General features: G+C 44.3%; 5 protein-coding genes and 4 long non-coding RNA genes across 21 annotated transcripts; 7 read left to right on the forward strand and 2 right to left on the reverse strand.

The window, feature by feature from the left end:
• The first annotated feature begins 873 nt into the window (after nt 1-873).
• FAM237A (family with sequence similarity 237 member A) lies at nt 874-7,326 on the forward strand. Its single transcript, XM_008516907.2, has 3 exons — nt 874-1,250; nt 2,917-3,338; nt 7,065-7,326. Exons 2-3 carry the CDS (start codon nt 2,927-2,929, stop codon nt 7,202-7,204), a joined length of 552 nt encoding a protein of 183 aa, XP_008515129.1. The 5' UTR covers nt 874-1,250; nt 2,917-2,926; the 3' UTR covers nt 7,205-7,326.
• A 434-nt stretch (nt 7,327-7,760) lies between these two features.
• On the reverse strand, nt 7,761-64,703 carry DYTN (dystrotelin). Its single transcript, XM_070579469.1, has 13 exons — nt 64,643-64,703; nt 62,217-62,264; nt 62,000-62,074; nt 58,892-59,093; nt 57,074-57,159; nt 56,480-56,580; nt 52,402-52,473; nt 51,979-52,142; nt 48,713-48,812; nt 46,951-47,081; nt 26,260-26,419; nt 17,682-18,180; nt 7,761-11,018 (listed from the first exon to the last, which is right to left on the reverse strand). Exons 1-13 carry the CDS (start codon nt 64,701-64,703, stop codon nt 10,915-10,917), a joined length of 1,803 nt encoding a protein of 600 aa, XP_070435570.1. The 3' UTR covers nt 7,761-10,914.
• LOC139076856 (uncharacterized) lies at nt 30,155-45,602 on the forward strand. The gene is made up of 3 exons (XR_011528873.1): nt 30,155-30,289; nt 39,416-39,617; nt 43,917-45,602. It is a non-coding gene; the product is annotated as an uncharacterized lncRNA (long non-coding RNA).
• LOC139076857 (uncharacterized) lies at nt 60,174-60,632 on the forward strand. The gene is made up of 2 exons (XR_011528874.1): nt 60,174-60,343; nt 60,425-60,632. It is a non-coding gene; the product is annotated as an uncharacterized lncRNA (long non-coding RNA).
• Nucleotides 64,704-67,390: 2,687 nt separating the features above from the next.
• LOC139076858 (uncharacterized) lies at nt 67,391-71,374 on the forward strand. Its single transcript, XR_011528875.1, has 3 exons — nt 67,391-69,125; nt 69,737-70,156; nt 70,939-71,374. It is a non-coding gene; the product is annotated as an uncharacterized lncRNA (long non-coding RNA).
• A 12,509-nt stretch (nt 71,375-83,883) lies between these two features.
• On the reverse strand, nt 83,884-114,914 carry MDH1B (malate dehydrogenase 1B). 10 transcript variants are annotated; one of them, XR_011528878.1, is made up of 14 exons: nt 114,646-114,787; nt 110,663-110,775; nt 106,972-107,106; nt 106,630-106,772; nt 103,931-104,427; nt 100,193-100,334; nt 98,543-98,706; nt 97,430-97,819; nt 96,406-96,545; nt 96,050-96,101; nt 90,433-90,513; nt 86,443-86,511; nt 85,410-85,475; nt 84,541-84,624 (listed from the first exon to the last, which is right to left on the reverse strand). XR_011528878.1 is itself a non-coding variant. In XM_070581783.1 (13 exons), exons 1-13 carry the CDS (start codon nt 114,785-114,787, stop codon nt 84,572-84,574), a joined length of 1,797 nt encoding a protein of 598 aa, XP_070437884.1. In that variant the 5' UTR covers nt 114,788-114,914; the 3' UTR covers nt 83,884-84,571. The 10 variants fall into 10 exon arrangements, 6 of the variants coding, with proteins under 6 accessions (XP_070437884.1, XP_070437889.1, XP_070437885.1 ...); XR_011528880.1 differs by lacking the exon at nt 97,430-97,819 and having other exon boundaries at nt 83,884-84,624; nt 96,339-96,545; XM_070581783.1 differs by lacking the exon at nt 97,430-97,819 and having other exon boundaries at nt 83,884-84,624; nt 114,646-114,914.
• On the forward strand, nt 114,694-130,530 carry FASTKD2 (FAST kinase domains 2). 4 transcript variants are annotated; one of them, XM_008516904.2, is made up of 12 exons: nt 114,694-115,015; nt 115,645-116,465; nt 119,459-119,562; nt 120,246-120,354; nt 120,643-120,766; nt 121,030-121,169; nt 122,309-122,481; nt 125,504-125,667; nt 126,620-126,832; nt 127,223-127,310; nt 128,947-129,061; nt 130,258-130,530. In XM_008516904.2, exons 2-12 carry the CDS (start codon nt 115,743-115,745, stop codon nt 130,375-130,377), a joined length of 2,073 nt encoding a protein of 690 aa, XP_008515126.1. In that variant the 5' UTR covers nt 114,694-115,015; nt 115,645-115,742; the 3' UTR covers nt 130,378-130,530. The 4 variants fall into 4 exon arrangements, 2 of the variants coding, with proteins under 2 accessions (XP_008515126.1, XP_008515127.1); XR_011528876.1 differs by having other exon boundaries at nt 114,882-115,015; nt 127,223-127,462; XM_008516905.2 differs by having other exon boundaries at nt 114,953-115,509.
• Nucleotides 130,531-253,584: 123,054 nt separating this feature from the next.
• On the forward strand, nt 253,585-266,188 carry CPO (carboxypeptidase O). Its single transcript, XM_070579470.1, is given in 9 exon segments — nt 253,585-253,598; nt 254,696-254,795; nt 256,824-256,923; nt 257,434-257,602; nt 257,858-257,943; nt 259,074-259,276; nt 264,889-264,973; nt 265,787-265,972; nt 265,975-266,188. Coding segments are annotated over 9 exon segments (1,017 nt in total). The 3' UTR covers nt 266,049-266,188.
• Nucleotides 266,189-267,292: 1,104 nt separating this feature from the next.
• On the forward strand, nt 267,293-279,664 carry LOC139076859 (uncharacterized). Its single transcript, XR_011528882.1, has 3 exons — nt 267,293-268,240; nt 275,902-276,112; nt 276,325-279,664. It is a non-coding gene; the product is annotated as an uncharacterized lncRNA (long non-coding RNA).
• Nucleotides 279,665-288,358: the final 8,694 nt, after the last annotated feature.

Consider the following 288,358-nt stretch of genomic DNA (forward strand, 5'->3'; position numbering starts at 1 on the left):
GAGTTCACAGATTGAGAAACGAGTTCACTCCATCCAGTTTCAGAGCAGGAGAGAGAGCCCAGAACCCCTCAGGAGTCCTCTCCAGAGCTCTTTCTTCCTATTACTTGGGTAGGGGGTGCATTCTTAAGTCTTGGGTAAACCTTGCTCTATGCCTGGTTTCTCCCTGTGCCCCCTGGAAGGTAACCGTGGATACTATTGAGCCGGCACAAAAGCCTTCAGTTAATGGAGACTATGCATGGTTTTCAGGATGCTTAGAGGGTTTTGAGGCGAGGGGCAAAACCTGCAAACACTTGCAAAGGTAAGTGTTTTGCTTCAGGCCCCTGGGCTGGGTGTGTTTTCAGGTAGGGTGGATGCTAATGGTCAGCATAATCCCGTAGGGTGACAAGGCTCCTGCTCTGACAAGGATATTAACTAGCTGTGAGTCGAGAATCAAAGGGAATCCCAGGCATTTCCTCTGGGAAAGCAGGGACTCTGCTGTGAAATCTCGAGCAATGGGCTGACGCGAGTGATGCCAGCAACATCCAGGGCTCCCGAGGTGACACAGGTCACAGAATCTGGAGATAAGAGGTCTCCTTTCCCCAGGAGAGCTTCCAGCAGAGCCGTGTCCCTAGCCACATCCTTGCCCCAGGGGTGTTTTCTCCTCCCGGCCCAGGACCCCGGGCTGGCAGGAGAAATGCCCCCAGGATGTCTCGGGGAGGTGCCTCACTTCCTTGGAGACTTTACTGACCGCTGGGAGGACACCCAGGTGCCTTCTCCGACCCTAAGAGTCTTGGGTCTTCCCTCACATCTCTTTATTCTCAAACAAGGCGCGCTGGAGAGGGCGGATCTGGGGAGCCCCACTCGCTCTTAGACCGGCGTGGGGCTGGTCCCAACTTTCCAGAGCGCGCCCGCAGCGTCACGCCTCCGGAGCTAGGACCGGGGAGACAAGTCGCACCGGGCACAGTTCCGCTGGGTGGAGGGTGGGCGTGGGTCAGGGTCAACGAGGGTGCGGATGGCCAAGCCTGCTTGTTTCCTGAAGGGAAATCTTCAGGGCAGCGTGGGAGGAGGAGGGTGCGAGAGACGGGCTTGGGGGCGAGGGGTGGCGGCAGTTTCCCGGCTCATTGACGTAGACGTGAAGAGGCGCGAGCGCTCCCACTGCTTAAGAAGAGGCACGGAGCCCTCGGGACGCTGAAGCTGGGGACCGTCGCCCGCTCGGGGAGCAGCCCGGGCATTGCTTCTCCGCGCGCTCGAGGGAGCCCAGAGGCTGGCGGGTAAGAGCGAGGGGCGCCTTCCGTGACCGGGGAGGACAGCCGCGGGGAAGGGGGCTGGCGGGGCGCAAAGGACTGAGCGGGGCGAGGCCGCGAGCCAGGTGCAGGTCGGGGCGCGCCGGGCACAGCGCGGGGCTCCGGCGGGGCTCCCGGCGCACGCGGGGCGGAGGAACCTGCCGGCGCGGGGAAGACCCTCCTCCGAGCGGGGGGCCTCCGGGGCCGCTCCCGGCGCTGCGGGGCGAGCGGAGGAGTCCCGACGGCGCCGCTTCAGCACCCTGGACAGCGCCCGCCCTCTGTCTTCTGTAGGCTCAGCCCTGGCAGCCCGGACTTGGCCCCCAAGGGAAAAAACCTCGGGGGCCCCTCGACTTGGATATTTTAGTTCAGAAGAGGATGTATTGAATATAATTTCGTTCGGGTAGAGATTCTGTGCAAATGATCTGAACTGTAGAGAAAACATTTTTGAATAACCTTGAATCTCAGTATGCCTCTTCAAGATAGGAACGTGCCTTGTTCAAAGACGGTTTCTGAAATATCGATCTAAGGGTGCCTCAGTACCTTCCGCTGCTGTGCAGAAGAGAGATTCCATCTTATGGTGCCATCATGAGATAACACCAACATCTTACAGTGTTACCATGAGATGTTTCAGTACAGAGTGAATATGCCCATGAGCTGTGCCTTGCCTGCCTTCATGATACTAACATCTAAGAGGTTTGGAAATCTAAGAGAAGACTGAAAGTGAGGTGTATATACTGCCATGTATTTTCTTTATGTTAGAGTTGCTTAAGTGTTATATACATTTCGTATAGTCTTTGAACAGTCAGATAAGGTTTTCTTCTTGGAAAAAGGAGAACATAGGTTATTATTAATTTAAGGACATTATTTCTCATTGCACTTGTCTGAAGTGTAACCTAATAACTTCAAAGTGGTAAATGGATGCCTTGATTTATTGCAACAGGCTTCCAGGGCCAGAAAAGTTGAATGAGGAAAAAAATTTTCATTAAAATCTTGAGAATTATAGCAAGAAGAGAGAAATGAGAAAACATCATCTTTATGAAAGTTCTACCAGAATTGCAGAACATTTTAGGTGTTTGTAAAATGTCTCTTAGTTCTGCTTTAATGGGGTGAATATATGTCCCTTGGTTCCCATACTTTTAGCGTGATATCTTGTGTTTATTTGTATTTATAACATTTTGCTATTCTTATGCCTTTTGTTAAAATTAAAAGTCACCCTGAATAGAAAAGCATCCGAGGGTAAAACATATTCAAATTCTTAATTACATGGGAGTCTTGGATTAGGAGAGCTAGGCTAAATTATAATATTATAGAATAATTGAAGGCAGGCAGCAAGATTTTAACGTTTCACTTAATACTCCTTTAAACTATATTTCTCTGTACAAGGGAAAAACAAGTCACTTACTCATCTTACAAAGGGATATATCTTAGGAATAAATATTTCTTAATCTAAATATCTTGATTTTACACTACCTGTCTTGACAATGAGTCATTTTAGATAAAATGGGGCTTGTGATACGGGAAGCAGGATAAGACTTTTCCTAGAGACAATGGTGTATTTCCTTTGCTGGCACCAAGGTTCTTAAAGGCATAAGTACTTTCTTTACTGAGTGGAGCACAAGCAGGGACTCATATGAGATCTTTCCATCCTGTGCAGTTTCAGGGCCATGGCCAACCCTGGGAACAGAGGAGGGATCTACCGACCCTTGAGCCTCACCTGCTCCCTGCTCATTGTGGGAATATGCTGTGTGTCTCCTTTCTTCTGTCATAGCCAGACAGACCTGCTGGCTCTTAACCAAGCTGATCCTCAGTGCTGGGAATCTTCTTCAGTGCACCTCCTGGAAATGCAGAAGCCTCGAATTTCCAACACTGTTTCAGGTTTCTGGGATTTTATGATCTACCTGAAGTCATCTGAGAACTTGAAGCACGGGGCACTGTTCTGGGATCTGGCCCAACTCTTCTTGGACATCTATGTGGACTGTGTCCTCTCCAGGAACCATGGCTTAGGAAGGAGGCAACTGGCTGGAGAGGAAGAGAAGATCTCAGCAGTGCATCCACAGCACACAAGGAGAAAACAAGGTGGTCAAACCCAGGTCCCAGGTCTTTGAAAGGGTCAATCAAGTGTGAATGTGCTGAATTTTGAAGAAGAGGGGAATGGCTTTAGGGGAATCCATTGCCCCATATATTCCTCTCAGGAGCACACAAGTGATAGAAAGATAGATAGCACTTCCTTTTGCATTTCACGGTAGCTGTTCATATCAGCATATTGTCCTCATCCTCACACTTCATGTGAACAGCAGCAAGGAAGAGTCAGAAAGACAAGTAAGGAAAAGTTTGATTCTCAAAATACAACATACAGGCATAAAGTGATGCCCCCCAATTAACACAATTTTTTGCCATTAGCTTGAACATTAGCAGTCATAACCTGTGTTTATTTGCTACAGAATGGGGAAGACTTTAACATAAGCATTCACAACACACAAGCTCTTGACCCTTTTAAATTGAAAGAAAAAAACCATTGCTGTCATGTAAATGGAGGGACTCCTGGAGATGTACTTAGCTGATGAAACAAAGGGTAGAAAAATCGGCTGGCTTGCAAATTCACTCCTTGCTGCTTTTGAACAAATCTCAAATAAGTAATTAACTTCCAGCAAGCTGAGTAATTAATTTTTAGTAATTTGGAACTTCCTACAGATTTAGAGATTTTCAATGAAGGAAGTATTATATTCAAATACAGCCTTCTCTGGGGGCACGAGAAGAAATATCATTTCTAGAATTAGAATGAGGACGAATGAGCTACTGTGAGTGAGCTGAAAGGCAGCTTTGCTTTGTTCCTGTTTTTGCTCCTTTCTTGGTGTTGTTTTAATCGACGACCTTCCAAGGCTTGCAGCAAGGGCTGTTTGGGTGGTAGGGACTCTTAGAATTATTTATGCTCCAGAGAAAACTGAGGCATAACTAATTTTTGTAGTTTTACATTTTATTGTGGGTATTGTTATATATTTCTGTAATCTTTCTATTAAAATAGCTATTAACAATAATAGCCCTAGATCAACCTTTCCCAAGATATTGTAAAGCGTTCGTATATCTAGTTTGTTTTAACCTCAGTAACTAAAAATCCTCATGATTCGCTCATCCATAAAACTAGATAATCCACTGTGATTATTTATAGATAAATTTATTATTTTGGCAAATATTGTAACTTAAACCAATTTCCTTTTTTTAGAGGGAATATTCTTTCAGCAGCTTAGCTACTAAAGTAGAAACACAAAATGAATGCTCTTAAATGTTGGTTATCAATATTTTAAAAATCTTTTGAACAGAGGCTGCCCAGACATCAGCATCAGTAAGGACTGTATATTTTCTTCATCTGTACTGTAGGGCCTTTTCTTCCGTTTTTATTATATTTAGTTGCCACCCTCAAATCACTACCAATATTTCCTGTTTTTTTATATTTTTCACTCACTTTGAATTACTCAAGTATCTACAGAATAAATGAAAATAATAATATTTGTTTTGAACTGAATATAAAAATAATTAAGTAGTCTTTCTCTAAAGCAGCTTTCGGATTAGTTGCTTGCAACAAGCCTATCAGAATAGTCTGAGACTATGTGCAGTTTTTTGATCTACGTCAACAAGGCATTTTTATCTTCTTAAAAAAAAAGAAGTAGATTTATCTTCAACTTTGGAAGCGACTTCCTTCCTCTTGCTGTAGAGTTGCTGTTGACCCAGCTGGTCTGCGCACTTTAGCTGTTGTGGCTCTGCAAGTAGGAGGAGGCAACATTTCACTTCATTGAAGTTTTTTTAATGTTTGACATAAACAATTGTTTGCAGATCAGGAGACAAGACTTTCCATGTGGGTTGCATAATCATAATCAGAGAAAGTCCTGGGTCAGGAAGACACTATGTCTAAAAGTTAGATAGTTGCGGGAACATCAAGATTTCATCTCAAGAGGCTCGAATAAATGTCTAGTGGCTCAACTGGGCTCTAGATGTACCCGAATGGATTCTCTACTAATCTTTTCTTTTGTCCCTCGGGGATTAACATGCTACAAGGCTGGGATGGGAGTGGAGGTGAAGAGGTGTCTGTCTCTATAGTTCTCAGGGAAATCACATCATTAGAGCAAAAGGGAAGAGCTAAAATAAGTGTCTACATAATATGCAAAAAGGTTCTTGTTATTTGGATGTCCTCAAATTAAATAGTTTAAATACACTTGAGAAATGTTGCTTTGAAACATGGTTTGTTATAACATAAAACTCCTATATAATTTTGTATGTTAATATGTCATATTTGTTAATATTGAGTCAACGAATATGAAAACAAGAGATATCAAATAGCTGTGTAACCTTGGGAAAGTTAATTAATTTATTTAGCCCTCAGATACTTTACCAGAAAAAGAAGGGCATGGAAAGAATTAGATGACCCATAAAGTCTCTTCAGGTTCTCCACTCCAATGTTCTGTGATTCTATAAAACAGAAATGTATGAAAGGCATGTATTTAACCATGGAAAGGATCTGGAAAGCTTTATCCCGAGATGGCTTACTGAGCCGGACGATGCCCTGAGCACTGGCTGTTTATAACAACGATCAGCAGAAACAGAGGAGGTCCAGAAATGAGAATTCCAAAAAATCTGAGGACTAGAGATATTATCATTTGAGAAGAGACTCAAAAGATCATTGTTATTTAGTCTAGAAAGATACGAGCTAATAGCCGAATGCTGAAATATCTGGGAGGTGTGACAACGCTGTACCCAGGCTTAACTCCTTAATTATGATGGATTATGTGAAGGGAGAGAGAGAGAGAGTAACTGATTTAGGAAAAGAGTAGGCTGATGGAAACCCCCAAATAGAAAATAACAGAGTTGAGGTTAGCTCACAGGTAACATAAAGGCTTAAATGCAAATGAAGGGATGTTGAAGTATATCATTGTTTGTGTCAAAATTGATGGCCTGTTCCTTGAACAAATCTTGCTCTGCCACTGAGAGGAACAGAAAAACCTGCCTGCCTGAGCCTGGCAGTTTATATGTTCTAGAAAAATTGTAAGTCTTTGCTTTCCTCCATGACAAGAAAATTAAAATTTAGACTGATAATTTGATGATGTTTGCTGTCGGAGTCTAACTAGCTGGCAAATGTTCAGAGAGCTTATTTTTTTAAACACTAAGCAGAAGAGAAAACAATGCTTCAGAAATATAAACAATTAGATTCACAAATGCTTGATTTTCTGCTTTACTCACTCCAAGAAATTTCCTAAGCAACATATTTGGAAATTACCCATCTAGAAATCTATTCTAAGGAAACATTCAGAGGGTCAGACATGTAGCCAATGATGCAGCATGGGGCTCTTTATGCAAGATTGTTTATAGTAACAGAAAATTCGGAAAAAATCTAGTGCCCCTAATAGGATGATGGAAAACTGAATGATGACATGAACTGTGTGTGCGTTAAGCTGTGGTTATCTCTGGAAGATTATATTATGCATGGCTTAAAGTTTTTTCTTTATACTTTTATATTAAAAATTATATAATGACCATTTTTAACTTTTTAATCATAAAAGTATATCTTAATACATCTCAATTAAGGAAATATATTTATTATAATTTACTGAATTTTTATAACTAAACTGCATAGGACACAAAATTTTGCATAAACACAAATTTATATATATATCTCTGCAATAAATTTATACAGACTTTTGATAGTAGAGTAGCAAAAACAGCAAACTTACTTTAGAAAATCAATTTATTAATATTTAATCAACATGAAATTAATTTGGTGGCCTAATGATTGTTCCTTTTCTCTACTTTCAGGGACATATTCTCAGCAACTAAGAGCCCCTGCCCTAAAGAAGAAACAGCTGGTTGAAGAGTTGATAAACACGCACGTGCGCAGGAGTGGGTCCAAGTTCCTTGGAAAAGTGACCAGTGGCCTGGAAATAAAGAGAAAATAAATCTAACCTCAGGGCTAACTCATATATTGGAATTCAAAAAAATATATATTTTCTTGACTATTGATCATTTGTTTACCTGAAATGGTGGGAATGTCCAGAGATAAATATTCAGCCACATTCTCTCAGAGCTCTTGCTTTCACTCTTTTAGGCTGCCAGCATGTTCCTTCAAATGGTGACATTACTGCCAGACCATCCCACTGTCTGAAAGAGTCAGAATGGCTTCCAAGGATGAGAAGGGGAGTGGGGCTGCTCATTTTGATCATTTGTTTTGGAATGCTTGACATTTTTAATGAACTAGAATGCCGTACATTTAACATGAATGTGTTGCATGACCTCCAAGACACTAACCCCTGGATCGCTTATGCACAGGCATAGAAGGCACTAGATTTATTAATGACCCAGTACTAATGGTCTGTGATACTGGAATCTTGTTTGAAAGAATATTTTTGAATACTTTGAACTGAATAAAGCAAAAAACAAAACAAAACAAAAAACTGGCAAATAAAGCATTCTTCTAATGGAAACAAATTAATAAAAGCTCTGGACCCCAAGGAATGTTATTGGAGTCTCTTTATTTCAATATTTAATGTTAACATTAACAATAATCCAAACTCTAATAAAATAGCAGTAAGTATAAATTATTTCCCAATTAGCATATTTTCTATTTGACTAAATATTAAAATTCTATGATTGGTTACACTTTGCATTGAAAAGCAAACCAAAAATAAAATGAACACCATTAAAAGAAAAGAACCCAAAAGCATTCTTTCCCTCAAAAGGACCAGGCCTGAATGATTAGCAAATTTATTTGAGTTCCAGACACAATGCTATTTTTAACTCTAATTATTCTCATCTCTCCAATCATTCTATAAGTGATAATTGACAACCAGTTTGAATTTCAGATATGTTAGCAATTGACTTGATTTTTCCCCAGGTCCAAAAGAAGCCTCAGTAAATGCTTTCACTGAAGGTTTAGGGTCCTCCTTCAGCTAGAAATCTTATCTACAGGGTTCTCAGAAGACACAGCTGCATCTGAGGATTAGCCAAGTTCTGACAATAGGAGAAGCAAGTCTGGGAAGGAACTGGGGAGGGGTCCAGCCTCAGCTTTTGCTTGGTTAGGAGAATGAGCACATTAAAAGCGACCACTCTTTCCAACAGGTGCATGAAAAGATGTTCAAATCACTAATGATTAGGGAAATGCAAACCAAACCAAAATGAGGTATCACCTTACACCTGTTAGAATGGCTATAATCACCAAGACAAAAAATAACAAATGTTGGAGAGGATGTGGAGAAAAGGGAACCCTCACACACTGCTGGTGGGAGTGCAAACTGGTGCAGCCACTACGGAAAACAATATGGAGATTTCTCAAAAAATTAAAAATAGAAATACCATACAATCCAGCTATCCCACTACTGGGTATTTATCTAAAGAACTTCAAATCAACAATACAAAGAGACTCATGCACCCCTATGCTCACTGCAGCATTATTCACAATAGCCAAGACGTGGAAGCAAGCCATGTGCCCATCACTGATGAATGGAAAAAGAAGATGTGGTATATATAACAATGGAATACTACTCAGCCATAAAAAAAGACAAAATCGTCCTGTTTGCAACAACATGGATGGACCTGGAGGGTACGATGTTAAGTAAAGTAAGCCCGACAGAGAAGGACAAACACCAGATGATTTCACTCATATGCAGAAGATAAATTAACCCACGGACAAAGAGAATAGATTAGTGGTTACCAGAGGGGAAGGGGGCTGGGGGTGGGCATAAGGGGTACAGGGGTACATATATATGGTGACTGACAGATAATAATGTACATCTGAAATTTCACAATGTTATAAAGTATTATGGCCTCAATAAAATAATTTAAAAAATCATACAGGAAATGAGAAAAAAAGAAAGCTTCCGCTGACTGCCATTCCACACAGGCTCATGGTTTTGCTTTCATGCTACTTTCTCTAATGTCTTTCACCATATTCTTAAAAACCGCCACATAAACTCATTACCTCTTACAAAATGTTGAAAAGATGCCACTCTCTCAATGCTTACAGAACAGTCCGCCCCTGCTCCGTCCTCACCTTGGTGCTACACAGCAGGGGTGGCCGATTTTTTCTGCAAAGGGTCAGATAGTAAATATGATACGGGCCATCTGGTCTCTGTCGCCACGGATCCATTCTGCCTTTGTAGAATGAAAGCGGCCACAGACAATGTGTAAATAAATGAGCATGGCTTCGTCCCAATAAAACTTTGTTTATGGACACTGAAATGTGAATCTATACCATTTTCAAGTGTCAAAAAATATTATTCTTCATTTGATCTTTTCAATTATTTAACAAAACGTAATAACCACTCTTAGCCCACAGCCCGTACAAGAGAGGCAGGGGGCAGGACTTGGCCGTGGGCTGTTGCTGGCTGACATGCTTCTCTAGGGCATGCTTGTCAAACTTGTAAGGAACAAGCTGGGATAAAGTAAGGAGGAGAGTGAAAATGTCAAACAACAAAACCAGAGTCAAAAATTTGTGATAGGCTGAAAAGCAAATTCAAAAATATCAGGGAGAGACTGAACAGGGATAAGCCAATCCTAATCATACAAGACTGGACGTCATTTCACTCTGGAAACAGTACCAGAAATTATAGATCACACAAACAAAATTCCACAGCCTCTCTAAGTGTAGCATGGACTGCACCTCAAGCTAACAGGTAAAACAATGGAATCGTAACAAGATTTACTGAGAGCAGTGGTTAGAGCACAGGCTCAGGAGCTGGGTTCAAATCTCAGCGTCATCAGGTACTGAGCACATGACTTTGGACAAGTTCCTGACCCTCTTTGTGCCTCAGTTTCTCAGGAAGGGTTTGTTGGGAGGATTAAATGAATTAGTACATAAGAGGTGCTTAGAAACTAAGTGCTCTAACAGCCAAAAAGTATTAGCCACACTGTGGACATTATTAAATTAAGCATCTATATCCTAATCATACATACGGAGAAAGGAGGCATATGGGTACTGTGGCCACACTCATTGGATGCAGAGTTTTAGTGAGAAACGTTCATGTTTTAAAATTTAATAAATTTATTTTGAGATAATTGTTGATTCATATACAGTTGTAAGAAATAATATAGAGACATCCTGTATATCCTTCACCTAATTTCCCTTAATGGTAACACCTTGCATAAGTAGAGCACAATAACACAGCCCGGAAATGGACACTGGTGCAACCAGTTTATTCAGATTCAGCTGTGCATGCACTCAATTTGTGTGTGTGTGTGTGTGTGTATGTATGTATGTATGTATTTAGTTCTTTGCCGAAGCTTAGTCTCCAAGAGGAGCATCTAGATAGAAAATCAGGTCATCGGTTCAGTACTTTAAATGATAGTGAAGAAAACAGTTGCATGAATTCATGTAGATCTCACAATTGAACATTACTACCAAGGTATTCGAAGTAAGAACGGCCTTCTGCTGGGAGCTCAGCACATCCCATCTGACTGGCCTCTTCTTTTCATTTCCCTCCACCACCCCTCACTCTCGAGGCTTTACTCTGAAGAACCAAGACACGTGAATAGGGAGATTAGAAAATAAAACTTCTCTTCATGCTTCACACCGGACTATCGAGAGAGAGGCAGAAGGCTTAATTCTTTTAACACAGATTTTGAACGTACATTCCATCATTCTCCCAAGGGGCTTTTGAGCCTGGACTCCTCTTCACTTCAAGTTGGGCAGGGTGACGTGGTCCAGAAGGGCAGAGAAGGCCCCTCGCACTCGCTCAGCTCCGCGATACAGCTCCGTGTGTCCTGAAGACTGCGGCTCTGAAATCAGCAGAAGGAGGGTCCTTCAGAGAAGGCAGCTGACGGCGCTCAAACTGAGCTGGATAAAGCTCTGGCACAGAGAAGAAACCGAACCCATACTCCTCCGTTCCTGAGGACAAGGCCCTTTCTCTAAGCTGCCTAGCAAATGGGATGGCCATTATTAACCACGATGCGTTACTAATGTAACCAGGGTGTGGGGTCTCAAAGGGCATCTTCCCATGACACCTGAATAGCCAGAAAGCGGCAGGGAGCAGTGGTCTTCAAGCTCTGGTGTATATCAGAATCACTTGGAGAGTTTTAAAACAGATTGCTAGGTCCCACCCTCAGAGTTCTGGTTCAGTATATATGATGGTTAATTTTATGTGCCGACTTGACTGGGCTACAGTGCCCAGATATTATTCTGAAAAACACCAATAAACATTACTCTGGGTGTGTCTGTGAGAATGTTTCTGGAGGGGAGGTTAATATTTGAATAAGTAGACAGAGTAAAGCAGACTGCCCTCCCTAAAATGGACGGACCTCATCCAATCGATCGAAGGCCTGAACAGAACACAAAGGCTGAGTAAGAGAATTCCTTCTGCCTGCCTGCCTTCCAGCTGGGACATCAGTTTGCTTCCGCCTTTGGACTCAGAATGGAACGTCAGTCTCGAGCCTGCCAGCTTTCCACACTGGAACCACACATCAGCTCTCCTGGGTCTGTGGCTTGCTGACTGCACATCTTGGGACCTGTCAGCCTCCAAGATCACGGGAGCCAATTCCTTATGAGAAATCTCTTTCTATATCTCTATATACATCCTATCGGCAGGGTTTCTCTGGAGAACCCTGACTACATAGTCTGTTGGGGATGGGGCCCAAGAATCTGCATTTCTAACAAGTTCTCAGCTGATAATGATGCTGCTGTGTAGGAACCACGCTTTGAGAAGTTCTGCTCGATAGCTGCTGATGGATGGTTTGAGCAGTCCACTATGATCTGCCATAGCAGGGCTTGTGCTGTAGAAAGATCTAGGGTTGGGCAGCTGGCAAACAAAAGTTTGATACACACAGTTTTTAACCTGAGTTCTATTTCTAGGAATTGACCCTACAAACATTCACATGAGTACAAAAAAATATGTTAAAAGGATACTCAATAAAGCATTTTTATGAGAATAAAAAGTTGGAAGTAACTTGATTTTACACCAATAAATAAATTATGGTACATTTATATCCTGGGATACTATGCAGCATTTAGGAAATGACATGCTCAATGTCTAAGATCCATTAAGTGAAGGAAGCAAAAGTATCTGCTGATCAGCGAGCGGCCTGCTGACAGCCCTCCGCCGGACCAAGCTTCAGGCAGGAGCATCTGGAAGCTAAAATGACCCAACATAAGCTTCACACGTCATAAGAAATAGGAAAGACAGTCAGCCCTGCAAGGAAGATTCTTAGAACTCCAGCCCCAAGGCCGCAAGCTCCCGTCCCCATCTTATTCTCACGATGTGCTTTAGAAAAACGCTTGGAACTGCATGTTGACAAGCTGATCTGTAACCAGCAGAAAGAATAACCTGATAGCAGAAAATTTATGTCCTCTGCCCAAACTGTCCCGTCTGTTCCAGATAAGAGGTAACTGAGGTTTTCTTAGATTCCTCAGGAACACTGCCTTCAGCAGATCCGCTATGGAGAAGGGCCCAACGTTCTGCGGTCATCCATCACCTGACACCTGAGGCCCCTCCCCAACCCTGTTTCCCTCATATAAGTCATTTCCAAACCAGTTCCCTTTAAGATGGGTTTTTTTAGGACTAAGTCCACCATCTTCCGATCTGCTAGCTTATGGCTTATTAAAGTTCCTTCTCTACCACGGCCTCCTTGGCCTTCATATCTTGTGGCCAGCCGATCTAGCCCTTGCTCTGTATCAGAAAGTGTGAAGGAAAATTCACCAATCTGCTAACAGTGGTCACCCCTGAGAAACGGTGGCAAGCGGTGGAGGACTCGATGAGGAATGCATTTAGAAAAAAATCTGTGCACTCAAGAATTTTAATTTTACACTGAACATGTAGTATAACATTCTTTATGCAATGAATAAAAATAAGATCACAGGAAATGGAAACATGGAGGGGCTCATTTTGTTAGTTACATGATTTATATTGTGGCTCCATCTGTGCTGTTTTCTGTTGAGCATACAAGAGGGTTCCTGCCCCTTTACTCCACCCATCCTCTAAGACAGCTCCACAGCCACAAGGATGTTGAATAAGCAACATTTTACTCCCTGAATAAAAAGCTGTGTCCAGAGGCGAACTTATTTTAGTATATTCTTTTTCTCAGCCCACAGTGATAAAAACTTAAAATACCGCAAAAAAGATCTAGGGGAGCAAAACATTTTATGCATGGGAGATTTCCTGTTGTTTGGATGGTTTCTTTTTAAGCCCCAGTCCCTTGAAATGGTAAAAACAGCCAAATATATGCACCTAGCACCTAGCATGCTGCTGGGCGTACAGCTGGAATTCAATACATCCAGGGACTGAATGAATATAGTGCATCGGTGGAGGCCCACTGAGACGTTAACTGGAAATACCTGTGCGGTCAACAGTCCAGAGGAAATCACAATGGGAAAACATTCACTTGAATGTAATTAAAAATCTGTCTGGTCCCTGAATGAACCAGGGATGTGAGAGAAGCCCATCAGAAAGACGGACACAGTGGTTTGAAAGTATTAGGTTATCTCATCTATGATTGCTCCTCTGGGCAACTGACACACTGAGCCCACGTCTTCCTTACAATGATAAGTAATGAAGCAAACCAGTATGTACTGAATATCGACTCTGTACTAAGATCTCTCCTGTAAGCTCCAGGTTGTCCATGGTGACTGACACTCTGGTATCTCCACTGCGACATCTCTCAGGTGACACACACTTAAATTGTTCAACACAGAACTCTTGATTTGCTGACATCCGGCTCAGCTGTCCTCATCGCAGTACGTGTGTCACCATCCACCAGGACAAGCCGCCAGCACTTCTTGCCTAGACTATGGCAGGCTATTACCCCATCTCTGCTCACCCCCTTGCCCTTCTCCAGCCACTTTCCGCACAACGTAAATCTACCCCTTTCAAAATGAATGCCCAGCATCCAGCACGTGCTTGGCACATAGTAATGCTTGATGACTGCTTGTTGAATGAATGAGTGAGTGAATGAATGATGAACCAACTAGACTTTTTTCCTACCTTCATGGACCTTAATGCTGAAAGTCTGTGTATCTTTTCCCACCAAGAAAAATTACTTTTACCTGTATGTGGGAAAGAGCCAAAGAGAGATTTGTTAAGATTTCAGTACAGAACCCTAGGATTCCCAGGCAACATTTGAGAAGATGACCATCTAAACAATTGAGATAAAGACACAATATTGAACTTCTCTTTCCTGAGGTTGCTAAAGCACTCCTCTTTATTTTCCTACAATTTGGTAAAATTCAAGCTTCATTTTCTGATTATTTAAAATAACAGTTTAGGTGATGGTTCCAGGTGGGGATAAAGGAACAGCAACAATCGTCCCACATCCCCACCCCAACCACGCCCTCCTAACCCCACCATTTCACCCCCTGCCTTCCCTTCTCATCCCTGAAAACTGCAGGGCAAAGAGCTGGCAAAGAGGATGAGTGAAGCTGGGAAAAGAATTTCAGAGAGATACACAGGAAAAGCCACTCACAAATGGAAAGAAAATAATCCAATGAGAAAGGAGGACTAGACTATTATGTCCTTTTTTTGACCTCACAGCAGCAAGTAGTGCTAGACACTCTTTCAAATCGAATTCCTTCACTGCAAGTTTGAACAAATTGTTTGCTAGTGATTTTCAACCCAACATTTGGAATTTAAAGAGGTTTGGGGAACCCCTTCTACATACTTTCTCTTTTCCAATAACCTCTTGTAGCCTCTTGAAATCCTATTATCCTAGATCCTGAGACTGAATTACTCTATTCAGTAATGTCAACACCTGCCCCCGAGCTGACCATCGGGCTGGCTGTTTTAGTCTTATTAAGCCTTAAGTCCTATAAAGTTCATCTTAATTTCCATAATGTGCTGACTCCTTAGCAAAGCTGCATTCCAAAGGGTATCAGCTACTAGGACACTCGCAACACTGGGTGAACATGCTGACACTCTGTCTTGGGAAATCTCAGCACGTTACAAACAGTAGATCTTTCTAATTTTCCTAACAATTCTCAAATTAAAAAAAAACAACTGGGACATCAAACTGATTAGAAACTTCCTGCTGTTATCTGATGCATCCAAGACAGAGACAGAAATAAAACAAGGTAATCAGTACCTGAATTCAGTTTGTCTGCCTTTCCACATCCACATCAGTGTGGTGACCACACTTTGTCACTGACGGAGTTTGGTGTAATTTTGGTAAGCATGCATAGATTGTGCATAAGGTATGGAGTGTATTCTTATAATCCATATTGCCAATGGCTAAGGAGACTTTACAAACAGGATCATATTGAATGCCAGGTTGAATAAGGATAGAAACAATAAGGAACATGTGGATGAGGAGTGATGGTGTTTAATAAATGCAAACAATAGCCCTGAGGATTAAGATAGATCCTATGCTTAAAAGTCTCAAAGAAATAAGACTGATATAAAACAGATAAGACTATAAATCTAAATCTTATCATTAGTATTTGCTGAATCATCACAAAATATACAATACTATAATAACAAAAAGGGAAAATGTGCACCCTCCCGCTAATATCATAAGCTCTTTCGCATAATAATGCAATACTTCCTGCAGAAGCATCTCAATGGTTCGACTTAAATTGCAAATGGAAGCAGAGGTAAATCTTTTGAGACGTATATTTTTTATATGTTCTACAAGATTGGATAATGCTAATTGCATCTTCATACATTATTGCATCATCTGAATTTAGAAATAAACTTTACCTTTTCATGATTTTCCTTTTAATGATATAATGATGTGTGCATATATAGATATAGGCATATATTTACTTAGACCTTGATAAAGTCACTTAAAACATGCAAGGGTCTTTTAGCTTTAGGTACCAAACTGCACAGTGTTGGTATATTGTCTTCCAAATATGTGTGGGGTCACTAGTCCATTAGAATCTGAAGTGCAATATAGCCTGCTACACTTGTGAGGGCTGACCCAACACAACACTTTAGAAATCAGCAACTTTCATAAACTCAATTAGAGAAACAAAAACAAAACATAAAAACAAGATGAAGACATCAAATACCAAAAGAATTTCTAGAATAAAAGCCAAATTTTTATGTGAAATTTTCCTAAAAAGGTCAAGTGGATACTGACTTTGCCTTGAATACTCATCATGACTCCAGTGATGTTTCAATGGAAACACAGTGGGTGGAGTCTTGTGTGAGCCTGGGAATCAGGCACAAGGAGCCCCATCCTGCCTTTGTTTCAGGCAGTCTGAGCGTGCTGCCAGCATCTTTGCGACTGTGTTTTCTCTGATACAAGGATTGTAACTCCAACTCCCTTCACAGTACAGACTTTTAGAATCACCAAATAACTACTTCACTGACTTGGCTTTACCAAGTTCAATATACAACTGACATTACACACCCGTTTATCCGCTCACCAACCACTGTGGACTGAATTGTGTCTCTCTCCCCAAATTCATATACTGAAATCCTAAGCCCCAGCACTTCAGATTGTGACTATATTTGGGGACAGAGTCTTTAAAGAGTTAATTAAATAAAAATGAAGTTATATGGACAGATGTGTCCTAATCTGATCTGAGCAGGACTTCGTAAGAGGAAATGTGGGGAGGGACATGCGCAGAGGCAACAGGGTGCGAAAACACAAGGAGAAGATAGCCGTCTACAAGCCAAGGAAAGAGGCCTCAGAAGACACCATGCTGCTGACACCTTGATCTCAGACTTCTAGCCTCCAGGACTGTGAGAAAATAAATTTGTATTGTTTAAGCGACTCCATCTGTGATACTTTGTTATGGCAGCCCTAGTGAACTAAGACTGACTCAGAAATATTCGGAGAAGGCTCCTCTGCTGCAGAAACACACGAGAATGTTATCTTTTGCTTCACGTCTCCAGATGACCACTCCAACATAAAAGGTCTTAGGTTTTTCAAAAAAGAAATGGACACAGATATAGACATATTAAGATAACAAAACACTCTATAAATAAGATGCCACTCCAAAACAGAAGAAATAACTATAGTAAAGAATGATTTTTAAAAAAGAGCATTGAGAATTTAGCCATGAGTCATACCTCACGCAGAAGAAGATGATAATGATGGTACTCCTTAAAAGACAGAAGCCTTCATCAATTATCCTCTAGAAAGACAGCATCATTCTACTCCCATTTTTAAACAGTGGCATCAGGCTGCCCAGTTATATATGTTTTAGTACCATTGATAATAACAATTTCAATAAGAAAATAATAAGCATTTATTGAATTCTTGGTATGTGCCAGGTGCTACACTACAATCACCTATGGTTTGTCACCTTTGACACTCATAATAACCCTATGAATTAGGCAATAGGAGAAATCAAGTTCAACGATGCTACTGATGTCCAAAAGATTCACAGCTCTGACTGCTACTCGCTAATGAACTGTAGCTGTTGGGCCAACGTCATAAAATCAAGTGCTTCCAAAGGCAGCCTGAATCCCTGGCCATCACTATCTCCATTGATTGTGAAAATCTTACCCGACGGCGTGTCTAGAGTGAAGGCATCTGTGAGTTTTGACAACAATTCCTGCAGTTTGTCCTCCTCCAGCTCATCCTTTCCCTCCTGGGTGTTAGCTGTCTCTTTTCTTTCCACAGGTGCCAGAGCAGGACGGTTCATTTCAGTAGGAGCAATCTGGGGGGCATCCCACAAAAGTCCTTTCTGGGAACCGGGTAGGGAGCTGAAGATTCCCTTCGAGGTCTTTTGTGCTTGGCTTTGTGCCCTGGTGCTTCGCATTGACCTGGGCTGCAAAACGGCCTCTGGTGATCCTGCGTGTGGTAGAGCACGCTGTGTGTGTGCTTGACTTCTGTCAGTCACGATGGGGGCGGGAAGAGGCTCCTGTTCAGAAGCATCCTCAGCGGCATTCTTGATCTGGGAAGAATCTCCTTCCTTCCAAAACCTTTCACCGTTTCCATGGTCACCCTTGGAAACCATATTTTGACTGGAAGATGGCGAAGGATGTAGCGGCTGCAACACTGCCTGAGCAAACAAAAGTTTATTTTTGAAGAAATTAACATTTATCTTAACTTTTTCATAAATGCATTGAATTTCAATATTCCATAGTAAATTTTAGCGCAAAATTTTTCTTTCTCCTCTCTAAATACAATACTATTAATTTTATTTCATGCTGTTAATTCAATGTCGATCGAAAACTGTCTACAAAAGTTGGAACAGCTCAGATTCTAAAATATCATAGGAAATAAAGATTGCAGGGAAATTCTAGGTTCTAAACGCTCAAGTTCTAAAAATATCCTAAGAAATTTCTGAAAACATGAGCGTACTGAGTTTATAGATAAAAAGAATTACAATAAAATAGGTTTGTAATGATCTTTCTTGGCAGGCATGCCGAGAGGGGTTTCATGATAAGCCATGGGCATAAAATCTAGGGGGTGTGCTCCCTACCAAGCACTGACTCCTGGAAGTCCTGAGACCCTCTCTAGAGGTCCATGAGGTCAAAAGTATTTTCACGATGATACATAGATGCTCTTTGCCTGTTCATTGTGTTGACATTTGCACTGTTGGTGCAAAATCAAGAGTAAGTGAACTAAAGCTGCCGGTGCCTTAGCACAAATCAAGGCAGCACAGCCAGTCAGCGCTGATAGTCACGGCGCTCTTCAGCACTCGCAGTTAAAAAAAAAAAAGCCACATCAACTTCAGAATATCCTTGATGGTGTAGCAAAAATTCTTAATTTTCTTAATAACACACCTTTTAAATTTGTATGTGATGAAATGGAAAGTATGCATGAAATACTTCTGACATTTACTGAACTACAAAAGTTGCCTTTTGTGCTAAAGAATGACTTACATGTCATGTCATTCAGACGGGTATTTGGCAAACATTTTCTCAAAAATGAATGAAGTGAGACTGTCACAGTGAGGAAAACAACTCTGCATGTTGCCAATTTTAACAGTTGAGATTTAAGCAAAAATCAAAATTTTGGAAAACTTGTATCCATCACCATGAGCTCACTAGCTTCCCAATTCTTAGACTTTTCTCATGAGATTAGCAGTGATATTAATGAATGTGTTTTCTTTTTTAACCTCGTACAATGAAATGGGTGAGCAGGAGGTTCAGCATAGCTCATGAACTTCCAAATGACCAACGCGTGATGCTAGAAACTCACACGTGGGCAGAAAATCCACACAAAGAGCACAACAGAGGGTGAGACACACCAGGTTTCAGATTTGATATCGCAGCCATCCTTTAAGAAACTATTGTTTACCATGTTTTGGTGTAGTATCAAAAGAAAGATCTCCAATTATCTGAAAAGGCTATTAAAATATTCCTCTTTTTCAATTGCAAATCTGTGTGAGGCCAGATCTCTTCATCTACTTCAACCAAAACATCTTGCAATGGATTGAATGCTGAGGCAGTTACAAAAACCCAGCTGTCTTATATTAAGCCAGACATTAAAGAGATTTGTAAAAAATGTAAAACAATGCCACCCTTCTAAGTTTAAAAAACAAGATGGAGGGAGGCAGGACCAAGATGGCGGAGTGAGTAGTCTTCTTTGTCTCTCCCCCTTTGAATCTACAACTAATTGGGCATTCATTGGTTAACAAAGGATATCCATATAGCATCTCAGGATGTCTGAGAGACCCATGCTGCTATACATCGGAAGGTGGACGGACTTCCCCCTGGGAGGAGGTGGAGATAGATGAAAACTCTCCAACCCCTGACCCCTGGACAGCCTAGTACCTGCAAGAGGCTCTCTTCCAGCAGACCCCCCCATAGCATCGCCATGCACCAAGGGCGGGAGTGTGCACTCACCAGCAGAGCGACGGTGGAAACAGGTGACTACAGCCCTACCTAAGCCCCCCACCCGATTACACCTAAGCCCAGGGGGAAACTCCAGGGTCCCGCACCCGCCAGCAGGCAAAGCCTCTGGTCACCATTAGCAGGGAGGCCCTGCCCAGCATTCAGAACACCAGGAAGCTCCCAAAGAGCAGAATCCCCAGCAGGGCAGCAGCCCGTCAGCTCATGGACTCCAGCTGTGCACGGGATGGTGCAAGAGGCACCCAGAGTTCCCGTGGATGGGCTTGGGGTCTGGGTGGATCTCTAGAGCCCGGCTCCACGGCCCAGGGGGAAACTCCAGGGTCCTGCACCCACGGGCAGGGAAAGCCTCTGCTCGCCATTATCAGAGAGGCCCCGCCCAGCATTCAGAATGCCAGGAAGCTCCCAAAGAGCAGAATTCCCTGCAAGGCAGCAGCCCGCCAGCCGCCACCAGGCCCACGGACTCTGGCCGTGTCCCAGACAGGGCAAGGGGTTCCCAGAGATTCCATGGAAGTACTTTGGGGCTAGGTGGAGCTCCAGTGGAATGGCTACGTGGCCCGGGGGGAACTTCAGGTTCCCACAGCAGCCTCAACGAAAGCCTCTGCACAGCACTAGAGGAGAGGTCCCAACCAGCAATCACAAGGCTGCAAAGCCCTGGGGTAAAAGTAGCACAGCTAGGTGAGCTAACCACAGAGCTACCCATAGCTCTGCTGGGACCTATAGTGGACAAGTGTGATCTTGTGGGCTCTGACAGTGATAGGGCTGTGATTATAGGTGATCCTGCTCCTGGCTGCTGTAAAAGCCCATAACACTGCTGCAGACCCCAAGGAGGGAGTGCATCTAGGTGGTCTGCAATAGTCGGCACCAGCAGCCTGAGGCCCCCTTGCGATTGCCCCCACAACTGACAAGGGACCCCACAGGACCACTGTGACTACGAGGAGGGGCCCAGGTCCAGTCAGTAACAGCTGACAGGTTCCTAGTCGGTGCAGTCTAAACAGCTGCTCCCCCCCAACACCAGTTGCAACAAGTAGAAGAAGTAACTAAACTCTATCTCTATGAGGAGGAACAAATCCACACCATCAAGCAGTATGAAAAAAATATTAAATCTCCAGAACAGAAGGAAAATGATAAGTACCCAGAAAACAATCCCAAAGACAATGAAATCTATAACCTAAATGACGATGATTTCAAAACAGCCATTATTGAAAAACTCAACGAGTTAAAAGAGAATTCAGATAGACAACTCAATGAGTTCAGGAGCTATGTCACAAAAGAGCTTGATACTATAAAGAAGAACCAATCAGAAATACTGGAGATGAAGAACACAATGGAGGAGATTAAGAAAAATCTGGACTCTCTGAACAGTAGGGTCGATAATATGGAGGACAGAATTAGCAATTTGGAGGATAGGAATATAGAAATGCTGCAGACAGAGGAGGAGAGAGAACTAAGACTAAAAAGAAATGAAGAAACTCTCTGAGAACTATCCGAATCAATTAGGAGATGCAACATAAGGATTATAGGTATATCAGAGGGAGAAGAGAAGGAGAAGGGGGCAGAAGACCTGTTCAAACAAATAATGGCTGAGAACTTTCCAAACTTGGGGAGAGAGATGGAACTTCATGTGACAGAAGCCAATAGATCTCCAAACTTTATCAGTGTAAGAAGACCAACCCCAAGGCATATAGTAGTGAAGCTAGCAAAAATCAATGACAAAGAGAAAATAAATATAACCTAGTCATTTTAACCACAAACTCACAACACGAAAAGGAAGAGGAAATAAAAATCTGACAATAAGAACCTAGAAAGGGAAGAGAAAAGGGATGGAACTTTTTAATTTAAGGAAATAAGAGGCTATCAGAAAAAGGACTATCTAATCTACGAGATGTGTTATACAAACCACCTGGTAACCACTAAACAAATAACAAGAATAAAGACACAAATTGCAAATAAGAAGAAAGCCAATACAGAAATTTACCTACTTGAATTAGGAATCCAAAAATCATGGGACGAGAAACAAAGGAAATGCAAAAGAACCGGAAAACAAGTGATAAAATGGCAGCCGTAGGCCCCCACGTTTCAATAATCACTCTAAATGTAAATGGATTGAACTCTCCAATCAAAAGACACAGAGCGGCAGGATGGCTCAAAGAACAAGATCCAACAATATGCTGCCTCCAGGAACACACCTCAGCCCCAAAGACAAACACAGACTCAGAGTGAAGGGATGGAAGACAATACTCCAAGCTAATAATGAACAAAAGAAAGCAGGTGTTGCCATACTTATATCAGACAAAGTAAACTTCAAAGCAAAACAGATAAAGAAAGACAAAGAGGGGCAGTATATAATGATAAAAGGGACACTCAACCAAGATGACATAACACTTATAAATATATACGCACCCAACACAGGAGCACCAAAATTTGTAAAGAAACTATTAACAAAACTAAAAGGAGACATCAACAACAATACAATAATAGTAGGGGACCTCAACACCCCATTAACACCAATGGATAGATCATCCAGACAGAAAATCAACAAGGAAATTATAGAATTAAATGAAAAATTAGACCAGATGGACTTAATAGATATATATAGAACACTCATCCAAAAACAGCAGGTTACATATTCTTCTCAAGCTCACATGGAACATTCTCAAGGATAGACCATATCTTGGGAAACAAAGCAAGCATCAATAAATTCAAGAGGGTTGAAATAATATTGAGCATCTCTTCGGATCATAATGCTACGAAACTAGAAATCAACTACAAGAATAAAGCTGGGAAAGGGGCAAAAATGTGAAAACTAAACAACACGCTACTGAACAAACAATGGATTACTGAAGAAATTAAAGAAGGAATCAAATATTATCTGGAGACAAATGAAAATGAAAACATGCCATACCAACTCATTTGGGACGCAGCAAAGGCAGTCCTAAGAGGGAAATTCATTGCAATACAGGCTCACCTCAACAAGCAAGAAAAATCTTACATAAACAACGTCAAACGACACCTAATAGAGTTAGAAAAAGAAGAACAAATAAAGCCCAAAGTGAGTAGAAGGAGGGAAATAATAAACATTAGAGAAGAAATAAACGATATTGAAACAAAAAAGACAGTAGAAAGGATCAATGAAACGAAGAGATGATTCTTCGAAAAAATTAACAAAATCAATAAACCCTTAGCCAGACTCACTAAGAAAAAAAGAGAGAAGTCTCAAATAAATAAAATTAGAAATGAGAGAGGAGAAATCACAACAGATACCGAAGAAATACAAAGGATCATAAGAAAATACTATGAAAAACTATGTGCCAACAAATTGAACAACCTAGAAGAAATGGATAAATTCCTAGACTCATACAACCTCCCCAAACTGAATCAGGAAGAAATAGAGAATCTGAATAGACCAATCACAAGTAAAGAAATAGAAACAGTAATCAAAAACCTCCCCAAAAATAAGAGTCCAGGACCAGATGGCTTCCCTGGAGAATTCTACCAAACATTCAAAGAAGATTTAATACCTATCCTTCTCAAACTATTCCAGAAAATTGAGGAAGATGGAGCACTCCCTAACACATTCTATGAAGCCAACATCACCCTGATCCCCAAACCTGACAAGGACAACACAAAGAAGGAGAACTACACGCCGATATCACTGATGAACATAGATGCAAAAATCCTCAACAAAATTTTGGCAAACCGATTACAGCAATACATCAAAAAGATTATACACCATGATCAAGTGGGATTTATACCAGGGACACAGGGATGGTTCAACATCTGCAAGTCAATCAACGTGATTCACTACATTAACAAAATGAGGAACAAAAACCACATGATCATCTCAATAGATGCAGAGAAAGCATTTGACAAGATCCAACATCCATTTATAATAAAAACTCTCAATAAAATAGGTATAGAAGGAAAGTACCTCAACATAACAAAGGCTATATATGACAAACACACAGCCAACATCATACTCAACAGACAAAAACTGAAACCCATCCCTCTCAGAACAGGAACAAGATAAGGGTGACCACTTTCACCACTCTTATTCAGCATAGTACTGGAGGTGTTGGCCAGAGCAATTCGGCAGGAAAAAGAAATAAAAGGAATCCAAATAGGCAATGAAGAAGTAAAACTCTTGCTGTTTGCAGACGACATGATCTTATATATAGAAAACCCCAAAGAATCCATAGGAAAACTATTAGAAACAATCAACAGCTACAGCAAAGTTGCAGGGTATAAAATCAACATACATAAATCAGTAGCATTTCTATACACTAACAATGAACTAACAGAAAAAGATCTCAAGAACTCAATCCCATTCACAATCACAACAAAAAGAATAAAATACCTTGGGATAAATTTAACCAAGGAAGTGAAAGATCTATACAACGAAAACTACAAGACTTTCTTGAAAGAAATTGATGACGACATAAAGAGATGGAAAGACATTCCATGCACATGGATTGGAAGAATAAACATAGTTAAAATGTCCATACTACCTAAAGCAATCTACAGATTCAACGCTATCCCAATCAGAATCCCAATGACATTCTTTACAGAAATTGAACAAAGAATCCTAAAATTCATATGGGGCAACAAAAGACCGCAAATTGCTAAAGCAATCCTGAGAAAAAAGAACAAAGCTGGAGGCATCACAATCCCTGACTTCAAAGCATACTACAAAGCTACAGTAATCAAAACAGCATGGTACTGGTATAAAAACAGGTGCACAGATCAATGGAACAGAATCGAAAGCCCAGAAATAAAACCACACATCTATGGACAGCTAACCTTCGACAAATGAGCTGAGGGCCTATAATGGAGAAAAGAAAGTCTCTTCAACAAATGGTGCTGGGAAAACTGGACAGCCACATGTGAAAGAATGAAAATTGACCATTCTTTTTCACCATTCACTAAAATAAACTCAAAATGGATCAAAGACCTAAAGATTAGGCCTGAAACAATAAGTCTTCTAGAAGAGATATCGGCAGTACACTCTTGGATATCAGCTTCAAAAGAATGTTTTTGGACACCATAACCCCTCAGACGAGGGAAACAATAGAAAGAATAAACAAATGGGACTTCATCAGACTAAAGAGCTTCTTCAAGGAAAGGGAAAACAGGATTGAAACAAAAAAACAGCCAAATAATTGGGAAACAATATTTACAAGTTATATATCCAACAAAGGGTTAATCTCCATAATATATAAAGAACTCACACAGCTCAACCACAAAAAGGAACCCTCATACACTGTTGATGGGAATGCAAACTGGTGCAGCCACCATGGAAAACAGCATGGAGATTCCTCAAAATGTTAAAAACAGAAATACCTTATGACCCAGCCATCCCACTACTGGGTGTCTATCCTAAGAACCTGAAATCAGCAATTCCAAAAGTCCCATGCACCCCTATGTTCATTGCAGCATTATTCACAATAGCCAAGTCATGGAACCAACCTAAGTGCCCAGCAACTGATGATTGGATAAAGAAGATATGGTATATATATACAATGGAATACTACTCAGCCATAAAAAAGGACAAAGTCGTCCCATTCACAACAACATGGATAGACCTTGAGGGTATTATGTTGAGTGAAATAAGCCAGACAGAGAAAGACGAACTCTGTATGACTCTACTCATAGCTGGCAGTTAACATATAGACAAAGAGAACTGATCGGTGGTTACCAGGGGAAAGGGGGGTGGGGGAGGGCACTAGGGGTGAAGTGGTGTACCTACAACATGACTAATAATGATGTACAACTGTAATTTCACAAGGTTGTTAACTATTATAATCTTAATTTTAAAAAAACAAGATGGAGTTACTGTTTAAAGACGTTACATATATAATGTGTTTATTATTTTCATTTTTAAATTAGTTAAGCTTATTTTTAAACTACTTCTTAGTTTTAATTTTGACTATGGTAAATAGAGATATATATAACCCACAAAAGCTCCTTGGAATCTGCAAAAATTTTTAACAAAGGGATGCTCAGACCAAAAGATTCAAGAATCAGTGCTGTAAAGAACCACTCTGGCCAGGCGTGCTGTTTCTGAATGGTACCCACACTGTTCTCTCCCAGGGCACTGCCTTCGCGAAGGGGGAAGCTATAGTCTGGAGGATGAAGGTGGAGATGGTCAGGGCATGAAGAGAAGAGAAAGGGAAGAGGCTGAACAAGGTGAGGTGCGAAGCTGCCAGCCGCAGCCCTCCCTCGACTGGAGAATTCCAGGCAGACTTCCAGGTGGTCCAGAGCCCAGCGTCTGCCACTTCTTATACCTGTAGATCCTGTCCCATCTGCTGTAGCTTGGCCCAGAGACTATGCTGGATGGTTGTGAGCTCACGAATCTTTGTTTCAAATCTGCAACCTTTTTCTTCCTGGGAGGCACAGATGGCTTGCAACTTGTCTTTGCATCGGTTCAACCGTTTGTTAAGGAGCCTGGAAAGAGGACAGGTCTGAGTGGTGGAAAGGACAAGAGGCCAGCACACCAGCTAGAACCCCAGCGGGAGGCACTTCAGGTCCTCTCCGTGGGGGGAGATGCTGGAGAAGCCTGACACTGACCAAGCCTGTTTCAAACTGTTCCACTGCTCACCACGCCCAGCTGCCCTTTGTGTCTATTATACACCATTCCACCAAGAATTTTCTTGGCTTTAGAGGTGTTTTAGAAAACTCATCATGTATGTTGTGGATTACTTTTGACAGCATACTTTACCAGCTATGTAAATTTGAATACTGACTTTATTCATTATCCTTTTATCTAGAAACACTCTATTTAGAAGGACGGTATACAAGTCACGCTAAACACCTAACAGCTGCCCAAGACCACAAGGAAGGGCCAGTGATGCAGTTCATGGATGCGGCCTGTTTAGCTTCTCTTCCTAAGTCTAGTTGTTCTTTGGCTTAAGAATGAACACAGTAGTCAGGGTAATTCTTTTAAAACACAGGGCAGACGCTGTCACTCCTCTGCTCAAAACCCTCCATGGTTCCCCTCTTATTTGGATTAAGCCGAAGTCCTTACAGAGGTGGACGAGGCCTGACAAGATGGCCAAGGCCCCTTTCCCTCTTTACCTCCCCTCTGCTGTCTCCTGCCCTCCGGCCACACAGAGGTCCTGGTGGCTCTCTGCACACAGTAGGCGCCTTCTCCCCCAAGTCTGCTCTTTTGGTCCCTCTGCCTGGAACCCTCCTTCCCCGGGCTCTCGCTCGGCTCCCTCATCTGCCCTACTTAAAATCGCAAACCAGAACCCCAGCCTCAACACCAGCACCTCCTGTCTCCTCCCCGACTTTGTCACTGCGGCTTTGTCACATGGAATTACTGCAGAGCCTGAAGAGATCTCAGGTTTTGACTTAGTCTCCAGTCTTCAAACCTCTGGGCAGTCACGTCACAATGACAGACTACATGTCTCATTATTGTCCTTACTCTATTACTTAATCATTGCATATTGTCTCTTGAATCTGGCAACTTTTTTTTTTCTATTTTGCTTGTTGCCATATCCCCAGGCCTAAAATAGTCCCTGTTATAGGGTATGTATACAATTAAAGTTGGCGGACTGAAGTAGAATCTTATTCTTTAATCAGTGCTGTTGGCACATTTGTGGAGTTTGTAGAAATCGGCTCTCTGGTGGAAACACAACAACATTTCTCAGGGCTGGAGCCTTCGAAATCCCTAATTGCTGTAGATTTTGGCGAGGACTTGGAGTTTCGTTTGGGCCGCCTTCCAAAGCGGGCGCCTCTAAAGGAGAGCCTGCAAGCTTCCGGACAGTCACACTCAGGAGAACAGGAGTCTGACTCTAAAAGCCTTGATGCTAATTGGGGCTTCAAGTACACCTTTATGACACGTTTTTCAGGAAGGAGTCGGCCCAGAGATTTTAGATAGCAGACAACAAAGAAACCCTCTCAGACGGCCTCTCCAGACAGCGCTCTCTGTCCTTGGAGTCTGGCCACAGTGCTGTCAGTTTCTCTTTCTCCCATGCATCCACCATGCCCACCCCTTCCTCCTCTCTGGCCCATCCTCCTCACCTGACAGCAGAAGGCATATATCCCACCTTCCACAATCCAGGGGAAGGTAGGCAAAGCCCTAAAATAGTGCAGTTCTGTTCTTATCTGTTTTTTTTTTCCCAAGAAGAAATTCTCATGGAGACTTTCTGCTGAACCTAATTTACCCAGTGCCAACATTTCTAGCAACTGGGAGCCCAATACTTTCCAGGCAAAGGTCCACAGTTAACAAACCGTTCAGATTATGTGAGAAATTACTCCTTTCAAACGATCTGAAATCTGCCTTTCTAAACTTGTACATCCTTATACATAGTTCTGATTTCTAGAGTTAAGGAGCTTGAATCTCCCATGGAGAAGGCCTTCAAAACTAGAGCGAAAATATTCCCAAGGCAAGTCAATCCTGCACAAAGCAGTGAATACCACGTTCCTGGGTCAGCACCTAGCAGAGTATAGAGCAAAAACAGAAAACTAACGACTGAACAACACTCTTTCTTTTTTTTTCTATGAGGAAGATTAGCTCTGAGCTAATATCTGCCGCAAATCCTCCTCTTTTTGCTGATGAAGATTGGCCCTGAGCTAATGTTTGTGTCCATCTTCCTCTACTATATGTGGGACGCCTGCCACAGCACGGCTTGACAAGCGGTGCATAGGTCTGCGCCCAGGATCCGAACCTGCGAGCCCCAGGCCACAGAAGCGGAACGTGCGAACTTAACTGCTGTGCCACCAGGCCGTCCTCCAATACTCGTTCTTTTAATGTAGTCTGCGAATGAGCTGCTTTTCAAACAATCAGTGACACAACGCTGGCTGCTGCTGAACTTACAGTTAACTATATCTTCCAGGTCTGTTCCACACTATTTGTTGTGAACCTGGGCCCATAAGTGTAGGACTTGCATTTAATCCCTTAAAATTTGGTCCTTATTCATTGCCCCTTTATTAATTGTTCCAGACTATCACACCTGAGTGACTCAAGGCTGTCATTCCACTCATCACCTATGCCTCTGGCATCACGTCACACATCTGACAAGCACGTCCTCTACTATGTTATCAAAATCCGTGATGAAGATGGTGGTGCAGACGAGAGCAAGGGTAAAGCCTTCACGTGGATTTCTGGCATTGATCAGCCTCACCTTTTGTGCATGCTGTGCTGATAAATGCCTTACTACGAGACCAGCAACGTATGCAGTGGGTATGAATTATATAAAAGGGAATAGCTTGGTTTAAAAAAAATCAGTTTGAGATAATTATTTTAAGAATTATGCTTTAAAGAACTAGATCTCGAAATTGCCTCTTATTGCCATACTACATTTCTTTCTTTTTGTTCTTTTAAAGCTTCAGTGCGTGGTTGTGTGCCCTAGTTGTTAGTTTTAGTTCTCATGTGAGACACCGCCGCCACAGTGGGACAACTGACAGCTGAGTATTGTGGGTTCCCGGGCCATGGTGGTGAGAACGCCAAATCCTAACCACTAGACCCCCAGGGCTGGCTCTGCCCTACATCTCTTAATTTCACTTCCAATTTCTTTTTCTTATACCATGGAAAGAATTAAAATTGCTTTTAACATTTCAATTATTAAACTACTTGAAAAGTGTTACTAGGCTCCTTTTCATGAGTTATCACAGAACTTAAAAAATGTCCCTCATCTTTCATACACTTATATTATGAAGCACATCGCATCATATACACATATATGAGGTATATATCTAGTAGATGCTCAATAAATTAACGATTTCATGCATAATTAATGTATATACACAAAATTGATAATAAAATAAAATAATAAAAGAACGACAACAGGAGACAGGAACTCAAGGAACGATTAGTCCCTTGAGAAACAAGAAGATGGTGACCAGTTTCCGACCAACCTAATCAGCCTGGCAGAAAGTTAGACGCTGTCGGAGAAAGGGTGCTGATTTCTTTAGAAGTAAGTAAAACACACACAAGAATCAAAACTTCACTGAAAATGCCTAGCCAGCTTTCGAGAAACAAAATCATGCCATCACAACTCAAAACGTAATATAATTATCCAGATGATTTTTGCTGTGCTTAACTACTCAAATAGAGTCAAAATCCCATTTTCCCTACTACTGGGCATAGATTTCTCTGTTTAAGGAATGTCTTCCAAATTAAAAAAAAAAAAAAAAAAGAGCGTGGCAGGCTCTTTGCAGACTTTCGCATAGCACCGGAGGACAGGCTGCTGTGGGCATGCGCGGACCCTCACGCCCCACCTCCTCTCCCTGTGCAGAGCCGCCAGGGATCCGCGAGCCCTCCAGAGCTCGTTCCTAACGCTGACCACGGTCTGGAGAAGCAAGAGAGAGAAAGTAAGTCTTTGGTTTGAATTTAACCCATATTCCTAAGAATTCATCATGAGAACATGACAATGATATATATTTTAAATACAGTTTATTTCAAAAAGTGTCCGGCGTTCGGGTTTATGTCCAAATACAGTGAGGCAGATGTGCTTATGCTGAAAGTACAGTCGCATCATCTAATTTTCACACAACAGCTTTTTTTGAAAGAGATTTAAACATAAAAAAGAGTTTTAGGCTTAAAAATAAGTGACATAGTCTTTTGCCCGAGTCAGGCTGCTGCCCAGGCTTCTGCTTCCCAGAGGCGTCTACACAGCAGTCATGTCTCCTTTCTCTTGGCCCAGGCGCTCCTCGCTTCTACCCTTCACCTTCTGCTCAACTCTCCTGCCTTCCCACTGCTTCCTGCTTGGGCGTGTACTGAGTCATCACTTCTCTTTGAATTCACCAAGTCTCTCTGAGTTAATAACGGTCAGTTCAGTTCTCATTGACGGTTTTCCCACCAAACTTTGTCTCTCACGTCGCACTGACCCGCCCCAGCCCGGCCCAGGTCCTGGGGCGCCGTGTCCCAACCCTCGGCTGCCACACATCTGCATGGGAGATTGGATTTCATTACTCTGCGGTTACAAGCAGCTGCGCTATAGCCCGCGGCCTTCTCTCCTCCCTGCCAATGATCTGAGGAGGGGCTGGGCACCTCCTTCCACAGGAATGGCCTGAAAGAGGAAGGGGGAAGGGCAGGAGAAGACACTGGGCTACAGACTTGAGGCCACAGTCTCCAGTTAGTGTGCCCTCTTTGTAGCCCCTGAGTGGCCTGTCTGTGCCTGTGCAAATATTCAGACAGCCTCCGCATGCCTAGCACAGCCTTTCAATCAGTGAACTTTACAGTATTAACATCGGTGTTATCAAGTGGTACGTACTGTTCTGCAGTTGAGGAGCATTTCACGTTGGCACCTAGGCACCCACCGTGGTAAATCCATAGAACAGACGCCATGCTCTAGTCATTCCCAACGGAAGGATGCTACGCTATTTCCAGTTGTTCAGAATCACCAGCAGGGCTGCAGCGGACAAAGTTGTACGGGGCCCTCGTGCACGTACGTGCAAGGTTCTCAGGATTTAAGTTTAACGGACACCAGCTGTTTGCCCTCTTTGGGCACACACGTGCACACACATACACATACTTGAAAATGCACAGAATAAGGTCTGTAAAGATATTCCCCAAAGAGTTTACCTCCAGGGAACTAGGGACTGGACCTGGGCTGGGAATTATGGTGAAAAAGACTTTACCTTCATCTGTAATAGTTTAATTTTTGATATAAGGCAAAGAGATTCAGGTCTTATTTGCATAATTAAAAACGTTTTCCTAAAAAAAATCAAAGAAAGAAACGTACTACGTACATAAGACAGGCTGTAGCAACTTTAAAAACGAAAACGAGGTGAGAGGGAGGAAAAGGCGAGGAAACCAAAGCAGGAAAACCTCAGCACAGACAGACGCGGAAGCGGAAACGGCCTGCGTCGTGGCCACGGCTTTTCTTCCTCTTTCATCTGCAGCATCTTTCATCTTACGGACCCGGCACCGGCAGCGCGCAGGCGCACGGCGGCCTGGGCGGTCCACGGCCCACGCTCCGCTCACGCTTCCTAGAGCTGTGCTGTGTGGGGACGATAACTCCTCTCTGATGACTGAAAAGCGGCACGGATGACCCTATTTGAAGACCTTCCTTAGGATCAGACTGTCCTGATTGCAGTGATTGAGGCGAAGCCTACAAGTGGAGTCACACGTGGGAGGCGACTGAGCGACTGATTGGAAACCTGACGACAGATTTGCAGAATGTGCACTTAAAAAAAAATTCCTAATCCTTACGATGAGAAAATTTTATTGAGGTTTTTTTTAAGATTCCTCCCTCATCGTATTTTTCTTTCACCTCCCTCTCCCATCTCTTCCCTTCTAAAATGCCTGAACATTTTCCTTAGATATGAACTAATTTTCCCTACTTTTTAATAACTTCAGCTCTCATGATGCTGAGTTGCCAGGTTAAGGCCTTGTGGGCAGAAGAAAGATTTGTCTGTAAGTAAGTTATATTCAGAAGTTTGGGGCAGAGACTTCAGATCTAGGGACGCTGGAGTGATTTAAAGATATCAAAGGTGAACGCAGCTTGCCTTTAGGATGTAGACTTAGGCACAGGCCCCTCAAAGCTAAACCGCCCACAAAGGCAGTGAACGACGCGGTTCGTTGGGCGCACAGCAGAGGGGCTGTGTGACGTGGCTTAGAATGGCCCACTCTGTGGAGAGGCAGGTCAGAGAAAATCCAAGTTGCTCAGCACCTTGGGAATGAGGATAGGTCTGCGTCTGGTCAAGGATGTCCCTATGCAGTCCTCTAAAACACGCCACAGAGAACAATACAAATGACACCATGATTACTCCCACGTGCCACTGTGGCCGTTAATTCATAGTTCTTAGCTGGATAGAAAACTTACAACGAATGGTGTGCTAGCGAACATCTTTTTAACCTGACACCCTCTGCTCTTCAGGAAGAATGATACAATTGATGGTATTAAATAGGTCAAAGGCTGGCCAGTTGTTATGTATTTTGAGGATATTATGGGTTTTCCTAACAGATATTGATTTGATCCTTCTGATACAAATTTGATTTTATTCTTTTGGGGTAAAAGTTGGGAGCATATTTGAGTTGAATTAAAGTAGAAATTTTAAGATCTGAAAAATGAATATAATGATATGCTTAAAATACTTTTCATAACTAATTTGAAAATCTTGATGAAGTAGATAATTTTCTCAAGAAAATTAAATGATCAGGGGCCGGCCCCGTGGCCGAGTGGTTAAGTTCTCGAGCTCCCCTGCGGCAGCCCAGGGTTTCGTGGGTTCAGATCCTGGGCACTGACATGGCACCGACTGTCAGGCCACGTTGAGGCGGCATCCCACATGCCACAACTAGAAGGACCCACAGCTAAGATATACAACTATGTACAGGGGAAATTTGGGCAGATAAAGCAGAAAAACAAAAAGAAGATTGGCAACAGTTGTTAGCTCACGTGCCAATCTTTAAAAAAAAAAAAGAAAATTAAATGATCAAAGTTAACTGAAGAAAGCATGAATAGACTTTTAAGCTTGAAGAGATAGAAAAATTTATCTAAATATTATAAAGGCTCCAGTGTCCTAGGGTTTTATTATCTTTTTTAAAAATTTTATTTTTCCTTTTTCTCCCCAAATCCCCCCGGTACATAGTTGTATATTTTTAGTTGTGGGTTCTTCTAGTTGTGTTATGTGGGACGCTGCCTCAGTGAGGCCTGATGAGGGGTGCCATGTCCGCGCCCAGGATCCGAACCGGCGAAACCCTGGGCCACCACAGTGGAGTACTCGAACTTAACCACTCGGCCAAGGGGCCGGCTCTGGGTTTTATTCTTAAATTGCAATGGCAGTTGTTAAAAAAAGAAATATATATTATGTTAGATGAATTGTTTCAAATACAAGAAAAGATGAAAAATGACTAGTTGCTTAATATAACCATTAAAACTCAAATGCTCAAAACTGACAAAGATAGTGTTAAGAGAGAGAGGCTATTCTGACTCATAAATGTTGAAATTCTAAATACAAAGATGACCACATCAAATTTAAGGTGGATTTAAAGAATAATCCACTACAAAGATGTATAGCTTCTGGTTCCAGCAGCAGTTCCAATAGAACCAGGGGCTCTATTAGTGCGATTCTTCCAATTAGGAAGACTTGATCATTTCAGTTGATGCTGAAAAGGGATTTAAAATAAATAAATTCAAAACCATTTCTGATTTCATATCTCAAAAAACTTTTAAAACATAAGAAAAGAAAATGACTTTCTCCACATTAAAAAGAATCTCAAACCAACAACTAACACCATAATATTTAATGGAAAAACACTGGATAAATGCCCCATTAAATCTAATTCCATTTAAAATAAAATAAAAATAAATTTTATCTACAAAATAAATAAGATAAAATACATGCCCCATTTCTCTTGCCTTATTCAATATTGTTCTGAAAGATCTGGACTCTCTCAGGAATGAAGACATGAAACAGAAATAAGAGGTTTAAAAATTGAAAAGAAACCAGAATGCCTTTTTTCCCCCAGACTGCTTGATTGTCTACCTAGGAGCAAGAGATTCAAACTAAACCAATATTTGAAATTATTAAGAGAGTTAAGAAAGGTTCCTCTTTACAAGATGATTATTCAAAAATCCATAACTTTCCCATATACCATCATCAATAATTAAGAAAAAGATATAATGGGAAAGGCCTTTATTCATAATAGCAACAACTAACATAGGATACCCAGGGTGCCCTCAGTGAGAAACATACAGAATGAGAAGAAGTAAGTTACAGGTGCCAGCCCCGTGGCCGAGTGGGTAAGTTCGCCTGCTCTGCTTCGGTGGCCCAGGGTTTTGCCGGTTCAGATCCTGGGCATGGACCTAGCACCGCTCGTCAGGCCACGTTGGGCAGTGGACCACATAGCAGAGCCAGAAGGACCTACAACTAGAATATGCAACTGTGTACTGGGGGGCTATGGGGAGAAGAAAGGAAAAAAAAGAAGATTGTCAATGGATGTTAGCTCAGGTGCTAACCTTTAAAAAAAAAAAAAAAGAAGTAAGCTATATACAACCTTTTACTGAGAGAGAGAAAAAGACTCAAAAAAAGTAGAGTCCTAAAGATCACAAAGACAGCAGGTATTCCCACATCACCATATAGGTGTAATGCAAAACAAACCAAAATGCTAATAGGTTTAATTTGGTGCCTTACAAATGATTTTAAAGTTCTTCTAGAAAAATAACTATTTAATAATAACTAACACTTAAAAAAATAAAAATGAGTGACGTCAGCAAGACAGTGGAAGAGGAAGCTATGGCCTCTCCCGCCCTGAGACACATTGATGAAGCAGCAATTCAAGAGCAGTTCAGCTTCTGCCTGAGAGGGAAGGAGAGGTCTGGACCATATGTCCAGTGTTCTGAATTTTCTGGGGGCTGCCTGAGGTACTGGCTTCTGTCTTACTTGTCTTGGAACATAGATGGGACCCAGCATACTCTAGATGCCTGGGTGCCACTGAGAACAAAGAAGGACAGCAGTTTGCGCTAGCACAAAGGTTTGACAGGTCATTGAGGGAAAAAAAAAATATATATATATATATATATATATATATGTATGTGTCTCTATATATGTATCTATATATAAAATCCTACAGCCCAATGGCAAAAAAACCCAAATAACCTGATTAGAAAATGAGCAGAGGGAGCTGGCCTGGTGGCTCAGTGGTTAAGGTTGCACGCTCTGCTTTGGCAGCCTGGGGTTCCCAGGTTCGGATCCCGGGCACAGACCTAGCACCAATCGTCAAGCCACACTGTGGCAGCATACCACATAAAATAGAATAAGATTGGCACAGATGTTAGCTCAGGGCCAATCTTCCTCACACACACACACACACACACAAAATGAACAGAAGATCTGAATAGACATTTTTCCACAGAAGACATATAAATGGCCAACAGTTACATGAAAAGATGCTCAACATCGCTAATCATAACGGAAATGTGAGTCAAAACCACAATGAGATATCACCTCACACATGTTAGAATGGCTATTATCTAAAAGACAAGAGATAGCAAGTGTTGGTGAGGATGTGGAGAAAAGGGAACACTTGTGCATTGTTGGTAGGGATGCAAATTGGTGCAGCTGCTATGAAAAAGAGTATGGAGAGTCCTCAAAAAGCTAAAAATAGAACTACCATATGATCCAGCCATCCTACCTCTGGGTATTTTTCTGAAGGAAATGAAGACACTAACTTGATTAGCCATGTGCACCCCCACATTCACATCTGCATTATTTACAGTAGCTGAGACATGGAAGCAACCTCAGCATCCATCGATGGATTAGTGGATAGAGAAGATGTGGTACAAATATGTACGATGGAGTATTGTTCTGCCATAAAAAAGAACGAAGTCTTGCCATTTGAGACAACATGGGTGAAACTTGAGGGCATTATGCTAGGTGAAATAAGTCAGATGGAGAAAGAGAATATGATCTCACTTGTATGTAGAATCTAAAAAAACAAAAAAGTGAGCTCACAGATACAGAGAAGAGGTTAGTGGTTGCCAGAGGTGGGGGGTGGGGGGTGGGGGAAATGAGTGAAAGAGGTCAAAAGGTACAAACTTTCTGTTAAAAAATAAATAAGTCTTGGGGATGTAATGTGTAGCATGGTGACTATAGTTAGTAATACTGTATTGTGTATTTGAAAGTTGCTAAGAGAATAGATCTTCAAAGTTTTCATCACAAGAAAAAAATTTGTAACTATGGGCAGTGATGGATGTTAAATAGACTTACTATGTGATCATTTGGCAATATATACAAACATCGAGTCATTATACCCTACCCCTGAAACTAATATAATGTTATACGTCAACTGTACCTCAATAGAAAAAAACAAACAAAAAAGAAAACTATCCACTTTGAGTTACTTTGTGAATGACCCCATATAAGTTAAATTGATGGTATGAAAGATCATAAAGAAATTAAGTTCAAAGAGAAAACTTGTTCTATAATATGTTAATGGGTATCGTAAACCTAGAATAATTCAAACAATATTCTCATGTAAAAACAAAACTAAAAGCCATTGAGCTAAGACCCGACACCATGAAACTTCTGGAAGAAAACATAGGCAGTATGCTCTGTGACATTGGTCTGAGCAGCATATTTTCAAGTACCATGTCTGACCGGGCAAGGGAAACAAAAGAAAAAATGAACAAATGGGACTACATCAAACTAAAAAGCTTCTGCACTGCAAAGGAAACCATCAACAAAACAAAAAGACAACCTAACAATTGGGAGGAGATATTTGCAAACCATATATCAGATAAGGGGTTAATATCCAAAATATACAAAGAACTCATACATCTCAACAAAAAAACCAACAACCCAATTATAAAACGGGCAAAAGATCTGAACAGAGATTTCTCCAAAGAAGATATACGGATGGCCAACAGGCACATGAAAAGATGCTCAACATCATTAGCTATCATGGAAAAGCAAATCAAAACTACAATGAGGTATCACCTCACTCTGGTCAGAATGGCTATAATCAACAAGAAAGGAAACAACAAATGTTGGAGAGAGTGTAGAGAGAAGGGAACCCTCGTACACTGCTGGTGGGAGTGCAAACTGGTGCAGCCACTATGGAAAGCAGTATGGCGTTTCCTCAAAAAAATTAAGAATAGATCTACCATATGATCCAGCTATCCCACTGCTGGGTATTTATCCAAAGAACTTGAAAATGCAAAGGCATAAAGATACTTGCACCCCTATGTTCATTGCAGCATTACACACAATAGCCAAGACTTGGAAGCAATGTAGGTGCCCATCAAGGGACGAACGGATAAAGAAGATGTAGTATATATACACAATGGAATACTACTCAGCCATAAGAAATGATGAAATCCGGCCATTTGTGCCAACATGGATTGTCCTTGAGGGTACTATGCTGAGTGAAATAAGTCAGAGGGAGAAAGTCAAATATTGTATGATCTCACTCATAAGTAGAGGATAAAAACAACGACAAACACACATAAGGCAACAGAGATTGGATTGGTGGTTACCAAAGGGAAAGGGGGGGAGGGCAAAAGGGTGATTAGGCTCACAAGTGAGGTGATGGACTATAATTAGTTTTTGGGTGGGGAACATGATGTAATCTACACAGAATTCAAAATGTATTACGATGTACATCTGAAAGCTCTATAATGTTATAATCCAATGTTATTGCAATTAATAAAAAATAATAAATTAATTACTAGAATTTTGTAAAAAAGCCATTGACCTGAATAGATAGCAGTAAAACACTCTAAAGTGGTGAAAATTATAGCATATACTAAAGGAAACACTACACAGAAATAAGAAAGGAAAAGATTTATTTGAAGTAAAAAGTGGGAGAGGGGGAATACTGTCACGTTCTAAAGTGCATTGAAACAAAAGCCAGGAGATTTAAACGTTAAATGTCGAAAACAATCAAACCACATTAAAACAGAGAGAGCTCAAGAATCATTTGATTTCTTAATGGAGAAAATTTTCCAAGTGTAAAACTGTGTAAGAAGTCAGAAAGGAGAAGATTGATAGTGTTTTCTTAAGAATTGAAAACGTCTATACTATAGGTCATACTATAAATAAGACTAAAAGGAAATAACTATGAAGAAAGGTTTCCTGTAGTTAACATTAAAAGGTTCAAGTACGTTAACAAATCAAACTGATGCGTCAGTAAAAATGGACCAAGGGCGCTGACAGGAGAGAAAATACAACTGCCTTCTAAACTATGTGGGAAAGAAGTTTCATCTCATGCAATCAGGGAAATGAAAATTAAGGCAAATAAATATATTCTGCTCACAAAATTAATGAGATTTAAAATATGGTAATAGTCAACATTAGCAAGGATCAAGTGAGAGAGCTTCTGGAGTTCACTGGGAGGGTAATTTGGCAGATCCCTTCTAAACAGCAATTTTGCAATAAGTACAGAATCTTAATAATGTTTCCACTTCTCATTCTAGTGATTCCAGTCTAAGAAATATATCCTAATGAAATAATTGGGGAACCATGCACAATGAATAATGTACAAGGATTTCAATAGTAAAATTTTAAATTATAGCAAAAATTGGAAATAACCCAAACATCCAACAACAGACGAGGGGTTAAATAAATGTTACATTCATTTAAATAAAAATTGCATAACCATTAAGATAATTTTGAAGACTAATGGCAATGGAAGGTGCTCACAATATAACTTACATTGATATGGAGCAATTTAATCAATAAATTTTGTGGTATAATGTAAACTATATTAAAAATGTTCGCAGAGAAGGAAGTACACCAAAATATTAACAATGGTTATGTCATGGATTGGTTGTCATTTTAATTTTGTTCTTTGCTCCTTTCTGACTTTTCCAAATTTTCTATAATAAATATGTAGCACTTTATGATTGACGATAACAAGTTATTGTAAAAGATATGTTCCCAGATTTTTCCTTCTTCATATTAACGCCTTGAAAATATTCCCCAAACTAAGGAAGGTTCGAATCTCCCTGCACCACGACAGAGCAGTCTGAGTCAGTCGTGTCTCATCCACAGGTCCCTTCTGTTCCCAACACACCAGATGCTGTCCGCCATTTGCTGAGCCTCAGCTGCCCTTTGAGATACTGGTTTGGAGGCCCTGTGGCCGCTGTTCCCACTGGTTCTGCTGGACTTCTACACACTGGCACTTTGGAGCTCTTGTACTGAATGGAGAGCCTGGTATAAAGTAGACTTTTTAGTTACCAGGTATGCCACTGAGGTAAGTCTTTCTAGAAAATGTTCAATTAGATGTTAAATTTAATGTCCAAAAAAACAGCAATAAACTAGCCCAACTTTTTTCTCTGTAATCTTTTCCCACTACGGAGTTGATAGCCAATAACAGGAATGAAAATTCCACTTCCCCTCCATCTTGACAACCTAGAAATGAGAACGTACAGAAATTCAAGGATGACTGCAGAAAATCCCTGGGTCAGCTCGTCCAGGTCAGACACCAGGGGTTTTCTAAGCGCAGGTGTGTGCTTATGACGTCATATCCGAAAGAACATAGAATGGAGAAGACCAGTTTAAGGTCAGGCATATTCCATTTTATACAAATCCATTTAGTTTCATTCTTTTATTCAAAAACTATTTTAAAGCATCTTACTAAATTGAGTTATTGCAGATAAAAAGGTTCTTTTTTAGAAAAAGCAGAGAACTCCCTGCTCACAGAGCCTTCCCATCTGATGAATAGACAAATATACAATCCCTTTTGACATAATGTGATTATTTCTGCAGAATGCAAGGAGAGTACAGGGAAAGAAATGATTATTCTGTGACACACTTCAATTTTTTGTGTTCAATTTTGTGTTTAAGGGTGGGCATTCTGTGGTAGAAAAACAGGGTAACCCATAACTTCTTTGTCACACATCTTCTGAGTGACAACTCTATTCCTACCCCATCTGAGGTCATTTTAGTGGCTTGGGTTGTTTACACCATTTTTTGTACTCATAGAAATATTGAAAAACATCAAATACATATTGAATCTGTTTTTGAGGCAGAAATGGCATCCTCCCATACATATTATTGTGCCACTTGTCCTTTCCTCTTAATGTATGATGATGAACACCCTCTAGTGTAATAGCTGGGTGCTAAACTTTGCTCTGTGGTGGTCTCATTCTGTTCTGTCTGTATCATGTGCTCCACCCTTTTCTACCCGGGCGCCCTTCCTGCCTCTGGTTCACTGCCCCGCCAGCCAGGGCTTCGCTGTGCGTCCTCACTGACTCTGTAGAGGCTCGTTTGTTGCTATAGGACGGAGTTCCAAAAATAGATGAAGGGCCAAATCTTCCGCATATTTTTATGTTTAGTAGACTCCACTCTTCTACAGCCAATCCCCCCACGTGCACTAGATCCCATCGCCTCCTGGCTGCTGAATCGCATTGCTGCATCCGTTCTCCGTCTTGCACCAGATCATCAAGTTTTCTCTCTACAGGCTCATTCCCCTCAGAACACAAACATGCTGTCATAACAAAACATTCTCTTAACTTAGTCACTCCACCACCTACATTATCTCTTTGCTCCCTCTACAGTAAAAAATCCTACAAAGAATTTTTTTGCTTGGTATCTTCAGTTCCTCAGCTCTCATTCTCTCCTAAACTGCTTCCAGTCTGATTTTTTCTACTACTGCAGTCCTACGATGCTCTTTTTGAGGGCATCAATGGTTTCCTCATTGCTAAATCCTAAGGTCAATTCTTACTTGACCCAGCAGCAGCATTTGACGCAGCAGACCACGCCCTCCTCCTTGAAACACTTTCTCTACCGGTCTTCCAGGAGTTCTCATTTTCTTGGTTTTTCTCCCACCTCACTCCTTACTTTCTGTCTCCTTTTCTGGTTTTTCTTCTTCTACCCAACTTTGTAAAGTGGGTGTCCCAGGACGCAGGACTCCGTTCTTCACTCTTCTCTGTCTACCCTCTCTCTTTGGTGATCTCACTCATCTCAAGGCTTTGAAAGCCACATATGTCAACAATTCCCAAATTTGTATCTCCAGTAGACTTTCTCCTAAATTCCAGGCTCGAACAGTCAACTGACTACTCAACCTCTCCACGTGGATGTCTAAGAGATGTCTCGATCTCAGTGTGTCCCGGACCGAACTGCTGAGCTTCCCCCACAGCCCTGCTCCACCACAGCTCCCCCTGTTTCAGATGACAGCAACTTCATCCTTCTACTTACTGTTGCACCACCATGACCGTATATTTCCTATAGACACAAGAACCCCTAGATCTGAGGATGAGAACATCAATTCTGTTAGTTGATCCAAGTATATAAGGAAACCTAATATGTGAAAAGTTGATATTTTAATTAAGTGGAAAAAAGATGCATAATTGACTATCCATCTGAAAGAAGGCAAACCTAGACCCCCACTAAAATAAATTCCAAATGGATTGAAAATTTAAATTAAAAATTCAAAATAGAAACATTAGAAGACAATTTAGAAAAATATTTAACCTCGTTTCTACTCCTGTCCCTTTAGTCTATTCTCAGCATCTCCTCCTCCATTCCATTCAGCCACTCTGGCCCCCTTGCTCTTCTCTGGACCTGCCAGGCACGCTCTGCTTGAGCGGGCTGTCTCCTCAACCTGCCTTCGGCTTTTCTCACACACCCGTGTGACTCACACCCTCACCTCCTTCAAGGTTTTGTTCAAATACTGCCTCTCACTGAGACCCCCATGACGGCCCTATTTAAGTTTGCTACCAACGCTCCCTCCAGGTCTTGGTGTCTTTTTCTGTTCTCCTTTTTTTCTTTTACTCTAGAACTTACAACTTCTAATATACCATGTAATTCACTTGCATGCCTATTTCTCATAGTTTGGTCCCCCTCCTAGAATGAAAGCTCCGTGAGGGCAGAGATCTTGGTCTCTTTTGTTCACTGGTATGTCCCAAGTGCCTAGAACAGTGTTCACTAAATGTTTATTGAATAAATAAATGAACAAATATTTTTTGGTTATTTTCTGAAAAGTCTGTAGCTTTTTGCACTTCTGCCAGGTTTCGAGAGCTCCTGTTTTCTTCCATATTCACCAGCACTGGGTGTTGTTATTCACTGAATCCTTGCCATTCTGATAAATAAAAGGGTGATAGCTCATGTTCCTTTAATTTGCATTTTTCGTTTTTTTTTTTTAAAGACTGGCACTTGAGCTAACAACTGTTGCCAATCTTTTTTTTTCCCCCTTTTTCTCCCTGACTCCCCCCGGTACATACTTGTATATTTTAGTTGTGGGTCATTCCAGTTGTGGCATGTGGGACACCGCCTCACCATGGACTGATGAGCCGTGCCATGTCCGCGTCCAGAATCCAGACCAGTGAAACTGGGGGCCAACGAAGCGGAGCACATGAACTTAGCCACTCAGCCACCGTGCTGGCACCAAATTTGCATTTTTCTAATCACCAGTGAGGTGGAGCGTATTTTTGTGTGTTTAGCGGCTGTCTGGAATTCCTCTCCTGTGGCTGCCTGTTTGTATATTGGGATGTTTTCCTCCTTACCCTCTCCTCCTCCTCTTCCTCATTTTCCTCTTCCTCATCTCCTCCTCCTCCACCTTGTTCTTGTTCTTCTCTTTCTTCTGAGTTTTTCTTATCGACTTGCAGGAGTCCTTTGTACAGCACAGTTTGTGTTATTATGAAAATATTTTTCTAAGTCTAAGGCTTATCTTTTCATTTGGTGATGATGTCATTGACCATGGGAAGGCGTTAAACCTGCTCGTTGTAGCGAACATCTATGCATCTGTTGCTTCATGGTTCCTGATTTTCTGTCTTGTTAGGAAGGTCTCCTTAAACCCCAGGTGTCCTAAATTTTTATAATATTTTTGTTTTAATTTCTTTTAACATTTAAATTTCAATCAATTTGTAATTTATTATAGTATATGGGGTGAAATAAGGGCCAGTTTTGTTTTCTCTCAGATGGATAGCCAATTATGCATCCTTTTCCATTGAACTGAGATGCCACCTTTGTCTTATGTTAGGTTCCTGTTTATATTTGGATCAATAACTAAATTTTGAATTCTCGTCCCCAGACCTACATGTCCCTTCCTTTTTTATACTCAGTCATAGCAGCTATCCAGTAAGTCTTTTTTTTTTAGTTCCAGTAAGTTTGAATATCTGTTGAGGAACATCCCCTCTCACTCTTCTTTAATTTCATAACTTTAAACACTCTTGTACATTTATTCTTCCAACGTGTCTTCAAAATTATTTTATCCTGTTTAAAAAACATTGCGACTCTCTTTGGGAATGCATTGAATTTAAATACAGTCAATTCTCATTATTCGTGGTCCTTCTGCTCCATGCAGTCACCGTGGACACTGAATTCGTGAACCTGAACTAGTGCTCCCAGGGAAACACAGAGGTGGGTTCCTGCAGTCTCTGGTCACGTTTTCGCCAACTGATCAATACACAACCTTGTTTTACGTGTGTTTCTGTTTAAAGACATCTTATTTAATATCTATTGTTGATTCATTCCCCTTGAACTCATGTCCAACAGCACAGTAACTCATGCTTGAATGGAGCTTTCCCAACACATCGATTTTCTCTTTAAGGCCCATCACAGTCTTCTTGCAGTGAAGAACACAGACAGCTTTTCAGCACTGTGTTTGCAATAGTGAAATCATCAACAAAAAGCACAAAAATGTGGAAAACACGGCACAAAACAGGCTGTGAAAAGGACACGTGTTTACAGAATGAGCTGAAACAAGAAGGCAGAGCATCTCTCAGTTCGACCCCAGCTGTGCATCAAGCAACTCAAACTTTTTGCTGCCCTGTGCACGTCTGCAGATGACCAAGAAAGCACTGCAAGTAGGGATTTGGGGTTGCAAATAGGTTTTCATGGGTAGGTGAGTTCATAATTATGGAATCTGTGAATAATGAGGATCAACTGTGTTCATCTCTGGAGCATGTACATTCTTACGCTAGTGTCTTCTCTTTCAGGAATTTGGCAATATTTCTCTTTTGTTCAGGTCTTATTTTCTGTACTCAGTGAACTATTACCGTTTTTTTATATGGGTCTTGTATCTTTTTGGTTAAGCTATTTTTCCTAGTTTTTTAAAAAAAAATTTTTATGGGTATTGTGAACAAGATTTTTATAAAATTTCTAGCTGGTTTTTGCTATAGAGTAAAGAGCTATTAATTTGTGCATATGTATTTTATTTTCCACCATTTGAAGCCTATTAATTCTAGCAGTTTTTGATAGAGTAATTTGAACTTTCTTGGGGATTTGTGATCATATTAGCAGCAAATGGAGGTAATTCTATTCTTTTTTACTGTTTTAATTTTCTTTTTTATTATATTTGCAAGAACTTCCCAAAATATGTAATAACAGTGTTGACATTTGGCACCTAGCTTTCAATTACATTTTTGTAAATGAAAATGTCCTCAGTGTGAACTACCGTATGTAAAGTAAGTGACTCCACTTCAAAAGGGAGGAGGCTCATTACCAGGCAGAATGTTCGCTGCATCAAGGAATGAATTCCATATTTCTACTTGGCAATAGCCATTGATCTCTTAGAAGATGGTCAGTACTAATGTGCCAACTTAATACATATCAAGGATGCGTTTTTGCCTATTATCACATTGTAAAATAGGAATATTCCACATTCATTTCTCCTAGACCAGCCACTAGTCAGAACTTCTGAGCCCATCAATATCTAGGCTAAACTGAAAGTTATTACATAAGAATTTTATGTAACTCTGGGAACAACTCTATTGTACTCAGGTGGACAGACCATAACACACTGACGTTTGAAGAACGCTTAGCCTTGCGTAGCTCGTGCAATCGCCTTTCCTCATCTTATCTCCACAGACGCTACTCTGGGAGTAGGAAGCACAGGTTATCCCTGTCATCAGGTGAAGAAACTGAGTCACAAAAACATGAAGTGACTTCCCCAGAGCCACACACACAGTTGGCTGAGGACAAGGCTTCCATCTCTCTCTGTCCCAGGCTCAAACTTCACTACCTTCTTCCCACACTGGGTCATGACTCCCTGTGGTGCCCTTTCCTGCTCCATTCTAAAATAGCTCACAATCCACCTTGTCTATCCACCCAACAACCCCTCCATCATGCACCCACCCATCTTATTAGTCACTCAGTCAGTCAATCAGTGAACATTCACTGAGCATTTCTCATATTCAGACTTTGTTATAGATTCTGGAAATAGAACTGGAAACAATAAAATGTCCCTTCACCCATGGGGCTTACATTTTAGCCAAAAATAAATAAATAAATAAAAGCAAAATATATAGGATGTCAGAAGCAGATGAAAAGCTTTGAAGGAAAACAAAGCAAGGGAGGAGGATTGAGAGTGGGGTGGGGGACGGGGCTGACTGTCCCGTGGGTGGTCAGGAAAGGCCTCAGGGATGAGCTGACATCTGAGCAAAGACCTTTTGCGAGTCTTTAGGAGGCGGGGAGTCAAGCCATGCATAAACACCAAATTGTAAAGTGACAAAATGACCACAGAAATAGGGTCTGGCATGGAAATGGAAATATGCTGGTGGATATGTAAGAAAAGATTAGAGAACTACAAAAGAAATTAATAAATGAATACCAATCCAATTTAAACCAGTCTATTCTTATACTCCCAGTAGATAAAATGAGAGTGAACTAATAATTCTGGTTTTTTTCCTCCTAAAGGTTGGATGATCATAAGCCCAAGGAAACAGTATCTCTTTCCTTTACCTTCTGCAATTTTAAATTGTGGAGAAGTGGTTACTTCAAAAGCTAAGGTCATGAAGACTTTGTAACGTCCTCGTTAGGCTGTGGTCAGGGTGCGATGGGTGAGCTCATGGGCCAGGAGTGGGCTGTGTTTCGGGATAAGCCTCCGGAGCACAAATGGGCATTCTGAATTGTGAGGATTGACAAAATTCACAACTTTTGAGCCAATGACTTTACTTAAGTGAACTTATCTTAATAAAATGTTAAAAATATAGGAATATGCATGTATAGAGATGTTGACAACAGAATTTTCGGGGGCAAAATTTGAAAATAACCAAAATGTTCAACAATAAGGGATTGCTGTGAATTATGGCACTTCCTTATAAAGAAGAGAACGAGGCCATTAAAAATGATATTTTGGAAGCTAATGACTTGGGAAATGCTCTCCATTTAATGTAGATGAAAAGAAGAAGGAACAATTTTGTCCGTACTGTAATTCCAGTTTTGAGAATACTAAACCGTGAGCACACTCATCTGTGAGTGAGGGGACACTGAGTGTCTTTCTTTTCCTTTTTTTAAAATAAAGTATTACTTCTGAATTAGGCTTTCAAAAGCAAACCAACAAAAATGAAAGATGCAGAACAAAGTTATTGAAATAGTCTAATATTCAAAATCTTCTGTGTCTGTCTGATGCCTTTAGTTGGAATAGTTTTAATGACTGGATGGGGCATTTTTGCTTTTTATTCTACCTTAAAATTTGAGGTTGTTTCTAGAGGGAAAAGCATCTTAATCCCCCACACCCTCGCCTCCTGCCTTCTTTCGGAGCATCAGCACCATGGACGCTGCTGCGTATGCCTATGGGGGCCGCAGAGCCCAGTGCCCAGGCCCCGGCCACCCCTCTGCGGGACGGTCCCTCAGACGCTCACCTGGCCTGGGCCTGCTCAGCCACGTCCTTCGGGTTCACGCGGTCCAGCAGCCACGGCCTCCTCCAGCGCCCTGGGATCAGGTTGTGTCTCAGGGGCCTGAGCACCAGTTTTGTGCCCTCCTTTGCTGACACCTGCTGGAGTGGCCAACGTTAAAGGGTGACAGGTCAGTCTAAACAGAATCTTCTTTCCTTGCTTGGGCGGACTCGCCACCATGAAAGTTTCTGGAATTATTTCGCTGACTTTTATGTCCTCAGAAAAATCATCTCCCCTCCTTACTACCTGAATTGCTTCACATTCTCCCTCTATACACATACACAGCGTGTTTCCAAATTAAATGCCCCCCGACTTCCACAGTAACTCCTGCTCCTTGGAGCAACCCAATCTCGTGGAATCCAACAGCTAGAAGGGGCTGTGAAGGAGCACTGTGTCTGTGGCTGCTGACATTCAGGGCTGTGGACGCCTCTGAGAATCGATGCTCACTCGCAGATCTGTCTCCAGGACAATGCTCCTACGTTCACTTCTGTGTGAAATTTCAGTGGATTCACAGACCCCCTGAAGTGCAGCCAGCCACCCCACCTTAAGAACCTCTGCTGAAAGCAAACAGAGGAAGGAGGTGTTTTATGAAAGCATTTTCAGCCCTTGAAAGCTAAAGTGTAATAGCCAAGTGCCCACACGGTGTCAGTCTAACATCGATAAGCCCTGGTTCTCCGCAGGGTTTTAGAAACAGGAAGATCCCAGGCAGTGAACCCGAGGGTCTGGGCTAACAAAGTTTAGTACAGCAACGCCCACTGGAAATAATTTGGCAAGGTCCAGGCACTTGACTTTTGTGGGCCATTCATGAGGGAAAACTCGTTGTGAAGGCCGTTAGTCAGCATCCCTCACTATCATGGTGTTGGAGGGCGAATCACGGAGAAAGTGACCACAAGAACTTAGTCATGACAACAAAGTGTGCTTTCCGGGAAGATTTAAGTGCTCTTTGCTTAAAATTTTCCTACTATCCTGTTTCTCATACTTCTTAAAAAGAGCTGAATTCTCTTGCTAATTATTTATAATTTTCTTTAAAAAACATTTCAAAGGCGACTATGAAGTCTTAGCTTTATTCTCTATCAGTCAAAACTGAGATGGACGGGGCGGCCCCGTGGCCGAGTGGTTAAGTTCTCGCCCTCAACTTGGGTGGCCCAGGGTTTCACTGGTTTGGATCCTGGGCGCAGACATGGCACCGCTCATCAGGCCATGCTGAGCCGGCGTCCCACATGCCACAACCAGAAGGACCTGCAACTAGAATATACAACTATGTACTGGGGGGCTTTGGGGAGAAGAAGTGAAAAAAAAAAAGCTGAGATGGCGATCTTTCTTTTTAGGGCTCAGGAAAAGACATGTTAAAAAAAGACCCAAAAACTTCTCCAAAAATGTACCAGCAACTAGAAACCTTGTTCCATCATTTTTATGAAACCAGAGGCTTTTCTTTTTAATCTGTAGCCATTTCCAATGCCTCTTGCCTCCCTCCGTGTGGGGTTGATGGCTTCAGATTGGACTCATTTGGCCTTTTCTTGTCCTCAAAGGCTTTTATTAAAATCTATAAAGTAAAAAAAAAGCATATTTATATTGAGAAATGCTTATGGTTGAGTTTGCCACTTCCTTAGTCTTAAATATCGTAACATGTGAAAAGAGCAGAATCTGTGGATTTACTGGAGGGAAAGTTGCTTGACCGCAGTATCTTATGCTGATTCATGAATAGCTGGCATGTCGCTTCAGATGTTACCTGGACACGGGGCTCCGTCACAGGGTGGGCCTTTGTGTGAAGACCAGATAAGAAACACACCTGACAGATGTCGAAGTTGAGACACTTCAGACAGTGGTATCTGCCGATTGAAGCAGAGGTACAGCTTACATCACTACCAGTAGGCGAGCAAAGAACAACATTCAGGTGGTGAACGAGTGTCCCCAAAATCCAGGAGATGTCTCAGTATCAAGTGAGCATAAAGTTTCTCCCAGACTTTACAGGGATATTAAATGAATCTGATGTGTTCATTTAATCAAAGAGGCCTTCTGATTGCATCTTTAATAATATGGCATTATGTTAATATAGTTTAAACCAATAAACTATGGTATAGAAGTCTGAGTCATCCCCCAAAATACCAGATGCTTTCTATATGCAGGGTAACGTGGCCTACAACCCTTAGGACGGACCCTTCAGTCTGAAGCCACATCTTGTGTAGCCACACAATGCTATCAAATATTTTGAATTTAGTTCTCAACTTAAAAAAAAACTGGAAGATTTCAATAAAGTTTAAATTCTGGCTTCTCTTAAAAATTCGTGAGATATGATAATATTGGAGCTGCATTCCTCTGTGGTGTTGGGGAAAATAAAACCATAGGCAGAGAATCTAAAATAAACTTGTGTCACTTTCCAGAAATCTGTATGTAGGAACGAATAAAGTGGAAGAGGGGAGTTCCTCTCCAGCCAAAACTGAGTGACAGCCACACCAAGTTTCTTAATACATCGCCCTTGCAGACTAACAACCTGGAATCTCCTGTGGTTGGAGGAGAGCAGGGACTCGGGACCCTCTGGTAAGGAGGGGTGTTTCGTAACACTCAGGGAGAACACTGTGAGAACTCGTAGTCGTGAATTAGTAACTTTTCAAGGTGAGTGGGATCATATCATCTGAAAAGTATCAGGGACCCATACGTTTTTTCTGATATTTTAATTCTCTTCTCCAACTGCGCTGTAGGTAGCACAAAACTATGTCTTCCTCATGAGTGGGAGCAATTGGAGGGCAAAGTGGCAGCTCCTCCTTCTGGATGGGAGATACACTCCCCCATTTGCCACAGTTCCCCCTGGCCCCTCCCTCGTTTACACTGCTTGCCTTGCTCCTGTGACCATCTGAGTTCTCACCCTCCCTCTTAAAAGGTACAAAAAGGGAAATATGGCAAGATCTCTGTGCTCTTCAAATTTCTTATCTTGCTACAAAGAGATGATGTGGAAGCTTGAAGTGCTAACCAGCAAAGTTAGGTAAGATGTGATTAAGTGCCAAATGAGAGGCATGGAAAATAAGTGCCCTAGGAGAGAGGGAGGGAGACCCCTGTGGGCTGGCATGGTCTGAAAAGGTTTCGGGGTGAAGAGAGACTTACGCTAAGCCTAGAACGCTGGGCTGGAGGGGGAAGTGCAGGCAATCCAGGTAAAGAGGAGGAGAAGGTGAGGAGGCTGGAGTGAGGAAGGGTCAGAGCGTGGCAATGTGCCACACCTGCTGGCCACTCCAAAGAACAGAGGAAGAGAGCTTGGCGTGGCCCCGAAGCCAGATGGCAGAGGTCTTCTTACTGCAGTTGTCTGAAGCCAGAGCAGAACATCGGCTCTGTGAGACCAGCCTCCGGCTGCCCTTGTTCCTTGCTTTGCCCCCGACACCCAGTCCCGTGGCAGATACGAATAAATGCTGTTGAATGACTAATAGCGGCTGGCGTTTTTGAGCACTTACTGCGAGGTGGGCATTGTGCCCCTGTGACACAGTTAATCCTCACGGAAGTTCTTTAAGGGAAGGTATTCTATTATCCTCATTGTACAAATCAAGAAACTGAATCAGTTTAAGCAACTTGCACAAAGTTATACGACTACTTAGTAAGTGGTAGAAGTCGGCTTTGAGCCCAGGGACACTGAATGAATGGAGAGCTGGCTGTTTTAACCACTACGATTGACCCCCAGGCAGGAGGCTTGAGCCCCAATCCGCACTCCACCATTAGTAGTGACCGTGGGGTGGAAACGGAAGCTCCTTGTCCTGGAGGATTCCTGGTACGTGGTCGGTTTTCAATAAACATTAGTTGAATGAAATTAAATAATGACTTGGTTTCTTCACGAGGAAAGTGGGGCTGGTAAGCCCCGCCTTCTTGTTTTTACAGAGCTTTGAAAAATATTCAGCCTGCATAATTGGGAAGACGTTCACTTTTTACAAAGTATTTTTACAAGGATTATTTGATGAGCACCCCTTACCGACTGGTTGGTCCAGCCTTGCCGTGCGGGTGCCGCTGACTCCCTAGGACCACACGCAGACCCTGACCCTGCCTTAGCTCCTCCACGTGCTGAAACCACCCACGGGGGTATGAGAAAGGGTGTTGGTGGGTAATGAGCTCGGTCTGTTGTTGATGCGTTTACCAACAGAGAACCAAGTTTTCCCCAACCTCATCTCAACCTCACATGGCTATTCCAGGGCATAAATGCGACACATCCTGCTAAAATCAGACACTGGGCTTCGGAACAATCTGTGGCCTTTGTACCTTTTCTTACTCTAGAAGGTCAAGCCTTTGCCCTATTCCTGCCTAAGATGGCTTTTGACTGTCATCCTCAAAGCAGTGGAAAGATCTGAGTCTCCCACCTCCAAACCCAGCTTTCAGATCTGCCCTTTCCTCCACATGGAGAGCAGACTGGGCGTGAGCTGCTCCCGTGACACCTGATCTTCCCTTTGGGTCCAAGGAAGGTTCTCAGTCGTCTGCACAGGGAGGCAGCTGAGCATCATGGCCGTAGGCAGGGACGCTGAATTCAGACCCCAGCCTCCGCCACTTGCTGACCGTGTGAATTTAAGCAAGTTATTTAGCTTCTCTGCAAATTAGCGATACTTATACCATCTTTTATATAGGATTGTAACAAGTCATAAATGAAACGATCTGTCTGAACCACTCAGCCTAACACTTGTTTAACAGTTACTAAATGTAAGCTATTATTATTATTGTAATTCTTATAAATGGTTCCAAAATATTTAAAAGGATTTTTGTAACAAAAGAAAAGCTTTTTTCCTCTTAGAGGAATGAAAAATGTCTGCTGGTCAGACTGTGTCAATGGAAGAATTTAATATTGCATTAATTACAGAAGATAAAATATAATTTAGTATCGACCAGAATCCCTCATACAGAAAATTACTGACCCAAAAATATCAACTGAGCTCTGGATGTGTGAGAAGGATCCCAGATCTGGAGAGACACAGCTCCAGCTCGACCCATTTGGAGCGTGACTGCCTGAGTAATACTGAAGAGAGACCATACCTCAGCCCGGTGATCGGGAAGTCCCTGCAGATCCCACACCGAGCAGGGCGAGTGACCGTTTCAGTGGCTGACAGTCGGTGGCAGGTCGGCAGCCACTGGAGGATGGGAGGCTCAGCCTGTAACCAGGACAGGAATTTCTCCTCTTTGATTGCTGGGCTCAACACCTGGGAAACAGTGGCACCCTTAGATGTGTTTCTAAGCACGACCTTGGTTTCTAGTGTAGATGACAATGTACTTTCATCTTCCTTTCCGGCTCTGTTTGCATCAGCTCTACCAAAGAAGTTTATCACATGAAAAGCCAGAGGCCAATCCCCCTCCTAAATCAGGTTGTCTGGGATGCTGTGTGGAGTAAGGGGTCTGCAACTTAAATCAGTCAGCAAACGTGTCTGCCACCAACTCCAGGGACATCCCCATGACACTCACCCCTTGGAAACAGCTGCGTACAGCGCTTTCCACAGAGGACGGGACACGACTCTCCCCCACTACAGTTGGGATCTGCAGGAGGCAAGAAACCCCAGGTCAGCTGTTAGAAAATGCAGAAATACATGGCCATGGGAATCAGCATGCCCGAGTGGCGGTGCCTACAGCACGGAGTCACCAGTATTTGGTGTCTGAGGCTAGGTGAACTGTCTCAATCCAAGCTGACAAGATATCTGTGGGTTTTGTGCGATGCATGAACAGAGACAATGAACACACAAGTGGGGAGAAGAGGGGCGGGAGAGGGAAGTCTGGGAACAGGGTGGTACAGGGGTGCTTCCATTGTTTCTCTTCTCACGACCCCAGGCAAATTGTTTTAACCTTTCCTTTCCAAGGTGACCTCGGGATCACATGTGACGACGATACTGTATTCAAGGTCGGAGTAGTTTTAAGGAAAATCTTTTCAAACACTTTCACATCATCTCATTTTAACAAACGTCAATTTCTGAGCTAGGGCAGTAATCATTATTCTTGTTTAAAGCAAGTGGTGGTGAAATTTGATATTTTGCTCAAGGTGAAAAAAAAAGCGAATTAGCTGCAGCATTGAGATCTCTCTCCAGGACTCCTGACTCTGTTGGGGGGTTCTCACAAGGCTTTGCCACACCCAACCTCATGTGTGTCCCACTGGCTCCATCTACACTACCTCCATCAATGGTTTCCATTTTTCACCATAAGGACTAAGAACCCCTTGTGACTGTGCCAAGAGGGCCAGGGACTTGGCTCTGATTATCCATATGCACAGATACGTGTACCTGTCACCTCCATTTACGCCCATTTGCTTGCGGGTCCTAATTTCACGTCTGATGTCTTCACAGCACAGGCTGTCAGCCGGCATTGCCTGCAAGCTCAGAAGTAATTTCAAAGACGCCCCCTGCTGAGTCCATCAACTCGAATAAACATTCTTCTAATCAGGAAAGTGGCACTTAGAACCACTTTGCCGACAATTAGCCAGGCAGAAGTCAATAAACATTTGTGTAATAGCGACAAGATGGCTTGTGCTTTAAATTGATAATAACCCCGTCACCAGCTGAACATAAGTAACAACTCGTTCCATTATTTGGCTTTTGTCTGAAAAAATAACTCCTTCCCCGCACTCTGGCCTGTGACTGCCGATGGACCAGCTGGCCCACTTACCTGGGCGGGGTCCTTGAGCTCTGGGGAAGGAGTTTAACCTCTTTTGTAAAATAAGGGAGTAGGTCAGAGGAGATTGACTGGCCAGCTCTGTGATTTTGACACCAGTCAAAAGAAAATTCACTTGTAGTGGGTTTTAACCCACATTTTTGGCTTTAAGTGTGTGCACAACGATTTTGTGGATTAATCGCCCATTTAACTAATTTCTTTCAGGTGTTCCACGGAAGAATTAACTGTGGCTAGACAGCATGCTGGCAGGAGCAGAACGCCACTTGAAATGATAATTAGGATTCTTGAGTCGGGGGGGTGTGAATCACACCTGGGGCCTGGAATTTTCTGTGGGACTCCATCTCTGAGTTCTTATAAAAGTCAATGGGATGATAATTTGCTATGCAAATCTGTACCTTCCTGACGGCTTTTTCAGGAGCAGACTAATGCAGGCAGGAGACGGTGTGGGGAGCTGCCACTTCAGCAGCTCACCGACCTCAGCTGTGCCTGGAACGGGGGCAGATTTTTAAGGCCTGTTCATGGCTGCCGGCCTGGGGTCAGCTGTGGTGGTCAGGAAGCGAGCACAAGGACTCCCACAGAAGGAGAACGCCCCCAATACGAGTTCTTCCCTCACATCCTCCTAAACCCTCCAGTCTTACAACTCTGAGTGCATAGACGGGTGGAGAGAGTTTCCCACTCTCCTGGCTCCCCACCAGCTTGAGTCCTGGGATGCTGGAATTGCTGGGCTAGTGCCTCTGCTACGGTGGCTCCTTGAGACACGCCTGAGAGTCAGCAGAAAAATGGCAATGGGGTCCCTGGTCGCCGCCACCACCAGCACAGCTCTGAAACAACTACCCCAGATGTTTTAACCTTAAACATTGTAAAAAAAGAAAATCATTCTATTTAAGAAATATGAACATCTTAAATATTGTTTGGAATTTCCAGAATAAATTAGATAACTATTATGATCAATAAGAACATAAAGTATTAATATGAAGACCAAGTCAAAGCGAAGGTAATTTTGGATGAGGTTTTCCAAACCATGTTCCCTGTCCTAGAGTTTTGATGATCTTCCTCTTTACTCACCCCTTGCCCCATCATGACTATCCCCAGTTGGGGATCTTTGGTCCTGAACGGTGCCAGAATATGCCACCCCAAAATATGCCTTTTTGACATAGATTATTTTGAGCTAAAAGCCATTGAGAACCTGCAGATGCAGGAAAAGTTCTAAAAATAGGGCACAAATTTTCCTTTTGCAAAAGACATGTACATTTATAAAGAAAATTTCCATTTGCTGAAGACGTCTCCCTCTCCTTACCAGGAAGAGGAGGACTCTCAACAATTTTTATCAAATGGAGAAGGCATCAACTTAAATCTGTGTAACAAACCTTACTAAACAACCCTGTTTACCATACTTTTCCTGGTCACCTTCTTATTACTTGCCTCCCCCACCCAGAGGCCCAGGTCCCCTTTCCTTTGTTCAGCCTCAGATGGTATGTAAGCCTGAGTCCTAACCACCCCTTTGAGTTACTCATCACTGTGTGCTCCCATGTGTACACACCAGGCACACGTTAATAACCTTATTGGTCATAAGTAAATTTCATGACCAATTTTTTTGAAAATCAGTGGCCCGGCCCTTCTCCATAGTCTATCTGAGTCTGGAAGTTCTGCTGAAACCTGTCCACCATGGGTGACCCTGCTGCTTTCTGACATACCAGTTGCAGAGCTTTCAGCATCACAGCAACATGCAGCCATCACAGTATGACAGCCGACAGATGGTGGTGTGGTTCCCTGACTGGGACACAAACCCGGGCCATGGGGGTGAGAGCGCTGAATCTTACCCACTAGACCACCAGGGCTGGCAGGGGAAAGCATATATATAGGTAATAATTGCAACAAAATTTGACAAGTGCTATAAGAAAGTTATGCACAGGGAATAAGAACTTTTAGTGAGGAGGTGGCTAATATTTGAATCATCTTGACAGATGAACAGCATTTGTCAAGTGAAAGGATAGCAGGGGTGTTGCAGTAGATGGAGCTGTGTGAGTCAGACATGGAGAGCTTGGTGCGTGCCGGGTACAGCAAGGATTTTGATATTGAAGAATGAAAAGGATGAGGAGTGAAAGGAAAGATTGAACATGATGGAATAAGCAAAAGAAACCACTGGATAGCTTTTCAGTGGGGATTATCTGAACCTATAGAGATGTCATCGTTGTCTTTGACTAGGCTCTTTCACAACTCTGTAGAAATTAAAGTTAAGTTGTGAGTAACTGATCGAAATGCAAATAATCCTTATCTATAGACAAACAAATAAATTCTGTTCTAGTTGAGGAACAACCCTCCCCTTCCCCCAAAAGCCAGCCTTGCCTTCACCTGCAAATTCATTTTATTATGCCTAATCTATCCGTTTGTCTGTTCTTTGGATATTTCTTTCAACTAATGTTAACATCTTATTGGAGCCCTCTTTTAATTAATAAGTTAAATAAATTTTTGGACACACGTTCATGTTATATTTGTGGGACAATCATCATTTTATCTCTTTTTGAAAATAGAAAGATTGGGTCAAATCATGAAAGCTTTTCTTATGATGCTGAGTTTAAGCTTTATTCTGTAGACATGAATGTCCAATGAAGAATTTTAGGTGTGAGGGTGGCATTTGCATTTTGGAAAAGTCGCTGGCTTCCGTGTGGAGGTGGAGAGAGGAGAAGCTTGGGTTGGGGAACCTGGTTAGGCAGTGATCGCCCGGATCAGCCTATCCTCCGATGACAGCAGCAGCTGCAAGGGGGGGAGCTGCATAGAGAGCTGTGTTGAGGTAGAATTGACACCGTAAAAATCAGATTCTTTAATAACAACGTGGCTAATAAAACTGGGACAAATTTAGAATTCTTAAGTATTAGAGATTTACCTGCTGTAGGTCTACCAGTAGGTTTCTCAGAACCCTTCGAGTCATGCGTGCCCCAGAATCATTAGCTCCCCTGTAGCTTCCTGCATAGAGCTGAAAAAGAGCTGGACACACAAGGGGGAAAGAAATCTTTAAAATGAATACTTGCAATATAGCTTCAAAGAGTCCGCGCTTTGAATTCTAAACAGTTCATTTGCGAGTATGGAAGGGAAAGTTGTATTTCTTGATTATTCGCTTGCTATTTTGAAGGCTTCCCACACCAGATAGTTTGATAACTAATAAAAACCCATGCACATTTCAACCCCTTGATAGCACGTTGATGATGAAGACCATGACGGTGGTAAACGGCAATTTGAGGAGAGTCCCCATCTTTAAGGGAATAATACCTGCTTGTGTCTGAATAACCCCTCCACAAGTAAATATCAGGGATAACCAAATTACGAATAACTGAAAGCATAGACGACATCTTGAAAAATGCCAAGTCGTGCGGAGTACATGCCGGACAAGAGCTGCGTGGCGGCATGTGGGAGGAGTGAAGAGGATGCGTCAGAGACCTGCCCACAGCGCTGCAGACACTCCCACCCCCACGTCTGTTACCTCTGTATTTTGTAAGTGGGCTGTCCCCGGAGAGGGCGATCAGGGCCGCGGCTGCAGGGGTGAGCTTGACAAAGCTGGTTCTGGTGCTGCGTGGCAACAACAGAGACAAGAACGGGGAAAGCTCTTGGTGAAGAGCTTTCTAAAAACCGAAACTATTTATGGCGTTTCTGACATGGGGCTACAAGTTCAAGCTTTTCACGGTCTGTTTTCCTCTATCTGGAATTTACCAGGGCTAAGAATTGGATTAAAATATTTCATCATTCATTCATTCATGTGTTCAGCAAATATTTACTGGGTGCCTCCTGTGTGCTGAGCACTGAACCAGGCACCGGGGACACAGAGGCATACCCTGTCTTCAAGGAGGAGGAGCCTCACTCCCTCAGGACTCACGTGTCTGAGACCAAACAACAGAGACGAGGACTAGAAGGCAGACAAAAGGAGCACACATTTATGTGAAAAAATCCGCCAGTTCACGGGCCCTCACTGGGGCCTAATCATCCTTCAACCACTGGCTGTGCGTTCCCAAACCTACAGAGCAGCATATCAAGGGCAGGAGGATTGCTAGCGGCGGGCACTGATGTTAGAAACGACTCTCAAAAGCTTTATGCTGAAGGAGGCTGGAATTATGAAAAAACAACTTGAGAACATGTTTATATATTTTTTGTTCAATAAAAAAATAATAATAAACTAGAAAAGTAAATCCTGTAAGGAATTTGCCAGACAGTTAAACTGTGCTTGCCTCTGGAAGGCAGATTTTTGGGTGATGTTTCTTCTTCTTTACTCTTTTTCTGTGCTTTCTAAATGTTTTATGTTTACTATGACCTTTAAAAAGTCCATTCTAAAGGATGAGGCCTACTGGGTCAAGACCACATAAAGGAAACACAATGAAGTGGGACGGAAGAACGGTAAACCCCAGAGCCAGAGAAACACACACACAGACACACACACTCACTCACACCACTGATTCCTGGGCATGCATAACCAAGCCTTTGACAGGGTTTAAACTGGCTTGCAGCTGCAATGGACTAAATGTGTGTGTCCCCCTGGAAAGTCATATGTTGAAACCTAACCCCCAATCTGACGGGATTTGGAGGTGGGGCCTTTGGGAGGTGATTAGGTCCTAAGGATGGAGCGTCATGAATGGGATTAGCGCTCTCACAAAAGAGACCCTGGAGAGCTCCCTCAACCCTCCTGCCATGTGAGGACACAGGGAGAAGAGGCTCCTCTGTGAACCAGGAAGCTTGTCCCCACCAGACACCAAATCTGCCAGCGCCTTGACCTTAGACTTCCAGCCTCCAGAACTGTGAGAAATAAATGTGCGTTGTTTAATGCCCCAGTCCATGGTGTTTGTGTTGCAGCAGCCCAAACAGACTAAGACAACAGGTTAGCCAACCATGCACAGGTTATTCACCCTTACTCCACCTGAGAAACAAAACAAAGACTGATAATTGGTTACACAGAAATGAGCAAAGAAGGAAGTTTCCAGGGCCTCCGGAGAAAAGTGTCATTTTTCTTATGGACAGATCTACAATCGCCCCAGCGAAAGATGAGCACGCTGCTCTAGAGTGGAAGGCAGTTTCTGTGAGAGATAAGTAATGTGGATTTTTTCCCCCTTTTTGCTATCCACGGGTCATTTATATTAATGAAGCTCATAAACATGTACTTCTCCATTCCCCTCCCGAATGAGTAATACATTTGTGGAAAACAAGCCTTCTTACGTATCAAACCTTAAGCCACTATTAGACAATACACATGGTCAGGGACCAGAGGTGACTCAACACCGGCCTTGAGGTCACAGCGTGACCACCACACGCTCACCTGTCGTACAGGGCTGTGAGAAGGCTCAGGGTGAGCTCCGAAGCTCTGGGATGCACCTGGCCTGGGTTTTCCACACTGACTCTCCGAAACAGCTCCTGGAGGGTCTGAAGAAGCTGCTGCACAGAGAAGGGGCTCTCTCTTGCTTCCCAGAAGCATTGCCGTAGTAGGACATGCCGAATCAGAGAACTGTGAACCAAGTCCACTGCAGGAAGCAAACGCAGAACTGAGTCTTATTTTCTGATGGGAATAAAAGGCTTCGAACAAAGCTCATGTCACCTAGGGTTTAATGAAGACTGTTTTGTTATGGCAGCTATTTTCTCTAAAGGGCATTAGAGATGGCCACAACTTGGATACACATCTCTTGTGCACGGTTCAGGCGTTACTCTTGTGACAGTCTATTTGATTTTGGAAAAGTACATCTGTTAGTAAAGTGTGGTTATTACATTATTCCCAGCATAACCTTGAGGATGTGGCTCTACAGAATGAAGTTGAAAGGGAAGGAAGTGAGAAACTTGAAAAATAGCTTCCAAGAAAGTTAGGACACTGTGGTGAGGGGTCGGGAAAAGCATTTGTGTGCTCGTTATTAAGCGGATTGAGCAAACTTTCCTTTCATATTCAAACACCATCTTTTTTGTCAGCAGCTGAGCTTCAGAAGGAATATTGTGGGTTAAAATGCAGTTGCCTGACCTAAAAACCCAGTGATCTTTATAAGAGAGCTGCTGAATCAGCAGACCCGTTACGTCCCACCCTTGCCTCGGTAATATTTAATTTTCATCTTGGTTCCATCAGTATTGTTGTCTAGGCAAGGCACCTAATAAAACCAAAGTTGCTTACAAAAAATAATGGTTAATTTCTTATGTATTTTTTATCACCTTCTCCTAAAAATTTTACAAGGCAATGAACAGAAGAAGAATGAACTAGAACTAACCCTATGGTTTCTTGCAGACAGAGGATGACAGGCAAAATTAATAAACACCACTTGCACCATCCGAGAGAGGAGGATGTCAGCGGCACCAAGAGCTGCTGGCGTTTAAAATGCTTCAGTCCGTGAAATGATAAAACCCTGGCTTCTCTCTACTTCCTAAATCAACCTCACAGATAAGAAATCTAGCAAGTATAATAAAAATTTTTATTTGTTCTCCGGTACTGCTTTTAAGGGGAGAGTCTAAGGTTTTCAGGATGTGACTTTAATAAAAACCTGGCTGCAGGTGGCGGAGGGGGCAAACGTTTATCGTCACTCGATCGCAAACGCATCCCTCGGCCTGGCGTGCTGTGCGTGGACGTTCCTGTCTTCCGCCGAGAGCTCCGTGTTGCAGCAAAACAGATAACGGTGGTGTCCGTTAATCTCACCGCGGCGTTTGTGCGGCGACGCTCTCCAGACCCTGCGCCTGGAGCTTTATCTCAGCGTCTGGAGTTTTTGCTTTCAAATTCTTGTTTGGCTATCTTTGCTAGGTAGAACTTTTCAACTACTGATTTTGTGTATTCTTAATATTTCCCACGAGTGTTATTTACATGCACTGTTTCTGATGCCAGGGATAAGAAGAAGTTTGAAAACGTGCATCCTCAAATTACACTGTTTGAACGCACCCAGGCGCTAGTGATGGAAGGCGCCACCGACAGCGCCTGCCAGCCTCCTCTCAGGGAGACGTTCTCCAGAAAGATGGCATCAGTGCGGGAAAACTTTTAGTGAGCATATTCTGCCTTTGGTTGATCTCTGGAATAATAAATGGGCTAAAAGTGAGTTTATTCGTCTACATCAGTGATTTTTTTAAAAACTCTTTTTTTAAAGCCAAGAATCCCTTCTTCAAAGGACCCTTATGCAAAAATGCAGAGTGGGAAACAGGGAGGCGGAGTTGTCCTGGTTGAGGGGACCGTCTTTGGGGTTTTCTGGCTTGCTTTTACCTCTTCTTCCCAGCTTTTGATCCCTTTCCTGCCCCACTTCATACCGTGCACACTTTGTGAAGCACAGTTTGAAAGATACTAGTCTAGGGGCCAGCCCAGTGGCGCAGCGGTTAAGTGCGCACGTTCTGCTTCAGCGGCCCCGGTTCGCCGGTTTGGACCCCCGGTTTGGACATGGCACCACTTGGCAAGCCATGCTGTGATAGGCATCCCACATATAAAGTAGAGGAAGATGGGCACAGATGTTAGCTCAGGGCCAGTCTTCCTCAGCAAAAAGAGGGGGATTGGCAGCAGATGTTAGCTCAGGGCTAATCTTCCTCAAAAAATTAAATTAAATTAAAAAAATAAAATAATTTAAAAAAAGAAAGTTAGTGGTCTATATAACTTATTAGGCAGAAGGCAAAAATATTAAAAAAGTCAATCTTCAGGAGAAATGTCATCTATAACAGCTTCTTTTAGGTCTGGTACGATAAATGTCATAAATCATTTCACAAGAAGTGATTTTTTTTAATGCAGTATGGAAGTTAGACATCAATAACTTTAGATATGCTGAAGGCCTGTTGTTTTTCACAGCTAGGATCCAAGATATTTCATTTTGGAGAATTTTTACAGGATAAACATTTTTGCTGTATTTTACCTTATTTTGCCTACATAGGAAAAGAAAACTGTAGCAGTCAATCAGATATAAACAATGCAAAAGAGCAGATATCAGGGAATTCTTGAGATAGTTTTAAAATTTATGGCTCAAGGTTTATTCATCTGAACCTATTTTTGCATGTTCAAAAAGAGATAAGCGGTACAACTTCAAAATGCAAATCTTATGTAGTAGAAGGAATTTTAAATTTCATACTTGAGTCTACAAGCACAGATTCTATACTAACTTATTTTGTAATTTTATTTTGTGTCAATATTGGTATCCTGAAAAGGAAACCAAAAAAAATTTCCAGAAACCAAGTAAGAAAAACTTTTAAAAAATCAAAATCCTCATCCACAAGTCATTTTCTCTTGTCAGTTGGAGAAGCTACATGGGAGTTGAACACACATGGTGACCCTCCCACCCCATGCTCTCTGTTGAAATTGGAGTAAATGCCCAGATCCAGCCTTGTGGAGTCCGCTGTCACTCCCATGGGGAGTTCCTGCTTGCTTTGTGAATTTTACATCACACATCAGGATCAGATTATTTCAAGTGTTTCAGGAAGCTGTACTTACACTGGCAGAGAGTTTGCACCGATCGCAGTTTGAAGGCTGTTCTATAAATGGAATTCTCAGTCCTCTGAAGAGCATCTGGAAAGAAAACATGGGATATCGTGGATACAGGGCCATCTCCTTGGATACAGCCCACACCCTGGAAGGGAATCCTAGAGGCAGTGCACCCCCACCTTATTTTGCGGGTGAGGAAATCAAGGGGTAGAGCTCTCTCTCCTACCTGGGAACAAACGATCATGGGCCACAGCCTCCTGGGCTGCAGGTGACCCTGGAGAGCACCCTCTGAGGCCACCAAACTAAGGAGTAGTCCTTCACGAATCTGTCCACGTTTTATATAAGAAGGAAACGGCCTTATGAAACAGAATAGAAAACTACATGTGGAATGTAAACTCCATTTTGTTAATACATTCTAGGCACATGTGCACATATGCATTTGTGTGTATATGAAACGACTCAAAAGCTATCTATCCATTCATCTGTTTAGCAAATATTTATTGAGCTCTTACTAGATGGCCCTGGCACGTTGCCAGACCCTTGAAATGTAGCAGTTAACAAAACACAAAAGTCCCCACCTGTGCAGCTTAATTTCTGGCGGCATTCACCCAATTGTTAACAGTGGGTGTCTCTGAGCGCTTGAATTCTTAGTGTTTATAGTTATTTTTTTTCTACCTGTTGATATTACCTAAATTTTCAATAAAAAGCACGTGTTGTTTTTATAATCAGAAAAGAACGATTAAGACACCTTCTTCTGACGGCCGCCACCAGCGTCCCTGCAGCAGCGGCCGGCGTTTCCAAGCACCTGTGATCTGGAGTCACGCCTCGTTCTGTTCCGCCCTTCCTCCTTTGGAGAAATTAGTTTCCTTTTTGATCTTCAGTTTATTGATCAGATAAATAGGGACTATAACACATTCCTTGTAAGGTATTTGCATGATTTAAATAAGAAAATACAGGCAGTTATCTATCTTACTTCCACCGAAGATCTACAATTTAAACTTGTTCTATCGATCCTCCAAATTTGATTTTCATCTAGTTTAAAAGACGTGTAGCAATCTCACAGCAGAGCTTTTTGTTGCCTGACTGAAATGGTCAGTCCTCATGTCCAGAAAAAGTAAAACCTGAAAGAACGCCTTTGACCACTAAGCTTATAAGCTTTATCTTATCGAGACTTAAAATTCTCAAAATTACAAATTTAGGAAATATCTCTTGGGTTTCTACTATGTGCCAGGCCTTGCTTCTAGAGAAGTTATCATAAAATAGCTATTCCTATTTATTAATTTACTCATTAATTTGCCACACACACAAACACACGCCCACGACTGGAGTGCCCAGTAGATCGCAGGAACTGTGCTGGGGACTGAAGACATTGCAGTGAATCAGGAGTTCTCAATGTCAAGGAGGGGACGAGACCCATGTTCTGAATAGGGCTGCAGACGGAGGAAAGCAGGCAGACTTCTCAGGGGAGGGGCAGTGAGAGCTGTCTCCTGAGGGAGAATTACGGAGCTTGCAGGGGATTCAGTGGGATGAAGGGTTTGGGGGAATGACATGACAAGTCTAGGGGAGACTTCTGCATGTGCCGAGGCACCAGGGTATGAGGATGGAGGAGCTCCATGTGGCTGGAACGTGTGAGAGAGTCGGGCACAGAGGGTAGGCGAGGTGGGTGTGAGTTCACTAAGGAGCCTGTGTCCTCTCACTGGCCTCAGGGACTGCAGACACTTTACGGAACTCACCCCAGTGGTTGTAAAGAATGGATTATGGGCAAGACCAAAGCAAGAACTTATTTCAATGATTCAGGTCCAGAAGATAAGATTGATCGTGATTCATCCTCAAGGAAAATTTAATGAATTTCAAAAAAAGTAGGAAAATTACAGGCTGTGTTCTCTGACCCATAATGCAATAAAACTAGAAATAATGAATAAAAAGATAAAAGATATTTACCATTGTGAAAAATGTTTTAAATTTCTTCTAAATGGCATGTGGTCAAGGGAGAAATCAAAATAGAAATTAAACACTATTTAGGGGCTAAAAAATGAGGGAAGAATTATTGAACATCAATGCCAAACTTAATTAATTAGGCTGTAAAATGAGAATAGCAGTGAACTGGAAAATGGAAATAAGAACTGACTTTTTGGAAAGAAAAGCAAATGAAATAAACATCTGGCAAGCTTAAGGGAAGAAGAAAAACACAAAATATGAAACATTAGAAATGAGAAAGGATTTATATTTATAGATATAGAATTAATTTTAAAATAGAAAAAAAGCTATGTACAATTTCGTGCCAACAGATTTGGAAACAAAACAGAAAATAGAAATGATGAAAATATACTAAACAAGTATGAAAGACTAATCACTACATATTTTTTAAAAAGGAAAAACAGTCATCAAAGATAAACAGCCATAGGGAGAGAGAGTTTTGCAGGTGAATTCCTTTAAATTTTCAAGGATCAGGGGAATCCCTGTCACTCAACTCTTCTGAAAACTGGACAAACTCAGAGAAGTTCCAAATTCATTTTAGGAGGCAAGTAGAAGTGCAATACTAAAACCTGATAGTGTTTTATTGAAAGTATTATTGTTACTGAGAAAAAGCAGGTAAGTTCTGAGTGGAGAGCCAGCCCTGGTGGCCTAGTGGTTAAAGTGGCGCTCTCACACCTGAGCGGCCCGGGTTCGTTTCCTGGTTGCAGAACCACACTGCCCGTCTGTCAGTAGCCATACCGTGTCGGCAGCTCACATAGAAGAACTAGAAGGACTCACAACAAGGACATACAACCATGCACTGGGGCTTCGGGGAGGGAAACAGAAAATCCTGAGTTGAGACTCGGAAGAGGCTGGTATAATCGGCTAAGGAACATCCTTGAACACGGGCCTGTTCCAGCATCAACTCAAAAGTCTGAAGTCTCATCTAAATACCATCTAAGTCAGGTATACATTTTTAAAAGACGATCTCTTTCAGGATTAAAGCAAAGATACTACATAAAATATTAGCAAACATTTTCAAGAATATATTAAAGAGTAATATTTCATGATATAGGAAGATTTATTTCAGGAATTTAAAAATTGCTCAACAGTTAATTGATATATTAAAAAAGACATCCTTGTTAAAGTCAGGAAAAAAATCAAGAGCCCCCCCATTGTCCACTGTGATCCAACACCAGCCTGAAGCAGAGAAATAAAGCACAAGGCATAGAGGCCACAACTGTCCCCTGCGTTGTGGCAGACAAGGCAGGGTCTTCTTGACAGCCCTTGTCAAGACAGCTTCCTAGGAAGTCAGTGTCAGTCCATTGGAGCTGGCACACACTAATGGAATTGAAATTGCTGTTCCTATTTTGGAATTCTAATCTACAAAAATAAATAAAAATATGAGGACGTATTAGAAAGGAAGAGATTTACAGATGATCTGGGTGCCTATCCAGCTGGATAATTCAGGATAATCTGCAGGTTGGCTGGGGTTAGGATAACTGTTTGAGAATCAATAACTTCCCTCATGCCAGGGGTTTTCAAACTCTAGCTTGCAGCTGATTTCCCTCAGGGGCCATTAAAACACAGATAGCTGGGCCTCGCCCCATAGTCTGGAGGGTCCTCGGGACCTCTAACCCCAGGTCGGGCTGGTGCTTTTGGTCCAGGAACCCTACTGCTTCATACCAACAATAATCAGTTAGAATGGGTAATTTTTAAACATCTATAAAGTGCCTAAAGTAAATGAAACAATCAATGCACAAGACCTTATAAAACTTTACTGACAGACATTAAAGATAATGTGAATAAATGGAGAAATCTATTTCCTCCATTCCTGGATATTCCTGGATAGGAATGTTCAATATTGTAAAGATGTGAATTCTACTGCAAAGGAGTCTTCGTTTAAAGCAATTCTAATCAAAATTCCAACTGCTTTTCTTAAACCTGACAAACTGATAATAAAAGTAATCTGTGAAAATAAATGCAATGGGGGCTTATTTCAGGAATAAATAGAGAGTGGAACAGAACAAAGTCAGACACTGATGTATGTATATACAGAATTTTAGTGCATGACAAAGATGACATTTTAACTAAATGAGGAAATTACAGATTGTTAAATAAAATAGTGTCATGGCCACTGAATGAAGAACCATTTGGAAAATGTAACATAGGTACTCTAGTCCATATCATATACAAAAATGACATCAGATGTACTGGAGTTTAACATGAATTATTAATTATTAAGACAAGAATACTGAGAAAATATGGAAAAATTTTTGGCAATCTTGAGGTCGAAACGCATTTTAAAGCATGATTACAAAACCATGGCAATATGTCTACCATTTAGTATGATCCTATTTTTGTAAATAACAGTAATAATGAAAAACAATAGCAAAAAATAACACAATACACACAGTGAGGAAGGTTATATATCAAACTCCTAACGGTGCTTTTCTGGGGGCAGGGGCACACTATGGGAGGGATTTCAGAGTTCACCTCCTATAATGTGAGAAAGATAAGAATGGCAATGGGGACAGATATACGACATAACTTGCTGGGCAAAATTGGCAGGAATTGGTGGCTGGCTGAATGTGGGAGGGAGACCAAGGTGGTGAAAACAATGGGAAGAAGAAGTTGGGCATGAAGCTGGAATAGGAGCTGGTTTTTAACACAGCGAGCCTGCGGTTCCTGTAAGACTTCTGGGTGGAGGTGTCAAGCAGGCAGCTGGAACTTCCTCTCAGACCCTTGGGCAGCCAGGAGTCTGGCTCCCGGATTTGGCCTCAGACGCCTGCGCTTGGAAGAGACAGAGCTGGAGAGAAGGGTCCTTGGGGCGCAGATGCTGGAGCTGAGGTGACCTGAGAGTCTAGGCAGACGTATTGGTCAAGGGGTCCTTCTGACACCTGGATGACCAAGCACAATCCAGGCGAAAGGCATCAGGTCAGACATGGGAGTGCTGGACTCGAGCTAGAGGGTTGCCCATGGAGAAGAAAAGGAGAAGCTTAAAGAGGCTCCCCAGCTGAGGGGGAGTAGCCGCGGGGCTTTTTAGGGTATCACTGTCCAAAGAAGAACTGTGATGTGAAGAAAACATGTCTTCTTAGGTTTCTAGCAGCTACCTTTTGAAAAGTAAGAAGCTGATGAAATTAATTTTTAGAATGTATTTTATTTAATCCAATATATGAAACTATTGTTGTTTAACATGAAACCAATATAAAAATTATTAATGAGATCTTTTCTATTCTTATTAAGTCTTCGAAACTCCATGTCTTCTTAGCACAACTCAATTTGGACTAACTGTATTTCAAGAGCTGCCAAATGGACAGCTCAGGTTTAGAGAATGCTGAGGGGAGAGAAACCACATCCTAGTGACATTGTTGGGCCAGGGCTAGCTAGTCCTCCCTTGGGTAACTAATTATATGAGGTAATAAAGCCTCTTTGAGCTGAGGTAGACAGTGGATGGGGAAGGGTCACGGGTGAGAGGACCAGCTTTGGCAGCAGCCCGTCCCTTGTTCCCTGAGAGGAAGAATTAAAGAACGTGACAGTGGGAAGAGTGCGCGTCTGCAGGCTTCTGTTTTCCTTATAACGTTGGGGACAATTTCACCCCCTTAGAGTCCGGAGGAGGTGGTGGGGTAGGAAACTTGGGGAGTGGTGAAGATTTGGACTAGTTACAGCAGGGAGTGAAAGAGGAAACCAGACACAACTTTGGAAGGACCTGCCAAGCAACTGTGCAACTCCACTATATCCTGTGATAACCAATTTCAATCGCATAGCATTTACACCCGTCACACTCACTTGAAGGCAAAGTTCCACATGCGAGCAAGCTTCGAGCCCAGCACTGACTTGTATTTCTCATGCTGAAGGGAAGAAGCCTTGAGAGAAATATAACTATTTTCATATTTAATGTCAGCCGATTACCATAAAACTCAGGCAATTGGGAGTAAGCGGTTTGTGCTCAAGAGCGTTTGTGACCAGAAACACAGCCAGCCCTGCAGCCTTCCCCAGGCAGGCCCTAAGCAAACCAGACTGGGGACCGTTCTGTGGATCTTTCTGATTCACTCATATGTGGCAGGATAATTATCGTGGTAGTAATTTCTTTCTTGTTCTTGCAGCAGTGGGGGAATTTAAAGAAGGAAAAGGCAGTGTTTCCACGTCCATGCCTGTGTGCGTCCCCAGGTGTAAGCTCTTTTTACTCCTTCGGGAGATTTAACACTTCTTCGTGTTTAAGGGGCCACCCTGAAGTCAATGCCCCACAGGCCTTGGTGTGGAAGGACCGTCAGAGAACTAACGCCACCCTTCGAAATGGAAGACTGGGAATCAGCACTACTGGCATTTCCTGGACTAAAGGAGAAGGTGTTCTTCCAAAGCAGAACAGGTGCACTGGTCCCCCAGAGGCAAGGCGAATGGATGCTGGTGTCCCGAGGGACGGTTTCTCTCTGAAGGGTACTTGTTACGTCAGATCTACCTGGATCACCCCCAACCTCTTCTTCTCCACTGGCTCCTCCTCCCTGACCCCTACATACATGCTGGAATCCCCCTTACCTTTGGAATCAATCTTGACATCAATGTTCTGGCTATGGCTCCCTCTTTTTCCTGGATGAGGGGAGAGGCTGATGTCTCGATAGGAAGAGGGGAGGGGCCTGTCTGGGGCTGTTTCCAGTAACTGTCTTTACTAGCAGTTCCCTAGTGGAGGGAATGGCTACATGTGTCAGCCAGGGATACCAAACCCAAGATCTGGCAAGGATATCTGTGTCCAGTCTTGACATGGAGTCCCATGTCTTCAAGGGAATCCCAAAGGCAAAGGCAAAGAGCACAGCAAGTTGTGGCCACAGGGGTTCTTCAGGTCAGATATTCAGGATAAAGACCTCAGAGGCTTCTGTCTGCCTCTGAGGGATGGCTCCTTCCCAAACTTAACTCAGTCTACATTACCAGCCAAGCTACAATGGCTTGATTTTGGTTTGGAAGATGATGTTTGTTGCCCTCGAGTGTTGTGTGGGGTAAAGTCCTAGCTGCTACGCATGTGGACATCGAGTGCCAGGCACCGTGCTAAACCACCAGGGGGATGATGGTGCTGAACCAGGTTGGACGCATCATGGAGGAGTTGGAGCACACCACAGGCCTCTCCCTGAGCATCTGGTGGTTCAGTGGTCAAGATAGGGTCCTGAGTCAAAGACACTTACCTCAGGTGAGCTTGGGCTGTGCCTAAAAATGTAATCAAAACAAGCGATCTTGTTTAAGCACTCTCCACATCCTTTTTTCTCTTTTTTGAACAGGTGCAACCATATCAAAGAACCTATAATTTGCTCTAAATCTTTTGTTATTGAATATCTTCTTAGGTTTTAAACATGCTTAGTTTTCAGATGAGTCCAATGTTAGCGTATGGTAGTAGTCACACCTCTGCCTAAGTCTGGAGGAGGAAACAAAGTGGCCATAATAATGTGGAAATAATTCATGAAAATGTAGTGCCCAACATTTTTTTCCTCCTGGAAACTGGCCAGGTCTTGTGCCCTGCTTCCTCTCAGATGCACCAGATGAGCGGAGAGCATCGGCAAACCCTGGAGTCTGTGGCTCCCAGATGCTGCTCGGGGTGGGAGAGTGCCTCCGTAGCTGCTTGGCCATCTGGCCCACCACACTGCTGTCAAGTTGTGTTTTGCAGCGTCAACTGATGAAGCTGTGCAGCGCAACATGGCAGGCTGTGCTAGTGCCACGCGGAAAGTGAACGGGATCCCAGGTGATTCACCACCAGCCCTGCTTCCTCCAGGCTTCATTTTTTTTTTTTTTTTTTTTTGCTGGCAGGGGAATATTCAAGAAAGGAAGAAATTGCTGGATGTATCTGGCCCGAAGCTATGAACGAAGTAGTTTCAGATGCTTAAAGAAATAATACTACAAGCTACATGTGATCTCGTTCGTGGCAGCAATTTGACCGGGAAACGTGTTTTGCTTTAAATGATTCTTATTTTTGCTTAGCCAAATCAACGTTCTATAAGAACTGAGATGAATGTAATAATCTCTTTCAACTGCCCATCATCTAGTTTGATAATCCAGAACTAGGTATTTTAGGTCAGTGGTCCTCAAAGGGTGGTCCTGGGTGGGCAGCATCAGCTTCACCTGGGAACTTGCTATAAACGCATCATAGACCCCAGCCCAGACCCCAGCCCAGACCCTCTGAGTCACACACTCTGGAGCCGGAGCCCAGCAGTTCAACAAACCCTGCAGGTGATTCTGAGGCACACTGAATTTGAGAAACATTCTTTTAGGGAGAGAAAATTGGGCTTTGAGTGGATTATCTACTGCTTTGTGTTAAGCTTATTAATATAAGGGCCCAAATTTGGGAGACCCAAAGATAATTTGAATCATTAGTAATGTTGTTTAGGTAAATAACTTGAGATATTACAGAATTTTATACAAAACAAGTAAAGTTAATGTAGATTTTAACGAGGGGAGTAAGGCTGCAATGGACCCAGCAGTAAGTGTCACAAGCCAGTCTGGCCCCCACGGCACTCAGAGGCGCTGGAAGAAAGGGGGTTCGGTTTCCACACGCATTCATCAAATATTCATACAGTGACAGTTGTGAGAGCTTTCTCCCAACTTTGGGCCCACAGAGTCCTGCGAACTCACTCCTGACATTAAAATATCTACTGTGATGTCATTTTAATAGTAAAGGATGAAGCTATATGAAAATAAGATAGCCAGTTTTTGTGTTTGAATAGCAATTTAAAATGTAATTACATTGAGACCAAGTATTTTGTTATCTTATTTTTGGTGCTTTGAAGACAACAGACCACACACTCTTCAGTACATTATGAATTTCTGTTTAGAAGAGAGAGAGTCTTTTTAATCATTCAATAGTTTCTTCTTCCGCTAGAAATTTGCCAACTGTCTGCTCGTCTGCAACTCAGAAGTCTGAAAATGCAACATCTGTGCCTAATTTTTTGTTTACAAACTGTGCTCAGAACCTTGACAATATTACTCACCTTGTTTATCTGGGTCCATTTCAGGAATTTCTCGGAATGGCAGATAGCAAGAGGGTCCTCGTCGCTGGAAATGAACCAATCCCTTAAGCAGAAGGTTCTGTGGTGGATGAGCGGGGTGGGGCGCAAACGGGCCCTAAACAGCCATTTCACCTGTGGCTCAATGAGTCCCAGGTGATCGCAGAGACTGAAATCTCTTGGGAGAACAGAAATGAGGAACGTGGGAGCAGAGTTTCTGGGGACTTAGAACTCTGTCCCAGAAACTGACCCCAGCACCTGAAACTGACAGTGCAGACGCCCAGAACTTTTGAGGAATTATAATTTTAAGAATGGACTGGATTCTCCTTCAAGAAAATGTCAATTTACTTGAATGTTGAAGGACAAAATTTGAAACTCTCAATGCTTAAATTTGTAATATCATTATGCCAAATAATTCTACATATTAAATTTCTGACAAATGCTATCCATTTAAACACCTATCACATAAATATGTATGTACCTATCACACATATGTATACATGTATATATCATAAATATGTATACATATGTGTGTAAACATAGAATTCAGTTAATATTTTATTTTAAGAGAGTTGTCAATTAACTACCTGTTGTTTCATGTTGCAACTATTGTTCAAACTCTCTCTCTCTATTCATTGTCAACGAAAAGAATGGGTTATACTATAAGAAAATCATATAGAATTCTAAGAAAAAGATATTTCTTAACATGAACTGTTGAAAACTGTTTTAAAAAGTTACATGATAATTAAATGTAAATAGTACTTTTCCCCTTCTAATAAATGAATTAATTAAGGCACAAATTATTTGGGCAGATATTTTACAAAGAGAGAAACTAAAGCAAAACTTAAAAGTTCTTTAAAAATATGATATCAGTGGTGATAATCCCGGATTTGCCAAAACTAGGAAGGCTCCAAATATGTTCAGGTAAGACTTGTTTTGAAAAGTCGTAGCAAGGAAATGAGGTTAGAGTCCTTCTCAGTGTGGCAACTCCCTGAGCTCTTCCTGAAGTCCCCACCTAGGAGCGGAAGGTTCCAGCCCGGGTCCCGTCAACAGTACAGCTGGAGATGTGCTCTCTCTGCCTCCAAGCAGGTCCTTACCTGTCTTAGTTTCCTTGGAGAAGCATTTTAGTTAAAGATTCTGTATAAATTACTCAGCAGCTTTGGAAGAGGGAAAAGCTGAGTAATAACAGATTTCCAGATGTGGATTCCTATGGAGAGCTGAGGTCTTGTTCAGACTGCCGAGCAATTGCGTGCAAAACAGAGATGTTGAGATTGCACGGTTTTTAAGGGCTCACAGCAATGCATTCATTAGTAATAAAGATCTTGAATAATTTAGGGCCACTCTTACGTCTCTGTTTCAAGGAGCTATTTCCGTATTAATTTCGTGTGTAGGAGAGGCACGTAAAACATCTTCTGGGTGCTGTGGAGAGCGGGGGTTACTACAGAAACGAGGAAGCAGTAAGAAGAGATCCACAAGCCAGGTGACCACCACCTTACTAACCATCCCAGATGGCAGCGACCTAGGAATGGAATCTAATTCATTTCATTAATTCTTTTACAAATACAGAGCTACAGCTACACATTTTTAAAAGACACCAAATACAAGTCAAGTCTTCAAAAGGATAATAATAATTTATTACACATGCATACTTCCTCTTCAGTTTTAAGTGTGATCTGAAAGTGTCTTTATCTTTTAAGAAGTTTGGGTTAAAAATAAACCTGTTGTAATCCTAACAGAGTTTTATAAATAAACGATGTCACATGAATCAAATATATTAGAACTTTACCGCTAATGTCTTCAGGCTGCTAAGGAGGTAGGGAGCCGGTTTTCATGTGTCTTTCGATAGGGTTAGAAGTCAAAGCTCAGGCATGTTACCCCACGAGCAGTGCCTGGAGAGACAGCACGTCTGGGAGCCCATGGTCCCAATCAACACTCTTAAAACAGTTACTGTGCTAAGTGATTACTAATTCACTCCAGAATGTCCTATAATAAAGATCAGCTTTGAAAAGTATATCCAAGGATAGCCTTTCTTTTTGAAAAGTATTAGTATCTCACTGCTGGTTTCTTAAAAAGAAAAACTTGGGACATTTAAAAAAAATGGAAATTGAGGGGCTGGCCCTGTGGCAGAGTGGTTGGGTTCACACGCTCTGCTTCTGTGGTCCAGGGTTTTGCTGGTTCGGATCCTGGGTGTGGACATGGCACCGCTCGTCAGGCCATGCTGAGGCGGCGTCCCACATGCCACAACTACAGGGACCCACAACTAGAACATATAACTATTTACTGGGGGAGAAAGAAAAGAAAAAAAAAAGGAAACTGATGAGCCATGGGGCAAGAATTGGATCAAGTGGACGGGAAACAACTGTTACTTGCTTTTCTCCTTGAAATGATGCTGAGTTTTCAGGAACAGATAAAACTGTAGGAAGAGAGAAGTCTGTCTCACATGAAATCTATATCGGTTTGAGTGCTGTAGACAAAGTTGAAAGCATATTTAGAAGTTTTCTATTCCATTATATCTGCATCAAAACATATCATAGTATCTGAGGTCCTGGCAACAGAGGGAGGGTGGAATGTCCCCCTGAGGGCTGCCAGGTGGAGACTACAGTAGATCTCCGGCGTTGATTAACCATGTGGATCAAGAATTTTGGTAGCAAAAAAATAAGAAGTTGCCTGACGTTCCAGTCAAAATGATGTAATTGAATTGACAAATGTTCAAGTACATGAGGATGAATTAGGGTAAGCTGGAAGGTACTTTAAGCAAATGGGCAATTGATAGCCCTGAGCTCTCAGCCTGGTTGGTTTTGGGTGGGCTGAGATAAAAGATCCCAGGACTGTTCTGGTTTTGCCTACTTCTGTTGACTGGAAGTTTTTAGTTACCATTGCAACTCCTGGTTCAAGCTCAGATAAACTTGGTTATGTCAACACTTTTTCTTTTCTTTTTTTCATGGAATGCTTTGGGTTATAAATCAAAACCAGTTATTGCAATTTTACAGCATCATTGACAACTGAGAGGAGGGCATTTTTTGCTAGTATGGTAGTAGTTTCTGTAAATCATGACTTACAGTTGACAGTGTCTTTACCTTCTGAAACAGAGCAGCCCACCTTGAGGAAGCAGGTGGCAAGAGGGTTACATCTTCCTACACAATGATGACTTGCCCTGGTTTGGACATACAGGCCCCACACCAACCAGGAGCTGAGTGACTGTGCCTTCTTATGCTTGGGCACTGCTTTTTGAGGCAGCCAGTGTTCTGTTAACTCTCTATCTGATAGCTATGTACACATACGTGTGAAAACTCTTAACTCCCAAGAGAGAAAGAAGAGCCTTAACACATCACACTCTAAAATGTGTAGATAGTCTTTCATATAAATCACAGGATAATTTTATATACATGTTTACATACCTGATAAACAATTTCAGGGAAAATTAAGTTACAAAAATTGATTCAAGAAAAGGGAACCTTTGTACTCTGCTGGTGGGAATGTAAATATGTACTGCCATTATGGAAAACAATATGGAGATTCCTCAAAAGATTAAAAATACCGCTACCATGTGATCCAGGGAAGCCACTTTTGAATCCAAAGGAAATAAAATAAGTATCTCTGAGAGATATCTGCGATCCTATGTTCATTGCAGCATTATTCACTGTAGCCAAGATATGGAAACAACCTAAGTGTTCATCAGTGGAGGGATGGATAAAGAAAATGTGGTATATACAGACAAGGAAATATCATTCAGCCTTGAAAAAGAAGGAAATCATCTCATATGCTACAATGTGGATGAATCTGGAGGATATTATGCTAATTGAAATTGTTACTGAACCAAAGTGGGTTTTCTTCTTGGTGAGTTGAAATCAAAGCCTTCACCAGAAGTAGTTGTCACACAAAGTAAAATTTATTTGCAGCAAATAAAGGAGACCACAGGGAGTCACTTCCAAAGCTGTGGCTCCCCGAGCAAGGGAAACAGGTGCCTTTATTTCGGATAGGGAATGAATATTCAAAAGGGAAGTTTTGTCATCACATGGAGAGGTGGGTCTTCGCTTGTGCAGGTGCAGTTTGAAAACATGCTCTCACATACATTGCATGTTACCATAATAAGGTCTAAGGTCCTCCTAGGGCAGAGATCTCAGCATTAACATGAAGCAAAGGTAACTTTTGGACAAATCTCAGCCCGTCTGCACAGGTGTTGCTCTTGCGGTGGGGTTTGGGCTGGATCTGGGGCTCAGTGATTGCATCTCTTAACATAACTTTGAGAAACAGTTAAGTGCTTTTGAAATCTCCTTTGAGTTACTCAAGGCAGTTAGTCGGTGACAGAAGAAGCCAGACACAGAAAGACAAATATCACATCATCTCACTTACATGTGGAATTATATCAAAGGAAAAAGAAAAAAAAGTTGACTTCAAAGTAACAGAGCGTAGACAGGGTTTACCAGAGGCTGGGGTGGAGGAAAAGGGGAGATATTGACCAAAGGACACAAACGCCTCCTTCAGGCTTCACCGAAGTCTTCCATGACGACCCTCTCTGAAGGAGCTTCAGCACACCCCTCCATCTTATTCATCACTATCAGCACAGCCTGTGGTCATCTGGGCTCTTTCTATGTTTACTGGTTTATTATTTGTCTTCTCTCCTAGGATGCAAGCTCCTCAAAGGCAGGAACAAGAGCTCCGTGTGGCGGAAAACTTTTCCCTTCTTCCTGCCTAGATTCTCGGGCTGGCCTAATAACTAAATTGACATAAAACAGATTAACAGGAGAAAAGCAAATTTCGTACATAGGAGAACCCCAGAAGACATGAAACTCTCCGGCAGTCAGGCAATTGAGGCTGAGATGTCATCTGAACTGAGGACAAACGAGTGGGGTCTTGGGTCTCAAAGGGGAGGAAGATAGTTCGCAGGAAAACGAGAGGAGCACCCGTTTGGTGAACCGACGTTTGCCCCGCCGGCAGACTCCAGCAGATGAGTCTTTCGGATTTCAAGATATCAGTTGTTTTTGGTAATAGCTGTCTTCCTGGTTCAAATGCCCTATCATCTAAATTCTTTTAGGCAGTTAAGGAGAAGGCAGAAAGCTCTTCTTGAGTCTGCCAGACCCCGATTATCTTCAGCTCTAAATGATCCACGTGCCAAAGTGCTATGTTCTGGGGTGGGTGTTCTGCTCCCCTCAGCTCTTTCCTCTTGTCCCTGTGCCATATTGTGATTATAATAAGTATATATTTGGCCTTTGTCCCCCTTCAGGCACAAAGCTCTTAAAACTCTGGAAATTTCCTAAGTGATGAAGTGTCTTTTGTGGTGTTAATGAGGTGACTTTCGGAAGCACTTGAAGGATGGGAGCTGGTTGCCAGGGGAACCAACCCTGTGATTAGAGAGCTGGAGTCTCCGACCTCCAGGGAGGGGTGAGGGGCTGGAGGTTGAATCAATCACCAGTGGTCAGTGATTTAATCCGTCATTTCTATGCAATGAGGCCTCCTTGAAAACCCAAAAGGGTGGGGTTCAGAGAGCGTCTGGGTGGGTGAACTTCTGGAGATTTGGGGGGAGTGCAGTGTTGGAGAGGGCGTGAAGCTCTGCGCCCTTTCTCCATACCCTGCCCTATGCATCTCTTCCATCTGGCTCCTGAGTTATATGCTTTTATAATAAACTGGTAATCTAGTAAGTAAAATGTTCACCTGAGTTCCATGTGCCGCTGTAGCATGTTAACTGAACCCAAGGAGCGGGTTGTGGGAACCTCTGATCTATAGCCAGCCAGTCAGAAGCACAGGTGACAACCGGCCTTTGGATTGGTGTCTGAAGTGGAGGGCGGTCTTGTAAGACTGAGTCCTTAACCTGTGGGATCCGACCCTATTTCTAAGCAGATAGTGTCAGAATTGAGTTGAATTATAGGTGTGCGGGATCAGAATTGGCCACTCCAAAATGTGTCTCTTTGGCTTGATTACTTTTAAGAACAAAAGACTCTGAAAGAAACTCTGACCTCCCCCTCAACTGCCTGAAAGAATTTAAAATAGAAGGGCCTGTTCCAGGAAGGAGCTAATGCCATAAGGTAACTGTAATGTAGGGTCAAATGAGTCTCTCAGGTCACATTGTCTACAGTTGGTCCATTTGCATTTCCATCTCCATGTAAATTGCCTTCCTCCCCCTTGAAGTCTCAAACCACTACTCTCAACATCCTCCTTTGTCCTTTAGCTGAAAATGGTATTTAAGGTGGCGGCTTTGGCCATTCTGGTGAGTTACTCAGCTTTCCTGGGTTTCTCCCATGTATACATGTTATTAAACTTTGATTTTTCTCCTGTTACTCTGTTTCATGTCAATTTAATTCCCAGACCAGCCAGAAACACCTGGAGGGTAGAGTAATCATCTTCCTCCCCTACATAGGACACCCAGCTAGTGTCAGAGAATTGCTTGTTGGTGGGGGCGGGGGGACCCCCACTCATTGGGATTGGGAGCAGAGTTACATCCTGTATCTTCAGTGCTTGCTTCCCACACTGCGTGACCCATGATAAAGCACTCAAGAAATGTGTTGAATGAATGAATCTGAGAGAGAGTGCCCTGTCCATGATCTCAACCAGTCTGTGGTGTATATGGATTTATTGTGGAGACAAAACTTAATTAGAATTAGAGTCTGAGGTTGTCTGATTCCAAAATCATCTAAATACTTCTCCTTGCTCTGACTCCAGCCTTCTGATTATAACCTGTGTCTCCATGTAGCTCGCACAGGTGAATGCTCAGTTAGGGCTGTGGACATCTGGTCCTCTTGGTAGCTCTATTTTATATTTAAGATTTACAAATTGGCATTCTTGTTCTATCAGTAGTCGTGTTGGCTTTGTTGTGTGAGGATCGTTAGTGATGCCTGCAAACTCCACGTCTAACCTGCAGAGATGGAGCGCAGGCTTGGGTGGCGGGTTTTGTCAAGGTGCCATCACCCTAGGAGATAACCTTCTCACCTCCTTGGAGACTTGCTGGTTTTCCTTTTCTTTTATACTTCAAGAATTAGTAATGAGTATTATCAGAATTAGAAGAAAGGGGTCGAAAGCATGTATTGATTACAACCGTGTGTCAGACATTGTTCTAGGTGCTCAGAAAACATCAGAGACCAGATGGAGATCCCTGCCATTCTAGTGTGGGAGATGGGCAATATAATAAGCATATTATATGAACAAACAATAATAAGGTTAGACTTTTGTAAGAGCTATGGAATAAAACAAAAAGCAGAGCAAGACAAGGGGTTTGAGATTGCTGAGAGGGGCAGACTGCACTGTTAAATAGTGTCGGGGAAGGAAAATAATTTCCTGCTACCCTTCTAAGTTTCTTGGCTGTGACAAGAGATTGTCACATATTGAGGTATATGGAGTAACATTCGAGTTCAAAACTGATTAGGCTTGAACTAGAAAGCCTGACTTACGGCCCATCAAACATACATTGTACATCTGCTTATCCAGTAAAGTAAGGAATCTCTCTCGAGATAAAGAATGCTTCCTTCCCCTCTTACGCCCTATTGGTAACACCCTATTGGTAACGTCCTATTGGTAAGGCCCGGATTAGTCCCTTTCCTGGCATCATGGTCACATTCACCTGCTAACCTGCAACTGAATACCTCCCTGAAAATGTATCCTGGGTGTGTTTAATGTATCTTCTTTGTTCTAAAAAGATATAAGACTGTACCAAAACTCGGGCTTCTCTGGAACACCTTCTAAGGCCTTCCTGGGTTATAATCCTCACTTTGGTTCATAACAAACTCACCCCAATTTTGATTTATAGGTTGGTCATGGATTGTGTCGACAGCTGAGACCCCCTGTCAGAAAAAACAGGTTAACAGGAGAAAAACAAACAAGTCTAATAACATGTATACCTCCTGTATACACGGGAGAGACCCAGGAAAACTGAGTAACTCCCTGAAACAGCCTGGGCCACCACCTTAAATAACATCCCCAGCTAAAGACAAAAGATGTTAGGGGTGAGAGATAGGCCAGTTTATGGGAGGTGGCTAGGAAAAGCACAGTAAACAAGGGTAAGGTTGTTATGTAAATTTAAATCTTTGCTTTCTCTGTTGATAACAGTTTCTTGAGATTTAGAATCATCCTCTTCCTGGTACAGAATGGAGAACACCCTTACAAATGGAGATTTCCCTTATAAACGTAAATGTCTCCCACGGAAGGGTAACTTCTACTTAGCTTTCAGAGATTCACCTGTGTCTGCTGTTTCTTTAAAATAACCAGCTCAAAAAAATCAATATGCCAAAAAGGCATATTTTGGGATGGCCTATTTTGCTCCCCTTCAATAGCATGGTACGTGTAGGCTTCATTAAGAAAGTGAGACTTGAGCAAAGACTTGAAGAAACTGAAGGTGTTAGCCAAGTACCATTTAGAGAAAGTGTTCCAGGTAGAGACTCGGAGGTGGGAGAGTCCCTGGCAGATGTAAGATAAGCCAGGAGGTTAGTGTGGCCAGAGCAGATGGGATGAGCCTGGGGGAGAGTGCAGGAAAGGAGATCAGAGGGGTGCAAAGGCAGGGGTGAGAACAGACAACACAGGGCCTTTCAGGCCACTGTAAGGACCTTGGCTTCTACCCTGAAGTAAACTGAGAGCCTCTACAGGCTTTTGAAAATAGATGAGGTACAATCTGTCACATTTAAAGAAAGCATCACTTTGACTATAACCCTGAGAACAATCTGTAGGAGGTCAAGGACAGAAGAAGGGAGACCAGTTAGGAGGCTCTGCAATAATCCACAAGGCAGATGGTGGCGCTTGGCCCACAGTGGTGATGGTGGAGATTGGTTTCTGGCAAATCCATAAGAATATTTTAAAAGTAGAGCCAACAGGATTTCCTAAGAGATTAGGTGTTAATATTGGAGAAAGAGAAGTCAAGGATGACTCCAAGGGTTTTAGTTTGAGCAAATGGAAAGATGAAATTCTCCTTTATTGAGATTCTGTGGGAGGAGCAGATTTGGGGTGGGAGATGTTGGAATTAAAAGACAAATTTGAGACTTGTTAATTTATTTGCCTATTAGCCATTTAAGTGGAAATCTCAAGTAGGATAGAGGAGTGTGACGTTTGGAAGAGATGACCACCTAGAGATGTAAATTTGGGAGTTGCCTACATATAGATGGTGTGTAAAGCCATGGGACTGGATGGGATCATTAACATATGTGTAGATAGAGAAGATAACCAAGGACAGGTCCTTAGGGCACTCCAACATTAAGAGGAGACAAGAGGAGGAACCAGTGTGGGGGATCAGAATTTGCTACCCCAAAACGTGTCTCTTTGGCTTGATTACTTTTTAAGAATGAAAGTCTCAGGAAGAAACTTTGACTTTCCCCATAACTGCTTAAAATAATTTAAGATAGAAGGCTTGTCCCAGGAAGGAGCTATACTAAATCTATAGTAGAAGATAACTATAGTATAATATAAACTAGGTGTGAAAGACAGGGAGGAACCTAGCAAAGGCCATTTAACCAAGTCCTCTCCATCTCTCATTGTCTTCACAAGGCATGGTCAACATCTGTTTATCAAACAAACAGGAAAACCATGGGAGAGTTGTGCCCTGGTGTAAGACAAGTGAAGAAAGTGTATCAGAGAGAAGGAAATGATCAACCACGTCAAACTCATAGGTTAAGGCAGCACAAGGATTGAGAGCTCATCACGGGACTTTTCAATCCAGGTAACTTTTGGGGGCTGTGAATGTAAACTTGATTTGATGGCATTACTTGAGTGTGGCCACTGCGTTTTGGTTCTCGAGCAAGACCCACCTGGGTTTGTGGCTGCCTTCTCAGAGATGGGAAGCATAACTACAAAAAGGGAGGAGACTGTGTCCTCTGCAGGACCCCTGCTTACAGCCCCTTTGTATAGAAATCATGCTTCTCTGTACCAGTGAAGTGAGAAAGTTGTGACTAGATACCTCTGTGAGTCATAATTTCTGCCCAGAAGAAATTAACATGAGGGCAGAGCAGGGGCTTTCTCTTGGGAGGGTCACCAGATTTGCTTCCAGTGGCTTAGCTGTAAGCGTGGTGACCTTTCTGCATCCTCTGCAGAATGAGTAAGCATTCAGCCCCGGGACAGAACACTTCAGAGTTAAAGATGCTTACATTAAGGCTAGCAAAGGAGCAAATGAAGGTTATAGATGACATCATCTCCCACGCACACCTGGTAGGGGGTAGAGGGAGGAAAAACACTCTTTAAGCTACTTCTTCTATTGGAGTCCCATAATGTTCTTCTCTCTGAAATCAAAAGAAAGAAAGAATAATTTGGCCAGGGAGGGAAGGTGGCCACCCCACTGTGCCAGACCTAAAGAGGATTCAATGAGATAAAGTTCAAAGACACTCTAGGCAGGGCAAATGGTATGTGCAAAGGCAGGAGGCAGCAAACCCAAGGCTCACGGGATTGGGGTGGACCAGTTTGGATGGCATTAAGAAGTCCTAAAACAATTTACTGGTAAGTATGGAGAGGAATCTTGTGGTCAGAAAGTGAAATTCAGACTAAAGTATCTGGGGTATAGGCGTGGGCAAAGGGAGATGGCTGACTTAGGAGACGACTGCCCTCAGGCTAGGGCAGTGGGTGTCAAAGCATGGTCCCCAGACCAGCAGCCGTCAGTGTCACCTGAGGACTTGTTAAGAATGCAAATTCTCAGGCCCTGCCTACGACCCACCGAATCAGAAACTCTGGAGAGGGGGTCCAGAAATCTGTTTTAAGAGATGATCCTGATTCACGCTAATGTTGGAAACCACCAGCCTAGGACTGAACTAGGCTGATGGCATTCACTAATTGGAATTGGGGAGAATATTAAAAATATAGGTGTCAATACAGGTTTTTGAGCCTGGCTGAGTAGAAGTCAATTGTATACATTATCCAAATATATTTCTTATTCATCTGTCTAAAACAAATAACAATAAGAAACTGAGAGAGAGCACCGAAACCCAACCACTAGACTACCAGGGAACAATGAGAAATTGGAAGACAGTTCTCTGTCACGTTGTCCAGCTGCTGGCTGTCAGCATAAATTGTCGTATATAAAAGCATATATTCATGGGCTCTAACTAACAGAACCCACAACTCACAGGGGCTTAAATCATAAAGTTATTTATGATTTATTTGGCAGAAATTTTGAAGTTGGTCCAGAGTTGGTTCAGAGCCTCTTGGGATTCATCGAGGCCTCAGGCCCAGGTGCCTGGCTTTTTCTATCTTTCCACAAAGCCACCCCCCTGGTGGCACCCTGCTGGTGATGTCTCTCATCAGGGCCCCAGAATGGCTGCCCATGCTGCAAGCATTCCGTCCATCCAGGTAGGACAGCATTTTAGCAGGAAGGAGGTAGGTGGAACCTAAGTGCTTTCTCCTTGCACACGGTTCATTCAGTCTGTCTGTCTCCCTCCGCCCCTCCCCGGCACACCTTCAGAAGACTTCTCCTTATGCATCATTGTTCAACACTCGGTCACACGACTGCTCCTAGACCAATCAGTGGCACATAGGACTAGATTAAATCTACCAAGGGTTAGTGCTACCATGCCCTAGGCTTGGGCCCCTGGACCAGCCCAACAGATCAGAGGTCTGTTAATCACGTGAATGGGGACAAGGCTGTAGGGAGTCCTGGGCTAGCAGCGCCGGCTCCCGTTACAAGGATGGACACACTTAGCCTTACTTCCATGACCGAGAGAGTAACGACGATTCACAGAATGCCTTCCTCTGAGTAATTATTACATTTTCTCCTGAATATTCCTCCCTCAGCCTTTACCACGACAGTCCTAATAACACAGAGGAAGTATTTTTAATAACCTCACATTAAAATTACTTTAATGGGAAGCCCAGCCTGAGCTTTCCCAAGTTAGTCAATTATGTGCTTCAGGCTCCTGTGAGAGCTGTGCATTGTTGAAGACAAACAGAACAGAAGCCTCTCTGAGAGATCTTTCTGAAATGGCACCGTCATTATTTCTAAATAAATGGCGAACACTAACACCTTCCTCCTGGTGTAATTTCATACCTTATCATAACTGGGGACAAATGTGTGGTTGTGGGTGCAGTGATTAAGATCAGCTTGTCCTGTCCTCCTGTGAGGGCCGTCCTAGCATCCCAGTGCTCCTAGGGCGGTGCAAACCTATGATGGTTCATATTCATGCTGGAAAGGACAGCCTGCTGGGGTGGGCTGAATGTTCCCACAGCGTCCTTAAAGAGGAGAAACTGCCCCCTCCCTCTCTAGCCCTTTCCTGGACGCCCGCCCACTAGAGCTGCGGCTGATACCTGATCCGTCAGGACCCACAGCGCTGGGGGGACTATCGCTAAGGGGCGGGGCCGCGGCCTTGAAAGGCGGTGCATGTTCACGCGGTATTCTCTGTGCCACCTTTCCTCCCTGGTCCCTGCTGACGAGTGACTGGCACGCCTGATTCAGGGGACGGAACGGGAGGCCTTGCTTGGGCTTCTTGGTCTGAGTCACGTTTTCCGATCTAGCTCAGTGTTGCCATGAAGAGGCTCTGCAGGCTGAGGGCAGCCGCCGCGCCCAGCTCTGCACAGAGCACCAGGCCACGTCCCACCAGTGACGGTTCTTTGTGGTCACTCCTCCGGCTGAGGGCCCCACGAGGAGAGGCAGGGGAACGGTAGGTTTAGGGCACCAAACCTCACCCAAAGTCCTTCAGACAGACAGACATTAGGTTTTCGTCACCATATCAAGTGACGTGCTGAATTTGGAAACAAGCACAAGTTAGTCATGGTTTTGACTCACGATGGCATAGAAGCAATGAAGAAGCATCTGAAATTCCCTGGATTTTCAGAAAGTCATTTGTACTTTAGAGCTATTTAAAACTACAGAGAAAGCTATTTAAAACTACAGATATCAGCAGTTTTTAACAGGACTGCTGGGCTGTCAAAAGTTCCTAATTGGCATTTGTAGAGGGTCCTATTAGCTTGAAAACATGAGCGTATTGGTTTGACTACTACTGCTTTAATAAAAGACTGTAATTTTTACTTAAACAATCCAATTACATGGTAAAAATATGCTTTTCTTTCAAAATTCAGTTTATTCAGGCCACAGCTGGTGTCAAGACCTAGAACCTATTCACTCTAAGCTAAAGTGAAAGAGTGATTTATTGTAAAGATAGTTACACCAAGCAAACCCCAGGGAGAGCAGCAGCAGCCACGTCTCGCAAGGGCGGTGAGCCTGGACAGCCCTGCAGACCTCACAGGAGACCCGTGCCTTCGCCAGCTCACTGCCATCACCATCACTCCGACACCAACTTACTCACCCACTTTCTCAGTTCAGACGTTTTGGGAGAGCAAGAGAAAACCTGACTGGTTCTCCTTGAGTAAGGTGTGTCTACTCTGGCCCAATCAGTGGAGGCCAAGGAGGTCAGGCCACCTGGGCCCATGCCTCAGGTGTGCTGCAGGAGGAAGAGGCTCTCTCAGGAGGATGCATAGGCCAGGAGGCCATGACTGACAACTGCATTTTAATGTAGTTGGAAAAACAGCAACTGACATCAAACAATGTATGGTAAAATGCAGTCAAAGCAAACATATGAGTGGATCCAGGTAACAGGTGATTGCACGTTGACTTTCTGTGTGTGTTGTCACTGTTGTTTAATTGTGTAGCATAATCTGATCTAAGACTGAAGTAAATCTTTCAAATTGTTCTTCCTTAAGTACAGACACTCATGGGTCTTCCTGTATTTAATTACACTACCAAATAATTTTATAGTTGGTCTAGGGTGATCTGTTGCTGTTCCACACTTTTGCCTTCAGAATCTGTAAAAGGAAGAAAAGGAAAAAGATGTAACTATTTCAACAATGCACTAGGAACTTACATTTCTATTAGCTTTTCTTCTGCTCCCCTCTTCCTCTGTCTCCTGGGCTCCTGTGTGCACTCCAGTTCACAAGCGGGGGGTGCAGTGTGAGAGCGATTCTTGGAGGGAAGTGAAACCACAGACCATCAAGACATTTTCATAGAGCGAAGTTGCATGCGGGCCTCTTTCCTGACCTCAGTCTGGTTCTGTGTGCAGCCTCCCCTGGCGCCTGTGCTCCTCCTTCTGAATTCTGTCGGCCGCTATACTGTCAGCTCCCTTTCCTTCTGGTCCTGCTTCCACGCCACGCACAGAAGCTAACTCCCCTTGGTTAGCCCCACTCTCACGATGTCCATTTTCAGACTGTCCGTTTTCAGAATGGAAGGTGCAATGGATTTGTTCATTCTATTAAACATTTAAATGCATGTGTGCAGGCATGGGTTAGCATCTTGGTTAGCCAACCACAGAGAAATCTACATCAGCCTTGCTTTCATAAAATATCGTGACAACTCAGCTACATATTTGAAAATCTGGACTTCATTTCTTTACTTATTCTTAGGGAAGATTCGGTTGTCACTGTAATAGGCCTTGTTAGGAAAGCAGGAAGCTAGGTTCTCTGGAGGCACAGGGAGGTGTGGGAGGGGGGTGGGGGCGGTCTGCAGGGGCTGGATCCACGGGCACTGGACCCTCTTCTCCCCAGTTCCATCTACGGAATAAGAAAGACTAGTGACTGTTTTGTCTACCACCTACCATTTGTGGGTTCTTGACTGCGTGGCTTTTCAGAGATGGTTTGAGGAATCAGATCTGAAGAATCTACTGCAGTAAACAGAGAATTAAACAGCAGAGATTTTAGTATTTAAAGCACATCGATGTTCACAGTTATTCTCATTTTCTCCTCTCTTGTTCCTTCTACTCCAAGTTTCTCTGAATGCCTCACTCTTTTAGGAGTCGAAAGATGCTAGATCACTTTTATGTGGAGTCTCCACTCATGACAGTGGCTTGTCCATGGTCCCATGGGCAATATGAGCAAGCAGACATCCCGCCAAACAGCTCAGTGCAGCATCGTTCTACCAACCTCCCCATGAAGCCCTGGTGCCCACAGTGAAATCACTGGGGGACTTCTCAGCGCGTGCCAGCTCCCTCCCACACAGAGAGCTTCAGGAAAGAAGGGGTAAAAAGGGAAACAGATAGATGATGAGTATTTTTTGGATATATGATTTGTATAGGCAGATTTAGAAAATATATAAGTTTCTACATAAATATTTATAAACATTGTGTGTGTGTATGTGTGTGTATGTATATATATATATAGAGAGAGAGAGAGAGAGAGAGAGAGAGAGAGATCCCCAGATTTTCCCTGTTAAGGAGAACTCTGGCTTGGCCCTCTCAGTCCCTTCTTTCATGGAGGAGGACCGTGACTTGGACGTCAGCTCTTTGGGGCTTTGTGATGAAGAGCTGAGAAGCGAGGGAAAGGTAGAAGGATGGGACACAGGGGCTGGAGCTGAGGTAGAGCTGAGGTTCGGGTATTTGGGGAGGGTTCGAGGGGAGAGTCTCATGACATTATCATGACATGGAAGCAGTTTCAATATTTAAAATAAAATGCATGCTGCCATTTCTTACCCCTCCTTCAAAGTGTTTACGAAGAGTAAGAAAAGCAGCGGAGTTATTTCAAAGTTCCTTCCACTGCTGGACTGTGTCTGACGCAGCGTCCTTCTCTAAGACTGGACAGCACGAGCCACGACCATCAGAACCACAGAGACTGTTTCTAACCCGACTGACTTACCATCATTTGACATAACGACATCTTTTTCTTCATCTTGGATTAGATCAGAAGACACGCTATCTTGATGTTCTGAAACCAGAATTAGATAAAACATGTTGTGTTTAGAACACAACTAACAACCTGCGAGATGTTCTAAGTCTGTGTTTCAAACTGTTGACCACGACCCAGTGAGAATGCATCTTACACTGGTCCACGTGCACCTGTGCAGCTGATGGAACAAGGAGAAAGGAACGACACTGGCCCTTTCTTATCTTTTCTATTTACCTTTTTCTTTCTATTCTACTACTCTAGTTCATTGGAACAAATCTCTGGTCTCCTTACTTACTCTTTTATTATCAATTTTATTTTAGTTCAAGGAAAAATGCTAGTTATTAAATTGATTTCATGACCCACTAAATTTTTTTACAACTCACCTAACCCATAATATGGAAAGCACTGTAATATGCTATATTTGATTCTAACACTCATTCCACAAATAGCCCCCAAACAACCTGAAATCAACCCCGTTTTCTCCACTTTCTCGTCACTCAAGTTCTTTAGGTTGCAAAGGATGGTGACCTAGCAGACGGTCTGAGAGCCTAACATTTCAGTTAATGACTCAGATCGCTCTGACGCAAAGACAGGAATACAATTTGGTTCCCTGCCTCCGTCCGGGAAAGTGGCCAGTCCCCTCCCAGACAGGTCTCACAGTCGCCTCTCCGCTCTCACTGGGCCGCAGAGCCCATGGTCCCTGAGCACGGCCTGCGGCAGCGGGGCAGCCGGAAGGGCAGCGCTGTGCTCCCACCCAGAGATGCCACGGGTGCGCCGGCACTGCCACAGCTGCCCTGGCCGCGGCCCAGCTCAGCACGCTGCTCTGGACAGCGAGGGGCTGCTTGGTCCCCGTCCAGGGGCCAACGTTCGACCCGTGCAGTCCCAGCTTGGGCCCGCCAGCCGACACCACAGTGCTGAGCACTCAGGAGGCACTCAGCCCAACAGCAGCCCACCAGGACTCGGACAGTGACCTCACACCTTCGGGACTCTGCCCGAGCCCAGCACTCCACAGTCTTCTGAGTGTGAGTATATGTGGCCTCAGGTTCACACACCTGCTCACTCCCTCACCATGCTGCCTCAGGTTCACACGTTTGCTCAGGCCCTCACCCAGCTGCCTCAGGTTCACACGCCTGCTCACACCCTCACCATGGTGCCTCAGGTTCACACGCCTGCTCACACCCTCACCATGTGGCCTGAGGTTCACACACCTGCTCATGCCCTCACCATGCTGCCTCAGGTTCACACGTCTGCTCACACCCTCACCATGCTGCCTCAGGTTCACACGTTTGCTCAGGCCCTCACCATGGTGCCTCAGGTTCACACGCCTGCTCACACTCTCACCATGTGGCCTGAGGTTCACACACCTGCTCATGCCCTCACCCAGCTGCCTCAGGTTCACACGTCTGCTCACACCCTCACCATGCTGCCTCAGGTTCACACGCCTGCTCACACCCTCACCATGTGGCCTGAGGTTCACACACCTGCTCATGCCCTCACCATGCTGCCTCAGGTTCACACGTCTGCTCACACCCTCACCATGCTGCCTCAGGTTCACACGTTTGCTCAGGCCCTCACCATGGTGCCTCAGGTTCACACGCCTGCTCACACTCTCACCATGTGGCCTGAGGTTCACACACCTGCTCATGCCCTCACCCAGCTGCCTCAGGTTCACACGTCTGCTCACACCCTCACCATGCTGCCTCAGGTTCACACGCCTGCTCACACTCTCACCATGTGGCCTGAGGTTCACACACCTGCTCATGCCCTCACCCAGCTGCCTCAGGTTCACACGTCTGCTCACACCCTCACCATGCTGCCTCAGGTTCACATGTCTGCTCACACCCTCACCATGCTGCCTCAGGTTCACACACCTGCTCACACCCTCACCATGCTGCCTCAGGTTCACACACCTGCTCACGCCCTCACCATGCTGCCACAGGTTCACACGTTTGCTCAGGCCCTCACCATGGTGCCTCAGGTTCACACGCCTGCTCACACCCTCACCATGTGGCCTGAGGTTCACACACCTGCTCATGCCCTCACCATGCTGCCTCAGGTTCACATGTCTGCTCACACCCTCACCATGCTGCCTCAGGTTCACACACCTGCTCACACCCTCACCATGCTGCCACAGGTTCACACGTTTGCTCAGGCCCTCGCCATGCTGCCTCAGGTTCACACACCTGCTCACGCCCTCACCATGTGGCCTCAGGTTCACACACCTGCTCACACCCTCACCATGCTGCCTCAGGTTCACACGCCTGCTCACACCCTCACCATGCTGCCACAGGTTAACATGTCTGCTCACGCCCTCACCATGCTGCCTCAGGTTCACACACCTGCTCATGCCCTCACCATGCTGCCTCAGGTTCACACACCTGCTCATGCCCTCACCATGCTGCCTCAGGTTCACACACCTGCTCACGCCCTCACCATGCGGCCTGAGGTTCACACACCTGCTCACACCCTCACCATGCTGCCACAGGTTCACATGTCTGCTCACGCCCTCACCATGCTGCCTCAGGTTCACACACCTGCTCACACCCTCACCATGCGGCCTGAGGTTCACACACCTGCTCACGCCCTCACCATGCTGCCTCAGGTTCACATGTCTGCTCACGCCCTCACCATGCTGCCTCAGGTTCACATGTTTGCTCACGCCCTCACCATGCTGCCACAGGTTCACACGTTTGCTCAGGCCCTCACCATGCTGCCTCAGGTTCACACGTCTGCTCACGCCCTCACCATGTGGCCTCAGGTTCACATGCCTGCTCACACCCTCACCATGCTGCCTCAGGTTCACACACCTGCTCACGCCCTCACCATGCTGCCTCAGGTTCACACACCTGCTCACGCCCTCACCATGCTGCCACAGGTTCACACGTTTGCTCAGGCCCTCACCATGCTGCCTCAGGTTCACACGTCTGCTCACGCCCTCGCCATGCTGCCTCAGGTTCACACGTCTGCTCACGCCCTCGCCATGCTGCCTCAGGTTCACACACCTGCTCACGCCCTCACAGCTGATAGGCCTCCTTTCCGTCTGGCGGGAACCCCTTCCCCGTCTCTTTCCTGCCCGCCCCTGCATGCGCGCACCTCCTTTTGTCCTAATTGCAGCAGTGATTCCTTCTCATCCTTGTAGACTCAGCTCCCTCTCATCTCTTCCTGACACACTTCCCGTCTCGTCAGGAGACCCATACTGGTCCCAGGATGCCCTCAGTCTCTGTGGCATGACCTTTCCCTCTCAACAGGGTGGTTTCAACTTGCTCTGCTATTTTCCACGCCCGACGGTAAGCACTTTGAGCGCAAGAACAATGTTCGATTTGTTTCCACCCCCAGCACCTAGCACAGCTCCTTTTTTTATTGTGTAAAAACCTACAGCATGAACTCTGCCTTCTTAACAAATGCTCCAGTGCACAGCACAGTATTGTGAACTCTATGCACCTCGTTATGCAGCAGCTCTCGAGAATCTCTCCTCTCGCGTGACTGAACTGGCTGACTTTCGGAATGAACAAATGCCCATTTGGTTATCTTCTGCCATCTTCAGTCCCAACTAGTTTTCAAGATTGTATTAAATTTTCTCCATCGTCCCTTACCAAGATCTTTCCTTTTCTTGCGAGTTATTGCTTTCCTTCCTTCTTTCCTGTCTTGCCCTGTTTCACAGGGCTTTTGGGTTCATCGTGTGTCTTGGTGTTTATTTACCTGTATGTCCTCACGTCCCTCCCCTTACACGTGTGTGTGGCCCAGCATCTCTCACAGTGACCAGCAAGTGGAAGGAAAATCTAGTAATTTCCTCCAAAGATTTCAGTAGATTTTTAAATATAATCTTATTTTTGAGTCTAGGATGAGGGTGATGAAAGACTTAACTCCCATTTTATGCTAACAGGGGATCAGATTCCTTTCTTTGAAATTTAGTGTTAAGCCTTGGATAAAAAGGGCATTTTTTTCAATTGATATACCTACCATCTGACGTTCTTTGATTTTCCTGGTTGTCATCTGTGGTGGGTAAGGCGGTCTTTTGATTTTTTAATGCTACGTCAGCTTCTAAAAGTCAGGAAATTAAGTATTAAATTAATTGAGAAGATTAAACAAATGTCATGCATGAATGACCTCAGTTATATGTTAATAAGCGGAGATCTTCAAACTCTGTAAAGTTCTGATTATTTCCAATGCTCTGATCTTGGAATCTCTGGGACAGTGTTTTGGGCAAGGTCCAATGGTGACAGAGTCAAGATCAATCAAGCATATATATGCCTTGACCTTTGTTAACAGATGCACAGCATAAAATTGGGTCGTTTTCTTTCACAGAGCCTTCTATAATGCAAGTGTTAGGGGAAATGTAGGACTAACTACCAGTCAGTGGAGCCAAATTTAGAATGACTGCTTTATAGCCCATTATCTTGAGAGGAATTTGCAGCTCTAGTCTGCCAAATGATGGAAGCCACACACAGGGCCTCTAAATTCTCAATGGATAAAAAAGAGCTCAAGTTAAAACCAACTGCTCACTGGGCTCCCGCGCCCACACCCTCTGCCTCCGGCTGCCTCTGGGCTTTATTTGTTCAGCCCACTCCTGGTGACTTGACCACCAGCCAGAACTGGGGCTGAATTCCCCATCCCATCCTCTGCCCACAGCCTCCTTGGCGGTCTCTCTGCCCTTCCTCCCACTGCCGGCACCTTGACCTCAAGATACCCTCTCTGGTCTGGACCATGGCCTCTGTCCCCCGCCAGGTTCTTTTCACCAGTTACTCCATTCTGAGAGGCAGCAGCTGTTTTAATTGGTGGAATCTGCACCACACTGGTTGTTAGATATTTCAGTATCAGCCCTGCTTGCAGCTTTTTGTTTTCTGTTTACTTATTACTTTCCGTCTTCATCCAGTCCAGACCCCTGGAGTCCATCACTTCACTAACTTTCTTGCAATTATCCTCAACTTCTTTGTCTCACACCTCTTCCTCCCCAAATGCTATATAAAATAGTAAAACTGTACTCATTTTCCATTTCTGAATTCAATGCCAATGACTAAATCACTTAGCACCCATTTAAGGCGCCAGTAAAATAAGGACACAAAAAATATGAGAAAAATAAAACTTTTGGGAAATAATTTGATATTCCAAATAAAGTCATCGTGGAGATACCCAGAGTTCTGCCAGATACAGCATGCTGCTATTCTTACTCTAGTTGCAGGATGGCGGGACACTAATATTTCAGGGCTTCCTACAAATCACGCATGCAGGCGTCCACTGCTGCGTCCAGGCACAAGCACCTGTGCAGGGAATCACAGAACCGCACACTGGGGTCCCTACAAACTCATGGTCTCTAACTTCCACTGAGCCCTCAGCCCTGGAAAAACATTCTGTGCTTTTCCCGTGTCCTTCTTTCCTTTCATCTTAATGGTATTTCAAACCTTCCCCTTTTTCCTATCACCCCACCTTCCCCCCAGGCTTTGACGCTCGGGACCTGTTCTGCTGCCTATTTTGTTCTGCACCCGCATCGTGCACACTTCCCGCCCCCACCCCCTCCCTTCTCTGGGGCCTCAGCAGCACAGATGCTTCCTGTCTGAGGCTGATCCTGTGCTCTGGGGCTTGTATTCTGCGCTGTCTTGAGGATCTTTCTCCACACTCCCCTCCATCTTCACCCACTCGCTCTCCAATGTAGTTAAATGTTAACATCCATCCATCCATCCATCCATCCATCCAGATTTCTATCTGTCCACCTATTTGTATTTTTGGATGTGGGAAACATGCACATGGAACAAAATCAAAGGGCATGAGAGACTACGCAGTGAAGAAGTCTTCCTTCTCCAGCCACTCAGGTCCTTCCCTGAGAGTCACCGTGGGCATCGGCTTCTTCTAATAACGACCCGTTGCTGATGACTCCATACCCTCGTGTCCAGCCAGATCTCTCTCCTGGCCTCCAGAGACATGTGTCCATCGCCCACCAGACATTTTCCCTTTGATGCCTCTTGAAAATCTGCTCCTTCTCCTGGATTCTTTACCTTAACCACAGCTTCTCAAATTCATGATTTAGCATATCCAGAAAATGACAAGGACAATAGAGGCAACCAGCCTGGGAACTCCAGCTGCCCCAGACTCAGTTCCTGGGCCAAGGAGATCAATTGCTCCACATACCCAACCCATCTATGGCTGAGTGTTGGGAAGTTCTGTCTTAGGGACTGACACCACCCTATGTCCAGATGACAAAACTTCGGGCATTCTTACTCCCTTGAGCTCTCCCTCATCCTCTACTGCGGATTGGTCAAGTTCTGTCAATTTTATGTCTTTTACATCTAACCCCTTCTTGGCATCCTCATGGCCACTTCTTGGTTAAGACAAGGCCCTCACCATTTCTCCACCTGCAAGAGAACTGGTCTTACTGTTTCTGGCCTCTCTCTCCAGTCCATCCTTCCCATTAGAAGAGACTGAGCATTCTACAACTGGAATCTGCTCCTACCCCTCCCCTGCCTAACACCCTTCACTGGTTCCAACAATGCAAGAACCTCTGCCCTCTGACACTTCACCCTTGAACTTTACCTTCCAGATAAAATGAAGCGGCAGTTCTCAGAAAGTTCCTTCTTCCTTCTTTCCCTTTGTATATGTTGCTCCCTTGGAATTATCCCCACCTTCACCTTCTTTGCTCTCATGACTCAGTTTAGATGTTGCCTCCCGCAGAGAGCCCTTCCATCATGTAGCTATCCTGATGTAGCCCTTGCCATTGCTCCTGTGGCAGCCAGCACATTCCGCTGGCCCACAGCACTGAGCACCCCGGCTCTACAGCGAGACTGTGGCACCCGAGGCCGGGGTCTCCCCTCCCACTCTGGTCTCATTCCTGCCCTCCCAGTTCCACGAAATTACCCTCATCAAAGTCGTGACGGTCATACATCCTTTGGATACTTTTCAGGCCCCATTTTATTTGATCCCCGGCAGCATCTGAGAGTGTAGACTGGCCCTTGTTCCCAAACGCTTTCTGCCTCTAGGTCTTCCGTGACATCAAGTGTCAGGGGCTGGTCCTGGCTCTCTGACACCCCTTTCTCCCAGTCCTCTGTTGGCTGTTCCTGCTCTCCGTAACCATCAAAGGCTGAGTTCCTCCAGGCCTTCTCCTCTCACTCTCTCTAGATACTCTCCACCACGCTCATGGTTCATTTATGTTTATGAGGCAACAATTCCCAACTCGATGACTGCAGTGCAGAGCTTTCTGAGCTCCAGAGAGCATGCAGTTCTATATCCAATATTTCCACTGTAGATATCCCATAGGTATTTCAGAATCCAATGAAGGAAACTAAACTCATCCTTCCTCTACTCTGGCACGAAGACCTTCCTCCCTCTCCCACCCAACACACACACACACACACTCTCTCTCTTTCTCAAATAATGTTCTTTTACCATTTTTCCCCTGTCAATAAATCCACCTCATTGCTCAACCAGAAGAAGCCTGAGAACTCTGGAACTCCTCAGCATTGGTCCATCATCGAGTCTTGATTATCCTGTCTCCTAAATATCTCACAATTCCACCAGCTCCACCTTGGCTGTGATCGTCTCTTCCTTGGGGTACCGCACTGCCCTCCAATCAGTCTTTCTGCAGACAGCCTAGCCTTGTTCCAATCTGCTTTCCACACTAGTCACAAACCTGATCAGGTCCCTCTCCACCTGGAAGGAAGCCTTCGGAAGCTCTTGTATCTACTCATGGGTAGATATGGGTCTCTCAGCTTCATCTCTTTAGGCTTCGGCCACACAAGCTTTTTGGCAGGTTTTCAAACAAGCTTCTCTATGCCCTTCTGGCTCAGGTCCTTTACGTGCTCGAGCACGAGCTCCCACGGCACAACACCCTGTACTCTCACCGCTAAGATGCCCCACACATGCGGACATTTGTCTAGTTTATGATCCCTGATGGACCGCAGGTTCCAAAGGGGCAGGACAGGTCTATCCTATTCACCCCGTATTTCTAGCTCCCAGCACTGGCTTAGAGTTAGTACCCCTCGGACATTAGTGGAAGGAGGAATGTTGGGGGTCTCAAAAGGCACTTGATTAAAGCTCTTTGCATCAATGAATTTATTTATTTCTATGTTTCTATTTCCAAATGTAACACAAAAGAAAGCAAAAAACACGATAGCACTTCCTGTGAGTTTATGATTTAGAGAAAATTCCAATGAGAAAAATAAGCTTATTGAAATTTATTGTTTTTTTAAAAAGTTATCTAACAGTAAATAAGACAAAAAACAACAAGTGTTGGAGAGGATGTGGAGAGAAGGGAACACTCATACACTGCTGGTGGGAATGCAAACTGGTGCAGCCACTGTGGAAAACAGTATGGAGATTTCTCAAAAAATTAAAAATAGAAATACCATATGACCCAGCTATCCCATTACTGAGTATTTATCCAAACAACTTGAAATCAATAACACAAAGAGACTTATGCATCCCTATGTTCACTGCAGCATTATTCACTATAGCAAAGACATGGAAGCAACCCAAGTGCCCATCAACAGATGAATAAATAAAGAAGATGTGGTATATATATACAATGGAATACTACTCGGCCATAAAAAAAGACAAAAATCATCCCATTTGCAACAACATAGGTGGTCCTTGAGGGTATGATGTTAAGCACAATAAGCCAGACACAGAAAGACAAATACTGCATGATTTCACTCATACGTGGAAGATAAGCCAATACATGGATAAAGAGAACAGATTAGTGGCTCCTGGAGGGGAAGGAGGTGGGGTGAGGGTGAAAGGGGTAAAGGGACACATATGTACAGTGACGGACAAAAAGTAGACTACTAGTGGTGAGCACAATGAGGTCTATACAGAAACTGATAAATAATAATGTACAGCTGAAATTACACAATCTTATAAACCATTATGACCTCAATAAAATAGCTGAAAAAAAGTTATCTAACAGCAAATGTAGTGTTGTGAGTAGAACTGTGTTCCCAAAAAGATATGTTGAAGTCATAATCCGTGGTACCTGTGGCTGTGGCCTTATTTGGCACAGGGGTTTGGCAGATCTAATCAAATGAAGATGGGGTCATACTGGATTAAGGGTGACCCTAAATGCAGTGACTTGTGTCCTTATAAGGAGAGAGAGAGATGGAAACACAGAGACACACAGAGGGAAGACAGCGGCAGAGACTGGAGTGAAGCAGCCACCAGCCCAGAAAGCCAAGCTTTGCTGCCAGAAGCGGCAAGGAAGGAATCGTCCCTGAGCCTTCAGAGGGAGCACAGCCCTGCCGACACCTGGGCTTAGGTCTTCTCGGTTCCAGGAGCACGAGAGAATGAATTTCTGTTGTTTCAAGTCCTCTGGTTTGTGGTAATTTGTTATGGCAACCCTGCGAAACTAACGCACATGACACACACGAAATGCACAAGGTCACGGTGTTTTCGAGATGCGATTTCTTTAGCAGTCTTACAAGATGTTTTATCCCAAAGGACACACTAAACTTGGCAGTTTATTTTGTCAATAATTTAGTTTGAAAGTAAGAAAATAAGGATTATAGTTATCTATGTTAAACAGTGATTCACCTTTAACAAATTTGTTAATACTTTTTAATAGCAGCCCCCCCTAAAAATCACATATAAAAATTACCTGATTGGTACGGCTGAAAATTTATCAAATCTCCAAGTGCAACAAGTTTCTCCTGTTGAAAGATGTTATAATCAGAGAATTAAATGACCACAATTACCACCTTAATCATTCTTTTAATAGAAAAGCACTTTGATTCTTGATTTTTAAGAAACTAACAAATATTTGTAACATATCAGAAACTATATAACCAAATGACTAGCGTTCTTCTGCTGATTTCGTCAAACTTTTATTGCCTCCTTATTGTTTTTAGGAATAAGATACACATCGAACCCACAGAAAACCAGCGCACCTTGGCCTAGGGGATCAGTTCAAGGTCATCATCAAAGTCAGTCCCCGTGTGTCTGTCCTGACGTTACCTGGATCAGATCACTTGTCATTCTGGTCATTACTTTTTCACTTATTTCAACATCCTTGAGATCTGTAAGAACCTTCCAGGTTCCATTCTCAAATTTCACAGGCATAGAGAAGACGATTCCCTCAGGAACACCAAACTGGCCTGCGGGGAGCGAGCACAGAGGAGCAGAGCAGAGGCGTCAGAGGCGACCTCCCGACCTCCCGTGTGCGGCGCTGTTGAGGCACAGCGCGCCCGGGGCTTCCAGGGACAAGGGCGACTCTGGAGTTCCTCTGGGGGGTTAAGCATGTCCTCCAGGGCACTGGCTGGGCGCTTTCTCCCCGGGTGTTTCTCTCAGAAGGAAGAAAGAAACGCTCTGGTCCGCTGGCATCAGACCCCCACCCTGCCTCCTTCCCCCCCACCCCACCCACGAGCCCGAGGCGTTGTCCTGCCTGGCCTTTGCTCTCTCGCCTCCCCTGGGGCCCTCACCGAGCTGAGGGACGAGGACAAGGACTGGCGGGATGGGAGGGGGCAGGAGGGCCGGCAGTTTCCGCTCCCGGTCCGGTTTGGACGTGCTCCAAACAAGAAGGCTGACAAGACTCCTTACCAGCCGAGCAACAGTCAGGCACAAGTGCCCCCACCGTGTGCCTCAATCAAACAAGAGAACTCTTGTTGCTATTCTGTCATCAGAAACGTCCCCAGGGCAAACAACGAGGGGAGCCAAGCAGCCAGCATCCCGACACTCTCCTCAGAGAGCGCCCCAGGCCTGCTCTGCGCTCTGTGTCCTCTGTGAAGAGCCGGTCCCGGGGCGGGCGGACAACGTGTGAGGCTCTACTGCATGGTACTGGTACGGCGTCAGGGACACCACGATACCTGCTTCTCGCCCCCAAGACTGCACTGGTTATTGATGAATTTCCATAGAGATTAATTGAACTTTCGACAAATAAAGATAAGGTTTAAAATGCCTATTTAACTAAAAAGGTAACATACTGATTTGGATTCCTTAAGGAGACGTTTGTGCACCTTAACTTCAATTAAACAAGACTCACTGAGTGTCTGGCCATGAGGGAGCAGCAAGCAGACCCAGCCACGTCCTGGCCTCGGGCTACACACGCTAATGGGCAGACAATGCAACTAACGGCACCCCCGCCAGGCAGCCGTCCACGCTCCCTGAGGGAGGAGCAGATGCTGGTGAGCACACAGGAGGGACAGAAGACCGCTGACCCGGGGCTCGGGAGATGTCCTGGAGCTGCCCCCTGGCCACAGGGACAGTGGGAGGACAGCGGTTCCACCATGGCACGAGGATTGCAGGAGGCGGGTCGGACTGGGAGGAAGACAGCGAGCTCGGCTTCTGCATGCTGGCTTGAAGGGATGGCAAGACATCAGGGTGGCGATGTTCTGCACGCAGGCCCGGGCTGGCACAGACGCCCAGGCTGAGGCTGGGAGAGAAGGAGCTTGCACAGGGAGAAGGCAAAGCACGAGGGGCACTCTAGACAGAACCTACTGGGCACAGACTGGCACTGCCTCTCTCTCCTTGTTTTTCAAAAACAGCACCAGTCCTCTGAACACTTCTTAACAGATTAACACAGGAAGGCCCATGCAGTGTTCGTGCCTGGACAGCAGGCTGCCATGTTCCCGGTGTCGCCTGGCGCCCTGCCATCCAGGTCCTGACCTGCCCGTGTCTCTGCCTGTGGCTCCTGTGCCCAGATGTTCCTCCCACACACGTCTGCCAGGTAAACGCTACCCACACGTGAAGGCTTCCTGGAGTGCCACCTCCTCCATGAAGCCTGCCCTAGTTCTTCCTGCTGCCTGCCTAAAACTGACCTTGCTTTCCCTTCCTCAGCTGGGATCCAGTGACGAAACTTACGGAAACGCTTTTGTTTATGGACCGGCTCTCCTTCACTCTGCTGTAGGTTTCTTGAAGGCAGAGGCCTGTCTGATCCCTACGTGTGACCCCAGTGCATTCAAGCAAATACTGTTGACTTTCTGAACTGATGGCTGAGCGAATGCCTGAGTGAATAATGATTACAGAGCTGTGAAAATCCAGAAGACAACTCACCACCATGTTCAGAGGGAGCAGGTGGGGACACAGAAGCAGGAGCGCAGGGTGGACAGAAAAGGAGGCTTTTAAGTATCACGAGATAAGAGAAACCCAGACTGACCTTCACTCAGCACGCCCAGTGACACAATCTCGCCCGGCGGGGAGCCGTGGTACCAGTACTTCAGCGTGGTGGCGATGCTGTGTGCGGTTAACATGCCTCTAAGTTGCTGTCCCGTGGCCGTCAGCTTTCTCAGAGTTGTCACAAATTCTCCGTTCACCCACTCACTACGAGAGAGAAGGAGACAACATTACAAGGGAAGGAGGAATGGAGAAGAAAAAGGGGGGTCCCTGGGCCAAGGGGTCTAAGCACACAGAACCACCGCCCCAAGACAGAAGCGTGACTCCCTGAGCCCCTTCTACAAGTGTCTTTGATCCCATAAGAAGGCAAGTGAACAGTCACGAAATACAGCAGAAAGGGTCCCAAAGTCTCAAACTGAAAACACGACAATACAGACACGGAACACAGAAAAGCGGTCAAAGGCTGCAAGAAGGACGGTCGTTACGAAGAATTTACGTCGAGGCTGTCTTGGAACCAGGGGTATCCTTCATCTAAAACAAGAGTCTCATAAGATGTTGAGTGAGTCACACTGAGAACTGGGGAAATAACCATCAGAAGTTCAGACTCCCCAGGGTCCCGCTGGACGAGAACAGTGTTAAACGGCTGCCCCGCTGAGCCAGCGCCGTGGCTCCACGAGACCCGGCCCCACCAGGTGGGGACACAGAACAGCCGCACCCCACGAGGGTGGTTGGGGACACACACCATCGAGGCTGGATGAAGCTCCTGAGGTCCGAGGAAGTGCAGGAAAGAAGGGGCACGGGAAGATGCTACAACCAGGAAAGAGCCGCGGAGTCAGAAAGAAGCCTTAAAGGCTGCCCCCTCCTCCTCCCCGCCCGTCAGGTAGGGGCTGAGCGTTTGCTGTACGATCCATTTACTCATCCCAGTAAGGCCCACACTGCTACCACCTCCTCTTTTCAGATAACAAGCTGAGGCACAGAGAGGTTAAGGAACTTCTCTACAGTCACACAGCCAGTATGTGGCTCCAGGAGAACTCTGGCCTGGGTGGCTGGTGCCAGACACTGCTCCCCACGGCTGCTGCTACCCGTCCTGGGACAGGACACCCGGCACGGCCGGGCTGCTCACAATCACACCTCCTTCTTCTCAAAGATGTTTCCACTGATTTCAACTTGGAGACTCATCTCTGTCTTCGCAGTAAGATTCACCCTACATGTGCTTGTGTTAGAGATAGCTTTAACGGAACAGGGGAGCCACTTCAAGGAGGAGCTGAACATAAAGATTCGCAACTTCAAAATCAAATAAACTGGGGGTGGGGATTGGCTACCCGAAATTCTATGGAATTTTCTGTTTCTTCAATAAAGACATAGACAAAGATGAGTGTCAACAACGACAAGTTATTTTTTGTGTGTGTGTGAAGAAGATAGTTGCTGAGCTGACATCTGTGCCATCCTCGTCTATTTTATGCGGGACGCCACCACAGCGTGGCTTGATGAGCGGTGCTAGGTCTGTGCCCGGGATCTGAACCTGCAAACCCAGGCTGCTGAAGGGGAGCACGTCAACTTAACCACTGCGCCACCAGGCCGGCCCTGACAAGTATTTTTGCACAAAGATTTCTAAGATGACTTAAAAGACTATAGCAACTGTTACACATCTATTCAACATTGTTAGCATACTTCACTTAAAAATATACAGTACCTATCAAAAATCAAGCTCAAGATGGGGCGTGAGAAGTATGGAGGGCCCCAAATAGCACTCTCATATCTGTAAACCTTGGCTTTTCTCAGATCAACGTAGTTGTTTCCACTGATATTCCCCCAAATGATCACATCTTTGATGGCTGTGAAGAAAAGAAATAGAACGTCAGCACAATGAGAAACGCTAAGATAAAAGGCCGCTGCAGCCGGCTTCCTGCCTGTGCTTTAGGGCTAGCCCCGCTGCTGCAAAACAGACCTGAGTCTATGCCCTAAAAACCAGCGCACAATGGGATCGTCTCCCTCCTCCTCAGGGTCCGTGGGCCCCTGACGGCGCCCCGTGAGTATGGGCACACGACAGAATTCGAGGAATGCTGAAATGCCCCCGAAAGAAGCCACAGTGACGGTGACCCCGCTGTGCTGGTCCCAATGCCGCTGCTCTGCCCGCCACAGAGAAAGCATTTCATCTGCTCCCATTCTGACCAGGAGTCTTTCATTCTGGACTGGAACAGAAATTCGGGCAAATCGCTGAACTCCCCGGGGTCGGCCGTGTTTCCTGCAGAATGAGGAGTCTTAACAAGAGGACCTGAGGGACACCTTACTCGACAAACAGCTACCAAATCAGCTTCTGCACGGGGGCGCCCTCAGGGGCTGTGCTCAGGAGGACACGACCAGCCCGATCCCCTCCTCGAGACAGCCTGGGGACGGGGGAGAGCAGGAGGAAATCACCACTGTGCCAAGCGATGCTTGTCTCAGAGAAAAATAACGGGGGGCTGGGGGGCACGGAGAGAAAGAGGGATTGGTACTCAATAATTTTATAATTGTGGATTTTCTAGGAATATTAAATCCAAAGTGAAAATAAGTAATTTCATTGATATATTTATTAACTTATTTACTTGCTTAAAAATTTAATTCCCTTATAAGGCCACAGCACTTCCTACCATGAAGATTAAACTCTTTCCTGTTCTCCTGTATGAGGTAAGATGGCCGTTGGCTTCGAGTAACAGAGCATCCTGCTGACCTGGCTCAGGTAGAAGGCGTTTACTCTTCTCGGGTAACAGAGAGTCAAGCTGGGCAATGATACCAGTGCTTGTTCAGCAGCTCAAAGCTGTCAGTCTCCTTACTTTCCCCTCGTGGTCTTAAAATGGCTGCAACAGTGCCAAGTATCACGCTCTCACCGTTGTGTTCAAAGGCAGGCAGCAGGGAAAAGAATGGGACCGAGGTCTCCTCCCTTGCTTTTTCTCTTTTCAGAGAGTGGAATAACTTTCCAACCTGCTTCACGAAGCCTATGTCACTGGGGCACTCCCAGCTGCAAGAGGAGCTGAGAACACGAGTGTCTTTCTGAAGCTCTCCGGAGAGGCAGGCTGGGGAGAAGGTGGTGGGAAACGGGTCTTGGGTGGTCAGCTCCCAGCGTCCACCACCCTCCTGAGAGTCCGTCTCATAAAATGACTCACGAAGAAGGAGAGCCATGACGTGCACACGGGCCCTCTGTTGGCTGTGCGCTGTGGGAGGGAAGGGAAGGCGGTGGTCCAGTTTGGAGCTCTCGGGATCCCACAGGGGGAAAATACTCCTCTGTCCCCAAGTCAACATATGGCAGGCTTTTTCCTAAAGTCTAAGGAAGGTTTCAATCTCACTGGGTCTCATGTTTCTTTTCAGCTTTAAATGCCCTAAATTATGCTGGAGAAAATTATGGTGGATGTCTGCTGTCTTTTCCTTCTGGCGCCTCTTCCTATTTTTTTCTTTTAACAGCATCCTGGTTTTTCTTTAAATAACTACTGTTCCCCAATTTCAGTCCCTGTGGTTTGGGGGGGCTGTCCTCACCCCTCCAGTCCATCAATAGGCATGAGACCCACATTCCAGATTCCTGCCACAATGACTCATTTGGAGATCACGGGTTCAAGCCAGCCGAGGAGACTATCCTGCCACTTTTGTACAAAGAATGCAGAGAGAGCCCTCTTTCTACTAGGGTAGCGGAGCCACAAACGTGGGAGTCTGGGGGTGCCAGTGACCATCTTGCCTGCCCGATAATCTAACCACTGTTGAGGAAAGCAGAGCTGAGCGACAGGCCGAGAGCACAGCCAGGCCTGACGTCACTGGGCCCCAGCGCCCAGCTAGGCCTGAGACAAGGACTGCCTCCTGCACTCTCCAGTTACGTGACAGAAATCTCCGTCTGACTTTAATCACTTTGAGTGGACTTTCTGTCACTTGCAACAGCCAGAGTCCCAGCTAAGCCAACACACACGTTCTGAAAAAGAGGGTTATGTGTGCACCGAATGCAGGCGATATCCTGAAAAGGCCTGCTGCCCTCCTGGCATCTGGCATTCTCCCCGGCGATTCTCTTGATGGCTGTTCCATTCCTCGTCGTTTTCTCAGCCCTGTCTTTGCAGTTCCCGAGCTTCTCCCTGGGACCCCAGCGACAGTTCTACTTTGACTACTGTCCCTCCAATGTCTCCCTTTCCTTTTCCCGACTTTTCTGCATTTTTCTTTTTCCTGCTTCTCATGCTTATTGGCTTTGAGTCCAGCAGGGCCTAGAATTTAGGGCCCCATCAGACCCACAAGAGAGCAGCTGTCCGGTTGAAAGCCCTGCACCCACCTTGTTTTAAATTCTGTAACAGCCTCTTCTTGACACTTTCGTAAGCATATCCTAGATCTTTTGTGATAAATCAGTGTCGACGCATATACATATAAGGTTGATAACAGAGATAAAATGGTTAGAAGATGTTTTCCTTCCCTATCGACTAAGTTTAGTATCAATTTGGCTAAGGTATGACTGACCCTGGGGTCAGACACTAAAGATCTGTAGGCAAGACCACCAGAAGTTGGTTCCAGAGCTTCCCTGTGAAGAAATGGATACGACAGCTCTTGCTACATGGTGTTAGGGCTCACTGAAGTCCTTGACAGCCCCGATTCAGAGCATCCTAGGCTCACACTTCACTGTCCTCTCAACTCTTCTTGAGGTGGTGCCGTCCACATCCTCGCATTCTCAGTGGACGCTGCACCTGCTCCCTCCAGGGCACAAATAGCTAAACTTTGTCAGATGTGAGAAATATTTTTAGATACAACACTCCCTTTTTAGCTACAACAGTCCATTCTCTGATCCAGTCTCATCCTCAGGCGACTCTGACGTCTACCAGCTCCAAGATCAACAGGAGCAGAAACAGCTCTGACACCATAAGCCCACGTGCAAGCTCAACATCCTTGTGAATGTCCACACGTGCCAGGTGCTCTTCTAAGCACTTTAGAAATATTATCTCACGAATCTTCACATCAGTTCTAGGAGGCAGGTGCTATTAGCATCCTCATCTTACAGAGGAGGAAACTGAGGCACAGCAAGGGTAAGTGACTGCCCAAGGTCACACAGCTGCGACATGGGGTGGAGCCACTTTAACACAGTCCTGATTATCTTTTTAAAGATACTGATTACCTTAGTTGACTAGTATCATGAAAAAAGGGGAATATTAGGTTTCAAATTATTACTTGAAAAATATAAACCTTATTCCATTCAATATTTGTTTATTCATTTTTATAATGATGGATAAAGTCAGATAGTCATGAAAGCAAGTAGCAAAAAAACGTGTTTGCAGAGCAGTCAAATCACACAATGAGAAGTCCCTTGCACCTGCTTCATACTTTCTATTCCGCATCTCCGGAACAATCCTAGAGGGGACAGCGTTCTTCCTCGCTGCTTGGAAATCCCACTATTGAGAAAGAGAAGCGGAAACAGACACGGGGGCTCACTCACATGCAGGCGTGGTCCTCAGCTTCCTGGCCAGCGCAGCTCTGGCCTGGCCCTCCACCCCCAGCGCCACGGCGACAATGTTGTGTGCGATGCTTGGGGCGTATCTCATCAGCAACACCGTTTTAAGATTCACGAAGGTCTTTCCGCCCACGATAACTCGGACGGAGTCATGGGCGTTCTTCTCGATCAGGTACCCATAGAGCCGACAGAGTGGGACCCTGCTCCGGATGCACTCTTCCAGAGCGTACACCTCCTTGTCGGTGCTGTCGTCCAGGACGATGACCACGTGGGCCTGGCGGAAGGCCTCCTGCACTCTGGTGCAGACGGAGATGCTCCGGAGGAAGGGCGACACCAGGTCGTGAGTCTCCGACGCGAGGATGTGGAGCTTTTCTTCTGCATCTTTACTGTCAAATAGCACTATGCTAAGTTCCGTTTGTGTTCCAAACACTTCACCGCTGGTCAAGATGGGGATCAGGTTGTAGCAGGCAGGAGCAGATGCACTAATAAAAATGCAAAGCCAGAGGATGAACAGTTAAATCTTTTGCCCCTTTTAAGCCTTTAATCATTTTTTTAAAATTTTTAAATTAAAAAAATTTCTTTCTGTGTTTTCTCCCCAAATCCCTCAGTACATAGTTGTGCATTATAGTTGTGAGTCCTAGTTGTGGCATGTGGGACGCTGCCTCAGCATGGCTTAATGAGCAGTGCCATGTCGGCGCCCAGGATCCGAAGTGGTGAAACCCTGGGCCGCTGAAGCGGAGCACATGAACTTAACCACTCAGCCACGGGGCCGGCCCCTAAGCCTTTAATTAATGGATATTTCTGCATGTGCATTAATAGGGTGACTAACATCTTAGGCATACACAGCTGCTTAGACAGGCTAGAAATAAAAAATAGAACAAAAAAATTCTCACTAGTAACCCCTTGCTCTGGTCATCTGAAATCAATCCCCAAATAAGAACTGTACCTGTTTACAAGGCTTTTCACATAAAAAAGAACATGCAGAAAGCAAAATTTAAAAGAACTGTACCATATTACTCTAATTACATGTTTAGATTTCCTCCTCAAAAGATAAAGAAATGACAAATTTCATTTAATCATAGCTCTCTTCTATTTTATACCCTGATCTGTGAAGTCACGACAGTTTCTGGCAAGGACTGTCTTCCTCACAAAGCCGAGGATCAACACAGGCTGCTATCGGTATCGGGTGTCTGTGCCCACAACGCAGCCAGGAGCTGAGGACCCTAGAGCTGGGCCATCAACCAGGAGCTGTACTGACCCCTGAGGGCAGCTCCGAAATGCATCTGGGCGTTTTCCGTTTTCCCCATGGGTCTGGGGAGGCTCGCAATGGGGCCTTCAACAGAGTCTGTACCATTTTAATCCTTACAAAAATATCTAAAGCAGATGTAATGTTTATTAAATCTAGCTGGTGTTAGGTTCATATATGTTTATTACATCATTCTCAACTCCTTTCTGTGTTTGAAATATGCATTTATAACAAACAATTTTTCCAATAAGTGTCTATATTAGGTTATGTGCACGGGTAGTGAGAAGGGGAGGGGAGAGAGATGCAGGGGTGGGGAGAAGAAAGGGAGGGAGAGAGACAAGGAGAGGGATAGAGCGCAGAGACAGGGAGAGAGAGCAACCACAAACACGGCCAATGAGAAAGATGGAGAGCAACAAGGAGCAGGAGTGAGGGGAAGACGAGCAAGGAGGAGGAGTGAGGGGAGGAAGAGCGAGGAGGAGGAGTGAGGGGAGGAAGAGCGAGGAGGAGTGAGGGGAGGAAGAGCGAGGAGGAGGAGTGAGGGGAGGAAGAGCGAGGAGGAGGAGTGAGGGGAGAAAGAGCGAGGAGGAGGAGTGAGGGGAGAAAGAGCGAGGAGGAGGAGTGAGGGGAAGACGAGCAAGGAGGAGGAGTGAGGGGAGGAAGAGCGAGGAGCAGGAGTGAGGGGAGGAAGAGCGAGGAGGAGGAGGAGTGAGGGGAGGAAGAGCGAGGAGGAGGAGTAAGGGGAGGAAGAGCGAGGAGGAGGAGTGAGGGGAGAAAGAGCGAGGAGGAGGAGTGAGGGGAGAAAGAGCGAGGAGGAGGAGTGAGGGGAAGACGAGCAAGGAGGAGGAGTGAGGGGAGGAAGAGCGAGGAGGAGGAGTGAGGGGAGGAAGAGCAAGCAGGAGCAGGAGTGAGGGGAGGAAGAGCAAGCAGGAGCAGGAGTGAGGGGACAGGACCACAGAGAATGAGCATGGTAGGAAGAGCCGAGGACGAGAAAGAGGCAGAGGCTGGGAGAAGGCCTGCTCTGGAAGGCGAGGGAGGGAGAGGACAACAGTCAGTGACCTGAGTGGTGGGGAGGGGAAGTAAGCCAGTGGTGGGGAGGAGGAAAGCAGAGCAAGAGCAGGAAGTAGAGCAGCAGACAGCAAGAGAGACCCAGACGAGGGGCGCAGAGCTTGTCAGACTTGCCAAAGTAAGTATCTTTGCTGTAAAGGTGCTCATTTACACACATACATACTAAATCTACGTATGCTCTAAGTCTCATTCACGGGCTGCAGTGGGGGATATATGTGCATCTCTGCTTATCTCCATGTATCTATACATATACCTATACATACACATCTCGCCCTTGACTTTCAAATATTCTTCTATCATGGCACTAACCCCACATCGTTGTCCTTTCTCAATGAAAGAAGAAATTCTCACAGTTCTGGGGTGACTGTCCCACCTGGTGATCCAGACCTGCAAGGGGCTGAGGAGGCCTTTCAGGGACTCTCCCTCCAGCTCCTTCTCTACGTGTGTCTCCAGGTTCTCCTGGGCAATCATCTTCATCAGCTCGGTCGTCATGCTGGAGGTGACGCTGTAGTAAAGCTAAATGTTGGGGAAGAAAAAGTCAACTTGAGAGAACAGATGATTAGCTGACAACGGCTACAATGGAAAGTTCTTGTTTAAAGCCAGAATAGAAGGAAAAGAGAGCTGAGAACACTTTAGAAAGCAAGACATTTGAAAAAGAAAATAATGTGAGAGAATGACGATGCTCTGAGGAGGTAACTAAACTCAGTTCACATACCTGGGCGTGCTCCAGGAACTCGTTATAGCCCCCCAAAAGCATGCCCTTTCCTCCGCGGTCCAGCAGCTCTCTCCAGATGATGGGGGACGTTGTGTGACTCCACTTATTCTTTTCACACAAATGTTCCAGCCACTCCTATGGAACGATATTCCAAGAGAAGTCACACACTGAATCTGCCTCGAAATTCAATACTTTAGAATTCGAACACTAAGCAGCTTGTTTCTACCACCACCATGTATACCTAGTAAAATTTACATATCTTTAAGCCATAAAATGTAAATATAGAAAATGGCAACAAGTTAACTAAGAAACTCATCAAATAAGAAAGAAGATTCTCCAAATTCGTTGGCCAAACACAGGTATTGGAAGCTGCTCTCTTTGCTGAGGAGGCCTGGCACGTAAGTGGTTAGCTTAAAGAGAAGCCAGGTCTCCCAATTCAACCGACTCCAAAGCATTTCAGCTGATTTTCCCCTTGTTCTTCCCTAGGAGATCCTTCCAGCCACAGGGCTATACTGGCAACAGTTGTTAGCTCAGGCGCCAACCTTTAAAAAAAAAAAATTATCACCTGGTTTGTGCAGACCCAGCCCTCCAACGACAAGAGCCGAGTAGAGACAGAGAGCAACACTCTTAGGTCAAGTAGCTGACTGCACTCTTGTCTTTGGAGACACACAGAAGGGGCTACCTTACAAATAAACTCTCAGAGACAAACTCCCCTTGCTGATGTTGAAGGCTCCTTGCTTTTATCCCAACTTAAAGCAGACAGTGCTGCTGGGAGGGTCCCACCATTGTCCCTCTGGTCACAACACAGCCTGACCAGTGAAGTGCTGGAGGAAGATGCTCCACCCCAAAGGACCTACAGCCCCAGCAGGGTGTGCAGATGGCCTGGCAGGAGCTGGGGGAGGATGTAGAGGACCGGACGCGAGGGGGCTGAATCAAGAGTGGACATAAAGCTGGACAAAGGAGAAGTTATCAGTATGAATCACTCTTCTGCAATTCAAGAGTGATTACCCTGGCAAGGCCCTCAGAAGAGAGTGGTAACACCTGCTCAGATGGTTGTCCGGAGCTTGGAGAAAGTGACAGCTCACAGGAACTGAAACAGAAATGCCCGGACTGCCATGGAAGACAGTGCAGGAAGGGATCAAAAAGCTTAGAGAAACGGGCATGCTCCAGTGGACATGCTCCCACGGATGGCTGGAAACCTGCTGGTCACCTGTGTTCTCCAGAAGGGCTTGGAAGACAGTGCACTCACTCGAGGGATCAGGAACTCATGGGTGAGAAGCCTGGCATGGCTGCCCATTCTAGGCCAGAGCTGACGCAGAGCTGACGCCCTGGCAGCTGGGATGATAGAATCTTGAAATAGAGGCCGGGGGCAGTGGCCACCAGAGAACATCTACTGTGAAAGAAGCACTCAGCAACCCAGCAGTAAGAAAACTGAGACAGCTGGAGGCACAAGGGGGTCACCAAAGAGACAGGTTCTGCTCCTAAAGCAGGAGCGACCACTCACAAAGCTGATTTGGTCACTGCAGCCGCTAGGCCGACAATGTGCTGGCAACAGAGACCAATGCTGACCCCTGATAAGGGCAATATGCCTCTTGGTACAAGTTGATGACACTGGCCCCCTCCCCCTGGAAAGGGCAGTGATCATCCTGATCAAGTCAGCACAGATTCTGGTGAAGAACGGCCCCTCCCGTTTGTAGGGCTTTGGCCAACACCTTGTCCAGAGCTCATAAAAAGTCTAACTCACCAACAGGGGGTCCTGCATGTCATCACTTTGAACCAAGAGACCCCCTGTAGGGTAAAGGAGGCAAAGCACTGGGCATGTAACCATGGGATCCACCGGCCCAATCACATATGGCACCACCAGCAGCCTGGTAGAGGGATGGAACGACCCACTGAAGGTGAAGGTGCAGCCACGAGCTGGGAGACGGACACCTTGTGAGGATGGGGCACCACCTTTCAGGATGCAGTATACACCATAAGTGAACAGAGGGTTTTGCCCTTTATAGGTAGAATACGTGAATCCAGGAACTGAGGGTGGAATTAAGAGTGACCCTGCTTACCACCACTTGCAGTGAGCATGTGGGGAATTTGTGCTTCCAAAACCCCTTCACCCTAGACTCTGTGGGCTGGAGTTGCCAAATCCCAGGGTGGGGGTGCTTTTACTAGGAAGAGGCCCATTAAACTTTAAGCTATGGCTGTCACTTGACCACTGTGAGCTCCTGTGCCAGGAGACCAGCAGCAGGCCAGGAGTTAACATCTTGGAGGGGTCATTGGCCCAAGAGAGCAGCAGCATTGGGGCAGCTACTCCCCACTGAGGGCAGGAAGGAATGCTCGGCATCTAGGTGATGCACTGGGGCATCTTTGGTAGTGCTTTGCTCACTTTTGACAGTTAATGGACAAGTGCAGCAGTCACATCCTGAAAAGGGAGTAGCGACTGGGGCTCAAGACCCTGAAGGATACCGGCGTAGGTCACCACCAGCAGGGGGTGAGGGAATCCAAAATGGACAGCAGAGAGGTGAGGACTGTCACCAGTGGCCCTGAAACGATGGGCAGTGGAGATGATAGCTCATTGACCAAGCTTCCTCTTGCAAAGTTTCCCGAGGAAGAGATGCCACTCAGAATCCTGGAAGAGCTGCCCCAGGTGGTGTAGACTTAAGATAGGAGTGTGTGGATCTAAAAGGCACAGCTGTGGACTGTAGCAGGTCCTGGCATACTGTCCACATCCCCCTTCATGACCAAGGCACTGTTCCCTCCACCACCAGGGGAAGTGGCTGCTGCTGGCTCTGAGCCGAGTCTCCCTCCAGGACTGCCCTCAGCCACCGGAGGTTCCCTCACCCAAGGTTAAGGCGCTTCCCCGGGGCAGCCCGCACCTGATGACTGTGAGCTGTGGGAGGACAGGGCCAGCCCCCTTGCCTGCACTTGGGGCACCTCTGAAGGGCCATCCCAGCTTCAGAGCTCCCTGCAGGGCCCACTCGGCCCTCACTGCCCCTGTGAAGGCGGGGGCGGGGGGGGGGGGGGTTCAACTTCCCCCGCTGCCCGATCCTGCTGCCCTCGCCCTTCTCAGGACGATGCTCCCCAGCGCACTTCCCAGCGAAGGAAACTCCTTCCCCAAAGCTCCACCTCAGTCTGTTTCCGGGGAAACACACTCCCCAAGGAGGACCTTCCAAATAAACAGGTCCCTCACGTCACTAGAAGTCAATATGGGGGTGGATGAAGCTAGAGTGCAATCTAAGCTACCTGGATCTTGGGGAAAAACAGCCAAATTATTCTCTTGTTAGGGCCTCATTCGTTCTACTAGGTATCAGGAAAAAACAGATAAATGTTTTAAGACGGATAAGTAGGGATTTATTTTACTGGTATTAAAATGTCATTTGTAGGGGCTGGCCCAGTGGCATAGTGGTTAAGATCGCACGCTCTGCTTTGGTACCCTAGGGTTCGTGGGTTTGGATCCCGGCTGCAGATCTACGCACTGCTTATCAAGCTGTACCGTGGCAGGTCTCCCACATATAAAGCAGAGGAAGAGGGGCACAGATGTCAGCTCAGGGCCAGTCCTCCTCACACACACACACGAAAGTCACCTGTACATGAACATTCATTACTGGAAGCCTTCTGATAGAACAGCTAATATTTAATCAAATTAGAACACGTTTTTGTGCGCGTGTGAGTTTAATGAACTGTAAAGGCTCCTTACCTCCCAAACATGAGGATGCTGTGTAATTTTATGTATCCGAAAATCAGGAAGGTTCTTTTGTAAATAGTCTGCCAGAAGTTCTGCTTTAGCATAATATGGGCAATCTGCTCTACCTAAAAGAGTTCAAATTAACAATGATTTCTTTCATCACACAGAAATTATCATGGAGTTATAAGTATTTGCCATATAATTACAAAATTAATCACACAGTTGTATTTTATAACATACAGGTGTGGTATAAACTGCGACCACATAAACTTTTGATTTTTATTATATTGGTAAAAATAAAACAAATTTCACAGCAGGTCAGAATCTTAAGTAATAAAATGTGGAAAGAAAGACTATTGACTACTTACTCACCTCCAGCACTATGCTGGACCTCACCTCCTCTAGGGGGCTGCCACACTACTGAGGGAGCCTGAACCACGTCACCAGAAGCCACCCAAGGGCAGGTGGGACGTGAGCGGTGGTGGTAAAATCACGTGTGGATCTGACACGTGTGGATCTGACACGTGTGCAGGGAGTACGGGGGAAGGAGAAGTCGGGGGAGAGAGAGGAGTCCGGGATAACTTCTCTCCCCCGGCTTGGGTAGGTGATCCTGGCCCTACCAGGGAGAAACGGGGTGAGAAGTTTAATTGCAGGCAAGCACAGCCGGAGGTGTCTGCAGCACATCTCCATGGCTACGGCCAGCAGGCAGCCGCACCTGTAAGTGTGACGTGCAGGCCCCACGAAAGGGTGTCAGATGCAGACCGGGCAGCCACCTCCACCCGGGAGTCAGAGCCACCAGGTGGATGGGCCCGGGGTCCACCTGAGCAGGAGGGCGGGCCGAGTGTAGAGGCCTCCACAGCAGTCCTGCCAGTTACTCCGTCACCAGCTCTCCGACCTCAGCCCCCGTCCAGTGCAAATCCATGGGTCATGAATTCAGACCACTCTCTGGCTCACGTCTTAAATGATCTCGCCCCACTGTGCTTCTGGCAAACCAGCCTAAAAGCCTCTCACCCTGGGTGGACCCAATTACCTCCCTTTTCTGTGCCTGGGTTCCCTCTGCTGGGCACCCCTGGAGAAACACGGCAGAACCAAGCAGGGAGGCGACATCGTAAATTCGTGGTCACCAGCCACAAGCAGCCCTCAGCGCTGCCTGGAGACCCCTGCTCCCTCAGCAGCCCTCTCCTCTGCTCTCCACGTACACTGTTTCAAACTTCGTCCACTTCCTTCAAAACTCTTCCTTCTCTCCAATATTTTTCCCTACTATCAGAAGACAATAGACAACTTTGCTTCCTACTTTATAAAAACTAAACCAAATCACACAAAAAGGCATCAGTTGGGAAATCCGCCAACCTCCTGCCATCACACCTACAAGCCTGTCTGCATTGGGACTCATCTTTCCTCTTTCTCCTCTTCAGTGGAAGAGGGATCCCTGCTCCCATCCAGGCATAAGTTCACCACCTACACTCTGAATACCTTTGTCTTCAGCCTTCAGAACTGCCACCAACTCAGCTCAGTTGGTCATCCTCTCTTTCCAGCATCTTCTCTCTGTTTCTAATGGCCCTTTTCCATCATAGGGAAATATACTTGAGTTGCGTTTAAGTTTTTCCTGTTCTCCTGCCCCCCTCTAGCCATTGCCTCCCACCTGCCCTTTCTATTAGAGCTTGAAAGCATTCTTTGCATCTGCCATCCCCAGTTCATCGTCCCACTGCAATCTGGCTTTCCCTGCGATTCTCTAGGAGGTCAGCAAGGACCTCCATGTCACTAAATCCAACAGGCACTTTCTGACCCTTTTCTTGTCGACCCTGGCAGCATTTGTTTCCCTTCCTCCCTTTTGAAACACCCACTGTGGTGGGAGGATTCCTCGGCTTTTCCTCCTTCTCTGCCACTCCTCACTATACTCTACAGGTTCCTATTCCTTTATCAATCCATTAAAAAGTTAGCATTCTGCAAGGCATCTCATCTTTATACCCTACATATTCTTCCTGGCCAGTCCCCTCCACTCCCTTGATTTCCAGTAGCAATCTGTATCTGAGTTCAGACCTAACTCCTTATCTAGATGTCTACACCCTCCTGTAGTTTTTCATTTCCTTCTGAATCTCACAGGCACTCAGCACGTCTGTTGCCATCACTCCCCCACTAGATCCCCTCCTTCTCTTATGCTCTTTATGTCTATCTAGCCAGTTATCTAAGAGTGTTAACAGTATCCAGAGTACTAAGTCTACTCTTTTGCTTTTCTTTTGGTGAGGAAGATTGTTGCTGAGCTAACATCTGTGCCAATCTTCCTCTATTTTGTATGTGAGATGCTGCCACAGCCTGGCTTGGTGAGCAGTGTGTAGGTCCATGCATGGGAACTGAACCTGCGAACCCTGGGCCACCACAGTGAAGCGCGCGAACCTAATCACTATGCACCTGGGCTGGCCTCCTACTCTTCTGCTTTATTTCAGTGACTCCTCATCCACCCAGTTATCCAAATCATTGCTTGGGAATAATTTTAACTCTTTCTTCTCCCTTACTTGCATTCCTCTACTGAATTAGACATCTAATTCTACAGATTCTGTCTCCCTAATGTCTCTCTAGTCCACTCACTTCTTTCCCTTTTCATTGCCTACCATCCTAGGCCAGGCCACCATTCTCTCCTTCCTGGCCTATAGCACCTAACAAGGCTTGTGGCATCCAGTCTCTCTTCCCACAGTGCAGAGATAACACCCAGATAAAATGCAAATTTGACTATGTTCTCCCTTTCCAAATACCTGCCAGTACTTTGGATAAAGTTGAAAATGTGAACACGGCTCACCAGAATCTACATTATGTGACTCTGGCCTCAGCCTATGACACGCTCTCCCTTGGACTCTTTGCTCCAATCCTGCTAAATCTATTTCAGTTTTCTCCTTATTGTATACTCTCAATCACCACCAAACCAGCTCTCCTCATGGCACCCCCACTCCCACTACACATGCCTATGTTACTCTCCTGCTCCCCACCTCCTCTCCACTAGGTAACTCTTTCTCATCTTTCAGGTCTCTGCTTAAACCTCGCTCCCTCTGGGAAGCCCTAGCCTGACTAAATAAGGTTCCCTGCCACTGCTCCTCTGGAACACTGCCCCACCACTGCCACAAACGCAACATCCTGTTTAAGTTTGTTTACCACTGTCTTCTCAGCATACAGTCAGAGCTCAAAAATATCCTTCTGAACGAATAAAGAAGCAAAGGAAATAGACCTTCGGGCAGATGGGAGATGTCAATTGTGTTAATGCATCAGAGGTCAAAAAGACAACGACTGAACAGCTTCTGGAAGTCACTGATGACTTTGGTGAGGGCTGAAGCCAGACTGAGGGGAAGGAGGACCTGGAGACAGAAGAGCAGCCTAGTCTTTCAAGAAACTTGTTCAGAAGGGAAGGAGGTAGGCACAATACACAGCCTATTGCAGCAAAAGCCTCATCAGTGGTTTTCTGGATGCTGGTCGGCATTTCCAACCCTTCCACTCCATTGCCGACAGGGTGGGCTTCCTAAAAAGCAAAGTCATTAAGGATACTCTTCTGCTTAGAAATTGTCAACGACTCCTCATTGCTTTCAAGACACAGTTCAGCCCCTTTGCTTGGTGTCCTTGCGGGGCAAGGATCCGGCTCGGGCTCCCGGTCCAGGCCTAGGTCCAGTCACTTCCCCGCTGGGCCAGGAGACTTCCAGGCTCCGTGCCTTTAGCTGGAACGGCCTCCCTGTCCCAGACCTTCACAGATCGGCCCCTGAGCGCCTCCCGGAGGCCCGCGCACGCCTCCCTCACTGCACTGGCCACAGTGGAGCACAACTGCTTGTTTACGGGGTCCTGCCCCGCCGAGACCGGCGCCCCCGGAGGGCAGGGACGTCGCTCCCACCCGTGCCCCGTGTCCGCAGCCTCGCACGCGGTCACTGCCCAGCAGATATCTCGGCGAGCCCGGCGCGGCCTACGCAGGGCCCGGGGCCGCCAGGACAGGACCCGGCGGGCAGCCGGCGGCCACTCACCAGCGAGCACGAACTTGGCCATGAGGACGCCGCGCCCGGTTTCCAGGCAACGCGGCCGCCGAGGCCGCGCAGGCGCACTGAGGCTGAGCGGGGCCGACGCCCGGGAGCGGGGGGCGGGGGCGGGAGAGTAGGGGTCCACCATCAAACGTTGCCTTTAAAACCTCTCCGGTCTGCCCGGTTCCTAGCCCCGCGACAAAGACGACTAGTCGTCCTCTTAGGCGAGCTCTCTTGCCTCCGAGTGAACCGTTCTCCGCCCGCCGCGAACGTACACTTTTTGACCTAGGAAGGACCCGTACGATCTCGCGATGTGCGCAGCCGCGGGGGCGCTGTCATGGCGGCGCCTGCCCAGACGCGCGGGGCCCGAGCCGAGGTGAGTGGAGGGCGGGCGCGGGCAGTGCTGCCCCTTGGCCGTCCTTCCTTTGGGAGGACGGTCTCGGGAGTTGCCCGGCATTCGTTTAGGGCGGAGGCTCAGTCGCGGGAAGGACGGGCGCCTCGCTGGCCGGGCCCCGGGGCGCGGGCCGGCCGTGTGTCCCTCCCGGCGCGGCGCGGCTGGAGCCTGCCGCCTTCTCTCCGGAGCCGGGCTGCTGGCCCGGGCCCTGTTCCTCGTCGTCCGGGCTCGGCCGTGGCCGAATCCTCGTGTGAGAGTCTCCATCAACGCTAGACCCTTGTTTTTCCTTGACCGCGTCTCCGAGGCTGCGCTAAAGTCCCCTCTGCGGAGGAGGCGTTGAGGGGACACTTTTCAACCCCAAATACCCTTCATTTCTTTTCTTTAAGTTCATTTGTGCGACGACGGCTCCCGACGTAACCTGCCCGGTTAGGGCGGTGCGCGCGCTGGTCGAGGTGGGGGACGCCCGTGTTGGCACAGTAGGTTCACCTGTTTAATGTAAATCTTTAATGTGTCCTTAGGGTCCCGCTTTAGTCTCCATTAAATGCATTTCGTTTCTTTAAGTAACAGTTTTGCTTTAATTTTTATTCTTCTCGTGACCCCTTCTCCCGCAGGAAAAGGACGGCCTGTGCTCTCTTGCTCTAGTGGAGGCGACGTTTGTGTCACATTGACGACTTTAAAGCCACTTGACAGTGTTTCAGTGGATAGCAAAATGAGTAACAGAACAGGCCCTTTTTTATGGAACCTAAGACAATTCAGTACTTTAATCCCAACGAGCAGAACTGTGAGGCAATATCCTTTGGGACTTTGCAGACCACAAATGGCTTATTCTAACTGGAACCCAAGGAACCTTCTCTTAAATAACTTTGATAATAGACTGCAAGCACCTGTTAGATGTCTCTTTCAGAATGCCTTAGTTTTTAAATCAGGAGATGACTTTCAAACAAAGGGCACGAGCAGTGTGACAGTCCTTACACTTGACAGACTACTTTGTCCTAGGGGACTGTCCTTTGACTCAAAACACTCTCTCATCTCTGATAATGGATTGAAGAAGATAAGCTTTCATCAGGAGGCCTCCAGTGAAGATGTTCTCACCAAGGAAACAAAGCCAACCCCTGTCACCTCTAGAAAACTGTCTCAGGAGTGTAATTCCCTGAGTGATGTGTTGGACACGTTTTCACGAGCCCCTAAATTTCCTAGCAGTAACTATTTCTCAGCCATGTGGACAATTGCCAAAAGGATGTCCAATGAGCAGAGGCGCTTTGAAAAACAGCTGATGTTTAACCACCCTGCGTTTCACCAGCTGTGTGGACAAATGATGAGAGAGGCCAAGATCATGCGCTGTGACCACCTGCTGTTCGGTCTTCATGCTGTGGTGAAGCTTGGAATTCCTCAGAACACTCTGCTGGTGCAGACTTTGCTGAGGGTGGTCCAGGTAAAATCACAAGGAGGCCTAGCATCCTTTTACCTGGTTTGGCGTAGCGTGTTTTGAAAGAATGAGGTGAGAGAGAGATGTGGCCTCCTTGGAAGAGACTCTCAGTGGAATGGTGGTTCCTGTGTATTTGTTTCTGCATGTATACGATTTGGAGACCCTGAGTGAGCTAGGTCATTCCTTCCTTTTGCAGTGGAAATTTATGAAAGCTTGCCCCATTTTTCTTCTCCAGAGTTGAAAATAGTGAGTAATAAGCTAACATGAGAGACAAAATGTAGAAGGAAAGGTTCTGTAGTTGAAGGAAGGAGAGAAAGGAAGGGAAGGGAGCTAATATTTTTTGAGTACCTACACCTTTTACTTGTATAATCTTATTTAATCCTCTCAGCAGCCCTGCAGGCATGATGTTACCTCAGTTTTGCAGTCTTAGTGATTTTAAGTAACTTGGCTCAAGTCACAGAGCTAGTGGATTCATTTATTCGTGCAATAAACGTTTATTGGGTGTCAACTATGTATCAATTACTGCACTTGTCATTGGGGATATAAAGATGTAGATGATGTGATTCCTGCCCTTATAATCTAGAGGGCGAGGCAGATATTTTGTAGGCAATTAGGAATATAAGCACCTTTCCTTTAATGAGTTACACATTTTCTCTGTTGTAGGCACTGTGCTGAGCACAAGGGAATACAATTGTGACCAAAATAATGACCAGTAGAGCTTGCAGTGCAGTGAAAGAATGATATAGAGTCTTATGAGAGTGTGTAACGGCTTCCAGCCTGGTCAGGAGAAGACCTTTGTGATGGGAAGAGGAGACGGGGGGTAGGATGCAGGGTTAGCATTTGAGGCAGAGATGTACAGAGTTTGAAAACAGAATTGCCTCCTGTAGTCCTCAGTGTAGCCTTTTAAAATAGGTATTGTTATTCTCATCTTACTAATGATTGGGAAATTTAGGCTTAGAGAGGTTCATTAACTTGCCCAAGGTCACATAACTGTAATGTCACTCTTTGTAGGTACTTGATAAATATTTGCTGGGTGAATGAACCAGCGTCTAGTTTGTGGCAGATCTGGGGTTCAAGCCCAGTAGGAGATGGTGTCTAAGCTGAATCCAAGGAAGGACCAGCAGTTTGTGAGAGAATCAGTAGATGGGGGATGGTGTTTCACACAGAGAAGATTGCATGCACATCCCAGAGCAGAAGTTGGCAAGTTTGGGGAGCTGAAAGTAGTTCTTTGTGGCTAAAGCACAGAATGCTGGTTGTGAGTTTGAGGGAGTGGGGAGGAAGTCGCGATGGTGTAGGAGGAGGCCTTTAGGGATGTAGTGGTAAGACGTGGCTGGAAAAAAAGGGGCCCAATCAAAGAGCCTTTTATGCCTGGCGAAGGAGTTTGGATTTATTCTGTCTGCAATGGGAAGCCACTAAAGTATTTTAAGCAAAGGGTCGACATTCTCAAATTTGTGTTTTTAGATTACTGTATGAGTGGAAAATGGATTGGAAGAAGGATGAAATTATTTCAAACAAGAGAGTCAGTGTCCTGTTTGATGTCACTGAAATGACCACAGATGTGATAAGGAAAGTTTAGGTCATTAAAGTAATTATTTACCTTTCAAGAGTGGATACTTCAGACTTATAAACTCGATGATGTCATAATTAAATAATTTTTTAAAAGACAGGAATTTCCTGAGGATGACCTGACATATATGCTGTCCTACTATAGGATTCAAGAATTGAGTTCATAGGTATAAGAGATTATAGCTTTAACTTTTTACATGACTGTGATTTCCATAGGTCCTCAACCAAGAACTGATTTTTATTTTGTGTGTGTGTTTAAGCCACAGAATATCCTTGCTTATTTGGTAGACTGTTTTCCCTACACAATTATTGAAAAGTGAGAATAGTAAGTCACTTTTCCTGGTCAGTGATGCTCTTATAGCTCTTGGACAGGTGTGCACATCAGCACAGCTTCTGCATCGGTGAGGCGTGAGCAGTGGATGTTTGCAGTCAGAATGTCTGTATGTTTGATTGTGTCTCACTGACCTGTTGGAATGTTGTAAGGACACTTCAGCTAGAGAAGAAAGGACAGTGTGGCATCCGTGAATTTGCTGTCCAAACACGTAGCCAAATGGTCTTTCCTTTCACAGCCGATGTTGATGGAATCTTGTAAATTATCCTGCAAACCCTCCCATGGGAATGAGACTTTTTTTCTTCCAGCCTTGTCCATCTCTCATCATTATCTGGTTCTCACTTGAAACTTTGTACCTTGTTGGCCATGTAATTGTAGTAAAGGAACCTTCCTCTTCAGCCTGTTTCCTCAGCTGTGATCACAACTACTCTTGTGATGTGTATAGACTAGTTGTGATTCAATCTTAGAGCACTTGGTAGGCTGCCTAGTTACTATTCACTTTCCAAATTATGCCCACTGCCATTTCTGGAATCTAGGTTAGTACCCTAAGGCAAGGGACCTGGCAGAAGGATCTGGGGCCTGCGGCTCCCCTGGAGTCTCAGATAGTGGTAGTAGAATGTGACAGCACCTGTGGATCAGAAGATTCACAGCTGAAGTTACAGTTTGACCCAAGAAAGGACGCAGGGAAATTACAAGGGCCCAACTGTCCGGGGGTCGTCAGGGCAGGCTGCCCTGTGTGCCTCAGTAACTGTTATATTACTACACTTGTCTTCATGATGACCTTGAACCCTAAGAATAGGTGGATATTATGTTTGATAAAAGTTATCTCAGCAGAGGAGTATAATCAATATCAATGGATTTTCAGTGATAAGGGTGAATGTAAAAAGTGTTGATGCGTAAAAGTGTGCATTGGTTATTTGGAAAATTCACTACACAGGACATTTTGTTTCCCAAAGATGCTGTTTATTGTGGACTGACTGTATGAATTATTGGTTTGGTACTTAATCCTTTAATTGAAAGCCTCGGTTCAGTGGCTTTGCTTGGGTGAGACAGTCTGCTGCGGCTCACCGTCTCTAGTGTTTCTGTAATTATATTTCACTAGGAGCGAATCAATGAGTGTGATGAGAAATGTCTTTCAGTTTTGTCAACCGTTCTAGAGACCATGGAGCCTTGCAAGAACGTGGATGTGCTTCGAGCAGGACTGCGGTGAGAGCTCTCATGTTTGCTTCATTGGCATTCTCTGTCCTCTTACGTCTCAAATCAAAACCCAAGATGAAAGCTGAACTGTTTTTGGGTGGAGGAGACTTTGTTGTTGATTATAATCTTTAATACCTTATTAAACTTAAAATCCTGACTCTGGATTAGGTAAAGCTAGAAATAAGGCTGCTTTTAGGGTCCACTGTAGAAGGCTGTGGGTGATGCTGAAAGCTAAATTGATCTTAATTTCTGATGTGGGCTGGGAGACAACTGACACTGTTCAGTTCATAACCATTATTTGGGCGCTATGTGGAGGTTACATAACACTGGCCCAGCTCGAAAAGTTTTATAATTTATAATTGAGTTATAATTTATGAAACTGATACAACTGTTCTATTAGGTCAGTGAGAATAATCCTTAATTCCCTTTTTCATTGACTGTGCCTTGAGGTGTCTTACTATAACCTCCTGATAGGATTTCTTCATTCATAAAGATAGCAGAATAGTGTCAGAGGGAGGAGTGTTAGACTGGTCCTGGATCTTTCACTAACTATTTACACTCAGTTGGGCAGGTAGATCATTGCTGTGGCTTCATATTCCTTGCTTAGAAGTGGGAGCTGGACCTAATGACTTAAGATTTCTCTTCTGGTTTTAAGCTTTTAGGATTGTGGTATTTATTGTGTTTGATTATAGGATACTAGCTGACCAACAAGTGTGGAAAATAGAACGTGTCTTCACATTACAAGCCATGATGAAATGTATTGGAAAAGATGCACCAATGGCTCTTAAAAGGAAACTGGAGGTAAACACCTTCTGAATTTTCTCTAGTGGTGAGATTTGAGAAAAATATTCCTTGCTACTCGCTGTCACTTCCTGAAGGCCGTTTTTTAGGAGGACATTGTTGTACTTTTGGGTTTAACTTGGCTAAAGTGAGATAATAGCAGTAAATTTATATTTATCTGTCTGTATATATATATATTTAATCAGTATATCTGAGTCATTTTGTTCGAACTTCATCCTTTTTATTTAAAAATAGAAGTTTCATTTATTTTTCCACAAATGTTAAATTGAATTTGTTTGTTTTCTTCAGATGAAAGCCTTGAGGGAATTAGACAGATTCTCTCTCTTGAACAGCCAGCGCATGTTTGAGGTCCTGGCCGCCATGGGTCACTGCTCTGTTGTCCTTCTGGACGAATGCAGCAAGATGGTCGTCGGTGAGGGGAATTTTTCTTACGTGACTTTTAGCATCTGATCTCCTGTTCTGGACTGTATTTGTTTTGTTTGTTTTAAAAACTTTGCTGTTATATGAGAAGTATCTGATGATATGGTTAGCCCTAAATTTTATTTCACCTTTAGTTATTTTACAAAATACATTGCTGTTTTTCCCTAAAGAAACAAAAGTAATCAGTATAGAGTAGCTTGGCTCTTATATTCAAAACCACCTGGTAATTTTTGTTTATTTAACTCATTCTTAAAGGTAATATCCATGGGTGTCCTTTTAAAATATTGATCAGCATACTGCAGTCTTGTAGAGACCTCCGATACCGTAATTTAGATCTTTTCAAGGGAATAGCGGATTATGTGGCTACAACTTTTGACGTCTGGAAGTTGAAACAAGTAAGTATGTTAACAGTTTAGAATAAGCCTCAGAAACTTTTAAGAAGCGTATTAATTCATTTAACATTCTAAGTATTTTTCTCTAGCTTTATGGCAGTTAAGATACCAAAATATTCCAGTGCTAACTTTACTTTTGAGAAGTTAGCTTCTTATCATTTCTCTCAGGGAGTTACTGTTACTATACTATTGAATGTTTTGACCATCTTTCTATCTGAAACAAAAATTATAGTGTCCAAAGTTTGTTCTTCTGTTTGGTTTTTCAAAAGGTTGTGTGGTACTTTGAATAATTAGGATTATTTCTGTCTTTCTATTTTTTCTTTGTTAGATTTAGAACAATAAAAATGAGTGGGTCATGTGACAAGCTTATGCTTTTTGAAGAATTAAATGTCATTACTTAATGATCGTGTCTATTTTCTATTTATGGAAAGTTTGCTTATTTTCTCCAGAGTAAGAGCCTTTAAATTCAGGGGCTGTGTTAGTAATATATACATCTAAATGAAGCAGCCGGTAAAAATTTCATTTTACAGTAAAGCATCGGTAACTGTTAGTTCACTAGGTTCAGTTTACTTTGGAAGATAAGGTGAATATTGAGTTTGCCATGGAAATTGATTTTGGAAAGAGAAGTACTAATTGTGAGAAGGGAAATGAGAGGCAAATTGGAAATTTTAGTTGAATCATAGTATTTCATCTCTATTCTCATTTGTAGAAATTTCTATGGAATATAGAAATTTTTGAGTTGTCTCTTATATGTTAGAATCTACGAAGTGTCTGGTTTGGAAAGGGGAGCAGTTCAACATTGAGTTGGTCATTTTGAAAAACTTGAGAGAAGGTATATTTAGTTTTCAGACCTGTTGTCTGAAAAGCATGTGGGAAAGGATTTATTTCTAAATGAAATGGAAATATGGAGACCATTGTGTGCCGTGGTTCTCAGCTTGTAAGAAGAGGTTGCTTAGTAACTTAATACCTGATTCGAGAATTCCTGGGACAGATTTTGTGAGGAAAAGATAGTTGTTCCTTTTTAGGGAATATTCTCTCTGTCAGGACAATTCTTTGCTGTTTAAATTTTTTGAGATCTAAAAAAATTACTTCTAGCATACTGTAAATATTAAAAAGTTTTCCATCAACTCACTTTTTTTAAGGTTCTCTTTCTCCTCATTTTATTTGAAAACCTCGGCTTTCGACATGTTGGTTTGATGGACTTGTTTATGAAGAAAATAGTAGATGAGGCTGGCGTTCTGAACGTGAAAAGCATCGTCTCCATTCTTCATGTGTATTCTTCTCTCAATCACTTCCACACATGCCAGACCCGAGAGTATGTACTTGGTTTTTTTCCTTTTTTATTGCCATGTAGCATACTTATAGAAAAGATTACAAATCTTCATAAGCCCGGTGAATTATTACAGGTGAACACATCCATGGCCATCATCCATGTCAAGAAGGAACACATAGTATTCTGTATTTGTTTTGTTTGTTTTAAAAACTTTGCTGTTATATGAGAAGTATCTGACAATATGGTTCCTTATTTATGAAGCTAAACAGAATTCCACTTTATTTTTCTATCCTTTGTTTTGCTTTTTTCTTTCTTCTTTAAAGATGGGATATTTGTTAATTCAACATAGGAGTCTTCATGTCAGACTCTCCCAGCTGATTCTCAGCTCCTGTGTTCATAGTTTAGTTTTGACCCTAATTATTCATTTGGTCCCAAACTACTGCTTGCTATTCTTTTCATTTTTAACCGCAGCTATACAGCAATTAATATTAATTAATTATATGTTGATACATAAATTATATTATTATTAATTAACATTACTTAATAATAATATTAACATGCAATTCCTCAGACGTGCCAGGCTCTTCCCTGCCTCTGCTTCCCCCCGGAATGTCTTTTCTTCCTCTCTGTATCAGTTAGTGTTGACTAAGCACTGCAGTGCATGTCTGATGTCGTTGGTTAGAAGAGTGATGAAACGCTTGTGCTCTGGAGGCCTCTTGCTTGGGTTTGGATCCCAGCTGTGTCGTTCATTAGCCATTTAACTTCTGGCAAGTCACTTATCTGTGCCTTAGTTTCTCCCTCTATTAAAGTGGGGATAAGAAATAAGAGTCATTTCTAATCACTTTGGGTTGTTATGAGGATTAAATGAATTAACCTGTGTCAGGTTCTTAAAACAATGCCTGGCACACAGTAATTGTTAGATTAAAAAAAAATTAGAGTGTGGGCCACAGAGGCCTTGGAGGAACAAACTGGGCAGTTCTGAGGGTCTCAGTGGCAAGATTCACAGGCCCTTCCTTTGCCGTCAAGTGACTTGACTCCAGCTTCCTTCCATCCCTGTGGTTTCCCCTCAAGGTTCAGATTTCCAGAAGAGAAAGTCTGATTGACCTGAGTTTGGGTCACATGCCTGTCCCTTTGGGGCCAGTAATCACATGGTCACTGTAGACCCTATAGGGGTCTCCAGTCCAGCAGTTCTGGAAGTCAGCTCGTTCTTCTTTTTCTGGTCACTTATTTAGTATTTACCAAACACCATGTGAAGTGATTTTTTTAAATCACTTTATTGAGGTATGATTAACATGTAAAAAGCTGTATATATTTAATATGTACAAATTGCTGAATTTTTGGTTCATTATTCTTGACTTATCCTTTTGCAGTAACGTTCTCCTCACCTAAGTTGATTTGTTCATTTCATCAGAAAATGTGTACCAAGCACTTGAGTACTTAGGACAAAGATAAATAAGACACAGTCCTTTTTGCCAGAGGATTCGGTGTAATGAGTAAGGTAGACACATAAATCGGCAATTAAATACAGCATGAAAATTGGCCTGACAGAGTTGTGTGTGGGCTGTGCGCAGTGGAGGAGGGGCACGTGCGGATCCCAGCCTGGAGAAGTGGAGCCTCAGGTGGATCCCTGGAGATGCTGCCTGGAGGCAGTGGTCCCTGAGCAGACCTTCAGAGAGGGATAGATAGGAGCTGCCCCGGGAAGACAAGCAGGAAGGAATGCTCTCAGTGGAAGGCTCCAGGTCCAAGTTCAGGAGGGCAGAAGCAGCAGAGCGCGTGCAGGGAGCAGCTCGTAGTTGGGAGTTGTGGAGGCACGAGGCTGGCTTAAGGCGTGGGGCCAGCGGACTGGGGAGCTGCAGACAGCCGAGGCCCCACTCCTAGTCATCTGCAGCCCTGCCCTTTCTTGCTACATCTCCACACTCAGTCAGTTATCAGTTAGTGAGCGGTGCCTCACTGTTGTCTCTAGACCCGTTATGTTCTTCCTCCCCATTGTAGCTCCCGCGGTCCTGCTTAGCCCCCACCCCCTCCCTGGCTTCCCGCCTCCCGGCTACTCCTCCCACGGGACCTCCCAGGGCCTCCCAGGCCTTTTCCTCTGCAGCCTCCTTGTTGCTCAGGGTATGCCTGCCCTGCTGTGGACAGCAGGCTCGGTGTGCTCAGGGCGTGCCTGCCCTGCTGTGGGCAGCAGGCTCCAGGCCTTAGCCCTACTCATCGCTGCAGAACCAAGAACGTGCACTCTCAGGGTTCCATCCTCTGTGCAGTCCCAAAGCCTTTTCTTGTCTTTCCCACTTGCTGAAATTCTCCTTGTCCCGCAGCTGCTGTTTGCCTTCCTGGGCAGGCGCACAGCACTTTGCATGTACGTCCTCCTTTTCTCATGTAATGATGTATAGCTTATGCCTAAGCGTCAGACTGACCTGGGGTCAGAGGGTGTCTGGGCCATTTGTTGGCAGTGCCACCCTGGGCAAGAGGCTCCCTAGTTCTGACCTCTCCTCTCTTCCTCTGTGCTGTCTGGCCTGTTAACACTGCGTCACGTTCGCTCTAGGGGGGATTGGCTTGCTGCTCTTTTGACTCAGAGTATTGATAGCTAGAGAATTGTAATTGGTTATAAACCTGCAGGGGTGTCCCAGGCCTTCTGGACATACCCATGATAAAAGCCTAGCTTAATGTGTAGAAGGCTCCGGAGCCTGACAACTTGGGTTCCAAGGCTCTCTCTGCTACTACTTTGCTGTGTGTTCTTGGACAAGTTACTGACCTCTCTGAGCCTGTTTACGCATCTTTGTATGAGGTTAATGATAATTCCTACCCCATAGACTTTTAGTAGGAATTAAATGAGTTAAAGCCTGTACAACATTTGCCCTGTCCATGATGTAGAGCGGTAGCTAACCATCACTGAGTGAGTGTGTTTCTTATGCAATAGCAGCCTAACTGAGAGGTGTGTGAATACGCAGTCAGGCCTGAGTTTCTTGTCTCTTTTCTTTGGACTCCTTTGGTTCTGTGGCACCTCACTCGCCCTTCCGTGACCTTGTCTCTGTTTAGATGTGAAAGCTGACTCTCCTTTGTTCCCCCGAAGGTTCCTGGAAGCCATGGCTGGTGCTCTGACTGGCTGTCTTCACCAGCTCTCATCTGAAAACCTGCTCAACGCCGTGTGTTCCCTCTGCTTGATGAACCGGTTTCCCCTGGCCGCTGTTAATCAGCTTCTCCAAAAGGATGTCATCGGCGAGCTGCTGACGTCAGGTGGGACATAAGTGCACGGTGGTGACCGACACACAGCTGTGCTGCTGGCTGCCTTGTGACTCTCAGTGGGGTCTTGGTGGGAGCAGTGTAAGACGTGCAGAGCAGGGGTTCCGGGGGCAGGAGCAGCGGTGGTGAAGTCGGGGCAGCGCTTCAGACTGAACCTCTGAGCCCCCTGTCGTGGCAGAGCCCAGCATGGAAGGGAGACAGAGAAGCCGTGCCTTCGGTTTACACCTTACGCCCCCAGGCAAGGGCTGAATGTTCACCTCGTTCTTTATCCTTGATCAGAGGTGCTTGTACTTCCAAATCCCCACAAGTCACCTTTGAAGCTGAGGTCAGGCAACCTTTGCAGCTGTAAACACTTTGTCACTTACGGCCTGTAATGAGGCACAGCCTGTGAGATCAGGAAGCCAAGTAGTTACCAAAGGAGTGGATTTGTTTACTCTGGGGCCAAGTTAATTGTTGACCTTTGGCCTTCAGTATTAAACAAGGAAAAGCAGTATCAGGCTAGATGTAGAAAATTTGATGATGCTTCTGAGACTAGAGTTGTTTAAATTCTCCTGCCAACAGTGTTAGGAAGTTCTGAAGTTGCCTTGTGGAGAAGGAGCAGCACGTGCCGATGGTTCAGGCAGTCTGAGGTGGGGCCCTGGGTTCTAGTCCTGGCCTTGCCTTTAGTGCTTCCTGAGGCCTGTTAGCATTGCTGGGCGTTTCCTCATCTGTTCAGTGAAGAGTTGGGACTGAGTCACCTTGAGGGAGATTTTAACCCTTGACACGTTCTCGAGTGCAGGTTCTCAAGTGCAGGCCGTTGCTCTGGACACTGGGGCGGAGGGAGACGCAGAGGGACTCCTCCTGGTCAGAAGTGTGGTCAGAAGTGCGGGCGCATTATTACCGTTTCTGAAGTGTGGCTTAATATTTTTCTTCACTGTATGTTTCTTTCTCTCTCCCTTTTTTTTAGGTGACGTGGAGAGGAATGTTCACAAGCTGCACATTTTGGCTGCTTGCCTGAAGCTCGACGATGCTCCTTATCACAAGGCCGTGGACCTAGCCCTACCACTGCTGCCCCCCGCGCCCTTGCCTCCAAACGCCAAGGTGGCAGAGGCGCTGAGTAGCCTCCTGGGAGATGGATGCTTCTCAAAAAATGTGCAGCTGCCACATAATTATCATATTGGTATGGGACTTTATATGATTTTCCTGTTTTATTTTCTTTTTTCTGACAAAAGAGACGTAATTGGCACGGCAGTCCAGTGCTGCGCTGGCTCTGGAGCTGGACTGCCAGGTTTGGGAGCTCGCTCTGCCCCTCGCTGGTGCTGTGGCCAGCCCTGACCAGCTCCGTTTCCTTAGCTGACAAGTGGCGACCATAATGGTCCCCACTTCATGGGGCTCCTGTGACGAAGAAGTGAGGTTATACCTGTAAAGTCCAGACTAGTGTCTGGTACTTGGTGATTTCAGTGCATTTTAGCTGCTGCCATTATCATCATTGGTGGTAATATGATGTATTTTGAAACGGAAAATCACTTTGAGCAATGTTGAAAAATTAGTATCAATTCTTTTTTTTCAGATTTTGAAATCAGAATGGATACGAACAGGAGTCAAGTGCTTCCATTTTCTGACGTGGATCTGGTAACTTCTGCTACGGATATTCAGAGGTTACGTACATGTATTCATTTGCTGAGCCTCTGAGTTGAAACCTTAATTCTCACAGACTTGACTCTGAATAGCAGTGACAGTATAGGACCTGACACTTGAGTGGCACGTGCAGTGCGCCAAGCGACTTCTCATCCGCTAGTCCACTCCTCAGGTGCAGACGTGGGCTCTGTGGTCGAAGACAGCGGACTGGAGTTGGGCGTTTAATGAAACGGGCAACTTCTAGAACTTAGGTTTTAAAGCTAAACTGTTCAGTTAAGCAGTGTTCCCATCATTGAAGCTATCAGTGCAGCGTGAACTTCTCACGAGAATGTAACAGTGACCATAAAGAATTAAGTTTTCTACAAAAATCAAATACCAGTCAGTGTTTTCCTCTACACTGAAGCCCTCCTGCAGGTAGAGAAGCTTCAGCGTTTTATGACACTGTGTCGCGCACAGGTCAGACCGGCCTGGAGTTAACCGTGCGCTGTGCCCTTGACTCACATGCTGCAGAGTGGGTGTCTCTGGGAGAAATGATTCTGCCCCTGAGGGCAAGTCCTGCCTTTGAAGCAGACGCGTCTGATCGTGCTGTGCATGCCCGTGTCCAGGCGGCCTTTGTGGAAAGGCTCTGCTAGGCGCGTGGGGCACACAGAGATGAGTCAGACCCCTGGGAACTTCCGTCCTCTGTTGCTTTATAGGACACGCACATACATACGGAGAGAGGGGTCCAGACAGTCTGTAGGGACTCAAACTCGTGTCTGCCCGTCCCTCTCCACTCACTCACAGCTCTGTAACTTGACCCCCTTCTGAACCACCTAGCTTGTTCCTTGACTGTCTTTCTCAACTGCCGCCTTCCCTATACATTACCCACCTCCCCTCAGAAAAAGGCTTTTCTCAGACCTCGTTGAAAGGTCATTTTTCTTTTTCAGGTACTCCACTGTTGTGGCATAATAATACACCATAGTAGCTCTCAGCCTAAAGTACTGAAAAGTGAGGAATCTGAGCATTCCTCAAAAAGATAAAATTTCTCCTACATTATCTCAGATAACAGGCAGAGCCTAATGCAAGACAGTAAGGATACAAATGTCTTTTTTCCCCAATGAATTTAATCTCTCCAAAAGGCCGAAAACAATGAAAAAACAAATTACGCCTTCCATGTTTTTGTTACACATAACAGATTTTATCTTTTTAACAGTCTTGCCTTTCTCTTATGTTCTCTTCTTTGTAAGTAGTCTCCCCATTCTGGTTTTTAAATGCTGCTCTCTCTGGGAGACAATATGTGCAAGAAGAGCATGTACCGTTTGGTGCTGGCTGCATCATTACTTCTAGTAGCGTAAATAATTATGTTTCGATCAGAGATTAGCTCTACACACGGGAACCTTAAAATGGGTACTTTCGTATCTGAAACTTCTCATCGAGAATGTACTATCCTCGAGGATGATTGAGGGTAACTGCGTGTGAAGCATTATTATGAGCTGCTTATACTGGCTTATTTGTAGAGGCCCCACAACAGGGAGGCGAAGGACTGAGATGGCAGGGAACGGGGGCTGCAGTCAGCGGCCAGCTCGACTTAGAGACCTCCAGAGAACAGGAGCGCAGCGAGGTTTTCAGTGGTGGTCTCATTAGTAACTAGTGTCTGCTGTGCACTTTTGTTTTCAGGGTAGCTGTACTGTGTGTTCCCAGATCTGCTTACTGTTTGGGTTCAACCCACCCCAGGGGATTCCTTGCAATGAAAATGCGGCATTTGAAAGGAATGGGTTTTCATGTGATCTTGGTAAGAAAAAAATGCAAATGAAATATTCTTCAGTTACTGATGTCCATTGTGCCAGGAATGGTGTGGCCAAACTTGGTCACTAGGACCATAGAGGAATTGTCAGCAGTATCGGAATACATGTTTTATTTGATTGATTGATTGATTGATTGATTGAGGAGGCTTAGCCCAGAGCTAATGTCTGTGCCAGTCTTCCTTTATTTTGTGTGTGGGTCGCTGCCAGAACGTGGCTGATGAGTGGTGTAGGTCCACACCCAGGATCCGAGCCCGTGAACCTGGGCTGCTGATGTGGCGTGTGCTGAACTTAACCACTATGTCATGGGGCTGGCACCGTGTTTTAGTTACTCTTTTCTTTGAAAAAGAACATTTCTAGTCCATGATTTGGCTTCTACGCAGCTGATTACTGTCATTTACTAGAGGTTTTATAAATGCTACATTTGCTCAACTTTAATTCTTTTTGTTAAGAGGAAAAATATAAATAATATATATTCTTACTTAATGTAAGACACATGAAACCACATTCACTTTCCAGGTTATCTTGAACAAGGAAAGAAAAGGTGCGAATTGAAGCTCTGTTTTCATGGGCAACGTGAGGCTTATAGCACGTTTGTCACCAGAAGATGCTGGATGGTTCTTCTTCCCTCTTCTGCTTCATTTAGGTTCCAGGCCCCACAGCTTTTCTTGAACAGCCTCTCCAGAGGTCTCTATGTGGAGCAAGAACCTTACAAATAAATGTTTATTTAGGTTAATGTTGGGATCTATCTAGATGCCGCTCATTTGGTCCTGCACAAGATGTGAAACGTAAACGTTCGAACCTTCGTTATGTGCTTCAGGATCCAAAAATGGACGACACTCAGATTACTGAGGTTAAAATGGCCCTTTCTATCGATGGGCTACTATTTAAGACTTTTTTTTTCCATATTGGCTATTATAGATATTCTAAGGAAGATTATCCCAAGAAAGGAATTTTTGTACCTTTTAAAGGAGCTTTAAAGTTTTTCTAATTTTCACTGTTAGAGCTTTCTTCGGCCCTAGCACAAAGTCTTACTAAACCTTTAAAATAGGAGTAATTACAAGATAACATTTGCTTTTAAAAAGCAGTTGGCTTAATATTACTTTAATGTGCTTGGATCTTGAAACTAGTTTTTATGTGTCATTATCTTCTTGCAAACTGATGATTTTCCTCTTTCTTTGGTAAGGTCAATAATTGGGAGATGGAAAAACTAGAGATGGAGGATGCAGTCACATTTCTGAAGACTGAAATTTATTCAACTGAAGCCCTTCCTACTGCCAATGCAAACTTGCAGAGCACGTGTTAAAAGTGAAAAGCGACCTTTTCATATTAGGAGACATAAATTTGTAAAAGTATCTTTAATAAAGACTACAATTCAGTCGTCCATGAAATTCACCTGACTGCTCCCCATAACAAAATGTGTTACTTCACTTCACTATTAAAATTAATTTTAACAATAGAAGAATTGTTACTGGCATATTTTGTTGTTGTTGTTGAGTGCACAATAATTTACAACATTGTGAAATTTCAGTTGTACATTATTATTTGTCTGTCACCGTATAAGTGCTCCCCTTCATCTCCAGTGCCCTCCTCCCAGACCCCTTCCCCCCAGTAACCACTGAACTATTCTCTGTGTCCGTGTGTTAGTTTCTATTCCACATAGGAGTGAAATCATCTGGTGTTCATCTTTCTCAGTCTGGCTTATTTCACTTTCCATAATTGCCTCCAGGTCCATCCATGTTGTTGCGAATGGGACAGTTTTGTCTTTTTTATGGCTAAGTAGTATTCCATTGTATATATGTACCACATCTTCTGTGTCCAATCAGCATTTGATGGGCACTTGGATAGCTTCCATGTCTTGGCTATAGTGAATAATGCTGCAATGAACATAGGGGTACATATGTTACTTTGGATTGTTGATTTCAAGTTGTTTGGGTAGCTACCCAATTGTGGGATAGCTGAGTCATATGGTATTTCTAATTTTAGTTTTTTTGAGGAATCTCCATACTGTTTTCCATAGTGGCTGTACCAGTTTGCATTCCCACCAGCAGTGTATGAGGGTTCCCTTCTCTCCATATCCTCTCCAACATTTGTTATTTTTTGTCTTGGTGATTATAGCCATTCTAATGGGTGTGAGGTGATATCTAAGTGTAGTTTTGATTTGCATTTCCCTGATGATTAGTAATGTTGAACATCTTTTCATGTGCCTGTTGGCCATCTGTATACCTTCTTTGGAGAGATGTCTTCATATCTTCTGCCCATGTTTTGATCGGGCTGTTCTTTTTCTTGTTGTTCAGTTGTGTGAGTTCTTTATATATTAGGAAGATTAACCCCTTGTCAGATATATGATTTGTAAATATTTTCTCCCTATTGGCAGGTTGTCTTTTGATTTTGATCCCAGTTTCCTTTGCCTTCCAGAAGCTCTAGTCTGATGAAGTCCCTCTTATTTATTTTTTATTTTGTTTCCCTTGTCTGAGAAGACATGGTATTCAAGAAGATCCTTTTAAGATCGATGTCAAAGAGTGTACTACCTATGTTTTCTTCCAGAAGTTTTATAGTTTCAGGTCTTAGCTTCAAGTCTTTGATCCATTTTGAGTCTCTTTTTGTGTGTGGTGTAAGATAGTGCTCTATTTTGATTCTTTTGCGTGTGGCTGCCCAGTTTTCCCAACACCATTTGTTGAAGAGACTATCTTTTCTCTGTTGTATGTTCTTGTTACTGGCATATTGTATAATATGCTTAGAAAATTCCGGAAGTTGTCATTTTTCCAACCATACGTATTCCCTCTAGTATCCAGGTTTTTGACAAATTCGTGAGCTGTAGGTTTTACTTTTTCTCATTAGTTTTGATGCATTGAAAATTGGTTTCTTGGTTGTGATGGTTTGCAGGTAAGTTGGTGTGGGCAGTCCTTGTGTTTGGAATCTGCATGTTTATACTCTTGCTACGAGCTGTTCTAGGACTCGGGCATTGACTCCACTTTCAAGCACTGGCCGCATAGCAATTGGACCAAGTTCTCAAATTGTAGACTGAGTAAGAATTAATGAGGCAGCATGTTAAAAATGGGTGAGGGTCAGGCATCTGCATTTGTAACAGGCACTCTGGGTGGAGGTGAGCCTGTCTAAGCAACACAGATGAGATCATACAGAGATGGCCAGGAGTCCAGATTTATTAGAACTGATAGTCTGGGGGTTGGTGACCCGTAACTCATGCTTTGTTGAGGTCGTTCCTTTCTTTTCCCCTTCTCTCACCGTTTCATGAAGTCTCTTAAATTAGCTACATAGCTGGACTGTGTTGTGAGTCAGACCTGAGGACTGTTTTTCGATTATGTTTGTTCATTCTTTTGTTGAAATATTTGCTCAAGTTTGCTGCGTACCCGTCTACCTAGCATTTGACTCACTGTGGACGTAGCGAGTTTCACCTGTGAAGCCTGAGTGCCATCGATGTCAGGTGGTATTATTGTACCCTCATACAAGAGACTGAATGTTCATGTCCCCCAGAAATCGTAGGTTGAAACCTAACCCCCAATATGATGGTGTTTGGAGGTGGGCCTTTGGGAGGTGATTAGGTCCTGAGACTGGAGCCCTCACAAATGGGGTTAATATTCTTATATGAGGGACCCCAGAGAGCTCCCTCCTCGCTTCTGCCACGTGAGGACATGGTGAGAAGATGACCATCTATGGGCCCTCACCCAACACCGTATCTGCCAGGACCTTGACCTTGGACTTCCAGCCTCCAGAACTGTGAGAAATCAATTTCCTTTGTTTATCATTCGTCCAGGCTGTGGTGGTCTGTTAATATCAGCCCAGATGGTAAGACACCCAGATTTGCAGATGTGCAGTTACTGGAGACCCTGCTCGATGCCAGGCCCTGCTGAGTGCTCACACGGTTCTCTGCTTTCCTTGTCTTAACTCTGAGCTGCCTGGTGAGTCTCATTTCCTCATCTCTAATATGAGGATGAATTATCTGCCTGGGCTTCACAGAGAGAAGGGCAGGGCTGGAGTTTGAACGTGTGCTGATGTGGGCTCATGAGGAGAGTAGTGAGCAGCCCCAGGCTGGCAATAAAACAGCCCGGCACTGTGACTGCACGGCAGGGGTTTCTGCACCCCGTCCAGCCGTGTGTAGAAGAGCTTAGATAGAGCTGAAGGGAATTTAGCAATCGCCTCATCCACCTTCGTTTTATGGATGAGGAAGTTAAAGCTCAAAGAATTAGGTTTTTCTGGCGTCTCAGCCACGTCATCAGTTTCCACCTCATTTCATCCTCTACTTGCCTGTGTCTCAGGAAATCTGGATTCTGGTTCCAGATTGGACCTCATCTGGTTTTGTGTACTTGGCCAAATGATTTAACCATCACAAGGTTTGGACAAGCGTGGAAAATATTGTTATTAAAGACACTAAGGTTCTTTCTTTAGATGTTCAGTGTGTATCTTTCTCCTAGCGGCAAATTATGACTCATATGCAAAGGAGTGGATGAATTTATGAATACTTGTAGCTGCCCCCTGGGGAAATCATTTTCTTTGTTTGTATCAGTTGGCATGGCAGGGAGAAAGACACCTCTCTTTTACTAGTATTCCTAGTATTTGCATTCTTCATTGCTTCATGGTCTAAAAAGATCTGTGAGACTCAAGGTGCAGAGTGAGGGAAGATGGTTTAAGTAATAATATATGTGTTCTCAGGATTATTAATATAAGGATTTACTCCTCACTCCAGGGAAATATGTAAATATTCCCCTTTTCTGGTATTTATTCAATTGACTCTCAAAGAAAACAAAACCATGCAACTCCAGTTTAATTTCATAGACCCACACAGTGAGAGAAGATCAATAGATAAGGGGGAGTTTATACATCCAAATTCTGACTGTTCTTGATCAAGTCACAAAATATTTTATATCTTAGTATCACTATCTCCATTTTAAAAAGGGTGAAACGAATCTACTTTATTAACCAACTGAAAGAGGGACCATGAAAGGTATAAGCTGACGAGTTGGTATAAGCTGATGCGGTCCCACGTGGAGAAGTCAGCCACCTTGGGAAAGAGAGCAGGTGATTTAAAAAGACTCTGGCCTTTTTATGTCTAATTCTGTATTCTGACTTTGACCTTTTTTTCTTTGTATGTGTTTGATTAAAAAGGCTTCTTTGGATTCTTGAACTTTATATTTACATTATAATTACATCAAGTATACACACAGGTAAACATCAAGCAGAGGGGAAAAATAGGTGATATATTTATGACAAATGTCTAAATAAAAAGCTATAAATTGATAAGAAATACACTAACATTACAAAAGACAAATGAGCAAAGAGCTGATTAACATGAAACGTTTCAGGCTACTAGTAATCAAATACGTGCACCTTCAAACAAATGAGGTATTTTTGCCTTTCAAATTAGCAGTGTTTTTTTCCTTAAGAGTTACAGGGCTGACAAAGGGGTAAGGACACAGGCACTTGCATAAGCTGCTGTGGAATGTAAACTAATGTAATCTTTCTGGAAGTCACCTTGGCTTTTCCCTCTATATTTTAAAAAATAGCTTTGTTGAAGTATATTTGAGAAACAATACACGCATATATTTAAAGTGTACATTCTGATAAGTTTTAACAGATATATAAAATATCCTTGAAAATACCACCACAGTCAAGATATGAACAGGGCCACCCCTAAGAGCCCCCTCCCTCTCGGCCTCTCCCTCTGATCCCTGGAGACCACAGGTCTGCTTGCTATTGCTTAGAACACCCTTTGGCTGTGTGCATCCAGAGTCTTGAGATACTGGTATCTATTGACATTGACCAGTAATTCGATTTTTAATAATCCTTGTGCCTGTATGCTTACATAATGTACATTTGAGAAATATTTGCATTATTCTACGTTATGTGGAAGGATTCTTACCACTCCAGATGTGGTATTTTACTACATACGAGCCAAGCGCTGGAAACTATTTCAGTGTTCATTGTTAATAGAGTACACATCTATCTCCTAAGCGCTTGCTCCTCAGAGCGTGGTCCACACGCCAGCAGTGTCGGCATCGTCCCGGTGGTCAGAAATGCAGAATCATGGGGCCCATCTCAGGTCTACTAAACCGGGACCTGTATTTTAACAGTATCCCAGCTGATTTTATATTCTTTAAAATTTGAGAAACACTAAGACATCATTTTAGTAACTGTAAAATGTTATCTAGATGTGCCATAATTTACTTAATAACATGAGGAAAACTTTACAGTTATATTAAATGGAAAAGCAAACACCAACTCTATATACTAGGATTCAAAGTTTGTTTTTAAAAAGTGCAGTTTAAATACTGCAAAAAGGTGCCTAAAAGGATAGGAAGGAGAGGATAAAAATGCAGAAAGTGGTATTTCTGAATAGCAGAGTTGTAACTGGTCTTAATTTCCTTTATACTTTATTTCCAAGAGTGAATATGTATCACACTTAAAATCAGAAAACAAATAATTACTTGACCCCAATCTACTTCTAATGTTTGCTTCCTCAAACAGCATTTTAGCAATTACTGATGACCACTAAGAGCTTAACATATACCCAGAACTAGGGGGTACAAAGAAGTGAAGACAGGTCCCCTCAAGATAAGGAGCGGTCATTGTTGAAAGATACCGTGATGTAGGAGAGGCCCAAGGCAGAAGAGAAGAGGAAGTCAGAGGGGAAGCGGTCGCTGGCTAGGGTTTTCAGAGCTGGCTATGCAGAGGGGATGAACAAGATTCGGCGACATGCGAAGGGAGACCATATGTGACCTGAAAATTAATTCTTCCACGTTTTTTATGAGATGGAACAGTAGCGGTGGTGGTACATGTGATAAATTCTGATAACTAAATTTTAAAAGGGAAAGGAGCCAAGAGCATTATCCTCTGCTTAGAATGTTAATGCAGCAAGTAAATAATTGTCTTAGATTTACTGTGAAGTCTTGTCTATGTGATACTGGGGTGTATGTTGCAAACTGGCTCAATCTACACCATTCCAAGCCCTAGCTTTTTTATGTTATGGTGCATGTAGCAAATGGAGATCGTTTTGAGTGTTTATTTGGAGCTTGGGAGAACAAAATATTTTATTTTCTTTCTATGACATAATAAGAACTAAAATCAGTAAAACCCAAAATATTAGGGAAGATTTTAAATATTGATTTTGTGTAAAATTCCCAAAGGCATTATTTAAAAATTTCCTAATGAGAAGCTTGATCTTGCTTTCTAGACATAACTATAAATATCAGTTTGTATGCTTGAAATGGCTATCTTCAATTCTTGATCAAGATATTTTATTTATTTTTGTGTGTGTGGGGAAAGTTGGCCCTGAGCTAACATCTGTTGCCAATCCTCCACTTTTTGCTGAGGAAGGAAGATCGTTGCTGAGCTAACATCTGTGCCCATCTTCCTCTGTTTTATGGGGGATGCTGCCACAGCATGGCTTGATGAGCAGCGCTAGGTCCACGCCCAGGATCCGAACCCGCAAACCCCAGGCTGCCGGAGCAGAAAGTGCGAACTTAACCACCATGCCACCAAGCCAGCCCCTTGACCAAGATATTTAATGACAAGTTCTTCAAATTCTTGGTAGTCACCATTGACAAGAAACTGTTTACATAAGTAGCTGATGAAGCAATTTTAAACTATTTTTAAAACCTCGCAAAAATTGAAAATTGTGTTTAGAGCCTGATAATTCTTGTTTTGTTGTTGACAAATGTGACTTTGATTTTTTTGTGTGATAATACAAATGGATCTCAAATGCAATAGGATTTTTTCAGATCGAGTATCTGCCACCCGCAGAGAGGTTCTGGTTTACCGAGTGTGTGTGTTTAAGTGCTCACCCTGCCATGAGCTGGGATGTCTCCAACAGATAGACGCAGGGAAACAGGACAGGTCTGGGAGCTCTCCTTGTGAGGAGCTGGCCCTCCCCAACCCCAGCCGACTGCACCTTACCGTGAAATTACCCAGCAGCTGGTGTCCCTTGTCCTTGGTGGTCAGCGGCTCACTCAGCAGGCTGCCTAAGTAGCTGTCCAGGTGGCTGGACACATGCTTGGCTTCAGATAACACATCACAGCAGAGCAGTGAGGCCAGATGCCTCCATATTCCTTATCCATGGGAGCTGGGGGGTGGACCCTCAGCCCCTCTCTGTTCAGGCTGCCTTCTAGGGAGCGCTGGTGGGGAGGTTACTGACCAAGAGGGCTCTGGCTCCCCAGAGGCTAGGGACGAAGATGTCTCTGACACACTTGTAACCCATCTGTGACACACGGGTGTGCTGTGGCTCACTGGTGGGCCCAGAGAACTGAAGCCTACGTTTCCCAAACCCCCTTACAGCCTGCGTTCCAGATGCGCCCTGCTTCCTCCAGGCAGATGCGCCTGCTTGAGATTAAGGGGCCAGAGGAGGTGGAGACCACATTGCCGCTGATTCTGCTGAGAGTCACGGAGCATTTGGCATGTCCGGGACAGCGATAGCGAAGCTCCCAGGGTGAGGTGCGCAGGGCTGGGGCCTCATTGTGCTGGCAGGGATTGTGGCTAAGGTGATGTGGCTCTGGAACTGGCAGCTAGCAGCATCTTCACGATTTCCCAGCTGCTGGGCTATGAGCAAAGATAGCAGCTCTTCTGGACAGCCAGTTCCGTGGTGTTCTGAGAGTCGTCCCTGAGGTCAGACTAAAGGCTGCTGCTTCAGCCTGTCTAGTCGTCGTGTACGCAGGATGCGTCTGTGAATGGCTGGAAGTTAACGTCCAAGCACGTGGTGTTGAACCAGATAGAGTGGTTTCCATTATCAGCGACTGAATACGGATTGATAAAAATACCATGATGTGTGTGTGTGTGTGTGTGTGTGTGTGTATGAGAGCCAAAAACAGGATACCTTCCTTTAAAACTTTCTGAATTTTGCTCTAAAGACTTTCACTCAAGGTTAGAGACATACATCACGTTACTAAGACCCCGCGAGGAGGATCCGTGTACACTGCCGGCTGGTGTACCCGTTCCGCAGCTTCGGGAGGCAGCCGTGAAGCTTCCCTGACAGGTGAAGAGCGAAGACAGCCCCTCCCTTCATTTTCTGCTTGTTCTTCTCACACCTCTTTCACTATGCTTCCCATTGTCGACTCTATGACGCTGCCAGTTCCTTCCTGGGCCGTCTCTACTCCAGGACTCCATTGTCCTGAAGACGGAAGGAAAATAACGTCAAATTTTTGCCCAGTTGTCTTAGAAAACCCATTCCTATTTTTGCCAAAAAATTCGATGAATGGAGAAAGATGGAATTTATTGAACATATAGAGACTTTTATCTTTTCATAACTTTTAAGTTAAATGAGACAAAGCGCCAATGCTATCACATTTTGGAAGCTTTGAAGTGCTTTGATGTCCCTTATACTCATCAGAAAATGTTCCATCTGTCTTATTATATGCTTAGTCTCCAAGAAAATCAATAAAAGATAATTGAAACAAGGGGCAGTGCCCTCCTTATCAGTTTGAGGTTGCATCCACTGCTTTGCTCCCGCAGGTCCCACACGTCCAACCCATGGTCCGGGCCTCCCGTGTGCCAGCTCCTGCCACTGCCCCGGGCAGCACTGCCCGGTACCACTGCCCAGTGGTCTCTTAAGGATGCTCTGTGCTCCGTGGCCAACTTTCTCAAAACTCGCCCCAGGCCAGAGCAGTTAAATCAGAACAGGTTCTCCAGTCTCAGCCTCCTTTATTGCCCAATAATAGTTCTTGGGTGATCTTGGGTAAACATGTAGCTTTAAAGAAAAACAGAGGTCACCAAGGCAGTGCTGGTCACGTTTTTGAGACTGTGGGTGTAAATGTCCTTGTGAACGTCCTTGAACGTCCATCCTAGTGTGCGTGTGGACCCCGCTTGGGTTGTTCAGTCATCCATCCACCAACACTTGGGTTACTTCCACCTTTTATATCAATGTGTTGTATTTCTTTTTCTCCAGAAACTTATTTTCTTGAGTGTCAAACTGTTTTAAATGTTGTTTTCTCATTTCTAGAGTATTTTCTAATCCTAAAGACTATATATCTCTGTCCCTATCTATTATTTATCGTCTCCTCTCCTCAGAATCTTTAGTTAGTTATTTTTTAATTAAGTACATGTTACTATGGTATATTTGATGTATATCATATCCTATCATGCAGATTTAAGTTTTGGAAATAGCAAAAAGTCATGTAGGGCAAATCTGATGAACTGAGTAGGTGATGTAATGGCCACTTATTAAGTGCCTACTGTGTGCCAGGCGCTGTGCTAGCACTCCACACCCGTCATCTCTTTCAGTCCTACCACAACCCTGGTTGGTGGCTGTTAATAAGTATTAATATTCATTCTATAGATGAGGACACTGATACTCGGTGCTGTAACCGACCTTCCTAGGGGTGCACAATTAGAAAAAAGACAGCTAGGTCAGCAACCCAAGTCCTTCTGACCCCAAAGCTCACGCCTGCATCTTTACGCCAGCATTTCTAAAGCTTTCCTGATGAATGCAACACCTGCACACTTGATGAAAATTCAGATTCCTGGGCCCTGTCCCAGGTACACCGAATCAAAATCTACAGAGGAGGGGTCTGAAAAATTACGCTGCGTGACATCATGGTATCTCCACTATGTTTTCATTAAACATGTAACATGCATGTAGTGTGAAGAGATCGTGCTATGCAGCTCATATCTCTGCAGGCACATTCCACAACAGACACCCAGAAATGTCAGGAGCATTAGCCACTGGAATGACAGCACAGGCTTCAAGGTCACCTCTTAGAAAGACAATCCTAATTTGAATGTTCCACTTTAGAGTCATTAAAATGAGCAGCCTCACTGCTGTGCAGACTCAGCGCGTGGTAGGATAAAGAGAGGCAGCATTTTATAGGGCAAAGAGTAAGACAGCCCCGGTGAAGGATCCTGGGCAAGTCTCTTAAGTTCTCAGAGTCTTGATTTCTTCATCTGTAAAATGGGGATGCTAACACCTGATCTGAAGAACTATTGCATATAATAGAAATAACTTACATGCCTTGTCATGCGGTGGATGCCTAGTAGTTGGTAGTTCTTACAATGATAAGGCAAATTCTCCGAGATCGTTAACCACACCCCTTGGCCATGATCATTGCCTAATAAGCTAGTCGTCCAGGGTTTCCAGTGGAAGAAAGTCTGGAGCTTAACCTGGAACAGTGTGTGCAGAGATGCTCTCCACCCTTCTCATGTGGGTATGGGGGTGGGGGGCGCTGCAGCATTTGGAAGGAATTTTACAGAGGAAATAGCAGGAAATGAATGAAAACGTCCCGTAGGTGGTGCTGCCTCATCATGAAAATGCAAGTGGGACCCTCAGTATTTTTAGAGGTGACTTCCTCTGGTTTGAATTTCAAATAAGCACAGGACAGCTCCCTGGGATGTCTGGGAAAAACGGCCAGGAAGAAAGAGTCTTTTGAGCAGGACTGGCGGTGAGGGCTTGCTGCTGCTGGAAACAGGAAGCGGGGTCAGGCCAACTTCCATTCATTCGCTGTTGGAGCCGTGGCTGATTTTGACAGATGGAACACCATTCGTAACGCTGCTGTGAGGGGTAGCTTAGCCTGGGATGTTAGTGCTAGTCCCTCCAGGGACAAATGATGGGATCTGAGGGATGTGAGAACCCCTGGAATATTCAGATCTATATGCTAATGCATTCTAACCAGCATAGCCCGTTATTGTTGTGTGTGTGTCACTGTGCATTTCTCAGCTACACTCGTTCTTTCCAACCTCCATATCTGGGCAACCTATTTTTCTTTCGGCATCAGAAGCGATAGCATCTGGGAAGTGAATCTGATTAATTCTGTCTGGCAACCAACATCCTTCCGACTGCCAGATCCTGGGGGAGGAGACTGAGATGCTCAGGAGTTGGGTCAGGGCCAGAGATACCTGCCCTTGAGGTCCTGGCGCTGGGGAAGGAGGCTGGCCAAAGGAAGAACTTCTGAGACTCCACTTCCTGAGTTCATTTCCATTTTGGCAACGTGTGACTTTGGTTTCCAAGGGAAAGAGTTCACATGGATTAAAATGTCTCAGTTGCTGAAGTTGCTTTGTGTCCTCACTAAGGCCTTCTGCCATCAATCTCCATCTCCCAACACATTTTCAAATGTGGTGTCTTTGGAAGGTAACCATAGCAACTAAGCTTATTCAGAAATGACTGAATCTAGGCAATAAAGGGTGAGGTAACCCCATGGTATTTTTCACTGGAAACTCACAGGACACTGTTGATTCTCGTAATTGTATAGGTGGAGTACTGCTATCTAGATACCAGGCACGGTACTGCTTTAGGACATTTCATTCTCATAACCACCCCGTAAGGTGGTCATCCTCATCCTCTTCAGCATTTGAGAGAACTGTAGCACAGAGATTCTGATGGCTGGTCCACGGTTGCACTGCTAGTTAGAGCTGCTGGGCCCTGAGATCAAAGGGCCTCCTACATACCCTCTGTGCACTGCCTTCTACAGAAAGCTGGAGAGAAGTCTTTCAAAGTCCATTTTGCAGGTAGTAAAGTGAGTCACAGAAACACGGAAATCGTTCAAGGCAGCAACAGAGCTGCAGAAGCTCTGGCCCATCCCGCTAACACCTTTCTGTTATATGTAGCTTCAGATTGTCCCTCCTGATGCTCACAGCAGGTCTCTGTGATGATTAATCTATTTACACAGGAGGAAATGGAGATGCTAAGAGATTAAAGGACATTTCTCAAGGTCACAACTGTTATACTGAAGAACAAGAAACCAAATCCACCTCTAATTCCGTGCTGCCTTCTTAGATTTGGTTCTTTAAAAATATTTCATCCATCCACCTATCCATCTGCCCACCTATTCATCCATTTCGTACGAATTTATGAATATATTGGGTACCATATATTATGTGTGGTTGACAAGGTTTTCAGGATTAACTTTAATTCATCAGAGATGAATTTTACTATATATATAATGGGACCATCTCTGATTTGAGTATTGTGGAAATACTGTTTATGAATATAAACTTTTATATGTGAGAATTATATATTCTAATTAATCTAAAAAATCCATACTTTATGTGCAATACATATGAAATCATAAGTTTGTCTCTATAAATTGCCTAAAACGATGACAGAGAAGGATGTTATGCTGAAAAGTTTTAGTTCAGTTAAAAGCTGATAGAGTCTCCAGAGGAACGTGATCAATAATCCTGATGGAGCCGCCTGCTGTGCAGGGATCCCAGTGTACGGAGAGGAAGGGTAGGGGTCACCCCATCCTGAAGTGCATGTCTGGGGGCTTGGACTCATCATTCACTCAGTGAGATGGAGCCACAGCTCGTGGAGTGACACTCAGAAACCTCCACTCAGAATTCTTTTGAGAGCTTGACCTGAGTCCTTTGAACTTCAGGGGGCCGAGAGCTAGGATGCTGACTCTTGCCTGGAAAAGCCCGAAGGCAGGAGGCTGCCTGGAGCAGAGCAAGGGGCAGACTGGACTCATCCTGAAAGGCACAGCCCTAGAGGACTTCCTTCTCGGATGCAGCAAACCCAGCAGAAAGAGGCTGTGGGGGTCTTCACAGGCAGCCTGCGAGTCGCTGTGGGGCTCCTGGCAGGGACACTGGTGTCAGAGGGCCACAGCCAGTCAGAAGGCAGTTGGTTGTGGTTGGCTGTCTCTTAAGAACCCCAAAAGTTCCCCAAGTGGGGAGGAACCAGCGTTTGGGCATCTAACACACAAAAGGCATCTTCACAGAATGCAAGGTCACTGGTCAGTGGACCTGCCCTTTGCCCCGGTCCCTCCTGTCCATCCTGACCCTGCAGGAGCCAGAGGCAGCACGACGAGTGGGGCAGAGGAGTCAAAGAAACAACAATGAGGACCACAGCAAAAGAAGAGGCTGCTGCCCCTCACTGAGCCAGGGGGAGGGAAGCAAGTTGGGTGAAAGACTCATGTTTCGAGACTAGATCCGCAGATGGCCTTTTTAATACCTGGAAATGAGGCTATTCTAACATGCAAGTGTGGCCAAAAAGGGGCCTCTGTGTGCGGGAGGTACCACTGCTGGGTGAGGAAAGAGGGCCGGCAGAGCCGGCACGGTGGGCAGGGTGGAAGAAAATCGAGCTCTCTCTAGCCTGGCCCTTACCAGAGGCTGGTGTCACCTCGTGGACGCCCTCCAAGAGCGTGAGATGTTTGCAGAGGAACCACTGGATTTCCTGGCCTTGCTCCTCACCCCAGCAGCGAGACTCACCCTAGAATCCATACCCTGTGTGTTTTTCCCTTTAGCTGCTGGTTAAAGAGGCGTCTCTCCTCGCCCTCCTCTCCTTGGTTTCACCTTTTCACTTTATCACCAAGGAGAAAAGACACTTCTTCCATAAACCGCAGACAAGAGCTGCAGACTCCCTCCGGGTGACTTGTGTGAGCCTTGGGGCGAGGCTAGAATCTGAAGGGAGCAAGCACTACAATTAGAAAAAATGATCTCTTGCAATAAAACATCCTCTAATACTGCTTATAATAGCAAATAACGTTCCATGGTGCGTGGCCCGAACCAGATTTATTCATCTGCAATGCTTTACGCTCACCAGGGAGAGGATTTTTTTCTTTGTTTATTGTTTTATTCATGACTAACCAGCAGTGTAATGATAGAGTTATAATGATAACAACATGAAGAATGAAAATGTTTGAGGTGCAAATTGCAGGCAAGATGCTAACCCTGGAATCTGAAAGTTTCAGAGACATGGAGTCTGTGCTGTGCTTGTGTGTGTGTGTGTGTGTGTGTGTGTGTGTGTGTGTTTGGGAAGGGGGGAGGGGACACACGCCTACCTGAACAAGGCTGGGGGAGGAGTGGTCCGTGCTCCTCCCGTGTCTTCCACAGGCTGCTGTGCATTGAGGTCCGCAGAGCTTCAGGCTCTCACAAGCCTTCTCCTTCCTTCTGTCCTTCACACAGAAGGAGAATTAATCATTACCAGAGCTACGATGATCTTTCCTGCCTGTGAAAATCCACGCATAACTGTTTCTGAGAGGCAGTATTTCTCTTTCAAAAGTTCCAGAAAATTCTAGCTTCCCAAGGGCTGTCCTCGAGTCATCAACACCCCTGTTTCCCACCTTCTCATCTCTGGAGCAGGGTTTGGGTCCGTGGCTTATGACTTTCCCAAGGCTTCTGGGCTGGTCCAGCACATAGAAAATGTATTCCCTCGGCTTAAGGAAGTGAATTCTTTTGAATATCCTCAGTCATGGCGAATCTTCATCTTTTGCGTTTGGCTGTGGTTTTCACAAATGGTTAAAAGTGCCTCACAGCTAACGTTGGTGAATGAGGTTGAAAAACTGAGTTAAACTCTTTTTGGTCAAAATGTAGCCGTAAGGGGATAATTTTCTCCTAAGATGTAAAAACTAGCTCTGAAGGCAGTTCCAAAAGTAAAATGCGCCAAAAATTTTGAACAATGACAGCATCATGGGAATGAGTACATGTTGAGTCTCCCAGGGACACTGTTTTAAGCCCCAACCCACAGGTATGATATGTAAAATATACTCATGGCCGCTGTCTTTTAAGCATTTTTCTGAAAGGTTAATTAAATAGAACAGTCCAGCTTTGAGGTATATATTGTTAAACCCATTTTACAGATGAAGAAACCCGGGCTTAGACTTTCCAGCCTCAGGACTTTGAGCAAGTCATTTAATCTTTCAGACTGGATTCCGAAGCCATGTATCACGTGCTACATAACTTCATACCAATAAAACAGAAGGCAAATAATTTTCAAGCAAATATCATCACTTTTCTCTCATCTTTACACTAGGATTGGAAGCTGCCAATACAGTCTACATGGCTGGGTACAGCAGAACTGCACAACCTTAACGCAGACAATGAAGACACTGAAATAGCTCAAAGATTTGTTTACCTTGGTTCCGTCATCAATTTGAATGGAGACTGCAGCCAAGAAATCAAGAGAAGCCAGACTTGGAAGGGCAGCAATGGAAGAATTAGGAAAGATGATCAAGTGTAAGGAAGTGTCATTAGAGACCAAGGCTAAGATTCTCCACACCGTTGTACTCCCAGTTACTATGTACGGGTGGAGAAGCTGGACAGTGAAGAAGGCAGAGAGGAAAAATGGACTTATTTGAAACATGGTGTTGGAGGACAGCTCTGCAGACACCCTGGACTGCCAGAAAGTTGAACAAGTGGGTCCTAGAGCAAATTAAGCCTGAACTATTGCTGGAGGCAAAAATGATAAAACAGGCTGCCCTACTTTGGGCACATGGTGAGAAGGCAGGATTCTTTGGAAAAGACAATAATGCTGGAAAAGTAGAAGGCAGCTGGAAAAGAGGAAAACCAAATATGAGATGGACTGACTCAATAAGGGAAGCCGTAGGCATGAGTCTACAGGAGCTGAGGAGGGCTGCTGAGGACAGGACATTGTGCCGTCTCTCATTCACAGGGGTGCCAGGAGGTGGAGCTGACTTGATGGCACAGAGTACATAATTTTTTTCATTTTTGGGTGAATTTTGTCATGGATAATAAAGACCTTCCCCCCTTTTCCCCTCTTTTTTTGTATTTTGAACTATTAGAAGGCAGGGAGAGAAGAAAGGCTATTGGTCTGAGGATCCGGAGCCCTGGGTCCCAGCCTCTGCCTTTGTCGTTTAACTTATCTGGGTCCTGATTTCCTTGTCTGCATAACAAGGAGGCTGGACAGACCTTCTCTAAGACGTGCGTACAGAGGATTAGCATAAGCCTCTGTTTCCAATTCCAGCTCTTGGTGAAAGGTCCTCCCCGCTGCCCCAGACCACGATTTAAGCTCGTGGGAGCGCAGGCTCTGGCGGGAACTAAGAACAGGCAGTGCTCCGTAGATCAAATTCAACACTAAATTGCACTGCAAATAAAAAGTTTTACACAGTTAAAATATTGGCTTATAGGCTTTAATGAGCTCCATATGTCTGACCTCTGGAAAGAAATGATTTTGGGAACCATAGCTGTGGGAGAGCCTGAGGGCATCAGCATCTGGTGTGAGTTACTAGGAGTGAAAGGAATCGACCACATTTTTGTGTTATCGCCAAGCTTGGGAAGGTAGAAATACTGTGGAATCTGTGTGTTCACCTGAGATAATGCTGACACTTTTCCAAACTTTTCCTCACTCTTCAGGAAGTTGTGGGCTGAGTGCAACTGACTTCCTTCCTGTAGCTCCCCCGGCTTCTCATGCCCTTGAGGCGGTTGGGTTTAGGTCTGCTCTGTTGAAAGCAGGCTCTCTTGTTGGACACGTCAGTGACTTTGACCGCTTGTACTTGTTTTGGTCGACTCTGCTGCTCCTGAAGGGGCCTCCCTAAAACCCAGATCTGACAGAGTCGTTCCTCTCCCTTATTTAAAAAATGCACGACTCCTCACTGCTTATGCACACACTGCATGCCTGAGTTGGGCTTGAAGCCACTGTTTGAGACTTCTTGGTCATTATTCCCCATCCTTGGCATCCTGTGCTCTCGCCATTTGGAAGCCTCCAACATTCCAATCCCATCCTTCCAGGCCTTTCCACCTGCTTTCTGTTCTGCAGAATCCCTGCCAACTCTTCTCCACCTGGAAAACTCCTACATCAATGCAGTTCCAACCACACGTTCCCTGGGATGTCTCCCCTCACTAGTTCCTGCCCCATTTGTTGATAGTCTTTGCCATTTCTAGCTTCTCATAGCCCTTGGATGCAGTTAGGGCTAGAAAGGAGGGGTGTATAATCTCCCTCCAATAAATTAGAGAGCTCTTTATGAGTGAAAATATGTCTGATTCTTCCCTTTGTCTTCTGGAGCAGAGTATAGCTGGCTCTCAGTAAATGTTCGTTGACTAAAGAGATGAAGGAATAATTGAATGAACGCAAAGTCCTCAGAAATCAAGCAGCGTCTGTCTTCTGAAGCTTCTCCACCTTAGTCGTCTGATTATCTTATGTAGGATAATCCCTGTCTATGGGGTTCCTGTCGTGCTTACCTCCTTTTTGAAGACTCGTTCAAGGAGTGGGAAACAACTGATGTTCTCCTGGCTTCAGGAAGTTGCTATGAAACAGCACAGAAAGGAGCAGACCAGGAGACTCGCTCCTCTTCACAAAGCTGCTGCTCCCGAGCTGGTTCCACGGGTGGATGGACGCTGGTCTTAGGGATGAGCTCGGAGTGCAGTCATAGTCTGTGCACAGTACTGCAGAAGAACAGGTCTCCTGAACTGGAGACTGAACAGAGGCAACAATTTAGGTCTTTCTTTGTGAAATGGGATTTCGTTCTCATCTTTTTGTTCTTACCTTTATTTCAATTTATTTCCTAAACCCGAAGATACCCACACCAAGAATCAGCACCTATCTTCTTGATACCAGATTCTGAAAATAAAGAATATTCCTGTTTGGAGATTCTTAGTATTGAAATAAAAATTTCAATACTAAGAATCTGAAATAAAAATTCAGAAAAATTGATAGTAATATTCGGCAGGACATGGTAGGTTTCAACTACGTTGTCTCGTGTGACCCTTGCAACAGTCTTGTGAAATGGCGGGGCAAGAGGAAGCTGAAGGTCATAAGCATAACTGACTTGTCTAAATTCACAGCTAGGAAATGCCAGTGCCGAACCAGTCAGGATTATGTGGGTCATCCCCGTTGTGGTACCATATTTTTGGCTACCTTTGTAAATCTCTAACCTCCCAAGGCAAACAATCCATGTTGGGAAACTGGTCCCTCAAAGAATTTCTCTGGGTCATTTTGGTGGTCTAACGAGAGCATGAGAGAAACATCCATGAGAGAAAATGGGCTGGAGAAAGGAAAATGATGAAATTGACCATTTGCTTGATTATAGGCTTGACTTAGAATCCGACTGAAATTACGTGGAGGGAAAAGCAGATTGTGGGATGATGAGTTTGTGTTTTGTTTTGTTTTTTAAGCTGGAACTCTCCCCTTTCTCCATTGTCAGAGAGATTCAGAAAATGATGAAGAGTATAGTGATTTCATTTATTTGACTAACTGGATCCTCTTCGAAATAGGTGAGGGTGGTAAACGTCTTAAGAGCTCAGTTCAAACAGTGGGCTATTTAAAATTCAGCAAATTGGTCGTTGCCTGTTTAGCCTTCTCTTGTTAGAATAATGGAATTTTGAGGGTTTAAAACATAGCTTGTTTTGAAATGATGCATGAGTTCCCAAAAACCTCGTTTAACATATTGCTGGAATAATGCATATGAGATGGTTAAAAATGGAAGTAGAAAAAAAAGTCCCCAACACCCTTAGAGGAATTTGCAATTCATAAAGTTACCGACAATTTTGCCTTATAGTTGCCATGGTAACTATGCTAGGCTTCTGCTCAAATGTCTCTCAGAAGGGGAAGGAATAGTATATAATAAGCTCTTCAAGTGTAATTTTTTTTATTGTAGTTGAATCAGTGTGTAATTCTTGTGTATTTTAGTAATCCGTGAACGTGCACACTCGTTAGGGTCCTGATTTCTCATCTCTGCACGTTTCAGGAATGTATGAAAAGTTGCTGGCTACTAGCAACGCTTGGTAATTAATTATAAAAATAATAACGAAAAGCATTATCCACAGTAATCAATTATAAAAGTGAAAACAAAAAAGCATTTCAACCCCGCCTGCAGGAGATTTCCCAGACGAGAGTGTTGCTTGCGTATCGATTCTCAGTGCCCTCAGCCAAGCTTTTAGGCGACGCCCGCAAGTCACCCCTCGCCCCTCTATCCTTTTGCTCAGAAGAGTCCTATACAGTGAATAAATGAGGACCAATTAGACCAAAATAATACGTTCATTTGGCCATTTGGAGAGAAGCTATTTTTAAGTGGTAATTGACTGTGTGTGTGCTCGTCCGCCGTCTCTGGAGCCCGTCTGCCAGCTGGGGCGGGCAGTGTGTGTCGGACAGGGAGTTGAGGTCGGTCGGGGTTTGAATTCCTGTGGGTTAGTCTTGAATAGAGAAGAGATGTGGGCTTTGGAGTGAAACAGGCCTGGACTGCATTCCAGCTCCACGTTTGACCAGCTGAGACCTTAGGCAAGTCTCTTAACAGCCAGAGCCTCAGTTTCCTTATTCGCATGAATGCGATGATCAGGTCTTTCTTGTAGTGTTTGTAAGAATTAGAGATAATTGGACATGAAACACTTGGCCCACAGCCTGGCACAGTGTATCAGTTGCCTATTGCTGATGTGATGAATTACCGCAAACTTAGCAGCTTAAACCAACGCACATTTATTATCTCACGGTCGCGAGCTCAGAGTCCAAAATGGGTCCTACTGGGTTTCCAGGGCTGCCTTCCTTTCTGTGGTCTCTAGAAGAGAATCTGTAGGGTTTTTTGTTTTTTCGTGGGGTGTTTTTCTTTTTGCCTTTTCCAGGTTGTAGAGGCTGCCTGCATTCATTGGCTCTTGGCCCCTTCCTCCCGCCTTGAATCCAGCAGTGGCTGGTCGAGTCTTTCACATGCCGTCACGCTGACTGTCCTGTCTCCCGCTTCCTCCACTTTTAAGGATCTTTGTGATTACATTGTGTCACCCGGATAACCCGGGATCATCTCCCAATTTTAAGGTCAGGTGATTAGCAACCTTAATTCTGGCTGCACCTTAGTTGTCCCTTGCCATGTAGCCTAACGGGCATGGTTTCTGAGGACTAGGGCGTCTTTGGAGGCGGGGTGGAGGTCATTATCCTACTCACGTACACGGTAAGCACAAATAGATGGTAACTATATACTTGCATGTCGTTATTACTATTTGCAATATTACTAATGGTAGTGTTTATCCCACCTGAAAGAGGCCCAGCCACGAGTTGACAGACCAGAGAAAGCTGTCAGACCTGGAGCTGGGGCGATCAAGGCTGCCTGCCTGGCACTGTCCGTGCCTCTCTTTTCTGAAAATCACCCTCTGAGAGGTTTGGGGGGTCCTTACAGTCGGAACTCATGTCTGGAGAGCCACCATGGGGACAGTGTCTTGCTTTTATGTGTTTTTAATTATGAGATGCTTCATTTCATTAGCATTGATTTTTTTACAACTGTCTTCTCAAAATGCACTGATTTCTCAAGTCTAGGAATTGCCTCTCAGGAGGAGAGGCTTCAAGGATCCAGACGCCAGTGCTGGAGATGACAGTGGGAGTTCTGGGTGATATTCCCCAGGAGGTGGTATCTCCACCCGGAAAAGGAGCGCAGCGATGTCAGCCCTACAGGAAAACAAGGGGCGGGGGCCCACCTGTCTCTCTCTCTCTCTGCAAACAGGTGAAAGAGAATCATCCTAAGCATAGGCATGTTGAATAGTGAGAAGGACCAATGTTGCACCCAGAACACAGCGATGAGGGATCTCGGGAGCTGTGTCTCTGGAGGGCTCAGCTTGGGACGGTTTAGCTGTGGCCCTGGTAACATTGGGCAGATGGCTGGGCAGCTGCCCAGGGCTTCCTCCCTTATGAGTCCATGCATTTCCTTTCCCTCGCTCTGTCTGCTAGGTGGGGTTTGCGTTATTCCTTCCACATTTCTCACCAGAGCAGCCAGGCGTCTGAAAGCATCTGCTCCCACTGTTCACGTGGATTTATCCCGATGAGTTAGAGGCACTCTGGCTTCTCCATGTACTGTATTCGAGGGAGCAAGTTCTTAATGTCACCACCACTCTTTCTAGTTCTTCTGTAAGCAGACCTTATTTCTACTGCTCCTTCCCTTTCACCTCTGTGTGTTCATTATGATTGCTTCTTTTATTTCCTGACTCTGTTTTTATAATTTGGACTGACTTCTACTATTCTCATTTTTCTGGACTAGTTATTTCTTCCTCCTCTGATTTAATCAATATATTTTCTCAAAAGAATTTAATAGTGATTCTTTCATGAGAGCCAACATCCACTCCTCCAAGTTAATTTTTCTCCAATTTGATTTGCATAAGGAGAACGTGCATGAATTCCGAGTCTCACGCATCAGCAGAGAGCAGTCAATGTGACCTGAAGATCCTGGGTGATTGTCTCTTTTCTCAACAAATCTGCTCGTGAGTAAACACAAGAAATGTGCTTATTTGCATTTCCCCTTCAATTTTCTTCCTTAGTTCCTTTACATTTCTGTGCTGCTAGTGTATGTAATCCCCACCACTGGGGAAGGGGCGGGGTCTTTGAAAGAAGGAGTGTATGATTTTGTTGATTTACATTTTACCCAAATTGACCTTTTTTGGAAACACAAACTATCCTTCCTGTTGCATTAAAGGAGACAGATGTTGCTCTGTACTGGGAACAAGATAAATCGGAAAGAGGAAGGATATTCCAACTATAAACTTGTCCTCTCTTTACTCGAGATGGGGACAGAATCTTGGTCCCTTCAATGTGCATTGTCAACAAATGAAATAGCAGTTCTATAAATAAGTTTATATTTAAGTATATACAATAATGTTTTAATTTCTATCCAAAGGATTAATTTCAGGGACTTTGTCTTGGGAAGCATCTATTCCTTCCTACTTTTCCAACCCTTAGGGCAATTCAGTTTTTCCTAGTCTTTTTGAAATATGACTAGAATTTACTGCAGTTCCACTTTCTAGACTTATACTTGAGGCCCTCCATAGTCTCAGTTTCTGGACTTAAGTTAGCAGACAGTAGAGCAGAGAACTTGTGTCAGTCATCATTATGGGCTGAACTTGTAAGGCAGTGAGAATTTTAGTGTGGTGAATTTGCTGCCTCTGGTGTCAGACTAACCCACCTTCTAGTCCTGGCTCATTTACTAGCAGTGTGGGCAAGTTTCTTAACCAGGGTGACATAACAATCATCCAAACCAGGGCACTTTTAAGAGTGAGAGGAGATGTTATCAATAATAACGCCAGGACAACAAGTGTAAATCAGGCCAAACCGGGATGCGTGATCACCCTACTGCTAACAGTGTAAGCTCTTTCCTCTGCAAAATCTGTAGGAAAAATCTGAAAATTTGAAAAGTACTCATCTTACAGGATGTTGTAAGGATTAAATGAAATAATGGATAAAGAGTGGTTAGCACAGAGCCTGAGTTATACTAAAAGTAAAAAATGTTAGTTACTGAACCAACTATCCATATCCAACTTTTCATGTTCCTCAGGGCAATCTGGGATGTTAAGTACTATCAATAATTAATATTTATCACTTGCTTATCAGAACTCGCCAAAAGATCTTGAGTTCATTTCTTGGAACAAGTGTGCTGTTTTCCTGTTTCCTTTAAGTACAACATAGAAGTCTAATCATGGTAACCCCTCGACCTGGGTGAATTGATTTTTTATTAAATCCATTTCGCTAGAATGCTTCTTGCTGTTCTTGGGTTCAGATAAAGGAGACGTAGGGGAAGCTATAGCACTTCTCAGTTTCAGTTTAGAATTTTCTTTTGCAATCTAATCAGCAATGGGAAGTTTTCTCCTCTGCTAAAGGTTTCTGAGTAGAGATCTGCCTAAAAACTCCAGAAAACTTTGCATGAGAGGTTAGCTTGGGTTCAGTAGGTGTTCAGTGTTGCTGCTCTTGCAATAAAAGAGCTTGTAATGGAGACCAAAAATACTTCAAGATACTTCTCTGATGCCTTAACTTTATTTAGTAAGAAAACAAGAATTGGAGATATTAGAGTGTTCTTAATAAAATTGTGATAAAAGCTTAGCTGGTTGCACAGGGAGGTTTGTGATAACTAAAGGAGGGTGGGTACCTTGGAGAGCACTTCACACTCCTCAGAGAAGGATTCTGAAGAACCCATCCCCAGAGCTGCTTGATGGACCTAGTAAGTGTATGCTTGTTTCTATTTTTGTAAGATATTGTATTGGATCTTGTGGAAACCTCTGAACAAATGTTTTCTTGCTGGCATAATCAAGTTAATAGTTGAATTATTGATGACTAGTCTCTGTTGAAAGCTCCCTAAACCGGCTTCATTAATTCACCCATTCATCGTTCCACCCATTGATCTGTGCATCTGTTCAACAAGTATTTATTGAGCCTACTGTTGTGAGCTGGGGGCAAAAGATTTAAGCAAGCAATATTCAGTCTTTACCCTGTGGTAGATTCTCAGAAATGCTTCCAGTTCTCCGCCCCTCCCGCTTTGCTACATAATTCTACGGTGCACTTCCATTTTGACTCTGCTGTCGGCCATGAAACTTGCTCTGGCCAATGAGTTATTGGTAAGCATGACATAAGCAAAGGCTTGGAAGCACTTGTGCAATCAGGCTTGTTCTCACCCTCTTCCTCACCGTAAGAATGTGCTAGTCTGTTGGAATGATTAGAGGCATTTGGAGCAGAGATGAATTAGCCTAGTCGTTCCAGCCAAGAACATTCGATATCAGCTGAAAGCCAACAGACCCGCAGCCATCGATACATTTCCCTATACCTGTCATATTGAGCCCAGAAGAATCACCCACCCAAGCTCAGTCAGGATCAGCAGTGCTGCCAATCAACCGTCCCAGAGGCAAGAGCAGGAACTGCTTACCGTGGTCTGCCATCGTAGTGTCGGACTGGTCGGTAGTCGGCGTTTACTGTGGGAACAGTTAGTGATGTAGCTTCAAAGACTCTTGTCCTCATATCTTTTCTCCTTGACAATCACACTTCATTTTTCCTAAGACATGTTGCATATCTGCCTACTGGATGTCCTCACACATTCTACAATCATTTCTTTGGAAGAACAAAATAGCTGTTTTGAGGTGTTTTCTTCTGTGGGTCCATGCTTCTGAAAGATTTGGATTGAAAATGAAAAAATATTGTGAGTGTCTGTGAAATGGAGGAGGAGATTCATTCTCTTATCTCCCGTTTATTGGGTGCTGGGCTGCTGGCTGTCTATCAGACACAGTGGTTGGCACCGGGGAATGGAAGGGAGCAAATGTAAATCAGCCTATTTGTGCAGCCCTTGAGTTCCACTGGAGATGCTCTAAATGGTAAATAGACAACAAACAGTACAATGTGGAAAGTACTAATATGAGCACAGTTTTGTTTATTTTCAAGTCTAGAGAGACAGACCTTTCAATGGAAACACTTGAATTAAAGAAATACCAAAATACTATTAAATTATTTATTCATTCAATAAATACATGTTGAACACCTAGTATAGACAGAACAGTTAATTAAATGCTTGAAGGCTATAAGAAATAAGTCCTTAAAGGGTTTATAATCTAGAGTGGGACACCAGCACACAGAATTAATATAAAACAGAAGGAATTAAGTGCTAAAATAGAGATCCAAAGTATGTCTTAAGTGGAGAGCATGGAACAATTCTCATTAGGAAAATCACGTAGTGCCTTAAGGATGCCATGGAATTTAAGCTGCACTTTGAAAATGTCGGGCTTATATCTACCCAATAAAAGTATTTCTATAAAGTAAAAGATATCAGAGCATGGCAGAGACCTTAGACCACGGGCTGTAAGATTTAGGAAAGAGAAAGCTGAGGGATGCTGCAGAAGAAGAGAACCATGAGGCCAGAGGACTGGTTCTCTCCCTGGTGCTGCAACTCACTGCCTGTGTGATTCTCGCTGGCTTACTTAGCCACTTTCGTTTTCTCATCTCAAAAGTGATTAAAGTGATTCTAGATGATCTATATAGACCCTTCTAGCTTCAAGACGTTGAGTAACCTAATTAAATAACTCATTATATATTTAAACACAATAAAGTGCCCGATATTTTCCATTAAGAATAAGCCAGCATGGGCTCAGTTATTTGGTATCATGTTTAAACAGATAGAATTTGAATATTTCATATATTTAATACATGAAGTTATTCATACATGAATATACTTCAGTCTTAATGTAGCAAACTCAACATGGTGGAAATTCTATCCTTGGAATGACAGAGTGGTTAGTCCAAGTCAAGGGCGGAGGCTCTGGAGCAGTTGTAACACAGAGTAGAGACAGCATCAGACAGACCTGGGTTCAGATGCTGGTGCTGTCACCAGCAACGTGATTTTGCATGAGCCACTTCACAACTCTATGTCTCAGTGTTCTCATCTATAAAATGGGAATAATAATCCTGCTTCATAAAGTGAGGAGCAAATGAGGTAACGTATTCACTGTTACTCGTAAATAGTACATTGTGGGTCATACACGAGTGAATAAGTGAGATCTCTGCACGAGGGCGTCCCTCCCTGTACACAGGAGATGTGTTCCTGCAAGATTACATGTGATTGGAACTTTTTTCTGCCTCCTTCATATTTGAAGTGTGAAAGTCCTTGCTGTGACACTTCTTTCTAAACAATTAATTGCTTCTTAGATTCCATAAAATTTGAATGTATAAAACAGAGCAATTATTTTCTTAAAGGATGGATTATAAAACTGCTCCGAATGTGGAATAAACTGCTAGGTGCCGACCCAGTCTTCACCCTCTCCTTCTTTCTAAATAGGATGTTCCTGAGGCACCAGTGTGCTCACCCGAAAGGCTTCGTGTCACAGAGCTCCTTGCATACAGGGATGGCCAAGGTGGTAGAAGCGGAAGGCAATAGGCATCAGGAAGAGGTGCCCTCGACCCCTAACTTTTACCTTTTTCTTGTTTGGAATGAAGGTTGGATGTCTAGAGACCCAGAGACACTTTGTGGCTTGAGATGGAAATCATACACTAGAGATGGTGGGGCAGCTAGACAGAGGGAACGCAGGGCCTGGTGACTCAGGGCTGCAGCACCAGCCCCGCACTGTCTGTCTTTGGACTTTTCCTTCTGTGAGAGAGTAATAACCTTCTATTTTGTGTGGGCCTCTGCTATTTCTGTTCTCTGATGTGAGCAGCTTATTGCGGTTCCTAACTGATGCACCAGCAATATTGGTGACATTGTCAAGGTCACACACACTGGGGTTGTGTGTCAGCATCAGAAATCAGAGTAATAATCAGGTCTGAGAACCGCCCCCTACCCTGAGCTAAATATCTGTGCAAGACCCTATGAGACCGACCAGTTAATGCTGACAACGCTGTCGTCTGTCCTGAAGTTCATCAGACGTTCACTTAGATGCTGGGGAAGCATCCAGGAAGGGCGCCTAGTCCGGTCTTGAAGGACCAGGGAGTCTTCATCAGGAAGATGGTGTGTATGCTACAGTGGCAGTTAGCTTCTCAGGCGGAGGCTGGAGGGAGAGGAGAGAGCCGGGGGGCCGTGGGGAGGCATTCTGGGCAAAAGGAACAGTGTTTGTGAAGACACAGAGGTAGACGTGAACTTGATCTATTCGAGGGAACGGCAAGCACTCAGCGTATACACGGAACCTGGGGTCAGAGGTAGGGGATAGGGAGTGGAGGGAGGTAGCAAATGAGGCAGGAAACTAGGCAGGGGAGCGGATCAAGCAGATGCTTTGCTCTGTCTTGAAAGGAATGCACATCCATTTTTGAAAGACCGTTGTGACGGCAAGGAGGAGGAAGGATGGGGTGGGCTTGAGTTGTTTGTTTTGGGGAACCAGACATGAGATGATAGGACTACACTAAGGATGTGGGATTGGAAATACAAGGAGATGACAGATGCAGGAAATAATACAGGTTTTAGGCAAGAGGATTGATGAATGCTTGGCTTAGTGCCAAGGAAGATGCCCAGGCTTCTGGCTTAGGATCTGTGTTAGCGCAAAATTGAAACTCTTGTGGATGGCATATTTGCTGCTTCTTGTAAGAATCCTAAGTGTTTCCTATTTAAAAATAAGCTTGGTTGCAACTGGCTTAGTGAAAATTGAATTTTATTGATAAGAAGGGTAAGCCATCTGGCTGTCCTCTGGCTGGTTGATATCTATTTCCCTGGGTATAATAAAGATGTAACCTCTACCACAGGAAGCTATTACCTGATATTATTTATTTCCTGATAAAAACGAGCAAATCGTGCCTGGACATCTGTGGAAAATGAGTTTCTAATAGAGCTAAGGTAGTTAACGTCCAAATGAGAGTTTCTCCTGAGATGATGAATGTCTCCTCTGTTGAAATAGTTTCCATAAAACTCAGGAGGTAAGAGGGTAGAGATATTGCGTGATTGTCAATGAGGCAGTAAAGGGATGTTTGTTTATTGGGTTTATAATCAACAACGAACCCTAGCTCTTATGAAAAATGAAAATGTTTTGAGTGTACTGGTTTAGCAATAGGAGCTTCTGTTTCAGAAAAAAAAATATATTTAAATATGTATTTGATATAACATTCTGTGGATATTAGAAAAAAATGTGGAGGATGCCACTGGGGAAAATAGCAAACAGTGACCGCATGTGGGAGTGCCGTACTAATAGCTCTTAGAACAAATAATAGCATATTGCTGACCATTTGGTGTACATACGAGGCTGCTTTTTCTATTGTTCTGTGTAATTTTTGCTTATAAAATCCTTCACTGCCAGATTGTGGTCTGTTTTGGTGAGTTGCTGGTGTGGCAGCAAGGGGTGAAGTACACCTTTACCTTGGCTACCTGGTTCTTTTTTTCCTTTAAACACCTCAAGGAAAAATAATGAGCTGCCTCTCTGACACTGAAGGGAGCGGAAACGCACAGGACAAGAATGCTACAGATGAGTGAGTCTCAGGTGCTTTCTCCAGCCTCGGGTGGGGGTGGCTGATCCTCTCGAGGTCTCAGCGGTCACTGGGCTCCAGCGGGCTGTGGGATTGTCTTCAGCTGCTGTGAGGAGACACCAGCAGGGCTCCTGTTTCTGGAGATGGTCATCTAGAACCAGTCCATATTAGTCAGGGTCAGACTAAGCTGCTGTAACAAAGAGACCCAAACATACAACGACTCCAATAAGCTGGAATTTTGCTTCTCTTTTGCATGATGGTCCAGAGGTGGGGGGGGGGGGGAAATCCAGGTAAGTAGAAAGTTCTGCTCTACCAGCTGTCTAGGGCCTCGGGTTTCATCTAACCTGTTGCTTTGTCTTCCCTTAGGCTGTTGTGCTCAGCTGCGTGGTCAGAGAGTCGCATCCTCTTCCCAGCCCAAGGGAAGAGAGGCAGAGGGAATCGAGGACAACCAGCTTCCTTTTAAAAGATATAACCCGGAAGTTGTTCTTTCCATTGGCCAGCATACCATCACATGACCACACCTATCTGGAGGGGGACCTGAAAAATAAAGTCTCTAGTTGGATGGCTGAGTGTCCAACTAAACTCAGAGTTTTCTAGTACTAAAAGAAAGATGGGGAAAATAAAAATATTGAGGGCCACATAGTAGTCTCTGCCACACAGTCAGTTTGATCTGCTTTAGTGACTGTTTCCTTTCTCTGAAACGGGTTTCATTTTATGGGGTGTTGGGAGGAGGTCCCTGTATCTTATTAATGATGCCCAGATGGTGACCGTTCATTGCTGAGAGAGAAACTGCGGATTTCAAATGTCGTGCTTAAACGGTTTATACAATTTGAATATGTCATACATTTCAGTTATTCATACATGAATATACTTCAGTCTTAATGTAGCAAACTCAACATGGTGGTCATTACATTGTCTGCCATGTGTACCGTCCTCCCTCAAACTACAACCCAGGTAAGCCTGAATACATGTTGAAGATTTTCCTGTGTTGTCCCACAACCCTGTCCCTGGAACACGGCAATGAAGATGTGCCACCAACAAATAAACGATAGCGCTTGAAACTGAATGGGGTGCTTTGTTTATTTAACACTGAAAGAAAATGTAATGAGTACACTCGTATTTCAAAATAGAAAGTTTTGTTTCTACTAAGTCAAATGTACCTCAAAGAATTTGGGTTTTTGTTTTCTCCTGCAATGTTAAATGGTATTTTTCTGGAGGGCTACCATGCTGTCTCTTGCTGGGTCGAGGGTGGTGAAGTGAGAGGTCCAGGCTTTGGATGTTTTTGTGAGACACCAGATTTCTTATCTGAGAGCCCAGAGGACCGTTTGGGGTTATTCAGGACTCTCTTCACTCTTTTACCACGACACTAACAGTTACCCACTTTGTGGTATGGTAGCCTATCTTCCTCTCCAACAGACCTGAACTCCTTGGGGGAAGGACTCTATCTTTTCCAGCCTGTGTCTTCTGAGCCTAGTGCACACCTGGCACAGAGCAGGGGCTGTCTGAAATGTGGAGTGAGCAGATAAGGGAGAAGGTAAGTGGAGCAATAGCCCTAAGCAGGACTTGACAAAGATGGAAGAAGGTAAAGATGGGCCTGGGTGCAAGAAGCCCAGGGAGCTCTGGTCCGATGGCTGTTTTCTCTGTGAGGTATGAGGAGCCATCTTCAGCTGATAGTGAATTTGGGGAAAGTAGAAAATTTTGAAGTGATGACTGTGGAAAATATGAGAGACCATTGATGGGGAAATGTAGGGGGTTGTCTGGCAGCGTTTAGGATCTCTCTCGTCTCCTATCCCATCTTCTGTTTACCCTCTCCTCCCCTGTCGTCTTCACTGTTTAAAGATGTTCACGTGCCTGCATCTTAAACGTACGAACCCCTCCCACAACCCCAAATCCCTCTCCAATAATTGCCTCTCCTCCTCCCCTTCCGAGACAGACTCCTAAGAAGAGTTGCTGCCCTCACTTCTCTGCTTTCCCCCCTCCCTTCACTCCTCCACTGAACCCACTCTCTTTCCTCCACTGAAACGGTTCTCAGTGAGTCCTGGTGATGTCCTGCTTGCTAAATGCAACGTGAACTCCAGGTCCTTAGCTCACCTGATTTCAGAGCAGCTTTCGACTGCTCCTTCCTTCCTGAAATAGTCCCTTTTCTAGGCTTCCGAAACATTCCCACGTCTCTTGTTTCCCTAGCTGCTCCTTTCCGGTATTCTCTCAGGTTCCTCTTCTTCCTCCTGTCCTTCAGTGTTGGTGTTCCTCTCCCAGGGCTTGTCCTGGGCCCTCTGTTCTTCTCCTGTCAGCTTCCCTTGCAGCACAATCTCACCTGTGTCCACGTCTTCAGTTACACCTTTATGCTGATGACCCCCTAACCCGCACCTTCAGCTCACATATCTCTCCTTAGCTTCGGACATCTATATCCGGCTGCTTCCTGGGCCTCCACATCTGGATGTCCTGTAGAAACCTGAACTCATCATGTCCACAACTCACTCGTCGCCATTTCCTTCACACCTGCTCCTTCCTGCATGCTCCCTAGTTTAGTCAATGGCACCTCCGTCCATCTGGCAGACGAGCTAGAAGGCAGGACATCATCTACCTGCTAGCTCTCTATCACCTCTTAAAAGTCCCTCTCAAAACACTGCTCCACGTTTCTGCTCCCCTAGGCCAGCCACCAAGATCTCACCTAGATTACTTCAGCAGACTCCCAACTCCTCTCTTTATTTCTAGTTCATTGCCTCTCCAGCCCAAACCTCCGTATTGCAGCCAGAGTGTCCTTTCTGAATGCAAATTTTATTATTTTCTCCCCTGCTTAAATTTTTAAAAAGATATGCCTTTGCCTTCTGCATGAAGTTCGCACCTTCACCAGGCTTGAAATCGTCTGTGACTGCTGACTCTGTCTCCTGCTTTGTCTTTAACCATTTCCCACCTGGTTCTCTAGGCCACACCCAGATTAACCTCTTCTTAGTTTTTTAAACATACCATATTCGCTCTCATCTCAACATAATACTTTTTCTGTCTGGAACTCTCGTTGCTCTCTCCTTCTTTGCCTGGATAACACTCATTCCGTGACTATCTTGTTACTGTGTTGCAGTATTAGCGAGGCGCTGTGAAGTAGAAATGTCCCTGCTCGCCGTGTCAGGACCGATGCTGCTCTAAGCAGGTGTTTGTGTCGTCTGTCAGGACAGACATCCAACTACAGCTCATGTGTGGATTCTTCAGGGCCCCCACGGGAGACTCTGCACTGTACACTTCCCTAGGGAAGGACACTGGGTGGCTCGCCAAATCGAAGGAAGAGCTAAAGGACAAGGCTTTGGGAAAACAATGCCCAAGAAAGCCCCAGAATCTCAGGGTCAGGAGCCCTTGGATTAGCTCCTCATAATGCTAACATTGTCGTGATTCATCTCCAACTAGCTTCCTGAAATAGAAGTGTCGTGAAGGATGGCTTCTACGTGACTTCCCAGTTAAGAGTCACATTCCTGGGAGAGGGAATCTGATTGACCTAGCTAAGGTCAAGTGTCCACACCTACAGGTTGCATACTGTGTCTGGCGACCAGGGGTGATGCAACTACTGTTATGGTACTCCAGACAGGAGATGAGGGTAATTTGGATTATGATGGCAGTGGGGATGGAGAAAAGTGTGTGGATTCAGGAAATGTTGACAGGCAGAGATTGATAAGATTTACAGAGTGAAGTAGTTGTCAGGATGGAGGAAAAAAAATCATAGATGATGCTCAGATTTTGGGTTTAAGCAACTGATGGAAGGTAATGTCATTTGCTGAGATCGGCAGACTGAGGAGGAAGGAGAGCGCGTTGGTGGCGTCCAGGGTTAGAGAGGAGATCGTGAGTCTGTTTTGGTCATGGCAAGTTTGAGGTGCTTAATCAGCTATCGGATATGAAACTGAAGTTCAGGGGAGCAGTCAGATCTACAGATATAAATATGGGAGTCTTCAGCTTATAGATGCTATTTAGAGTCACGATTCTGGATGAGATAACTTATGGATAGGTGGAAGGTGGAGATGAGTAGAGGCCCCAGGACTGAGCCCTGGGGCACGACTGTACTTAGAGATTGTCCCAGAGGAGGAAGACGCAGCAGAGGAGCCCAGCAAGGTAAAAGCAAAACGAAGCCAGATCTTATTATCAGTAACAGGTCTTCTCCTGTCTGGATGTCTGTTCAGTCTTGCAAAGCGTCGTCTGCTTTAGTCACCCCCCAGTTGGATTCACTCATGCTCTCCCTGCATATCCTAATATACCTGATTTAGTCCATTACTATTACGAATTTTATGGACGGATCTCCCAAGCCAGATGGTTTGTGTGGCATCACTAACAGCCTAGACCACGTGTTGTCTCCTGCTCCTTGGTACATATTTTCTTACTTCCTTTTACAGGCTGTAACCTGCCTGGTTAATACTGCTGTTCTGTGTCTGCGGGAGAATTCCCTACATCTTATGCCTGTTGTGGTCATGTGCTCCCCACTGTTGGCTGCTGCAGGTCTGAGGACTTTTTATGGGCCAGTAGGGTACTGGGGGTAGAGGGATGCTACGCAATCCCACAATACCAACCCTATTTTTACGATGAGGAGGCAGAGGCCTAGAAGATATCATCCTGTCCAAAACAATGTGACGATGGTATTTTTGCGACTCTTAGGCTGACCAGTGGAACTAGCTGCTTCTTTTGAATATCCTAAATATAAGTCCATAACTGTCAGAGACCAAAGGCGTTGGTGTCTGGGGCTGAGGCCAGGGAGAGGAAGTGCTGCCATCGGTTCTGCCTCCATCACAGCTCTGTCCTTAGACCCTGTGAATAGCATTGTGAAAGTTCATGATAAACAGTAAAGGGACGTACGAATGTGAGGCTGCGTTTCTGTTTCCAGAGAAGACAGGTAGATATTGGCCACTTTTCTCAAGAGTCGCTCATGCTTCAGGGGCGAGTTCTGTCCACGCCCTCACACCCCTCTCGGTTCCGATTTCTCAGCTCCCTTGTCAGCATTTATAGAGTCCCAGCCCCAGACTAGGGGAACACTTACAGAAAGTCAGGCACCTTTGTGGGTGTAAGCAGGAGCCCTGAGGCTCACCCACACTTTGGGAGGACCAAGGGGCCCATACCTGCTTCTCCTTGTAAGGCAGAAGTCTCTGAAGGACCAGAGGGCACCTGAAGGTGGGAAGCCAGCTGGATGACAAGCTTAGTCCAGGGACCAGCTCGGGAAATTAGCAGGGCCATTGTGAGTCCTCCAGGAGGCACAGGAATAGTAGACAACCCCAGTCAGTGACTGAGAGAACACATCGTTAAATAAACAGAGGCGGATAACACACGCTTGAAATGAAGACGAATGCATTTTTGCTTGATTTTCTTTCTTTCTTTTTTTTTTTTTGAGGAAGATTAGCCCTGAGCTAACTACTGCCAGTCCTCCTCTTTTTTGCTGAGGAAGCCTGGCCCTGAGCTAACATCCATGCCCATCTTCCTCCACTTTATATGTGGGACGCCTAACACAGCATGGCTTGCCAAGCGGTGCCATGTCCGCACCTGGGATCCAATTTGGCAAACCCCGGGCTGCTAAGAAGCAGAACATGCGAACTTAACCGCTGCGCCACCGGGCTGGCCCCCTGATTTTATTTTCTCAATTTTCCTTAGTAGGCCAAGTGGCCCAGGAGTCCCACAGGTGGAATTGCTATTAATTGTGATCATTTACCTTCCAGAGGGGAGAAATTAAGTTCAACGTGTCCAAAGTATATTTCTTAAATTCAGGTGCATTTGGAAACTGTACCTTTATTCTTCCAAGTAATTGCCAACCACAGAGGGAGAGAAAAAGCTTATCATCAGGGACGTAATGCCAGATTTTTTGGCACTTTCACTGAGGATGTTTATCCAGACTGAAAAAAAAATATTATTAGGTTTCCAAGCCAGATTTGTTCCTGGGAAAGCTTTTCACTTTCCCTCCCATGATGTGAAATCTTAATATAAAACACACAGGGACTACTGGGTAGAAAAAGGACAGAATCAGATCAGAACTTATGGATCTACAGTGATAAGAAATATCACTCTGTGGACAAGGTCAGCACGACCTCTAAACAGATCCTGCAGCCCCGGGCCCAGGCCGTCTCCACCCGCTGGCTGCCTTGGGCACACACGCTGTGAGCGCACCACTTCTGCGGGGCCGGGGCCGGGCTGGGGCCTGGTAACACCTGAGGATGGACTCTGAAACTTGAACCTTCGGTTACGGCAAGGGGCCCAGAGCAACCATGGCCAAGTCCATCCTCCATCTCTTCTCATCCTTTCACCTGGGTACACATGTTTCAAATGTAACTGTCCAATGTTAGGAGAAACGCTCATGGTAAGTTCTCATTCTAAAATAATGGTCTGATAAAAGCAGCTCGTGATCGTCCATGTTCTGAATAATTCAAGTCCTGCGCGTCCACTGCTGCCTCTGCTTCTAGCGCTGACACCATCCCTTTTCTCGTTCCCTTTCCTTTCCTATCCTCTTTCTCCTTCTTCATGTAGTCAGGTCTCCACTTGTTCCCCACATAACAAGAGCTGGCTTTGAGATTACCTACAGTCATATGTGAAACATAAAACGTAATGAGAAATAGATGAGGAAGTTGGGGTGAAAAGGAAATTGGATTGCAGAGATGAGAGGCAGCCCGGGAGGAGGTTAACACCTGGAAACACACATGAGAAAATTCCCTTGAAAGCCAGAGGTTGGCTGCAGACCCTGCTCTGAGCTTCCTGAGTAATGAATAAGTGGGATGACTTGCAATGGTCACAGTATCCAATAGTCAAAAATGTGACAGTCGCTCCTGCGAACTTTATACACCAGCTCTCCACATTTTATCTAGCAGCTGCCAAACTTTGGACTGTGTTCACTTCTCCATTCTATAACAAGCTGGAATGGGAAGATAGAGCAAGATACACATCGTAGGCTGATTTGAGTCTCAGTTCTCGTTGTAGCAGCATTTCCTAGGTTAAGTTGTGCACCAGAATCATCCAGAGAGCTTTAAAAAATACACTTTCCTGGGGCCCATCCATGAAGATTGTGGTTTTACAGATATGGGGTGGAAAATGAGGAGTATATTTATATATATTTCTCCAGCTGTTTCTGAGGTAGCAAGTCCAAAGACATGTATTTAGAAACTGCCGATGTCACATGTGGTGAGAGGGGGAGCCCTGCATCTCAGGTTCCCCATGAAACGGACTTTGGGGCAAAGCTTTGCATGCAGAAAATTTATAGGGGAGTGGTCTTAGGATCAGCACCTGTGGTACGTGAAAGAGGAAGGACACAGCAGAGGGAGAAGTTGGGCTGTGAAGGAGTCACAAAAAAGGCCTTGATGATTCCAAGCAGAGCAGCTGGAACAGCTCTGCATATTTGTCCAAAGTTGGGTAACGGAAGTGGGTCTTTCTATTTCCTCATTGACCAGCATTGAATGTAGCTACTCCCGGGCAGGGGTGGGGGTGATATTGGTGAGGTGGCTTTCTCGGTGGGAGACAGTCTCTCACTAGGCTATATGGTGCTAATCTTATGAGACCACCGTCAGATGTGTGGTCCGTCGTTGACCAAAACGTCGTTATGCGGGACAAGACTGTACTCTCACCCCTATACATTCGCTCCTCTCTGCCTTTACGTACCACCCGCCCCCCTGATCCTTGGCATTCAGTCCCATCCACCTGCTCCTGGCCCCTGTCAGCACATGCTGTCAGGTCTTGCAGCTCCTTTGGCCCATGATCCGTTTCCTTCCTTAGCATGCCCAGCACTTCTCAGGCCAAATTTTGTTGTGACTTAAATCTAATGACTTGAGTGGCCAGAAGGGGAGGCCAGGGCAGATCTCAAGTAGAGTGTGCGTTGTCGCGCAAAGCCAGAGTTCCCCTGCCTTGTCTTCCATCATGGGGGACGTTAGCCTTCACCAGGGAGGAGTGGGTCATGTCTGCAGAGGGTTCAGGAGAATCTGGGACTCAAGACCGTTGAGTGCATCAAGCAGATACACATCTCATGTCTCAGGGTCTCATTCCTTCCGGCTTGGGCCCTGGCTTTGGCATCTCCCACCTGCCAGGGATGCTGAGTTATTGGGAGTTGTGCTACTCTTGTTCTTGCAAGTTTTGGGCTTGATTCTCCACTTTGCCCTCTGGTGGCAGGAGATGAGTCACCTGATATGCTGCAAAGCGGCTCTGGCTTCAACACTCAGCTCCCTTGTCATTGCTGTTTCCTCCATGTCTCTCGAATGCCTCGTACATCAGACCTGCTAAACGTTCCATTTCACTAGTATGCCATCCGAGTTCACCATCAGTGAAAATTTTGTCACATGCCAGGGTCCATCCATGCTCCACTTATCATCCGTGATAGAAGTTATTATTAATTGGCTCATGGATGATCCAGCTCCTAAATCATATTTTTGAATCTTGTATGTTTATATATTTTTTTTGGTGAAGAAGATTCACCGTGAGCTAACATCCATTCCCAGTCTTCCTCTTTTTGCTTGAGGAAGATTATTGCTGAGCTAGCATCTGTCCCAATCTTCCTTTATTTTGTATGTGGGATGCTGCCACAGTATGGTGTGATGAGCGGTGTGTAGGTCTTCACCCAGGATCTGAACCTGCGAACCTCAGGCCGCTGAAGCAGAGTGCACAAACTTAACCACTACACCACCGGGCCAGCCCTTTTTTGACCACTCCTAACACACTGTCACAGATCAGGTTCCCTGTGAGGGAATATCTCTGGATCAACCCCGTGGGAAAGAGAAGGAAGCAGGCTTGAGCAGAAACAGAAACTGGGCCATGACGTGTTCAAGACCAAGATCTCAGCCAATCGCCTGGCTTGCTCTGGAGCTGGGGTGGCTCTGCACTGTCAGCCCAAATCAGGGCAGGGACCTGGTTTTTACAATACAGTGTGAGGCAGTGGTGAGTGCTATAATAAAAGACACAAATTATGGAAAAAGCCAGGGAAAAAGAGAACATTCTAGAAATGACAGGAAAAGCATCACGGGAGAAGTAAAATTTGAATAAGGCTTTGAAGAAAAAAATACGATACACTTAAGAATGCGTGTGATTCTGTGGTTATTGACCTTTAAATCATGAATATTTATCTATTCAGCCTGGTATTATCTAGTAGATAAAATCATGTTTTACTGTCCTATTCTTGATTTTAGTTGAGTCTCATAGTATATTAAATTTGTGGGGATCTAATTATTGATCCACTCACATTACATTATTATTTAACCATTTAAGTGATATTTGCATATATATCATGTTGTGGTGTCAAGAGATCTTACCACAAAGGAAGACTATTAAAATATCAGTAGAGCAAATGGTGTTCGTATTTGCCTTGCTGCTGGTTAACATTTGTCAGATGAGTGTTATAATCTAATAACAACAGGGACAAAATAATAAATTTGTAGCAAGTATGAAATAGTTACCTCAAATTTGCGGCAAAGCAATGGATATAAAGCAATCCTGTTACCATCACATTTTACATCTGTGAGTGGTAGAGTCAGATAAGGAAGAAATTAAATTATATGATGAAATCACAATATTTTGGCAAACCCTAAAACAATTTTGAAATAAAGTGCCTCTTTCTTCTGCTTATAGAATTAATATGAGTACACTGTAAAAAATTTAGAAAACACAGATGAATGAAAATTAGAATGAATTGTTCACCCATAATTCTTGATTAGGTGGGAACAGCAATATGGCAATTGAAAATAGGAATAATGCCATCAATAAGCGATTTCTGAATGTTGTGATGGCAGACCAAGGCTCAGATTAACACAGACACACACTGCATTCTATAGCTCACATCTTCTGGAAAATAATGACTCCTGCCGTCCCTCCCTCCCTCCTTTCCTTTTTGGTGATTTTCAGCAAACTAGCCTCTTGTGAATAAGGTGAAAACCCACCTTTACAAGGCTAATAGAACAAGGAGCCAGGGCGGCTGCTCTGCTAGCCCACAGGGTGATTTCAAAGCTGGTGGCAGGGCACTATCCCGAGAGTAATGGTTCTTCCCCAGGAGAAACGCCAGACCTTGGCCGTGACACTTCAGAGATGTTTTAGAGCAGTGCTCTTAGTTGTCACATTATGGTGATGTATAACGTATAATAAGATTTGTTGATTTAGGGAAACCACGTCACATATAATAACATCCATTTGTAACCATTTGACCAGTCTATCTTTAAAGAGATTTGATTGCATCTACTAAATCTTTCTAAAATGAAGTCTCCCTTGTGTTAGTTGTGGGTCTGCTCTGTAAATCTTATTGGAAAGAGCTAAGATACAAATGATCAGAGTAGAAGTGGAAGTCTGGGCGATTTACCTTTGCCGTGAATCCTGATGGTTTGACATGGAACAGGAGCCGTGTCCCGAAAGTGAGCCGTATCAGGGAGGCAGATGGTCGACTGAATATGTGTCATTCACCATAACTTGGTCTAAACTAATTACCTAACGCAAGAAGCAGATGTCTGGGAGCCTTGTGAATGATGTATGGATGACTTTACAGTGTAGCCAAAATTATGGCAGCTATTAAAATGCTGCTGATGTCCAAAAATAGAAAAAAAAAGTATATTAAATAATATTTTATAATAATTTTTTCCCTCAGGAATTCAAAGCATCTTAGCAGCAGTAAGACAACACGTGCATATAAGTAACTATAAAATAGGGCTATTTGCTTACTCCGCACAGCTCGTTGGGGTGCCTTTATTTAAATTAGTGCTTCTGTGGACTGAATGTACCCTGTGACCTGCAAACGTAAGTGCCGCTCGGAAGGCTTCCAGTGCCCAGGCAGGGTCTGTTCTTGCCAACGCTGCAGTGACTGCGGGAACCCACAGGGAAGCCGGTGGGAAAACTCAGAGCGCGTCTAGGAGGAAGCAACTCAGGTGTCCTAACGCCCGGTTTAGTTTGGTCTCTGCTGGATGAGTAGAGTGTCTGCGAAGACCTGTGTACACGGTGTCTGTGCGTTCATCCTGACTGGTTAGGGAGCTCTGACTTGATCAAATAGAATACTTTTTAGCAAATCAGGTCTTCTAAGGGCTTTCTGCCATCTTTTATTTTCCTTTATTATTGAGAATTGTATCTAACATACAGACAAATATAGAGAGCAGTGTACTTGACACAATTACCAACTACCGAGGTTCCACAGATGCTGGTGTTTGCCGTGTCGGCGTCAGATCTTTTATGGGAAGTGGTGGGAAGGACAAAACTCTCCAGACAGAGTCGAAAAGGACTTTTCCAGGCCCATTCCCCTCCCTCCTCAAGGGCAACCCCTTGTCTTGAAGCTGGTGTGTGTCCTTCCTTCCCGTGATTTTATATTCAACTAGGAGCATGTGTGTGCATAAACAATATGCAGAATAGATACATAGATCTCTTCAGAGTCTGCAGAGTTGGCATCACTACTCTACATATCCTACATCTTGCTTTTTTATTCAACATTGTGTTTCCCAGCTCCGTCCATGTTGACACAGGTGGCTCTGGATCTTCATTTTAACCCTGGTTTAGAATTCCATTATGTGAGTTATAATACAGCTTATTCAGCCATTTCTTTATCCTTGAACTTTTTAGTTGTTTCTAATTTTTCTCTAATACCCACAATACTCTAATAAACATTTTTGTACCTAGAAGTGGAATTGCTATCATATAATTCATTTTTTTTGTTGGTTTTTTTTTCATTTTATTTTTCTTATTCATTTGAGGGAGTTATTTAAATTTCTTATTACAATCTGTTGTTGTTAGATAATGCAAATATCTTCTTCAAGTCTATGGTTTATTTTTAAGCATTGTGCTCCTTTTTGTTTCTAGTCAAATTTATTAATCCTTTCCTTTATAATTGGTGGTTTTTGTCTTGTTAAAGAAATCCTTTCCTATTAGATTTAATAAAGATTGCAACTTCTAATTTCTACTCAAAATCCTAGAGTTCTATTTTTCACATTTAAATCTTTAATCCATTTGGAATGTTTGGGCATAGTTTGAGATATCTAGTTTAATAGTTTTCTATATGAAAACTGACTTACCCATTACCAGTCTTGCATATTCCATTTTTTCCTTGCCGATCTGTAATGTCACCGCCTTCATATAAGCATATATACCCATATAAGGTAGGTGCTACCAGCACTCACCGATATCCAGCTATCCTGTCCTTCCTGGGCACACCAAAGACTGCTTCCCAGCCCTTCTTCAGTTCAGCAGGCCATGGAAACTAATAACGACCTGTGAGTGGAAGTGACGTGTGTCAGTTCTGGGGTGAGACTGTGAAAAACCCTTGATCAATCTTTCAGCTTCCTTTTCCCCTCTGTGGCAAAGCTTGAAGGATGTGCGTTGAGATGGCAGAGCCGCAAGACAGAGCAGTCTGGATAATTAATCACCTCATGGTCATCTGCATGCGCAAGAAGCAAGCTGTCAGGGCAAACCTCTGTGATCTCAGGACTAACTTGGTATGTGACTCATCCTGACTAATGTGCCGTGGTTCTGGTGCTGGGCTCTCTATTTCCTCCCCGTGGTCCATTTGTCTATCCAAACACCAATAGCACACTGCCAATTATTTTGGCTGTGGTTTCTAATAGGCAGATCTCCACTCCCTTTCTCTTTCTTATCTTCTTTGACTTCTTAACTTCCCAAATGAATTTTGGAATGACTACCAAGGTTAATGAAGTTGTTGCTAAGACTACAATTAGAATTTTATTAAATTTGTAATTTAAGTTGGGAAGAAATGACATCTTCATTATATTGAGTCTCCTTTCCAAAAGTATGGTAAATCTTCTCCATTTTAGGTTTAACGACATTAAAATGTCATTTTTGTATACTAAAATTGTTCAAAAACCAGAAGGAGACTTGAACAAATGGAAAGACATTTCTTGCTTTGCTTAGGACGTCTCAATACAATCTAGATGTCACTTCTCCCTAAATTAATATGTAAATTTAGTGGATTCCAATAAAAACATCAACACCAACAAGCTCCATTTTGCAGCTGGACAAGTTGATTCTAAACTTAATGGGGGAAAAGAAACACACAAGAATAGTTAGAGAAACACTGGAAAGGAAGAGGTGGGAGAGAAGAACTCTCCCAGATTGCAAAGCAAACTCCACAGCCTCTCCGGTTGAAGCGGCGTGTGCGGGCGCATGAGCAGACAGAACAACGGACAGAACAGAACTTCATACCTAAACCGCCTCCACGTAGGAATCAAGTCTACGACAAAGGCAGTAGCTCAAACCGTTGCGGCAAACGTTGGCTTTTTTGCCAAATGATGTTGAGACAACTGGATAGCCACGTGGAAAAAGATCAAATTAGATTCGCTGTGCACACTACACACAAGAACAAACTCCAAATTGACTGAAGAACTAAATGTAAAAAAATAAAATTACAAACGACTAGGGGACATAGATGAATTCCTCTATAACCCAGACGTAGTGTGAGGGGATGCACTGTAATTAGTGTTCGGGTGGTGAACATGATGTAATGTATACAGAATTCGAAATATGATGTACATCCGAAAAAAATAAAAATTAAAAAAAATAAGTATTAGCTCTTAAAAAAAAAGAAAGAAAAAAATCTTAACAACTATGAGTCAAAATCAGACATAGTAAAAACTGCTAAACTAAGAATATTCTGTTAAATAATTGACCGATATTCTTTAAAATATCAGTCATAAAAGACAAAGAAAGAAAAATTTGAGAAATTTTTACAGATTAAAGGTGACTGAAGCAGCATAAGAACTAAATGTAATGTGTGATCCTGAGTTGGACCCTGTACAGGAGGAACAGACACAGTATTGAAACAATTGGTAAGCTTGACTACGGGTCAAAGACTAGACAAAAGCCACATGAACTGAAGACGAGGTAGAAGTATTGTATCCTTGTTAAATTTCCTGATGTTGATACCTGCGCCATACAGTAGTTACCCTGTATCCCAGAATATCCCTTATGGGAAATACAAACTGAAATATTAAGGGGTCCATCTAACAGTCATTTATCTGTCTATCTATCTATCTGGCATCTACCTACCTACCTACCTACCTATCTACATATGGATATGTATTCAGTGTCATGGAGATCATTTAGGTTGCTTCCAGTTTTCCGCTATTATGAGCAGTATCGCTATGCACATTCCTGCATGTGTCTTTGGTGCACACATGAAAGCTTTGCCTTACGGAATATGCATGAAATCAAGCTGCTGGATGGCAGGGGATATGCGTTTGTACTGTATTGGGAAGTGTGGATGAGCCAATATCCATCCCTGTCAGCGGTGTGTAAGTGTTGTTGCTGCTCGGCATCCTGGCACCATGTGGGACTGCGTGACTTTGCCATTTCTGTTAATCTGGCGAGTGTAAACGGCATCTTGTTGTGGTTTCAATCTGCATTTCCTCGATTTCTAATACGGGGACGTTTCTCATGTTTGTGGAAACTCTTCCGTGAAATGCTTGTTCATCCCTTTCGCCCGTTAGCTTCTTCATCTCTTCTACTTTCAGGAGCTTCTAAATATTCTGCATACGAATGCTCCATCTGTTCTTTGAATTGTAAATAACTTCTACCAGTTAGTGGGTTGTTTTCACCTGTTACATAACGTCCTTCAAAGTCCAGAGTTTTTGACTTTGGTGTAGTCAAAAATATCAATATATTTCTTTCTTTTCTTTCTGGTCATATTGAAGTAAATTCTTTCCTAACCTAAGTCTATAAATAAAAAATTTTTATTCGAAACTTCAGCCTGAATGAAATAGATTTTTGATTATATTGTGAGGGAACTAGTTCCATATTTTCAATATACTTAGCCAATTGTCCATGCGCCAGTTATTCAAAAATTGACCCTTTCCTCACTGATATGTGAAGTCCCTTGTATGACCTCACGATTGTCCATATATGTGTGGGTCAGTTTCCAGACTCTCTATTTTGTTGTTTGTTGTTGTTTGGTTTATATCTTTATCCCACACCAGTACCTGCTGTCATGCTATTTTCATATCCAGAGCTTGGTATCTGCTAGGACAAGTCATCTGGCCTTTTTCTTCTTTTTATGCAGCAGTTTGGGGTTTTTTCCTACTCTTCGCAGCCCTGCTCTTCCATACAAATTTTAGAATAGCTTTTCAAGATACGTGAAAACTCTGGTTGCCATTTTGATGGAATTACACTGAATCTATTTATAGATTTGGAGAGAATTGATATCTTTACACTAGTTTTCACACCCAGGAATGTAGCACATCTCTCCATTTGTCCAGTTTTCTTCTGTGTTCTAGTAATGCGTTAAAATTCCGTTTATCCATGATCCTGCGTTTGCAGTAACAGGGCTTTCTTCCACATCAGTTCCCCCGGCAATATTTACTGGTAAACTCCTCAAACTCTGGGAAACCATACATCAGATCAATATTGTAAACAGATTCCTCAAGAAATTAATACTCCAGTGATGAAGGCTGATAGTTAGAGCTATGTGCAGAAAAGATTAAATAAACCAAATCTGCAAAGAAGTTTCAGTTTACTTGAAATTAAAGTGGGTTTATGATCCTCACCTAAGACATCCCTTTTGTTTTTCTTTCTTTTTTTTTTGAGGAAGATTAGCTCTGAGCTAACATCCACTGCCAATCCTCCTCTATTTTTTTTTTTTAGGAAGATTCGCCTTGAGCTAACATCTGCCACCGATCCTCCTCTTTTGGCTGAGGAAGACTGGCCCTGAGCTAACATCCATGCCCGTCTTCCTCTACTTTATATGTGGGACGCCTGCCACAGCATGGCTTGCCAAGCAGTGCATAGGTCCACACCGGGCATCCAAAGCAGCGAACCCCGGGCTGCCGAAGTGGAATGTGCGAACTTAAATACTGCACCACAGGGCCAGCCTCTAAGATGTTCCTTTTATATTAACCTCTTCCCTAATCTTATTTTTAGAACAATTCTGAAACACCTTTTTCCTTGGAATCTTCTACTATCAGCTTGTGTTTCAGAATATCCAGGTAAACCCTACTTTTTGCCCTAGACTCTAAAATTACAGTAACGCTTTCTTACCCAGTACCCAAAATGCTCAAAAGCAAGGATGTTCCCCTTTCAAATTCGTATTACGAAAATTTCAAACAGTCAGAAAATTTGCAAGAACAATAAAACAGAAACCATATTCCCACCGCCTAGTTTGTACAATTGTCAATATTTCCTCATATTTGATCTGTCTGTCTACTATCCATTTACCATCTGTCTGTCTATCTATGTATCCATCTCTATCATCTTTCTATTTATCTATCTATCTGTCTTAGTCTGCCAGGACCGCCACAACAAAATGCCACAGACTGGGGGGCTTAAACAATGGACATTTATCTCTCACAGCTCTGGAGCCTGGAAGTCTGAGGTCAAGTGTCACCAGGTGTGGTTTGTCCTGAGGCTTCTTCCCTTGGCTTGTGGACTACTGCCCCCTCATTGTGTCCTCACACGGTCTCCCCTCCGTGCACGCGCACTCCTCCTGTCTCTGCCTATTCTTATAAGGGTACCAGTGCTATAGGATAGGGCCCCACTCTTATGACATCATTTAACCTTAACTACTTCTTTAAAAGTCATTTCCAAATGCAGTCACGTTGGAGATTAGAGTGTGAACATATGATCTGGAGAGGGACACAATTCGGTCCATCTGTCCATTTATCTTTCTAATCATCTATCTTGTTGAATCTTTTCAATGTAAATTCCAGTCATCATGATCCTTTATCCTTAAATACTTTAACATACACCTCCTAAAAGCAAGAGCATTCCCCTGCATAATAAATGCTATTATATCATTTAAGAGAAGAAATAATAATATCCTAAAACTATGTAGCATCAACTCCATATTCTAATTTTCCTGGTGGTGAGTCTTCTGCTTCCGTTTTTCCTTCTCCATCTATTATCTGAAGCATCTTCTTTAAAGAAGGGCTTTCATCATCTGCTAGGGATGAACTGTGTTTGCTTCTAAACAGTCAAGTTAAATTGAAGCCCAAATTCTTACCCTGGGATTCCTAGTGGCCTGAGGATAAACTTCAGGGGTTTTGTGAACTTCTTGAAATTGTGTATAGGTACATTTTTCTTGGGAGGAGGTCCGTGGTATACTCAGATTCTCACAGGTGTCAGTCATACTCCAAAAGATGAAGAACTATTTTTCTAAAATTTCCTGGTTATTCAGTGTCACATATGCAGTTCTCTGTGTTAACTTATGTTAACCTATGTTAGACATAAGAATTATACCACCTTAGAAATATCGATATGTTCCATTTAAGAGTGTGCTTTGCTGATTAAAGGCCAAATAGGAGTTATAATATTTGGGAAGTGAAGGAAAATAAATGCAACTATTAATTAGGATCCCATTTATGGTGCTGTTGAGAAGGATAATGATTTCTTAGCTTTAATAAAATTCAATATCTTGATCACAAGTAGCATTAGGGGAAAACAGCGGTTGAACTGGGTTCTTTGTTAGTCTGTAAAATTCAAACATATCCTAGAGATTAAAGCATCATCTGCAGACAGGCACTAAGGACTCCAGGCTGACAGGTTAGTGTAGTTGAAGCACTTCATAGATGATTAAAGTTAATGAGGGAGGTGTGAGCAGGACTCTGCTTAATGAATGTGCTAATGGTTTCTCTTGCTGCAAATATTAGTGCTGCTTTTAACCACAATATACAGAAGATTAGGAGCCAATTCATTATACTTTGTTTAACAAGTTATATTTATACAACATAATGGCTTTGTTAAACTGACACTGCACCCTTCTTAATATTCAAAGCACTTTACCAGAGCGTGCTATTTTAAGCTCAAAGCCATCCTCTGTCAGGAGAGAAGGCAGGAAGAGTACGCCTATTGTGGCAGGGCTGTCATGAGCCCAGACTCTGAACTCACGCGGCCTGGGTTTGAGTCCTGCCTCTGCCACTCACCAGCCGTCTGAGCTCAAAGTAGTTATTGACCTCTCTGTGCCTCAGTCCCATTCACACAGGGGCGCGAGTGATGGCGTCACCCTCGTGGGTGTTGTAGGATTCCATGAGTAGACGCTGTCAGGTGTTTAAGCCAGTGCCGAGTGGCTAAGCCTCACGGTGTGTTGTTAATCTTATCAGTTACACCTCTATCCCCGCGGCCCATTCTCCACATGGCATCCAGAGTGATATTCTAAAACCGAGAATCCCTTCATGTCACCAGGCTGCGTGAAATGCCCTGGGGACTGACCAGCGCGGGAATGAAGCCCAGAGTGTCCTCCTTGGCCACCACAGGCTGGCTCGTGCCTCATTCTGTGCACACGTCCTCTCTCCCTACTCCGTGCTCTGGAGGCGCTGGTCTCCTCTTCATTTGTCAAACACGCTGTGCTCTTTTCTGCTTCAAGGGCTTTGCCTGACTGCCTTTGCCCAGACCCTGGGACTCCTCCTGATTCACATCTCAGCTCAAGGCGGATGCAGGAACAGAGGACGCCTTCTCTGACCGTCCTGTTGGTTACCTGGCCCACCGCCACTGCTCTGTTGAATGAATGAATGGATGGATGGGTTTTTGTGAACCTCAGAGTTCTGGCACCCTGTCATCACTGGTCCCGTTTTATCCTGTTTTCTTTGTAGCACTTATCCCATAAACAATGCCTACTACATACACAGGATATGCACTTCTCTGAGTAAACTTGCGGTGGTACGTACGTCCTTTAGAACGCAGAGTCTCCCAGTTTGTACTGTGACTCTCCCACATGCTCTCTTAGTCAGTGGCTCTCAAAGCTCAGGACGTGTTGTGCCCACCCCGAGAGTGTCTGACTCGTTAGGTCAGGGAAGACGGCTTTGGGGACGTGACATTCAAGTCGGGACCTAAAGGCTGAGAAGGGGTCCAATCCTTGGGAGCTGAAGGAAGGGAGTTCTAGGTAGAGGGAACAGGAGATGCAAATACTCTGAGCCAAGGAAAGAGCTGTGGTGGTTGAGAAACAGAAGGGAGGTGGGTCCAGCCAAAGCTTGCTGAGTGAGTGGAAAATAATTCCATGTCAATGTTGAGGAGGAGGCAGGTGACCAGGCAGCATGTGCCCGGCGTTGAGAAGAGGGTGGGTTCACTCCGAGACCGGTGAGAAAGCCTGCGGGGCTCTCAGCAGGAAGAAACCTGCGCTAATTCACACTGTTTTAACCAACACTCGGGCAGCCTTGTAAGGGGGCAAAGATGCAGCGACAGGATTCGATCTACCCCTTCCCCTGAAGCAATCGTCGGCTCTGCACGGTCCTCCAGCTGCATCTTCTGGGCTCTGAAGCTGCTACAGAGCTGCTGTAAGGTGAGCGGTTGTCATTGTGGCAGACAGACTAATGCAGTCCCGAATTTGGAGGGAAATCTCAAGTTCAGAGTCCCTGCTCAGGGAACAGCCCGAGTGATTCCCATGTCCGTTCTGCCGCACCTGTCCTATAGCCCCAGCCGGTGTACTGGACCAGGAGAGACATAATGGAAGCCAGAATACAGGCAAGCAGTTTGTGAGGGCCCAGCACAGGGCTCTGCCCAGCAAGGTCAGTGACGGGGAGCAAATCACTCTAAATGGCCTCTGTCTCGTGCAACAGCAGAAGGTGGCAGGACGAGGAGCTTACACACGGAGAAAGCAGAGTTAGGAGGCCGAGTTAGAAGTGAGCAGAACTTACTGGTAAGCATAAAAAGCAGAGTAAAAGTGCCCAGAGCAGAGGGGTTGCTTGGCTGTAGGAGAAGAGGCAGAAGCTAAGGCAAAAAATGCTGATCCCTACCCGGTGGAGAGCGGGTTACCACCACGGCCGGAGCAGAGCTACCCGGTGGAGAGCGGGTTACCACCACGGCCGGAGCAGAGCTACCCGGTGGAGAGCGGGTTACCACCACGGCCGGAGCAGAGCTACCCGGTGGAGAGCGGGTTACCACCACGGCCGGAGCAGAGCTACCCGGTGGAGAGCGGGTTACCACCACGGCCGGAGCAGAGCTAGCAGAGCAGATAGGACCTTGTCCTAGAGCTGTGCTTGGTCCCCCAGGGAAAGCCCCTGCAGGCAGCTGCGTGGCTTGTCCTGGGTTCTCTGCCCTGAGGGTGTCATTTCCACACGTGTCCTGAAAACATCTTCCCGCCTCATCCCCTCATACGGGTGATACCCCCAGGCCCCTTGTTTCCTGAGCCCTTTGCCAAAGGAAAGCCTGACGCCCTCTGCACCCAGGAGGGTCTTGTTTGCTGAAGTCCTCCACGCTCCTCAGAGGGGCACCCGGGAGTGAGTGAGCTCTGCTGCACCGTAACCGAGGCCAGCGTAAGCAACGTCTGCCTCTCAAGTTGAAACTTTAAACACCTCAGCGCCAAAATGTGAGACAGCAGCCAAAAAGACTGTAAATTACCGTAGAATAACAAAATCCCCTCCTGAAATGTAATTTCTAATTCGCTGAGCTGCACCCTTATGATTTATGTATTTTTGTGTATATAGAAATTCTAAAAATTAAAAATATAATTAAATTTTCTCATGGATGCAAAGAGCAGTATCTTTTCTCTGTTTGGAACCGTTCATTAGCCACCCACAGCCTTTAGGCCGTAATTGCAAGTCCTCAGAAGGGCACATGAGGCCCATCTCTTCCAGCCGGCTTTGCTTCTCCTCTGCTGTCCCGACAGTGTGGAGCCTACGGTGTCCCTGATGGGATCTCCTTCACACCTGAGCTGTCATCGCACACGGTGCCTGGGAACCCCCTCCAGCCATCCCTCCAGTTGGAGCGAGTGCCTCCTCTGCCTGTCACGCCCCTGCTCACTTCCCCCTTCACACTGCGCTGTGTCCTCTGGACTCGGGTTTACTTGTCTATTCTGGGCTCAGCTCTGAGCTCCCAGAAGGTGGGGGCTGGGTTTTCATCGTTCCCCAGTGCCTAGCATGGAGCCAGGCCCACAGCAAATGTTTACTGAGTGAATGAGTGAACCTGCAAAGTCCCCTGCTGCCGTCTCAAGCAGAGGTGTGCTCGGGCCGCCCCAAGGAGCAGATCCGGTACCCTCAGTACTTGTACCACAGAAGGTACAGAGCATCCTTCTTCGTGCATGGTTCCTATGCCATGCTGTGCACGGTGGCAGGGTTTCTGACACCTCCCCCGGTTCCACCTGGAAAGGGCAACCCTTCCCCGTCTGTGGTGCAGGTGAGGTGTCAGACCCCTCTCCTGTCCTGGGCAGCCGTGTCCTTCTGGGGTCCCTGGAGTCGGCTTTGAGGGGTTTCTGGTCACTGACGTGGAGCCCGTCCTTCTCATGGCTGACGTGCCTAAGTCTGTGGGGACTACGCCTCCCAGGTCACCTCTCCGGAGGCACCTTTGCTCTTGGGGCCGCCCGTCCGCTGCTTTGTGGTGCCCAGCACAGCCTGTACTCAAGTCTTTCTTTCTTTCTTTCCTTCCCAACCCTCTGAGAGCTGGGTGTGAGCTCCTCAAGCTCGGAGATGGCCCTCACTTCCTCCGTGTCGGCCAGCATGGCAGCACGGGCTGGGGAGGAGTGACCCTCTGAGTCAGTGTCCTCCTCCTAACTCGTGTGACCAGTTTTGAAACAAATCACGTAATTTAATTCTCAAAAACAAACTGGGAGGTACGACTTGTTCTTACTATGTTACCAATAAGGAAACAGCCCAGAGAGAGAGTGACTTTGATGAAATGACAGTTAATGACAGGAGCCAGGGCTTGGACCCAGGTTTTCTGACGGGAAGTCGGTTTTTCACAATTATCTTCAGAGAAAATTTCAGGAATGCTGAAACACGATGGCTGTTCCAAGTGGAGGTTCTGTTGTCCCTCTGGTCAGTGCTCCCTGGGGAAGAGCCAGGTCAACTGGACGGCAGTGCAGCAGTGGTGGGAGTGACCCACGGGGCCTGCGGAGCCTGCCAGCGGTGTTTTCCTCCCGTTGCTATAGTAACCTAATTTATTTTAAAACATCAAGACCTAAGTCCGTAATTCACGACAAAAGACAAGCCCCTGTGGTCTCAGTCGCTCACCGAGCTATCTTCAGGAAGCCTTCAAGCAGCTGAGTCGAAAGTGTCCTCACCGAGGTCTTATCGGTCCAACGAGAGGCAAGAAAACACAAACGTGGAATTCAGTTCCTTCAAGATCTTATTATTGGGTGGGAGCCAATCAGAATGAGGCTCTGAGTTCATTACTCTAGTTTTTAGAACACTCTTTCAGAATAAACACTAGAAAATACTTCATTTTGAAAACATCATGCTTTGTACATGTCCGTGTAAAGCCCCGTGACTCAGAAATTGTAGTTACAATGTCTGCATAGTAAGGCAAACTCTGCTAGGACAACACATGGAGACAGAACCAGCTTCTGCGAATTACGATGGGCCAATGGCCTGCTTCACGTCCCTGTGAATTAAAAGCTCGGGAAATCTCTACAGACTTTCCCCTTTGATGACCTACTGTCTGCTAATCTATAGAAATAACTTCTTGTCTGTTCTCATAATAAATTTTGATGTTTTAATACAGCATTCCTCAAACGATTTTGACCACAATCCAGAGTGAAAGAAAGAGTCACTGCTTCTGCCTGTGGTTGGAATGGGGAGACCACTCAAAGGGACGGGCATTTGGGCTGGATCTTGGAGGATGAAGGGGACCTTGCTGGATGGATGAGGTGATCAATGCTTCCATGGTGAAGGGACAGCACGAACAAAGACTCGGAGGTGAGCTACATTTGCAGTGGGTACTGAGAGTTTGCAGAATTCCCGTGAGCATGGAGGACAAAGAGAGAACGGAGGAAGCCAAGGATGGAGAAGAAAGACTGAGGAGGTAAGTTGAAGCCAGGTCATCAAGACCTTTATAGCGTATTCAGGTCATATCCTGAAAGCCATTGGGAAGCATTTCATCATATGAACTAGTGCTTAAGAAATTAATGACAAGGTCCACACGTGAAGATATGAACCAATGCAATCCTCACAAAGAAGTTAACAACTAAGCATACATCTCTTTTTTCCTAGCAGTCACAGAGGAGATTAAGAATAGAGACAGTTAACGAGAAGAAATGACAGTTTTAGTTCAAGATCTACAGCTGTAAGGTAAGCCACCACCCTGTAACCCAGGAAGACTTTGGGACACGGTCTGGGGACTCAGGCTGTGGGACTGGGGCAGCTACAGTTCTTCAGCCACTCTGAGCTTTGTAATCTCTGCTCTGATGTGACTCTCACCTGGGCCTTGGTTTTCTCAACTGCAAATGAGAAAGTGAGGTTAGATCAATGATTTATATCAGTGGTTGGCAACTTTTTTTCTATAAAGGGCTAGATCATAAATATTTAGGACTTGAGGGCTATGCAATCTCTGTCACAACACTCAACTCTGCCATTGTAGCTCGAAAAAAGCCACGGCAATATACAAATGATGAGTGTGGCTGCGTGCCAATCAAACTGTATTTATGGACACTGAAATTTGAATTTTGTATAATTTTCATATGTCATGAAGTGTTATTCTTCTTAAAATTTTTTCAACTCTTAAAAATGTAGCAAACACATTTAGTTTGCAGGCTGTAAAAAACCAGGCAGTGGGCTGGATTTTGGCCCATGGGCCACTGTTGGCCTTCCCTATTTCTATATCCCTTATTTACTTACCAGAAAAATGTACTACTTTTTTCAAGTTCAACAATGGTGTATTTTCCAATTTTTTTTTTTACATTTACTAATTCCTTTTTAAATATAGCCAATCTGTATTGACAAAACTTAATGCTGGTTATAAGGGTGTTTGCTTTTCGATTACAGAGATTAATTGAAGAACACTCTATAGGACCAAAATAAAAAAACTGTCCCGATACCCCCACCACGATCACCGAAGAGTTTAAAGAGAAACTATCCTATCAATCCATATATTGTCACTCAGGAGGATAAGAAAATATTTTTAAAATATGGCATTAATATTTTTAAGATATTTTAAAAAATGAAGAAAGATCGAACAGATATTTATACACTTACGTTCATAGCAGCATTATTCACAATAGCCAAAATCTGGAAACGAAACCAAAAGTCCATCAGTGGATGATCGATAAATAAAACATGATACATACATTCAAAGGAATATTATTCAGCCTTAAAAAAGGAATGAAATTCTGATACATGCTACAACATTGATGAACCTTGAAGACATGTTAAATGAAATAAGCCAGACACAGGTGCCTAGAGCACTCACATTCATGGAGACAGAAAGTAGAATGGTGGTTGCCAGGGGCTGGGGGAGGGGTGACAGGGAGTTACTGTTTAATGGGTACGGAGCTTCAGTTTGGGAAGATGAAGATGTTCTGGAGATGGATGATGGTGATGGCTGTCAACAATGTGAATGCACATAATGCTAGTGAACTGTGCACTTAAAACGGTAACTTTTATGTTATACATATTGTACCACAATAATAAAAAAGAGAGGAAGGGAACAATGAAATGATTAACCTAGCATCACACAAGACAAAAGGAAGAATCGAGAATAGGATGCAGGACTAGAAACTAGCACTGTAGAACAGAACTCTGAACACAAAATGACCTGGACAACTTTAATGGCTGTTTTTCGAGCCATTTCAGAGCACAGTATTTCAGAGAATCTTCTCAACTGACATTTTCAGAGGAAGAGACGGAGTTTCAGAGAGGTTCAGTGTCAAGTAACCAACAGGCAGGGTTGAGAAGCAAACCCATGATGTGCCCCAAAGCCACTGTGCTAGACCGCTGTGGGACGGCGCCGCCCTGGAGCTCTGAGCCTGCCTGCCTTCGAGTGTTGAAACCCTCTGCCACCAGCCGCGGGCCTCCAGTGAAATTCATGTGGCCGTGGCTGCCTCTGAAGGAGAGGAGTCTTGAGCAGCTGCGCTTTCTGAGCCGGGGTCTGCGGCACAGGACCTGTGTGCGGCTGGTTTAGGCCAGAGGCGATGCCACGTGCTGGCTGCCGCTGCCATGGGCCGGGTTGATTTGTGTCTTTGCTCTCGGTGGAATGACTCTCAGAGCCTTTTAGACCACAGATCCCCCCTCCAACGGTGACGCACCACCGCTAAGTCATAAATATGTGTGTGTCTTACCTCCCTGGTGACTGTAAGATGAGGGCAGGAGCTGAGCCTGGTTGATATTTATATTCTTCGTAAGATCGCCTTGTGCAGGGTTGTGCGCCAGGCAGGCACTCATCAAATATTTGTTGAATGAATGCATAAATGAATGTTAAGTGATCTGCGTTCAGGTTTTCCTTTTGTTTTAAATTTTCTCCTCCATCTGACACACGTTAAGTGCCTTCCTTGTCCCTTTCCTGGATATTACAGGTGCCCTCAGCTGGTTTCTGTGTTCTTCTGGCCCGCTTTTTCTCATCACTGCTGAAACAGACTGGAGGCCAAAAATAGAACCTCCTTGACAACTTCGAAGGGGACTCACATCCCCCATTCCTGAGGTGGCAACGCTGATTCTGTTTGAGCAGAATGGAGTTTCATGATTGCCACTTTCTTGACTTTGCCTGACGTTTAAAAGGGATAAAAGTTTTCCCTACACGGTGGTTACTGCAATCACCGTTGGAAGGTGGGGTTTGGGACGAGTAAAAGAATGTTATCCAACAGAGGGATGTCACAGCTTGTCTTGAGGATGCGTGAAGATGCTCAAGAAGGAGATGAGTGTCTCTGTCTCTGTCTCTTCTCCTTCCCTCGCTCCCTCCCTCCACTCCTGCCTCCTTTCCTGTTCTCTTCCTCTCTCTCTGACTCCTCCCTGCGATTGCTGGTTTACGGCAGGGTCAGTGACTCCTGTGTTTTCAAGCCAGCTCACGTTATGAAGACAGGAGACAAGAATGTGCGTGAACACACGCTCTGTCTGCCATGATGCTGATTCCTGTGAATTACCCTGGGAAGGAGCCACGGCAACAGGCACTGCGCCATCCAGAGCGACCTCTGGTCCACGTACACGGGCACGTGTTCCCCGATTGCGCTGTCGGGGACGAGGGAGGAGACCTGGCTCATTCTCTCAGGGACCCCACAGGGTGGGAGGAAGATAGGACAGAGGCAGAGCTGATAACACAAGGGCACATCTAAGTGTTAAGTGGGTAATAAGAAAGCCTAAATAGACAGTCTCAACAATAATCGTTTCCATGTATGGAGTGTTTGCTCCATGCCGGGCCCCATTCCAAGGACTTAGGTACTTGAGTCTTGAATTCTCACTACAACCCGTGACCTCGGTGTGCAGTATGGGAGAAGGTGTGGGGAGGCAGTAGGGTGCAGTGGGTAGTGCTGGGCTCTGGAATCAGATCACAGGATCCTGGTCCCAGCTGTGTCCAGGCCTCTCCTGCTGCAGAGAGAGAATATCCACTCCCAGGGATTTAGTTGGGGTGTCCGCCCTCCGCTACCGGCCATGTGACCTTCTGAGTATTGATATCCCTCTCTCTGCTTCCATTTCCTCATCTATGAAATAAGAATAATCATCGAAATTACCTTATAGAGTTGATATTAATGAGATAACGTAAGTATTGCGCTTAAACCAACGCCCCACATGGAGTCACTGGTCTGTGAACACCAGGCTTTATGACCCTCAGAGACGTCAGATAACTTGCCGGCATTCACCCAATAAATTCATAGCAGAATGAGAATTCTAGCTCAAACCTGACTGATCCCAAGGCCCTCAGATCTTAACCGCTTCACCCCAGAGGTGGTTCAGAGAGCAGTAAATCATAATGGATTAGTGTGAAAAGGGGTGAGATTTACAGAGAATGTGACAAGGTTTGAAGGATGGAGTAGAATTTATTGAAAAAGAAATGAAGACTCTAGGCTTTGATGGAGAAAGATCTCTTAGCTAACCAAAGGCCCATCTTTACCAACGACCACCTCTGGGTTTATTTCTGTCCCGCCAGCCAGACTCACCCTCCCTCCAGCAAAGGAGACGCGGTGGCTGAGATGCCCGCCGCTGAGGATGCTCTGAGGGTCAAACCGCTGCCCGTCCCATCACCAGTCTTGGGCAGTGGTTCTCTGGGGCTTGGTTTCTTCTGTTCTGTTTTAGATCGTGCTTGCTAATGTGCATGTGGCTTTAAGAAAGAAAATCTAGTATGTTAGCACTTAATTAGGTAAATATTTTATTTAAGTTAGAAACAATATTTATAAATGTGGCAGGAAAGATATCCCACCTCTGTTCTCCTTGGGAGAACTAAGGTCGTCCCAAAGTTAAGGAACTGGAGCAACTATGTGTATATGTTCATGTATACGTGTGTGCTTATGTTTATGCACATGTGTATGTATACCCATTTCTGTGTCTATATCTATATCTATGTATCTGTATTGAAATGCACAGAAGTTTGGGAAGCACTCAGCATTAGGAGCGACGGGAGACTGCCCAGCAGGAATTTAATCTTTGTAGCCCATTTAGTGTCTAATTATATTTTGCTTACTAACCTCAGGCTCAACCACAGTGATGGTGGCCCCTCCTCTTTCTTCTCCATCCTCGGTTCTGGCGTCTTTAACAGTCTGTGAGGAGAGAGGATGACGGCTGATGCACAGAGGGGTGGGGACCGGGGGAGGGCGGAGGGAAGCAGGCAGCAGCGAGGCCGAGGGACGGAGGGAGAGGACGAGTGTGGGAGACGCGGTGGGCAGGCACTTGGTGTGAGGGGAGCGGGGAAGAGGAAGACCCCTCTGCTGTGGACTGAGGGATGCCTCACGTAGACTGGGGGGCCGCTCCCGGAAGCACGGGGCCCTCTGGTTCTGCACGAGAACCTTCTTCACATCTGAGGCAGAGGGCTGACTAAATCTTTTTGGCATTCCCAATCTGTGTTCAACATATTTTTACCGCTCCACCCCCCATTACCAGCTGAAGCTGGATTCCACCAAGAAGGAAGACGGGGTCGTGAAGATGGTCCCCAACGGACACATTTCACCAGTGGACAGCAAGGCCATGTCCCCCCTCCTGCTATGGTAAGAGGCATAGGTCTAATGAAATAAGTAGTTTTACGTACTATTCACTTCTCTCTCTTCACCCAGCACAGCTCAGATCTCTGGACCATTTTCCTACCTTACCAAAGCCCTGAAGCACATTTGAAAATCTTGTAGTGGTGATATTTTTTTCTAATGCACGTCACACCTTTGTTTGAGGTTTCATCATCTCTTGCAATCAACAGCTTGTTGGTCTCCGCGTCTTCCAATCTACTTGGTAACCGATGCTGGGATTGTCTTTCTAAAGCACAAATCTACAACTGTCATTTTCCTGCTTTTCATTGTACCTGCTTTTTTTATGCTTCAGTTTCCTTTCTCTCCCAAATGAAATGTAACATGGAATCCCAACCTACGAAACAGCGAAGGAGGCCTGCTCCGTGGGAGTGGCATTGGGTGGGGGCAGAATCTCTGCTCACTCACAGTGTCTTTTGCCCCCTTGACCTTGACCAGTCCCCGTCCTCTCAGTGGCGTCCACAGGATCCCTTGGAACCCCTTTTGAGCACAGCCATTCTAAAGCACACGGCCCAGCTTCTCCAGCCTCGTCTCCTGCTGTTTCCACGCAGCTCCCAGTCCAGGCCACTCCTTGCATTTCCTGCTTTGCACAGTCTGCCTTCTCTGCCTGGAGCGCTCTCCTCCTCCTCGCTACCCGCTGATGTCCTCTCATCCTTGGAGAAGAGGCTCAAATGTCACCTTTAGAGAGCCATTCACGACATCCCTGGAGAGACCTGGGCACCCTTGTGTCCACGGCTCTCCCTGGCTGTCTCTGTGATGCCATTTACCATGCACGATTCTGCAGTTCTTTGTCTGCATCTGTATCATTCTTCACTCGGCTATCAGAGAGGCATGTCTTACTGTGCTTGTCCCCTTACCCTGTCCCTACCTCCTAGCACAGTGCTTGTCACATAGCAGATTTAAATGATCATCATTGGTTAAACGGGGAAAAATGGAACCCTGAGCCCAAGGCAGAATCAGAGAGCATCTTGAGTCCATTGAGAGCTCAGCAAATTTGGTGAAAATAAGTGAACATTTTCTTCATTCCTTGTGGAGTAATCTAGCAGTGATTTTTGCCCTTCACACTATGTCATCAAGACAAAATGGACTTTTTAGGCCACATTTTCAGTCACGGTGTCCTGAGTCAAGCGACACTGAGGAAAATGGTTCCCTGACATTCCTGGGAAATGATTCTCTTTCTTTTTCAGGCCCAACTCACACGGGACCCTCTCCCTGGGCCTCGGTGGGCGTCTCATGCCTGTGTTAGTCTCTCCTCATGTGGCTCCTCTAAGGGCAACTGCTCTCTGCTGAAGAGCCCTCTCCTGAATTCCCCACCCTGGACTCAATCAGGATTTCGAGTTGAAATATGGTGATCCGTGGAAGCCAAAGCTGGGTCTTGGGGCTGGCCCCGTGGCTGAGTGGTTAAGTTCATGCACTCTGCTTCGGCGGCCCAGGGTGTTGCCGGTTCAAATCCTGGGCGTGGACATGGCACCGCTCATCAAACCGTGCTGACACGGCATCTCACATGCCACAACTAGAAGGACCCACAACTAAAAATACACAGCTACGTACCAGGGGCTTTGGGAGAAAAAGGAAAAATAAAATCTTAAAAAAACCCTGGGTCTTGTGGCTCTTAGTACTCGGTCTCCTCTGTTAAGCAACAAAAGACTTGAGTCTCCAAGGACTCTTTCTTCAAAGCCTTAGCAAAAAAAAAAAAAAAAAAAAAAAATTCAGGGTAAGAAAGCTTGCTGAAACATATGCCATTTGTTATTTTGAGCACGTGGATCTTCTTTAGAAGTCTTGTAGAAAGGTAAAGATGCCTATCCAAAAAAGGGGAAATTACTTAGCAGCCTTCAGATTTCAAAGATGTGGCAGAATTTAACTAAGGCCAAATGTGTCTTTGTGAGGAGAGTCCAATAATGGGCACCAGGAGGTGTGCAAGAGAAAGTGCAGGTAAGAGGAGCTGGGCCATCTGCGACAGGCACGCTTACTTTCTCTGCGGCAGGTAGAGGCTGCTGGGAGCTGGGAGGAAAGGAGAGCTGGAAACGAGAATCTTCCTAGGGACCGTGTACCCCAGCAGATGGTGGCAGGCCGGGGCCCAAGGCAAGAAAGTGCTGGTGAGAAATTTCCCCTGGGGGATGGCTGGGGAACTACAGTACAGTATCGTCCTGTATTCAGTTTTCAGTTGTTTATTATTTCTTGGAGGGCTATCCCTCTTCCTTATTCCCAAACATTCAGAAAATTCTGTGGTGCACAATGGCTTTTTGTTGGTGGTGCATTTCAGAAGAAATGAGGAGAAAGGTGGCTGCACAGAGCATGGAAAGAGGAGAGTAGTCCCAGGAGAAGGGAAAGGAAGCAGAGATCAAAGTCAGGAGAAGCAAGAAGTCCCCGCATGAGGTAGCTAGGATGGGAGTAGACTCCCGGGAAATGCCGTGGAATCTGCAGGGGTGCGCTGTACCCGTTTCTGGACCGGGACCCAACCATTTCCTTTAGATATTAAAGGAAAGGGTGATCCTCTCCTTTTGTGCTGCAAAAGGAAAATGTCACAGAAGACTGTGTGTGCTTCTCAGAAGGGTGCTGCTCCTCTTCACCAGCACGTCTGTGTGAGGCACTCTAAGATTCGAGCATCTCGATTTTAGAGCACTCATGTCACATTCAATACAATACAGTATATTGTTGTAAGAGTATGAAACCATCTTAGTTGCTTTTGATATTATTATGTATTCTTGATATAATTATTAATTTCTGTTGTAGAATTTAGTTTTTTATTTTGGACCCAATACAGTTTCTAAGATCAGATCATATACGTTTTCATGGACCTCTGCAAAGCTTGTGCGCCTTCAGCCCTGTGCTCAGACAGGCGTTGTCAGCTTCCTTCGACGAACCCAGATGCTTAACTCACACCCAAAGATGCTTGATTTAGACCCTGATTTTTCAAGTGGAATTTCAGTAGATTAATGAAAATAGCATAGAAACAATTTTTAGTGTAGGTCTTTATCTATAACCCTTTTGATTATCAATTAGGCTCTTGTTTCTAGTTAAAAAACAAAACAAAACAATGCACACAGTAATTGATAAATTAAAACCTTCAAAGTAAACCTCAAGCCCTGATGAGAATTCTAATTTTTTAAAGTGTTTTCATGTCAAGAGACTATTTAAAGTGCAGGTTTTAGAGAATTTTCCTTTTTAGTAGAATTCTCTTAGCTCCTCCGAGTTGGGCGGCGACGCCTTTAATTTGATCTGGCCACGCTCCCTCCATCTGTTTTCCCGTGATGCTCTCATTCTCTCCTCCAGATGTTTGGCACAGCATCTCAACTCGATGTCTATTTCTTCGTGTCCTCCTTCACCTCATGTGAACCTTCCGAGTCATAATTCTTTGGAAACAGACGCAAGGAGCTTTATTTTGAATTACCATCTTCTACTTAAGGGGTTCCATCCGTAAGGTCAGTACAAGTCAAAAACATTTCTTTCTCGTTGTAGAACTTCTTGTCTGTGTATACTAAAAAAAACAGAAAGAAAGAGACCAGAAGTACAAGATGGTTAAGCAACATCCTCATGTTCACATAAGCCAGAGACTCAGGAATAGGAATTAAACATCAAGAATTTTATTTTTGATTCTTAACATTTGATTTACTGAAAACTGAAGCTACTCCATCAGCCACTCCCCACCTTCAACCTCCGTCAATGCCTCTATCCGATAGGGGGGTCAAATACCTGATGGGAAATGAAAGAATTCTCAGGGACATATGGCAGCAAAGGATCATTTGAACGCCTGCTGGAAAGACAAATGACTCGCTTCCCTGCTCGCTCGCTGTGTCAGAGCTCTCGGCCGCTCAGCTCAGCATAGGCAGTCTTGTGCTCCAGCTCATCTGCTGCTTTTCAAAGCAAACTAAATGGAAATGAAGGTTTAAATATCTGGACACTAAATCATGATTTAAAACAAAAATCTAGTAGCATGAAAAAAATTTCCTGACAAAGTGTACAGCGTGTTAGGAAAATTCTTCTCCGAGACCACCTGCTCATATTCTATTTTATAACCGGAGAGAATGCTGCCTTCTGTCCAAAACCGAGAGAGAATTAGAGCTTTCTGACAAGGAAGGAAAAAAAAGCTGTAAACCTCATTAAGAGCTTAGGTAGTTTTCATGGTGCAAAGGAACCTGCAAAACAGAAAAGCGCTCCTTCCGCTCATGTGAAAGCAGCTTCTCCTTCCGAGTGTCTCCCATTCACCCTTTCTCCTTCATCCTTACCGCCAGTGTGGGGTAAAATGGGATCGGCTCCCGCTGCGCTGGGCCATGGCCTTGAGCACGCAGCTCCCTGCTTCCGGCTCTCCTGGAGCCTGTCCATCTACTAGAACTCCTTCCGGGGGAAACCTGCCTGCCTTAGAAGAAATACCTCAAGGGGCTGGGGGAGAAGGTGAGGCAGCAAGGACCCTCCCAAAGGCAGGGGTGGAACTGCACTGAGAGACCATGAGAACAGCCTCTTGCCTGTCAGAGGGAAAGAGATAGAAAAACAAAAAGCAGGGGATGGAACTAGATCAAATGGGCAGGTGAGGCAGGAGATCTCTCTGTCCTTGATGTGACCTTTTCCCCATGACCCCCATTCACCCTTAGATGGTCACCAAGCTCATACAGTGTTTGAAGATGGTGCAACTTTGCGGAAACCTAGGATGGAGCTGAGCAGGACATCTACACAGATGTGCAGGCCAGGAGCGTGGAGGTGGTGGGAACTGAGAGCATGTGAATAAACACGAGAAAGCACGGAAAAGGTGGGGAGGGCTTTGAAGCATCAGGTCCGGCTTGGCTCCAGTCAGAGCCCTCAGGGCATGGTGCCGGCTGAGTTTCAGATTAGCTGGGTGACTAAGTTTCCCTGTGGAGTTGACTTTGAACTCCTCAGCCCCACATTCCGCCCTTCACCTTGACTGACTGCATTCCAGCCTCCTTTCCTGGATCTTCCAAGTCAGCCAACTGTGCTGGTCATTTTCCCATGGGCGTGAGAATCAAATCCCAGGGCCACCAGTTAGGACTGCTTGATCTTGGGGAAATTACTCAGCACTTCAGAATTTTGTTCTATCCACCTGGAAATTGGGAGTAACCTCATAGGGCTATTTCAAGAACTGAACATGAGAATGTGTTAAAAAACCTGTTACCTGCTTCTCACACTGCAGATACTCAGTCTCATCTCCTACCCTCTTTCCTCTCTTTTTCTTGTGAATTTTTGCTTCTACTGGTCGTTTCACCTGACTTGGTCTCGCTCAGACTCAAAGTGCACCTACTTCAAAATACTCTCATACTTGGCAGCATGGCCCAACCTTCCAGTCACCATTGGCTCTCTCCTCTCCCCTCGTTGACTGCAAACATGCAAGAACATTCATCGTTCCACCCCTCGTTGCATCTAAAGAGTCTGCAGACAGGATGCCCTCCATAAATATTTACTGAATAAACCCTCCATTGTTGTTTACCGCAATGTTCCACACGATTTTCTGTCGTGAACATTTAACCTTATTCCATTAAATTCTCAAAAATAAGGCGGAATTTCTCTACTGAATATTTCTCACTGAGTTTTCAAGGATCACATTTTAAATATCAAGCCACATTGCCTTGAAGATGTCTGTCACTGCCTAGGTCATGACCGGTACAATGTTTGACATAAATCAAGTCATAATATGAAATTGAGTGGAATTTATTTCAAGCTTCACACTAATGAAGGGAGGAAAATAAAATGATTTGGAGAAGAGCTGCTGAACAATGGACAGCCTGTTAATGTAAAAAATGAGATGTTTCTTTTCGCCATCCCTCAATTACTGGGATGGCAAGTGTCTGTTTTATGTTGTTGCTTATGTTTTCAATTGAGGAGTAAACTCTGCCTGTAGCCAGTTAATCATCTGAGCCTTCCGGAAAACTTAACCAGGAGGTCATTATTTCTTCCTTCACATCCTCACAGCACATCAACAATCACAGGGATGCACACTCTGCAGGTAATTCATGTGGTAAATTCAGAACCACACATTATGGCTGTTAGACCTGCCAGATGTGCCCGGTCCCTTGCTGCAATTAAGTTCCAATATAGCCCAATTTGAGAGAGATCGAGAAGCCACAATTCTAATTAAGAATATTCATGAGTTTGCACCTTGGAAAGCCAGAAGTCACATAATGTGCCAGAGAAGACAAGATCCTTTCCTTTGAGAAGAGGAGAAAAAATGCAATGTGAAACAGTCACCAGGTACACACTACGGGAAGCTCAGAAGTGAAAGGAGGTGTGGGGCTGAGTGAACTATTTGACCTCTTGGCCAAGCCTGTCTCAAAAAGGATTAAGGGGCTATGGCAGGCCTCCTAACGCTGCTGTGCATTATCATCTGAAAAGCTTAAAAAAGAAAATCACCCGTGCCTGGGTCCACCCACAGGGTGAGTGTAGATGGAGAGAAAGAAGCAGGATTGTTGGCAGCCTCGTCTCCACACAGAAGGAGTCACCTCTAGGCAGTTGCTATGGTAACCACGAGCATGTTCTTCTTCGACATTAAAAATGAGAACTCAGAGCATCTTCAGCTGGGCTAGAAACAGGTGCCATGTGTAGCATGTTCGAAATAGGGCCACCCAGCGGAATGAGGCAACACAGGGGCTTTCTGCTACACCGGCAATGCATCCTCAGAGGTGCCCAACGGCATGTTCAGAAGAAACCTGGGAAATGATCTTCATCAAGATGCTGGCCTGAAGTGGTGGAGTTTATACTTTGAGAACCATTTTCTCTTGAGTCCATTGTCATCCCTGGAGTTAGAACCCTTCAAAAGATGTGAAACCTGGGGTTGTGAGTTAAGAGACCAGGGTTCCGTTTCCATCCTTAACTAGCTGAGAGACTTGGGCAAATCACTGGACCTTTCTTGGTAATTTCTTTACCTCATAAAGGAAAGGTTTCTAGAGATAATTTCAGACGCATAGGAGTTGGAAGGGGCCTTAGAGGCAGTGGGTTTCATCCTACAGTGAACATCTGCTGTTTTGGTGCTTCCAAAATCCATTTCCCCTTTATTCCATAGCTGGCTCTTGGCTTTCCTTTGGAAATCAGTCTTCCCTCACTCTCAGGCTTTGTACGGACGCTCCTCTGACTCCAGAGGAGGGCATTTTCCCGAGGTCTGGCCAAGTGAAACATTTGCATTCCCCATCCTCACAGTGAGTGGGGTGAGGATGCAACTGAAGCTGGTCAAATCCAGTGAAACTCAATTCTGGTGCTTCTTTTGGAATTATGGTGAAGGACAAACTCTTCTACACTGGGCTTGAAGTTTTTGGGAAGCAAACCTGGAGAAGTGAGTAGTAATCTTGCCATGACAGAGGGAGAACATGCCTGAGGATGAAGCCAACACAGCAAATAATAGATGGAAAGCTAATAGATGGAGAGTGATAGTGCCCCCGTGACATAATTTAAAGCTCCTAGATCTAGCTGTGCCTGAAGCTGACATACCCTTTTCAGTTATCTAAATCAATAAAGTCTTTTCTTTTTAAAATTAAGCAGCTTTGAACTGGGTTTCTTTTACTTGCATCCAAAAGAGTTCTGATTAATACAAATCCTTCATTTTATAGGCTTAGGAAACTGACACCGAGGGTGATCACTTGTCTAGACTGAGATAAAGTCAGCAGTAGGACTAGAACCAGCATCTGAGCTTCTCAGTTCAAAGACTTTCAAGATACATCTAAACCTTGAATTAAAAAAAAATAAAGGTACTGACACTTTTTGAAATTTCCATTTAACTGGCTCGTTCCTCTGGTCCAGTAACATCAGTCTTCTTTTAATTCTTGATAGATTTATTTTCTTGCATCATTTTGCTGTTTCCGAATTCACTTATTTTGTAACTAGTATACCCACCAACCAAGTTAATGAGAAACAAATATGGCAACAATTCACCACTCAAATTAATATTTTGGTACAGTGTAGATAGAATAAACAAGAGGTTGTCTGAGTTTTTGATTTTTCAAATCTGGTTTTCAATACATTATAGCATCAAGACCTTGATTTCCGATTAGAGCAGAAGAGATAGATATCTTATAAAGGAAGAATATAGAATTAGAGGTTAATATATAGCCGAAAACTGAGCTCCATTGACTATCTTTCTCAATTGGTAGCTAGTGAATTAAGAGCCAAAAAATGAAAGGTTTTGCTAAATCTGTCAGTCCAGCTTAAGAGCTTCATTCTCCGTAAGCAGTGTACTCTCACAACCCGGAGTCCATCCCTCTGTCATGGCACTTGCGTTGAATGTCTCCCCCATTGGACCTTCAGCTCATATATGTCACAAGCCTTGGTTCAGTGGTCTCTAAGTCTCATGAGCACTTGGGCAATATGTGCTCTGTTTGTGTGTGGGGGCAGTTCAGAGCACAGGGCTGTTTCCAGTTTATTCCTTAGAGCATTGAGCCAACACGCTTCCTTTGACTATCTCCACGGTCTGCTATCAAGTTCATTTATTCGTTATTAGTAAATGGGAGAAGAGTTTCTAATATATTCAAACTAGTTTCAGGTTTTGAAAGTTTCACATGCACCATTTTTAATTAAGTAGAATCTCGTGGGGTTTTAGTGTTATATCTAATTGTTATATTTTCTTGTTCATGCCTTTAGTAATCATCCGGCAGTATATCACGGACTGGCACTCGGAGGCTGTGTGAACTGTGAGAACCCACATTCTGAGATCCTCTCAGGTCTTACTTGTTATCCTCCCCATCCGTCTCACATCATCTGGGGTATAGAAAGTGTGAACCTTTTTAGTTTTATATACCTTCAAGTATTGAAACCAACCAGAAAGAGAGCAGAATAAGGAACACTATGGAGTTTTATGTTATCGTGTCTACATGCAAATTTGTAAAGTTCCACCCCATTATAGAATAGAGAGGTCGGAAACACATTTTAATCTAGAGAAGGGGTGATATTACATTTATCAGTGCATAGCTATTTTTTTAAGCTAGGGAAAGTAGAGAAGAAATCAGAGCAATGTTAATTTTAAAAATAAGAGAAGACATCCAAACAGTGTATACTGGAGATTTCAATTTCCTTTTTCCATTGAAAAGTGGAATATTGTTTTAAAATTTGCATATTAGTGTTAAAGGAGAGAGAGTTCAGTTCTACACATAGTATCTCATTCGCTCCTCACAACATCCCTACTATGGTAAATATTATTATCCACGGTTTACACACGAAAGACTAGCTTTAGGGAGCTTACATAAATCGCTCACGGTCACGAAGACGGTAAGCAGCTGACTGCGCTGGAAGTCAAGTGTGCCTGACCCAGAGTTTCTGTCCTGACCACTCGGCTACATGGCTTCTCAAGGACTTGATGGCCCCTCTGTTTCATGTGTCAGCTATATGCTAAATGCTTTGCATTCGTCATCTCTGTTAATGTCACAATGATCCTGTGACTTGGATACTACCCTCTGCCCTTCATCGGTCAGGAAACAGGACTAGGTACCTTGCCCAAGGTCATAGAACTCATATGGCAGAGTGGTGCTATTAGACACCGTTAATTCCTTCAGCTCACGTTTATTAAACACGGCCTCTGTGCTGACAATCACAGGACTAGGGCCCGGGTGAGAAGGAAACACACAATTTCTAGTCTCAGGAACTTTCAATATTAGTAAAACATTTTTTGAACGAAGATATTAACTCATGCAAAAACTAAAGAACAGACACTGTCAAAGCATCTGTGTCTCTGAAGTTTGACTTCAGACTCTCGGAAGGGCCCTCCGGCTCCAGCGCCTCGTGGGAGCACTCTTTGAGGGGCGACTGCTCTGAGTTTAATCCACCTGCTTTGGAATCTGCGGAGAGCTGTGCTTTCACCCTGGGGCTCTAAGAAATCTTTGGCTTCCTTTCTGGTCTCCTTGGGCCCAAGCCCACCAGGTTGACCTGCTGAGCCCACCAACCCCTGCCCACCTCACTCTCAAGCTGTCTCCTCTCTTCCCCTGCCAGGCCCCTCCAATGACGAGCTGATCCCGTCCGCTTCCATCCCCACACTGCCCAGTTCTTCCTTAAGCCCCTGCCATCTGCCCTTGCCCTCACCCCAAACCCTGTGAGTTGAAAGGTTACCAGTGACCCATGCTACTAGTATGACAATCTTTTCTTAGTTACCGCCACCAACTTCCAATTTCAGCAGCAAATCCAGATCCCTTTGATTGGACTTTCCTGTTCTCTACAACCTGGCTGGGACAAAAGTTCTGTTTTCCTGCCCCAGGGCTCTGGTATAAACAGCTCTGCTTCAGCAAAACAGCTCTGGTCTGTGTTTCCTGAAGGCATTTTACGCATTTCTGTGTGAGGCAGACACAGCAGTGTTCTCATCAGGAAGATGAAGTGTGGCGTAGACGCCTAACAGAAGGGCTCCACAGATAGAGAAAAGAGAAGCTTCAATTAAATTATCCAGAATTTTTCCTTTAGAAAATCTGGAAAGAAGCATTTGAATTTCAGCACAAGTGGATGACCTGTACTTTAGAGTTGAGCATGTGTGTGCAGCGTTTAATTCCACACGGGATGAGTTAGAGGGTGTATTTTCAGGACTTAGTACTTGAACCCATTGAACGTCACTAGATATAGGACTTGCAGAAAGTTTTCTGCCACACCGAGCCTCAATTACCTGCTACATAAATACAGTCCCTGCCTGAGAGGATTGTTTGGAGAATTAAAAGAAATGCACATCCCATGCTTAGCCTTGAGGAGGTGTTCGGCAAATGCTAGTGGCTGGAGATGCTGCCATTGCAGCTGCTCGTGCACGTGTCTCCTTACCAGACCAAACGGGTTAGAGTCCTGCGGCTGCTGTCACAGAGAGCCACAGCCTCAGTGCTGTAAAGCAGCAGAATGCATTCCGGCAAGTTCTGGAGGCCGGAAGTCTGAAGTCAAGGTGTCAACACAGCTCGCTCACTCTGGAGGCTCCAGGGGAGAAGGCTCCCTGCCTCTCCCAACTTTTGACGTCTGCCAAATTGTTCGGTGCTCACTGGCTTGTGGCCACATCACTCGAATCTCTGCCCCGGCCTTCACACTGCCTCTCTTCTGTCCAGCTGGGTCAAATCTCTGTCTCACTCTTATAAGGACACTTGTGGTGGCGTTTAGGGTCTGCGCGGAGAACCCAGGATAATCCACTCCTCTTGAGATCCTTCCCTTAATCACTTCTGCAAAACCGTTTTTCTAAAGAAGATGATATTCACAGGTTCCAAGGAGCAGGCCTTGGACGTGTCTTTGGGAGCGGTGACCAGCTGATCGCACCAAATTAGAAAGGAGTGGCCCATTTCCTTCATCTTTGTGCCTCCCGCAACATCTAGAACTGTGAACACTGGATGATGGGTTCATGGGTGTTCACAGGTCATTAACAAGTAAACAAACACATGGATAATAAGTAAATTACCAGGGAGGTTCATGCTTGGACCAACAATGAGCGTGCATGTGCCCAAGGATTAACTTAAAAAATTAAAGCAGAGGAGGTGTCCAGCTAACATCCATTGAACAAAGAGCCTAATATTAAATATTTTATAACTAGTCAGCAGTTGATATGACTATTAATTAAATGATTAGAAAAAGTTAAATTTTCAATTAAAAACATCGTAACATGTGAGAAGCCCTGACCCGTGCGGTCCAGCCTTGTCCTGAGAGGTCCCACCCTCCAAGCAGCACAGCCCTCAAGGGGATTCCAGCACTTACCCCGACTTCTCTCAAACCTTTAAAGGCCCGAGGACGAGCGCACACAATTCTTACTGAAACCTCCTGTTCTAGTCCAGCCTCTAGCCTACTCTGAAATTTCTGCAAACAGCCCAGCCTCTCATTTTCTTGACCACAAAGGACACTCCCATTCATGGTGCCCCACCTTGTTGCCCCCTGTGGTAAAGGCACCCCTATTCTCTGCTGACCCCACCTCCATCTCAGCCAGGGGCGCTGGGAGGCGTGCACACCCCTTAGCACGTAGGTAGAGGGGCACCTTGGGGGTCCTGGAACTGATAATCACTGTTTGGCTGAACCAGCTGGCTTTCACTTCTGGCCTCCTTACAGGGCTCGCCAGTCACAGAAGGGTGTTAGCTCTCCCCTGGCAGTATATACAGGATCCAGAAATCAGATGTTTGGCAAATAGCCCACCTGGGTCCAGTCAAAATAAGATGAATAATTCTTCAACTAGAGTGAGATTAAAAAGACAGAGTCTGTTTGTGTGTGTAAATCCATTTTCTTTCTTAGAATCTTAGAAGTCACAAAACATGCACCACAGTAGTCCACGCACTTTTCATTGCCAAAGAGAAAATTCAAAATAAAGGCCCACTACTGAATGGATGGCTCAGTCAAAGGAGAGCTGTGACACATTAAATTCAATAAACCACTCAAGCTTCCGATCAGACACATTATGGGAACACTATAGGCTACAGTTTAAAAGATTAGTCCAGAAAGAAACAATATACTACTATATTGGCTTTCTTGCTGGCAGTTTCAGCTTCAGGCACAAGCCGATGCTACCTGATAGTTGCCATGGTAACCATGCGAGTGTTCAGCTGAAGCATTTTCAAATGGAAAAATAGAACATGATACATGAGTTTGCTGTTTAAAGAGAAAGAGATGGGCAGCAGCTTGAAAATGGGAGCCAGACAGTCTAAGTCCTGCAATGTCAAGCTCTCTAGTCTTCCGATTTTCATGAGGCTGGTTGAGGCTTGCGTGGCATGCCTGCTTGTGGGGGTCAAGACAGGCGGTGTCGTAGGTAACTTTCAGGGGAGAGAACAGGAGCATCCGTCAGGCTATGGAGGTTGGGAAGACTCTCTGTCCGTGGAGATTTGGGCCTGCCACCGTCCCCAAACTGCAGCTCGTCAGGTCCTGCTTTCACAACGGATTTTGCATCCGTCGGCTTAGCGGGCTCTGCCCGGCCACCTCCACGCCCTGAGTACCAATTCCCTGTTGGCTGTAGCTTTTGAAAGATTGAGGGGTGCGTTCAATGTTCATTCAATGGTCCTTTCGGCCTTTCTGAACATCACCCTACAGAAGGAGGTGCACGCCTTACCTCTGCCTGCAGCTGTGTCCCCACAAGCACCACTCCACACCCCACCCCCGGGCGGCCCCTGCGCTGGACCACCTGCGCCCTCACTGGCAATGCTGCTGCTTTGTTTTCTGTGAGTTGTCAGCTTCCTGGGCAAGGTGGCGAACTACCTACACAGGCCAGAGCTAACCTTTTGTAGGACCTACATAATGTTTGAAAACCTAAGTCAGCATTCAATCAGGGGATTTCATGTCACATTCCAGTTCCGGCACCTCTAAACCTGTGTTCTTGGAGTGGCAGCAATTTACTGGAGCTGTGGATCAACTGTCCCGGTTAGCCCAAGGTCAGGTCCCTCACCCTCAGCTGTGGCTGTGTGACCACACTGCTTACCTGCCTGGTTCCTGTGACATCCGAAAGGACTCCCGTCCTTGAAGATAGGTCAGCATCCCGTCCTCCCTCTGTGCTCCTCATGTATTCGTTTCTCCCAGAGCCTAGCTCCTTCACTTGGTAGGTACACGATATAGACTCATTGATGAAAATCCAGGGTAATATCATCTATTTGATGAATACTTACTGCTTGTTCAGGCTCTCCTCCTCAGATAAAGTGAATCTGAGCTGCCTGCATTCCTGGTGATATGCACAGCCTTGGAACAAGAAAACTCTCGAGATGGGAAGGAGTTACTGGCAGTGAGAGTTTCACTAGAGGTGTGGGCCCGGTTCTGGGTCTCTCTCTTTAAGTGGAAGAGAAGGCTTGGCAAACTGGGGCACCTGTGCCACGGCAGCTGTTGCAGGCTGTTCAAGGGGACCTTTCTTATGGTCATCTATCTATCACCTATCCATCATCCACCCATCCATCCACCTATCCATCCACCCATCATCCATCCATCCATGCATTCAGTCAGTCATTCCATCAATGTTTATGGGACATTTTCACAACTAGGCGTTATGGAGAGTGAGAACAGGGAGGAGTCTGTTCTCTGTCCTTGTGGTTCTGCATAATCTAGTGGACTTTTAATTTTCATGCAGAGGGCTAAAACTACTGCTAAATGAACTTCATAATGAATTTCAGATCAAACCGAGCCAGACAAATCCAAAAAGAAGGAAGAGAAGGAGGAAGAGGAGGAGGAGAGATGTAATGGCCAAAACATAGATGGAAACTGCTTAACTTCTCAACACGCAAAGAAATAAAATTGAAACAATAACGGCATGTCTTTATAAGTACTCAACTTGGCAAAGAGTATTAAAAAGAATCATAGTGCCAGTGGCAGAGAACGTGTGAGATAATGAACACTCTTGTTTCCTTCCTGGGAAAGTAACTTCACACAGCCTTTTAAGAGGGCAACTTTGCAATAAATGTAAAAAAAACCCATAAATAGTTTTTGATTTAGTAGTGCAGTTTCTAAGACTTATTCTCAGGAAATAATTCAAGGTGTGCACAAAAATTTAGCTAAAAAGGGTTTTGTGGAAGAGTTGTTAAGAATAACGTGGCATACAACTAAATAATAACTGAAGCAACCAGCAGGTGCTGAGCCCCGCCCGAGTGCGTTCCCTGCCCCGTGACCCCAACAACCCACACGAGAGGCAAGACTGCTGGCAGAAGAAGTGGCTTGGAGAGGGTGCTGACTCGTCCTCACTGACCCAGCCCTAAGGGAACAGCTCTGGAAGGGGCCAAGCCCCTTCAGTTCTCACCCCGTGTCTGTTTCCTCTAGTAGTGAGAGGCATGTCAAAGTCTCACCTTAGGGAACTGGCTTAATAAGTCATGGAGCAGCTGGGCCATGGATGCTGATCAGCAGCGAAAAATCACATCAGTGAAGACACGTCCACTTGGGAAGATGTTTGAAATACGCCGCTAAGGTGGTTATCCAAGAGCGTTGATGGGTGGCCCCTTGTGTGTAAGAGAGTCAATTTGCAAGCACGCAGAAGCATAGAGATGTCCTTGGTGTGGACACCTAGTTTCAGTCAGTGATTGTCTGGTAAGATGACTGTTCCATTTTTTTTCATCCACTTATTTTTTTTCTTATCTAAATATTTTAATTAAAAAAATCAATATGTATTGTTCATGTAAAAATCTTTATATTTACTCCTTATAGTACTGCGGGGTGCTGAGGTGGTCAGCATTCCAAGCCGTTACCTGACACTCTGCCTCAGGCTTCCCTGGATTAACATTGCTTCGTCTGGTGTTCTGAAATCATCCTAGACAAGAGCGGGCAGACCAGGGTTTCAGGCCCAGCTCGTCTACCGATGTGTTGGGGACGTGTCCTGAGGCGTCACTGGCTCTCCTGGCCTCAGCTCGAGGACGGCCCAGTGAGAGGAACTCGGAGCCCCGCCCAGCACTGACCGCTGCGTGTGCCTCTGCATTCCTTCTCTCCTTTCCAGGCAGCCTGTAACCATTTCCAGTCTATAGGAGAAAGACGAGAATGCGAATCATCTTGGTCTATGAAAAAGCGTGGATAAACATCTGCCTAACCCACTTTAAGAAATAATAACATGACATTTGTAAACCACTTTGCACAGAGCTTATGAATTCCCTCCCCAGAGGCTCTGAGTTTGACTAGTCTTTTGGTTATTGACATGCCTGCATTCAGGTAAAGCGTGTGCAGCCGTGAAAGGGACTGGCTTCCTCCTGAGATTACTGGGATTCAGCATCGTCTGTTAGGTTGCTGGTGCAAAACATGTTAAGACGTTTCTCTGACACACAACATGACCTCCCAAAATAAACCATGACTTCGTTTCAGCCCCATCCTTCTGCCCAGCTGTATCTGTGGGCGATAGCCGTTCCTGAGGGCGGCTGAGATGGGCTGGAATTACGTGTCAGAGTTGCAGCTTCACCCCATAAGGCCAGCGTAGAGGGGGGCCACTCTGAGATGGGGGCCTTTTTCTCTAGGAATGAAGAATTTGAGTGGTATTTGACATCCCTTGTTTCCTGCAGAATAATCCTAAGACTGCTGAACATAGGGGGGTGTACAAGGGTCCTGGGCCTGAAGTCAGACAAACCAAAAGTCACATCTTCACTCTGCTCCAGTTACCATGGGATTTGGGGGAAAATTACTAGCCTGCTCCCAGAAATCTCATCTGTATAATGTGGAAACCTGGTCCCCGCTTCATCAGGGTTGTGGTGAAGACTAAATAAGGCCCATCTGTCAGGGATCCAGTGGTGCCAGACCCGTAGGAGACACCCAATAGAGAGAAACCGTTCACATTACTATGAGTAAAAGGAGGTGTTTAATCCCTTTTATGAAGCATTTCCCACATGGAGCATCATAGGCTGTGAAGCAGGATAACAGAAGAGCTGAGGGAGCAGATGAAGACACAGACATGGCCACGGTAAACACTGTGAACCTTGCCCATGGCTCGTGGCTGTAGAACATTGGGCAGAATCAATTCCAATATCTACAGGATGCTTTTAGAAGACAACCTGAGAAAGATAATGTTATTCTGCTTATTTTACAGTTCTTCTCTCTGATGTTTCAACCTTTTGGGGTTTGTTTTAGCTTTCTTTTTCCAGCTGCAAACCCCCATTGGAAAAACCTTATCCATTGAGTCTGCCCTTAGTTTAACCTGTCCTGCGCTGACTGAGCTATTCATATCTTTCTCTCTACTACCAGGTTGGATTACTTAATCAAGTTCATTCATTTACTTAGTAATTCAGTGTGAACACTTACCATGCTCCAGAAGCTGTGCTTCATGCTAGGTGCAGACACACTTCCTGCCCTCAGGGAGCTGGCAGTCAAATGTAGGGAGAAAATGTGTCAACTTCATTTGCAAATTTTTCCTTTTCTCCAGCTTTCTCAGGAGGATCAGCTGCTGAATTCTCCTTTGTTAAATAGGTTTAAAGCATAATGAAACATTATCAGTGCCGTGGTAGAAGATGCCCCTGGTGCAGTGAGGCCGTCATGGGGGAGAAGTCTGTCCTGGGAAGGGAGGCGCAGAAAAGATTCCATAGGAAGAACAATTGTTACAAAGGGCTGGAGCCGTGTCATGCTTACATTTGCATTTCTGCCCCTAATTCTCTGCTCCCCACCCCCAGCACCGCTCACAGTGTCTTAGACATTGTTACTGAACACAAACATGGGTTCGTTTACCTGCCACACAGGAGGGCCAAAAACTAGAACATCAGGAAAGAGGTTTATTATTGAAAGGCAGCCAGATGAGAAGAAAGGAGTTAGAACTCAGATCCACCTCCTCGAAGGGAAAAAGGTAGGGGTTTTTAGGTGGGGTTTTAGGTAGGGGAGGGGGAGCCTGTGGCCTTGCTGGCTGGCGTCTTCCCACCAGCCTGTGTTTGGCCTTGGTGATGGAATTTCTTTTCCCTCGACTGTCTGGACTTTTCTAGCTCGTTTCCTTCTTCAGCCTGCATTTCGCCTTGTGAGGCTGAGTCTTGACGTTTGAGCCTTGACTTCCTGGGGAAGACAGCTCACTCATACACCAAAGAGGGACAGAAAGACCTGGTTTTGGACAAGAAGTGATTATGCTGAGTATGCACAGCTGCACTTAGCCAAGCTTCTCTCAGAGGTTTTTCTCCCTTCTAGCCCAGGGAGGAATTTTTCACCTCTCCATCCTCAGTTTCGACATGTTGTCCATTGGACTTAGCTGAGTTCTTCCAGGCTCACGGAGGAGTCTCTTCTTTCAACAGGTGGTGACTTCTCTCTGGAGGTCCAACGAGATGAGACTGGGAGCTGTGGCCCAAAGAGGAAAAAGAAATCCATCAGGACAACTCTTAAGAATTCCCTTCTGAGAAAGGAAGTGGAAGCGAGTTTGGAGATAAATGGTCTGGAGCATGGATTCTGGATTTGCCACATAACAGGTGTGTGAAGTTGGATGAGTGATATACACTCTCTGATTTCAAGTTTACGCACCTTTAAAACGAAAGTAGTGATACCAACGCGCCTTTTGATAAAGTGTACAAAGTCAACTGGAAAAGTGTATAGCACTTAGAAGACTCGTCAAATTTTAGCTTCTTTCCGTTGCTTCCAGGAGACCATCCAGAATATTTTGACTGCCCTCCTATCCGTCCCTCCACCTGGCTGGCTGGCAGACAGGGATCTATTTCAGACGATACCATTCAGAAATTCAGATGTTGAAGGCTCGATTGAATGACCCCTACTCGGCCATTGTTCAGCATTAAAATCCTTCCGTGAGCACTGCTTTGACCAGCTGGGGTCGTAGTTGATTTTAATTTCAAATCCCAATGACCATTTTTAGGATTGCATTCAGCAAAACATACCACTCGGTTACGTCAGCATGGCACACCTTTTATCCAAGTGCGATACGCAGTCGGCCTCAGCCTAGAGAGTTATCTAAAGTCACAGAAACCTTTAAATTTATAGCAACAGGTAATTCTCTGTCGCCACGTCAGATGTGTTGGTGGATACGCCAGATAAGGGAGAAGACGAGCGAGGCGGTGACGCAGCACTCTCGGGAGTGAGCGAGGAGATGAAGCAGAGCTCACTGGGGTGACAGGGTGTGTTCAGAGGGCTCAGCCAGCCTTTCTCGAAACCTCAGGAGAACTCTCGAGTGTGTGAACTCACCTGGCTTCTTTGCAATGAGTCAACCCAATACCGTTAATGCTATACACACCTCCAAATTATTGCTTGTTCTGTGTTTAAAATGGGAAATTGAAGTTCGACAAAGTCATTTGGACCAGCCCAGATCTCACAAAAAGCAATTGGTTCAGAGCTCGCAGCACAGCAGACATCTCGGTCCATTGAGAGTCTGACATATTAGGGGAATCTCCTTGTGATTCTTGCCATTTCAAGCACCAGAAAAACTGCCCTCCTTTAGCTTTTTCTCTGATTACTTTTTTTTTTTTTTTTTTAAAGATTTTTTTATTTTTTCCTTTTTCTCCCCAAAGCCCCCCCGGTACATAGTTGTATATTCTTCGTTGTGGGTCCTTCTAGTTGTGGTATGTGGGATGCTGCCTCAGCGTGGTTTGATGAGCAGTGTCATGTCCGCGCCCAGGATTCGAACCAACGAAACACTGGGCCGCCTGCATCGGAGCGCGCGAACTTAACCACTCGGCCACGGGGCCAGCCCCCTCTCTGATTACTTTTTAAGTGCCTCTCAGGAAAGTTTTCCCTCAATTTGGTGCTCACTGTTGCAAGCCTTCCATCCCTCTCTCCTTGCTCCCAGACTGTTGTTTCTTTCTACACCATCTTTGAGAAACCACATCATATGGAGATCTCCTGAATTCACTGTTCTCCACTCTTCACTCTTTTCTTGGCTGTCTACTCCTTTTCTCCCTTATATTCTTGCAGTAATATTTCATATATTCACTCTTTTCCTCTAAATGGTTGCCAAAATATGCAGCTGCTTCCTCCTAAATGTTGTGAAGATCCAGCCTCGCATCTATCAAAAGGGAGGGAAAAAAGACTTTACTTTCAACCCCCAAATTTCAGTGCAGCGTATAGGACATGAACAGAATCCCCAGACATCTACTACTTAGTCAGCAGGATTTTTCCTCTTGACTTCCCAGCCCCATCTTCCCTTAGGCAGGTCAGCCAAGGCTCAGGCACCACCGTCACCCCCATTGCCTCCACTGCACTCTGCTCTGGGTGCCCTGTCCAGGCGGCGGGGGTGGCATAGCTACCGTGGCTCGGGGCCTGCCTGCACTGGATCCTTCCTGTGGCCAGGGTCTCGGGCAGGGCCTCTTAGAGGGTGGGAGCCATGGAGGAAGCAATCCCTCCTTTGGCCCTTATTCTTCCTGGCCAATAAAATAGACATTTCCAGCCTGCCTGCGGTAAGAGGAAAATGGTTTTTACTTTTTTGGCTCCTTCCCACAAAAGGAAGGGTGGTATGTGTCTGTTTGGTGGGACGGTGAGGGTTGGAAGGGAGCGGTCGCTGTTGGGTGGAGTTAATGTGTGAAAGGTCGCTTGCACTCAAGGCCTCACTGGCTTCGTCTCTGTTAATAGGGTCCTTTGCATTCACAGGGGACGAGGGAGCCAGGGTCCTCTACACAGCCAGCGGGTGAGTGCTCTGCAGGTCTGAGGGCTGTGGGTGCGTGAGGGTGGGAGGGAGGAGTGTTACGAAGCCTATATTGGCCTCACGTCCAAGCTATGTTCTTCAATCTAGTTTTACTCGTAATCAGATTTTTTTACCTCTATATCTATAGCTGGTTTGGGGTTCAAGAAGAGAGGTGGAATGATTACTATGTCAAACTCCAATAAGACCAGGTTTTCTTTTTCTTTTCTGATTATTAAAATTAAATATACCTATGAAACAGTAGTCATGTAATTTCCACAGCTCATTTCTTTCCGGAGGTATTCTCACAGCAGTCCTAAGAAACTGAAGAATTAAAACCACCTCAGGCCCAACGTGACTCTAGCAGCAGTTCTGTGAGGGGAATGGGCTCTCACGGAGTCAGCCACCTTTTGTAGGTGGGGAAACACACACGGGAGGCAGAATGACTTGCCAAGGTGCAAGCACTTCTACAAGCAGCAGAGGAGCGAGCACGATGCGCCATCTCCATCCTAAACGCAGAGAAGCCGCCATGATGCCCCGTCTCATTCCTAATGCTTCGTGTTATGCTCCACTAAGTACAAAGGACTCTTAGTCAATATCGTTATCTTAACATACATTAAGAGTTTTTTGTTTCGTTTGGGAAAGAGGTGAATTGAGTAATTCTACAACTCAAGAAAAGAGGAATTAAGAAGAGACGTGGTGTGGCTCTTGAAGAAAAGAGATCTCTTTTATCATGGCCTAAGTCTAGGGGGATAGACAGATGTGGATCCATCCATCCATACCTGCATATAATCTTTTAACTCTCCTTGCTTTCTATCTTTAAATTAAGCCACTTTCTCCCTGATCATACTATCTTCCTTTCCAGCATTCCACTCATCTGCTTTTGCCTGCCACTAACTCTCCCCTCATCTACCTTATTTGGCTTATTTAAATGCCTTTTCACATCTCACTAGCTAACTTTATGCCTTGGGCAAATCATTTTATGTTTCTCAACTTCAGTTTTCTCAAACCTAAAGCTTGAGAAACTTAAACCATTAAAGGAAATCTCTAGATTCTCTTTAGCTCAAACTGTGAGCCAAGTAAGGTAACTCATTTGCGGGGAGCTCAGGCCTGGATGCTTTGGCTAGTGAATGTGGTCATCCTCACTCCACTAACTACTGCCTCTACCAATTGACAGTAGGGTTAAGAGGCCTCCTGGGAAAATACTTAAACTCTATCCAAGGTCTTAACTCTGGAGGTTCACTCATACACAAACACGTCTAATAAGTTAGGGGTTTCCAACTAAGGCCCTAACATAGAAAAGGCGACCGGGGAACTCACCAAAGGGAAAGAAACATGGAGCACAACAAAAGTCCTAAACATGGAAGGAGGGTCATAGTTCCATCAATGGTTTGGTGGCTGATGGGAAAGTTCATTTGACCCCAGCCACCCTTATCATAAGCTGTAAGCTCTGGGAGAAAAGAACCGTGTGGGAATGAACAAAGCTTTATCACTAGGCTCTAATGCTTTGGGATTCACACTGTCTAGCTCTGGGACCTCCTCTTCTTTCTGTTAAAAATAAAAGCAGTGAGTTCCTTTTCACTGCTTAAAATCCCTGATCTTAAAGAGTGGTGGTGGGGCCGGCCCAGTGGCACAGCAGTTAAGTTTGCATGTTCTGCTTTGGCAGCCCGGGGTTCGCCGGTTCTGATCCCAGGTGCGGGCGGACATGGGACCACTTGGCAAGCCACGCTGTGGTAGGCATCCCACATATAAAATAGAGGAAGATGGGCACAGATGTTAGCTCAGGGGCAGTCTTCCTCAGCAAAAAGAGGAGGATTGGCAGCGGTTAGCTCAGAGCTAATCTTCCTCAAAAAAAAAAAAAAAAAAAAGAGAGGGGGTATTATATCAGCTCTGCTGGCATTAGGGCTCCACTGGGTTCTTACTCCATCAGCGTCAGGGCACGTGGAGTTCCAGCTCCTGGACGCTGCGTTCTTACTCTATCGGCATCAGGGCATGTGGAGTTCTAGCTCCAGGAACATGGCTGCCTCCGAAGCTGAGTTGTAGGTTGAAGCGGAACCACTGTGAAACTGTTGGTGCCTGAGTCTTAACTTCTTCAGCCACCACAGTGTCAATGATCAGGACAGATTAATTAATGTATGTTAGCGCTCCAGGAGGCATTCTAGAAATTTCTTGAAGAAGGAGACTCTGTAAAACTGACTTTCCTCGGTCACAGTAATGTGGAGATTAGTGTTGATTAGAGAATCTCCTGTAGGTCCATTCACTGCCTTTCTCTGGCTCAGCTCTGTGTGACACGTGGTCTCTTGCAGGCTGCATTTCTCAGACATCATCTACTGCTTTCTGGCTGCTTTGGCCAGAGGCACTGGCAGAAGACTGGAGGGTGGAAAGAAGAGAGAAACCAGTTATTTTTCTACCTTCCTCTGCGCCTTAGGTGGCATCTCTGGCAGTGGCTATGTATTTTTTGTGTCTTCAGTGCCACCAGAAAGGTCTGTCAAGGTTCCAGTTTCCACTGGGTGATCCCCACCTGCCTCCCTTTTTTCTCCAGCCTAGGGGTAGAAGAAGCTCCTTATTGTTACCAATCTCTGGTTTATCTCAATGTCCTCTGGTTGACATTTTAGCCTTTTCCATCACCTGTATAATCAGTTCTCTGCATTAAATTTCTCTTTACTAAATAATCAAAGTGCTTTCTGCTTCCTGATTATATCTACTGATACATTAATGAAGCCTGAGAAACCGAATGTTTTAGTCAGCTACTGTCACACTAAAACTCCAAAACTCAAAGGCTTAACATAACAGATTTTCTTCTCACACTGATGCATCTGTAGGGTGAGTGTGACTTAGCTGGGCTTGTCTGGACTCCAGGCTCCAGCTGAGTTCATGTTTGTCCCATGCATCACACCTCTTCCTTGGGCCAGTGGTTATCCAGAGCATATGGTACAATCCACGTGTCTTATTCTGGGCCAAGGGTGGGAGGGCAGCAGCTACACTGGGGACATGTTAATCTCATGGGAGGTCAGCAAAGCACAAAAGCTCAACTGTGCAAATTCAATCTGCTCTGGTCACATTCCCTAATATCTCATTGATTAAAACAAGTCACACGTCAGAACACAAATCAAGAGCTAGAAGAGTACATTCTGCCCACCATAAAGCCAGGTGGAGGTGTGGCTGTCTAATTCTGTACAGGGGAGAAACAAATGAGACCAGTAACTAAAGCTACCACATTTGGCTTAAAGTAAAATTCGCCATCTCTAAGAAAATTGAGCCATATTGTTATTTATTGCACTTTGTGCAAGTGGTGGCTAACTCTTATAAAATCCATTGTACTTAGAGTAGACGTTTTATTTTTTATCCATGTTTTTGGACACTAATGTTGAGTTTAAAATTGGAAGTTATAGTCTACTTTTTACTAAAGAACTTTTTTCCAAGGAATAGAAGAGTGTCAGCTATTATGTCTCAACTTTAAACCCGCCCTTCTGCATGCTTCTTTCTGACGCAGCGTCAGAAAGCATCAGGGCTGGGACTCTGCAGACCTACTTCTGCTTTGCCAGCTGTTTCCATGCTGGGCTTTGCCAGTAGGGGGTGCTGGAGGGGACGGCAAGGCTGGGGCAGGAAGTATGGACTTCCTCCTTGGCGTCTGCTTCCTGTGGGCTCCCTCTCAGCTCCCTCTCCTGTGAGTCCACCCGGCCGGCTGTGTGCCTCAGCAGCTGCAGTGGAGTCCAGTTTCAGTGTTTCCCACCCTGGGCACCCCCACCTCAGAAGAGCTCCTCCTCCAGTCTCCAGCCTCTTCCCTTTGTGGCTTCTCTCTGTGTGTTGGAGTGACGGCTGCGTCCTGCAGCTGCTCCTTCATCTCCCCTTAGTGTTCTCTTTTCCAGTTGACAATTCTTTACGTCTAATGAACAGTTGTTAGTACTGAATTCCTTCCTTTAAAATAGCTGGTGGGGTTGCTGCTCCTAGCGGGACCCTGACTGACACCAGGAGACAGTTTTGTAGACTCCACTTTTACCCAAAAAGATTCTGCTTCATCCTTAGGGAGACACCCATTGGCAGAAGACGAGGACATGTAGGAGGGAGGAACAGCCCACAGCTGGGCCAGCCTGGCAGAACTCGGCTGGGTTTTATTGTGGTTCCCTAGAAATACAGATTAGCTTCCACTGGAAAGGCTGAAGACCTTATAGATGCCCAAGGAGACTGGGAAGTGGTATGGGCTGGAGACCAAAGAGGTGCCAGCCTTCCCTCCAACATAGTAAAATGGCTTTTAATTTCTTCTTTGAGACCTCAAAATTAGAAGGTAAGCACACTTTTTGCAAAGTAAATCCTTATGATCATCACACTCTAAACATCTCTCTGTGTATACTAGTTCCATTCTAAATGGGTTGAGGCCTGGCCCATCCTGTACTTGAGGGGTTTTTATGAAGGCTCATCATGTAGGCGTGATCCATTATTAACTCAATTCCTAGCTCCTCTTCCCTCCCCGGAGGATGGGAGGTGGGGCTGAAAGTTCCAAGCTTCTAATCCTGATTGGCCTTTCTGGTGACCAGCCTCCATCCAGGATCCCACCAAAATTTGCTTTGTTAGAATGAAAGATGCTCTTATCACCCAGGAAATCCTAAGGGATTTAGGAGCCCTTGTAAGGTGCTCCTATCACCCCCATTACTCAGGAAATTACTAGAGTTTTAGGATCTCTGTGTCAGGAACCAGGGTCAAAGATCAAATATTAGCAGAACTGGGGCAGAGACCAATATGTTCTTATTATTTTATACCCATCCTCACTCTAGACATTTATATGTGTTGTTTCCTCTGCCTCAAACGATATTCCCACTCTTGACCTTAAATCCTTTCCTCCTGGCTGATTCCTACTTGTCTTCCCTCACAGCCTGCCCCGGACTGGGTTAGGTTCCCTAACTATGTCCTGCTGGGCAGGCAAATTCTTATTTTTTTATGGCACTCATCACAACTTATTGAAATGACTGCTTTCCACGTCTATGTTCACCACTAAAATGTAAACTCTGGGAGAAGAACGTGTGTGTTTTATTCTATTGTGTCTCTGGCACCTGGCAGTGACTGGCACATGGTAGGCATGGTAGGCATGTTTAATGGAGGGACAACGAAGAGCTAGGTTTATGGGGGTGGTTGTGGTGGCAGCTAGTCCACGTAGATTTCCTACTTGTCTCTTAGACTTTGCACTCTGTGTATCTAGACCAATGCTCCCAGGAGATTTCAATAGCACAAGATAAGGGACCATGTTTTGAGAAGCAAAGCTAGACATTTGGAAAATGTACAAAAAATGGAGTGCTGTGGCTAAGGCCCTGAGTCGGGCAGAAGTGAGATGAGGCTCAGGCGTCCCCATTATTCCAGACCCACCTGCTTTTTCCCTACCCTTTAGATCCTGGGCTCTTCAGTTTCTTCTAGCCCAAATCTGTTTGTTGGAAAGCATCACACTCTTGGGTTAAGTGGCAGAAAAGTTTAAATGACCATGTTACTCATCCAATATTATTTACATTTTTTTGACAAGGAACAAAACCCCTGTTTATTTTGAACCAAAGAAACAGAACTCTAATTGTATGATGTCAGGTTTAAGAAGCTAGTGAGGAAACAAGAGACCACACTGCAGACGTCTACAGACTTGACTCGCTTAGGAAGCACAGCACCAAGCATGGGACCCGGCACAGGGTTGCTGCACAGACATGTTTGTTGAATCAGTAACGTCAGACCAGTCCAGCATATCCCTCAGTGAAAAGAAAGTGGACAAACGGTGTGTGCACAGAAAGTCTGTGTCACTGTGGACCTTCTGGAGTTGTCAATGAGATTCATTAGAGAAACTTAAAAAACATCCTACCTATAGAGTGCTTGCTCACTTGTCATGAACAAAATGAAAATAAAATATTGTTAAACTAGATGTTGCTCTGGCTGAGAATTTGCACATCTGGTAACTGATTCACTCTGTTAGGTAGGCAGAAATAAGCCTAGAAAACTCAGTTGGGAAGGGCCGTGAACTATCGGATATTGGGAATTAAAAGCAGGGAGAAGTACGAATTTCTGTGCCCAGTTCCTTGCATTTGTCCACCATTAAGAAAGAGTCTATCATTTCAAAATGTAGAGATTTATAGCCTCTGGTTTTTGGAAACTTCTCTTAAAGCTATTGGTGCTTCCAAAAATGGGTGGTCTTACCTTCTGTGGAGACGATCTGCATTGTGGCAGGTCAGAGCTGTCACAGCCTTTATAGAGAACAGAAAGGACAGCATGCTGTGTCCTTGAGCATTCATTACTTCAGAGAGGATGCTGTCATTCCTTCTGGTTGCCCTGAAGAGCCACTGAGCAATGCTGACGGATTGGTAAGACTCATACCCTGACTCCAATACGCCATTAAGGTTAGAGAGGCTCTACTTTGCTGCCTTTTTGGTGGTTTTGTGTTTGCTTTATTCTTTTCCTGTCTTTTACACATCCCTCCACGTGACACTGATTGATATCACTGTTGCTGAGTTTGGGCATGCTTCCAAAGAAGCTCGGGTTTGCTCTTACTTTCCCATCCAATAAATTCATCTGTTAAGTATTGGGAGAAAAATTCTGGAAACTCCATCACTAGTTGGCAACTATCACATTTCTTAAGAGAAGAAAAATCTCCAATCTAGTTGGAACCATATTTCTTGTGCTGGAATGGATTTAAGACAAAAAAATATATTGCACATTTGAGCATGGACCTTGATTTTTCAACATACATCTTTCATGTGTTAGGAACTGATGATGCACATTCTTCCCTCTGGGGATATTCCTCTTCTTAAGGTACGAAATTCCCTGCTCAGATGTATCCACCACCCTGAATGGATGTGCTAATTAGCAACAGCAAAATTTATGTACATACATTGAGAAGAAAAGGGGCATCAAATTCTTACTTTGTTTAGGTATTTTATATTTACAAAAAGGAAAAAAATAAGGTAAAGTAACTTCCTTTGTCTAACCGACAATTTAGAAACGAAAAGCATTCATTCATACATTGTGTGGAAGGAAGAGAGCAAAGCTATCTTTTTTGATGCCTCTCTGGCAGATATTCCGCATCAAGGGCTCTTGAGCCCTGCTGGCCATGGTAGCCTCTGCCCTTGCTCATGCCTCTATCCATTGCCTCAACTCTCCTCCATCCAGCCATGTCCCACTTCATCTTGCAGGTTACCACCAACAAACAGCTCTTTAAACCTGGCCAGCCCTAATCACTGTTTACTCCTGTGACATTGCTATTCTCTAACTCAGTGGTTCTCAAAGTGTAGCCTCCACCCCAGCATCACCTGGGGACTTGTTAGAAAGGCACATTCTTGACAGTGATGTCAGCATCATGGCAGAATGAGCTCTTCCCTTGGACTCTCCCTTCTAAAACGCAACTTGAAGGACATTCAAACACCAACAGAGGATGCACACACAACACAGGAGACGTCTGGGAGACCCATGCAACCATGCGCCTGAAGGTGGTGGTGAGGCTGTATCCTCCAGAGGAAGGTGAAGCTGCTTGGTAGGAGCTCCATGGAGAGAAAGGACCCATGGCTGGGGGAGGGGCACAGTTGGGGAGCAGTGATCTGTTCCCACCTGGCACTCCAGCCACACATTTGCCAGGAGAGTGGTGCAGTGAGATAGGGGCTAGTTAGAAGAGTGGCACGGTGAGAAAGGGGCTGGTTAGAAGAGTAGCTCAGGGGCTGGCCCCGTGGCCGAGTGGTTAAGTTCGCCCGCTCCGCTGCAGGCGGCCCAGTGTTTCGTTGGTTCGAATCCTGGGCGCGGACATGGCACTGCTCATCAAACCACGCTGAGGCAGCGTCCCACATGCCACAACTAGAAGGACCCACAACGAAGAATATACAACTATGTACTGGGGGGCTTTGGGGAGAAAAAGGAAAAAATAAAATCTTTAAAAAAAAAAAAAAGAAGAGTAGCTCAGACGGGGAGAGGAGCTGTGGTCCTGCCCAGTGCTCCAGCCCTGTGCTCCAGCCCCACAATCTTGGGGAGCACCACACGGAGAGAGAAGCAGTGGCGGGTGGAGCCCCATGAGCGCCCAGAACATCACATAGAGAGAGAGGCATCGGTTGGGGGATGCATGTAAGTATAAGAAAGTGCTCCTTACCCCACCTGGCACTCCAGTCCTGCTATCACCCAGAGCTCCACACAGAGTGAGAAGCAGAGACTGAGAGAAGCACAGGGAGGGAGAATACCTCTACCCCTGCCCAGTGCTCCAGATTTGCCATTGGCCAGAGCATCACACGATGAGAAAAGCAGCCAGTGGCCAGAGCTGGAGATCCCCAGATCATGCTGGACACAGAATACATAGCACCTGATCCTCACCCAGTGGAAGCATGTGGCAGCAGCTACCAGAAAATAATGCCATGCAGAGGCAAAAATCAATACCATCAAGCAATATGAGAAAGGGCATTAAATCTCCAGACCAGAAGGAAGATGACAAGTACCCAGAAGCCAATCCTGAAGACACAGAAATCCATAACCTAAATGACAAAGAATACAAAATAGCTATCATAAAAAAAAATTCAATGAGTTATAAGGGAACATAGAAAGACAAATTAACGAATTCAGGAGCTTCTTCAAAAAAGACATTGAAACTTTAAAGAAGAACCAATCAGAATTGTTGGAGATGAAAAACACAATGGATGAGATTAAAAAATCTGGACTCCCTAAACAACAAAATTGACAATATGGAAGACCGAATTAGCAATTTAGAAGACGATACTATAGAAATGCTTCAGAGGGAGAAGAAGACAGAAATAAGACTAAAAAGAAGTGAAGAGGCTCTCAGAGAAATATCTGACCCAATTAGGAAACGCAACACAAGGATTATAGGTATTCCAGAGAGGAAAGAAAAGCAGAATGGAGCAGAAAGCTTGTTCAAAGAAATAATAGCAGAGAATTTCCAAAACCTGTGGAAGGAGATGGAAATCAGTGTAAAAGAGGCTATCAGAACTCCCAACTATGTTAATGTAAAAAGACCTACTGCAAGGCATATAGTAGTAAAGCTGGCAAAAGTCAATGACAAAGAAAAAAATTTAAGGGCAGCAAGGCAGAAGGAAATAACTCACAAAGGAACCCCTATCAGGCTTTCAGTGGATTTCTCAGCAGAAACCTTACAGGCTAGAAGAGAGTAGAATGATATATTTAGAATCTTTAAAGACAAAAACATCCAGCCAAGAATTCTCTATCCAGAGAAAAACTCTTTTAGATATGACAGAGAAATAAAAACTGTCCCAGATAAACAAAAGCTAAGGGAGTTCATTGCCTCAAGACCCCCACTACAAGAAATCCTCAAGAAGGCTCTAATACCTGAAAGGAAAAAAAGGAAAACAGAAAAAGGGCTACAAAGCCTTGAGCAAGGCTATGAGTAGGTATGCAACAATCAGAAATTGGCAGCTCTCTATCAGATCAGGTTGGTAAACACTTGACTCTTACATCAAGGATAAAGAAAAGGAAAACACCAAAATAAAAATTATATCATCACCTTTACCACAAACTCACAACACAAGATGGAATACGATATGACAAAAATAAATTAGAAAAGGAAGAGGAAAGGGATGGAATCGGTATAGTCTAAGGAAACAAGAGGCAATCAGAAAATTGACCATCTCACCTTTGAGACTTTTTGTATGAACCTAATGATAATCACTAAAGAAATAATGAGAACAGAGACATATACAATAAACAAGGAGAAAATGAAGAAAACTAACATAGAAAACTACCTAATCAAATTGGTAGCCTGATATACTTGGGAGAAGAAACAAAGGATATGCAGAACTGGAAAATGTGCAATAAGATGGCAGTATTAAGCCCTTATATATCAATAATCACTCTAAATGTAAATGGACTGAATTCTCCAATCAAAAGACACAGAGTGGCAGGATGGATTAAAGAACAAGACCCAACAATATGCTGCCTCCAGGAAAGACATCTCAACTCTGAAGACAAACACAGGCTTAGAGTGAAGGGATGGAAGACCATACTCCAAGCTAATGGCAAACAAAAGAAAGCAGGTGTCACAATACTTATATCAGACAAAGTAGACTTCAAGATAAAACAGGTAAAGAGAGACATAGAGGGGCAGTATTTAATGATAAAAGGGACTCTCCAGCAAGAAGACATAACACTTATAAACATATATGCACTCAACACAGAAGCACCAAAGTTCTTTAAAGCAACTGTTAACAAACCTAAAAGGAGATATTACCAACAACACAATAATAGTAGGGGACTTCAACACCCCACTTATGTCAATGGATAGATCATCTAGACAAAAAATAAACAAGGAGATAGTGGAATTAAATGAAAAACTAGACCAGATGAACTTAATAGATATATAGAGAGTACTCCATCCCAAAACAGCAAAGTATACATTCTTCTCAAGTGCGCATGGAATCTTCTCAAGGGTTGACCATATACTGGGAAACAAGGCAAACCTCAATAAATTTAAGAAGGTTAAAATCATATCTACTATCTTCTCTGATCATAATGTTATGAAACTAGAAATCAACTACAAGAAAAAATCAGGGAAAGGAACAAAAATGTGAAGACTAAACAGCATGCTACTGAACAACCAATGGGTCACTGAAGAAGTAAAAGGAGAGATAAAAAAATATTTGGAGACAAATGAGAATGACAACACACCAACCATCTCATAAGGGATGCAGCAAAAGCGGTCCTAAGAGGGCAATTTATAGCAATAGAGGCCCATGTTAACAAACAAGAAAAAGCTCAGATAAACAGTCCTAAGCTACACCTAACAGAATTAGAAAAAGAAGAACAAACAAAGCCCAAATTCAGTAGAAGGAGGAAAATAATAAAAATTACAGCAGAAATAAATGAAATTGAAACAAAAAGACTGTAAAAAAAGGTCAATGAAACAAGGAGCTGATTCTTTGAGAAGATAAACAAAGTTGACAAACACTTAGTCAGGCTCACTAAGAAAAAAAAGAGAGAAGGCTCAAATAAATAAAATTAGAAATGAAAGAGGAGAAATTACAATAGATACCACCGAAATACAAAAGATTATAAGAGAATATTATGAAAAACTATATGCCAACAAACTGGACAATCTAGAAGAAATGGATAAATTCTTAGACTCCTACAACCTCCCAAGACTGAATCAAGAAGAAACAGAGAATCTGAATTGACCAATCACAAATAAATAGATTGAAACAGTAATCAAAAACCTCCCCCAAAATAAAAGTCCAGGACAAGATGGCTTCTCAGAAGAATTCTACCAAACATTCAAAGAAGATTTCTTGCCAATTCTTCTCAAACTATTCCAAAAAATTGAGGAAGATGGAAATATTCCTAACACATTCTATGAAGCCAACATCACCCTGATGCCAAACCCAGAAAAGGACAACAGAAAGAAGGAAAATTACAGGCCAATATGGCTGATGAACATAGATGCAAAAATCCTGAACAAAATATTGGCAAACGAAATACAGCAATACGTTAGAAAGATCATACACCACGATCAAGTGGGATTCATACCAGGGACACAGGGATGGTTCAACATCCACAAATCCATCAATGTGATTCACCACATTAACAAAATGAGGAACAAAAACCACATGATAATCTCCATAGATGCAGAGAAAGCACTTCACAAGATCTAACATCTGTTCATGATAAAAACTCTCAATAAAATGGGTATAGAAGGAAAGTATCTCAATATGATAAAGGCCATATATGACAAACCCACAGTCAACACCATACTCAAAGGGAAAAACTGAAATCCATCCCTCTGAGGACAGGAACAAGACAAGGGTGTCTGCTCTCACCATTTTATTCAACATAGTACCAGAGGTTTGGGCCAGAGCAATTAGGCAAGAAAAAGAAATAAAAGGAATCCAAATAGGTCCTCAAGAAACTCTCGCTATTAGCAGATGACATGAATTTACCTAGAGAAAACCCTCAAGAATCCATTGGAAAACTATTAGAAATAATCAACAACTACAGCAACGTTGCAGGGTACAAAATTAACTTACAAAAACCAGTAGCATTTCTATATTCAAATAACAAACTAACAGAATGAGAACTCAAGAATACAATCCCATTTACAACTGCAACAAAAAGAATAAAATGTCTAGGAATAAAATTAACCAAGGAGGTGAAAGACCTATACAAAGAAAACTATAAGATATTACTGACATAAAGAAATGGAAAGATATTCCATGCACATGGATTGGAAGAATAAACATAGTTAAAATATCCATACTACCTAAAGCAATCTACAGATTCAATGCAATCCCAATCAGAATCTCAATGACATTCTTCACAGAAATAGAATAAAGAATCTTAAAATTAATCTGGGGCAACAAAAGACCCCAAATAGCCAAAGCAAGACTGAAAAACAAGAATAAAGCTGTGGGATTGCAATCCCTGACTTCAAAATATATGACAAAGCTATAGTAATCAAACTAGCATGATACTGGTACAAGAACAGACACACAGATCAATGGAACAGAATCTAAAGCCCAGAAATAAAACCGTACATCTATGGACAGTTAATCTTTGACAAATGAGCCAAGAATATACACTGGAATAAGGAAAGCCACTTCAGTAAATGGTACTGGGAAAACTGGACAGCCACATGCAAAAGAATGAAAGTAGACCATTATCTTTCCCCATGCACAAAAATAGACTCAAAATGGACCAAACACCTGAAGGTAGGACCTGAAACCGTAAAACTTCTGGAAGAGAATATAGGCAGTACACTCTTTGATGTCAGAGTTAAAAGGATCTTTTCGAATACCATGTCTACGCAGACAAGGGAAACAAAAGAAAAAATAAACAAGTGGAACTTCATCAGACTAAAGAGTTTCTGGGAGGCAAAGGAAATCAAGATCAAAATGAAAAAACAACCCACCAACTTGGAGAAAATATTTTCAAATCATATACCTGATAAGGGGTTAATCTCCGTAATATATAAGAGCTCACAAAAATGAACTACAAAAAAACAAACAACTCAATCAAAAAGTGGGCAGAAGATATGAACAGACATTTTTCCAAGGAACATATACAGATGGCTAATAGGCACATGAAAAGATGCTTAACATCACTAATCACCAGGGAAATGCAACTCAAAACTACACTTAGATACCATCTTACACCTGTTGGAATGACTATAATCACCAAGACAAAAAACAACAAATGTTGGAGAGGATGTGGAGAAAAGGGAACCCTCATACACTGCTGGTGGGAATGCACACTGGTGCAGGACTGTGGAGAACAGTATGGAGATTTCTCAAAAAGTTAAAAATAAAAATACCACATGACCCAGCTATCTCACTACTGGGTATTTACCCAAAGCACTGGAATCAACAATTCAAAGAGACTTACACACCCCTATATTCATTGCAGCATTTTTCACAACAGCCAGGATGTGGAAGCAACCCAAGTGTCCATCAACTGATGATTGGATAAAGAAGCTGTGGTACATATATACAATGGAATACTACTCAGCCATAAAAAAGGGACGAAATCCTGCCATTCGCAACAACATGGATGGACCTTGAGGGTATTACGTTAAGTGAAATAAGCTGGAAAGAGAAAGACGAACACCATGATTTCACTCATATGTGGAATATATACAAACTCACGGACAAAGAGAATAAATTAGTGGTTACCAGTAGAAGAGGGGTGGAGTGTGGGCACAAGGGCCATACTTACATGGTGTATGACAAAAAATAATGTACAACTGAAATCTCACTATGTTATAAGCTATTACAACTGCAATAAAATTTTTTTTTAATTAAAAAAAATAATAAGAAAAGCACATTCTTGGGTGAAATTCCGGAACCATTAGATAATAAATCTGAGGCGGCGCCCAGTGATCTGTGTTTTAACAGGCACTCCAGGCAATTCTTTTTCTTATGATTAGAACTGTTTTTATTTTTTATTTTAGTTTATTTTTTTATTGCAGTAACATTGGTTTATTACATTACATAAATTTCAGGTGTACATCATTATATATTTTGATTTCTGTGTAGACTACATCATGTTCACCACCCAAAGACTAATTACCCTCCATCACCAGACACACGTGCTTAATCACACCTTTCACCCTCCTGCCTCTCCACTTCCCCTCTGGTAACCACCAATTCAGTCTCTGTTGCTATGTGCTTGTTTGTCATTGTTTTTATCCTCTACTTATGAGTGAGATCGTATGGTATTTGACTTTCTCCCTCTGACTTATTTCACTTAGCATAGTACCTTCAAGGTCCTCCATGTTGTCACAAATGGCCGGATTCCATCATTTCTCATGGCTGAGTAGTATTCCATTATGTGTATATACCACATCTTATTTCTCCATTTGTCCCTTGATGGGCACCTAGGTTGCCTCTAAAGTCTTGGCTATTGTGAATAATGCTGTTATGAACACAGAGGTGCACGTATCTTTATGCATTTGTGTTTTCAAGTTCTTTGGATAAATACCCAGCAGTGGACTAGCTGGATCATATGGTAGTTCTATTCTTAATTTTTTGAGGAATATTCATACTGTTTTCAATAGTGGCTGCACCAGTTTGCACTCCCACCAGCAGTGTACAAGGGTTCCCTTCTCTCCACATCCTCTCCAACATTTGCTGTTTCCTGTCTTGCTAATTATAGCCATTCTGATGGGAGTAAGGTGATATCTCACTGTAGTTTTGATTTGCATTTCCCTGATAGCTAACATTGCTGAACATCTTTTCATGTGCCCAACCAATTCTGATACATGCCCTAACTGGAAAGATCTTCCCCTTAATTTGAAAATGAGGATTAAAAGACTGTTCTTTGGTCCTAGTCCAAGGTAGTAAACAAGTAACCACAGAACAAGTATTAAACCCACACTAATCAAGCATTGATAGCCCCATGCCTTTGAAGCTCAGCCAGTCAGCAACAGCGTCACTCCAGGAATTGCTTCTGGAGGTCAGCTGATCTCTAAACTCCACAGCTGAAAGTGAGCCCAGCTCTGAACACCCCTGCTTCAGAGCGCCTGCCAACCCTGGAACTCCACGGGTCTAAGCCCTGTAGGACATCAAGTCCCGTTTTGTGCAGAGAGACTGAGATTTATCAGAATAGTTCTCCACTGCTTAGTAAGCAACACGTTTAGCTTCTTTGTCTTATGTATATGTGATTGAGAGTTTCATCTTCCAACAAAAGGATCTCTCTAGATTTTAAGAAAGTAAAAATTTGTGTTGAGAGAGAATTTGGTGGTGGAGACTTTTGAGGAACATGACATTACTTGTCCAAGACAAGGACCAGCTATGAATCAGACAGATTATTTATTTGGTATGGAAAAATATAAAAGAAAAAAAGGAATGAGATATAATCATTCATGATTGTACATACATCGCTATTATAGAGTAAACAACGAATATTCACTTTATAAAAAGTTGTGATGTAATAATATCAGGAGAGTGGCGAGAGAAGAAATGAAGGCATGAGGGTGGTGTTGGTGCTAACTCATAATTTCCTATAACAGGAGACAGAGAAAAAAAGAAGTACATGGCAGAGTTGGAAGTAGGTAAAAATAAATGATGTCACAATTGACATTAATTCAATTTTAATGCAATTCAAGAAATATTTATTGAGCACATACCTTATATTGTTAGATGCTGGAGACAGAATGATCAAACTCTGTACAAGAGACAGGCCGTAGGTAATTTCAATATAATCCAAGGAAGAAACTAATTCTGACAGTGGCAATGGCGAGAAGAAGTGGCCAAGAGGAGGTCACGTGCGCTAAGCCTTTTAAAGATGAGTAGGTGCTTCCCAGGCAGACTGACAAGAGAGCAACATTCCAACTGAAGGAATGACATGACATGGGCCAAGGCAGAGGAGTGGAAGAGAAAATGGAATTTGGGCAATAGTCAGTAACTTGGGGAACTGGCCAGAAACGAGGCTGGAAAAACACTTTGGGGCCGGGATATAAAGGACCTTGAGCACCCCGATGGGGCGTTAGATTTATCCTGAAGGCATCATTGTCTTTTAACCTAAAGGAGTAATGTTAGTTTCAGTGTCTTAGTATAACCCTAAGCTGGAACAGATTAACCCTTACTGTTCTCAATAGGGGTGTGCTATAGACTCAATTGTGTCCCCCCAAAGTTATACTCTGAAGACCTACCTATCAATGCGATTATGTTTGTAGTAAGAAGTAATTAAGGTTAAATGAGGTCATAAGGGTGGGGCCCTAATCTGATAGAATCAGTGTCCTTATAGGAAGAGACAGCAGAGAGCTTGCACTGGCTCTGTCCCCCCACACGAGGACACAGCAAGAAGGCAGTCATCCGGAGGCCAGGAAGAGGGCTCCCACCAGAACCCGGCCAGGCTGGCGCACTGATCTCAGACTTTCAGTTTCCAGAACTATGAGAAAGTAAATGTCTGCTTTCAAGCCATCCATTCTACAGTATTTTGCTATGGCAGTCTGAGCAGACTAAAACAGGTGTTACTGACATTGAGGGGAACAATCCTTCTGTGCAGAGGACTATCCTGTACGTTGCAGGATATTTAGCATTTCTGGTTCCCGCCGAGGAAATACTAGCAGTGCCAGTGTTGCTATGACAACCAAAAACTGCTCTGACACATCTCCAAATGCCCCTCGTTGCAGAATGGTACTGTTCCTGGTAGAAAACCACAAAAAGAAGCTATTAAGAAGACTACTATAACTAAAATAGGATCCATCATACTTCTTCCTGATCTCTTAGCAACTGTTGAGGAGGCTTTACTTATCAGAGTAAGGCAATGTGGCATCACAAAGAAAGAGCAAGCTTGATATTCTCCCAAATACTCTGCAAGTAAAAATACTATAGAACATTTCAACCACAAAAAATTTCACTATGCCCCTTTACAATCAATTAGAGGCAATTATTCGCTCTCTTCTATCACCATAGATTTATTTTTTCTTCTTGGATTTCATGTAAATGGAATCAAACACCATGATTCTTTTGTGTCTGCTTTTCTCCTTCAGCATGCTTCTGAGATTCATCCATATTGAGGGGTGTATCAGTAGCTCATTTCTTTTTATTGCCAAGTAGTATTCTAGTGAACAGATATAATACAGTTTATTTATCTCTTCTGCTGATGGACATGTGGGCTGTTTCCAGTTTTTGGCTATTATGAATAAGGCTGCTAGGAACATTATTGTACAAGTCTTTTTGTGGATATAAGCTTTCTTTTTTTTTTTTCCTCCTTCTTCTTCTCCTCAAAGCCCCCCCAGTACATAGTTATATATTTTTGTTGTGGGTCCTTCTGGTTGTGCTGTGTGGGACGCCGCCTCAGCATGGCCTGATGAGTGGTGCCATGCCTACGCCCAGGATCCGAACTGGTGAATTCCTGGGCCGCCGAAGCGGAGTGTGCAAACTTAACCACTCGGCCACGGGGCCATCCCCAAAGCTTTCATTTTGTATGTAGAAGTGGAATTGTCGAGTCATGGAATGGTTGTATATTTAACTTCATAGGGAACTGAAAAAACTTTTCAGAGGTTTTTACGGAGTTTTGCACTCCACCAACAGTGTATAAGAGCTCCAGGTGCTCCACAGCCTCGCCTTATATTGTTACTCTTTTAATTTGAGCCATTCTAAGTGATTGTGAAGCAGTATCTCCTTGCAGTTTCAGTTTGCATTTCCATCATGACCAGTGATGTTAAACCTGTGCTTGTTGGCCTTGCGTAAATTTCTTCTGGTTTACGTCTTCTGCCCATTTTTAAAGGGCTCATTTGTCTGTATATTGTTGATTTCTAAGAGTTTTTTATATTTCTGGATATAAGTTCCTTTTTAAGGTATTATAAGTACTTTTTTCCCAGTCTGTGACTTGCCTTTCATTTTCTGGATGGTTTGCTTTGATGAGCAGGCATTTCTAATTTTTATGAAATCAAATTTATTAATGTTTCCCTTTTAATGAATAGCGCATTTTGTGTCCTAAGGAATCTTTGACTAGCTCAAAGTCATGAAGACATTCTCCTATGAGTTCTTCTAGAAGTTTTGTAGTTTTACTTTTTCACTTTTACAGTTTTACCTTTTCTTTTTCTTTTCTTATTGCACTAGACTAGACTTCAGTACAACGTTTAATAGAAGTCGTAAGAGTGTACATCCTTGCTTTGTTCTGGATCATAGAGAAAGGTGATCACGGTTTTATGATGCATGATATTGCCTTTAGGTTTTCCATACATGACTTTTATCACAGTGAAAAATCTCCTTTCTATTCCTCATTTGCTGAGGATTTCTTTTGCCCTCAGATCTATAATCCATCTCAAATTGTTTCTTTTGGTATGGAATGAGGTAAGGGTCAAATTTGCTTCGATTGAGTTCTCCATGAACCTGATTTGCATGCAGGAGGTTTACTGAGGAGTGTTTACAGTAAAAATACATGTGAGGGGTGAAGGGAGCAGGATTGGGCAGAGGGAAGAATTGAACTGTGATGCAAAAGAGGCCTCAGTCAATCCTCTGAGGAGTCTCGCATATGGGATAGCTCTTCAGCATTGCCCCAAATGAGGCAAGGGGGCTCCTCCTTTGTACCTCTACATTGGCCAGTTGTTAGATGCCGGCTCTCACCAAGGAGAAGTTGTCACATTCTTGGCCACAACAATTCTTGGAGCGGAAGGGACTCAGCTGTGAGCCGTCAGCAGCCAGCACTCCAGCTGCAGAGAAAATGAGTTTGAAGGAGGGATCTGGACGGTGCACCAAAGCAGCCATTACAAGATTCGTTTTGTTTTATTTTTCATACAGATATCCGATTATCTTACCCTCTCACCATTTGTTAAAAGACTTTTCTTTGCTCCATTGAATTGACTTGGTGCCTTGGTTAAAAACCACCTGAGTGGGTCAATGCACCTACTCTATATTCCGTTTCATTGATCTATTTCTCTACCTTTATGGTGATCTCAAACTGTCCTGATGGCTATAGTTCCTCAGTAATTGTTGATATTGGATAGTATAGGCCTTCTAAACTGTCAATTTGTTCATTTTCAAAATTGTTTTGGCTCTTCTTGATCATTAGCATTTTCAGAAAAAATTTAGGATCAACTTAAATTTCTTCAAAAAACTTCACTGAGTTTGGGATTGTATTGAATCTATAGATGAATTTGGGAAGAATAGATATCTTAGCAGTATTGAATCTTTCAATAGTGAACACTGTATATTTCTCCCCTTTACTTGCCCGTTATTTGTGTTTTCATTTCTCTTAGCAATCTTTTGTAATTTTCACTATGTAGCTATGCCCATCTTTCATTGGTTTAATTTCCAAGTGTTTGATTTTTTTAGATGCTACTATAGTTTTTTTAAATGAACTTCATTTCTGATTTTTTTTGCTAGTATGTAAAAATACAAATTGATCATGTGTCATACTACCTTGTTAAATTCCCTCCAGTTAGTTATAGTAGATTTTGGTACATTTCAAAGAGCATTTTAAATACAAAATCATGCGTGTAATCTTGTAGTCTGCAGATAGTGACAGCTTTACCTTTTCTTCTCCAATCTTTGTGCTTTATATTTCTTTTTCTTTTCTTATTGCTCTAGACTAGACTTCAGTACAATGGTTAGTAGAAGTGGTAAGAGTGTACGTATGTCCTTGCCTTCCTCTGGATCATAGAGAAAAGGTGTTCATGATATTACCTGTAGCTTTTCTATAATAGGACCTTTATCACATTGAAAAAGTCACCTTCTATTCCTCATTTGCTGAGAATTTCTATCATGAATAGGCACTGAATTTTGTCAAATTTTTTTTGCATTTATTAAGATAATTACATTTTTATATCCATTATTATGTTCGTGTCAGTCACTGATTTTTCAGATAACTAACTAACTTTATCTTCCTGGAATAAAACTAATTTGGGCATGTTTTTATGTATTGCTGCATTAAATTTGCTAATATTTTCTTTAGTTTACTCATGTCTATGTTCATATGGGGTATTGGTCTGTAACTTTAAAAAATAGTTTCATTAAGTATTCTTATTGGAATTATGCTAGCATCACAAAAATGATAAATGTTCGCTCCTATTTGCTGAGTTTTCTTCTTAAAATTTTTGATAGAATAAACTGATACAACCTGAAATTTCTTTGTGCAATGTTTCAATTGCAAATTTAATTTGTTTACTAGATATAGAGCTATTTAATATCCTATGTCTTTTGTGTTGGTTTTTGTAAGCTGTGTTTTTTGAAGAATTTGTCCAGTCCAGCTAACTGGTGTTGGCATATAATTCTCCATGGACCTGTCAAATTTCTGCATGTCTTGTGAGCAGAAGCACTAACAGTTTTTGCTTTAGACTATGTTTTCAAGTTATATGCATGGCAAATAGTCTTGGAAGATCAAGATAGTTTCTCCGTCCAGAGTAGAGGGCAGGTTTGTTTGCTGTCCAGTATGATAAAGATAATGTTTTCCTCCAGGGCAAAGGTCAGGCAGGTTTGCTTACAGCTCCTTATCAAAGACTGGAGTTGCCTAACCTTAGGATTCCTCAGCTGTGACACAAGCTAACCGTGTGTGCAGCATCCACCTGAACTGCTTGTGTCACCTGACGGAACTTGGGGATGAGGGGAGAACCTACTCAGACATGAAACTCACACAGCTTGCTGTGTCAGGAGTAATATTGTCCTTTGTCTCTGACCCAGGAGTCTCATGTCTTCTGCCAGGAGGCGTGAAACTCATTAGATTGCAAATATAGTGAAATCTTCACAGCCCTTGACAATTTAAGACCCTTTACGCTTCTTTACAAGTGACATAAATTGCTTGTAATATCCCTTATTATCTTTTGAGTATAGATTAGTAATAAAATTGCCTTTTTCATGCATTTATTGATGTAGTCTCTCTCTGTCTCTGTCTTTTGATCAATCTTGCTAGGGGTTTATCAATTTTATTAATTTTTTAATGACATCTTTGACTTCATTGATTTTCTCTATTATTTTTCTTTTCTACTTAATTAATTTCTGCTCTCATATATATTATTTCCTTTCTTGTACTTAGTTTGGGTTTAATTTTCTCTTCTTTTTACAGTTCCTTAAGAGGAAACTTAGATGATCAATTTTTTAATATCATTCTTATTTTCTAATAAAGGCATTCAAAGTAATAAACTGCCTGCTAAGATTGCTTTAATGTACCTCACAAACTTTAGTGTGTGATATTTTCATTACCATTCAGTTAAGAATATTTTCTAATTTCCCTTGTGATTTCTTCTTTGACCTATGGGTTATTTAGATGTGTGTAGCTAACTTTCCAAATACTTGAGGATTTCCTAGCTGTCTTGTCATGGCCGGTTTCTAATTCAGTATTAATGTCATAAGAAAGCATGCTCTGTATGCCTACCTTGTGCACTTGATGCTCCACGTGCGTTTGAGATGAGTGTGTCTTTTGAGTATTGCAGTTACTGTTCTAAACATCAATTAGCTGTGGGACCGATAGCAGTTTTCATACTTTCTTTGTCGTTACTGATTTTGTCTGTTGGTTTTATTAACTGTGAGATAAGGATTTTAAAATTTTCTATTTCCATCTTTTTAAAAATAAGTGAAATTTCCAACTTTCCCTTTCATTCTCTTGGCTTTTGGTCCATTTATTTTGAAACGTTTTTGTTAGGTGCACGCACGTTTAGAGGATGATTATGTCTTCTTGAAGACTTCTTGAATCTTCCAATGGTATAAGGAAGCTTATTCCCTCCTCCAATCCTTAGTGTTCTTATGGTTATAAATTTTACTTATACAAATGCTATAGGTCTCCACATACATTGCTATATTTTTGCTTTAGACAGTCAATAACTATGCATATCTGCATGCTGACATATTGACCATTCGGCCTCATTTCTCCCTGCAGATCCTCAGAGGGGATTGCTCTTGATTCTCCTGCCATACCCACAGCCTTCTGAGAACCAACCCCAGGAGCTTAGTGAAAGACTGTGGGCAGGAGTTCGAAATTAGTGCAGACTTGCTCTGTGTCTGGGAATCCCTGTGTTTCACGTCCACTGTGCAGTCCACATGCGTCCATTACGAGCGTGTGCAGATTTCAGCTGGTCCTTCCTTCCACCTGCTTATGTCAGATTTTCCTCTCTCACCACTGTCCCAGGGGTGCACACGGCCATGACTCTCTTTTCTCCTAGGAGAGGCTTGTCACTTTCTGGGACTTAGTTCATTCAGATTTCTTTGTGTTGTTAGCTCTCTGACAGATTAAGAAAAAACAGCCACAACTATGACTTAATAACTTCTCGTAGTGTTCTTGTTGCTAGGATGAAAGCAACAGTTTCTTGTGACTTTTTACATCATTACAAGAAATGGAAGTCACCTAACGTCTCTTGAAATTTATTTATTTATAAATTCATTTAAAGAGACATTAAATTTATTTGTGGAACTCAGTCCCTCAGTGTAAGTTGGTACAAGCCCTCCGACTGTTCTGATCTCTTTCAGTTAGTAAGATGTCTTAGAGGCAGCAATTCAAATGTTCAGTCCAGTATAACAATAAACTCTTAAATTTCCACTTAAGTTTTTCCCTTTTCTCAGTTGCAGCTCACTGCCTCTGGAGAGGAGGGCGCTGACTGTCCCCTACCCTCCTGTGCTTCTGCCTCTCCTCCTGTCCTTCTAATCCACGTCTAGACGCTCTCAGGCGGGAACAGTGGGCACAGAGAATAGCGAGGAAGCTCTTCACCAACTGAGGGAGGTCAACACCACTTCTGACTGAGGTAGGTGTTTGATTAGAATCTTCCTGGGGATGTTTCATGGATGCTTGGAGACCTGTGTCCGTCTCCCTCCTTTCCTGGGAATCTCTCCCCTCACTTTTCTTCTGTGAAGGTAGATCCATCTCTGTTCCGACTGGTCTTTTCCGCTTTCCTCAACACTTACGAACTTTGGCTTCAGTTCCGCTGTGATTTTTCTTCCAGGCATTCCTCTTGAACAAAACCTAAGACATTCCACAGTGTCCTTGCTTGGGATCCTCATCTTGTCCCGAGGAGCACCATCCCTTGCCCAGCCCTTGAGTGCAGGCTCCACGGCAGCCATCTCTCTGTTCCCTTCTAAGCAGTTGGCAGCGCATCTCTCAACCTCAGGCTTTCTAGGTGGGCTGAGGGTGAGACTCAGTGGGTAAGCGTCTTGAAGCTTCTTCCTCTGTCATGAAATGAAGGGTAAGGATCCTCAGTGCGCCCCTCTAGGGAGCTGGATTCACAACGCAAGACTACCGTCTCCAAAATGCTTCCTATTCTCCAAATCCCAACCCTGTGCATCCTCTCTGTGGGTGGGAAGCTCGAGAGTCCCAAACCTGGTTTTTCACCTCCTTTAGAAATTGTATGACCTTTTACCTCACTTTGGGATGGTTAAAAATAAGACAACAGGCTCAAAATGGTGCTGCTTATGCTAAGCTCCATGTCACCAAACTGAGACCTAACTTAATTATAGTTTTGGCTCTCCCAGAAACGGAATCTCAAGCTGGTGAATCAGGAATGTCCTGGTCAGCACTAATGAGGTCATCTGCCTGATGGACTCCTGGGGTCCCCTAAAGGAAAGTGACCTTGCCACAAACAATTTGCTTTTTGCCCTAATATAACTTCCTTGTCTGGTCCTTCTGCCCATAAACATCTTTCATTTTGTATAGCTCCTTAGAGCTCCTTTCTGCCTGCTCGATAGCAAACAGCCCAATTCATGAATCGTAAAATAAAACCAAGAAGATTTTTGAAGTTTACTCAGTTGAATTTTGTTTTTTAACAGAATGTAACATCGTGGTGCCTCAGTGGAAACTTGCATTAAAAAAAATTTGTTTCTTCTTATAATCACTAAAATTGAAAACAACCCAAAGTCTAGCACTCTGAGACTAGTTAAATAAATTGGGGTACAGCTATTCAATAGAATATTCCGCAGCTCCCCCTAAAAATAATGATGATGCTCCTTATTTGTTGATTTGAAATGATCCCTAAAATACAGTATTAAGCAAAAAAAGGAACAGTGTGTGTAGATACAGGATGCAAAAGCTACTTCAAAAAGTGGAAATAGATGTGTTCCTGCTTGTGTTTAGTAAAGATCTCGGATGGGATCCGCAGAAAACGGGCTGCCTCGAGGGAGGGCACTGGTAACCAAGAATAGTTTTTTGTACTTCTTGGAACTTAAACCACGTGAGTATATAAACGTTTAAAAAGAATATAATGTTAAATTGAGAAAGCGCAGGCACAGTGAGGAAGTAAAGACGACAGCTCAATCTTTCAGGAGCTTGTCCGTGAGGGGAAGAGAAGGGCAGGAGCTGGAACTCGGGGCAGGACTGAGGAGCGATGTTTTCCTGTTTGGAGTGGAGGCACGGCTCTTCCACGACTGGTGCAGGACGATAGGGTTCAGGAGACGCTGCTCTAAATCATGGCACCTGGCACACCGAGATTGTAAGCTAAAGGAGGTTGTGGAACAGCAGAGCAGGAAGGTCACTCGGACCTCCCCTGACCCCGTTTCCTCCCGAGAGAGGTCACTGCCCCTCATGTGAGAGATGCCCCCTCTGAACCTGGAGGGAAGGAGCATCCTTATCTGTGCAGCGAAGGGATGCCGAGAAGGCCCTAGAAGCAGGCCTCGCTGAACCTCCCCGGGTTGACCACACTGACCTCAGACTCCCTGACAGCACATTTCTACACGGCAGCCCTCTCTTCATCAAACCTGGTGAAAGGTACTCAGGTCTAACACTTGCTTTGGGTCTTTGTTACCTTATGAAGGCTCCTATGACGTGTAAAACTTAAATAAATGTGTATGCTTTTCTCCTAAAATCTTTGTGTCAGTTTAATTTTCAGACCCAGCCAGAGACCCTAAGGGGATCAAGGAAAACGTTTCCCTCCCCTGAAACTATTGTATTGAGTTAGACATCTTTCTCCCACCCGGGTGTCTACTGACACCCACTGGTTTACAGGAGGCTGAGGATCCTCTTGAGGAAGCTTGAGCTGCACCCAGGAGGGGGATTCAGACACATCTGGACATGTCTACCGGGTGGGGTTTGATTGGAGGTGGGCAAGCAGAGACTGGAATATCAGACAGCACTGCCCCTGAGAGAGAACACGAAGGAGTTATGTTCTGAGTGTGTCATTCACATAGAAAATAGTGTGCATGGAGCCCGCTGGAGTCATACAAGGCATCAGGTCTGTCAGGGGCGTGCTTGCCACTGGGCTTCTCAGAAGAAAGTAGGGCAGAGGCGTGGGAGCTGGTACCTTCACTTCTGTCGGCATCCCATGGTGGTCCGGGCACCAGGCAATGTCACAGTGCTGGCATCCACACTGAGAACCATCAGCGGGACTGCACCCCGGCATGGAGCCCTAGCTCACTGAGGCGAGGCCAGCAATTAGCACGTTGCAGATTCAGCTGGACTCCTCCGAGGCAGCTAAGCTGGAGGCAGCAGTGCCAACAGCTCCCCAGCGGTGGATGATGGAGCCTCAACACAGGCCCGGAGCAGGCAGGAGGGGCAGGGCCATAGCGGGGCAGCAGCAACAGGCACCAGTCCCAGCTTTTCCATGAACACGGGTAAGCCCCGCCTGCCCTTTGGGAAGCCCTCACACACCCAGAGGCAGGGCCAGTGGAGGCTGGGGTTAGAATACTTGGCAAAGTGCAGGAAAACATCTGTAAACTGGTAGGTTTTCTACCTGGTACAATTTGGGTTTAATCTGGAGGCTGGCAAGGCCTGAGAGCATTTGAGTTGTGTTATTTTAAAATTTATTTATAGTTTACTTTCTTTGAAAGAGAGATGTGTGTATGTTTTTTGGCTATGGGTCGAGTAATTAAGAAGAAGAGCTTGAATATATAAAAAAATATAAGTGAAGGAGGAAATAAACCAATTTGTCAAGGTCCTGGTCCCAGATGAATCAGGGGGTAACGGTGGAAAAAGAGGACCCAGGGATGGGCACCTTTCCCACTGAGTCAAGAGGAGAGGAGAAGACATGGAAACGCATCTATGCACAGGGACTGGACTTCCTCAGAGCAGTCAGAGGCTGCCTCACCTGATGAGACACGAGTAAGACAAGGGTGGACTGGGGGTCTTGAGGACAGCTATGAAGTCGTAAGCATAAACATTCATGTAGGGGAATTGCGGAAGACCAGACAAATCATAGCTGAGAGGTGCCAAGGGCCCCGTGGAGTTGAAGACCATGAATTTGAGGTCTCATGGCCTCCCCTGACCCTTCAAGTCTCTAGGTTAGGCCCCCCCTGTGGGTTTCCATGGCACTCTTATTTCCACACGATAATGCTTATCACACTACGGTGTAATTGTTGAGCTCCCCACCCCATCAAACCTCATGCTCTGAGAAGGAGGAAACCCTGTCTCCTATTTACACATGTGTTCTTCGAGGCTACCATAGTTTCTTCCACTGTTTTTAGAGCATAATAAGTGCTAGATAAATACTGACTGAATAAGCATCAGCAGTATGGCCGTGGTGAGATTTCTCCCATAGCTCTAAGGAGCCAGGGTGGAGAAGCAAAGGAGGTGGATGGGCTAAGTGATCCCGAGTGATGGGAAGATTTTCAGGATGGGTGTAGTGGGGAGGAAGATGTTAAGGGTGCTGGCAAAAGCCTTGTTGACACAACGCTTCATGAGGGTTGGGTTGGGTAGGATCCGTGAGGTGGCGCTTGCCAAAATGAGGAAATGGTTGGGGTGAGGCCGTGGGAGGGGAGTGTTTGTGGGAAGCATTGGAGTCGAGGCAGGGCTGGGATGTGACCTTGGTGGGTCCAAATGTGCTCCTGGCCTTTAAATCCTGCTTCTCGGTGCATTCCTCACAATCCGGTGGGAACCTCCCATCATCAAGAACAAGAGGGAAAAAAGTTTAAACAACAAATAGAATCTACTTGAAAAATAGATTTGTGAGTGGCAGAAGGGAACAGACATTAGAACTCGATTTTTCAATGACAATGTTGACATTGAATTCTTATAGATAATTTTCTTTCAAGTAGTTGAAATGAGATCTGCACAATTATGTGGCTAAACTGTGCAACTCTCATAGCTTTTGGTCACTATTATTATGCTGGTTTTGAAAGCAGGGACCATACCCGAGTCATCTTTGCAGGCCCTGGGCCTGGCATGTGGGGCCTTGCCCGGTAGGCTGGCATTGACCTTCAACAGTCACCGGGCCTCCCATCCATTTATTTTACTAGTAGTTAGAAACTGTTTCCACTGGCCTCGCAATCAGGTAAAATTATGTGCCCGTTTTGATGGTCTTTTTCAGGCCATCCAAGAGTTGCCCTTTCTCTCGTGCAGATACGCTGTTTTAGTCACCCGAGGCAGGGCAACAAGGGGAGGCTTGTACAGACTGGGCACGTCAGGAGCAAGGGACGCTCACGGGGTCAGGACGACTGCATTAAGAACTGACGTCTGCAGGGATATTGCACTTCACATCCCCCGAACAGATAGGTGCTGAACATCTACTCTGTGGCAAACTGAACAAAGGGAAATATTTCCCACCCCAGCTCTCCAGAAGTTACAGTCGGGCAGAGGCTGATGGGAATCACACAGACGCAGGAGAAGGCAGAATTGCGGGGGAGCTGGAAGGCAGACGGGAAGGATTGAAAATTCACAGAGAGAGGGAAACCGCTCTCTGTGCCCGTAAAGGGCCTTCATTACTTGTCGTTAGTACCGATGAGTGCAAGCCGACTCCTAGCGCCCCCGGGGACAGCAGGACCAACGCTGCCCGTCTGCGTGCGCATCCTCCCCGCCGTCTGGCGCTCTGTCACACGGTGCTCAGCTGCGACTCACAGGGTTTTCCTTAATTATGCTGCTATAAATAAACAGCTTTTCTAAATTACATCTTACCAATATATTTTATATTAAAGAATGGTAAATTTGTAATAAAATTATGGTGTTAAGTTTTAAAAAGAATAGTTCATAGAAATCTATAGCAATTCCAGAGACTACAACTAATACATTACATGAAGTTAATCCTTGGAAATCAAGAAGCAATATAACACTTGAGAAAAGAGTTATTAGATGATAAAAGATGTCACAATTGATACTAACGTGGAGAAAAATAAGTTAAATCCATGTTTCATCTCTAAAATTTCATTAAATTCTATATGAATTAGTGGGTTAAATGGTATCAAAATAAGAAGAAAACAAAAGTTTATTTCTCCCACTTATGAAGAATAGATACGTATCTGTTAAATTATGAATTTTACATCATTTAATAAAATAAATCTAAGAAATATGGCACTTTCTCAGAACGGGAAAATTACAAGATCAACGTAAAATATAAACTTACTGTTAAAAATAAAGAAATAATTGGGGCCTCCCTGGTGACATAGTGATTGGGTTCTTGTGCTCCACTTCAGCAGCCCAGGATCTATGAGGTTGGATCCTGGGTGCAGACCTACACACTGCTCTTCAAGCCATCTGTGGTGGCGTGCCACATACAAAATAGAGGAAGAGTGGCATGGATGTTAGCTCAGGTACAATCTTCCTCAAGCAAAAAGAGGAAGATTGGCAGCAGATATTAGCACAGGGCCAATCTTCCTCATCAAAAAAAAATTAATAATAATAATATAGGTATAAAGTCAGTACCCAAAACTTAGTGGCTTAAAATGGTCACCATTCACTTAGTGCATGAGTCCATGGGCTGATAACTTGAGCTGCTCCAGGGTCCTTCTGCTGCTCTCTGCTGGCTCACTCAGACATGTGGAGTTGGTGAGGGGGTTCTGCCTCTCAGGGTTGGCTGGCTGTTGGCTGGAGCAAAGGAGGCACCTGCTCTTATCACCTGGAAGTCTCGTTGAAGTCTGTGCATGTATGGCAGGTGGGTTCCAGGTGCAGCCAGAGAGCAAACCGCATGCACAGGTACTTACCTGTCTCTGCATCATGTTGGCTGCTGTTCCACAAGCCAGAAGAGTCAGATGGTCAGTGCCAGAGTCCACGCGGGAGGGCGCTACCAAAGCGCGTGAGGTCAGGGAGGGGGTGGACTGCAGCCATTTCTGTAACCCACCCCGCATCAAGAATTGGCAAAGGAGGCTGGCGGCTTTACCAGAGAATAGCAGCTCATCGCCTGGGAACTGTGTGTCAGTACCAGTGATGAAAGAAATGCACAGCAGCGTTGGCTTCTAGCCTTCATCTTGCAGAGGAGGAGACTGAGGCACAAAGTCTTGCGAAGATGAAGCAGTCGATGACTTCCCAGCCTGCTGCCCCAGCAAGGCCTCCGATGCCACGTCCAGCAGCTAAAGGCAAGTCTGGGTTCAAACTCGGCTGTAGCATTTCCTAGTGGTGTAACTTTGTATAATATCTCTAAGCTTCCATTTCATCTCTGTAAAATCAGAACAATAACACCTGCCTCAAAGATGATGAGGATTAAATGAGATCGTGTGCAAATGCTCTGCAGAGGTCCTGGCGCCTGCTCAGTTCCTGCCTCCTCCTTCCCGTTTCTATGACGCAATCTTGTCACAGCAGTGACAAAGCGAAGCAAAGCAAGAAAAGCTCAAACAAAACAAGCCAGCAAGTGCATCGATACAGCTGTGGGGAGCAAGAGGAAACTGCTGCGCTTGTGTAGGACTGGGGGCTCTTCGTCCAGTTATTAATGCAATGGTTATTGAGTGCCTCTTCCGGGCCTGAACTGTGCTGGGCACCGGAAATGCAGTGGCAAACAGAAAGAGGCAGAGCCTGGCCCCATGGAGCTTATGGTCCAACGGCAGAGAGGACAATAACCAAATCACCACATAAGAAGTATGAAATTGCAGCCTTAATTAGTACTATCAAGGATTCTTGATTAGTGCTGGTAGGAAAGCGTGTAATAGGAAGATGTAACCCATTCAGGAGCAGGAGGCCAGGGAAGGTCTCCCTAGGGAATGAGTCGGGGTATGAAGGGGACAGTGGTCTTATGGTCTTATCTAGAGCAGGAAAAGGTCAACCACGCATCCTAGGGAGTGACAAGAAGACTATCTTTTTTTTTTTTTAAAGATTGGCACCTAAGCTAACAACTGTTGCCGATCTTCTTTTTTTTTTTTTTTTTCTGCTTTATCTCCCCAAACCCTCCAAACATAGTTGTATATCTTAGTTGTGGGTCCTTCTAGTTGTGGCATGTGGGACGCCGCCTCCATGTGACCTGACGAGCAGTGCCATGTCCACGCCCAGGATCCTAACCCTGGGCCACCGCAGTGGAGCGCGCACACTTAACCACTCGGCCACGGGGCCGGCCCCAAGGAGACTATCTTAACCTTCAAGGCAACGTGCAGTCCTGGAAAGATATGACCAAATTTGGGATTTGGAACGCTCTCTCCGGGATCAGGGTAGAGACAGACTGGAGGGGAGGAAGAGTGCCTTCAGGCTGATGAACTAGGAGTCTCGTAATTTGCAATTGCGTTCAATTTTTCGTAAAGTAATTGTAGACTTATTAATTCTGCTTTGGGGAGTCCAAAGGAACACACCCCAAATACTTGTGCATTGATCGAGTGATCGGTGACAAACGCTAGACTGAAAACAATATGTTTCAGAATAAATAAAGTTGACTAACTGGGTTTTAGACAGCTAAGTTAGTGTTAAAACCTGTATATATCTTTAACAACCAACAGGCCATATTTGTTTTATCATTATCAGTTTTAAAAATCCATGCACCCCAACCAAGCTGCCCTAATCTAACCTAATGTTCGATGGCAGGGAGACCGAATAAGTGAGCTGTCCCGTTGCAACATGAAGAGATCCTTGCACAGCTACTGAGTACAGCCCGACAGTGTGGGTGATGTGAAGATGCACAGCGCAAAACGAGCTGAATAGAATGATTAGCAGCACGCTTATTACCGTGGAAAACTCGTGAACAAAGTCCAGGAGTGAGATTGGATTTTTTCCTCTTACTTGGGTACTTAGTTTAAAAGATTTAAGAGTAACCCCTGAGTTTAACAGCAACATTGGGAATGGAGTCCACTTATTCATCAGTGGGGGGTTCAAGCACATGTGCCCCCCACATAAGGCTGAGAGGCTGTACTCCCTGCGCCATGTGATTGTAGCTTGGTCTGCTCATCACAGATTCTTAGAAACGAGGCAGTACGCAGATCTCGCATCCCAAGGCTCCACTTTAGCATCAGCACATTCCAGGTTTTTGGTAATTTACAGTACCTTCTCCTGCAATTGCAAAATACGCGTAAAAGTGATTGCATTTCAAATATCTTAGCTAAATAAGAAATGGAAGAAAGTAGAAGTAGATCTGGGAAGCATTCAGATATTTGGAAAGTAATTTGTGAAGTATGGGTGGAACTGGTGTCAAAAATGAAGTTTCAAGTTGCTGCTGGATCTCCTAGAATAAACCCAGGCCACATTGAGTAATAACCAATGTTTTCCCTCTCAGAGTAAAACCACTGCTTCAAAAAGTAAAAGAGGTTCCTGGAAATAACAGATAAATGGACTAAGTTAATCTGCAACCTTAAACTACGGGAAAGAGCGTGGATGTCGGCAAAGATGGGTCTGGTTCAAATCCCTGCCCTCAGCTGGGCAAATCCCACTGCCCATCTGAACTTCAATTTCTTCATGGGAAAAACGGGGATAAAAGTAACTACTTTTCAGGGTCGATGGAAAACTGAGGTATCACGTAAGCAGGTACCTGAAGAACATTCTGTTAGAATATTAGTTTCTTCTGTAACGTTCCTGCTTCTCTTCCTTAGACCTGAATGAGCTTCCCAGTGATTATTCCCTCTCTTTCCCAGCTTGAGGATAATGGCTTTCCAAGCAACACTGGAAATTTGACCTCCTTATCCGTAAAATTTGTGCCGATGTCTTGAAAGTCTGGGCTCCCCCAGACAAAGCTTGGATTTGGGGCTTTACCTTGGCTGCAGTTATTTGAAGAGACTGTTAGCTGAATTAATCTCACTCAAATTCCTAAGTGAAGCTTCCTCCTTGGTTTTCATCTAACTGTTCGTCTGTTCCAACAGTCAATAGATCAGACAACTAGGGAGTGCTGTCAGGAGAAATGGTGGAGAGCTATGTCACGACCACAAAGATTATGGGGCATCTACAGTGGAAAAACTAGACACTGACTGGAGCACTGTTTGTGATTATCTCTGTCTTTCATCGTCTTTGATCTATTTTACAACTCTGTACCTTGCACAAAATGAATAACAATCCAAATGATGCTTGTCCATAGAAATACAAATGACTAGTGTTTCGTGGAACACAAGTGACTAATTTTGTGTCTTTTTGTAAATTCATTTCAACATTCCTTGTTGTCTATATAGCCGTGTTTCTTTGACTTCTTTGAACTGGTTGCAGCATCTTATTGGATCTCTCATCAGTTAACGCGTTAAATAAAATCTTTGACCTGCGTTCATTTTACGTGAAAGTCTTGACTTTATGTTTTTGAAAAATTACCCTTTTTCAGTGTCTAGTTTAGGGTGTCACTAGCACTGGGCTGGAGGCATGGGAGAGATGCCAATTTGACACGTATGAAACAGTTACAAACTACATATGAGAGAATGGGGCAAGTAAGTAGATTTAACAACATAGACTTCGATGGCCATTGAACTTAAACTTGCCATCAGGGTTGGAGTAACCTGTTTTGGTTTCAGAGAAGAGGTATGATTTCAGAGCTAGGACTTCAGAAAACCCAGAGCAGAGGGAGAGAGAACTTGCCTTGAGAGCGGAGGACATGCCTGAGAGTCAGGGTGGTGGAAGCCAGCATGACCTGTTCAGAGATGTGCTCCTTGACAAGGCCTGCGTAGGAAAAATGAGAATCAAGGCTGAATTTTATTTGGCATCCACAACATAGAAGGCAAAGGGTGCCAGAGGTTGTAGAACCTGACTACCCATTAGAATCACCTGTGGAAATGCAAAAATTCTGAGGCCTGGGTGCCATTATCAGAAATTCCAATGTAATTGGTCTGGGGAAGGAGGTGTCAGGGAAAACTCACCAGATGATTCTAAAATGAAACCAAGTTAGTGAATTACTGTGCTACCCAATTTACATGAGCTCCTTGAGTTAATTTACCCTCCCAGTAACCCTACAAGACAGGTGTTTTCATCTTTGTTTTATAGATGAGGAAGCAAGGCTCGGAGATACAAGTGGTTTGCCAAGGGGGCTTCTGTGACTTGCTACTAAGAGAATGAGGGAAAGCTTGACTGGGGTGGGTGGTATGTGGATAACTTTTTAATGTTGCTATTACATTATATAACGATGAAAATAGAATTCACTCCTTCGCCGTATATTTACCAAATACCTACTATATGCAGGCTCTGTTCTAGAGACTGGGAGTAAATGTGATGGTCAAAACTATGTCCCAGTGGTCATTCTGATGGAGAGAGAGAGCTGGCTAGTTGGCTGTCTCAGAGCAGAGCCCTCCAGGCTGAGAGAGGAGCAAGCACAGTAGTAACACAGCTCCTCCAGGTCGAGGAGGTGTTGGTAGAAACCAATAGAACCTGCAACAAACCAATGACACAAAGGTAACAAAATGTGACTCACCAGGGGTCTTGTTACAATGGCGTGTCTGGGCTGGGCTCTGAGATTATGCCTTTCTGATGGTGTCTGGGTCCTCCTGATGCTGGTCCCAGCCCACATTCTGATTTTTGATTTTGGGTTTTAGACAGCCTGGTCAATGGAGACCTCTGTGACTCAGTTTCCTTTTCTATAATTGGGGTCAACAAATGATCCGACTACATCAAGATTTTTGTGCATTAAAGCATAGTAATAAATAAAGCACACTATGTCTTGGACATAGTAATAACTGTATAAACTTTCTTCACAACTCTACAGTGTGCTTTAAATTTTAAAAGACTTCCCAGAGAGTAACATGACCCTTCTAAAGAGTTGCGGAAATGCAAATAGAAGCAAGAAGGATATAAGAAATACTGTTCACCAACAGTATTAGTTCCTGTTTGGAGATAACAAGTAGGGGTCTTGTGAAATTTGCTGGTCTCAGTGTATAACGTGGAATTGAACTTTTCAAACGTGTTTGGATTTATTAAGCCTCATAATAAGTTTAGTAACAATTACTTTTCCATGTATAAAATTAATCTCAATTTATGAAGTAACAGAGTCGCTTCACTTCTATCCTTTTATAGAAATTATTTTAGAGATATAGGGAAATTCACAGGAATAGGGATATAGGAATTACATTAAATTAGGGATATTTTTATATGAGGTCACTTGTGCTGGATAATGTTCTTATTTTATAAACAGAAAGCTAGGATGGTACAGACTATATACAGTTGATTTTAGTAACTAAGATGTAGCCCATTTTCAACAGATGCTGCATTTCAAAAATCTGTTTTTCTAACATACATAAAGCTGATAAACTGCCCATCTCCCTGCCCTCCACCCCTCACCTGTAGGGAAATTCTCTATTGAACTTTACATTAAGAAATTTCATGATAGAAGAGAAAATAGTTTCACATTCTTCTTTTTGGGGGACTTGTTTTTTCTCTTTTTTATAGTGTGGGTACTGTATTGGAATAATCCTGCGTAGAACTATAATCTGGTTACAGATCCTTGTTATTAGTGTCAATGATAATTACACCACACATTTTTGATCATTTTTACAATCTTCATGTAATTTCATTTAATATGCTCCACAACTCTCAGTGGGAGGCCAGACAGGTATAATTGTTTACGAAGGAAGACGGGTGAGGTTTGCCCGAGATCACATGGCGATAAATGGTGGAACGACAATCGGAACCCCAGGCTTCTGGTTCTAACCCAGTGTTCAGCACCTGGCCTGTCTAGTATTGCACCGAGGTTCTGACGATGAATATAAGGATCTGTAATGATCTGAATGCGTATAGTAACAGCAGTGAGAAAGTGTAGGGCAATGAACCTGGGGGGAAACTCAGAGGACAGGAGGAAGCCTGTTCTAATTGGGTTGCCTTCCTTTATATATATTTTTTCCAGCTTTATTGAGATATAGTTGACATATAGCATTATGTAAGTTTAAGTTGTACCATGTGTTGATGTGATACACTTACATGTTGTAAAATGATTACCATCATAGTGTCTGAGAAGCAGATGTCAAGATGGAGTTGGAAGTGGAAGAGATTGATAGGGGTAGTCCTTGTGAAGGGTAAAAGGGAGAGGAAGCAGAAGGTCAGGAGAGCCTTCAGACTGTACTCAGGTCTAACACCTGTTAAAGCAGGGAGGAAGAAAGGATGATTAGGTAGGAAGAGCTTCTGACTGTGGTGCAGCTCCAAGAAGACTGCTCAAGAAGAGCCCTGCACAGGCACAATGGTGAGCCCCCGTGCCACCTCTGTGCTCGGTCAGTGGTTGGGGGATGTCCAGGCAGCACTTAGTCTCAGCCTGAATACTGAGTCGGATTCTGAAGACACGCACAGCCAGAGATTGGCAGCAATTTCTTTCTTGAAAGTAGATCTCAATGGGGGCAATCCCACAGCGGCCACATCTGACCAAATGGAAGCAGAAGGTCACAGAAAGCTAAGTGCCTAGCTGTATATGTGAGAGGCCAGATCTAGCCAATGGATTTATGCCATCTGACAGAACGTGGGTACAGATTCATGCATCCATCCATGCATCCACCCACCCACTCATTTATTGCCTTAGATGATAGCAGCAATCTCTGAAGCTTCTGTCAGAACAAGAATCTATCCTTGATGCCTCCTCAGAAACCAAATCTAGATTTTGCCTCTTCTGCTACTAAGGCCATAATCTCTAAGTGACAACCAGCCTGTATCTCCACCTAAGCCGCTTCCATCCCTGCCTGTGACCATAAGTCAACTTCTCATACATCAGAAACTAAGTCCTTAAACACACCCTAATTTCTGCCAGTCGGACACACCTCTTTCTTGAGTCCTGCAGGGACGTTGCTCCACTGGATGGACTGTAATTCATGTTCTAGCCCTTTGACTCAGTGTTCCAGGCATAAAACGTACACAACAAGTGTTGAGGTCTACTGCCATGTCGTTGGGTTCAGGGTCAATCAGAACAACTAAGGAGCAGAAGAGATGGTGAGCTGGCTTGGCTGTGTGCTTTTCAATTCTTAAGTCACTGAAGCTGTTTGCCTTCAGAACGACCCTGGCCTTTCATAATAATATTTCATAGCAGCCTCTTTCCAACAAATATGGCAACCAGCCATGAGAAATCATGGGCATCATTTTGAGAGCACATTATTGTGGAAGATAAAGACGGTGGAATTCTCTAGGTCTAGGCAGGTAATAGAAAGAGGGTGATTTTTTAAACAAATGTTCCTGCCAATTAGAATTTAATCTTCCTCAAAATCATTGGTCTCTAAGGTCCTTTCATTTCTTTCATCCTATTACTTGCCTTATCAACGAACTCACCATAATAGAAACCAATTCCCATTTTGTTTTTTCAAGAGCAATGTTTACGTTTCAGCAGGCCTTCTCTCATGTGGCTTAAAGAAGCACATGTGTTTGCAGGCATTCGATCAAGTAGTTTACAGAACATAAAACTTGCAGTCATATTTTTGGGAGTAAATTTTATTGTTATGGCTTTAAAACACAATCAAATAAAAACAAGAATTCCATTAGTAGTGGAATATTGCAATAATAGAGATGAGAATAAATTTTACTGCTATAGGAACTATAAAACAGCAATCATAAAAAACATGATTATTGTGAATAAATTGTGTTGAGATGACTAACTAGAAAGCCGTTAAACACGACAAGGGATAATCTAATCACCAGGAGAGATGTGACGATAATTCACCCTTGTTAGTGAGGAGTCCGTGGGTCCAGCTCATCGGCCCGGGTGCTCTGGGTCACTGCTTGCATTCCATAAGGCTGAAGAAAGATAACTTTGACCAGGGGGTTGGAAGAGACCACATGTTACAGTGAAATTGGACATGGGGATTGAGGAAAATCCAATTATCAGTGACTGTTAGGAAAACCCTGTGTAATAATGCCAAATGTCCTCAAAACACTTTTAAAAAAATTATGTACAAGTTTCTACTACAATTTTTGTGTATTATTTGACTGCGAATTTTTGTGTATTTCTTATTTTTATTTATGTTGTTTTCTTCAGAATAATGGCATGGAATCACGTATCTGTTTGGGGGAAAGCCTATTCTAAACATGCTTTTTATTTAAACTCCCCACACGTCCCTTTGCCTTGAGTCCACCTTGGTCCCACTCCAACTAGCCGGAGAATGGAAAGAAAACACCCTCCCGTCCTCTGGCCCCCTCCCTCTGTGGAACCCACAGCTCCCTTGGAACCCAGGCAGGCCCCGTCCCTGCACTCGGGTGGGGGGAAGAGTGTCGTGGGTGTTGCATTCTACCCCTTGTTCTGAACATCATTAAAATTCAAAGTCAAGATTTCTGAACTGACAATACCCCAAGGGGATGGAGGAAGATAGCAACAATAAAGTTTCCACTGAGCAGGCTAAGCTGGTGGAGTTTCCTATACCCACTGCCGCCTCTCTCGCTTTCCTTTCCTCCTTTGACCGACTTCAGTCAGGCTTCTGTCCCCACCACATGCCACATGCCCACTGAAATTGGTCTTCTCAAGGTCTCCAGGGGCCTGTATCCTGTTGGATAAGATCGCTAGTTCTCAGTCCTCGTCTGGCTCGACTTCTTAACGTTTGGCCCTGTTGGAAACTCTGCTCCTTAAGATGCTGCCTCACTCGGCTTCTGGGACACAACAGTCTCTGTTTTCCACCTACCTGGTTGGCTCTTCTTTCTCAATTTCTGTTGCTGGTTTCCTCTCTTCTACCGAGACCTCTAAATGATGGAGCCACGTAAGCCGCAGTCCTTTTTTTTCTCTTCTCAGTCTACACTCACACCCTAGATGAGCTCCTCCGTGTGGCTTCAAACATCACCTATTAGATGCTGAAGAGTCGCCAATTATGCGCCTCGCTCCAGCTTCCCTCTGAACTCCAGCCTGCCACAGCTGCTGCCCACTTGCCAGTCCCCTGGATGTCTAAGGAGCATCTCAGACTTATCAGAGCCAAACAGAACTCTAGACTTTTCATCCCCTCAGACCTACTCCTCCCTCAATTTTCCCCGTCTCATAAAAAATCACTATTGTTCATTCAATTCTTGTGCCCCAAATTTAAGAATTGTTCTTAAGTTCTCTAATTCTCTCACATTTCATCTTCTTCCCATAACCAAATTTGTTAGGTCTGCTTCTAAAGCCAATTCCCAGCGTGACCGTGTCTCACCATGTCACCATGACTGGCTAGCCTGAGGCCCCACTGCCCCTCCGCTGGAATGCTACGGTGTCCCCCTAGCTGGTCTTTCTGCTCCCCTTCTTTGCCCTCTCCTGCCTACTCTCTCTGCAGCAGCCAGAGTAACCTTTTAAAATACAAAACCAATTTTTTCCAGTGATTTAGAATAAAACCCACAGTCCATCTGCAGCTCCTGGTTATCGCTGGCCTCGTCCTCCACCGCTCTCTCTTGCTCCCGCTTCACTCACACACTGGCTTTCTTCCAGTTCCTGGATCACATGAAGCTCACTTCTTTCCTAGGACCCTGACACGTGCTGCCTTTTACCTAGAACACTTTCCTACAGCCCTTCACCCAAACCACATCGTTTAGAACTTGAAAATCATCTTAAATTGGTCAGGAGAGGCCTCTCTACCTTAATGTACTCTTGGCCCACGATCATCATCTATCTCCTTAATTTGATTCTCTTTACTTAAAATTGTATTTTTCGGTATACTTGTTAATGGTTGCTCCCTCAGCTCCACTGTGAGTTCCAGAAAGGCTGAGACTGCCTCATTCATCCTGCATGTATTCATCTTTGTACTAGTGCTGGTGTATGTGGGTATCATTACATTTTTGTCAAATGAATGAATGAATGACTGTAGGGCAAAGGATTGAGACTGGGCCCCCAAATGCCTGGAGCTCTGTTTAAACCCTCTACTTCTCTGCATTGAAGTTTGCCTTGCTCAATTAGACTTTTAGCAACAATCTTAACCTGAGCCTTTTCCTTTACTGATCACCATCTGAGATTTAGGCACATCCTGGGTTTGTCTGAAAACGTGACGGGGATAGAGTTCTTTATGTGAGAGGGGGATGTGGGAAAATCCACTTGGGAAAGGATTTAAAATATTTTCACTGCTCAGATTTGGAGAAACCTGGGTTTGTTTAAGAAACTGGTGATGCGGCCCACCAGAACAAGAGAAGATATTTGACCCCAAATAAAGCTTTAGATTGCAGAGGGGAGTGGAGATCCTGAATAGTCATGGCCACCGTGACCAGAGTGGAAGACACATCACCTATGATGCCCAGGGGCCTGTGTGGAGGGGACAAGAGTGATCAGCTCCTGAGTATAGGTGATGGGGATTCCTAGAAATGAGGACTTCACATAAGGAAGAAACTTCTTTCTGGATCTAGTGGGGCCAAGAGTTTGTGTAAATTTGGTTTTAGAGGAGAAATGAAAAATCAAATGGTAGGACTTTTACTGTTCAAAACTTGCTTGAAGACATGATGGAGTTAATGAAGCACCTGCTTGCGTATTATTTCTGCTGAGACATCCACTGACTGACTTATCTTATCTTGATTGTGGGAGCCTGCCCTTCTTGCATTCTCAGAGACACTTGATTCTCTGACCTGCGGGAGAAGCCCGGATTTTCTCGCTCTCTTTGCAGAAGAAGGAAGCCTCTGCTGGGAACCCTTTACCTCTTGGGACGCTGGTTCCCGGGGGGCTAGGACGTGGTAGGTGAGTGTGAAGTGGGAAGGGGGCCATCTGTTATGGTTCAGATTATCTAAATGAAAGGCTCTTTTTAGTATCAATGCAGCTGGATTCTCCCCTCTTCCTACCCATACACACCATCATGCAGTGAGAATAATAAAGATTGCTGAAGTTTTATCACTGAACATTCCTCTGATAATCTTTGAATAAGATAATGAACAAATATCTAACAAACATTTCCTAGCACAACATATGGTAAATACCGACAGATATGTCATGTTTTGTAATTGAAAAAAGGAAATTATAGTGAAAATTTATATCCCTCATTTACGTGGTTTCTCAATAGGTAAATCACATTATTCTGATTACTGAGGAAAAAATGTTTAAAACTACCAAATAATTTCACCAAGAGATTAGTACTGCTAATTTTTTGGATAGATAAATAGATAATTATGTATAGAGTGCTATTGCCAGAATTTTTCAGTCCTATAGACATTTTCCTATCACATTCATAATTCATTTAAAACATGTTACAATTGCTAGTACCATTGCATCATTGCTACCCTAGGGGCATTTAGTTGATTTCTACTTTGTTGATTTTGCAAATAACGCCATAATAAGCATCCAGCTACATATAATTTTCTTTGCAAATTTTTGATTATTTCCCTGATATAAGTTATAAGAAGTGTGACTACTGGGTCAGAAGCTGAGAAATTTTAGAATCTTGCTACACGTTGCTGAATGGCCTCTAGAAGTGTTGCGTCAGTTTACACATCCAACCACACTGTATGAAAGCACTTCTTAATGTTTGTCAATCTGACAAGTGAATAATACCCACAGTCGACCTCCTTTGCATTTTGTTGATTTCTAATAAGGTTAATAAGCATTTTGTCTTGTTTGTTACTGATTTAATTAGTTTATAAATTGCCTGTTCATGTGATTTGCCCATTTTTGTGTTCTTTTCCTATTCATAATGAATCATAACTTCTCTCAATATGTAATCTACATTAAACTCTGCGGGCATGCGTGCATGCATGTAGTTTCCATAGAAAAAGTGTCTTCCTCTGTTCATATGTTGCTTGTGACCCTGCTCCTGTGGCATATCCCGTCAAGCATGGACAGTGATAAACAATGCTGCCTCCTTTGCTTCATGGTTAAAAGAATCTTGCAATGAACTTGCTGTCACAGAACAGAGAAATCCTCTGAGATTTTTGCCCCAGACAACTGTGTGACCTCAGCTTGTCCCTTAGCTTCATAGACAGTCTGATTTCAGATACATAAACAGAGTCCAAGATCCATGTGATGCCAAAACCCCTGTGGACACTGCCATCTCATGTTTTCCATTCGTTTACTTGGTTTCATGTAGATGCTGCACTTGTCTGCCCTTCTGAGATTCGTCATTCGTAAATTAGAGACAAAGACTTACATACATCACAGGGCTTTGATTGGGGAAAAAATCCACCTGCTTAAAAATATCAAAAGCCTTAAAACTTACACATTCTTTGGCCTAGTATCCCTGCTTCTGGAAATTTATACCTAGAAAATAAACTAAGAATGGAAAGAGTTTTATGCACTGAGATGCAGCTTTATTTATAATATAAATATTATATTAAGTATTGTAATAATTGGAAATAATCTGAATGTCCCCTATTAGGTTAGACAAATGTTGATACGTGATATATGACCATGGATATTATTCTTCCAGGAGAATAATGACTTTGAAAAACTTTTAATAGCATGGGAAAAGGCATGTTTTATGGTAAAAAAAAGATTCAGAATAAATAGTGTAATAAAATACTTAGAAAAGTAAAAGAAAAAATATGAACCAAAATGAACATTATTATCCTTGGTTGATAATTTTTTCCTTTCCCTCAATTATTCTTCATTTTGAAAATATTCTACAATGAAGATGCATAAAACTTCTATTTGAAAAGATGATTGCCAAGCCCAGATTAAATTATGAAAGTGGTTTGGCTCAGGCAGTGGAACTCAGACAAGACGGCTCCCATTGAGCAGCTCCTCATGACTGCACTTCAGGAAAACATTCCAAATCTGCTACTCCTGGCACTTATTGGCTGTTTTCATTTTCATTATCATTTACCAAGAATGATACTTTTTAAAATATACTTTAAATGTATACTTTATATGTGATGATACTTTAAAGAAGTGAAACTCTCACTGTTCACAGATGACATGATTTTATGTATAGAAAACCCTAAAGAATCCATTGGGAAACTATTAGAAATAATCAGCAACTACAGTAAAGTTGCTAGGTACAAAATCAACTTTAAAAAATCAGTCTTTCTATACTTTAATAATGAACTGACAGAAAGAGAACTCAAGAATACAATCCTGTTTACAATTGCAACAAAAAGGATAAAATATCTAGGAATAAATTTAACCAAGGAGGTGAAAGACCTATACAATGAAAACTATAAGACATTACTAAAAAAAATGGATGATGACATAAAAAATAATGTCCACTTTTATATGCTCCTATCAATTCAAAACATAGGCTAGCTGCCATTTTTGATACTCTTTATTCACTACATATTATGTATTGATAGCCTAGGAAATCCTTAGTTAAAAATTACAAGCATGGTAACCTTTTCTTGGGTATTTAGGGTGGCAGTCTCTCATCCATATTGCATACTGTCAATACAAGCGTAAATCTGTAGAATCATTTGGGACTTAGTAATATGACTCAAATGCCTTAAGAATGTTCATCCTCTTTGACCTTGCAATTCTTCTTCCTGGAATTTAGCTCAAGGAAATAATCAGAAATGAGCACAAAAATTTATGCAAAAAGTCATTAATTCCATAATTACTTATAATAGCAAAAAAACAAAAAGGGGAACAGCTGTAACATCCAGCATAGATGACAACACTTAAAGAAATGATCTATGTAATTTATACTCACTGTCAAATATTATGCAGTCATTAAAAATAATATTTATAGGGGCCGGTCCCATGGTGTAGTGGTTAAGTTTGGTGCACTCCACTTCAGTGGCCCAGGTTCGCGGATTCAGATTCTAGGCATGGACCTACACCACTCATCAGCCATGCTGTGGTGGCAACCCGCATACAAAATACAGGAAGATTGGCACAGACGTTAGCTCAGGGCTAATCTTCCTCAATAAAAAATAAATAAAAAATCTTCATAAAGGATTTTCACTGGTTTCAGGAAATGTCTCTGGTCTAATATATAACAAAAAGAGTGAATATAAAATCATCTATAGATATAATCTTCAGCATGTTTAAGGAAAAAAAAATGCACAGATAAAAGACTGAGAAGACATATGCCAAAATACCAGCTGTGGTTACCTCAGGGAAGTAGGGTTATTGAAGACTATTCTTTCCTTCTCTTTTCTATTTTTCTTCCCTCTGAACTTTCCAAATTTTCCACTATAAGTATATGCCAATTTTGCAGAAGGAAAAATGTTTGAAAATATATTACTATCATGAAATATTCATGTAGCTGTTTCCTCACTAAGTACTATTTAAAATACCAAATTTGTCTCAATATTCATTAGTTTTTTTGCCTCTTTATACATTCCAGTGAAAATTCCATCAGACAATCTTTGATCTGCAGTATTTATTAACAATGTACCCCAAAGGATCATTTTCTCTGTTAAACATTTTATGAATTTCTGTTCAGAAAGAATACTCCAAGTGCAATAATCCTTTCATTTGATGGGTGAGATGAGACTGCTGATAAATTGCGGGAGTAGACAGCTTTTCCCGTCCCTCTCTCCGTGGATTACGCATCACCCAAGAAACTGCCTAGGAATAGGAAACTGCCTTTTCTAAGTATATTGTTTAAACATTGCTTGAACTAAGTATTTGGGTTTCTGAAGTTTAAGTATTGTGTTTAATTTTGTCTGAAAATGATGAGCACTTTTAGTATCATGGTTTTCACTCAAATCCCATACGTTTCACTTTTTTTGCATATTACATGTACCCAGTCATTCTATGCTGGGCGGAGGAGGCAACATACTCACATATTTTGCAGTCATGGGCCGGGGAAAGCCAAATGTTGGTGCTTGATGGTGTCCAGTTACCTTTAATTTATTCCTTCTACTTTGTGAAATTGCCAGGGAATACTGGCCCAGGTGAAAGAGGAATTCACCAGATGACCGCTTTGCTTTTTAGGGCACTCATCTCCTACCCCACTGAGTGATTAAAGCAGACCCGGACATTTGCTGATCTATGTGAAGGAAGGAACAGGGGCTCTCTGAACAGCCACCGTCCCTGGTCCCAACACTGGCATGAAAGTGTCTCTAAGGATCTCAGTTCCCAGCAGGACACAACAGGCAGGACGGCCAGTGTGAGGGGCTGGGAGGGCGGGGGCTGCGAAAGGCACCCTTCTCATTGGCCTCATTCGCTCCCCTCTCTCCATTCTGAAAAAGCACAAAAATTATTCCATAGTGACTTTATAATGCCGATAATTATTTTGTTCTCTCTGTAGTCCAAATCAGAGATGGACAATTTTTTAAAAATGGGCTAATAAATATTTTATGCTTATATTCTAGGGTATAATAAAAGTATAATTTAGCCTATGTAACAAAATTTTCAGAAAAAAACTCCAACAACCTGGGATAATAGTATTTACCTTAAGAATTGTTGTTAGGATTATATATATGTATGTATGTTAGAATTATGCATCTCTCTCTCTATAAATGGAGTCCTCACACAGTGCTGGCGTGTGTAGTTGCCAGGAGAAGGCTGGTTGTTATTATTCCTGGCTGGGCTTCAGTTTGGAGTCCTCCCTCCTTGTCCTCAATACACCTAGTGCGCCATTTAATTGGTTGCAAATCAGGCACCATCTTATCACACCTCCTGCCTTATTACTTATTGGCTAAATTTTTCTGCTTTTCATGTATTTATGTCTCATTCCCCTAAGTAGATATTAAGCTCTTTAAGAGACTAATCTACTTTTCTTTTACTACTATCTATTATTACTTTTGCACAGAGTATCGAGAGTACTTACCCACTGTCTTGTTGAATGGATTAAATGAGATGATCATATCAATGTTTTGGCCAGTGTGTAGCATATAGTGCTCAATAAGATCTAACTAGTGTTATTATAAAATATATATATTTGCTGATTATTTGATAAAGACATGAAATGTGCTCCTGAAAATTCATGTGCAGATTGACTTCTCGTGAGTTTTAAACACACCACGGAATATACTTGTTTTCTTTACGACATGATACTGTGTTTTGTAAATCAATCAGCCTCAGCATATTGCTTGCACCGATATACATGCTTGTATTGAAATTGCTCACTCTGAAACGCTCTTGCTTATTAAAAGAAATCAAATGAATAATAAATATTAGAAATGAATCTCTGAATAACAGAAATGTATTTCTCCTCAACTATTACAATTTTAGTAACATTTGTTTCTTTTAATCTCCTTCTAAAATTCATTTTCATTGTTTTAATTAAGTCTTTAGACAATCCTAAGTCATGAGATTTTCACTTGGACAAGTTAAATAAGGTAAAGTTCATTCAACAATGTAATACAACATTTACAATTTTGAGAGTAAAAATCTTCTGTTAAGCTCAAATTATTATTAATTTTAGTAACAATTAAAAATAATAAATTTAGCTCCAAGTTTAAAGTTGTAGAACTGTGTAGAGAAATTGATTCCTGTTAGCATAAGTGTGGTACATGGTGCCAAATGAACCAGATTAAAAAATTTAAAATTTAGTCACTCCAGTTACTGGAGCTGTGTAGATATGAATGGAACTTGAGTTTTAATCACTTCTATCAAAATATTTTTTTAGTTTAGTATTATTTGAAGATAATGCCAGTTAGATGGCCAAATCACTCTCCATATAATTTTTATTTTTAATATCTTTGAAGCTAAATTGGATTTTTACTTTGCTTTGTTTTGAACTACTACTGTTTTTTTTTTTTTAAAGATTGGCACTTGAGATAACATCTGTTGCCAACCTTCTGTTTTTTCTTCTTCTTCTCCCCAAAGTCCCCCGGTACATAGTTGTAAATCCTAATTGTAGGTCCTTCTGGTTGTGCTGTGTGGAATGCCACCTCAGCATGGCCTGATGAGCGGTGCCATGTCTGCGCCCAGGATCCAAACCAGTGAAACCCGGGGCCACAGAAGCAGAGCGTGCGAACTTAACCACTCGGTCACAGGGCCAGCCCCAAACTACTGATGTTTAACACTTACTAAGTAAGCATTAACTAGGTGTCAGAAACTGTCCTCATTGTTCAACATGGATTAACTTATTTAATCTTCATAAGAATCCTTTGGGATGGTATTATTACTCCCATTTTTTGATAAGGAAATAAAGGCTTAGGGAAAGAGCAGATATCATACCATGGATGTTAAGGGGAAAAAATGTAGGAAAATAGATAAAAGTCATTGAAACATTAACTAATTAGATTTCTAACACGTTTCCTTGCAATGCCGGGTCACTATCCAAAAGTTCACACCTCAGCTTCCCCAAACCTCACATCCTGGCGCTATTAACATGGTAATCACTCCATACTCATTTGTTGGGCAAAAAAATTATCAGTTAGTATGTGCTAATAATGAAAATATCACCCCATTTCTTGCTGAGATAAAGCTTTTTAACTAGTGAATAAGACATTCATCAAACATTTGTGAGACAGATAGAGGACCAGCTGTACGACTTACTAGCTCTGGGACTGTTTGCAAGTCATTTAATTTCTCTTGGCCTTCATTTCCTTCTTTGTAAAACATGGATGATAATACTTCACAGCGTTGTAATGAGAATGAATTATATAATGTGTAGGTGCCAGCACAATATCTAGCATAGAGGAGGCATTGAACAGTTTTATTAAATGGTTTGTTAAAAGATAAGCCATAAATAACAATCTGAATAGGCCCATATCTATGAAAGAAATTGAATCAATAAGTAATAACCTTCCAAAACAGAAAGCACCAGACCCAGATGGGTTCACTGGTGAATTCTACCAAACACTAAGGAAGGAATTATACCAATTCTCTACAGTCTCTTCCAGAAGACAGAAGCACAGGACATACTTCCTAACTCATTTTATAAGGCCAGCATTATCCTAACATGAAAATCAGACAAAGGCATTAAGAGAAAAGAAAACTACAGAGCAATATTTCTCATGAACATAGATGTAAAAATCCAAACAAAATATTAGCAAATTGATTCTGACAATATATAAAAAGAATTATCCACCATCTCTATCAAGTGAGATTTATCTCACGTATGCAAGGCTGGTTTAACATTCAGTAATCAGTTAATGTAATCCATCACATCAATAGGCTAAAAGTGAAAAGCCACACGATCACATCAAAACATGTGGAGAATCATTTGACAAAATCCAACACCCATTCATGACAAAAACACTCAGTAAATTAGGAATACAGGGAATTTCCTCAACTTCATAAAGAATAGCTACAAAAAATCTACAGCTAACCTAATGCCTAGTGGTTAGAAACTAGAAGCTTTCCCACTAAGATTAGGAACAAGTTAAGGACATCCACTGTGACCACTGCTTTTGAATATTGCACTGAAGTCTTAGCTAATGCAATAAGACAAGTAATGGAAATGAAATGTATACTGACTGGGAAGCAAGGAATAAGATTGTCTTTGTTTGCAGATGACGTGATCATCTATGTAGAAAATCTGAAAGAATTGACAAAAACACTCCTGGAATTAATAAGCAATTATAGCAAGGTTGCAGGATGCAAGGTTAATATATAAAAGTTAACTGCTTTTCTATGTACCAGCAATGAACAAATGAAATTTGAAATTACAAACAATTATCATTTAAATTATCATCCCTAAAAATGAAATACTTAGGTATTAATCTAACAAAATATGTACAAGATCTATATGAGGAAAGCTACAAAACTGTAATGAAAGATATCAAAGAAGAACTAAATAAATGGAGAGATGTTCAATGTTCATGGATAGACTCAATATTGTCAAGTTCTCAGTGCTTCCCAACTTGATCTATAGAGTCAATGCAATTCCAATCCAAATCCCAGTGAGCTGTTTTGCGGATTTCAACAAACTGACTCTAAAGTTCATACGGAGAAGCCAAAGACGCAGAACGGCCAACATGATGTTGAAGGAGAAGAGGAAAGTGAAGGACTGACACTGATCAACTTCAAAACTTATGTAAAGCTCCCTGATTGCCACTGTGATCAAGACAGTGTTGTGCTAGTGAAAGAGCAGACAAACAGGTCAGTGGAGCAGAACAGAGAGGGGCCCACATAAGTATAATCAAGGATCTTTGACAAAGGAGCAAAGGCAGTACAATGGAGCAAAGGTAGTCTTTTCAACAATGGTGCTGTAACAACTGGGCAGCCACATAGAAAAAAAAAAAGAATCTAGACACAGACCTTGCACCCTTCAAAATTAACTCAAAATGGATCATGGGCCTAAATGTAAAATACAAAACTATAAAATTCCTAGAAGATAATATAGGAGAAAGCCTAGATGACCTTGGGTATGGTGATGACTTTTTAAATATAACACCAAATGCATGATCCATGAAATAAATAACTGACAATCTGAACTTCATTGAAATTAAAAACTTCTGCTCTGCAAAAGACAATGTCAAGACAATGAGAAGACAAGCCACAGACTGGGAGAAAATATTTACAAAAGTCACATCTGATAAAGGAGTGTTATCCAAAATACCCAAAGGACTCTTAAAAACTCAACAATAAGAAACAAATAATCCAATCAAAAAATGGACAAAAGACCTGAACAGACACCAAAAAAGATACAGAGAATGCAAGTAAGCATGTGAAAAGATGTTCAGCATTATATGTCATTAGGGAAACGCAAGTTAAAACAATGAGATACCAGTACACACCTACCTGAATGGCCAACATTCAAAGCACAGACAACTCCGAATGCTGGTGAGGGCGTACAGCAACAGGAACTGTCATACAATGCTGGTGGGAATGCAAAATGGTGCAGCCCCTTTGGAAGACAGTTTGGTAGTTTTTTACAAAAGTAAATACACTCTTAACATATGATTCAGCAATCACGCTCCTTGGTGTTTACTCAAATGAATTCAAAACTTCTGTCCACACAAAACCCTGCATACTGATGTTTATAGCTGCTTTATTCGTAACTGTGAAGACTTGGAAGCAACCAAGATGTCCTTCAGCGGGTGAGGGAATATATAAACAGTGGTCCATCCAGACAATGGAATATCACACAGCACTAAAGAAATGAACTACCAAGCTGTGAAAAGACAGAGAAAAGTTAAATGCATAGTGCATATTACTAAGTGAAGGAAGCCAATCTGAAAAGGCTCCGCACTATATGATTCCAATTTTAACGACGTTCTGGAAAAGGCAAAACTATGGAGACTGTAAAAATACCAGTGGTTGCCAGAGGTTAAGGGGTAGGGAGGGATGGATAGGCAGGGCACAGAAGATTTTTAGAGCAGTGAAGCTCCTGTATGATACTGTAATGGTGGATACATGTTATTACACATTTGTCCCAACCCATAGATTGTACAAGACCAAGCGTAAGCCCTAATGTAGACTGTGGACTTTGGGAAATAATGAGTGTCAATGTAGGTGCGTTGACTGTAACAAACGTACCACTGCAGTTGGGGATGTTGACAGTGGAAGAGGTTGCGTCTGTGTGGGGAAGGGGCTACATGGGAACTCTCTGTACCTTTTGTCCAATTTTGCTGCAAACCTGAAGCTGCTCTAAAAAATAAAGTTTATTTTAAAAGAAAGATACATTACTGTTTAAAGATTAATTCTCACCATTACACGCAGTGCAGTGGTTAATGTTGCAGGCTCTTCAATCAGACCGTCAGGGTTTAAATCCCAATAACACTTTCCCTCTGCCTCAATTTCTTCGTTTCTGAAATGGGGATAATAAGAATACCTGTCTCAGGGCTTTTGAGAGAAGCAAATGAGATTTGATTGGCTTAGAGCAGTGCACGTCTTATAGTAAGTTTCAGTTCAATAAATCTTGGCTATTATTTCTTTGACAAATTTATAAGTATTTTTATCGATAATATCTTATGGAATTATTCCAGCCTCCCAGCGAGGTTGGAATGGCTGTTCTCACCCTTCAGATGAAGAAACTGCAGCTCAGAGGGACTCCCCGGTCGCCCGAGGTCTCAAAGCGCTGGCTCTGTCCTCCAAAGGCTGCTCTCGTCACTTTCTCCACCTCTCAACAGCCTCGCAGCCCTCGTGACAGCCTGGTTTCTTCATTGCTTTTGGTCTGACCTTCTCCCCTTTGCAGATCCCTAGTGCAACACAGGCGAGAGGGCATGGACGAGACAGTGAGTCCGAGGAGGAGCCCGGAGACCTATTCCTATGACAGATACCACCCTATGGGGGAGGTGAGCAGGACACCTGGGGGCCGGGGGCTGGTGGTGTCACACCCACTTTAGGATGGGTGATCCAGTTCACTGTTGCTGCCTGTGGACGGGGGGGCTCGAAATGTGAGGCTGAGATCTGCATGTGCACTGAGTTCAGCGGATTCCCAAACATCACCCACCGATGACCACCGTTGAAGCTACAACCCTGGTGATATGCAGTAAAAAAGTAAATTAACAACAAGAATGAAACAGGGGAAAAGAACGTCCCAACCAGCTTTGCTCGTGGGAACATGGATCAGAATTAACCCATATTCTTGTTCATCAGGTCCATGGCCAGTATGAGCAGGGCAGGGCCAGTGCATATGGGGGTGTGGGACACAGAGTGGAAAAGCCTTCTCACTGAATTGTATTGGGCTGAAAATGTGGTATTTCCTGTGGGGTGTGAGGGACACAGGCAGCAGTTCTCAAGAGGGGAAAACTTTTTTTCAAAGAAGTATTTGTGTTGCTGCTAAGATAAGTGCGGTGGATTTTGAAACTGGATACGGTAAAAAATTAGTTACTACATATGCATATGTGTGGGGTGTGTGAATAACATTATGCAAAACTTTTTTGGAGTATAAATTCCTAAAAATAGAATTACTGGTTAAAGGATACGCACATCTAAATTTTTTATATAAGTGCACAAGACACCCTCCAAACAAGCTTTACCATTTCTTCTCTCAGTATTGGGAAATATATTAATATTTTCCAGAACTTTTTTCAGAGTACAAGAAAAAAATTACATTTTCCTCTGTAACAATCACTCAAAAGCACTGAAAATTCTACGATTTTGCACAAGGTCCAGTGAGGCCCATGGAAAACTACTGCCCTGCTATCAGAGACAGGTCACACTTGGCTTGTCCACTTGCTCTGTGACCTTGACCAAGACATTTGTCCTCCTTGGGCCTCAGTTTCCTCAGACGTGAAGCAGGGAGAGCAGTAGCCTTCTCGCAGCTTTGTCTCGGGGGTAAATGAGATAAACCACACGACAGCTCACTGAACAGCAGATAAACATTGCTGCTGCTGCTGCCCCTTGCTACTGTGTGCAGCTCCCCAGGATGTGAGGCGTCTGCACCCCGCCCAGTGCCATCAAGAATCACACACGGGCCCCGGGGGACGACTTCTCAGTCTCCTCCCCACTTAAGCACTGTTAGTTATAATCATGCCTTTTATCTGTGGAGGTTCTATGACAAGTTGAATGTCAATTGAGATACGAATATTTTCAAATAGAATATTTGTTATCGCAAATTAACTATTATTATTTACCATTATTCTTGTCAGTCAGATATTTCAACTCTAGAAATTGAGTGCGGCAGTGTCATATCACATGCCGACGACTGTCTTAATATGCCCTATCTTTGTGAATTCCTTGTTCACTCTCCCTTATAGAGCCCCAAGGTGTTGACTTACGGGAGAAGGTCTCAGGCCCTTCCTTTCTAAGCATGGTGTACGGCTTGTAATTAAATCAACATCTACTCAGGTCTACTCAGGCGGACCAAAATGATTAACTTGGCTTGATTTAGAAACTTCTGTTGTGTTCTGTGAAAGGCATCCCCAGGTCTTCTCCAATTTTGGATCCACAGACATCAGCAAAGGAAATTGTTGGGATCCACAAAGACTGAAGAAGCTCCCACAAAAGAAGGCTGACCTGAAGCTTCCGGCGCGATGGAGCACCACCTGGCAGCCTGGAAGTTGGCGCCATCTGAAGGATGTGTTGTTATACAGTGTTTCCGAAGTGTTATCAGTGGACTATCGAAATTGTTAATTTGCAATAACTTATTTGTAAAGTTCGACAGTGTCCTAAGACTGGGTGACAGGGTAGATCTCTAATGAAAATGGGAGGAGGTGGGTAATACTTCTTCGGTTTACTCTTCTGGTTTGTTTAGCACACAGCTGTTGCAACCTAGAGCAGAGTTCGGAGTTCAGTATCTTCATGAAAGAAGCGGTCATCTTAATTCGAGGCAGCAAACGGTCTTCTCATTGATACCCTCAGTCCTCCGGCTGATGCAGATCTACCAGTGGATGAGCCAGATAAGAGAGAAGTGCACGGAGGTGGTGACTCAGCACTTCCTGGGGACGACCGATGAGGCCCGGCCCGGATTATCTGCAGGTGAGTGAGAGGGCTGGGAATTACCTCACTGGGGGTGAGAGGTCTCCCTGCCCCAAGCCAGGGACATTTGTTTACTATTCAGGGACCCTATAGTCAGAAATGGGGACAAGGTTAACAGAGGCAGTGCAGGGGCCAGCCCGGTGGTGTAGGCAGCCCAGGGTTCGCAGGCCTGGATCCCAGGCACAGACCTACACACCACTTATCAAGCCGTGCTGTGGCAACATCCCACGTACAAAATAGAGGAAGACGGGTGTAGATGTGAGCTCAGGGCTAACCCCTTGCATTTAGTAGACAAATTCGTCTTTAAAAGGTTTCTGACGCATATCACTCCACAAACAAGGGCCCCTGTTTCTAGAGAGTATTCGCTCCTCCGCCTCCCCCATGGTGACCCACAGCCCCTTCGTGAGACCCCTTTGTCTTTCTGGTGCTTTCTGGCCCGGAGTGTGAACAGGTCCTTCCTTCCGAGCTCATCTGGCAAAACTTGTCTTTATCCCCATCTCCACTCACCAGTCTTCTGCTTCCAGAAACACGCAAAGGCAATCTCTGACACATCTGGAACAGCCTTTTTCCATCTGCCAAGCTATTTCCCTTTCCTCCTTTATCACTCGGACCTGAAAAAGGACGCTGACGCTTTCCCTGATGAAGCAGATCTCATCTACCCAGAACTGTTAATCTGCTTGTGAGGAAAAGGCCAAACCACGCCCTCCAGTTGGATGGTTTACACGTGTGTACGTGTTTGGTTGGACAGATCTTCCTGTTTTGGGGGTTGCTAGCCCACCTGTGAGACTAAAAATGACACACACAAGCTTCATAATGTTAAGGCAATTCTTCCAGACAACCCTAGGAACCATTTTTAACATTCGAGAGCCACCCATCATCACTGATGCTGTGATTTATGAGACAGAAGGCAACATCCTCATTTCCTCTGTTACAGGATCTGGAGGAAATCCCGTTCATCCTATAATAATGGCACATGTTTTGGGACCGATCTCAATAGAAATTTCAACATATTCTGGTGCAGTAAGTACATGTTGAGTAGATGAATTGAGGAAGAACAACGACAAATGGAGCAGAGAAGCCAGGAAAGAGGTGAATTACTAGAAATATGACTTTTGAAAATAAACAGGTTTTGTGCAGCTTTCTAGACTTCCTCTCCAGTGTTGTCGTCTAAGGGGATGACCTTATCTCCACGGCAGGAACCAGCGACACTCGGGCGCAGGTCTCTGAGATTGGCTAAACGGGGTCACAGCGCACCTAGACCCCTGTGAATGTGTTTGAAATCCTATTGCTTTGTTTTAAAATATATGAATTATCATAAAGAAAAGGAGCATCAGAGAATGATCCTTGCAGATTATTCTACAGCAGGAGGGCAGAGGTAAATGAGTGCTTTCTTCTCCTTGAGGCTTTTCCATGCTTCCGAATCCCAATGTGCCCGATGAATCAGAAGCACAGAAAGAGGTCAGCGTGGTTAGGGGGAGTCTGGCTAGGAACAGGATGGCAAGAGTTGAAATTCAGGCTTGGCGGCTGTGTGATCTTGGAAAAATTTCGTCTTCTCTCTGCTTCGGTTTTTCCTTATTTATAATGTGGCCCACAGTAATACCATCTTATCCGCAGGTTGTTGTGGGGATTAAACGAGATGCCACTTAGGAGGGGCTGAGCATGTGCCCAGCGTGTAAAGGGTGCTTCGTTGATGGTCCTCACTAGTATTGATGAGGAGGACTGACTGCTGATGTCCTTGCAAAATAGCTCTAATGAGACTCAAGCCGTTTGGACTGTGGGAGAGAGACTTCAACCAGCGAGACTAAAGAGTCTGACCTGGGAGCCCAAAGACTGGTCCCAATCATTTGTTTCAGGGCCCACCACAAGTTCAAGTGCAAGGTTACTGAAAATGCCATTCCGTGTTGCTTCTTCCTTCCCAGGCCATGTCAGCATGATGTTTGTTTCTAAATCTGAACGTTAGCCCTCCTGCCTGTCTGCGTTTCTCCTTGAATGACTATCCAGGCTGACTTATTTAACCAGGGCTAACTTAGACAAGCAAGAGCAAGCCCCGATTCCACCCTAGACGCCCTGAGCAAGGATGACTCACCCTCGGTGGGTTCTGAACTGGGCTGGGGATTCCCGCCTTGTTTGTGGTTTCCTGTATATTTTAGGTACTGGCACAACTAAAAACTGCCAAGATATAGCATTCTGTGGGGCAGGACCAGCGTCTGAACCAGAGACAAAAGCTGTTTCCAGCTTGTTAGACAGCAAGAAGGAGAGCATTGTTTGCTTCCTGACCTTACGCTCTTACGGGCAGCTCCTCCTCGTGCCTTACGGCTACACCACAAACAAGTCAAGTCACCACAAGGACCTGGTAAGACCAGAGCGTTGGGAGAAGCCTCGTGGCAGCCCTGCCTCCTTTCCCTGTTTCTGTTCCAAAGACTCTGGCTCCAGCCCCGCTTTTGTTCTCTCTGCTCTTCCTTCTTTCCTTTCTCCTGCTTTCTGCACCTTGCCAGACGCCTGCTGGAAAGGCTTTGGGTTAAATGCCGCTTTACCTACACTAATTAACTAACTGTTTCGCAAAGTGTCAAGTTGGGAGACATCTTAGCTATTCGGCTATAATATAAATGAGATGATTATGTTAAAAATCTGCAGGAATGCGCTTTCATTTCTGTAAATTCTCTTGAAGCTTCGTTCAGCAATTACAGCTTTCGAACCGTGCTTTAAAGAACTCGCCAGCTGTTAGTGGAAGATGGCAAATCTAAGATAACACGGCTAGTACTATCTGCTCCTTCTCTGCTGCACACAAGGCTTTATTTTCTTCCAAATTCTGCCTCTGGTATTTGCCTGGGAGCATTTGTAAGGGGCAGTGCTGTGCAACCCCAGCTGGGTCGGGAAGCGGCTTTGTCCCCTCGGGGTCCCTCTCCGAGGCCGTGTTCACCCAGCCCTGGTGGGGGAAGTGCTGACGAGGCCTGGACTCTTCTCCCTGCTGTGAACCTGAGGACAACAGACACAAGGGGTTGAGGGGGTACATTTAGAATTGTTGTGATATTCGTTATCTTTTTTAAAATTACTTCTTCAATTTTTAATTGTGGTAAAATACACATAACATACAATTTACCATCTTAACCAGCAAGTGCACAATTCAGTAGTGTTAAGTATATTCATATAATTGTGCAACCCATCTCCAAAAATTGAAACTCTACACCCATCGAACAGCACCTCCCAGAACTCCTCGCCCCTGGAACCCAGAATCCCACTTTCTTTTTCTATAAGTTTGGCTCCTCCAGATTCCTCATGCAAGCGGGATCCAGTACGGCTCTTTTTATGATGAGCTTAGTTCAGTCAGCATAATGTCCTCAAGGTTCATCTACGTTATATCATGTGCCAGAGCTTCCTTCCTTTTTAAGGCTGAATAATATTCCTCTGCATGTACATATCACATTTTCTTTACCTGTTCATCCACTGATGGACAGTTGGGTTGTTTCTGCCTTTCGGCTATTGTGAATAATGCTGCCGTGCACATAGGTACGTAAATATCTCTGAGATCTCGCTTTTGATTCTTTTGGGTATATATCTAGAAGTGGAATTGCTGGGTCATATGGTAGTTCTATTTTTAAGTTTTTGAGGAACTCTCACCCTGTTTTCCATGGCAGGTAGACCATTTTACATTCCTACCAACAGTGCACCAGGGTTCCACATTCTCACTAAAGCTTGTTATTTTCCCTTTAACTTTTTTATTTTTTAAAACAAGCTCCCCATTATCAACCAGTGCTGGGATGGGTGGGGGTAAGTTTGCTCTGTCTTAAGATCACAGAAGCCTGGAGGCCCATCAGTTCCATTACGCCTCCATTCCCTCTCCCTCGGGAGCAGGACCCATAAAACAGAGGCCTGGACAGAAAGAGAAAAGCCACCCCAGCTCTTTGCTGAAGGGAAGGCTTCCCCCAGCAGTCAGAACTACCCGGCAGGCCCCCAGTATCTTTCTTGCGCTTGTTCTTGAACATTTATACTATGTGATCATGTTGCAAGGTGTGGAAGTTACTAACATTCGCCCAGACCTTTGCAATCTACAAAGGGATTTGACAGACATTATGGCATCTGAGCCTCACGACAATATACTAAGCTCACTTTGGAGATGTGGACACTGAGTCCTGAGGTTGACTGCAGCCCGGGAGCCCCTCTCGACAGTGAGGGAGGACCCGCGCTGGAACGCCCGTCTTCAGACTCCAGAGGCTGCATCCGGCGACCGCCTCACACTGCCTCTCTCTGCTCAGGAAGGGTTTGCAGCTTCTAGGAGCCGGTACCAGGGTAGATGCCCAGTCCCCTGTGTCCTGTTTCCTCCTCATTTCTGGGTCCCAGAAGTTCTATTTCTTCAGTAAAGAAACCTGCAGAGATAGACATTTTCACGGGGAAGCCCAGAGCCCTCCTTATCTCCCAGTTTCTGTGATGCTTGCCATAGATGTCTGCCTCCCGCTTAAAGGGATCTGTGACAAATACAAATGAACCACCAAAAACAGTCCATTGTAGATCTTTGATGGGACGGGCCTTCCACTAGCAGAAAAAAGAGGCATGTAGACCCAGTATTTTTCTAGGGAATTTTATTCGCTTTTTGGTTCAGGAAAACAGATACTACGTGACCATTTTGCAAGCTTTGTATTCAAAGGTTAGAGGGTAGTGTGCTAATTGGCTGTCAGATTAGAGCCCTCCGGCCACAGGCTGAGTGGGGCAGGAAGGCAGGAGGAGCCTGAGGCGCTGCATCGCCATCCCTGGAAGGTAATTCTGAGGTGGAAAGGACTAGACCATTGGTAGCCTGTGTGGAAACCAGTCAACTGAATTGAGAGACTTCTCCCTTCTGTATCTCTGACAGTCTCAGGTGCTGAAGAATTAGCATAAACATTCATCCCCAAGACTGTTCAACAACCAGACACTGTGTAGATTTTGCCCCATGTGTCAACCTTATTGACACTAGCTAGCAGTATAAATTTTAGGTTCTTAGGGGTAAGCTTGATAGAGTGCACAAGGACACAGGTTCAACCAACTGTACAAGGAGTTTCCATTTCTAGGAAGATTTGCAGCCACCAGAGACCAGCAATTAATCTCTATGTACTTACAAAACCAAATGCGTAGAAATCATGATAGATCTTATACTGTGTGATCAAGAACTTGCAATCACGATACAGGGAGGCACAGTGTTAGACAGCCCTGTTCCAAATGGCTCTGGAAATCAGAACAGCTGTGAGAAGCTGATGCTGTAGATGCTGACATTCTTTCCATGTGAGCTCTTCCCACATCAACCCCTGTGGCCCATCCCTAGCTCTGTCCTCCCACACATGCCCGGGCCTTAATCAATCTGTCTGAGCACCTGCCTGTGACCATATACCTATAGGAAATTCTCTGGGTCCAGGTGAGGAGTTATGAAGCAGGCTTGGGGTCTTTAGCAATGTAAATTATGTACTACTAGCAAAGGGATTTTCATTAGTTTGACCAGAAAGTGCCTTTAGGCTGAGAAGAAGGGCAGCCGAGAAATTGGCTGTCATGGCCTTGTAGTCTAGTGTCAGGAGAGAGAAGAAGAATCAGGAATCCCACCCCTAGAGATGGAAGCCGGAGTCTAGGAGATTTTCACTTCACCTTCTCAGAAAGGACTGACCTATAAGCTACGGATTGCGACTGTAATTCTCAGATATCTTAGTTTCTTGCTTCTATCTACTTCCCCATAGTCATTGCTGGTGGGGTCATAAAAAAAGGGGTTTTTTTTTGTCAATAAAGAAGGGGAACTGGGAAGACTGTTTCCCACACCACAGCCGGGATTTGAGGGACGAGAAGGGTATGGGATAAAATAGGTGAAGGCTAGTGATGGGAAGAAGAAATGGGTGTCTGGGGTGACCTGCAGGAAAGACAAAAAATGCAAGACACCACTGGGATGGAAAAGGTAGTCTGGAGCTGCTCCATGAGACCCACATAGGAGTGGAAGCCCCACAAGGACCATCGGCATGGAGTTTCAGTTGAAGAAATGCAGAACCCATGGGAATTAAGGACAATTAACAGTGCTTCATAGCTCTGCTAGGGACTCTCAAAGAACTTGAGAAGGGAGTGCAGCTGGTGACTCACAACCACTCTCTCTCCAGGCCTCAGGCTCTCATCTCCACTCACGCAGCAGCCGCCCCAAATCCTTTCTCTCCACCCTCCGTTCTCATTTCTCACCAGAATTTCTCTCTCCAGAAATCCCCTTTCTGATTCTCCTCTCCTTATAATTCCCTCTTCTTCCTACAAACGGCGTAATGATTAAACCAGCTTTGCTCCGTGACTTCCTCAGCTCAAGTCCGGGCAACACAGCCCAGGAACCAAGGCAGACTCAGGACCTCTTTTCAGGGAGAGAGACAGAAGGTCAATGGCCAAAGACAGAATCCCCAGTGGTGAGTGGAGAGGAGGCAAAGAGCTTGAAAACATGTTCAATTTAATGTTTTTTCTTTTATCTTAGCCACACACAGGAAGTCCCAGCGCCCTGAGGAGCTGCCCACAAGCTGCGTACAACCCACCACCACTCATTGCCTTTTCTCCTCTCCTCTTTGAGTTTCACTGGGCCTGCCCCCAACTCTCCCCGAGCACCACCCTGTTGCTCCTCAGGGTTCAGTTGGGCAGCACAGGACCAGGAAGAGAGAGGCAGTGTCTGAAACGAGACCCGTCCCAAGTCAGCAGTCAGGGGAGCTGAGACACCTGCAAGTGCAGTCAGGCTGCCCTGAGGGTGAAAAGTGGTGGAGGGCCACAGCCCAGGCAGGGAGTGGGCGTGCGTTCTGGGGGGGTTTGTGTAGAACCCAGGGGAAGTAGCGGGATATCCCAGCAGGCAGGGAGAATAGAGCATCAGGGAGTCTGGGGCGGGAATATTTAGACTGTCGAGAAGGTGTGCGAGGAGATTTATCAGAATGTGAATAAACACAGCAGAACACTTGGATCTCAGTGACTCTGATGTCAGGAAAGGGTCTGCCAAGAGCAAGGCCAAGACCTTGGACAGCATTGCCTTCTGCAGGATTTGCAACGTAGTAAGGTGACGAGGTGGTCTGTGTGGGGAAGGGTGTAGTTTCCAGCTCTGAAGTTCCACGAGCCCATGAGAGATAAGTGTGAAATACCTATAAGGAAAAATAAGACGGGAGTGGTGAGAAAGATGTGAACAAAGGACTCTGGGGGAAAAAGCGGGAGAGAGAATCAGCTGCGGTGATCAGGAATGGCCTTGTGGAGATGCTGACATTTGAGAAAGTCCTTTGAGGTTGGGCAGAATGTCAACAGACAGAGACAAGAGGTGAGGCATCTCAGGTAGAGGGAACAGCTGAGAAAAGACAGAGAGTCTGAGGAAAGGGGCACGTCCAGGGAGGAGCGAGGGAGCTTGAATTTCATCATCTGGCCTGGGATGTAGAGAATATGACGTTGGAAAGACGGGTTAGGGCCATATCATAGAGGATCTCAAATACGAGACTGGGAGGTTTGTATGGAACTCAGTGGGCAACTGAGCATTATTGAAGGCTTTCAGCAGGATCACAATCATACTTCCACCCTACATAAGTTCACCTGGAAGCCAGGTGGGATCAACTGGGATAAGGAATGCTGCTGACAGGAAGGGAAACAGAAGATGACAATAGTCCATTTCAGTGGCAATGAGACTCAGATGGGGTGAAGGCACTGGAAATGCAACTTGGTAACTATTTGAAAGAAGGAGAGTCAAAGATGGCTGCAGGGTTTTACATGTGTTTGTGGAACAAGGTCAGCCAGAAAGATGAGAACCTGGATAGCCTTATTAGTTGGGGAGATGCGGAAACTGGGCTTGAGTATGCGGAGCCTGAAGTACCAGCAGGCTACCTAGGCACAGATGTCCCATGGGAAGTTAGGGACATAGTCTGGAACTCTGGCGATGGATTTGGACAAAATACCAAGCCCTCTGGATTGTTGGATTTATTTTTCACACCAGATATCTGTCTCTGCATTTCCCACCTACAGATCCAAGTTGGACAGAAGGCAGCAAACACATTGAAAGCAAAGCATGGAACCAATTATAGAGTTGGATCGAGCGCAGATATTTTATGCGAGTATCTTTTTTTCACCTCTTCCATAGTATCCAAGGCACAAAAACATCAGCGGACTTTGGGGTGAGCAGAGGAGGGAGAGAAGAGTTCCTGAGATCAACAGGAAGTTTTACAAATCAAAATCACCAAGGATAAAAGGGAGTCTACGAGTCCAGAATTGTGCTCTCCAGGGAGGAGGTGTGAGCGAGAAGAAAAAACTAACACACGAGCTCAGACCAGAACTCCCTCTGGCTTCAGTTAAAAAGAGCTGAGAAGGAGCGCGGGAGTTAACAGGAAGGATGTTTTCCGGTGATCCTTGGTCAGTTGATCCAGTTCCCAGAGGACCCATCAAGCTAAGAAAGCAGAGCAGGTGGGGCCTGGAGAAAGACTCTAAAAACAAGGAATTTAGTTGAAAGGAGAGTGCACTCTGCCTTCCCCCAACCACCACCGCCTCCCCCCGCCCCCCGGAGGACCGCCTGGAAAATATTTGCGCAGTATCTTCCTGTTGGTCACTTTGTTTCCTTTACATGTCAGTTCAGTCTTTCCGTGAAACGTTAGGTTGTTCAGTCTTTGATTTAGCTGAGAAAAGTTAACCAGATCTCTGCTATGCACCGGGGAGAATCTTCAGCCCTGTGGGGATGGTGGAGCGAGAGGGAGGCTGAGCAAAATATAACCCCTGTCCTATAGGGGCTTAAGATAGACGGGGAAGGAGAAGACAGCCAGCCAGGGGACCCTAACTTGAAAGAGTTGATTTATTTTGCTGGATAATGGCCATAGAAATCTGTGCTCTCACAGTACAGTTTCTAAATCTGCCTTCATGGTTTCATTCATAGACACCACACCAGGGTCTTCCAGAGACTGGGCTCATGACATTGGGATCCCCTTCGCATACACTTTCAAGCTGAGGGACAATGGTACGTAAGGATTTATTCTGCCAGAAGCTGAGATTCAGGCCACCTGTACAGAGGGCATGGAGGCTGTCCTCTCCATCCTGGATGAGGTGCGTGAGAAATACTGGCACTGAACGGTGCTGGAAAGGTGGTGTCTCCCGCAGCGGTGCTGAGCCTGCTAATGTCCTTCACATCCATTCTCTAAGCGCATCCTCCCAGGCCGGCTCAGCTCCAGTGATGAGGATGTGCTCACAGAGAAGGTGTTTGTCTGCGGTCGGAGAGGAACCAAACAATTCAACTAAAAATACGCACTTTCTGTTTCAATAAAGATGAATCATATTTGCATTTTAATGTTTGTTCTGCTGGTAATTAATTTGTATTACTTTAAAAGAGTATAATAGTAGTTAGTTATTGCCACAATAATGCTACAAGCCAAACCACTCTGAAATTCAGCGGCTCAGGAAGCTACAGGTCAGCTGATCTTGGCTGTGCCCACTGACGCATCTGTGGGCAGTTTCAGGGCAGCTGCCCCGGAATCAAGAGATTTTTTTTCCCTGTCTAAATTCTGAAAATTTGCTTGTGCTTCTGAACATGGTTTGCACTTAATTTTGTGTTTTAAGTTAGTGGCAGCTTTCAAGAGATCAGTTACATAATCTCTCTCTATAGCTGTTGCTGGTTTCATTTATTTTTTTATTTCATATTTTGTTTATTTATTCAAAAATATTTTTTAAGAATCTACTAGGTACATTTTGCCAGGCTCTGGAGTTACGATGGGGAATAAGGTAGACTTGGTCCTTGTCCTCTTGGAATGTCTCTTCCAGTGGGTGAGAGTGGGGGTGGTAGCCATAAATAATTGGAATGGGCACGCTGTTGCATACCAGGCAAATCTCAGCCTGAGCAGGCCACAGTAATCAAGAACACAAATAAATAAACTAAATGTTGCACTTGTGACAGATGCTATGCGAGAAAGAGTGAGCAGAGAGGTAAGCAAGGGCGGATTGCGTGTTTACGGGATCCAGGCATTTAGCTGTGCATCTTGTCTGTTAAACTGTAGGTGCTCTTAAGGCAGCGTCTGTGACTGCCGTTTCTGGTGGATCTCTATGTGACACCCTGAAACAGTGCTCAGCACTTGTCAGGCTTCAAACAAATGCTGTAGCTGTGACCAGGTGACAGGGCACCCTTGGGTGTTCAGTCACCCATTCCCGACTTCCCTTTTGGTCACAGTCACCATACACTTCTGGGTTGTAACACTTTCGTTGTCTTTCTTTGTCCTCCTTATTTCTTCCTGTTTTGCCAGTGTGTGGCTGATAAGGGTCAGAAAGGAAAACGTCAGGGGCGATGGGGCTTAATGAGTCAGAGAACAGCTATTTACATGGAAACTCGGACTCCACAATTGTGGCATTGTCTGGAAAAAATGGTTGGGTTTCATCCACAGCCAGCCTCGGGTGGGGGAAGACTGGCGTGGCCACCGATGCCGTGATCAAGAAGAAAGCAGGGGAGCTGCGCCTCAAGGCTCAGTTTGAGCTTTAATCTAGCCTGTAGTTTAGTTTCTGACGCTGTCGTTTAACCATTTGGACCTCTGAGAATGAGAGGAGCTCTGGTCTACAAAGCTGAACTCGTGTCTAAAGATTGAGCCCACGGCCGAGGAAAGTTGGAGGGAACAGATGGAAACGCAAGCTCTCAGCTGGCCTGAACCCTCCCACACGGATTCTTCTAAGAGCCTAGGACACAAGCATGGCTTTCCTGGGGGGCTTCACATGGCTCTGAGGGTGTGGGGGTCTGAGAGCTACGACACGCTTTTCATTTCTCCTGAAAGTGTTTTACTTCCTGTGAAAGGATCCTGAGAGCAAGGACAGGAACGTGGGGACCACCCTGATCTTTCTCTAGGAAGCTTTCGACTTCCTGGTCTTAAATGGTAATAGGAAAAACTTCACAACTGGTACAACTAATGCAATCTTGAGAGTGCCCTGTACTGTGGCTTCGCTGGGTCTGGGATCGGATTTGACCCTACCTTAAAGCCAAGGAGTTAGTTCGTTGCTGCTCCGTGGATGTCAGAAGACACGAGACGCCTGAGTCAGAGACGGGACGTTGTTACTCACTGCACAGTAAGCCGCATGAGCATCCGCATGTTTACATCGGTTCCCCTTGCTCCCAAGTTCCAAGGGGTGATGCAGAGCCCAGGGACCCCTGCAAATGTGGTGAGTTGTGTGACAAGAGAGAAACCCCCCTGTGGGGGTTCACTGCTTTCACAGCAGCACGGAGCAAGCCTCATCTTCATCCTGGAAGGAGACCTTGCCTCAGTGCTCAAGTTGCTTGTTTGCTGCAGACACCACTCTGAGAAGTGGCCAGGTCAAGAGTGGTCAGGGCCCCACCTCCTTGGCATGGCCAGCAAGTCAGGTAGGAGAAGAGAAGCCACCAGAGGGCTCTCCCCCGACAGGCTCTATGAATTAGGTTGAATCATATGAAACTGCTGTTCTCACAGGTCGGAGAAGTCCTAGTATTAGCCATTTTGCACAGTTCAACTTAATACTGTCCCAGTGCTAATGAGAGTGTCTCCACGATGCCTTTCCTTTTATTTTCAGGAAATTTGAACACACTGCTTTTCCTGCTCCTATTTCTTTCCTTCCACCAAACTTCACTGATGCCTTTTTTCCATAACTATTCCTACAAAGGAGCCAGATCTTCTTGAGCATAGGTGAATTTAGAGTTTAAAATAGTGATAAATGATAAATTAAGGTGGTATCCAAGCTTCTAGCTCTATTTTTTTGACATCAGTGTCAAAATGAGTTATATTTTTGTTTCCACTATGGATGACCAAGCTCCTGTCCTCCTTCCTTTCTGACACCGTTCAGCAATCTCCTGATACGTTACTGAAAATATATTATTCATATCTCCCAGTATTATTCTTATCTTCTGCGTATAATTTGAATCTGTCACAAATTTATTCTGGCACTGAGAGAAGCCCACTGGCCAAGTATATAAATTGCAATACTAAATACAAAGGAATTTAAAAAATTAAAATCAATAATTATTAATTTCTGTTACTATATGCAGTGGTTGAAACACTTTATGCGTATCACTTGGGTAATACTCATAAGAATCCCAAGTTAGCTACTCTCACTCATTCAATGGAGGAGCTGAGACAGAGAGAAGGTAGGTAGCCAGCCTATGGTCATGCTGTTCTTAATAGTGACCAAGCGATCAAATATTTATAGGGATAGGAATTTTCTGGTTCCAGGATGTTGGACATACTGTCCAGTGGCCACAGCCAGTGCCTCAGCAGACCCCTTCAGGCCCCTTCTCCCATCCTTGATGTGTCTTCGCCACCAACAGCTCACACATGTGACTCTTTTTCCGACGACCACGGTTGGGCTCTGCCTGCACTTTGCCTGAGTGTGTGGGAGTTACACTGGCCGCCAGACACCCCCGCCCCTGCCCGGAGGGTGGCGGACGGGTCCAGGAGAAGGAAAGGCCAGTCTCCGTGCAGTGGTTGGGAAGACTCCAAAGCGTGATTCCTGTTCCAGGGGTCCTGGGGGTCGGGAGGAAGTTACCCGCCCAAGAACCTTCTCAGAGGCTGTGCCCATGCTGGGCCTCCTCCCTTCCCTGCCCTGCTGTCCTCAGCCCTCACCACCTTCTCCGGGGAGCACCTCCTGAAGAAACCACCTGTACGTGAATCCTCACCGCTGAGTCTGCCTCTGGGGAATCCCACACAAGACAACGCCCTGGGAAATTATTACTAAAACATAGCACATTCTTAATTTCCTAAAATGAACTTTAATAAAAGTATTCCCATTATTTAATATTCAGAATATGCCTGGGCATCATGAATGTCGTCTGGACAGAAAAATTCTTATTTTGAAGATGTTATTCTAGAACACAGGAATCTTGTTCCAAATAAGATTTTTACTTCAGGAAAATGTATGCATTTCCAGTTTGGTCTCTATTGAAGACACAGTAAAAAAAAGACTAGTGTTTACTGACTTGTAAATTTTGAAGTATTCGGTATTATGGTAAGACTTTATGGGAAAATAATAGCCCCTTATAACAGTTTCCCAGTCTGCTGTAATCCAGACTGCATGGTCTGTCCTTAGCTACCCAAATAAAGAAATCTTATTTCTTTTTAAGGAGTCATTCATTTAAATAGTAATAATAATCATAAAGCTTCAGAGAGCTTGAGGGTGAGTGTATTAACTCCTCTCCTACCGGCGTGCTCCCTTCCCACTGAGCCCTTATGTTTTTCTGAGGATTTGTTCTTTTTTCAAAATGCACTTAACACAAGTGAGCTCCAACACATTGGTGCAAATCAAAGGTGAACCGTGTCTTTTATCTTTACATAGATGGTGCAAAAGTAACCGCAGAAACACACAGGAGGCAGAATAATGTGTATTCACGGGTTTGAACAACAACAACAAACACCCCAGTTGACCAGCCGGAGGATCCCGCGGGGAGGGCAAGTCCAGCTGGGATCCGGTGGTCGAGGGTCCTGAGCGCCAGACAGGACTTTATACTTTATGCCAGTAGGCTGCCCACAGGATCAAGGTTTTCGCACAAGGAGCGTAAATAAACACATGCTGTGTGAAGATTCATCTGGGAGGATGAATTAGAGTGAGACAGTTGGAGAGGAGAAGTTGGAGGCAAACAGTTCAGAAAATATGACACTGTGCATATACAAACTGACCAAGATGAGTTGGTGGCAATAAAAATGGAAACAAAGGGGCAGAAATCAGAGGTGTTCAAAAGGATTCACTGTGGGGTCTACCTGCATATGAAGACGTGGAAAAAGGAGGGTTGAAATTAGTGTGTGTGGCTGGTTAGAAAAATGATGGCACCATAAGACCACAAGAACTTGTCTTAGGGCAGCTTGCTTTCCTCCCTTCCTGGAGAGGTACGGCAGACCAGCGCTGAAAACCGACTTACAGATGCCGGGAGCCAGAGGGGAGCAGGGAAACTGAGGCACCCGTGAGCTTCAGACAGGAAGCAGGAGATGTAGTGTCCTGCTGAACTGTCAGCAGAAACTCAGGGTCCGTTTTCCAACTTTAAATCAGGTCTGTGGTCACAAGCAACCTTCATTTCAATCTCAGGTTTCAAAATTTCATTCAACACGGACATTTGGTAAAAGCTTTAAAAAAGTTAAAAAAATGTAATACCCACCAGCCTCCTGTACGTAGGCTAATTTACCCTATGACATTTGTTTTATAATTGGGTTTGCAAGTCTGTCCCTTTAAAGATGACTATTTTCTGTAACACAGCTGCTTAAAAGATTAGTTTGCAGCAGAATTCTTTAGATAAAATTTTTCCTTGAAGCATGGCATATAAATCAGATAAAAACAGAGTTGCTCTGCCTGCCCATCTCCCCGCAGCCCTGAGCACTTTCCAGGCTCCCTCTAGGCCTGACTCCTCACGGAGGTCCACTGTAGCATCAGTCCCACCTGGGAGCTTGCTGAACATTCAGATTCTCGGGCCTCGGAGCTTGGGTTTAACAAGATCCCTCGGTAATTTGATGCTCTTGAAAATTGAGGACGCTCTGGTTGACAGCACACAGCTTCCTGGAAAGCGGGTTAAAACATGGATTCTTGGCCCACACCACAGGTCTGTGGCAGAGCATGAAGTGTTGCTTGTTTACCAAGCCTCCTGGTGCAGCTGACGCGGTTGGCACTCGGACTCCTACACAGTGAGTAGCGAGGGGCGAGGCAGTGGTTCTCCAACATTATTGCACCTCAGAATCATCTGGAAGGCTTGTCAAGCATGGATTGCTGGGCTCCATCGCAGTTCCTGATTCAGCAAGGGGCCCGAGAATCTGCATTCCTCTCAGGTTCCAGGCGATGCTGATGCTGCTGGCCCAGGAAAGGCACTGGGAGACTGAACCACGGCACTCGGCTCATATCAGGGCAAAGCCACTGACAGGTGGGCAGCGGCACCTGGATTTATTTTGGGGGTAAAAGGGAGTAAAAGGTGAAAATACAGAAGCCTCTTCCCTCCAGGATCTTTGAGTCAGGTTCCAAATGCAGACAAGTAACCCACACTTCACAGAAGCATCGTCCTCACACGGAGGCCAGGCAAGGAGTGGGAAGATTCTGAGACCAGGAGAGCCATGAACTCAGCTCCTGGCAGGTGCACGGGCACTGGGAAGGTCTCCCGGCTCGTGGGAAAGCTTGAGCAGAACTGGGACACAGTCTTTGCTGGATTTAGTCGTGCTCTAAGCAAGACATATCCTTTAACTGGAGATCCTGATCACAGCCGAGGGTTTTCCATTCACTATGCTTCCGTAATCAAGAATTTTCTCACAGTCTTCCAGAGGCGGGATGGGGCGGTGATGGGGTGGGGGGACAGGGCTGAGTCAGGGGCTCGCAGGGGAGCCGGGGTGGGGGTGCCCCTGAGCAAGCCCTCCCAGAGGCGGGAAGAAGAGGCTGGAACTACATCCCAGTCAAGGAACATCTGCTTGTCTCCGCTCTTTGTTCCTTAAAAAGTTGAGTGTCTGACGTCGGCTGCTACCCCTGACAACAGGAGGAGATGCCAGGACCCTGCTCTGAAGGAAAGGAATTCTTAGCCTTGGATGAAGGGGAGCACCTTCTTCCGAGGATCCACGCATGTCTTAGGCAGAATTCTTCGCATACGAGGGACTGGAACCCAAAACAATCTGGCTTTAAACCAAAAAAAAAAAAAGGTAATTTATTGGTTTATGTAATGGAAAGGTATAGGGGGAGTTCAGGAACCGAAGGACCCATGAATTCCAAAGATGTACTCAGGGTTAGTGACTCTCCATCCACTTTTTCTCTGTTGGTTTTACTAATGCAGCCTCTTCTCACCTGGAGGTAATGTGGCCCCAGCAGCTCCAGGCCTGTCTCTGAGCCTCTCTGAAGCCCGGGAGAGAGAAAACTCTTCTCTTTTCCACTAATTCCAATTAAATTCCCAAGCAGGGTCTGAACGAGCCTCTTTGGGTCAAGAAGTTGGAATATGCTGATGTCAAGGCCTAGATCACGTGCCCACTAGAAGACTAGCTCCTCCGAACCATGCAGATGGGGACAGGAAATAAAATCGGGCTGTTTGTACTAAAAGAAGAGTGAATGGACCCTGGTCAGTCAAACAGCAACAGCTGACCACTATCCCAGAAAGTGCCAGGCCTTGCACAAGCCTCAGAATTCCTCCCAGCAGATTCAGAGTAGCATATTCTCAAGAAGAAGTCAAACAATTTATTTTTTGAACTGTGTGCTGGGCATCCATCCAAAGTTAGGTTCTGGGTCCCCCAAAGCCACGCCAAGCCAGAGTCCGTTCCACTCACAGTGTCTGCTCAGTTGTAGCCATGGCGTCTCTGGGCCCTTCACAAATTCCTCAGGTCGCCCTTTCCATGGACTGTTCCCAGATTTCATGGAGAGACACTACAGGGCAGTGTTAATAGCAAAACTTTGAAGCCTTTTTGCCCAGGTTTATAGCTCAGCTCAATCACTTCACGGCTGGATGTCTGGAGCAAGTTACTGAACTTGTGTGTGCTTCAACTGCCTCATTGATAAAATGGGAATAGTAGGGGGGACCTACCTCATACAATTTTGGAGAAGATCAAATACGGTAATGTTTGTAAAGCACTTTGAACGATGTTGGTTTTCCAGGACAAAGTCACTTGTCCACGCCAGACCACCTCTACCAACCAGAAAGGAGGTATCCAATAAATGGAAGGAGTTAAGACTCCTCCTAGTATTCCTACCGCCCCAGCCCCAGCTCTCACGGAAGTTCCGAGATACAGGAAGGGAACTCTTACTACAGAGTCACCATAAGAAGTAAAGCGTCCTTGAGTCTGTTGAGCTGCTAACCATCCTCCCCGTGCTGAAAAGCCTGGGGTATGACTGACGTGATTGTCGATGACAAAATATTCCCAATATCCCTTCCTCTAGCTCCTGGTTTCTCAGCATTCTGTCATCCTGGGTTGATGTCTCACAGTGACATCACTGAAGAGGCATTTGCCCCTCAAGAAAAACACTTGCCATAAAAGGCTGGGCTGGAGGAGGGAGGCAGCGTACAGATGAGTGACTCTTCCCAAAATGCACCCAGGGGTCCCCCATATCTTGGCTGCCTGCTGGGCCTCTGCACTTGCTCTGAGAGCCAAGCCTCACTGATGTCACCAGGAAGAGGGGGCTTGTCTTCTTTCTCTTGTAAGGAACCTTCTAATGTGCCTCTTCCTCTCACTGCCCTTTTCCTTGGCTGGCCCCAGAGTCACGTCTCTTCCTCCATGGGCAATCTGGGCTCTCTTCCTCTCTCCATCTGTAAGACCGTTCTGTGTGTCACAGTCACGAGGCACACACACGTCTAGTGAAGAGCAAAGAGCGGTTGTCAGTAGTTCCCTAAATATTACTTCAGGTTAGAATAGGGAGAAGGAGAGTAGGACCGTTGTCTGAGGTTGTCCAAAGAGATCGCTCCCAAAAGAGAGGGAAGGGGGAAGGTCATAAACCCTGTGGGAGGGTTCTGGATGTCAGAGGGGCCAGTCACCTCTTCTTGCAATGACCTCCTCTCAGTCTTCACTGGCTTATTGCTGGAGCATTTGGATGCCTGGTCTTGACATGGGTTGCTCTCACGTGAGATTATCTGCAGTGGACCCCAGCAATCTCACTCTGAGTTGGGTCCAAAGTTACAGGGAATAGGTCGTCTGCTCCCGGCAGGCAAAGGTTTCCTGTGTGTTCACTCATCTGCTCTCTGTCCGCTGCCTTTATTTATCCCAATCCCATTAGTCCTCAAAGGTTATTTTAAGGCATCATCCCTTCTCTTTGTCTTCATCTGGTTCCTGGACCTTGGCTTGCTCTCTTGCTGCTCCTCTTGAGGTCAGACATTGATGTCTCGGGCTCCTGCCCCCTTTCCAGGAGAGCACAGTGTCACTGGCTTATGTAAGTTTGGGCAGGCTCCTTCGATGGGATACACCCCCCAACTTACTACTGAAAAGTGACTTTGAGTCTCAAAACATTTGCACATGTCAACATGGATACTCAGAAGACAAAATGGGACATTCTGTTCATTTGCTCTGAAGTGGTGATGGAAACGATGAGAGAGTATTCTGTAAATAGTGAGCATTGGGGAATTGTGACTTATTGCTATGGTCACAACTTCCTTCCTGGTCCCATTTCTTATTCTTCCATCATTTCTTCTTATTAATAACTTTCCTCTCCTACTCTCGTTTGTTTGTCTACATTAATCCACCCAGTCTATGCAGGGACAAGTTGCGTTCTTAAAATAACAACAGTGGCCCTTAAGTTCTGATGAAGTTACATAGTAGTTTAGAACTTGGGTCTTAATCTATGCAGCCTTGGTCCAAATCCCAACTCTGCCCCTTAGCTGGTTTGGGTCCAGTTCTTTACCCCACCCTAGACCCACTTTTGCCATGGTTTCATCTCTGGCTGGGGTACTCTCCCATTCCTTGACTTTGGGGTTACCCATGTTACTTGCTTTAGCTGGTTTCATATAAGTAGAAGTGTCTCCATGTTAGTTCTGAGCCTAAGACTCAAGAGGTCTCATGTGTTTCCATTTTTCTGCTTTCAACTCTACCAGCACCATGGGAAGAACATGCCCCAGCTAGCCCGCTGGTCCAAGAAGAATGGAAGACACACGAAACAGAACTTCCCCAGCCGAATCCTGCTTGACACTGCCAACCTCCTGCAAAGCCAGAAATGCATGACTTGAATGGGTGCTTTCTGTTGTACTCCCCTGAGAACTGCGGTTGTTGGTTTCACAGCATGATTGCAGCAATAGCTGACTGAATCTTCTGTCAATTTCTGAACTTTTTCTAAATTAACTTAAAAAGAAGGATGATAATTGTAATTTTTATAGGGACTTTGGGGAGAGTAAAGAAAACAATGCATAAGAGATGCCAAACAAGTACCCAACACACAAGAACCATCAGCATTTGTCCACTGTTGTCACTGCTATGTGCCAGGAGTTGATGTTCATTAGCATCATCTACATGTGCTTCAGTTTTCCCACCCGCTAAGTGGAAAGAAATGAGGTTTAAACCAGTAAAATACCAAAAAAGTGAAAAGTACTATATAAATATGAGACTCTGCCATTTCCATCACTTTCAGAGACAGAAACAAGAACGAGTTCCCAGGGACCTGCTGAAGTGGCCCAGTCAGAGGAGAAGCTGGAAGGTGAAAACTTTCTTGGAAGTTCAAATCAAAACTACCCATGTGACCAGCCAGTCTCTGCCAACAGATTAGGAAAGAAGACACTTCCAGGAACTGATGATAAAGACACAGCCTTTGGTTAGAAGCCTGAATCCCCGGAATAAATCCTGTAAGTCTGTGTTTAACCGCTAATTTAATGTAGTTCTTAGCATTCATCCGCTTCGTGTGCCCTGAGATTGGCCCCTGGTTTCGGACACGAGAGGCCCCTGAGAGGTTTGTGGGGCTCCCACTGGGACCTAGAAGAGGTGCCGTCTGCTCCTCCTGCCACGGGGAGGGCTGTGTTTGCCATCACTTTCATTTGGGTTTCTCTCCGGGGTACAGACGAAGGACAGTCCAACCAGGTGCCGTGGCAGAAGCCTTGATTCGGTGTTGTTTTCCTGGAGCCAGGCTGAAGCAAGGTGTCATCAGAGCTTCTCGGACATGTGCCTCTGCAAGTTCAGGATTCTCAAAGGATGAACATTTAACCCTGCTTCCAACATGAGGCCGGGGAATGGACGAGAAGGGGCAATACCCCTGGCCACATCTGGTAGTTGCCACCCCAGCGGTGAGTTCATCTGCAAAGATTTCTGTGGCACCCACTTCCCCCTGAAATTACCAGGAGGCGCAGAACATAAACCCAGGCTTGCAAAGAAGTGTCACCGCCAGAGGCATTGTAACTGAGCGCTGCTAAGGTCAGTTTGGCTCCGGCCACTGTGGGGATGAAGCGCCACAAACTTGAGTAAATCACACACAGGATGTGTATGCGTTTTTCTGGGGAAAGAATATATAAATTTTCAGATTTTTCAAAGGTCTTCCAAAAGATAAGAACTGCTGATTCAGAGGGACGTAGTTGAATTTAAGCTTCAGTTAATTAACTGAAATCAATCAATTCAGTTAATGAGAATATTTTCTTATTTGTTTTTATGCAGATAATCGTTTGTTATTTCAAAGGAAATCCGTTACCCCATTCTTGTTCATGATGGTGAGGCTGATATCCTCCCAAATGCATCTTGTTCTTCTAACCAAAACCTGACCACTCACCAGCTGTGATCAGTAAAGCCATGTTTTGGAAAACCCGCTGTGCCGCTAAGACACAGCCGTGTGTGCTGGCCTTCATATGCTGTGAGTTTAAACAGAAACCCAAGACTGTTTTCCCATGTCCTGGGTGCATTTTGAAAATATCTCATTAGTTATCCCGATATGCCCGTGGGGTGGAATCGCGAGGAACAATTGCCACGGAGTGAATGGGCCAAAGGAGTGTCTCCTTTGGATGCTCCGCCTGATGAGGTGGCTTCTGCCCCGTCCTCGGTCCTGACCTTAGCGGTGTAGCTAAGGCTGCCGCTTCTTCCCCAGAGCCCCAGGGCGGGATCGCACTGGTGCCAGGCAGTCACTTACAGGAAGCAGAGTCTGTTAGCAGCCCTGGGAGCAGAAGGAGGAGGTAATGATCACAGACTCGGCGCCAGTGGTCTCCCCAACCTAGTTACTTGTTTTTAATTAAGATGACAATACAACACCTTTGAGTTTCCTTCGGGAATTGGTGTGTTCCAATTGGAAGGGGCAGGAGAAGATGGCTCTGTGCGCCCAGATCTTTGGTTCTAAAGATAGAAGGCCGCAGCCAAGGCCTTGTTTTCCCGTCGGTGGCACTGGAGGAGCGAGGACAGCAGGCCTCACGTGGAGAGGGTTTCCAGGAGGTGGCAGTGCACTCTAAGGCTGGATCCCGGCTGTGCCTGCCTTCCGCACCAACCAAAGGATATTGTAATTGAGACACAACGTTATAATGCATTCCAGACCACACGGCTGCTCAAGTGTCACCTCAAAATGCTTCTTACCAGTCTCAAAGTCACTGTAAACAGGGTAAGGAGACGGAAGTGAGACGCAGCGTGGGAGGAAACGGGAGGGGGCCCTGAGAGAAGCCAGACAGCCACACTTGGCATTGCTGTCAGTGGAGTTTCGGTACCTTCAGGCCTGAGGTACCCTGATACATATTTACACTGTTCCTGGGTTCACCTCTGAAAATCAGCACAAGGAAATTAAGGACAGGTATTGTCTGCATTTTAATTTCCAGGTTTACAAGAAATATTTCATGATTTTCATTCAGGGGGAAATAAGACATCTTGGCTTTATAAATGAAAGGTCCCCTTGTTCTGGGTGAAGAGCACAGCAAATCAGTCTGTCCCCTGAGAGGCGGGGCCATTCCCATGGCCGGCCACCGGTTCCAGACCACAAGGGGAATGGAGGCGTGGGGGTGACAGGCAACACTGCCCTCGGACTGTGTGTGACCCTCGGGTGGGAAATGCTTTCCCACTGACCGTGGTACCATGAGGCAAGCGGACACTGTCATTCCCACGAGCTGATAATGACATCTCAGGACAGACCTGGGGACAGAGCCACAAGAGGGGGAGGCAGCCATCTTTCACCTGAAGGACGCTGTGCTGAGGCACGGCTCACGTTTACAAGAGTGCACGAGCCTGGTAAGATCAGGGCAGGAGGCTGCAGTGATCTTCAGCAATGCCCCTAATTTACTAGATGCTTTCAGAGCTTCGGGGCTGCATGTCTACTTCTAGGGCTCTTATTTGTATTTTCTGTTGTTGTTGTTTATATCTCCTTGGACTTTGCCGGAGACCTCGACATGAATGAGGGAGCAGAGAGGTCAGCCAGGTGTATTGGCTGTGAAATCTGCAGAGGAAAATGATGCTTAAAGAAAGAGAGGCTGGCCTCTATCTTTTTAGAGTCTGTATGTGGTTTCCCTTCAACTTTTGGAGAAAACTAGTTGCTTTCTATCTTCCTTAACCCTCTCCCCATGGAACTCTGTTCTGTATTGTCTGCAAGTCCTTTCTCCCATGAAACTCTCTCTTCATCCCACCCCCTTTCTTAATTCTAAGAGCAATCCTCACGTGGAGCCTGCAAAGAGTAGACAATAAATGCACAGAAGTGGTGTTTCTACAGCACTTGGAATACGCCTGCCTTTGCGACAGCCAAGTGATGCTTTAAAAGAGAGAAAACAAACAAAAATTCACAGATAAAGTTTAGTTCTGAGTGCTGGGGTGAGGTTCTTCCAAGAGGCCAGTCCGTCCTCGCAGAAACCAGGCTGTTTCCTGGGCAGGTAGGAAGAAGTGCCTGTTCTGCAGCGTGAGAAAAAATTCACAGCGTGCAGAACTCGGGGTTCAGCATGCATGGTGGTGGTTCAAGGCGCGCTGTCAATAATCAAGTGAAGGAGACAGGGAGAGAGAGGCCCAGAGGACGACAAAGAGGCCGACACTCAGGGCGGGACGCAGCAGAGAGCAGGAGAAAGATGAAGACTCCTTTGGGAGTACAAGGCAGAATGTTCAGACCACCGCAAAAGACACTCAACAAGGGGAATGGGTGGAGCCCACGGAGGTGATGAAAACGATGAGGAAAACCTCTAAACATTTACGATGAGGCCAAAGTCCTATAAACAAACTGGGCGGAGCACAGAGGAAATGTGTGCTAACTGTGCAACCTCCGTGATCACAGGTGTCCCAGACAGAACTCTCAGAAAGAGCCCGAAGGCAGGCCCACCCTGATGGACACCAATCCCCAACCTGGTGAGAAGGATGCGTGGTCCACGCTAAGCTCATTCTCGTTTCACTGATCTGTGCTGGTCACTTCTGTTTACTTCTTATAATGTTTGAGTCCTCAGAATTAAATTATTTTCCACAAATGGCTTTGTTTGAGTCTCAATCACAGGAATCGAGGATTTGTCTGATGCTCAAATATCTGAATCCATGTAGTTCCTATTGACCATCTGGCAGGAACGTTGCATCATTAGCCATATTTAAACTCGTAAATATCAGCCAGGAAGACTGAGGAGGTGGTGCCAGGATTACACAAATTATTCACCCAAAATGGTGTCTCCATTGTACAGAAATGGTGCAAACCTAAAAAGCACCTCATTCAAATTTGGCAAGTGTATAGGATGGTGTTCTTTCTCCTCCATCAAGAGAGAAGTATAGGGTGAGGCTCATGAGGGAGCCCTCGATCACACAGTTTCAGAACGTGCAGGCCTACAGCTTTCGACTGTTTGGATGTTAGAAAGAGTTAAATTTCACAGGCCAGCACAGGAAGATTGGTGGGAAAAATATTGAGACATCTTTTACACGAGTATATTACTGACCTACGTTTCTTCGTGGTTCCTGTTGGTGGTAACGTTTGCATTGAGTCAATCACCAGACCTGCAATAAGCATTTTCTTCTAAGGTTTTTTAAGCTTAAACACACAGGACCAGGAGCAGCAACTCAAATCATCTGGTCCAAACTCTCACATTTTAGCAGCGGAACTCCACGAAAAACAAACAAAAACAAATCTTCATGAAACTTTATCCACTTAGGGTTACTTGGTTGTAGGCAACAGAAACTAATGAGCTGACTAAAGCATAATGGAACATACTGGAAAGATATTAGTGCTTTTGTATGATTGAAGGGAGGATGAAGGCACAAGGCTGGGAATAGACAAGGTGGCAGGAACAAACGTGGCATTGAATGAACCCTGACCATTTCTTTTGCCCTTGTAGTCACTGGTCTAAGGGTCAAATCTAAGGAGAGGGAGTCTGATGGAGCTTGGGTCACACGCTTGGCTGTAGCTGGGTGGTGAGAGCTTCTGTTGAAAGGAGCCAGTAGCCTCTGTGGCTGGTGGGCAGGACATCCTGAGGCTGCATACAACATGGAGGAAGTAATTCTCCAAAGGGAAATTGGGGTGCTATTAGAAAGGAGGAATGGATGCTGAGAAGCAGAAGCCATCAAACACACATAAATACACACATAAACAAAAATAAAACAGATGAAAATAGTTGAGGAGAGAAAAGGAAGGAGAATCAGAACCTTACCCCTAACCTCTTATGGAGGCATCTGAGGCATTTCATGGCACAGAATGAAAACCACCAACCTAGTTCATCTGTGGGCAATTTGGGATGACAAGACTCAGGGCATTCCGCCCCAAATTTTCAGGGAATGAATTCCACACTATATTTTCACAATTTCCTTCAGGAATTCTTAAGTATCATGATTACTTAACATCAATGCTTACTACTTGCTGTTGTCAAAATCCTAGTGTGAAACCCATCAGTGCAACCTCAAATCTACAGCTTTCCTCCTCTGGTCTCGTGATATGGTGGCACTTCCTCACAGGCTTTGAAGTTAGGTGTGACCACATGTTGACCAAAGAATTGTGAGTGGAAAGATGTGTGTTGCTTCTAGGCAGAAATTTCAAGAGCCAGTGCACAATTTGCTGTGTTTCCACCTGCTGTTGTTGTGATGATGCCAGCGTGGGCCAGATAAAGCCTCTCTCAGCTGGGGTCTCTGCTGTGGGGGACCACCCCTGCCCACCTCTGCTAGAGTTATCAGGTTAAACCACTGAGATTTCAGAATTGTTTATTACTGCAGCCAATCCTTACCAATAGATCTGTTTTCTTTTATTCTGGCTTCATTGAGGTAGAATATCAGCCTTCTTCTCCCAAAAAAGGTTCTTCTTAGAATCATGCTTCTATCTTTGGTAAAGACTTCAGAGATCCTGGACAGAAACTGAGATCCAATAAGTTAGTAAAATTAGTATGCTAATCCTTAATAGTCATCTAATCCAACCTCCTCTAAGGCAGGAATCTACTTGGCAACATCTCTATTTTGGAATTAAACAGATATGGGTTCAAATCCAGGCTCTGCCACTTATAAGTAACACAATCTGGAGCAAGTCACTTAACCCTCAAGACATCGGGCTCCCCATTTCTAAAATAGGAGGAATAAATTTGCCGCCCTGCAGGATTATTGTGAGGGTTTGAGATAGGGCACGTAAAGCACTTGTCATGGAACCCGGTGTGTCAGGAGTGCTCAGTAAACGGCAGCCAGTGTCATCACTGCTAACCTCCGTTTCCTCTTGGACACTCGTAGGGCTGTGCAGGCGCTCAGGAAGAAAGCGTATTTCCTCACACAGGACATCCCCACTCCTTAGCAAGCTCCTTCTTCTTCAGCACCAGTCTGCCTCTGCCTCTCTCTACTCCACACTCCATGTGCTTCTTTTATCCTCGCACAGCAGAAATCAGCCTTATTTCTTCCTCCACGTGACCACTTATTGAATACCTGAACACACATCTCCTCTTAATAGGTCTGCTCTCCTCTGGTCAAAACATGCCTGGTTCCATTTCTCATAAGATTGCATTTCCAGATGGCCCATGTAACCCGGGCCCTGTAGTTAAAAATCTCTCTGTCTGTAGTGTCCAGCAAGTAATAGGTGCTAAATAAATATGCATTCCTCCACTTCCTGAATTTGGGTTTCTGAGGCCTTTAAAGCACGGAGCCCAGCACTGAACACACCCCTGGCCTGACAGACCCACGACCTACCTTCTCCCGCACCTTGGCCTCCTACCCTGACATGGACACTGTACTTTTAAATGCAGCCTAAAATGGTGAAAACTTTGTTAGAAGCCAAGCCATGCTACAACCAGCTCATGGTCAACTAAGATTCCCAGATTCTCTTTTTAACTAACAACTGTCAAGTCAGGTTTCCCCCATCCTATTATTACAAAATAGATTGTTAACCTAATTAAAGATTCTTTTCTTATGGAGGTGATATTGGCTTATAACTAATTAAGGATTCTTTCTTTGTCTATTACTTATAATCTTATTGCTTTGGACACTATTTAAGTTTACCAAACTCTTTCAACATCCCTGTTTCATCACCTAACATATTAGTGGCTCCTCCCAGTTTTAAGTGTCCCTGAGTCCGATGGGTACACTATCTCCGTCATTAATAACTGTTGTGACTAGGACAGAGCTGGGAATCACCTCCGGGTGGTGGAGTCCATGAGATGATGCTCCCTGGACGTGTTACTTTCATTAGCATAGTGGACACCCATAGTGTCATCTGATCAAAGGCCTCCCTTGGAGGACTGTCTCTTCTCTTTCACCTGGGCCACAGGACAAGCTTGGCCACAGGCTTCTGGGATGTGTTTGTGTAACGCTACACCCGCCCCAAACCTTTGCTTCCTGGCTACGATTGATTGGTCCAGGGCTTATGTGATACAAATGGGCCAATCAAATTCCTTCTCTTGGAACAAAACATCACAACAGCAGAGTCCAGTTCAGGCTCCTGGGTGCAAGAGCTCTGGGTGACAGTCTTTCGCCCTGTGGCCGGGGGATAGAGAAGAAAACAGTGAAGCAGGTGTGCAGGTGAGAGAGAGGAGGAGCAGCTGCCGCTGGTGCTGAGACGGCGGGCAGCTCCGGCAAGGCTGCAGCCAGGTCCTCTGCGGCACCCAATTCTTTGTAACACACGCTCCCTTTTACGGTTACTTGGGGGTTGGTTTCTGTTCCTTGGAAAGAGCAAAGTCCCAATTAATTCAAGCACCTTCTGATTCCTATCACGCATCAACTCTTGGAAACCATCTCAACAAAGGCTCCTGCTCCCAGCTGTTTGTGGGTTGGTCCATTGCCTTTTCTCCTCTGCACCGTGGCCTCTGTTTTAAGTCAGGTTCTCTAGAACCAGAGGCTGAGACAGAGATTCAGGTGGTGGAATTTACTGAGGGGCTGCTCTCCAGGAGGTAGCCATAAGGGAATCAACAGGAAGGAGAGAGAGCTGAGCCAGGAGGTGGTCTCAGCTAAGTCTGGCCTTGGCCCGAGGCCCGGGGGCTCAGGAGAGAAACTGCACCACAGATGTGTCTCGGCTTGAGCGAAGGGGGTGGGAGTTTTGTGTCCCATTAGTCAGCGATTGGCTGGGCATGGAGGGAGCCGGGTTAACTTCCTGGGCGAGGTGGCTCCCTTCAGCCAATAGCAGGTCATCCCGGAGGACAGGAGGACTTTAAGCTGTTAGCAGCCAACACTCATAGCAGCTGGGAAAGTTCCCTGGTTAAAGGGATGTGGGTGGTGAATCAGTTGTGTCTACACTGCCTTCTTTGATTATAACTATTAAATCCATCTTCCTGGTTCCAGCATGCTCTTTCAAGGATAGCTCCCATCTGACCTCGCAGGCCCCCAAAATACCAGTTGTCCTTTTCTGCCTTTTGTTGTTACATCTATTCTGTCACATTCTGTAACGTATGTTGAAATTGGCATCTGTAGTAGTTACCGTCAGGTGAAAGGCACCCATTCAGGGCCGGAGGCCGCGGTCCTCGTCACGGCTCTCAACTGTAGTAGGTACCTGGGATTTTGCTGCCTGTATCCGTTTCTTCCTCTTTCATGATGGCACATCCCAGAGTCCCCTTGGGGAAAAGCCTCCCTCCCAGTGGGAGCGACCCCACTCTCTGCTCCAGGGATGAGCTCTGACAAACAGAAGCCCGTCCACCCCTGCCCAGGCCTTACTTTAAGAGATGAGCACATCACCCAGAGTGCACCAATAAAACATAAGGAGAGTTTTCCTTGGGGTTTCAGGGGAAAATGCTTCCTTGCTCTTAAAAGCATTAAAGACTAGGAAAGATGCTTTCTCTTCTTCTGACTGACATTGGGAAAGAATGCAATGTTCAGAGCTGTGAAACCATTTCTAGAACCTGAGCCTGGGCCCAGCCTGAAGAAAAGAACTGACACTAACGTGGACAAAAAGCTTTCAAGTCAACAGAACCCCTGAGAATTTGCTGACTCTCTGCATCAAATCACACCAGCAGCCAGGTACCCCTGGATCCGTCAGGACGTGAACCAACAAATTCCATTACTCACTTCAGCGAGCTTCAGACAGATTTTTGTTTTCTGAAATGTAAACTAGCCCAAGTGATAGACTGCAAGGAGGGGGCGGAGGAATGGATCATAGTCAGGAATGTCACCGCCCACTCGTCTTTGGCAAATTTTCACGTGTAAACTCTTCCCCGAGTCCCCTCGTTTGTTCAGATTTAAAAGCAGGAACAGATGATTCCGCATCCCCGCTAACCCCTCACCCGGCATCCTCACCTGGAAGCCGCGAGCCTGGCCCTCCCCTGCAGGCTTCCAATTTTAGGATTTGGTTTCCGGTATACTAAACCATTGACATAATATCAGCTTCATTTGGAAGACCTCCAGCTGCTAGGTGAATTTCACAAAAACATCTCCTGAAATGAGAAGAAAATGACCTCTCCCATGGGGGTCTCTTCTAAGGTTTATTAATAAAACATGCGATTGAAACTGTGCACTAATGTCCTGCTGAAACTACTTTGGAAATAGTGAAAGCGCTGGAGATAGGGTTATGTGTAGAATTGCACCCAGTGGTGCACACCGTCCTAGAACTGCTTCCAGGTGTGGGCTGGGTGCAAGAGTCCACTCCGGGCTGCCCAGAGGACACCAGCGGCCCTGATTTCGTCCATTTCTCTTGATCTCTCTTCCTCTCCAGAATCCTTCTGGAGCTCTTGAACAGGAAGGCTATTTTTGCCTAATTCCTGGAGGTTACAGTGCCCCTGGACTTTAAAAAATAATAATACAAACTATTATCATGGTTAGATATCTCTTTGTTTCTTTTCTCCATCTACGGTGCTTAATGCTATCTTTGACCAGATGGAGAACGCAATTAAAATAAATATAATGTAATATAAAAATAAAACAGAACATATTGCCTTTGCAGGGCAATCTGGGCCCAAGATTTTCTGCAGTGGAAATTACTGGCTAAATAAACCTATCTCCTCCTTGACACAAAGCTGAGAAGAGAGATTGGTTGCAACAGAAAAAGAAAGAAATGTGATTATTTCCTAAACTGAGGCAAGAGAAGTTTTGCCTAAATGGAAAATTATTAGAGTACAAAGTTCTCCTTTTTTTTTTTTTTTTGCATAAACACCATCAGCAAATTCCATAGCATCGCAGCCCAGGTGCTACAGGGGATGAAAAGATGAATAAGGAGAGTCGTCTCCCTAAAGGAGCTGCCGGTTTAGTCAGGGAGAATCCGCTTACAGGGAGGAGAGAGAGAACCACATGGCAGGTGAACTTGAACAAAGGGCTTCGTGCAGCTGTGTCCAGCAGAGGCTCTGCTCCACGGGACTGCCGCACGAGAAACCCAGCCTCCCAACAAGACACGCCCAGTAGAGAGCAGCTGGATTATAACCTTCACCACTTAATCATCTTGGACACAGCTTCAGTCAAGAGAGGTTTTTATATAAGTAACACACAATTTCAGATGTGTAAAAATGGGAATTTTGGAGGAGGATCCATGTCTATCTCACAGAATTCAACAATCCTTAGGCTCCAGGAAAGAAGGAAATAGGACCTGGACAATCCCTGAGGACCAGAGGGTGCACGGCCACTTTTTCTGTGCAGTCACTCTCCTCTCCTTCTCTCCAGGTTCCTGCCTTATTTTTTGTCTCTCCACACTAGCTCCTTTTGCACATGGTGGGGTATCATGGGTCCAACTCTAGAACCACATCAGTTCCTGGCATCAAGGCTCCCAACTAACTGATTACCACCCTAGGTCCAAACCCCAGGAGAGAATCTCATTGGCTCAGATTGGGTCCACTGTCCATCTTTCATCCAATCAGCTTTGACCAACGAAAGAGTTGTTAGTCAGTATAAATACAGCCACAAAAGACCTACCCATTTGGATGGGTGGATAGTTCTCAGAAAACTGGTAAAGTAGTGGCTGGGCAGACACATCAAAAGGTCTTCTCTACAAATCTGATTACAATTCATTATATTATTTCTTGGCCATTTACTAAATACTTTCATTTACGATCACTTCTGTGGTTACGAGCCCATGAAAGATATCCTTATCCTTCACTAGAGTTTACACTTTGTTATTGACATGCATAATGTAACATCGTGGAACTCTGTTTCCGTTTCCAGACCTGAGAATATGACTGACATGAGTAGGTACCAAAGTTTATAGCCTCAGAAGAGGGGCCTGTGTACAGTCTTTATTCTGTTCAACTATTCTCTCTTGAAAACCCGTACACATACCAGCTTAGCATATCAAAGTAGAGGCAGAGTTTTATATGAAGGATTTAAATAGGGAGGCTTAGGAAAGGTTAAAAAGCTGTATTCCGCCTTATTTCATGCCAATAGGAGGATCTGAAAAGTCATAAAAAGAGGGGACCATGGTTGTGCCATGGAGCAGTGTGATCAGAAGGCATGCTGCCACCATGGTTGGGTGTTTCTGTTGATAACTTGATTGTACCTAAGCAGTTAGAGATCTTCCGTTCTTGTCACTCTTGAAGATTTTGTGTCGACAGAGCAAACTGGGGAGACGTTCTAACGTCTCTCGAATATTTGCTCCTTGAAGTGAAATGAAAATGAAAACCATTTTGTGTAAAGATAATCGTCCGTCTATATATTAGTCCATGAGGCAGCTATTGTTGTTATTTTGTGGATGAGAAAATTATAGCTTGGAGAAGCTGAGTGGCTGGCCATCATCACGCAGCTGTGAGCCTGTGTCTGTAGGTAGGACGTCTCAGCTCTGTCCACCACTCAGAATTTGCCTCCCCATCCTGACGTCTCCCTGATGTCTGGAAACACTTGATTTGAGGGTTGCACATGCACAGAAGGAGTAACTGAACTTACTGAGGTTTCAGGTGCTCTGGACTCAGTCGATGTGCAACCTGAGGAAAATCGGGTCTCCTCTGCAAGCCCATTTTCTTCACTTATGACAATGGGACACGATGCATGAAAGAGCATCATGACACAGGCGCCACATCAAAGCACTGAAGCAAGTGAGGAGTTACGCACACCTTGCTCGTGTCCTTAGGAGCTTCACAATTCTAATTTCTCTGCTTCCTGGCACTAATTATCAGAGAAGTAACCAATAAAATAAAACAATACCCTCTGTTTCCCTTTACTTCCAAACTCTTGGAAGACAGCTTGGAAATTGCTATGAAAAAGTTTGGGTGGTAATAGAAGAGAAAGAGTCAGCTCTATTTTTAATAACGTGGTATTTTGGCTCTTGAGTGAATCATCGCTGTTCTCCCCCTGCCAGCTCCCTCATGTACATGTTGCTCTTCCTCTGCTGCACACGCAGAAGGGGGAATAGAGTGACCTCTGAGCAGACCCTACGTCCTGCCCAGCAGAGGCTCCGTGGTACTGTGCAAAGAGTACTGGAGTGGAGGACCACAAGGCCTCGACTCCGGACTCAGCTCTGCCTTCATTGACTTGGTAGCTGGGGAGTCAGACCACACCTCTGGCCTCCAGTCGCTCTATCTGTAAAACGAGAGGTCTGGAGAAGACTGTCTTCCTAGGCCCCTTCAAGCTTCAGTGTTTCGTGACCCTGGGTGAGAAGGAGGAGCACTCCTCAAGGTTTACCGGTCTCCTCAGCCACGTCTTTCCGGGAACACTACAGAGTTTGCTTCAAGCCTCTGTCCTTCCTCCTTTCTGGGTCTGAGAGCTGCGAGGTCAATACACAAGGACGAGCGGCAGAGTCAGTGGAGAGCGCGAAGGGTGATATTCACTTCCTGTGTGATTTGCACATTTCATTGTGACATTTTGTGGTTTGTTTT

This window comes from Equus przewalskii, chromosome 17 (genome assembly GCF_037783145.1).
Source record: "Equus przewalskii isolate Varuska chromosome 17, EquPr2, whole genome shotgun sequence".
Lineage (NCBI taxonomy): Eukaryota > Metazoa > Chordata > Mammalia > Perissodactyla > Equidae > Equus > Equus przewalskii.

Coding starts and splice junctions, on each gene's coding strand:
- DYTN (XM_070579469.1), bottom strand. CDS start 64,703: ATGGCTACTGACAGACGGGCAGTGTGGTTCTGCAACCAGGAAACGAAC. Junction 52,143..52,401: donor TACGCAGCTGTTTCCAAGGG/GTGAGTGTCATG, acceptor ACTGTTTCCCAG/GTGTTGAGCCCAGCAATCAA. Junction 48,813..51,978: donor TTCCCGATCACCGGGCTGAG/GTATGGTCTCTC, acceptor TTCAATCGGCAG/ATACCACTGTCTGAAGTGTC.
- FASTKD2 (XM_008516904.2), top strand. CDS start 115,743: ATGAGTAACAGAACAGGCCCTTTTTTATGGAACCTAAGACAATTCAGT. Junction 120,355..120,642: donor CTCTTAAAAGGAAACTGGAG/GTAAACACCTTC, acceptor TGTTTTCTTCAG/ATGAAAGCCTTGAGGGAATT. Junction 122,482..125,503: donor CACACATGCCAGACCCGAGA/GTATGTACTTGG, acceptor GTTCCCCCGAAG/GTTCCTGGAAGCCATGGCTG.
- MDH1B (XM_070581782.1), bottom strand. CDS start 114,787: ATGGTGGACCCCTACTCTCCCGCCCCCGCCCCCCGCTCCCGGGCGTCG. Junction 110,776..114,645: donor GGCCAAGTTCGTGCTCGCTG/GTGAGTGGCCGC, acceptor GAACTCTTTTAG/GTAGAGCAGATTGCCCATAT. Junction 107,107..110,662: donor AGCATCCTCATGTTTGGGAG/GTAAGGAGCCTT, acceptor ATCGTTCCATAG/GAGTGGCTGGAACATTTGTG.
- FAM237A (XM_008516907.2), top strand. CDS start 2,927: ATGGCCAACCCTGGGAACAGAGGAGGGATCTACCGACCCTTGAGCCTC. Junction 3,339..7,064: donor GCACACAAGGAGAAAACAAG/GTGGTCAAACCC, acceptor CTCTACTTTCAG/GGACATATTCTCAGCAACTA.